General features: G+C 47.3%; 4 protein-coding genes, 2 long non-coding RNA genes and 1 pseudogene across 14 annotated transcripts in view; 4 read left to right on the top strand and 3 right to left on the bottom strand.

Annotated features, from left to right (window-relative positions):
- The window catches only part of RCAN3 (RCAN family member 3), a 30,497-nt gene extending 5,364 nt beyond the window's left edge, over positions 1-25,133 (bottom strand). Inside the window, exons 1-2 of one of the 2 annotated variants that reach the window (XM_082684697.1) lie at positions 24,861-25,133; positions 16,106-16,354 (exon numbers count right to left, since the gene is read on the bottom strand). In XM_082684697.1, the coding sequence (XP_082540823.1) occupies positions 16,106-16,300 (195 nt within the window). In that variant the 5' untranslated portion in view covers positions 16,301-16,354; positions 24,861-25,133. Of the gene's footprint in view, positions 1-16,105; positions 16,355-17,840; positions 17,862-24,860 lie in introns of those variants that run through there. The other variant, XM_082684698.1, reaches the window with a different exon arrangement.
- Positions 25,134-40,481: 15,348 nt separating this feature from the next.
- Positions 40,482-92,856, bottom strand: NIPAL3 (NIPA like domain containing 3). 3 transcript variants are annotated; one of them, XM_082684691.1, is made up of 13 exons: positions 92,646-92,799; positions 89,051-89,358; positions 69,353-69,421; positions 67,632-67,803; positions 64,703-64,762; positions 61,991-62,136; positions 57,890-57,986; positions 55,779-55,914; positions 53,857-53,945; positions 52,165-52,228; positions 49,427-49,521; positions 47,785-47,816; positions 40,482-44,915 (listed from the first exon to the last, which is right to left on the bottom strand). In XM_082684691.1, exons 2-12 carry the CDS (start codon positions 89,141-89,143, stop codon positions 47,800-47,802), a joined length of 1,038 nt encoding a protein of 345 aa, XP_082540817.1. In that variant the 5' UTR covers positions 89,144-89,358; positions 92,646-92,799; the 3' UTR covers positions 40,482-44,915; positions 47,785-47,799. The 3 variants fall into 3 exon arrangements, with proteins under 3 accessions (XP_082540817.1, XP_082540815.1, XP_082540816.1); XM_082684689.1 differs by lacking the exon at positions 47,785-47,816 and having other exon boundaries at positions 92,646-92,856; XM_082684690.1 differs by lacking the exons at positions 47,785-47,816; positions 64,703-64,762.
- Positions 92,857-92,938: 82 nt separating this feature from the next.
- STPG1 (sperm tail PG-rich repeat containing 1) lies at positions 92,939-144,006 on the top strand. 5 transcript variants are annotated; one of them, XM_082684693.1, is made up of 11 exons: positions 92,939-93,382; positions 96,735-96,845; positions 99,225-99,365; positions 109,144-109,262; positions 118,726-118,827; positions 123,060-123,230; positions 128,001-128,109; positions 130,628-130,693; positions 131,824-131,989; positions 140,416-140,606; positions 142,727-144,006. In XM_082684693.1, exons 3-11 carry the CDS (start codon positions 99,293-99,295, stop codon positions 142,801-142,803), a joined length of 1,074 nt encoding a protein of 357 aa, XP_082540819.1. In that variant the 5' UTR covers positions 92,939-93,382; positions 96,735-96,845; positions 99,225-99,292; the 3' UTR covers positions 142,804-144,006. The 5 variants fall into 5 exon arrangements, with proteins under 5 accessions (XP_082540819.1, XP_082540820.1, XP_082540818.1 ...); XM_082684694.1 differs by lacking the exon at positions 92,939-93,382 and adding an exon at positions 94,374-94,459 and having other exon boundaries at positions 130,631-130,693; XM_082684692.1 differs by lacking the exon at positions 92,939-93,382 and adding an exon at positions 94,374-94,459.
- A 4,537-nt stretch (positions 144,007-148,543) lies between these two features.
- On the bottom strand, positions 148,544-182,993 carry GRHL3 (grainyhead like transcription factor 3). The gene is made up of 16 exons (XM_082687678.1): positions 182,921-182,993; positions 170,800-170,986; positions 167,538-167,599; positions 165,939-166,284; positions 165,609-165,682; positions 164,987-165,140; positions 164,673-164,784; positions 163,127-163,221; positions 160,799-160,957; positions 160,150-160,228; positions 159,901-160,034; positions 158,436-158,470; positions 157,191-157,279; positions 155,967-156,052; positions 153,478-153,542; positions 148,544-149,453 (listed from the first exon to the last, which is right to left on the bottom strand). Exons 1-16 carry the CDS (start codon positions 182,935-182,937, stop codon positions 149,339-149,341), a joined length of 1,809 nt encoding a protein of 602 aa, XP_082543804.1. The 5' UTR covers positions 182,938-182,993; the 3' UTR covers positions 148,544-149,338.
- On the top strand, positions 149,636-153,659 carry LOC309842840. Its single transcript, XR_014299795.1, has 4 exons — positions 149,636-149,810; positions 150,572-150,658; positions 151,282-151,384; positions 153,499-153,659. It is a non-coding gene; the product is annotated as an uncharacterized lncRNA (long non-coding RNA).
- Positions 180,234-196,611, top strand: LOC309842839. The gene is made up of 3 exons (XR_014299794.1): positions 180,234-180,566; positions 182,952-183,109; positions 194,785-196,611. It is a non-coding gene; the product is annotated as an uncharacterized lncRNA (long non-coding RNA).
- A 51,253-nt stretch (positions 196,612-247,864) lies between these two features.
- LOC309842523 (cytochrome c pseudogene) lies at positions 247,865-248,630 on the top strand (annotated as a pseudogene). The gene is made up of 2 exons: positions 247,865-248,197; positions 248,625-248,630. The product of its transcript is annotated as a cytochrome c pseudogene (transcript).
- The last annotated feature ends 34,084 nt before the right edge of the window (positions 248,631-282,714 follow it).

Raw genomic sequence — 282,714 nt, 5'->3', positions numbered from 1 at the left:
GTGGACACAAAAGGGGTTCGGACAACTGCAGGGAGGTCATGATCTGCCCACATGCACTGAAACTAACTGGCGAGAAACGTAATTCATTCAGAAACAAAAGTATTACTTTTCTCCTTAGAATTGTTTTAGAAATAATGCACTTTTATATGTTTCTGATTTCTTGAGTATTAAAAATGAACACCGTCCTGTTAAAGGGTGAGGCTTGCACATTTGCTTCTGACAAAAGGAAGATCCCAGAAAATCCCAATGGCCACGGACCACTCTCTTTCTCCAGCGGTCTCTTAGTATCCCTTCAGGCAGTACATCTATAGGAATAAGACAGTTAATACTGCCTAAAAATCAATCCCTAGGGCTTTTCCTGTTATAGAAGTTTTCCACCAAATATAGATCAGAAGCTTCCTTCTATGCTGAAATCACCCATGCAATTAGCAGTAAAAAACACTACAAATACCTTACATCTAAAATATGTAAAGACAACATGTAGCCGATAGCTTTCTTGGGAATTCCAGAAAAGTACTTTGCAGCTGGGTAACAAGCCAACTAAAATCATTAGGTGAGAAAAGTAGAAAAGGTTTTATGGGAAGGTTGGTTTCGGGGAGATGAGGGTTGCAGCTAGGTGTGTATTTCTCGACCTTTCTGGAAACACCACTGCCCGATCTTCTCTTCCCCATCCCAAAGCAGCGAAGGCAAGGCTTTTCTTTTTTTTTTTTTAATCAATTTCACTGAGGAATTAATTATGAAAATAATTTTGTTGCACCCCTTTGCCTTGGACATAAGAGCCTGAGGGGCCCACCACGTCTGCACGTTAAGAACAATTTCACTGTTGAGAAGCAGCAATGTTTCAACCCATTCAGCTGTGAAATTATCTCTGGAGTCCTACGGCAAAAGATTTTTCATGTTCTATGTCTGTCTGTAAATCTGAAATAGAAAATTCCGTCCCTCCAGCAGGTTTGTGGATGTCAGAGACAAGGCCTCCATTTCCACCTGGGGAAGGCAAGTGCCTTTGGTTCTCCTCCATATCACTGCTGACTACCAGGAAAGAAAGCTCCCAAACTCCTGGGCGTGGGAGATTTAAAACTCTGATCATTTGAGCACTTGTAATAGTTCTGGGCCCTAAATTCAGAAGTGCCAGAGGGGAGCAGAACACAGAGTAAATGTGAAAACCTTCTTCAACTGTTTGGCCATAGTATTCATGTTGCTTTCAACACTGTTCCAGATCAGAAAGAGGCATGAAACTGAATTAAAATTCAAGGAAATATGGAAGACTAACTGATTGCTATTGACATCTAGGTTTTAGTGGTTCATATGTTTATAGATGCATACTCTGCCTTATTGGAACACAAGTTCTTAGAGGGCTCTTTTTTCCCCCAATCTATGATATCCCCTATTTACCATGTAGAAGAAAAGTAGTCAAACCAACGATCAATCGTTTTTGATGGTAACAAACTACAAACTGGGACTAGGGTGGGGTCAGAGATATTCTTAATGGGAGTGTCGACTATAGAGGCAGAGACTGTCAAAACTCACTAAGTTGCACACTTAAGACCTGTACATTTACTGCAGCCAAGTATCACCAAATGAAAAAAAAGAATACGAAGAAAAAGAGTGACACGAGGAGGGGCATGGGAGGAGGTGGCTGCTGGAGTGACCTGTGGCCAGCCGTGGAGGTGGCCCCTGGACCATCACCACTGTTGGACGCAGCCTGTCGGGGCCAGAGCCTTGCCCACCAGGGTCAGTCCCCCAACCTGGCTGGGAGCACAGCAAGCCTACTCTTTTCATCTTCACTTGGGACAACACATCCTTAGTCATCAGTAATCATCCTGGCTCTAGGAACTTCTTTTTTCTTCCATGGCCAGTTGAAAAAGATGCAGAAGTGTGACTGTGCCTTTCCAGAAGAGGTGTGCCCAACGTAGAGCCCATGTTCGGGCAGGCTGGTGGCCAATCACCAGCCTCAAAACACGTAGAAAATAGGGTGCCCCTTTAGGAGAATGAGATCCACAACCACTATCACACCTAACTGTGACTTTTTTTTTTTCCTAAAGATTTTATTTATTTATTTGACAGAGATCACAAGTCAGCAGAGAGGCAGGCAGAGAGAGGGGAGGAAGCAGGCTCCCTGGTAAGCAGAGAGCCCGATGTGGGGCTTGATCCCAGGACCCAGGGATCATGAGCTGAGCCGAAGGCAGAGGCTTTAACCTGCTGAGCCACCCAAGTGCCCCCTAATTGTGACTTTAACAGTGAAGCTGACTGGGTGGCAGGCAGGGCCCCTCTGTCCAATGAGATCCCAGATCTTGACAGTCCCCAGGCAGCAGCGATGGCTTTTTCTCTTTAGCCTGAAGGTCGGCTGTTTATTGAAGAGCAGAGAAGACAGAGGAGCAGACTGCAAGGCCTCCTGGAGGAAAGGGCAGATGGAACAAGCCTGTGGCGTGGGCAGACAAAAAGAGAAAAGCAGAGTATTCTGCCGCTGCTCAGCATGTCCTCTCCTGCCCCACTGAGCACTGTGCTGCTGGGGATCTAGAAGCGGCAGTCTGGTTATAGGCGGCCATTACCTAATCCAAGGACTCAAGATGGCCCATGCAACATTTCAGGTCTGTAAGCTCGTCCAGGTGCTGGAGCTCAAACATTGTTTGGATCCAAGACACCAGAGATGAGAAAAAAAATCACACAAGTGGGTTCTTTCCAGAAGACCGTGTGAATTTCCCTAGGCACAAGTGAAACAGGGTTGGTCATCCAAACTGCTGTACGAAGTACCTAGGCTTCAGGGGTCAAGGTCAGGATCATAGGATTCATGCACAAGGAAACCCATGACTGCTCACCAGGAAGTCCAGTCGAATCTTCACTTCCTTCTTCCTGGTCTCCTCGCTGAGGAAATTACAGAGATTAGGGAAGTCCAGCCTCAAGCTTCTTTGGGTGTCAGGAGGAAGGGGGGGGCAGCCTACAGGTGCTCTACTGGCTCGTCACCACGGTGGTCTCTTTCCTATGACTTTGGTGATGGAGAACTGGCTTTGGTGAGCATACCAAACCCTTCTCTACATCTGAGAGGAGGACATAAGTAGACACCACCCATTCCTGAGCAACAGAAGCTCTCTGCTCACTGGCCTTTATCATGGGTAAACTATTCCTTTCTCCATCCAGTTAATAGAAACCGGTCCCGGTCCCGTCTTCAAACACGAGACCACAAAAGCAAGACTGCAGGAGGAATCCACAACCTGGACAGAAAACTTCAGGAAGCTCTGATGGCTTCTACCAACGATTTATGTTCTCAAGGAGCAGAGCTCTCTAGCCAGACTGTCTGGATTTGACTCCACGCTGTTACGTAGCTGTGTGACCTTAGGCAGGTCACTTACCTTTGCTGTGCCTAGTTTCCTTACCTGTTCCTTGAGGACAGTAAAAGTACCCACTTCACTGGGTTATTGTGGAGGACAGAGTGAACACTCATGGCTCTTAGAACGACAACAGTGAGTACTGTTACTGCTGCTAACAGAAATAGGGCAGGGCTTTGCCAAAAGTCTTCTTGCTATTCTGTCGTCGCAAAAAATAGCTGCTCTTCTGTACGGTGTCGATTCCCCGAGAAGGAGGTGAATGCATGACAGCAACATGGCAGCAACACGGCATCAGCGGATGGTACTGGCACGTACTCTGGAGGTCACCACTGGGAAGCTGGAGTTTGCCCTTCCTGATAGTCCTTTAGTGATTCAGACACAGCAACTCTGCTGGAGCAGCCCCCTGGGGACACGCTCTCCCAGGAGAATTGGCTGTGCTGGAGGACAGAGTGCACCAGTGATTAGTGTCCATCCTTGGGGGATCTTCTGAACCTCACCTGTGACCATGACCCTTCGAAGCAGAGACGGCTGCTTCTCTGTTAGGACACTGAGGAACTTGGGTTCCTCTGCTATGATCTTCGGACTTGAGTTGAGAGTGAGAAAAGCAAGAATTTTTTCTTTTTTGGTAGTTGTAGCAGAATTCTTCATATTAAAAAATACATAGTTTTCACTTCCTTGGCTTTTAATCTTTATAAATTTTATCTTTGTTTTGTTTGCTATTTTCTTAAAATTAACTGTTTGGAGATGGTCTTGAAAATGCCTTGCTATGCACGTATTCACAGTGCTAAGCTAGCACAGGGGAATGAAAAACCATCTAAAACAAATGGAGGGGTGCCTGGGTGGCCCAGTGGGTTAAGCCTCTGCCTTCGGCTCAGGTCGTGATCTCAGAGTCCTGGGATCGAGCCCCACATTCAGGTTCTCTGCTCAGAAGGGAGCCTGCTTCCCCGCTCTCTCTCTCTCTGCCTGCCTTCCTGGCTACTTGTGATCTCTGTCAAATAAATAAACAAAATCTTAAAAAAAAAATTAAACAAATGGAAAAGGCTGCTATGAAGTTATTGAAGTACAGAAGGAAAATGTGAAGCAGAAAGACAAGATTCTCTTTAATTGAGGCCAGTTATGCACAAATATCAAGAATGTTCCATCCTTGGGCTTGCCCATGTGACCTCCATCTAGACTCTTCCTTGCTGTTCATCACACTCCCTCATTCAATAAGGCTATTCCGACCCTAGGTGCTGAGGCTACAGCAAGGACCACATACTGACTGTGATTTGTCCAGGGTACAAGTTTGTTTTCTGGTGGTGTTTTCTTCATGGACATTAGAGGGGGAAGGTCATTTTGAAAGCTAGAGACCCATCTTTCCAAAGACATGTAAACTTGAAAGAATGTCACAAATGGCCATGAGAAGGAACTTATGTGTGTTACTTGTTCTTTAAAATAGAAAAAGGTTGCGGGGGAGGGGGGGCGCCTGGGTGGCTCAATTGGTTAAGTGACTGCCTTAGGCTCAGGTCATGATCCTGGAGTTCTGGGATCAAGTCACACATCGGGGTCCCTGCTCAGGAGTCTGCTTCTCCCGCTGACCTCTCCCCTCTCATGCTCTCTCTCTCTTTCTCTCTCTCAAATAAATAAATAAATAAATAAAATCATTTAAAAAAAAAAAGGAAAAAAAGAAAAAGGTAGGGGTGCCTGGGTGGCTCAGATGGTTAAGCGTCTGTCTGCCTTCACTTGGGTCATGATCCTGGGATCCTGGGATCGAGTCCCGTGCCCTGCTCAGTGGGGAGCCTGCTTCTCCCTCTCTCTCATGAATAAATAAATAAAATCTTAAAAAAAAATAAATAAGAAAAAGGTAGCCTTCTTCTTGCTGAACATTTCGTCTAGAAGCTTTTAAGCAAAGCCAAGTAAAGTAGGTGCGCCCATGCTGATGGGGAGCAGGGAGCTACAGGGTCAGAGGGTGTCTGAGTCCCAGCAGGGTGAAGAAAGTGGCCAACTGGGAGGCAGGCCTGGCCTGGGGTGCCGGAACCCAACAGGGTCAGGTCAGTGTGTCCATGAGGGGCAGCCCGGCACGGGAGCTCAGGGGGCTGAGGAGGGTGCCCGGGCGGGAAGACGGCCCAGAGCAGGGAAAGAGGGAAGGCATCTCAGCAAAGGGGCAGGCTGACAGGGTGTCGAAGCCCAAGTGAAGGGAGAAGGGTGAGGAGGGAAGTCTGTGCTGGGAGGCCATCCAGCATGGGGTCCTGGCACCCCAGGGGGGTCAGCATGGTCTGGGTGGGAGGTGGCCCAGCACAGCATCCTTGATCCCACGCAGGGTGAGCTCGGTGCTCTGGGACTGTGAGAACCTGGGTGGGGTGCAGAGGACTCTCACGTGGGGGGGTCTGGGCGCAGGGCGTTGGAGCACAGGTCAGGTAAGGAGGGCATCCCCATGGGAAAGAGGGTGGACTGTGGCAGTAACATACAGACCAGTGACTACATAAGTAAATAATAAGACAACAGAAGCTAGTTTTCTCTCCGTCAAATAGGACTTACAAAGCTGAAATGGGAGAAAACTAGAAATGAATTCTTTAGTGCTGGCCTGGACTTGGCAAGTATAACCAGAAACACACAGATGCACGTATCTAGATATTTCCTGGCTCTGTCTGCCGAGATGCCCAGGGACAGTGGTAGCTGACTTGCACGCACATCCTGGTTTCTGGAACTCTGAAAGGAGGCAGGGCTCCTCGGAAAAGTGGCTGGATCTAGGGCTGGGCAGACAAGGTACAGAATCATTCTGGAATATCTTGTTGTGTTGCAGAGTTTAAAGGTGTACTCAGGAATGATGTGCACGTGTCAGAGACACAGAAGCCATCTTGAAGGAGCCACCACTGGCTGAGCCAAGGACAAATCAAAGTCATGACAGTTAACAGGTTACAACCAAGGAACAAGATCAGAGACCATGAGCTGTACGGATATAAATAAATGAATATGTTAAAACTCTGATGGGGGAAACAGGACATTTACAAACACCTCCCACAAAATAATTACTAATTACAAGGAGAATGAGAATAACTTGACAGTGGTCATGCCTGGTAGACACCACCTTAGTCAAGGGCTCCAAGTGAATTTTGTTGGGAGTGGGTCCAAGGTTACCACCTGACAGGACGCAGTGACAAGAGCATCACTTCTGTGACATTCCTGCCAAAGGCGCACAACATCAATCTAATCCTGAGGAAACATCCCACAAGCCCAAACTGAGAGATATGCAATAAAATAACCAGCCTATAACCTTTGCGTGTGAACCCCAAGACAGACTCGGGGAGACCAGACATCCTCCCAGACTGAAAGCGTCTGACAGCTAAATGCAATGCTTCCAAAGGAGCTGGATTTTTTGATATAAAGGCCATTATTGAGACAACTGGCAAATCTTGAATGGGGGCCTGGGGATGAGAAGGGCGTAATACACCAGTGTTAATTTCCTGAGTTTTGTGTTTTCTGCTAGGCGAAGGTCCTTGTTTGCAGGAAACACATATTGTAGTATTGGGGTAATGGCCATCATTGTTGGCAACTTAACCTCAAAATGGTTCAGGAAAAAAAAAAAGAGTTCTTTGTGCTCCCAAACCAGTAAAGATATCTTGGTATGTACCCCCAATATATTTTAGTTACCTAAACACACACACACACACACATACATACATACATAAATATGTTACAGACATGTTGTGGTACCCTTATATCATCTATAAAACTCATAAAAATAGAATGTATATCAGATTAGGAAATAAAAGAAATAAAAGGACATCGTCATTAAAATTAGTTTATGAAGCTTCCACATAAGCCTTGGGGAGTACTGGTATCGTGGCCCCGCAGATGATGCTCCCAGGCTCATTCAGCACATACTTAAATAAGCAGCAAGTCTTAAAAGCCAGGCTCTGGACCAGGCAGTGTGGCAGTGACACACGTGCCCATTTGGAGCTCGCTCACTCCCAAACTCTCCACCCCCCCCCCCATGGGAGCCCTGCTTTGGACAGATTAGGAACGTCCACACTGGGATAATCCAGCTGTTTCTTAGAACCCGAGAGCCTTGAGTCCTGCCTTGACTTGGGGAATGGCAGATCTTTCCCAACTGAAATAAGATTATTGGGGAAAAAAAAAATCTTTGATGTAGGACAGATGCCATCGTATGCACTGATAAAGGTAAACTAGAAGGCATTTTGACTATCTGTACACATTAGAGAAAAGTTATTTGAATGATGGTAGGATAAATTTCAATTAAGTTATAGGAAGCCAAGGATGACTCACTATTACACCGGTTCTTTCTCATCATTCAGGTTTCGGCTCAAATGCCACTTGTTCAGACAGGTCTGCCCTGACCACTCTTGTTAAAAATGACCACCCAGCAAGCCACTCCCTATCCCTCTATTTTATTTTCTTTGTGGTACATGTTATATTGGAACGTCTTACTCACTTGTTTGCGTGTCAATTTTTCTCTCCCTATGCTCCACGGGGGTTGGCACCTTTTCTCGATCACCGTGGTCTCCCTAGAACCTGTAAATGACCGTGGCTGGCACAGTGTTCAACAATACTGCTTATGTGCATCGAGCCAGACTGCAGAACCTACAAGCCCATGTCTAAGACCATGACAGCAAAGCTCCTTTTAAGTTGGTGATATCTTAATACCGCTGGTCATTAGGATACCGAATTACCTAATGAACTGATTCCAAGTCCTTTTTAACTCGGTTTTGAGACAATATATTCACAATGGAAACCATAAATATAACTGAAGGTAACTGGAGATACCTTTTTCATTTCAGAAGATCCTAAGGTATCTGAAAATCCCTAAATGTTAAAATACACTGTGGTGTGTGGTCTGAGGACCCAGCGCAAGTCCATGAATTTGCTACTAGTCCATGATAAGGCTCAGCAGAGAAATTGAGAAAAAGTGTCTAAAACCATTCTGGCAAGCTTACATTCCTGTGACATTAGTGCATTTTACAAAAACCAGTCTGCGATAGTTTGGAGGAAAAAACTGGTCCTCCACTGAGCAGTGAGTCTGAGAAGAAGTCATTTATAGTTTACCCAGAAATTCATTAAAAAGTAACAAAAATGTGAACGACCAGACTGGCAAAAATCTTAAATTCTGAGAACAGAATGTATGGGAGATGCTGTGGTACACTGGAAACTCTTCTAAGAGGGGCTGGTAGGAATGCAAACAGGTACAAGCAACTTTAGACACCGCTGGACAGTATTTGCTAGCACTGAAGAAACGCAACCTTACAAGCCAGAAGCATCTGTCCTGTTATAACCCCTAAGGACCCCCCTCTACACCCCCACCTACAGAGGACATACACAGAACATTTAGCATCACAGCACCTGTCAAAAATAACCTAAATGTCCAACGTAAGAAGCTGTAAACAAATTATGGTAATTTTATAGAATGGGACACTGTATAGTAAGCGAGACAATACGTATTTCAACATGGATTATTCTTACAGATAAAATGTTGAGGGGAAAAAAAAGAATTCATACCATATGCCACTTATATACAGTTTAAAATAATGTAAAATGTGATGTATTTCACTAGTGTTTTAGTTTTTAGCATTCAGTTCCTGAATGTATCTTCTTAGACTTATACTTCCATATTTCATGGTGCTACTGTAACTGGTAACGTTTTTTAAATTTCAGTTTCCAAATGTTTACTGCTAGCATATAGACGGTACACCTGATTCTGTGTATTGACCCCATATCCTACAATCTTTCTGAACTCACTAGTTCTGACAGTCGCTATGTCGATTCCTTTCCAAATGGACAATCATGACAATTGAAAATAGAAAATTTTAAAAGTAAAGTTGACCCTGGAACAACAGTTTGAAGTGTCGGTCCATTTATATATGGATTTTTTTTAATATAGTATAGTCCTGTACATGTGATTTTAGTAACAATTTTCTTGTGATTTCAATAACATACTTTCTTGTGATTTTAATAACATTTTTTCTAGCTCACTTTAAGAATCCAGTACATAGTATGTATAACATATAAAGTATATGTTAATCGATTATGTTATTGGGAAGGCTTCTAGTCAACAGCAGGCAATTAGTTGTGAAATTCTGGGGGAAATTCCAAGTTTTTAACTCCATGGAGGGTAAGTGCTCTTAACCCCAGTATTGTTCAAGGATCAATCATAGTATATGCACACATAGTTAAGCGGAAGCAGAAGAAAGACCAATATTTGATCACTGGACCTACAAATATGGCAATTTCATATGGTTAGACTTAATTAAAAAGTTGAAATTACACGGGAAATCATAAGCACTGCGTTCAGGGTAATGGTTATCTGTAGGAGGAGACACAAGGGGTTCAAATTACATTAGTAACATTTTATTAGTTAAATTGGGTGGCCACATGGGTTTTCTTTACGTTAGTCTTTATCCTTCTCACATGACCTAAAAATTGACCTTCGTTTAGGAGCTTGGGATGGTGCCTTCACACAAGATAAGTAACCAAACTTGGAAGTTATTTGCCTGTGTCTTACCTGGACTCCTTGGGTGAGCAGAGGCCAAGGCAAGGTCGCACACAAGGGAGCCTGTTTGGGGAACTGACTGCATGGGACAGAGAGGGAACAGTGAAACAGGGAAGGACGGAAAGCCGGTCCTCCTCCTGTCTGTCTGGGTTTTGTTATCAAGCGGTCACTTCTGTGGCCAGCCGGGGTGTGATCTGGCTGGAAGCCCTAAGAAGGCGGTAAGAAGACCCTCAGAGCTGGCTTCAGGCTCAGAAGAAGGGGGGCTTATTCACTGGCTCTAGTCTCCCACTGGTCAAGGGTCGCCCTGTGGGATGCTGACTCCCTCACATTTTCCCTTCTGCAGAGGCGTCAGGAACAGCCCAGCCACCCCACAACGGCAGCAGAGAAACACCGGGATGACATGCAAGGTTATGATATAGTGGAGGCTGGTGGCTGAGGTTATACCTGTGCACAGCTGGCTGCTTGAGCAACATTTGGAGTGAGGAGGTGGGCCAAGAGGACGTGCACTGGGGCAACAGAGGGGCCCAATACATACAAATCACAAGCACACACGCACATGTGTGTGTGTAATATGTATGTGTGTGTATATGCGCATGATATACGTATGTATATATAAAAGCATATTACGAAGAATGTTAAGCTCAAGAAAAAAGGGTTCTTTTTTTAAACATCTTTTTACATACTTTTATTGTGGTAAAATATACGCAACACAGCATATACCATTTTAACCATTTTTAAGTGTACAATTCAGTGGCATTAAACATCATCACACTGTTGTGAAACACCACACCCATCTTCAGAACTCTGTCGTCATCCCCAACTGAACCTCTGTGCCCACCAAACCATAACTCCCCATTCCCCACCCCCTCCGGCCCTGGCAACCACCTTTCTACTTTGCATCTCTCTGAGCCGGGCTACCCTCTCTTACAGATGAAGAGTCATACAATACTTGTCCCCTTGTGTCTCTTATTTCACTTTGTATGTCTTTCAAGGGTCATACATGTTATCACATGTATCAGAACATCATTCACTTTTAAAGCTGAATAACATTCCACTGGATCTCTACACCGCCTTTTATGCATTTATGCATCGATGGACCCATGGGTTCTTTCTGCCTCTTGGCGTTGCAAAGGAGGCTGCTATAAACACCGGCGCATGAATACCTCCTCGAGTCTCTGCTTTTTATTTTTAAAGATTTTATTTATTCATTTGACAGAGAGAGAGAGAGAGATCACAAGTAGGCAGAGAGGTAGACAGAGAGAGAGGAGGAAGCAGGCTCCCTGCTGAGCAGAGAGCCCAATGCGGGGCTCAATCCCAGGATCCTGAGATCATGACCTGAGCCCAAGGTAGAGGCTTAACCCACTGGGCCACCCAGGCGCCCGAGTCCCTGCTTTTTAAACATATCCAGAAGCAGCGTCCTGGACCTTATGGTAATTGTATGCTTAAAATTCTTTGAGGAACTGCCCCGGTTTTTGACAGCAGCTGCACCATTTTGCATTCTTACCAACAACGCACAACGGTTCCAATTTCTCCACATCCTTGTCAACACCTGCTCTGTTTTTAGGATAGCAGCCATCCTAATGGGTGTGAGGTGGCATCTCACTGTGATTTTGATTTGAACTGCCCTAATGGTTAGTGATGGTGAGCATCTTTTCATGTGCTTATTGGCCATTGGTGCATCTTCTCTGGGGAAATATCTAAGTTCTTTGCCCATTTTTCAACTGGGTTGTTTGGTTTTTGTTGTGGAGTTTTGGGATTTCTTTATACATTCTGGATATTAATCCTTTACCAGATAATATGACTTGAAAATACTGTTGGCCATTCTGTGGGACTGCCTTTCCTGCCTTTCACTGAAGGTGTCCTCTGATGTCCACATTTTAAATTCTGATAAAATCCAACTTTTTTTTTCTATTGTTGCCTGTGCTTTGGGTGTCATATCCAAAAAATCATTGCCAAATCCAATGTCAAGAAGCTTTTCCTCTGTTATCTTCTAAGAGTTCTATGGTTTTAACTTCTGAGAGGTTTATGGTTTTTAACTGTGACATTTAGGTTCTTGATCTATTCTGAATTAAATTTTGCATAAAATAAGATAAGGGTCCAACTTCATTCTTTTGCATGTGGATCTCCATTTCCCCCTGAACCTTTTGTTGAAAAGACTGTCCTTTCCACATTGAATGGTCTTGGCACCCTTGTTGAAAATTATTTGACTATAAGTGCCAGGGTTCATTCAGGGCTCTCTATTCTATTGCATTGGTCAATATGTTCATCTTTATGCCAGAAAAACAATGGCTTTTAAAAAAATTTATTGAAATATAATTGACATGTATGTACCCATATCGTTTTGATTACTGTCGCCCCGTAATAAGGGACATATCTTAACATAATAAAGGCCATATATGATAAGCCCACAGCTAACATCACATTTAATGATGAAAAGGTGAAAGCCTTTCCTCAAAGATGAGGAACAAGACAAAAATGCCCACACTCACTACTTCTATTCCACACAGTAGTGGAAGTCCTAGCCAGAGCATTAGGTGAGAAAAAGAAATAAAATGCATCCAAATTGGAAAAGAAGTAAAACTGTCACCATTTGCAGATGACATGATATACACAGAAAACCCCGAAGACTTAAAAAAAAAAACACAACCTGTTAAAACTAATAAATTCAGTGAAGTTGAAGGATATTGAAAACCCAAAGGTATGTCATATTTCTTATATTTATAACAAACTACCAGAAAGAGAAATTAAGAAAACAATCCCATTTATACTTGCATCAAAAAGTGTAAAATATGTAGGAATAAATTTAACCAAACAGGTAAAAAAAGATTTGTATATTGAAAACTACAAGACAGAAATGAAAGAAACTGAAGAATTTATAAATAAATGGAAAGATATTCATGCTCATGGACTGGAAGAATCATTATTCTTAAAATGTCCATACTACCCAAAGCAATCTATAAATGCAATGAAATCACTATTGAAATTCCAATGGCATTTTTCGGAGAAATAGAATATAGAATCCTAAAAATCATACAATCATAAAAATTCCTGAATAGCCAAAGCCATCTTGAGAAAGAACAAAGCTGGAGGATCACACTCCCTGCTTTCAAATGATATTACAAAGCTATAATAATTAAAGCATTATGGTACTGGTATAAAATCAGACACACAGATCAATGAAACAGAATTAGAGTGTGGGGAAAGAAACCCACCACATATACACAGTCAATTAATTTTCAACAAAGGAGCCAAAAGCATACGATGGGAAAAGAGCAGTCTTGTAAGTAAATGGTGCTGGGAAAATTGGACAGCTACACACAGAGAATGAACTCCAACCATTATCTTAGACCACATACAAAAATTCATCCAAGAATGGATTAAAGCCTTGGTGTAAGACTTTAAACTATAAGAAATCCTGGAAGAAAAAAAAACAGGTGATAAACTCTATGTCACAGGTCTTGGCAATGATTTTTTTTTTAATCTGACACCAAAACCAAAAGGAACAAAACAAAAATAAGCAGGACTACATCAAACTGAAACACTTCTGCACAGCAGAGAAAACTGACAAAATGAAAAGGTGACCTAGTTGCAAGTCATGTATCTGGTTAAGGAGCTAACACCCAAAATATATAAAGAAACTCATAAACTGAATAGAAAAAACCCACACAATCTGATTTGGAAAATGGGCAGGAGATCTGAATAGCCATTTTTTTCCAAAGAAGACAAACAAATGCCCAACAGGTATGCAAAAAGATGCTCAACATCACTAATCATCAGGGAAATGCAGATAAAACCAGAGGATATCACTCTCACACCTGATAGTGTCAGAAAGAGAGGAGATAAGTGTTGGCGAGGATGTGGAGAGAAGGGAACCCTTGTGCACTACTGGTGGGAATGTAAATTGGTGTAGACACTGTGCAAAATGGTATGGAGGCGCCTCAAAAAATTAAAATGATCCAGCAATTCCACTTCCGGGTATTTATCCCAAGAAACCAGAAACACGAACTTGAAAAGGTATCTGCACCCCCATGTTTACTGCAGTATTATATACAATAGCAAAGACATGGAAACAGCCTCAGTGTCCATTGACGATGAATGGATAAAGAAAATGTGGTGTGTGTGTGTGCTTGTACACACACACACACACACACGCACACAGAGGCACACAAGGGAGTGTTATTCAGCTGTTAAAAAAAAAGAAATCTTGCCCTTTAGGACAACATGTATGGACCCCGAGGGCATTTTGTTAAGTGAAATAAGTCAGACAGAAAAAGGCAACTACCATGTGATCTCTTTAAGGTGGGGGATTCAAAAAACAAAACAAACAAAATGAACTCATAGGTACAGAGAAGAGACTGGTGGTTGCCAGAGGAATGAGAAAATGGGGTGGCAAAAGTGGCCAAAAGGGAGAAACTTCCAGTTATAAACTAATATTCTGCAGCTGCAGATATTACCAGTAAGGCTTTTATACAAAATTTACCATGACTAAGAACCGTATCTAAAAGGAAGTCCACTGACTGAACTGCTCCTAGAATTTCTAATGATACGACTTCCCATTTAATTTAGGTTAGATATAATCCTAAATGGTTTTTCAAATGAAAATAAATCAACAAGAACTCACCACTTTGGCAAGTTAAAAAAAAAAAAAAAACTTCCTAGTTTACACTTAAAAAAAGAAAAAAAAAAAAGAAGTTGGAACGGATATGATTGTGAGGTTTTTTGAATGAATCCTTAGGATTATAATTTTAAGATAAAGCTAGTAATATGTGTGGGTCTTTGATGGATCACAAATAAACAACAAGGTTTATGTAAATATTATACAAAAATGCAGAGCTCTTAAAACTTTTGAGAAAACTAGGAAGGGTGATTTCAAACAGTCTGCATCATGGCTGAGCTTGAGAAAGAAACGAAAACAAAGCTGAAAGGTACAAAACTGGCGGTGGCTCCTCGCTCTACCCCGCCCTTCTTAACCGGGGCCCCTCCCTTCGGGCTCTCCTTCCACCTCTGCTGCCCTGGTCTTCACACGTTGTCCACAGACATTCCTAAAACGTACTTCTGATCACCCCTTTGCTCAGAAGACTATTTCCCGAAGAAGGGCAAGCCCCTTGAACGTTGCAGGACGTCCCACGCTCACCTTTCCAGCTGGATTTAACTTCACCTTGGCTGCGTCTCACCTGTGCACCTGCCACAAGAGCTCCTCCCTGAAGTGTTCATACTTCCTGGAGTCAGCTCGTGGGCTCGTTCTGTTCCCTCTGGCCAGAATTCCCCCTCCCTTCCCTGCTAACCTCCTCCCTGGCTCGCTCCGCTCTTCTCCAATGCCATCTCCTTGGAAGATCTTCCCTCCAGCTGGCTGTCCTCCTGTCCTCTGACACCTCAAGGTACTCAGTGCCTCGAAAGCCACTAGTGTTCCATCTATCTCCTGAGCAGGGCTGTACACGGTCCGAGGCAGAAGCTGTTTCTATTCCTACTCTATCTCTGGAAGCAAGTGGCACAGTGCCTTGCGCACTTGAGTGCGTAGTGAGTCAAACCATATGAAGTTCTCTCCAAGAAAGTCACTGGAAGGAAAATTCTCTGGGTGCACAGACAGTAAGTTAAAGGGCTCATATGTTGAGAAAAAAATGTCAGCATATGCAAAATTTCTCCCAATGACAAGAATATTTACTTTGGTACGACTGAGACCTATAGGCTTTTGTGAGGTCATGATGGAAAAAAAAAGCCACACACAAAACCTCTCTTTCCCGGTAAATAATGAATGAACTAAAGGAGAGTAGCCTTTAAAAAATAAACTCAGTCATTTTTCCCCAAACTGTACAAAGTAATATAAGAAATGCTAACAATTCTGTTACAATGAATTTATAAATAATCCTAATTATGTAATCAGCCTCAGAAAAAAGCTTAAAATACTTCTGGCTTGTATGAATTTACTCCCAAGTAATAGGAAGCCAGAATAAAAATCACTAGCTTTTCCTTAATCACAGGCTCAAAAAATGAATAAATGAATTGAGTGAATGAATCAGGACTTCATAAGACCTGGTTCAGAGTTCACTATAAACCAGTGCTTCTCAAAGTAGTTGTGGGAGAAGGACTAATTTTGAAATATTTCCTATGTCTTGCAGACCAGGGCGCTCATAAAATACAATTAAAAATGCTGCAGCCATGTCTAAGGGTTGATGCGTGCTTTTCGTACATGTCACGGGCCAGGAACGAACTCGGCAAATGCACAGCAGCGATCTGCTCTTTCCCTGAGGCCCCACTGAACCCACTACCATATGCAGGGGAAGGCAGGAAGCGTGCCTACCTTCTGCTGTTGCACCTCAAACACTGCTTCGTGGACGCTGCAAGCAAAAAGTGAGGTAGGCAGATCACTGAAATCCATCATCTCTTCCAAATCATCTTCATTTTCACCAAAAACCATCTCTTCTTCCTCTTCTTGGTCACTGCTACAGAGATCTGACTGGCTATCATTCCAAGATTTCATAGTGTCCCCCAGCATTATCCCCTAACAGCAGGTCTTCGTTTTTAAAGTCCTAAGGTGTCTATAAGGCATCTGGTGTTAAAAAAAAAAAAAAAAAAGCATAAAGATAAGATTGGGAAGGCCAAATACTGTTTCAGTCAATTCTTAAGACAGCAATTCATCAACAGAAGCAATCTTGTTCAGCAAAGATAAACCAGAGTTTTAAATCAATTCATTACAGTCCTCACAAATTCTACATGTTCTACTCTGTTTATGTTCTACTTTGCTTAGCATATTTTATCTTGCATATTTCACTGGCAATGACATATGACCAAAAAAAGGCAAAAAGTTTTCTAGTGGAATTGGGGGGAAAAAAAGAGGGGGCGGGGGCAATACAAAATGAGTGAATCTGTACACTGGTTTACAAGCAGTAGGAAGGAAAATGTGAACCAGAACTGTCTTCACATATTTGTTTTGGGTTTTTGGTCTACAACACTGAAACTGGCAGCGTTTAAAAACCCACACGATTCATTCACCATCTGCACCGTGAAATCTGTCTGCAATGACATGACTTCACCTTTCTTAACCAGTCTGTTCTTTTTGACTGTACTTCCGAAGAATTAAGTTCAACAGAACCAGAAGTTCTATATAAAGTAGGTCTTTGTTAATATTAGAAATGTTTAGGATGCCTGGGTGGCTCAGTCGGTTAAGGGTCTGACACTTAATTTCGGCTCAGGTCATGATCTCAGTGAGATCATGGTGAGATAGAGCTCTGCCTCAGGCTCCGTGCTGGGTGTGGAGCCTGCTGAAGATTCTCTCTCTTCCTCTCCCTCTGCCCCTCTGAAATAAATAAATTAAACAACAAAAAAGAAATATTTTAAAAAGGCAAAATCTGACACAGACAATAATCAAAGAGATGTCCTTTTTCTGAGTATTTAAAAATGAATAATTTTAACTCCAAGGCACTGAGCTGATAGTGTCCCTTTGTTAAATAATGGAACAGAGTCTGTCTTCTATGGACCTTCTGTGCACGTCTGTCTCTTCTGATGAACTCCAAGCACAGTGGCTTGAGCATAACATATTTCTTTTCTTTTTTTTTAAATTTAATTTTTTTTTAAGATTTTGTTTATTTGACACAGAGATCACAAGTAGGCAGAGCAACAGGCACAGAGAGAGGGGAGAAGCAGGCTCCCTGCTGAGCAGAGAGCCCGATGCGGGGCTCGATCCCAGCACCCTGAGATCATAACCTGAGCGAAGGCAGAGGCTTAATTAACCCACTAAGCCACCCAGGTGCCCCCATAACATATTTCAATATGCCAAAATGGAATTTAAGAAATACCAATCAGGCACAGAAAAATTAAGTAGTCATGATTACTAGTAGTTTACTAGTAGTTTAGTACTACTTCATTTGTGATCTCCCATGTTATTTCAAAGAAGAAAATGCTGTAAATATATTGCTTATACAGAGTACATGACAGATGTTAATGATAGGCTAAAAACAGCAGAGTTTTTTTTTAATCTTTTCATTATTCTGCTACGCCCATCAGGAAAGACTAATCCCCAAAAGTAAAATCCTTACTCATTTATTAAAATGAGGGGGGCTCAGTTGGCTAAGCATCAGCCTTCGGCTCAGGTCATGTTCCCAGGGTCCTGGGATCAAGCTCTGCATCAGGCTCCTTGCTCAGTGGGAAGCCTGCTTCTCCCTCTCCCACTCCCCCTGCTTGTGTTCCCTCTCTGGCTGTCACTCTGGGTCAAATAAATAAATAAAAATCTTTTTAAAAAAAAGAGAGAGAAAATAAAAAAATTAAATATTTTCTGAATGCCCATTGTATGACAGGTATTATTAGGGATATTAGATGAGTAAGAAATAGTTCTTATCCTCAAGGAGCTCCCACCAAAGCAGAATTTCTTCTCCTCCACAATGCTAACTGCTCCTAACTGGTCCACGAATTAGCTCTTATATTTTCAATTTCTCCTTCTCCATCTGTTCCTTTTCCTCAGCGAAAACACCTATTTAAGATTTCTCACCCTCACCCACCCAATCTTAAAAAGAAAATAAAAAGCAACACCTTTCCTTGTGGATTCTACCTGCCCCTCCATCTACCTCTCCACCTGCCTCTCCTTCACCTTTCCTACCAATTCCCCTTCTGCTGGTTGTTGCTCAACCATGGTCACCGGCAAATTGGGTGCCACCGGGCTTCTACCACTGTCGTCGGGCTGACCCTGCCCTCACAGGCCTGCGTCTGCAGCACCAGGCCCTGCTGCCCACCCACTCACCCTGCAACCTGGCGGGGCCTCTGCCTTCCTGGCGCTCCCTCCTCCCCCGCTCTTTGTCGATGGCTCCTGGGTCTCCACCTACCCTCTTGACTTGGGCTCTTTGAGGTTTCATCCCCTTCCTTCCTCCTCTGATTCTTCTTGGGCGGTTTCACCCACACTCCAGCATTTAACCACTTAACCACCTGGGCTGCTCAGCTGTGTCTCCTGCTTACCCTAAGGTACACACACACACACACCCCGCACGGGGCTGAGGCTGCCTTTCACTCTCCACAGTCAACTGTAAGCTGGGAAGGTTGTCACCAGGGCAAGAGCAGAATCTGGGGCAATGAAGGGGAGGGGAGAGCCTGGAAAAAGTACACAACCCCAAGAGATTCTGGTCTGCTCCTAGCTCTTTCCGGCCTACACATACCGAAAATCACTGGGTATGATTCATGTATTCAGACTCAACCTCCCTCTCCTGAGTTCCAGAACTGTCTTTCCGGCTTTCGATTATACATATCTGCCTGGGTAGCAAACAGGTACTGCCATTATTTTAAACATTATACCTCTAATTAGATGACTGTGCCAGAAATCTCCAATCTGGAAAGGGGCCTGGTGGGCGGGCGGGGGGGGGGGGGGGTAAGGGAGGATGGTATCTCACTGGAGTTTTCACTGTCATCTTTTCTTTGAAACCAAGCTGTCACTTAGCGTTCATAGCTCTCTGAGCACTTTGTTCACTACTCTATTAAATACTTATTCACAACTATTTGTTTACAAATCACTCCCAGCTACCAGACCGGCAGCGACTTTGAATCCTAAGTCCCTGGCACAGTTTCAGGCTCACAGTATATGCTTAGTAAGGACTGCTGAGTGAAAGCAGATAGCACTTTGTTTACCCCGGTGATATGGTAGCACAGATGAAGAAAAAAAAATTTTTTTTTTTTTTAGATTTAAGTTATTTATGTGAGACAGAGAACCCAAGTGAGGGGGAGGAAGGGACCGAGGGAGAAGCAGACTCCCCACTGAGCAGGGAGCCTGATGTAGGTCTCTACCCTAGGACCCTGGGATCATGACCCAAGCTGAAGACAGACACTTAGCCAATTGAGACACCCAGACGCCCCGGAAAATTTAGTTTCCCCATGAATGTTATGGACACACTTAAAAGATGAACAGAATTTCATCAGAAAAATGATGGGGTGCATTCCAGGCAAAGCTAACAGTTCATGGACAAAGACAGGACAGATTGGCATGCACAGAGATCTGATAGAGTTACTCTGTAACTCTACTTTCAAGGAGCTTGGTCCACGCCCCCTTTTTAACTCTGTGTCATGCCACCCCACAAATACGGTGGCCACAGGGTACCGTATTTGTGGGGTGGCATGACATAGAGTTAAAAAGGGGGCGTGGACCAAGCTCCTTGAAAGTAGAGTTACAGAGTCCTGATATAAAAACTGGTCAATGTCAGCATGCCAGTGAAGGCCTTCAGGCAGGAAAATGATATAACCAACCCAGTTTAACTTTTAATACCACTAAAAGTAGACTGTCTTTATATCTTATCTCTTATAGAGGCACTAATATTTTTAATCTCGCCCTACTCTCAATCCATTAAAGAGGTGAAGAAAATACTCTGCCTGGTAATTTGGAGGCTGGAAAGCTGGAGAGCAGTGCATGTCTAGATTTGGAAATATGAAAAAAATCAACCAAATTTTAATAAGATTTTTTTGTTTGTTTGTTTCAAGATCCTTCCTCCAACCCCTAAAAAGGGGTAAAAAAAAAGAAAAAGAAAAAGAAAAAGAAAATCAGAGCACAGGAAACAATCCCTCACATGACTTAAAAAAAAATTCTTAGAATATTACACCTTCATTTCCTGTTTTCTACCTACACTTTGGGGTAACTTTCTTTTGAAAAAATTTCAAAAAGAAAAGTAAGAATACTACAAGGAATTCCTGTACACTCTTTACCCAGAGTTACCGATTAATTAATCTATGCCCATTTTTAAAATCATTCTATTTCTAAACATATACTTTTCCCCCTGAACCACTGAATGTAAGACAAATGTGCTGTCTTTACTCTTAAGTATTTCACTGTGTAAGAACAAGACCATTTTCTTACACAATCCACAGCACTGGTAATACTGTTACCTAAATCAGCATCTATATATAAATTTTGTCAGTTATCCAAATAATGTCTTTATGGTTATTCTCTTCAAATTTTTTGGGTTATTGTTAAATAATCTGTCTTTTGTCCCAAAGATTTCTTTTTTTTTTTTTTTTAAGATTTTATTTGTTTATTTGACAGAGAAATCACAAGCAGGCTCCCCACTGAGCAGAGAGCCCAATGTGGGGCTCCATCCCAGGACCCTGAGCCGAAGGCAGAGGCTTAACCCACTGAGCCACCCAGGTGCCCTGTCCCAAGAGATTTAAATAACCTTTATAGTATTGCTACATTTTTTTCACTTATACATTTAAAAGACTGAATTTTGGGGTGCCTGGATGGCTCAGCTGGTTAAGCATCTGACTCTAGATTCTCTAGATTCGACTGGGAGCATGATCTCAGTGTCAGGAGATTAAGCCCTGCATCAGCTCTGTGTTAGGTATGGAGCCTGCTTAAGAGTCTCTCTCTCTTTCTTTCTCTCTCTCTGCCCCCCCCCCCGTGCTCTCTCCTTCGTTCCCTCTCTAAAAATAAATAAATAAATAAAAATAATAATTTTTAAAAAAGGATGGATTGATAATTTATCATAGTAACTGCAAACAAGTTTGAACAGTCGTTAAGTATATCTCAGGAAGAGTCAGGCTCCATTATTAATTTTCTAGATTCAAACTCTGGCTCCCCCAGTACTCTATATTAGGCAAATTATTTTGCTTCCCTTCCTGTTTCCTCAACTGTAAAACAGAATTATAAAATAATAATCCTTACCCAATCAGGATGTCAGAAAGATTAAATGCTAAGTGCTCAGAACAATGCTTTGCATACAGTTAGTGCTCAACCATTATTTTTACACAGGCACAATGTACGTCAGGGCATTGTTGGGTTGAAAGGATGCCAAGAACCATCAGTGGAACAGATATTAAAACTGTACGTCAGGGCATTGTTGGGTTGAAAGGATGCCAAGAACCATCAGTGGAACAGATATTAAAACAATAAAGTAAGAAAAATACATAACCAAATAATTTAATTCTAAGCAACAAAAAGGCTACAAAAGATAAAATAAATACTTTTCATTTCAAGAAAACTGTTCAGTGGCAAATGGACAATGAAACAGGCTCAGAACAACCCCTGGCAGTAGTAATAGGGCTCCAGGAAGAACACATTTAAAATTTAAAAACAGACAGCCAGCTGGAAAAAAAAAAAAAGGGCCACAGTGCCTTTTTTATGGGCTTCATGGAATTTTGTGTTGTAATTCAGTGCCCACAATATCAGAGATATTATCTTTCAGATGACAGTTCTCTTGCTGAACTTGCTGAAGGCAAACCAGGACACTTTTTTGGATACAGCCTAAGACAACACCATCAACCACTTCATAATTTTCTGATATCATAACTGCAGATAGATTTGAACAGAAAAAGAGAGCTGATCAAAATCAACCAATGGACATGACAATCTTAGCACATCTGTAAAGAAATCATCCTATAAGGTGACTTCCCTGGTAGTAGCTTGGTTTTATTAAGACAAAGGAGAAAGTTACAAAACTACATTGTTTTTATGTTGTTGGTCCTGGAGTTGTTGCAAACTCTATCCCACTCCAACTATTATAAGGTCAAACCTTGGTTTAACAGAAAAGGCTGAACCAATATCCTCCAGTTTCTGTAAGCAAAGGGCTGTGCTAATCAGGGTTTAGCATCATCTCAGGGCAACTGTAGCTGTGGCTGGCTTCTGGCAAATTGTTTCTTCATGGAAATATCAAATAAGTGGAAAACTGGTGACCATCTGCTCTACTACAAGCCTTGTGACACAAGTAATCCATCAAGACAAAACATCAGGCATGTGCATTTGACTTCGTATTTTAAGTTTTGATCAGGAAAAGGTAAGTTCCTCCTCTTCCAGGATTTTTTAAAAATAATTTTTCAAAATAGTACACTTATCAACTTGGTTAGCTTTTAAAATGCCTTAGCTAGATGCACTTTATTATCTTTTGAAGTTTTCAAAATGAGACTGACCAATACTGGAAACAGACAAGTATTCCCTTTCCATCTCTACACATGCCTGAAAAATAACCTTGCAGTAAGTCATTACTGGCTTCTTACTTGTTCTCTCATATATAAAATAAGGACAATACTTATAGATGTTGTTGAACTACTAAATTCTTTTTAAAAACCTCAAAATTAGAATTTGGACTAAATTTCTTTTATCAAAGAAACCCTCAGAATTGGGGGCCCTGAGCTATCATGTAAGTCTCCAACTTCTATTCCCTCCTCATTTACCACTTCTAGGTAGACTTTTACTGCTTTTTAGTAGTTGTGGGAAAAAAATAAAAGAAAAAGGAAAAGAAAACTGATGCAAAACTAAAGTAGGTGAAAATCAGATTTCTGTAATTTTTATGTTTTGATGACCTATGCCCTCTTTTCACAGATAATTTAGAATTGGTCCTGTTATAATCATTGAGCTTCAGTGCTCCACCAGGAATAGTGGTATTTCTTAGTGTGAGAGACAGAACAGAAACAAACAACAGCAAAAGAATCAACTGTGAGATCATATGAAAATAATAGGTTTTAAAGACCTATTAAGGTAGAGATATAAAAAGCTGATGCTATTTTGCTGTATATAATGCATTTTCCCTCACTATAACCTCTACATTCTAGAGGGAGAGGGGAGATCTACTGTCTGACACCCACCTTCTGGGGGCTTTGGGGGAGTCTAAATAACAAATGGTATTGAACTTTAGACCTTCTGTTATTTCACAGGCTTCAGCCTAATGCCTTTCCAAATCACACTGTTGATCACGATGTTTTGCTTAATAAGTCTTTCAACCAACAAATCCTCTGGCACCATACAAAATATGCTTTCATTTGTAACCCCTGACATCCCACATGTTTAAAAGCTGGGTGGCTCAGTGGATTAAGCCGCTGCCTTCGGCTCAGGTCATGATCTCAGGGTCCTGGGATCGAGTCCCGCATCGGGCTCTCTGCTCAGCAGGGAGCCTGCTTCCCTCTCTCTCTCTCTCTGGCTGCCTCTCTGTCTACTTGTGATTTCTGTTAAATAAATAAATCTTAAAAAAAAAAAAGCTTTACAAATGTTACAACTCAATAATGGGAAAAATCTCGTTTTCCCTAAAAGCAATGAAATCTCTTCCCACGCCAGGAAAGAAAAGGTTTGCGGAGGCAGTTAAACGTAAAGCTGATGGCACCGCTAAAGAAGGGGTGCAGTCCTCAAGCCTTTCTTCCTCCATTAGAAATTCCTCAAGACCAACAGAAAGTCCCTGCCAAAAAGTACAAATTTGTGTGAGGCACAAAAATCTATACCCCAAGTCTCCATGTTGTATTTTTTATAATTAAATAAATTGAACCAGAGCTAATGAAATAGTCTCAAATTATTCTGAATCCTAGGCAATTACAGCTACAAATAAGTCAGTTGCTTCTCTTACCAAGGAGCACATCAGAGACTTCCATGAAATGCAGAGAATTCTATGACAAGTGTAAATAATGTGGTGTGCTAGGTAATTTTCAGTTCGGGGGGGGTAGAATATTTCTGGCTTTGAACAACACACTAAAACATCACTTCAAAGAATCCTGGTTTGTCCCGGACACACGGGTCTGACCTGCTCCCTACACCAGATTCGTAATCCCTAAAGGAGATGATCAGATTTTGCACGGAAGCTGGAGTGAGCAGCCTGCAAACAGACCACTGTCCCTCTACCGGTCCAGGCAGCAGATGGAAGCAGACAGACAAGTTCCACGAAGTTAGCGAGTTAGTAAAGCGAAGGCTAGTCGTGCATTATCAAGGGGGCGGAGAGGGGCTTCGAACTCCCAGCCGTCCCTGTTTTACCAACCGCACCTTTCCTGCCTTAAGGGGCAAAATGGGCCTGTGAGCTATTCAGAGGCGAACTGTTGCGAGAAAACCGCCGGTGGACAGGAGAGAACAATTTTCTTGGTTCTGCTTTCCAAGGCACCACCCCAGAGCTGCCGGAGAAGACGCTGGGCACGAGAGGGGCAGGACCCTGGACGCGCAGCATCTCTGGGGTCTGGGGCACCGGAACGCCCACCTCTCTCGGGTATCTGCGGACTGTTTCCCTCTATTTTTCTTCCTTTAACTTTCCGCACCCCGCACCCCCCACGTTCCCCAGTGCTGCCTGCACACGGGGCTGGGAGAAGCCGCGCGCCGGCCCCACCCAGCGAAGGGGACTCACCTGCGCGCTCCAACGCTGCAGGAAGGAGGGAAGGCGGGCAGGGGCGAGGCCCGGGCGGCCCGACGGGCTACCGGGAGCCGGGCCGCCGCGAGGAGCGGGGACCAGGGAGACAGCGGCGGGCGGCAGCCGGGACACAGTCCGCGCGGCTCCGGCCGCCCGCAGCCTCGCCGCCACGCCCTCGACGCTCGCGGGAGCCGCAGCCTCGCCGGGGGCGCGAGCGGCGTCAGGACCCAGCCGGGCTGCCGGCGTCGCGCGCGCGTCCCCGCTCCGCCCCCTCCCCCGGCGGAGCGCGCGCGGCGCAGGCGCCCGAGGTCGGCGGCCGGCAGGGGCGCGCCGGGCCGGGACGCCGGCAGGAAGCGGCCCCGCCCCTCGCGCGCGGCCTTGGGGGCGGGGCGGGGGTCTGACCGCGCGCGCGCGCACTTGGAGGGCACAGCTGGGGTTGCTGATTCCCGGGCCGCGGGGCGCTGGGGCTGCTTTGCTACAGCGGGCCTCTAAGCACCCGACGACAGAGTCTTTGGCGCCCTTTTCGTCTCCCACCGTGGCCAGAAATAGTTTCTCTCCTTCTCCCGTTGGCTCCGTGTCGGACGCAAGAGGAGTTAGTGGGAGTATTAGACTATGTACAGTGTGCCGCGTGCTTGGCGAGCTTTACCTCGTTTAACCTCCCGGTCACCGGCGAACCGGATATTATTAGCCAGCTTTTACAGACGGGCTGGCTTGCCCGAGGAGAGGTGGCGGCGGCTAGATGGGAGCTGAGCTGCAGGTAGCACCGAGGGTGCAGCTCCGCAGCCTGGTCTCTTCCTCGCAGTGGGATTCTGCTCCCGAATCCCGCCGCTGCCGCAGCCTCCTTCCCCTCCGCCAGTTCTCCGGTGCCCGCTCCCTTCCCTCTTCTTCCTGTTTTACCAATAGAGCAAGCACCTAAGCTAGTCAGTGAGTTGTCCAAAGTTACAATGGTAGGCCTGGGGCTCTTTGGTCATCATCACCATCATCATCATCATCATTATTATATTTCCTTTTTCTTTTACCTTTTTACAAGCCATCTGAGCCAAGCTTGGAAGTGAACCTGTGCCTCTTCCCTTAGCTCCCAGAGTGGGAAACAGAGGCAGAGAACAAGAAAAGAATTTGTCTTAAGGATGTGCAACTGGAAGAAAATCAGTTCTGATCATCCACCCCTAGCCCCCTCAGAGGCAAGGTAAAGCAAACCGAAGGTTAAAAACCAGAAGCCAGCGTTGTTAGGCTCTCAGCACCGTAGACGGGGGGGGGGGGGGGGGGGGGGGGGGGGGGGGCAGGAAGAAGGGTTAAAGTGTCTAAAATACATCTAATGGCTGTCAGATTCACATTAAGGGGTTGGGGTTGGATTATGGTCCCAATCACCCTAACGACTGACCCTGTGCCATCAGAGAGATCTCCCGGCCTGGTTCCTGCTCATTGCTTCTGCTGTTGCTGCTGCTTCCAACCCTGCTGCCCCTGCTGGCGACCTTGACCTAACCAAGTTCTTCCCTTTTATTCATTTCACCAATTTTTATTGAGAGCCACTTCTTTCATCAAAGACACCCAAAGAAGTGCAAGAATTTTTCTTCTCTAGATGCCTCTAACCCAGCAACTTGGGCAAAAAATTGAATTTTTAGGTGAAATGAGTTTGGGAACTGTTGCATTTTGCAAAGCTGCTTGAAGATCCGTGATGCTTGTTAACAGAGAAACGGTTCTGAAGTTGGTCCGAAGGTTGTGGGTTATTGTTAAGCTGTTTAACAGAGAAACGGTTCTGGGAGGCCCTCACGTAAAAAGACCCTGCAGCCGTGTTTAACCCAGCGTTCCCCTTGAGGTATTAGCCTGGGCCCTGGGCTGTTAAACATAATGTCCACACAGAACCCCTTCAGGGGCTCACAGATAGAGGAGACAGATGAGCAAATGCACTAATAGAGCATTTGCAAAGTGCTGACAAAGCAGAGGAAGAAGTGAAAAATTCTATTGGGAAAATGGTGGGAAAGATTTGCAGATAAGACAGTATTTGAGGAGGAGTTTTCTAGGCTGAGAATATGGGAAAGGGCATTCCATAGTAACAGCATATTTAGAGACATGTAAATAAGTATGACCTCGCGTCGGTCCTTGGGGATCGGTATTAAGTATTATTGAAGAGGGTTTGTTTGGTTTTGTTTTGTTTTTGCATGTAGTAAACCCAGCTGGGCTAAGCAGCAAATGGAATTCATTGCTTCAGGTAACAGAAAAGGTATGGATGGGCTCCAGGCAGACTGGATCTGGGGGCTTAAAACTACGACATCAGAACTTAGTCCTTTTTTTTTTTTTTTTTTAAGATTTTATTTTTAAGTCATCTCTACACCCAGCATGAGGCTTGAACTCACAACCCCAAGATCAAGAGTCAAAAGAGTCGCCTGCTCTACAGTTACCCCCAGATTCAGTCTTTATTTACTGCTTCCTGACTGTTTTCCTTTGTGTTGATTTTTCATTCTCAGACTGCCTTGCTCCATGAGATGGCAGAATGACTGCTTACACTTCAAATCACGTTCTTCCCAACAGAAAGAGAGCTGATTTTCCTCGCAGCTGTCAACAAGAGTCCTGGGACCGCCTCCTGTTGTTCGGACTTGGGTTACTGGTGCATCAGTAAACCACTCTCTTGAGAGGGGGGCCTGGGATATTCTGAATGCCCAGGCCTGGAGCCCATCTCACCTCTGGAGCTGAGGTGCGGTGAGTCAGCAGCTCTCAGCTCTCAGGTCTCAGAGGCTGAGAACTGAGGCAAGGCAGCTTCCTGTGAGAGGGTGTTTTCTGTTGGTCCCTCTAAGTGATGTACTCTCCACCCTTTTCCTTCCTGATTTGTATCTCACTAGGCCGACCTGCGTAGATGGCTTCAGCAGGTCCCTTCTCCTCCGGCTTCCAGTTGAATTTTTCCAGTAGGAGATCAGAGGGGTTGGAGGAAGAGGAAATGCGGGTGTTAGTCTACAGACCTCTTCCCTCCCAGGTTCCTGCAGGTTGGCTGCGTACATGTGCTGAGGCTTCTGTCAAGTGTCCTACAGATCTCGCCTCTAGTTATGCTAAGGTCTTTCTTTCGGTCTTCTCTCTGCGGGCAGCTTCAGGGTGCCATTCCTTCTGGTTTCCCTCAAGCCTGCCTGCACGCTTGTAAACAACTTTTACCAAATGCCCCTCAGATTTATCTTTTCCTGGAACCCTGATGGTTACATTCACCAAAGGTAATTCAAGTGTCTATTACCTGCTCTATTACAGAGCAGGCACTGGCAATTAGAGAGTCATACTGGTTTGGTAAAGCTATGACAGTATTGCAGACCAAGGATGATAGTACCTTCGACCAGGGGCACAGGGAAGCATTTGTGAAAAATAGTATGATCCTGACTGTATTCAGTTTTTTTCTAGTTCTTATTTATTTATTTATTTATTTTTTTACTTGAGAGAGAGAGAGCATGCTCGAGCACACAGATGGAGAGAGGGGCAGAGGGAGAGGGAGAAGCAGACTTCCTGACAAGTAGGGAATCTGATGCGGGGCTCGATCCTAGGACCCGGGATCATTACCTGAGCCGAAGGCAGATACTTAACCCACTGAGCCATTCAGGCGGCGCCCCCTCCTCACTGCCACACCACTGTGTTCTAAAGGGAAAGTTAACAAAATTTGTTGATGAATCATGTGTAAGTAAGAGCATTTGAGAGGAGTTGAGGATGGAAGCATTTGTAGCCCAAGGTGAGGTTGGACTGGGCGTGGTGATTTGGAAGGGAGGTGTGATGCGTAGTTGAAATCATGCGCTCAGCTGAGATGAGAAGAGCGAGTGGAGTAGAGCACGGCAAGAGCAAAGAACAGAATCCAGAACAGCATCGGGTCTTCACGGGGTAGGCAGAGGGTTGCCACCTCGTATCCATCAGCTCGGTTGTAAGCAACTGGAGAACAAGAATGGAAACTTCCACATCTTTCCTCTTTTCCATTGTGTCCGGCAAGGTGCTGGGAACACCCCTAAAATAAGTGGTTCTTATGAATGAACTTTACACAGTTTCGCATTTCTAACACTCCCTCCTTCTCCTGTGGTCTGAGTCACAGGCGGAGGAAAAAAAAAGAGAACAAGAACCTGATCCCTCGTGGCTCAGTTCACGGAAGGCTGTAGCAAAGTGGATAAGCATTTTGCTGTCCTGGGAAACACAAGCAGAACCTGTTGATGCTTTTTAAAGTTTTTTTTTTTTTTTAAGATTTTATTTATTTATTTGACAGAGAGATCACAAGTAGGCAGAGAGGCAGGCAGAGAGAGAGAGGGAGAAGCAGGCTTCCCGATGAGCAGAGAGCCTGATGTGGGGCTCGACCCCAGGACCCTGAGATCATGACCTGAGCCGAAGGCAGAGGCTCAATCCACTGAGCCATCCAGGAGCCCCAGAACCTATTGATTCTTAGCAGCTTAATGCCTGCTTTTCAGGAGAATTTCCAGACAGGCGATTTCATTCAAAATTTTGTGAGTCTCCTTTGATTAGATTTAAAAGTCAATACTTTTAGGAAGTCATTATGGAGGTAATAGAAGTAGTCAAAGATCTCTTTCTCACATTCATGCATTGCTGATGGAAAAAATACAGCCATTCTTGGAAATCGTTTGCCAGTTTAGCAGTCTACATATACACCTCCCCTATGACCCAGAAATTCTGCTCTTACTTAGACACTCAAGAGTAATGAAAGTGTAGGTATACACACACACTGCTCTTAGTATCTTCATTTGTAATATCCTCAAACTGGAAATATTCCAAATATCTGTCAAAAGAAGAATGGAGAAACTATGGTATAATCAAACAAGGAAATAGTACACGGTCATAAAAAGGAATGAACTACTGATACCCACGGCAACATAGATACATCTCAAAAAAAAAAAAAAAGGTTGAGCAAAAGAAACCAGATACCAAAGAGTTGTGGATGTCATTCCATTCATAAGACATTCAAGAGAAGGCAAAACTCATCTCTGGTGATACAATCAGAATAGTTTCTACTTCTGAGGGGTTAGATTGAGTAGAAAGGGGCATGAGAGCACATTCAGGGTTTATGGGAAATTTCTGTCCACACTGTACATTCAACACATACTTATTGGATATCTGCCACTTGCCAGGCACTGGTCAGGGCATTGGGAATATAGCAGGGAATGAAACAGGCCACGGCCCTGCTTTTATACAGATCTACCTCGACTCTTCGTTGGCTGCATGATATCAATGGATTCTTTTTTTTTTTTTTTTAACTCCCTTAAAAAAAAAAAGATTTTATTTACTTATTTTTAGAGAGAGAGAGGACACAAGCAGGGGAAGCATCAGGCAGAGAGAGAAGCAGGTTCCCTGCTTAGCAAGGAGCCCAAGGTGGGACACGATCCTAGGACCCTGGGATCATGACCTGAGCCAAAGGCAGACGCTAAACTGACTGAACCACTCAGGGGCCCCCTCAATGTATTTTAAATAGAAAAAAAAAAAAAAAGTGGCCTGTCTTTAAATATGGATAAGGACAAGACTAAGGAACTTTCTTCTATCCTTTGAATTGCTTATGGAAATGTAGCAAAATATAGTGGAAAGAGCCTGGGATTTAGGGGGTCAGCTCCACTATTAAATAGTTCTGTGGTCACTGAGAAGGCTCATTAAACCTACTAAACCTTACTTTTCTCGTGCGTCATATGGCATCAATGATACCTGCTTTGCAGGGTTGTTTTATAAAGTGCCAGACACAGAACACATGCTCAGTAAATACTAGTTGGTTTATAATTAAATTTTATTCAAGGCAGCAATATTTTGCCTCTCTTGCAGCTATGTATGATTTAATTTTGCCCAATGAGATATGAGCAAAAAGAAGCTGACTTAGCTGGGAAGAGGTCCCTCTTTGCTCTTCTACCATTTCTCTTTCTTCTAGCCTATGATGTGAATGTGATGGCTGGAGCCCCAGCAGCCATTTTGGATCAAGAGGTAACCCTGAAGATTGAATGCTGAGATGGTGGATCAAAAAGATGAGGAGCCTGAATCCCTTGTGATACTGGAACTGCCATGCCAGCCCTGAGTTGCCTATATCTAGACTGCCTTCACTTGGAAGAGAAATATTGTTAGGTGTCTATCACAGCCAAACCAAATCCCCACTGATAGACCCTTTAAGTCGTCCCACCATCTAGTCTGTTCATTGATATATCCTTAGCTCCTTTAACAATGTCAGGTTCTGATACTAGTAAGTGCTCAATAAATGTGGAAGAGAGGAAGGGAGGGTGGAAATAGAGCTGCTTCTGATTATGGGAGAGCGCATAATGAAAAAGGAAGAGGACTGAAGATAGAAGCCTGCCTGCCCATTCAATTGGTCTCTCTCTCTCTATCTTCTCCCTTCCACCCATCAGACTCATTAATGTGCACCTGGGTTTACTAGATATTCAAATTCCCAGTCTGCCACACACTCTAGATCTCCTATGGGATTTGCCTCACAGATGGTACCTTTTACTGAAGAGCCTTAAATTAACCAGCTTCCCTCATAACATCCTCATTTGTCTCCTGCTCCTGGAAAATCAGTCATGCCCCCAACAAGAGAGTTGCAACAGGATCCAGTCGCTTATGGGAGGAGTGGACCTTCTTACTAGCACCACATTCAGCATTGGTTGGGCCATGCATCGTGTATATTTTTGATATTTTAAATTTTCCCATTATGAAAATTAGTCTTCCCTATATAGATAATTTGAAAACAAAGGATAAATATGAAAATCACTCACAACCTCATGGTCTAGGGAGAACCACTATTCAATATTTTGGTATGTTTCCTTCCAATCTCTTTAGTAAGATGAGGTATATCATTAGAATCGTTCAGTTTGGATCTCCCACTTATTTTGCTTCACATTACATTGCAAGGTTTCTTTGTGTTGTAAGATACTATTCTGAAGTATGTTTTTTGATGGCTATGTGATATTGCATTGTGTATATTCCATTATTCATCTAATCGTTTATTGTTGGAATCAAGTTTTTTTTAGGATTTTCTCTTCTATAATTAACTAAACAACAAGCGCCTTTTTAAAAAAGATTTATTTATGTGAGAGAGAGAGAGCACGAGTGTGCACCCATGTGGGGTGGAGGAGGGGCAGAGGGAAAGGGAAAGAGAACCATAAGCTGACTCCCTGCTGAGCACAGAGGCTGATGGAGAGCTTGATCCCAGGACCCTGAGATCATGACCTGAGCTGAAATCAAGAGTCAGCTGCTTGACCAACTGAGATCCCCAGATGCCCTCAACAAATATATATATAAGTATACTTTATATATAAATATATTGTTACATTTATGATTTTTTCCCTTAGCAAATTTCCCAGAAGAGGTTACTAGGCAAAGAGGCATGAACATTTGTAAAACTCTTCTTGGAAATTGACAAAATGCGTTTCAATAAGTTGTACAAATCATATACTCCCACATCCTCAGTGTACATCTTACCACATCATTAATAACATCGTATTTTGTATTAAATTTTAAAACCCTTTCCTGTTTGGTCAGCAGAAATAACTCCGTGACATCTTGACTACTGGAGAGGATGAACATTTTTTCATGTGTAATTATGAGCTATCAACATTGTATGATTGATTGTAAGAACATCTATACTGAAGGTAGTAATCCTGTGATGATCATACTTGTTGACATTTTCTTTTTTTTTTTTTTTTAAGATTTATTTATTTGAGATAGAGAGAGTGGTGGACAGGAGGGACAGAGGAAGAGGGAGTGTCTCAAGTAGAGTACTTGCTGATCCCAGAACCTGACACAGGGCTCAATCTGATGACCCTGAGACCATGACCTGAGCTGAAACCAAAAGTTGGACACTCAACTGCCTGTGCCCCCCGTGTGCACCTGTTGGCATTTTTCTTAGTTTGTGTCTTTCCTTTTGAATTTTTCTTTCTTCTCCTTCTCCTTCTTGTTCTTCTTCTTTGATATATAGATGTTTTTAAAGTTTCGTTTGAAGGTAAATGTATCTTTTACCCTCATAATTTCTTCCCTCGCTTTCTTTCTTACAGACATTTCATTAATAGGGACCTTCATTTTGGGGGATGATTTCTATTTTTTATATTTACCACTTTAGTTCAAGTGAAATTTATTTTAGTATAAAAATATGAGGTAAGACTTTGACTTAAATTTTTTTAATAGATATTTTACAAATCTTTAAGTAATTTCTGCACCTAATGTGGGGTTTGAACTCATAACCCTGAGATCAAGAGTCCTATGCTCTACCTATTAAACCACTCAGGCGCCCCTTAAGTTCTTTTTTCAATGATTGTAACATTAATGATTAAAGGATCCATTTAGCCCACTGCTTGTATGTATACAATTTAGTATATATAAAAACACAGGGCGCCTGGGTGGCTCAGTTGGTTAAGCAACTGCCTTCGGGTCAGGTCACGAACCTAAAGTCCTGGGATTGAGTTCCACGTCTGGCTCTCTGCTCAGCGGGGAGTTTGCTCCTCCCACTGACCTCTCTCCTCTCATGTTTTCTCTCTCTCTCTCAAATAAGTAAAGAAATAAATAAAATCTTAAAAAAAAAATAAAAATAAAACCACAGTACATATATATTTCTGGTTATTTCTTCTGTTTCATGGATCCAGCTGTTAATAAAAACTTTTGATCATTGTAGTTTTCTTTTCTGAAAGAGAATATCAGGGCATGGATATTTTCAAATACATTTCAGAAAAGTTTTACCATTTTATACCACCTCCTTCCTGTCTCTCTCTTCCCACACCCCTCAAACTGCAGCAGGATTCCAGAGAGCCAATCTCAGGACGGCAGGCATATTCCCTAAAAGTCTTTGGAAAACTGCACTCACATCCGGCTTGTGCTACTGACTAGTTAGTTGTTGAACCTTGAGCAAATATCACACACTTTTCTCTTCAGCTACATCGAAATAACAGTGGTACCTCCCTCCGAAGACAGTTTTGAGGCTCAAACAGTTTATTGAAAGGCTCAGTGGGTTGAGCCTCTGCCTTCAGCTCAGGTCATGATCTCAGGGTCCTGGAATTGAGTCCCGCATCAGGCTCTCTGCTCAGCGGGGAGCCTGCTTCCTCCTCTCTTTGCCTACCTCTGCCTACTTGTGATCTCTCTCTGTCAAATAAATAAAATCTAAAAAAACAAAGCGGGGGGATTAGCGGCTCCTCATACCAGTAGCATCACACAGTATTTGTCCTCTTGTGTCTGGCTTATTTACTCAGCACACTGTCTGCAAAGTCTGGCCATGTGTCAGTATGTCCTTCCTTTTCAGGCCGAGTAATCCACGCGGGCACCACATGTCATCTGTCCACTGGTCCGCTGATGGATGGCTTGAGCGCCTTCCATCTTTAAGCTGTCTTGAAGAAAGTTACTCTGAACCTAGGTGTGTTCATATCTGAGTCCCTGCTTTCAGTTCTTTCATATATATGCCCAGAAGGGGACTTTCTGGATCACTTGGCAATCTAGTTTTAGTTTTGGGAGAAATCACTGCAAGGTTTGCCATAGGGGCTGCACATTTTACATTCCTCCCACTGCAGGTGCATGAGGGTTCCCACGGCTCCACATCCTCGCCTACGTGTGTGCATTTCACTGTTTCTTTTGGAGGGGATGAAAATGTTCTCCAATGGACTGTGATGACAGTCACATATATGTGTGGATAGACTAAAAACCATTGAGATGTATACTTTAAAAAAATTTTTTTTTAAATATTTTATTTATTTATTTGACAGAGCGATCACAAGTAGGCAGAGAGGCAGGTGAGAGAGATGGAGGAGAAGCAGGCCCCCTGCTGAGCAGAGAGACCGTTGTTGGGACTCGATCCCAGGACCCTGAGATCATGACCTGAGCTGAAGGCAGAGGCTCAACCCACTGAGCCACCCAGGGGTGTATAATTTAAAGAGCGTGTTGCATGGTGTGTGAATTATGTCAATAAAGCCGTTGAAACAAAGCAAGAGGAGGTGCCCCATCCAGTTGGGCCCCCCACCTGGAAGAGGGCATGCTGATGTCTCTGGAGAGTGGGAGCCACGAAGCTGCTCGTGCAAGTGTTGGAAAGAACTGGAAAACTAGACTCCATTGCTGCTCTGCGAGGGGAGGGAGTGTCCCTGGAAGATGCGCACAGGGACAGGACATAGGAAGGAGCAGCCCCTTCTTCCTGCAGCCTCTTGGTTCCCCTCACAGGCGGGCAGGGGGCAGCTGGCCCAGCGGAAAGGTGGCGTGTGGGGTTCCAGCCCCAGCATCCCCGAGAAGGGCAGGTTTGGAGCCGAGAGAAAATAGCTTAATGACTTGCTGTCTTAATCGGTTCTGGTTGCTATAATAAAATACCATAAAGCAGGTGGCTTATCAAGAACAGACATCAATTTCTCAGTTCTGGAGGCTGGAAGCCCACAGTCAGGGCGCCAGCGTGGTCGGGTTCTGATGACCCGTCCTCTGTCTGGTGATGGCCGTCTTCTTCCGCGCCCTCACTTGGTAGGGAGAGGGCGAGCTGTCTCTCTGGCCTCTTCGTGTAGGGGCACTAATCCCACTCAGGAAGGGGTAGAATGTGTGCATATCAATAAGTGAAAACACCAACAGTTGAGTTCGCCTTGTGCAGGCTTTCCACTGTCCTGATAAGAACAAAATAATACGTCTTCATATATAGACGATGAAGTACGAGACGTCTAATATCAGCGATTCCCATACAAGAGAAGTGCTCTTCTGCTTACATTTAAAATGGGTATTGCGGGCGCCTGGGTGGCTCAGTGGGTTAAAGTCTCTGCCTTCGGCTCAGGTCAAGATCCCAGAGTCCTGGGATCGAGACCTGAGTTGGGCTCTCTGCTCCGTGGGGAGTCTGCTTCTCCCTCCCTCTCTCTCTGCCTTCCTCTCTGCTTACTTGTGATCTCTGTCAAATAAATAAATAAAATATTTTTTTTTAAATGGGTATTGCATGAAATAAAAAATGAATGGTAAAAAGTTGTAATTTTGATGGCAATTTTCCTGCTCTTTGAGCAAGGGATCCCTGCATTTTCACTTTGCACTGGGTTCTGGAAGTTGGGGAGCTGGCTCTGCAGCCATCCTAGTTTAGATTGGAAAAATCTTTGGTCTCTGCCTTCCTCTGAACTCTTTTCTTTCCTCATGGCCCACCTGGACACTGGGTCAGGCTAGGCCCACGCTCTGGGGCCACCCTCCCTGCTTCCACGGCCTTCCCTGGTTCTCTGGCCTCCTCCTTAGTCCTGACCCCGTGGCATTTCCTCATGGCTCCCTGCACTCTAACACTCTCATACTAACTCATACTAACTCTTCTCATACTATGCGCCTCGTGCTGACTCCTTCGCATGGGCTCTCCCTTTTGTTCATTGGTGCATGAAGGTACCTAGCACATAATCAGTGCTCAAAAACCCTCTTTCACTTAAAAAAATTTTTCCCACGTTTTATGATGAAAATTTCAAGCATACATAAAAATCGAGATAATAATTTAAAGAACCCTTGTGGACCATGGCCCTCTTTGTCTACAGTATCCTGTCTTCTGTTTATTCTCACTCATTTGTCTTTCCCTTTCGTGCTGATGGGTTTCCTCAAATGCCTTGTGATTCTTGATCACCAGCTCCCAGTTAGGAATAAAGAGCTGTCTTGCTTTTCTGTGGAGAGTTGGTGTGGATCTCCTTCGCAGTTGTCTGGATCTGTGGACCCAAACCAAGGCCTACTATCCCCTGAATGTGAGGGGTGATTTTTTTTTTTTTTTTTTTTTAATCTCTGAGGAAGTGAGCTGGGTCTGTCTATGGCCTCATGGGTTGGGTCCCAATTCCATCAGACGTCTCCTCCAACCCAGAGACATGGTACCAGCCTTGGTTTCAACATCTCTGAGGTTCGCCTTCGCAAGGGCCCCTCCTTTAGACAGAACATCTAAGTTTTAATAATTCCAACCTCTTCCTCATCTTCCCCCTGCCCTTAGTTGTTGCCTCTATGATACCTCGGCATTCTCTCCGTCCCCTTTCCGCTACCTAATTACCAACTCTTTCTGTTCAGTTCTCTTTTCCAGTAATGGGTGTGGTTCTGGTCTCCTGACTGGGCCCTGATTGATTTACTTAGGTACTAAGTGCTCCAAGGGAAAGAAAGATGGCATGTCCCAGGCCACCACCGTGAAGATGGACAAGCCGATGCTCTCACTCCACTGCACGCTCAGGGACAGTTACACTCAATGCTGAACAATGAATAAAGTATTGAGAAGTAAAAGCATTATTGCCTATTGAGATAGCAAGCACTGGATTTAAAATACATGGAGAGAGGGATGCCTGGGTGGTTCAGTCAGTTAAGCTGCTGCCTTTGTCTCAGGTCATGATCCCAGGGTCCTGGAATCGAGTCCCACATTGGGCTCCTTGCTCATAAAGGAGCCTGCTTTTCTCTCTGCCTCTGCCTGCCGCTCTGCCTGCTTGTGCCTTCTCTCTCTCTCTCTCTGACACATAAATAAATAAATAAAATCTTTAAAATACCTGGAGAGACTCTGGGGTCAGTTATATCTGGGTTTGAATCCAGGTTTTGCCACTTACACACCAAGTGGCCCTGAGCAAATGGCTGAACTTCTTTGAGCCTCTGTTTCTGTGTCTGTAAAACAAGGACCGAGCAGCTTCCTTGCAGAGCTGTTGCGAGACAATGCGGTTAGAGGATGAGCTCAAGAAATGGCTGTGGTTGTGGAGCATAGGCTGTGGTGGGACTTAACGCTGCGGCAGAAGAGGAAGAGGCCAGAGATCTGAAGACCTGGGTTCTAGTCCCACGCCTGGAGCTAACTGGCTGGCGAATCCCTCTGAGGGCCCCCCTTTCCCAACATGTGCAACCCCACATTTGAGTCACAATCAAACCAACTTTGGTTCCCTAATGCCAGTATCATCTAATGGGCCTGCAACCAAATGAGGCCAATCACGACGCTGTCCTGCAGTTTTTCAAAAAGCTAAATTATTCAGCTTAAAGGATTATCTGTTACTGTGAGATTTTGCTCTTCTTACCATTTGGGTGTCAATATCCTGTTTTAATGAACTGGTAATATGGTAGGGTATTTTTTTTTCTTTCGATGTCCTTATTTGGTAAAATATGAAGTATGAGTAAGAACAATGATAGGAGACTTGCCCTACCAGATACAGAAGCACAGCCTCAGTTAAAACCCTCAATAATTTAAACAGTGTATCAGTGGTGAACGGATAGGCAGATGGTTCAGTGGAATAGAGTGGAGAGTCCAGAAAAATAGAGAAATCTAAAATATCATAGAAATGGCATCTCACTTCAGTTATGTTTATAAAATACATAGAAAAGGACATATTTTTAAAAAAAATTTAAAAGATTTATTTATTTTGAGAGGATAAAGGGGGAGGGGGAGAAAGAATCCCAAGCAGACTCCCCACTGAGCACAGAGCCCTACATGGCGCTTGATCCCATAAAACTGAGATCACAACCTGAGCTGCAGACTCCCCACTGAGCACAGAGCCCTACATGGCGCTTGATCCCATAAAACGGAGATCACAACCTGAGCTGAAACCAAACGTCAGACGCTTAACAGACTGTGCCACCCGGGTGCTCCTAAAAGGGCATATTTTTTAGAAATAATTGGATTATATGTAAAATAAAATACATAAAACAAACAAAAAAGGTTTTTCTCATAGCAAAAAAATAAAAAAACTATAAGCAAATCAAAAAGCAAATAGCAAACTTTGGGGACTATTTTCAGTTCACATCACAAAGAAAGGGTTGATCAACTCAAAATACACATAGTATGTTCAAGGCCGTCAGAGGCCCACAGAGGCATAGACTGTGGGCCAAGACTGTGGACAGTTCACAGAAAAGGAAACACAAATGTGTATAAACACATGCAAAGACACTTTGTGTCATTCATGTGAAGGGAAATGTCTGCGACTTGAACATTTCGGTAGAAGATGACATTTTAGCAAAAGGATAAGACACCTATGTAGTTGCTTGAATCAGTCTGGGATGCTTACACAGATCAGAGAGCAAGGGACTCCTGCAAAGATAGATTTCTGGTCCTGTTGTTTTCATGACCAACAGGTTTCTGGGGAACTAAAGATGGGCTTTGCGGAGGTTTTGTTTTATTTTGTTTTAACTTATAAAGTAATCTTGAGAATTAAGCACATGACTGTTTCTAGGGTGCGCTCTTGAAGATCCACATTTCTGCGTCAACAGGAGAAGGCAGCCTGCAATGTTTGCCCCGCGATGAGAATCTTCTCTCGTTATACTGGCCTCTTGGTCCATTCAGGCTGCTGTTAACAAACACTTCCATAGACTGGGTGGCTTCAACAAATGAACATTTAGTTCTCACAGTACGGGAGGCTGGGAATTCCAAGATCAAGGTGCCAGCAGGTTCAGTCTAGTGAGAATCTGCTCCCTGGTTCAGGTCTTCTTGCTGTGTCCTCACTTGACGGAAGGGGCGAGGGAGCTCTCTTTTTATAAGGGTGCTGTGAGATAACGGAAAATGCACATATTGGTCTCTGCACCCTGTCGCTGGCACAGAGCTCCTAAAACCCTTGTGATTTCCTCAGTGGTAAGAACACTCAGAGCAACTCTCATTCTAAAATTGTCTTTGATCTTGTTCCTGACTTAGGGCCCCTGAACTTTGTAAGTTTGTGAGTGATACGAGCACTAGGAGTGTATTTTGTTCTTTTTTTTTTTTTTTTTGAAGATTTTATTTATTTATTTGAGGGAGAGCGAGAGATCAAGCATGAGCAGGGGGAGGGGCATGGGGAGAGGGAGAAGCAGACTCCCCAGTGAGCAGGGAGCCTGAAGTGGGGCTTGATCCAGGGACCCCGGAATCATAACCCGAGCCAAAGGCAGATGCCCAACTGACTGAGCCACCCAGGCACCCTGCATATTTTGTTCTACAGAGGCAATGCCGGGTGGGCTCTTGGATGGCTCCTGGGTGGGCTGCTCACTAGAAAAGCCAAATCCTGATTAGAAGATGGGATTTTCAGCCCGCCCTCCAACCCCGGGAGAGGGGAGGGGCTAAAAACTGACTTACTAATTGCGCAGCCTCCATAAAGTCCAGTCACACAAGGAGGTGGGCCAAGACATGGACAATGGGAAGTCGAATGACCTCAACTCCTGGGGACAGAAGCTACTGCGGTCAGGACGCCCCCATTGCTTCAGCATAATGTAATAACCTGATGGGATGCTAAACATAGTTGCAAGACTTCACACCTCTTAGCTCATCTGAGCCTCATAATAACCCTTAGGTTGATCCTGCTACTGTCCCTATCTCACAGATGTCACAGATGAGGCTTAGAGAGTGACCAGCAACTTGCCATTGCCACACAGCTAATAATGGAGTTGGAATCAAACTTAAGCAATTAGCTACAGAGTCTATGGCCATCTTTCCCCCTACTGCAGGAAAAACAAAAAAGTGTTTAATTCAGCCTTCACTGCAATCATGGGCATCTCTAGGACCGTATTACTACAGGAGCCACTAGCTATGTGTGGTATTCGAATTTAATTAAATTTAAATAAAATTAAAAATCTAGTGTCTAGGATGCGCTTGCCACATTTAAACCACTCGATAGCCACATGTGGTTAGTGGCTGCGGTCCTTAGTAGCAGACACAGAACAGAACTTTCCGTCACTGCTGAAAGTTCTGCTGGACAGCACTATTCCCGACAACTTTAGAAAGAATTAGCCAAACATAAGACTCGAACTAAATAGGTGTCACATGGTCTTTTTTTAATTAAATACCACTTTATAATGTTATTTGCACCTAACACACACATTTTTTGAAAAATAAGACATGCTATATCAGTCATGGAGTTAACAAAATATAAGCATCCACATGGAATATATTCTAAGGTGACTTCAGTTACACAGCGTCTCAGAGAAACACGCAGTTCTTTTTTTCTTTTTTTTGCCCATCAGCCACCGTTGGACCAGATATGGAATTCACAAGAAGGCGGGGTGGAGGGTCTCCAGCTCTACCCTGATGGATGTCCTGTGTATACCAGTACCACCAAGCTGGCTGGTTTCCCCCGGAAAAGCAGCGGAAAGGTCGGTCCTCTTTTCCCTACCCAGCAATCAGTTTCATGCTGCAAAGATCCCACGTGACCTGAAGTTTAATGCAATGGCCTCATCAGATGCGTCTTCAAGGGAGGGGTCCAGGGAGGGTCTGAGCTCTCATTAAAGCCCACTGGGACCAGTCTTAGAACTGGTTCTAATGTCTGATTAGAGAACCCAGAGTGCCAGTCTTTAGAAGAGGCGGACAGAGTGGAGTGCAGAGAGGAAGACCAGGGAGCAATGGGAAATTTGAACCCAAGTTTGGTGACCTTGCTTTAGGTACTGGTTGCTAGGAAAGAGAGAGAGGCATGCTTCTTAACATGGCTTGGAGCATTCCAGAGGACTTGGGAATCTCAGAGCCAGGAGAAAAAAAATAAAGACACTGGGCTGTGAGTAAAAAGTTGATACCCGCCCCCCCCAATGTCCCCTGTCCTAACAGCAAGTGCCACCAGTAAACAGTCCATTTCTACTTGGAGACAAAGGGTGGGAGAAGAAAGCCCCAGACAGACTCAGAACTCTGGAGTCCAAGGCCCCAGATTGGCTGCTGTCCCAGAGTCCCTAGGGGCCTACCCCGGCTTCCCATCAGGAAACTGTCCTGTGCTCTCTGCTCAGACTTGCTGTGCTCAGCTTCAGAGGACAACACCATCACCCACAACCAGCAGGCAGAGGCGGCCCAGGCCCCAGAGATGGGGGCTGGTGGTACCGAAAACATGACAGTCAGCTGACCTGAAACTGAAACACGCTTTTATCCATTCCTCTCATTCTTGCCTGGCTCGAGACCAAAAGGTGCATAACCAGAAAAAAGGGAATGGGCGGAGTGAGGTTGGAGCACATAAAACCCCAGAATGATCAGCTGGTCTGACATACTGAGATGGCTTCCCTGCTCACCTTCCTTCCTTTTTTTAAAAAAAGATTTTATTTATTTATTTAATTGAGAGAGAGAGAGCGAGCGAGCGCATAAGAAGGGGGAGCAGCAGTGGGAGAGGGAGAAGCAGGCTTCCTGCCGAGCAGGGAGCCCAATGAGGGGCTCGATCCCAGGACGCCAGGATCATGACCTGAGCCGAAGGCAGATGCTTCATGACGGAGCCCCCCAGGCGCCCCTGCTCATCTTTCATTTATCCACTCTGCCCTCATCCTGCCCACCTTAGAAAAGTCACTTGGAAAATCTGAAGAACAGCAAAATCAGGTTTTAACTCTCCTTTTTTGTTTTGTTCTGGTGGGCTTACAGCTTGACCTTGAAAAGTGACTTTTACTGTCCCTATATAGAGTATAATTCCCTATACTCTGCATAAAGCTTCTTTTCCAATCAGTGTTGATCCTGCTGTTCTCTCTTATGAATCATCAATGGCTCCCATGCTCTCTGAGATACACCTTGATCTCCTCTGGCTGGCATTCGAGGCCTCCATGAGCATCCACTGCTTATCTTTCCAGCTTATCTCCCACCATCCTCTCTATCTCTCTTTTCTTTGCCAACACCCACTCCCCATCTCAGCCCCTTTGCAAATGCTGGCCCCTCTGATGGGGGCAGAGGGAGGTGGTCACCCTACTCACATCTTTGCAAGATTTGCCCCATTGATGAGCAAAGCCCGAATCATCACCAGTTCTTTTTGCTTTTTAATTAATTAATTAAAAAATTTAAAACATTTTTAAGTATTTTAAATTTAGAAAATTAACTATTTAAATTTAGATTTAATATTTTAAATCTATACCACACATGGGGTTTGAACTCATGACCCAGAGATTAAGAGTCACATGCCCAACCGAATGAGCCAGCCAGGTGCCCCCAAAATCATCTTGGGTTCTGAATAACCTGCTCTGGGCTTGGGCCTGACCTTTAGCAGGGCTTCCTTAACCATCCTTTTTCTGTGTGCCATGGTTACTCTGTGCCCACCCCCCTACCCTCCCTGTTGTATCTTCCATTGCGGGTCTGCAGGGCAGAGACCACGGCTATTCTTTGTAGCCCTCACCATCCAAATGCTTATTTATTTAGTTTTTTAAAAGATTTTACCCATTCACTTGAAAGAGCGAGAGCGAGAGAGAGAGAGAGAGAGAGATCACACACAAGAGTGGAGAGGGAGTAGCAGACTCCCCACTGAGCAGGGAGCCTGACAGGGGACTGAGCCAAAGGCAGACACTTAACCAACTGAGCCACCCAGGCGCCCCCATCCAAATGCTCAGTAAAGCACAGCAAATGCGTCACAAATATTGTTGAACTGAGTGGATATGTATCCTGAAGAAAAAAGGTCATTGTCTGCTGCCTTCTTAGGCATGTCAGACACAATACCGAAATGGTGAAATGGTTATCACAAGCAACAGACGCCAGTTTTCAAAGTCAAGGTAGTAAATCGGTATGAAGCACAATCCATAAAGGTTAATGATCTATCAACACTGGTCTATTAACACTGTTATCTCGCCTATTAGTTAAAGAGTGCCTAGGGAAACAGTAAGGGTCGTTCGAAGTAGTAATCATGAGATGGATAAATGCCTCGGATCCTATGGGAATTATTTGACCTGCTAAAGGAGCCCTGGACAGGAAACAAGTTAGGGTAATAACAACTATCCAGGAGGGGTGTGGCGCCCCAGGTTTTCACAGCCCGTCTCTCTCAATTTCAAGGTGTGTGCTCCTTGGATCGCCTGCATCAGAATGACCCTGCTGTCCGTTAAGAATGTGGACTCTTTTTCCTCCCTGTCATTCCCATGGAGGAATGGGTGTAGGGGTGTAGGAATCTGCATTTTAAACACACTCCCTAGGGGATCGTTATGCTCAAGTCCGCAAACCCTTCTGGCATTCTCAGAAGTCTATAGTCAGTCCAGGAGAAGATAGTTATGGATGTAGCCAGAAAGAAAGCAGCAATCCCTTACCAAGAATGCCCGCTTTCCCAGACATACGCACATGGTGCGACCTAAAGGGTCTCGGTCAATTCCAAGGAAATGAACCAGTAATTCAAGTTTGGTTTGATGGAGAGAGGATGGAGGCTGTCTGCAGTAAGCACTCCCAAGCCTCCCAGCGGGTACTGGTGGGCAGGAACACACCCATGAAACAGCCAGATTTTCTGCCTATCTTTTTGTAAGTGGCACATTCACTTTTTGTAGGATGAAAAGGGATTTTTCTTCCTTCGTGGGCTAACGCATCGTTACCCCTGCTCCTGTCCTTATTTCGCGCCTTCTCTTAACTCTTAACCCGGGGCAGCGGGTGGGGGGGGGCGGGTTGGGAGGAGAAAAGCAATTACATAGTTCACAGAACCAAAACCAAATTAGTTTTCAGAGCAGATCTAATACAAACACACCAAGCATGTTTTCTCCGGAAGGGCACAGACCACTGGAAGGCCGAAGTGTATTTTCTACAGGTGGATGATAGGATGTTCCCAGCGCTGGCCTTACTATGCTTCGGGATGACAGCACAGATGTTAGTGGAAATGTGGAATGATGAGTGAGATGGGGAGGATCAGGCAAGGGAAGATTAGATTCTGAGGTCTCTAGCCTTTCACGGGATGTGGCAAGTGAGAACGGAATGTCTGCCTTGCTTTAGCCCCGAGGAACGCGGCAATCTTTGGTCACTGCCAGAGGAAGCTCAGTTACCATCCTTGGGGATCATGACTGCTTTCCCAAGTAGGCTGGACAGAACCAGGCAGAGTCTGAACTCTGCACTCCCTCCGACCCCGGGGAAGGGGGAATACAGGTTTCATCCCCACCCCCACCCCCTACCCGGTCATCTGAAACCTCTGAGACCAAGATAATATATTCTTTGCCAGAGATCCCCTTTTAGAGAGTTTTAAAAAAACAAGAACTTGAAAGGCAAACTTTAGAATTCAGGGTCGAACTGCTCACTGTCGGCCTGACTTGAGAGCAGTTATAAATGGAGGAAAGTGCAGTCTCCTTCAAGGCGGGCTCATTCCTTCTTGGTGTGTTCCAGGACTCGGTAGGGCACCCCAGAGGCACCCCCGGAGCTGTGTTCCTCTTGCATGACGGGCAGCGTGGCGGGAGCGTAGATCTCTGAAACGTTGTCGTTGTTTTCCAGGGCCCCATAGGAAAAAGAAGCTTTGAGGTCAGGCTGAACTGTCATTCCCTTGTCATGCATGTTTTGCATACCTGAAATGAAATCCATGTTCTCCAAATCATTATGCGGCAAGGGGGCCCAAGGTTGCTGCATCTCCCTCTACCCTACCACGGTCTGATTACAGGGCTCGGGTGCTAATCACGTGCCTTGCCAAGCTCCTGAATGCTTTAGATTAAAAAAAGAGCAACCATAAATGTATGCTAGAAATATTATGGTTGCCAAGCAACAGGGACGAATCTTCAGGAAACAGGCACACGGACCAGTCCCTGTCAAGAGAAGCCCGGGTTGGTCTAGAATGAGGCGGGAATGTGTGCTTGGGTCCCAGGAGAAGCACGACCAGCACTGTGCTTCGAACGTGGTAGATGCCAATACTTTACTACCGAATTAAACCAGGATCATTATCCCCTGGAGGGAAGAGGGTAACTTCCATGTCACGGACACCTGGTGGGGACACAATGCATCGTGACACTCAGAGAGAACGAGATCTGACCTTTCACACTGAACATCGCTGATCTGCAGAGAGGGGAGGTATGATACAGCCTGCTGCTTTTGAGCACGTGTGGACGCTGGATGTCTACTTACAGTCGAGAACAAAGACTTGAATCATTAATTCCGTTAGTCTTACTCGGCAAATCCTCCTGCATGTGGGCCCTGGGCTTGGAGGCCAGCTCTCTTCTTGGCAGGGAATGGAGATTTCAAATTCTCTTACCCCCAGGCTGTCTTATGAAACTGAACGCCAAGTGTCCTCCGTGAAACTATGACGATAACAGCAGGTGCTAGACTATTCCCTCTGCCCAGGCTCTGAGCTGAGGGTTTAGATCAGGACGGTACCAACAGCAAGCGTGAGAATAGCTAACAGGTACCGAGTGTTGAGTTGGGGGCAGACCCCGCTCTAACCAGCTGATAAGTTTTCTCTCTTCTGATCCTCATAACTACTGATAAGGAAAATGAGGCACTTGGAGGTCAGGTACCTTGCTTGAGGTCATCAAGATGGCAAGTGGCCGGGCTGGGATTCAAACTCAGGTGGTTTGAACGCTGAGGACCACGCTCAGCTGGAATGCTGTATGGCCTTCCTAGGAGCTTCCACCGAATCCCCCCGAGATCCCATCCTCATCGTCTGGGTAAGAAAACGGATTCTGAATGGTGAGGTTAATTGCCGAAAATCACAGAACTGAGATCGGACACCACAGACCATGGCCTTGTGACTCCATGAGTGGCCTGGGGAGACTCTATGCTTTCACACAGCACTAGCCTTAGCTCAAGAGCATCGGACGGGTATGGTCTACATCTGTGGTTTGGATTTTGGGATGGGGGCGCACTTGGGAGAAGTTGAGGGGTGCCTGTTGGCTTACCAGCCACAGTTTAGCTCCTGGATTTTTTTTCATAGTTCCTCAGCCAAAGAGCACCAGGATTACACCTAGAGTCTAACAGATGTGGCTTTATCATTCATTGCCATGAGAGAGTTGTCCACCGTGGGGAACTGTGGGATGCCTCAGTAGGAGGGTGTTAGAAAAGTCGGGATTTGTGTTAGGCAATTTGGGAGAGGGTTTAAGGAAGCTGGGCTAGGCTTTGGATTAGATGCTGTCGGGAAGTGGGACCAGTTTAGTAACTGGGAATCTTAATAATTCTTATCTAGATGGAGAGAAGGCCGTGTAGGCTCAAGCTGTACTTGGTAAAGAGGTGCCAGTCCCCCGTGGTTCGGTCAACGGTCACGTTTCATCTGCATTCATACATGACAATGGAGTGGCCCTGTTTGTATCTGGTCTATCATGGTTGGAGTGCCCCTGTCTGACGCTGAAGTTCTGGGAAGCTGCTTTTTGCCAGCCAGGGACACTGAGGCCCAGCTGGGACAGCTAGGCCAGCTCTCAGCTCACAGGGACAGCTTTATCTTTTCTCATTTTTTAGAAGTCTTTCACGTGCTAGAATTACTTAAATCCTCTCTAAATTGTGACCTGCAGCACATTTTTTGGAGAACTAAACGCCTCTTGAACTGTAGCTACTGTCTGCTGTGAAGCTGTTGATCTAGATGGACCAAAAGCAAGGTTCTAATGCTGGCCAGGGAAACCGAGTAGCTAGGAGACAATCTGTTGAATCGTTTTTTTTTTTTTTTAAATTTAATTAGTTAATTAATTTATTTCTAAAGTTTAAAATAAAATTTATTTAAGTAATCTCTGCACCTAATGTGGGGCCCGAACTCATGATCCCAAGTCAGAGCTGGGATCCGACACGGATGCTCTTAGGCTCTTTCTCTTTCGACTAAACCAGCCAGGTGCCCCCCCCCCTTTTTTAAACAGTTTTATTTTTCATGTTCTACCTGGCATCAGGTCAAACAAGTGTCTGAAATTTTCAAGGATTTTTTTTTTTTTTTAAGCAAAAGGGACGTGAAATCAAATTTAACCAGGCATCTACCAAGTCCCAAACACTGTGCAAGGGGCCTTTAACATATTATCCCACTACCCTGAAAGAGGGAATCCCAATTCACAAGTGAGGGTCGGAGGTCTTGGGAGGTCCAAGGACATGCCCAAGGTCACACCACGGGTGGGTGGTAGAGCTGGGATTTGAATCCAGGCCACCTGGACTCCAAGCCCACGCTTTTCACTGAAGAGAATACGTCTCTACCCCCAAGTGTCCTGACATGCTACAGCACCAGGGTGGGGTCTCCCTTGGTCAAGATCTAACCTCCCACCCATCACAAGGTACAAAGAGGAGCCCAGAGCCACATCCACAAACAGACCACAGAATGTTGGTATCTAAGGTTACCTTAGGTTACCTTCTATTTTCCACTAGCAGATACGTCTGTATAAATGCATACACAAATACTTAGATATATACACATACACAATTTGTAAACACACCAACACACAGATACACACACTTGCACACACAGAGTTGACACCTCACCTATCTGGAATTCAGCTATCCAGCGCCCTCATCTATCGGGGACACAGCCGAGAAACAAGGAAGTAAGCAAAAAAAAAGGCATCTGAGCAGCCCGATTAGATGTTTTAAAAGTCCATGCACTAAAGCTCATGCACTTAACTCCTAAGAGAAAGTGTAAGGCCCCGATTCAAAGCTTGTTTATACTAATTTTACGTACAGTTCAAACAGTGGGGTCAAATGAGACTTTTGACCCGCAAATGCTATACACAGGCGGGCTGGTAAGAGCATGAAGGACAGACGACAGCTTGAGAGCAAAGGATGAGGAAATTATATAAAAGTAGACACATACACCTTGGGGCCGTTTAAAGTCGGGGAACCTCAGTTGGCTCTGAGAACACACTGGTATCCCAGAGTACTTTAATCAGCAGTACTGTATGCCGTCCGTGGGCTTACAGTTTGCTCATTAGGGTGTCTTCATGAAGGGTGGGGCTTATGTTCTGGAGAGTTCCATCTTTTTTTTTTTTTTAAAGATTTTATTTATTTATTTGACAGACAGAGATCACAAGTAGGTAGAGAGACAGGCAGAGAGAGAGGGGTAGGCAGGCTCCTTGCCGAGCAGAGAGCCTGATGCAGGGCTTGATCCCAGGACCCTGGGATCATGACCTGAGCCAAAGGCAGAGGCTTTAACCCACTGAGCCACCCAGGCGCCCCTGGAAAGTTCCATCTTTACACCTAAAATAAAAATTCTGACTGAAAGTGAAAGCTAGTGGTCACTGGCAACCCACAGAACTGAGCTCAGCACACCTGGATGAACCTTCCTAATGTGGGTCCCTGTGGGCAGGGCAGGCACTCTCTGGTTCTCCACAGACTTCCCTACTCCCTTCTGTGCCATTCTCTGCAGAGTCACACCTTTAATTAATTAATTAATTTATTTATTTATTTGACAGAGAGAGAGATCACAAGTAGGCAGAGAGGCAGGCAGAGAGAGAGAGGAGGAAGCAGGCCCCCTGCTGAGCAGAGAGCCTGATGCGGGACTCGATCCCAGGACCCTGAGATCATGACCTGAGCCGAAGGCAGCGGCTTAACCCACTGAGCCACCCAGGCGCCCCGCAGAGTCACACCTTTGTTACTGTCATCGGCTAAAGGCATTTGAGCTTGGGCTTCTTGGTGTGAACCCCCAGCTCCTTGGGAAATTAGGCTTTCCAGAACAATCCGTGCTCTGGTGCCACCTAAGAAGTGAGGCGATAGTCTCCGAATTTCATTCATCCTATTTTCCTTCCCCTCTCTGGTTATTCCATTCCATTTTGATGAGTGGATTTTTTTTTTTTCCTGCAGGCACGAAGCCTGAGGTACAGATCACAAGTATACCCAGTGTGAATCGGACCTGTCTTTAAAGAGATCCCAAAATAAACACGGGAACTGGCAAGATGGGCTCAAAACCAACCGAGGTGCCTCCACCATTGCCTATTTGGCACAGAGAGATTTAAAAAAGGGAGAGGGAGAGAGAGAGAGAGAGAGAGAGAGAAAGAGACGGTCACACCGTAACGGCACAGCACACCTTCCCTGTACCGAACCCAGCGGCTGGTTGTCGCTTTAAACAGGAAGTCACAGTCATTCTATATGGGCGGGCTGGCCAGAGGGACACACGGGGTTTCAACATTACCTGGCATGGCATCCATGGAAATGTAGGGCTCAAATGGAATGGCCTTCTTCCGATTACGTGTGATTAAGAAGACGCCCAAGAATGCAATGAGGCACCTACGGAACAGGGATAAGGGAGGGAGAGAAAAAAGGCCAGGGTGAGGGCAGGAGGGCTCGCTTTCTAACCCCGGGTAGTGGGAAAAATGGAAAAAGAGGGCTGCAGGCCGCAGAGCGGGGCTCGCTGCCGAGGAGCCCTGGGAGGCCTTGGGGCTTGAGATGGGCAGGGAGCAGACACGGGATAAAGAAAAGCCTCCCATGCCTTGCAGGCCACACTGCATTCATCAGAATAAATTAGACAATCCAGGGCAAAACTCCCATAATAAATTAGACAATATATTATATATTATATATATTATATATAATAAATTAGACAACAAATTAGACAATAATAATAATTACATATATAATATATATAATAATAGACATAATAAATTAGACAATAAATTAAACAATCCGGAGCAAAGCTCCTTTACTTCCATTTCACCTGTATCTTAGAACCTCGCCTTAAAAAAACATATTTTTTTAATTAAAAAAATTCTTTTTTAAAAAAAGATTTTATTATTTATTTGACAGAGGGATAGAGAGCACAGGCAGCAGGGGGAGAGGGAGAAGCAGGCTCTCTGCTAAGCAGAGAGCCCGATATGGGACTCAATCTCAGGACCCTGAGATCATGACCCGAGCCGAAGGCAGCTACTTAACCAACTAAGCCACCCAGGCACCGTAAAGAAAGTTCTTTATGGCCTAAATGCAATCAATACAGGAGGAGAAAAAGAAGTAGTTAAAAGTCCCTGAATTCCCCCTGGTCCTATGTCCTCAGATAGGGGGAGAGTCTTCTAGAGTCCCTTTCCCCCCCTTTCCCTAGAGCTTAAATAAGTGCATTTTCTAAAAACCAAGGTGAAATTCACACGCAGTAAAATGCACAAACGCTAAATGTAGTGCTTGAAGAATTTTACCTGTGTGTACCTCTTGCAATTACCACACAGGTCAACAGAGAAGAGATTTCCATCCCCTCCACCCCAGAAAGTTTCCTTGTACCTCTCCCAATCCATGCTAAACCACAGGAAGCCACTGGCTACTATCATCTGATACTTGATTTGCCTGTTCTTGAACTTTTTAAAGAAATTTTTTAAAAGAGTTATCTATTTAGCTGGGGTGGGAGGGGCAAAGGAGAGGGGGAGAATCTGATGCAGAGTCCACACTGAGTGTGGAGCCTGATGTGGGGCTCAATTCCAGGGAGCTGAAACCATGAGTTGGATGCTTAACTGACTGAGCCACCCAGGTGCCCCATTCTGTCCTTGAACTTCTTACAAGTTAAATCATACAGTGTGTACTCTATCTTGTTTCTTTCCCTTATAAATATTTTTAAGGTTCATTCACTTAACTGTATGTATTAGTAGTTCATTATTTTTTTTAAGATTTTATTTATTTATTTGAGAGAGAGAGAGAAATCACAAGTAGGCAGAGAGGCAGGCAGAGAGAGAGAGGGAGAAGCAGGCTCCCTGATAGGCAGAGAGCCTGATGTGGGGCTTGATCCCAGGATCCTGAGATCATGACCCGAGTTGAAAGCAGAGGCTTTTCCAACCGAGCCACCCTAGTTCATAATTTTTAATTGTTATACTGAACTCATTGTTTGAATATACTGTATCATTTGTTTTTCACTCTCTCCATTGATAAACATTTGGGTTATAAACAATTTGAGGATATGACAAATACAGTTATTATAAATATTTAGGTACAAGTCATTTTGTCAATATATGTACTCATTTCTTTTGGGTATGTATCTAGATGTGGAACTGCTAGATTATAGGATAGACCATACATTCAAAAAAAGTGTAACTTTTTGGGGCGCCTGGGTGACTCAGTGGGTTAAAGCCTCTGCCTTCGGCTTAGGTCATGATCCCAGGGTCCTGGGATCGAGTCCTGCATTGGGCTCTCTGCTCGGCAGGGAGCCTGTTTCCCCCCTCTCTCTCTCTGCCTGCCTCTCTGCCTGCTTATGATCTCTGTCTGTCAAATAAATTAAAAAAAAATAAAATCTTAAAAAAAATTAATGCATCCTAGACATGGTTTTATGTAAATATCTATAGACTGGCCTCAATTTTTCAAAATGGCAGCATGGTACTTTATTTTATGGGAATACTGCAATTTATTTAACCTGTGTTCTACTGTTGGGCATTTAGTCTACTTTCAATTATTTACTTATACAATTAATTTTAAAATTAATAAACAGCCTCATACATGCACCTTTGTGTCCCATTTGGAATGTTGCATCAAACATTGCTCATTTATAATTTTTAGTGGTCCTGCCAGATTGTCCTCTGGCATCAGAGATGCCCTCGCTGTGGCACAGCGAGGTCTCTTCATTCTCTGGCCGACATGGACGCCCTCAGTCTTTCTGGGTTTTGCAACATCATGGTATCTCCTGTGGCTTCAAAATGCATTTCTGTGATCTGGGGTGAGGCTGGGAGTCTTTTCATGGGTCTAAGAGGGATAGTCTAGAAACTATGACAAGGAGATTAAAGCCCAAAATAAGAGAAGGGGGAAGGAGATAAAGCCCTTTGGGGAGTAAAATGCTCACTCATCTCTGGGGGACAAAGCTCTGAATTCTGGCTGCTCCCTCGGCTCTAGAGGATTGTGTGAGAGGCAGAGGCAATAGCGGGCCAGACAGGTGAGCTGCCCCAGGGCCACGGAGCAGGGACTCACCCCAGTGCAAACATGCAGATGTGCAGTACGTCCTCCCCGATGAAGTCCAGGTAAAACACTGCGCCTGCAGAGGCAGAAAGTCGCAAACATGGGTGAGCTGTTTTCAAATCACCTTCTTGCCTGCCTGTCTAGGATTCGGCTAAGCTCTCTTCCCTGCAGGAAACCGAAGTGGTCAGGAGCCTGATGACCAGCAGGGTACGTGTCAGAAGAGTAGAATAAAAGTCCTTTTTGGGGGGGACAGATTGTCTTCTCTTTATCCTCCAACGTCCCTCTTATCGCCATCTTTTTTTCTTAACTTTTTATTTTGAGATAACATTAGACTCACAAAAAGGGTATAGAGTTCGCACGGACCCTGCGCCCAGCCTCCCCCAATGAAACATATTAAGAATGAAACTGTAGATCTTTTTTGCAGTTTTTAACACCCTCTTCACCCATTTTTTTTTTTTTAAGATTTATTTATTTATCGGGGGGGGGGAGGGAGGGAGGGGTGGGGGCAGTGGGAGAGAGAGAGAATCCCAAGGAGACATGGCACTGAGTGGGGAGCCCGAGGCAGGGCTCGATCCCACAACCCTGAGATCATGATCCAAGTTGACACCAAGAGTCTGACACTTAACCAACAGGGCCACCTAAGTGCCACTCTCTGGTCTTTCTCAGGATGGAAAAACAAGGCTTCAAGTTAAGCTCAGAGCCTTCTGACCTCACATGGCCAGCAGACGGCAGGCCGGCAGCCCCCTCCCAGGAGGCGGCAGTAACATGGGCTTGCCACCCTCATCCGCCCCCCAGCAGCCTTTGTCTGGACTCATTTCACCTCCATGGGCTTCTGGCTGTATCTCTGGGCTCCTACTCCCCCCACTCCAGCTTCTGACTGCTTCATGCTATTGGCTATTCCTTTCAACCTTGCCCAGACCCATGTTCTTGACCAGGACTTATATCTTCACATTGGGTTCACTTTCTGGCTGCTCTGGGCTGACATCCCACTGGATCCCCAGGTCTGCTCATCGCACAGGCCCCAGCGGGTGTGTGCCTACCCTGCTCCCGCCTCTACGGGCAGGATTTGAGCAGCGCTGGTCTAAAGTGAGAAACACACAGCCTTATGGCCAAGCTTTGCTCAAAGGGAGGCACACTGGCCCTTACTGGTCTTTTCACTTTGAAGATTATCGCCTTTACTGCCCCTTAAAAACAAACACAATCTGATATGCTTGCAGCCTCGGAAGCCACCTAAGGATGAAAAGGGAACTATAAGAATGATGACAGGTTACCCACCGCCTGTTCTATCACAGATGTTCATACGGTCATAACCTCTCGAAATTATAGAAAGAAATCTGGGGTCATGTAGAGGAGCTAGAAGATGATGGCAAAAATTGTTAAAGAAACCTTATACGCGCTCTACTGAGTACATATTGTACATATTCCAATTCTGGGAGGTGAGTGCTATTATTCCCATTTTATGAATCTGGAACTGAGGCTCAGAGAGGCTAAGTGACTTTCCCAGAGCCACACAGCTCCGTGTCTGTTCTGGGACCCAGGTCTCTCTGGCTCGAAATCTTGCACTTTCTCCATGAAACTATACGCAACTCTAACAGGTAGAACATGTTAGTAGAATTGGCCCTGGCGGAGCCTCATCCCTCGGCACTGGGGTAACGTCGCTGCTGCTAAGGTAGGAGACGGAAATCCAGCAGTCACCGCCCTTACCTGCCGTGATGGCAATGGTAGTGGACAGAATGTAGCCCACGCTGGCAATCAAAGAGGAGTCGTACATCTGCGAGGCTTGACTTAAAAACCTTCAACACAAGAGCACTCTGGTCAGTGGGCACATTAGAAAGGCTGAGGTGGCAGCTGGTGACAGCAGGCTTAGCTTGAAATATGAAGACAACACATGAAAGAAAGATGCCATGCAGGTGCATCTCTGGGGCTGTGGTCCACGCTTCGCTCCCACTTGTCACACAGCTTGAGGTCCACCGCCATTCCCCAAGGGGGCCACGCCTTCCCAGGTATGCACTTCTGGCCACATGGTTCTCACCCACTGGAAATACCCCTCTCCTCACGTCAGTGTCCCCTACATCCCCACGCACCCCTACAATGGGCCATCCTGTTCCCATGAACAGGCCAAGAAACTCCCGTGGCACTTATTGCGATTCTGCCTGTTGTTTTCAATATTTTTTTAAAGCACATTTTCTGCTCAATAAAAAAATAACATGCTTACTGCAATAAAGGTGGGAAAAAGAGAGAGAGGAAATTAGACTCATTCCTCCTCTCTCCATCTAGGATCGACACTCCCTCATTCTGGAATCCATTCTTTGTCCGTTCTCTGGGTGGTAGCTGTTCATATTGTCCCACTCGACTGCACTCGTCCACCCCAGGGCTGGCAGTGCCTCCAAGGACAGTGGCTGTTGCTCTTGCCTCCGTGGCAGAAGGTCTGGCACACAGGAGGCCCTCGGTGGCTGTGTGGCTGTGCGACTGTGCAGCTGTGTGCTGGCTGGGTGAGTGAGAAGCTTCCCCTGCAGGGGTGGGGGGCACTAGGTTCTCCTCTGTAACTCTGGAGTGCTCAGCACGGAGCCTGGGGCGGGGTGGGCTCAGGGGTAATGACCAGAATCTCTGCAGTAGGACTCGGGACAGTAATAATCGATTATAATCATAAAAGGGGCTGAGATTTTCAGGAGGTCGTCCTGGGGACGGCACAGAGAGCTTCGTGCTCCTTCTGAGGAGGGTTTGCTGTTATTCTCAGTTGTGGACACAGAATCCGATCCCAGAGAAGCTGCGGCAGAGGCCTGGATTGGAGCTACGAGGGGTGTGGGATGCGGAGCCCGATGCCGGGGTTCACATCTCAGCCTTGCCCCTTTGGTTGCTCAAAAGCAAAATGAGGATGGGATCATCTGCTTCAAAGGGGTTCGGTGGGGGGATCCAATGAATTTAAGTTCACGTGAAATAGGGTGTGTGTGAGGGGCTTCCCTTGGAGCCCCAAGGCAGCGGTCACTCTAACAACTGCTCCAGGCCACCGCTGGGGGATGGCGAGCCCAGCCACCAGGGGCCCGGGCCTGCCCCACCCAGGATCCATCAGCCTCATATGCCATACTGAGCCCTGTGCCGTTCACCCTCCTGTCCCCAGCAGGGCCATCCCAAGCCTTCCTGGGCCCTCTGCAGATCACCTGGTTTCAGATGGGAACAAGGCTCAGGCCCACCCTCAGGACCACTGCTTCTGAGACAGAAATGATGCTCTGGAGAAGATTCCCAGAGGACAAGAAAGGACGACTTGCTATTCCACCTAGCAGACAGAGAAGTCTCTCATGTGGGCACACACAGCTTCTTCTTGAAACAGACACCCACACTGGGGCAGAGGCAAAGTGAGGCTGCCCCTTCTCCCAGTTTGAGGCAGAGAGAAAAACACCTCCACTCCCGGCTTTTTCTTTCAAGGGGCACAGAGTCCCTCCAGGGGACAGCTCAGCAAATCAGCGACCCCTCTCTCTGCAGTGGATGCTGACCCTTGCTCAGCTCATGGGCTGTGTCTGAATGTTCTGCCTTCCCTATAGCTTCAAGAACAAATGAAATCAGGCGCAAGAAATGGAAGTGACCCCAAAACGTGGAGAGGCCCCACAGGGAGAGACTTTGTAACTCACGCGGCCTGGTAGACAGCGGTGGCCACCATGCACACGAACATCACGTAGAAGATGGGGTAGTCGAGCTGCAGATTCCCCTGTATGGACAAGACGAGCATCCCGGCCACGGCCTTCACGGTCACCACCGTCATAGAGCCTGCAGGGGATGAATGAGGACCAGGCGAGGGCATCAGACCCTGCAAGTGAGCTGATGACTCCAAGGGACGTGTCGAGAAAAGATGGAGGGATCCCTGGCTGGGCCACCCCAGGGATGGCGAGGATGCCAGGGGCAGCAGATCTCCCCCGCCTTCCACGAGTTGCCGCTATCCATGTGCTCTGTCCAAGGTGGGGAGAGCAAAATGCCCACATGCTTCCGAGTGTCACTTCTGAACACCAGGAAGAAAGGGCATTGAGTTTAACTCTCTGTGTCTGGACCATGGTCAAAAATCATCCCTCAATGGATACATGAACTTCCTGGGAGTACCCCTCTTATGGCAGTTACAGGGGGAAAAAAACCACATGATGTGTCAAGCGCCCTCTATTTTTTATTCTAACGCTCATTCACTTGTATTTTTAAAAACGTTTCATTAGACAGAGATCTCCCAATATTTTGGAATCCTGCCTCTAGGCCCATGAATGTACTTTTCCAAAATATAGCTGTTTGTGCATTTTAAAGTGATCCTCATGTAACACTGTGCTTATAGGGTATGCACGTAATAGAACAGGTGTTGGAGGTACCACTGTTCACCTCACCGTGGAGACCACTGCTTTCCCCAGCGGTGCAGAAATGGCAGCTGAAAGGCCCCCCCCACCGGCCACCCCCACATCCAGGTACAAACGAAGCCCAGTGTTCTGGCTGAAGGGCTCTGCTCTCCTGTTTTTCTCGGCTTCTGCCCATTTTCTCTCCTGCTAACAGCCCATCACACAGCAGCTTATGGGCCCCCCACAAACTCGATGACCATTTCCAAACATCAGCAGTCCAGTTAAGAGAGGCACTTTCAAGAGGGTGTCCCTGTTAGTGAGAAGTGGGCAGGAGGAGGGTGGCCAATGCACCTTAGAACCTTCTGGCCTCCCTACTCTCCAGAGAGGACATTTGGCGACTATGACATTCCAGTCTACTTTGGAAACAAGAGCACTTAGGAATGGACCACCGATCTTAGCTACTCCCGGGACAAACATCTAAAGTGCTATGCTCGGTAAAAGACACGGGTCACAAAAAGCCACATGTTATGGGGTTCTGTTTATACTGTATACTTTAAATAGGTGAGTTTTATGGTATGTAAATTATATCTCAATAGAGCTGTTTTAAAAATACCAAAATAATGGAACCTTGTCCTACGGTGTCCCCTGTCTGTGGGGCTGAGGGCCTGTCACTGCACTGGGGGCTCGGTGTGGGAAGGACAGAAGACCGACAACATGTCTTGGGCACTTGTGCCCACCTCATTTAACCCTGCTCTCCCCCCTGAGATCTGGGCATTCTCCTATGTCTATTCTGAGACGGCGATGTGGCTTAAACTGGAAGGGTCACCAGCCCGAGGCCAGAGCCCCTGGGAAGCAGCCAGAGGGGGCCCCCCACCTCTTCCCTGGAAGCTCGGATCCTTTTCCCAGCCCTAGTGAGTGTGTCAGACTCCGTGTGGAGTCAGGCCTTGCCTCGGTCTGATGTAGGAGCTGTCTCTCACATGGCACCCATCCCTCCAAGAAGAGAGGGGAAAAAAAAAAGTCAGAGAGCAAACTCAGTTGTTTTTGAATCCAAAACTCGTTCCTAGCCTGACCGGTTTGCGGGGAAGCCCTCAGGACTCGGTTGCTGGAGCCCGTCTGCCTCGACCTTCTCGCCCCGCCTCACCCTCCCTCTGCTGTCCTCTTCTTCACTGTGACCCTCACGGCCCCAACGTGTCTCTCTTCTATGCATTCGCCTCCTTGCTTACTGGTCATTCCTGCCTTCGGAACGGAGAACCCCCGAGGGCAGGGGGCTGTCTGTCTTGTTCACCCCCGTGGCAAGTTTCCAGCACTGTTCCCGGCACGTAGGGGACTCTGGGTATTTGACAGGACTGACGGAAGCTGCTTCCTGACCGCAGGGACCTCGTGGTGCAACGGGACGGTGGCCACGGTCAACCACCCGGACCCCCACTTACCCAGTAACGCCACCAGGAGAAGAATCACGATGATGCTGTTGGCGTTCTTCTCCTTGTAGAAGTAGAGCAGCAAGCAGAACAGGATGATCTCCACAAGCTATGGGAAGCAGCAAGCAGGCGGTCAGCAGGGTGCACGCGGATGCAGGGAAGATTGGGAGATGCTGGTGGGCTGGACTGGGCTGATGTGGCTGGAGTCATGGACCCTCAGCACTGAAAGGGACCTGAACAGCCATCATTTCCCAAACCACTGACAGACTTCATGCAAAAGGAGGGGATTCAGAATGAACTCTGCGGCAATCTCTGCCCCTTGGGCAACACCGACAAGGGGCTCACCTCTGAGCTTTGAGGGCGCTGTGCTGGCCGCATGCACACACACCTGGTCATGGATGGCCAGGATCAGGCTGGGAAGGTTTCTTTCCACTTTGCTGCTCTGTGGGTGACCCCTGAAGGTCGGTCAAAGAGAGGTTCACTGGCTCACTGAGGAGATGAGCTCCCTGGGGCAAGTAGGTAAGTATTCACGTCCCCACCCCCTAACCACAGATCCAGTGGGTGCAGCTCCGTGGGGGAGAAAGACAAGGACATCTGCAGTCAGGGAGGCCAAGTTTGAAACCAGATCCACTGCTAAAATAGTTGTGTGACCTTGGACCAGGCACTTAGCTTCTCTAAACCTCAGTTACCCAATCTGTGAAACGGGAATGATTTTTCCTTTGCAGGGTCACGATCACTGCTTATATTTAACGAACTCATAAACATACCAGGCACAGTTCCAAACATCGTATCTATGCTAAACTCACTCAATCAGCACAATGATTCTATGAAGTAGGCACGATCACAATCTGAAGCTAATGAGAGGGCAGAGCCAGGATCTGAACCTGGACAGTCTGCCTCCAGGCCCCATGTATTTTCCACAAGGCTACACCACCTGAAGGAGGGAAGCCCAGGGCCTGGGGCTTAGGAGGCGCTCAGTCAACAGAATCTTCGCTAGACATGCACAAGTGTGAAGTGGGAGTTCCCGCCTTGCCTTCATGACTGTCCTTTCTACTCCTCAAGGGCCCAGACATTTGGCAACATTTTCCCAAGAAGTCAGTCCAGCACCAGTGCCCAGCAAAACAAAAGCAGTAAACTTTGACCTTAGCGCGGTCCCATTTGCCTACCCTAAACTCTTACTGAAGTTTATTTATCGTAACAACCAACGCATTTGAAAAATTTTTAAATTCCTAATTAGAGACCATTAAAAAAAAAAAAAAAAAAAACACCCGGCTGTTTTCATTTTCCTGTCTTTGTGGCCAGGAATACATATATATATATATTTTTTAAAGATTTTATTTATTTGACAGAGAAAAGACACAGCAAGAGAGGGAACATAAGCAGGAGGAGTGGGAGAAGGGAAAGCAGGCTTCCTGCCAGGCAGGGAGCCCCATGAGGGGCTAGAACCCAGGATCCTGGGATCATGACCCCAGTGGAAGGCAGACGTTTAACGACTGAGCCATCCAGGCACCCCCAGGAATACATATTTTATCTGTTTGTCGTCATAGTGAATGCATAATTTTGTGCTGGGCCATTTTTAGTCACCACAAACCAATTCCCATATTTTACGAAGTTGTCATAATTATCTTTAATCGCTGCAGAATACACCATCAAGCAGGTGAGTGACTCATCCACATCCCTAACCATCGGGCGTGCCCAGTTTGCCAATCATTCTTCATGATGCTTAAATGAGCCTGGGAAGAGCGCTCAGCCTTCTGCTGCGAGAGGGCGGTGTGGGTGACCTTGAGTCCTGGGAGCATGTCTCTCTCCTCCCTCCCACCCTCCCTCCCCTTCCTGTTTTTCTATCTTTCTTTCTTTCCTGAAGTACATTTGACACATGCGGTGACATAATTGTCTGGTGTAGGACAGGGAGCCTGGAGGCCATCCCCTCTCTCTGCTACGCTGTGCTCGCCAGCGCCCCTACCGTCCGCCCGGCGTCCCGCTGTTTGGCACCCAGCGGACAACAAAACAATGACTGAATTTGCAGGGGGCCAGATCTCTCTAGTTGCCAGTGTTAGGGCACAACAGAGAGTTACTCAGTTCAGAGGATTGAAAGCCATCAGGCGGACGGGGAAGGGACAAATGCAGGGGAAGAATGGGTCTGTTTGGCAGAACAAATAGCTCCCACCAAGCAGAGGTGTGGGCAGGGATTCTGCAGGCTACTCCACTGCGGGAGCCACACGGAGATCAATGCCTGCAGGGCAGCCCCCTCAGTTGCCTCAGTTGCCCTCTGGCTCCTTCTAATACCAAGATCTCCTTCTACGGGAGGGGTTTTCCGCCATTTTTTTGAACTTACAATGTATGCACCAGCATGTGGACATGCTAAGCATGCGCAGTTAAACCCAAGTGCGGAAGGAGCGAAGATGTGTAAGTTTCTTAAGGTGCCAAGCTCTCTGCCCCTGCCCCCCTAGCACGCTGCTTAAAAGCTTCCTGCACTAACCCCAAGGGGAGACAGTGCTCTGACAGTGATCTTCCTATCTCCTTACTTGTGACAAGGAAGGAAAGTTCTTTGCTTTCAACACTTCCTCAGATTGTGGTCCATTTAATGCACCCCCGGCAGCCAACCCGCCTTGAGTTCAGTTCCAGCAGCACCGCCTCGCAGACACGAGGAAGGAAGACAAACAGGGATAACTGGGCATCTGCTGAGGGATGCGTGATTTCCACACCACCCCGCGTCTCCCAGCCACCAGCTCTTCCCACCTGCTTCCAAGCTTCCAGGTAGGTGACTTGGGTGAGGTCACACAGCACAGATTCAAGCCCAGGGCTCCCTGAGAGAAGTCTGTGTTCTGGGGGTTAAGCTTTTTCTGAAGGGGTTGTTCTATGGCTCTGTCCGGCAGCCGTTTCTCCACCCCCCCCCCCCACAACCACCCTCCCACCTGGGACCACAGGTGTGCGCTGAGGCTGACTAGAGGCAGGGAGGTGACTCAAGCTCAATCCTGGAGAAATTTATTCCTTGCCTCATGAGCAAACTAAGGAGAAAGAACATTCCAGGCCTGTAGAGCACTGCTAGGCTGCTCGTGTCAGAGGAAAAACAGTGACCACCTTCATCAGCAGGCCAAGCCGGCCTCAAATCCAGCTCGGCTCTCATGGGACTCTGGGCAGTCAGCCAACTTCCCTGAGCTTAACTGTCTCATCCATAAAATGGGGAGAAAAACATTTACCTTACAGGGTGGTTGGGAGGATTTGAGATGGTATGTAAGAAAGTGTTTTGCACTGGAGTGCCTGTGTGGCTCAGTGGGTTAAAGCCTCTGCCTTCTGCTCGGGTCATGATCCCGGGGTCCTGGGATTGAGCCCCACATCTGGCTCTCTGCTCTGCAGGGAGCCTGCTTCCCTTCCTCTCTCTCTCTCTCTCTCTCTCTCTGCCTCTCTGCCCACTTGTGATCTCTGTCTAGCAAATAAATAAATAAAATCTTAAAAAAAAATTTTTTTTAAAGTGTTTTGCACAGTGCCTGGCTGGGAATAGGAATCTATAGCAGTAGCTTGCTCAAATACCTTACATGCTTCCTCCATCAGTTTATCTGTAGACCTAACACGGGACATAACTGGGCCTGGGAGTTTAGGAGACCATTTTAGAGTCTCCTGTGTTTCTATCAGCTTCTATCAGCTGTGGGATATCGGGCAAAAATAAATAAACAACACAAATTTTACTGTTTAAAATTTTAACTATTTTCTTACCATAAAAGTCTTAAATGCTCCCTGTAGAAATTTTGGATGGTGCATAAAGACAAAAGTGAAATGAAAACTCAATCATAATTCCAGCTCCCAGAGACAACCATGGATGGAAATGCTGATCTTCCATCCAGTCCTTCAGCGACACATTCTACCGACAGACCTACAGTCCAAAACTAAAAACTAAGATTATCATATTATCTATGCCGATGTAGACATTACTTAGAACGTAAGTGAAAAAAGCATTTTCCCATGAACTCCATACTCCCCACAAGCATGGTCTTCAGTGCTGGGAAATACATCATGCCTCACTCGAATCCCCTATTCCCGGAGGTTCAGGTTCCCGGGTTCTGGGACCTGATACTCCCTCTTGTCATCACGGGTAGGACCAAGGGCTTCTCTTACCATGTACAAGAGAAAAGGCCAGCTCACGAGGTGCCTGGTGATATTCTCGCCTGTCATCTTCTCGTGGCTGTTAGGGGCGAATGTCACCAGCAAATAGGTGCCCACGATAGCCAGACCACAGCCGACGAAGGACAAGACGTAGCGCCCTGCAGGGAAGGAGGGAGGCTGTCACAGGCTCACCGCAGGTGCAAGCTTCAGGCCTGTATGTGTTTCTAGAGCAACATGTGATGACCTGCTAATTTTGGTTTTTCTTCACCTCACAAATAGATCATCTCCCTTATTGTTATTTTAAAAAATAACATTCATAAAAAAATAATAATAACATTTAGGGACGCCTGGGCGGCTCAGTCAGTTAAGCAACTGCCTCTGACTCAGGTCATGATCCCAGGGTTCCAGGATTGAGCCCTGTGTGGGCTCCTTGCTCAGCAGGGACTCTGCCTCTCCCTCTCCCTTTACAGTTCCCCCTACTTGTGCTTTCTCTCTCTAATAAATAAATAAATAAAATCTTAAAAAGAAATTACATTTAATGTTAAAAAATTTTAGCGAGAGTGTAGCATGTATGCCAAAAAGTACTCCACGAATTCTCACAAGGTGAACACACCCGTGTAACCACAACCCAGGTCAAGAAAGGGAACATTAGCAGGACCCCGACGTCCTCACTTGTGTCCCCTTCCAATCACTAGACCACAGCCCTAGGGTAACATTGACTTCTGCCAGCACTGGGAGTTGGCCTGGTTTTGAACTTTCTATAAGTGGACTCGAGCTATATGATTTCTTGTGTCTGTGTTCACGTAAGATGTTTGTGAGTTTGTGAGATTCACATGTATCTTCGCGTGAAGTATAGGGGTGTTTCCTTCATTCTCACACCCGTATGGTGTGTGAACACAATTTATCCCTTCCCATATCCATACCTGTATTTATCCATATGCTGTTCATGGGCGTTTGAATGCTCCCCAAGGTTATAACAAATATTGTTGCTATGGGCATTCTTGTGCCTGTCATTTGGAAAACACACTGCCCCTGTTTCTGTTGGGTGTAAAATTAGGAGTGGGAATTCCCCAGTCAGGGGACAGGTGGACCTTCAGCTTCGTAGTTACTGTCAAATTGTTTTCCAAACTCCATTTCCATTCCTGCTGGGAGAGCATTAGAGTAGAACTGCCTCTTTTTCTCCTTCACAGCAGCCATTCTGCTACTGAATCATGGTTTCAGTGTGCATTTTACAGGGAAGGTTTTAAAGTCAGAATCACTTTATGGGCAATATTAAAAAAACCAAATACAACAAAACCTCACAAGCAAACCTTCGGAGCCTACCATGCACCTTTTAAAAATGACCTTATCATTTCCCATCTGCAAGTTAATCTCATCCCAAGGGACCGGTCCAAAGACTATCAATGTTCTATTCCACAGACCTGTTGGACACTGTTAGGGAGGCCTGGGAGTTTCCTGACTCTTCCCTGGGTCCTGTCACACTCCAGTTGAGCCTTGTGGATTTCGTGAAAAGCCTCTTGAAGTCCAGCCCAGACCTGGGCAAGCTGAGAAGGGCTGTGAGTTCTGAGCTACACACAGTGACCACAAGCCTCTGGATATTTCTGGATAGAACTATCTACATATTTCATTCCATGGTCTCCCAAAAATGTGATACATTTTTGTATCTTTAATTTTCATTCTAGGCCTCATAAGGTGCCCTTAAAACAGATGTTCAGTTTTTCAATGAATGAATGAACCACGGTGAAACTCAATAATGAGTCCTGTGCTAAGATACAAGAGTCTGTTTTCTTCAGGAAGGGAAAGATCTTACTCATCTCTATGCCTGTGGTGTACAGCACAGGTCTAGCATTGGGTGACTGCTGAATTTAATAAAACTTTAGGGAAGACAGCCATGTACAGTTGTACAAGTTGCTCACTGCACAAAAGCACCTTAACCCGTGGGCTAAAATCTAGCCCATGCTCTGCTCACCAAGGCATGTGCCAGTGGAACCACAGATGCCCAAAGGGGGTATCTTTTTAAAATTCGCATAGGGCACTGCCTGAACTAGCATGTTTCTTATACCAGGACTTTCTAGAGTGATCCTGGAAAGGACATAAAACTACACTGGCCTCAGAACCAGCCCAGCTACCCCTGCATCCCCTACCCTGTTCTGCCATCAGGACTACTGCAAATCACTCTGAGTCTTTTGGTCTTGGCATCATATATTAACTCTTCTTTTTTCAGTGAAAGATTCTTTGACTTGCTCCCATCCTGTACCCATGATTCAGAACAGTGGTTCCCAAACCTGGCTGCATGAGCAAGTTCATCTGGCTGCATGTTTAACCTGCAAGCTCTAATCCAGCTTATACAAGTAATAAAGAATGACTCCTGACCTCCAAGCTTCCCATTCGCTTTGGAACTCATTTAGGTAAAGAGGGTGCTTTTTATCAGGCCTCCTAAAATCCCAACAATGGATGCTCAATAAATATTGATTGAGTGGAATGAAATCAAGCTCCTTTTAAGAAGTCTCACAGATGATTCTGCTGTGTAGCCAGATTTGGGAACTACCGATTAAAAATCCCAGCTCTCAGGAGCCTCATAAGGGTGGACTACACAGCACAGAAGGGGGCAGGAGACAGATGATCTCTAAATTGGGGTGAGCTGGTTTTATAATGAAAAAACAAAACAAAACAAAATAGCACAAGCACAGAATTAAGAACATGGGCTCAAATCGGTGAACTTACTCAGAAAGTCTTTGGGTTTCCATTTTTCTTTGATGAATATGATTCCTATGATGGCGCTAGCTACAAAAAAATAAAAGCACAAGGAAAAGAAAATGGAGGCTGCTCTCAGTCCAGTGGAGTCCCTTTGCCTAGGCCCTAGGATAGACTCATTTGCCTTAGGGCTTGGTACTTCCTACCCTCTCCCTCCTGCTCCCCCAAACTCAGTCCTTCTGGTTCCTCTCTTATCCCATCTCAGAAAGGGAGGCTCCTCTCTGAGTCTTCCTGAGGATTTCTACGAGTCTGGGAGCACTGATGTGGAGTACCTGCAGGGTGACAGGTCATTTGCACAGGTTATTTCTGGCATGTCTACCCAAGGTGGGTGCCGTTATTATTCCCATCTGAAAAACGGGACACTGAGGCTGGGAGAAGTGAGTGTGCTCGTCAGGGCCATGCAACTGGTAAGGACTGCCGGACCCCAGGGCCCTCGATCCTTCCATTGCTGTGACTAGCTCTGACATTCTCCCCATGGTTCTTCTGTCTCCGTCTCAGACTTCCTGGTCACTGCCTAGAGGGATGCAGCTGGCATTACTGGGAACAGACCTGGATGGCTATTCTCAGCTCTGTGTGTTCTGGGGTGAGTCACCACCTGCGAGTCTCCGTTTGGATCCAGCTCAGGCCAGCTTGCTGCTTGTTAAATACCGAGGAACCCACTGTCGCATGGGCAACCGTGGTGGCGATCTCTACACCGTATAAATCAGAAACACTACACATGGGGTCTTCCCACTTTTCTGCCCCTTCCTTCCCTCCTTTCTGTCTCCCTCCTACCCTTCCCCGACTGCCTTATCCTCTTCTTTTTCCTCTCATTTTCTCCCTCTCCCTGAAGGTTGGTTCATCGGCACACCGCTGAAAGCACCCCCTTCTCTGAGCTTTAAGGGCAATTCAGTGAGATAATGCATGTAAATCATGTGTCCACAGTAAATACTTGATAACTGACTTATTATTATTATTGAAGTACCTGGGATAGTGACTGATAAGTAATAGGTACCCAACAAATGGTGGCGATTACTTTATTATTTGTTTTTAGTATTGTTTTTTACTGGGTGACTTAAGAAGCTCCGAGAGCCCCTCAATTTCTAGCTGCTGGAGCCTGAGAATCCATCGTTCGACTTCAGTCTCTTATTTTTAAGAATTTGGTTGTGAGAATTACTAAAGTATTAAGTCAGAGGCAACAATTTAAAGCACGTTGTCACTCGATCGCCTGTTTCTCATTGTGAGGAAAGGTTCTGAAGCCTTTTCAGAGGTCAGCTGCGGGCAGAGGATGAATCTCAATCCCATTCAGGGCGGGCCCAAAATACAGACGTAGGAAGTGGGCCAGAGAACACAAGGAAAGGTTGGGACTGGGGAAAACTACTCGCCTCAACTAAAGGCACTCGGATTATATTTTACTATTATTACTAGATTATTAAAACTATTATATTTTTTATTTTAAAAATTATTCTTTATTTAAATTCAACTTCTCTAATGTATACTGTATTGTTGGTTTCAGGGGGCAGGACTTAGTGACTCATCAGTGCTCGTTACATCAGCTCTTCTTCATGCCCATCGCCCAGTCAGCCTTTACCCCTGGACCCTCAAGTCTATGGTCAGATTATATTTTACAACAATATTGTGTGGATAAAAACACAGCATGTTGGAGGACCTCACTCGTCTTGTGGGCCGTGAGGGTACAAACCCAGGTCAAGAAGGAGGGGGACTCAGGGAAGCCTGGGTGGCTCAGTGGGTAAGACTCTGCCTTCGGCTCAGGTCATGATCTCAGGTTCCTGGGATCGAGTCCTGCGTCGGGCTCTCTGCTCAGCGGGGAGCCTGCTTCCTCCTCTCTCTCTGCCTGCCTCTCTGCCTACTTGTGATCTCTGTCTGTCAAATAAATAAATAAAAATCTTTAAATTAAAAAAAAAAAGAAAGAAAGAGGGGGACTCTTCATGGGATCGGGAAAAGCAACAGGTTTCCACTTCTTTGCCAACTTCTGGTCATTGGGGGGACTGCCTGGAACTCTGAGAATTCTCACCAAGGGACCCCCTGCCTGACTGATGACGTCTGCCACGGGCACAGGCCGGGCGCATGGTTGCTGCCCTTATCTGTGGGGTAGAAGACGCCCTCTTAACTCCAGAAGGAAAAAGACTACTCAAAATGCTACTTTTTCCTTTAAGAGCAGGGAAGTGCTTCTAGGCCATGTGGAGCCTGCCAGCAAGCAGAAGGGAACATTTCAGCGCAAGTTCATGGTCCCCGCTCCTGTGTTCACTAATCTACTAACATCTTTTATTTAAGATGAAAATATTATTTTTTTTCCCTAATGCTATTTAATTTGCAGAACACAAACATCAAAGCTCCTTTATCTTTTCCTTGGTTCAAATGCTCTGAGACCCACTGGTTTGGGGATTACAGAGATCACAGAGAAACGGCAAGTGAGAAAGTGACCGATGCTTCAGACATGATATCAGCTGATGCAAAAAGATCAGAGCCTCAGTGGAAGGCATGTCTATTAGAGGGTAAAAGCTGTCTGAATCCTACGGAAGCTCAGGTTGTCCTGACAGTGCTGGGATGAAAGCTTCGTGTTTGTATCTTCCTTCTGCAGTGGGAATAGAAAGCAATTCTGATAAACTTTCTGAGTCTTAAACAGATCACGGAGCCAGACCATCCTGTACCCCAGCCCTGCCACCCTGTACCCCTAGTTCCTCATCTGTAAAGTGGGGATCGTGACACTGTCACCCTCAAAAAGGAGGAGTGGAATTAATATCTGTAAAGCGCTTTGTACTAGGCCAGCGTGTATGAAGCCCTTTGTAAGTGTCAGTGACATTACCAAGCAGAAGTTGCTTTGTTTGCTGAGTATGGTGGCGGCCCAGGTGTGTGGGTCCCAGGGATTAGCAGCGGCAGGGAGGGACCCCGGTCTTACCTATCACGGAGACCGCGCCGAGGGGCACGATCAGCGACAGCGGAGCGAAGGCATAAGAGGCAAACACTCCCAGCTCGCCCAGCAGCATCAGGAACAGGCCCAGCCACCATGTTTTGGTCTTGAAGTAGGCTCGGGGGTCCTTGGAGCCTGCCAGGCGGATGTGGCAGTACTTCTAGAAATCCAAGAAAGAAGGCGATTTGCCCAGAGCTTTTGGGAAAAAGAGGCTATGACATCTGTATCCTAAATCTACCACCCACTTTTATTTGGGAAGATGTGTTTTTTTGGAGTTCCATCTCAGAGAAGAGGCAAGCCATCCTGACCTCAATACCAGGCTGGCACTCTTAAGACAGCAGTTCTCAAACTGGCCGGGAAGCCTCAGACACTCCCTGGGGAGACCTGGAAATGTGCATTTCTAATGCACAGCACAGGCAGTGTGCAGTCTGGAGCCAGAGCAGGGGTCGAGGACGCCATCCCAGGTTCCCCTGGTTTTAGGTCGAGCATCTTCCTCTAACAACAGTGCCCCAGAGTCCCCATGCTCAGGGTGTCTGTTTGGCTGCACTCCCTTCTATAGATGAGCCTGAACTCTGCTGAGCAGTCCCGGGGGCATCCGTGGACCCTGCCCTCCCTCAGGTGGATACTTGGCCCAGGTAAGGCCAATAGTCTTTGTTCTGGAATGTGTACTTGGGACATAGAAAGTAGGGAGGTGACCAAGGAGCAAGGCAGTCATGCTCACTTAGCGGACCACAGCTCCCACTTGCAGGGGGAAGGACCGTGATGGGAGCTGCATCCGAGCTGCATTCGCTGCATCCGAGCGGATGCAGAAGCAGAGAGACTGCTCTGTATAACACAAAGCATGAACCGACAAGAAGCCAGAAGACCATGCAGCCTCCGAAACACACAGGCACACTCTGGGCACACGGGTGTGCGTAGCGCTGAAAGGTACCGGGTTACTCGTGTGTGTTCTCATCTCTGATCCAGGGAGGGAGGGCGCCTCTCCACAACCCAAAGCTGGGCAGCGCAGGCAGAGAGGAGCGGGCCAGCGTGCTGTAGGAATTAACCCGTCCGCAGGTGTCAAACCTCGGTCAGGGTGTCCCAGAGCAGTCCCTGAGACTGGACTTAGGAGGACGTGATTCCCGGAGACATTGTAAGGGAGTGGGAAAGTGAGCCGGAGAAGGGAGCACACCAGTGGAGGGTGCAGAATGAGTGCCCTGGGCAGCAGGGGGGCTCATCCCACGGGGGACCCACTGGGAAACCCTGTGAACCAGCTCAGAGCCATGCGACCACAGGATGGCAGCCTGGGCATTTATACATGGACTCCTGTCCCCCACCGGCTAAAAACTGCTCCAGCGCAGCAACCACCACCATGGCTGCCACCCAATTCACACATGTCCATGGAACCAGTTTCCGGGGCGCCCTCAGGAGCTCCCCAATCTATCGGCGTGTGCCAAACCACAGCTGTGGACCAGCTCAGCAGCTCCAGAGCACCCCAGGAAGGTCTAAGTCACGGAGTACGCGGTCATTAGAGTTGAGGGTGGTACGGGATCACGTGGGGGCAAAGAATCAAGAGAGATTCTGGAACAACCACAGGGGATTGCCCAAGGCAGCCCAGGAATGGAGTGGGGGCAACGTCCCATGGCAAGGAGGCAGCTGGGCCCGCACCAGACCCCCCAGCTGACCAGCTGTATCTCTGTCCCCAGACAGTGCTCGTGACCGAGACTTACCTGTAGGTTAAGCGCAATGCTGACCACAAGGTGCCCGAATATGGCCAAAAGGGCGCCGATCAAGTTCTCCTGCAAGGAAAGTTCCCAGGAGCAGATGTGAGCTGGGTCTAAGCCAAAGGGCCCCAGGGACACAGAAGAAACCCCACCCTTCGCTGTCCCAAAACAAAAGCAGAAAGACATCTGCCACAAAGCCACAACCTAGACCTGCTATTGGAGTTTTACCGTTTACTACTCAAGGTTAATGCGGCTGCCTTGTTGGTTTACAAAACACCGCCCTGAGCTGGACACTTCCAGAAAGCAACTGTCCTGGGTCCAGGGTCACAATGACCCAATAAGGCCTAAACCTGCTCTGCTCTTTCCTTACTGTACTGACTCATGCAGTCTTGTGCACACAAGCAACATTCAGAAACCGGAATTTACAAGAGAAACACAGATGGGGGTACTATTTGCCATTTAATCAATGGACTCTTCATGTTCCCCGAGGGGTCTCAATGGGGAATTAAACTGGCTAATTCGCTCCTGGCATTTTTAATGATTTCATTTATAAACTTTTAACTTCTGTCACCTTAAAAATAAGGTTCAGATTCTTTAGCATGGCATCTTTTAACTTCAAAAGACAATTACTAGGCATATATTCATCGTATAATAACCAGGAAATACAAAGAAATGACAGGAAGAGTAAAAATCACAACAAAACAGAAAAGCCACCTGTATTTCTAAACCCAGAGCTAACTACTGCAGACATTTTGTTCTTATAAACTTTTTTCTTGTTCTTGTAAATTTTTTTTCTGTTCATGAATTCAGATATGAATGGCAATGTTAGTTTATTTTGCAAAAATAAGATTATAATCTGTTTTATAACCTGTTCCTTTACTTAAGAAATTATAAACACGGGGCGCCTGGGTGGCTCAGTGGGTTAAGCTGCTGCCTTCGGCTCAGGTCATGATCTCAGGGTCCTAGGATCGAGTCTCGAATTGGGCTCTCTGCTCAGCAGGGAGCCTGCTTCCCTCTCTGGCTCTGCCTGCCTCTCTATCTACTTGTGATTTCTCTCTGTCAAATAAATACATAAAATCTTAAAAAAAAAAAAAGCAAGAAAAGAAAAGAAATTATAAACACATTCCCATCGGGCATATTTAATTCATCACTTAAAAATATATATATTTTATTTATTGTAGGGGCACCTGCGTGGCTCAGTTGTTAAGTGTCTGCCTTCAGCTCAGGTCATGATCCCAGGTCCTGGGATGGAGCCTCACATTGGGCTCCCTGCTCAATGGGAAGCCTGCTTCTCCCTCTTCCACTCCCCCTGCTTCTGTTCCCTCTCCTTAAGTGTTCTAATTCAGCTCAGGTCATCATCCCAGGGTCCTGGGATCGAGCCGTGCATCGGGCTCCCTGCTCCACAGGAAGCCTGCTTCTCCCTCTCCCACTCCCCCTACGTGTGTTCCCTCTCTTGCTGAATTTCTCTTTGTCAAATAAATAAAATATTTTAAAAAGGATTTTATTTATTTATTTTAGAGAAATGAGAGAGCGAGAGAGCGTGAGTTGGGGGGAAGGGGCCAAGGAAGAGACACAGAAGACGTCCCACTGAGCAGGGAGCCTGACACAGGGCTCAGTCCCAGGACCCTGGGATCATGACCTGGCCCAAAGTCAGACTGTTAACCAACGGAGCCACACAGGTGCCCCTAAATCATCATTTTTAATAAATACCAAATAACTCGTCATTTGATACGCTATATTTTATATCATTGCTTCTCCACTGTTGGATACTTGGGCCGTTTCGTTTTTTTTTTTTTTTTTTAAACACCGCTGTGATCGAGTATCTACTACATGCATTTTTGTACATTTATGAGGATTACTCCCTTGGGATACATTCTTAGGACGACTGCCGAGTCAAAGGGCACTTGCCTCAGCATGGAAACCAGACTGCCGAGTCAAAGGGCACTTGCCTCAGCATGGAAACCACACTATGCTACTTCCCCCACAAGCCCTCCAGGGTTTTTTTTCACCACTAAACACCAAAGAATGTTCTCTTAGCCAAATATGAATCCTCCCGGCCCAGGATGGGCCTTTTTCAACTCTCCTTCTGCTCTAGAGGTTCCCCCACCTGGCCGCCCTCCCTGTGAAATTGGTCAGCTCTGCAAGGCCTGGGCTGGGTGCTAGCAAACCAAGAGTAAACAAGGCAAACACAGTCTTGCAGTTCATCTGAGAGACAGATAATTAGCAAGCATAAGGCAGGAAGTCAACCCTCTGTCCCCTTTGCTCCCCTCTTCCCTGGAATGCTGAGGGCCTAGACAACTAAGAAGGCAGTTGGCTATGAGTTAGGGTGGAAGGAGGGAGGGGGTGTCTATGGATGGAAACCACCATGGCTGTCCTTGACTTTGTCCCCAGCAAGGTGCAGCATTGCAGAATAAAGGAAAGACATTGAGCGGGGAGCCCGGAGACATGGGCTCTAGTTTCAGCTTTGCTGTCTCATCATTAGATGAGTCCCTTCCCCTCATCAGGCTTGTATGCCCCTGTCTGGAAAATGTAGATGGTGGCCCAGATAACCTCACTTAAGCCCTGGGTCAGGGACAGACTGCCAAGGAAAAGCAAGTGAAGGATCAGGGCACGCAGGAAACGGACTTATATTCATTTCACTTCATACAACAGCTCTTTAATAGAAGGTCACTGAGGGCATCTCATGGACCCAAGGGAGCTGGCTTCCACTTCTTCCCAAGATGGTTCTCATAGCCTGAGCTATATACTTCCTTGATCCTTCGCCATCTCTGTTCTATGTGTTTTTGTGGTCTCTTTTCAGACAGAATCAAGCAGAAGCCATGTCTGTCCTGTAGGATCACAGGACCTCATAGCTCAAAGGGTCACTGGAGATCAACCAGGCCAGGGTTTCCCTAACTGGGTTCCTAGAGAGGTGAATGGAGCTCTGAGGCAAAAAGCACAACATGGTTAAGTGAGTTTGGGAAACGTTGGATCCTCGGTCCACTGCTTGGAGGCCTACAGGTGGGTCCTCCTTGTCCACCCCAGGTGTCCCAAACCTACAAGGCTCTAGAACTTTTAGTCTGCAGACATCTCTGATGCTCACACCTGCTGTCTTAACCACATTCTTTTTCTTATGGTAATAACACCCTGATTTTGCAGTAAGCACTCCCCCATGCCCCCAACTTCCCCTTGTATGGTCTTGTGGGGACTGTCATTCCAAGTGCTTCATCCTCTCCTGGACCATGATGGGCCTATGACCCAGAAACCCTTTCTGGATCTATATGTATATAAACATACACATATGCACGTGTGCGTGCACACGTGTGTGCACACACACACGCACACTATTTTTTTTTTAAGACAGAGAGAGTCTGCCAGTGTGGGGGAGGGGCAAAGGAAGAGAGAGGATCTTAAGCAGGCACCACACTCAGCACTTGGTATGGAGCCCGATATAGGGCTCGATCTAAAAACCTGGAGATCATGACCTAAGCTGAAATCAAGCCTCAGATGCTTCCCTGACTGAGCCCTCCAGGTGTCCCAAATCTTGAATAGAGAAGCTTGAAGGCTGAAAGAAGTCTGGGCTCATTGCTGCCCAAGACCAGGCCTGGGCAAGTCAAGCCCCAGGAGCCATCCAGAAGCCTACTTCCCTAGCTCTTCCTTCCGTTCTGGGAGCAGTCCTGCAGTCTTTTTGCTTAAGAGCTGGTTTCTGTTACTTGCCTCACAGAGCCTGAGTCAATGCTTCACTGTACACAGTCTGGGAACATGTATATACTTAGTTCAATTCCTAGTAAACATGAATGTTTATTTCTTCTTCTTTCTTTCCTTAGAGAGGTGGCTTCTACAGACAAAAAAAGGCTACCTGTATCACTTTGATTTCTTAAAAAAAATTTATTTGCCATAAAAGTAATAGATTCATGAATCTAGTTTCTTTTAAACAAAATCTTACTAGGAACTAGGAAATTCTTAGAAGTTTAATAAATTGCACTTATGATTATATGATTATGCTCTTAAATAGTTCAGTGCTGTTTACCTACAATAAATTCTGTTATTCCTTTCAATTTAAAAACCAAATTATAGAACTTCTGCTTCCAGCAAGATGGAGTAGACTTACTTTTCCCTGTGCTTCCTGCATTGGACATTATATATAAGTTGGACATTATATATAAAGGAAACACAAGACAACTCTGAAAGGTGAGAAGAAGGCAGACAGGGTGGGGAGCTGGGGGCCTGAGGAACAGCACCATGGCGGGGTCCCTGGATCTTCTCTTCACCTCACATACTTCAAACTTGCAGCTGAAGAAGCGGGCAAACTGGGAGTATCAACGGGTATAGACAAAAAAGCTCTAAGAGAGCATGGGCTCTTTAGTCAAAAGACCAGGAGACGAGCCACCAAGCAAGACAGAAAACTTTAAGACAAGTGCTGTTCCAAACATCACAGGAAAAGAAAATGATACCCACCCATCCCACACCAGCGTAAGCCAAGTAGGGGGCCTACATTTCCAACCTTTCATGGTTATCACGGGGCTCCTCAACTCACATGCTGGGACTATGAGAGAAGGCCAAGGAGGGATCTGAGGTCCAGGGATGAGGCATGCCCTCCCCCCTACTGCCCCGGCCCCACAGAGTGAGAAGAGTCCACGCGGGGAGCCTGGTCTTCTATCCCCAGCTAGCAGCAATGAAACACCCTTCTACTGGGCCGTGTCAGTGGAGACCTGGTAGAGAGGCAAGACCTTCGCCATTATACCTTCACAATTACACTGTCCCCAAGTTGGGGTTACCATTTGTAGTAAATCGCAGTGATGGCCGCCAGCCATTTCTCTCACCACTCCCATCAAGAGGGGGGAACTTTCCCTCCCACCACTTGAATCTGGATGGGTTTGTGATCAACAGCATGACATGGAGTTGAGGGTGGGGGACTTCTGGGCTCAGGCCCCATAACTTCTACTTTTGCACAGAAGGGAACTCAACCACATATAAAGAAGTCCAGTCTATCCATAAGAAGAGAGAGGCCCCCTGTGGAAGACCAAACAGATACACAAGTGGGTCAGGTCGACACCCGGAGAAGAGACAGGCCCAGCCATCTCAGCCAACGGCCAGCTGAGTAAGTCAACCTGGCTGAGGCTCCAGGCATGAGTGATTCCACCTTGGATTCTCCAGCTCCAGCCCCGGCTTCAGCCCAACACCACAGATGATACTATATGAGCAAAGATGAGCCCTTGCTGCTGAGCCCTGCCCACATTCTTCGTTTCTTAAAATAACTTTATTGTAAGAACACGTCACATAAGATCTACCTTCTTAACAACTTGGGTGTATGGTGTAGTGCTGTTAACTACAGGCACAAGGATCTCTAGAACATGTTCATCTTCCGTAACTGAGACTTCATGCCTGTTGAGTAGCAACTCCCATTTCCCCACCCTCCTGCCCCAGCAACCACCATCCTCCTCTCTGATTCTGAGTCTGACTCTGGTAGACAGCTCACAGAGGGGGAATCATGCAGTGCTTGTCTGCTGGGTGACTTAACAAACATTTACTTCTCACAGTTCTAGAGGAGGGGGAAGTCCAAGATCAAGGTTTTGGCTGATTCTATTCCTGCTTAGAGTTCTCTTCCTGCTCTGCAGTTGGACACCATCTTCAAGTTCCCTCACATGGTAGAGAAAGATTATCTCCCTCTTTGTCCCTTCTTACAAGGGCATTAATCTCATTCATGAGGGCCCCACCTTCATGACCTAATTATCTCCAAAGGTCCTACTTCCAAAACATCACACTGGGGTTTAGGGCTTTAACATATAAATGGGGGGGGGGTGCTGATGAACAGAGTTCATCAGGTTGACCACAGAGAGGACACAGACTTTACAAAAAGAGTTTAGAAAAATCACAAAACAAGGAACAAAACAAACCACAACAAGCAACAACAAATGGGGTGTAGATCTGATTTCCACAGCTGCAATGTAATATTTGAAATGACCAGTTTGCATGGGTGTTGTAAAACCACGCCACTAAATCCCAAGCATTTCCACCACCCCCAAAAAAGAAATCCTAAACCTATTGGCAGTCCCTCTCCATTCCCCACCAGCCCAGCTCCAGGCCACCATTAATCTACTTCCTGTCTCTACAGACTTGCCTATTCTGGACAGTTCACATAAATGGAATCCTAAGGGATGTGGTTGTGTCTGGTTTCTTTCACCGAGCATAATGCTTTTAAGGCTCGTATGTTATAACATTACCCGTACTTCATTCCTTTTTATAGTCAAATAATATTCCATCAATGGATATAACATTTTGTTTACCCATTCACCAGTTACAGTTGTGTCATCTCCACTTTCTCTCTATTGCAAGTAATGTTATTAACATGCTTGTACAAGTTTCTGTAGAGACATATATTTTTTATTCTCTTGGGTATCTACAGTGACTATTTTAACTTTGGGGGGGGGTGTTAAATGGTTTTCCATAGTGGCTGCACCTGTTTACATTCTCACCAGTAGAGGACTCCCAATTTCTCCACATCTTTGTCAATACTCATTATTTTCCTTATTTTTTATTTTTTAAGATTTATTTTTTTAATTTAATTTTATTTTTCTTTAAAGATTTTGTTTATTTATTCATTTGACAGAGAGAGACACAGCAAGAAAGGGAACACAGCAGGGGTTGTGAAAGCAGGAGAAGCAGGCTTCCCGCCGAGCAGAGAACCTGATGCTCATCTCGATCCCAGGACCGTGGGATCATGACCTGAGCCAAAAGCAGACACTTAACGATAGAGCAACCCAGGTGCCCCTATTTATTTATTTTAAAGGGGGGAGGCGTACACAGTGGAAAGGGCAGACAAAGAGAGAGGGAGAGAATCTCAAGCAGACTCCCCACTGAGTGCAGAGCTCGACCTGGGGCTTGATCTCACAACCCTGAGATCATGACCTGAGCTGAAATCAGGAGTTGGATATTTAAACAATTTACCCATCCAAGTGCCCCATTACTTTCCTTGTTAAAAAATGTATGACAGTTACCCTAATGGGTATGCAGAAGAGTCTAATTGTGGTTTTGATAATGCAGTTCCCTAAGACTAATGACACTGAACACCTTTCCACATGTTTACTATCCATTTATCTTCTTTGGAGAAATATTCAAAATCTTTGCCTATTTTTAAAATTTGAGGTTAAGAGTCACATATACTAAAAATTGACCATTAACCATCTTAAAGAGTGCACGTCAGTGGCATTTAGTAGACTCATAATGTTGTGCAACCTTCTGCACATTAAAAAAAAAAACAAAAAACTTGGGTTGTAAGAGTTCTTTACATATTTGGATACTAAACTTTTCCCAGATACATGATTTACAAATATTCTCTTTGATTCTGTGGGTCATATTTTTATTCTTGATAAACTGCTTTGACATACAAAAGTTTTAATTTTGATGAAGTTTATTTTTTCTTTTGTTGCTATGCTTTTTTTTTCTAAAAAAAAAAAAAAACAGAGAAGAGAACAATGTAATCCAAGTTCACAAGGATTTATACAGGCATACCTTGTTTCATTGTGCTTTCCCATAGGGCACTTTGAAGATATTGTGTGTTTTATAAATTGAAGGTTTGGTTTAATTGTTCTTCAAGCAGGGATGCCTGGGTGGCTCAGTTGGTTAAGCCACTACCTTTGGCCCAGGTCATGATCTCAGGGTCCTAGGATCGAGCCCCTCATCGGGCTCTCTGCTCAGCCGGGAGCCTGCTTCTCTCTCTCTCTCTCTCTCTCTGCCTGCCTCTCTGTCTACTTGTGATCTCTCTCTGTCAAATAAATAAATAAATAAATCTTTAAAAAAAAAAAGTTAAAAAAAAAACTTCCTTCAACCAAATCCATCAACACCATTTTCCCAACAGCATTGGCTCACTTTGTGTCTCTATGTCATATTTTTAATTCTTGTAATATTTCAAGCATTTTCACTATCACTGTATTTGTTATGTTAATCTGTGATCACTGATCTTTGATGTTATGACTGTAATTGTTCTGGGGTGCCATGAACCATGCCCATATAAGACAATGACCTTAATCAATAAAGGTCTTTATTGACACAAAGGTTTTGTGTGTTCTGGCTGCTCCACCAATAAGCTGTTGTCTATCTCTCTCCCTGCCCTGGGGCCCCCCTATGTCCCAAGACACAATCGTGAAATTAGGCCAGTTAATAAGTCTACGGTGCCTCTAAGTGTTCAGGTGAAAGGAAGAACCAAATGTCTCTCACTTTAAATCAAAAGCTTAGAAATGATTGGGGCACCTGGCTGGCTTAGTTGGTAGAGCATGCAACTCTTGATCTCAGGGTTGTAGGTTCAAGCCCCATGTTGGGTGTAGAGATTACTTAAGAAATTTTTCTTTAATTAAAAAACAAAAGCTAGACATGATTAAGCTCAGTGAGGAAGGCTTGTGCAAAAGCTAGATGGACTGAAAGCTAGGCTTCCTGTTCCAAATAGTTAGCCAAGTTGTGAATGCAAAGCAAAAGTTCTTGAAGGAACTTAAAAGTGCTACTCCAATGGACACATGAATGATAAGAAAGTGAAACTTGCTGATATGGAGAAAGTATGAATGGTCTGGATAGAAGATCCAAGTAGCCACCCGCATTTCTTAAGCCAGAGCATAATCCACAGCAAGGCCCTCATACTCTTCAATTCTGTGAAGTCTGAGTGAGGGAAGAGGCTGCAGAAGGAAAGTCTGAAGCCAGCAGAAGTTGGTTCATGAAGTTTAAGGAGAGAATCCATCTCCATAAAGTAAAAGGGCAAGGGGAAGCAGCAGGTGCTGATGAAGAAGCTGCAGAAGTTCTCCAGAAAACCTAGCTCAGATAATTGATGAAGGTGGCTACCCCAAACAACAGATTTTCAGTGTAGACCAAACAGCCTTCTATTGGAAGATGCCATCGAGAATTTCATAGCTGGAGAGAAGTCAATGCCTCGTTTAGAAGCTTCAAAGGATGGGGCACCTGGGTGGCTCAGCTGATTAAGCATCTAAGTCTTGATCTCAGTCTTGATCTCAGGGTTGTGGGTTCAGGCCCCACCTTGAGAAAAACACAGGCTGACTGTCTTGTTAAGGGCTAATGCAGCTGATGACTTTAAGCTGAAGCCAATGTTCATTTGCCATTCCAAGAACCCTAGGGCCCTTAAGACTTCCGCTAAATCTATTCAGCTCATGCTCTATAAAGAGAGCAACAGAATCTGGATGAGAGCACATCTGTTGACAACTTGGTTTATCATATATTTTAGGCCCACTGTTGAGACTTACTGCTCAGAAAAAAAGGCTTCTTCTTCCAAGACTTTATTGCTCACCGACAATGCACTTGGTCTCCCAAGAGCTCTGATGAAGATGTACATCGAGATTAATGTTGTTTTCATGCCTGCTAATACCTCATCCATTCCACATCCCATGGATCAAGGAGTAATTTCAACTTACAAGTCCTACTATTTAAGAAATATATTTCTTGGGGTGCCTGGGAAGCTCAGTTGGTTGCGCGACCAACTCATTTCAGCACAGGTCATCATCTCAGAGTTGTAAAATGGAGCCCCACATGGGGCTCCCTGCACAGCATGGAGTCTGCTTGTCTCTCTTCCTCTGCTCCTCCCCCTACTCTCTCTAAAATAAATAAATGAAATCTTTAAAAAAATGTATTTCTTAAGGCTATTGCTGTCATAGACAGTGATTTCTCTGATGGCTCTGGGAAAAGTAAACTGAAAACCTTCAGGAAAGGATTCACCATCCTAGATGCCATTAAGAACATTCATGGTTCATGGGAAGAGGTCGAAATACCAATATTCACAGGAGTTTAGAAAAAGCTGATTCCCACCCTCATGGATGACTGTCAGTGTTCAAGACTTCAGTGGGGGAAGTAGGTGCAGATGTGGTGGGAATAGTAGGAGAGCTTCAATGTGAAGTGGAGCCTGAAGATGGGACTGAATGGCTGTAATCTCGTGAGAAAACTTGAACAGATGAGAAGGTCTTCTTTAGTTTTTAAAAGATTTTATTTATCTGAGAGAGACAGAGTGAGAGAGCATGAATGTGAGCAGGGGGAGAGGCAGAGGGAGAAGGAGTGAGAGAATCTCAAGCAGACCCCACGATGAGTGCAGAGCCAAAGTGGGACTTGATCCCACAACCCTGAGATCATGACCTGAGCTGAAATCAACAGTTGGCCACTCAACCCACTGAGCCACCCAGGCGCCCTGAAGAGGTGCTTCTTATGGATGAGCAAAGAAAGTGGTGGATGGAATCTACTCCAGGTGAAGATGTCTTGAAGATTGTTGAAATGAAGCAAATGACTTGGAATATTACATAAACCTGGTTAATAAAGCAACAGCAGGGTTTGAGAGGACTGACTACGATTTTGATAGAAGTTCTACTGTGGGTAAGAGGCTTTCAAACAGCATCACATGCTACAAAAAAATCTTTCATGCAAGGAAGAGTCCGTTAATGCAGCAAACTTCACTGCTGTCTTATTTCAAGAAACTGCCACGGCCCAACTTTCAGCACCCAACACCCTGATCAGTCGGCAGCCATTGACGTGGAGGCAAGACCCTCCACCAGCAAAAAGACTGTGACTTGCCAAAGCTCACATAGTGATTAGCATTTTTAAGCAATCAAGTATTTTGTATTTTTTTCTTTTGTGTTAAATAGACAAATTTTCTAGTGTACCATTTTTAAAAAAAGATTTTATTTATTTATTTGCGAGACAGAGCTAGAGCACTGTGAGCAGGGAGGGGGCAGAGGAGAGGATGTTCAAACAGACTCGCAGCTGAGCACAGACACCCACACAGGGCTTGATCTCTGGATGCAAGAGATCATGACCTACTGAAAACAAGAGTCAGACACTCAACCAACTGAGGCAGTCAGGTGCCCCTCTAGTATACCATTTTAATTCCCTTATCATTTCCTTTATTATTTATTTTTGAGTTATTTTCTTAGGGATTGTGCTGAGGATTGTAATTACCATACTGAAGCATGTGATAAAGCATTTATAATTACATTTGTATGTACAGATACTATAATATTTGTTTTTGACATAGTATATAATTAAAATATATGTGTTGAGACACTTGGCTGGCTCAGTCAGTGGAGCATGTGACTCTTGATCTCAGGGTCATGAGTTCAAGCTCCATGTTGGACATGGAGCTTACTTAAAAAATTTTTTTAAGTAAAATATATATATTGCAATGCAGTATAGGCAATGGTGTAGTAAAATTAACAAGATGTCAATTTCCCCAATCTTTTCTAGATAGGTTAAGCCAACATGGCTCTAAGTGAAAATTTATCAGCATAATTGATAGTGCCTTTCTGGTAAACTTCACAGAAATTGTTGAGAACATACCCCCCTCAAATATGTTATTTTGGCATAATCATTATTTTGAATTAAAGTTACTTAAGAAATAGCCAGTACAAAAAGGGTACTCTGAGACCCCTTTATCCATGAAAGCAGGAAGTAATTTTTCCATGTGAAAGGTACTTTCCCAATATGCACCAGGAGGAAGAGACACATCCTTATCACCAGAGATAGGGAATTTAGGGCCAAGAAGGCTACATAAACAAACCTAGTTACCACCTCATTAATTTACTACCCCAAGCCCAACCCCTTGTCTTGTCAATTCTTCACAAATTTATAGTTTCTTTGTCTAAAAGGTATAAAAGCTGCCTGCTTTGGTCACTTCTTTGAGCATCATATCTTTGGCACTCCCATATGTATGAAATTAAATTTTTCTCCTGTGAATCTGTTGTATGTCAGTTTAATTATTAGGCCAGCCAAAGAATCTAGAGGGGAAGGGAACCTAGATTGTGAAAGCAAAACAAATCCTGTTGTAAATTAACAGGGGCACCTGGGTGGCTCAGTCAGTTAAGTGTGTGCCTTTGGCTCAGGTCATGATCCCCCCAGGGTTCTGGGATCAAATTCCCCATCAGGTTTCCTGTTCAGCGCGAAGCCGGCTTCTCCTCCCTGCTACTCTTGTGCTCTCTGTCAAATAAATAAATAAAATCTTTAAAACAAGAAAATAAATTAACTGTATACAGTACTTTGTTTTGAAGAAAAATAAGAGGCTCTCCTTGTATTGTTAGCTGATAAGTCAATAAAAATAATTTATCACTATGTGGGTTTTTTTTTTAATTAGGTTCCACACCAAGTACGGAGCCCAATATGGGGCTTAAACTCATGACCCTGAGATCAAGACCTGAGCTGAGATCAAGAGTTAGAAGCTTAACTGACTACGCCACCCAGACACCCCTGCCACAATGTAATTTTTTAGCATATAATTCGGAAGAAGTTGAAAGAATTTAGGGATGAGCACTATAATAACATTCTTCCATCCCAGGTACTTATGTAAACGGGTTCTCAGGGCTTCTAGCTATAAAACCCAAAACCTACAACAGAACTGATGCTAAAATCTGTCTTATTCTAGCAATCAATAATATTCATCTTGACTATTGGGGAGAAAAAGTCCCTTTCAGATACTCATTCCTAATACAATATTATTTTATGCTTAACAATTATAATGAGACTTTATATTACATTCACCAATTGCTTCTAAAGCTTCTGGATTGAGTCAGTACTTCTGAAACTGTGAAATAGAAAGCCTGAGGCCCAAAATAGCATCATTTCAGCCAGATCACCAAACTGGGGCTTCATACTTAACCTAACTGAAGTTCTAACCTCCTTCAGAAAGCTAATCTTTTTTTTTTTTTTTAAGATTTATTTATTTATTTATTTGCCAGAGATCACAAGTAGGCAGAGAGCTAGGCAGAAAGAGAGAGAGGAATCAGGCTCCCCCACCAGAGAGCCTGATGTGGGGCTTGATCCCGGACCCTGGGATCATGACCTGAGCCAAAGGCAGAGGCATTAACCCACTGAGCCACTCAGGTGCCCCTCCATAAAGGTAATCTTAACTGATCAGTCAGGAATCTTCTGATCAGCACCAATAAGGTAATCTGTCACATGGGCCTTCCCTATCCCATTTGTCCCCAAAGGAAAGTCACTTCACTTGAAATAATTCTTTTCTCTGTTTATAACTTTGTCTTGCCTTTAAAAACTTGGGGCACCTGGGTGGCTCAGTTAGTTAAGTGTCCAACTCTTGATTTTGGCTCAGGTCATGATCTCAGGGTCATGAGATGGGGCCAGGCTCTGCACTCAGTGGGAAGTCTGCTTGAGTTCTTTCTCTGCCTCTGCCCCCTCCCCCACCCCCACCGGCACACACATGAGCTCTCTTTCTCAAATAAATAAACCTTTTTTTAAAAGGTTTTATTTATTATTTATTCAACAGAGATCACAAGTAAGCAGAGAGGCAGGCAGAGAGAGGGGGAAGCAGGCTCCCTGCTGAGCAGAGAGCCTGATGTGGGGCTTGATCCCAGGACCCTGGGATCATGACCTGAGCCGAAGGCAGAGGCTTAACCCACTGAGCCACCCAGGCGCCCCTCAAATAAATAAACCTTTAAAAAAAAAAAGGCCTCTTCTCTTTCTGCCACCGTTTGGAGCCCCCCCTGCCCCGCAACTTGCTAGATGGGTTCCTGCCTGATTCATGTATCAGTTAGTAAAGCCAGTTAGAGCATCAAAATTACTTCGTGGAATTTTTGTTATTTCACAAACCCTATGTCAAAGAAAATATTAAAGAGTGAAATTTGATTGCATATTTTCCACTTTCTTTTTTTCAAGATATTTTATTTATTTATCAGAGAGAGAGTGAGAGAGTGAGTGAGCACAAGTAGGGGGAGTGGCAGGCAAAGGGAGAGGGAGAAGCAGGTTCCCTGCTGCACAGGGAGCCTGATGCAGGACTCGAACCCTGGATCCTGGGATCATGACCTGAGCTGAAGGCAGATGCTTAACTGACTGAGCCTCCCGGGCATCCCTTTTCCATTCTTTCTTGTAGAGAAGTATGACAAGTATGGTAGGTATCCATAGAATGTTGAAGTGTTAAAAGATAGACACTGTTTGGGGACAAAATTCTGTGGGGTAAACGTAAAGGAAATACAAAATTAAGGAGAAAAAGGAATGATGTAAAATTTCCAACTGCTAAAGAACTTTTTCAGAAGGTACGTATCAAGCGGGCTTTATATTCCAGGGACTATAAAAAAAAAATTCTAGTAGGAAAATGTGCCAGAAATGACATACCTTGCAAATATAAACTTGTAACACACATTTTAAGTCTTAGATGTCAATCAAAGAAATGAGTGAGGCTATACAAGGGGGTTTCTTTAGAGGGTCAAGTCTGAAGAGCCCAGAGGAAGCCCTTCACTAGGATGGCTCATTAAGGATACAGAGCAAGGAACTCAGGCTCATGGAGGCCAAGATCTGGGGACCAGGCGGAAGCTTGGCCCAGAGACTCAGTTTACCTACGCTGATGATAGAGAGTTGAAAGAGTTAACTGGCAGTGATGTTACAGGAACTGCCTCGGGCAGGTAGGAGACAAAAGGACTCTGGTTCTGGCTCCAACGATACCTCACAGCTGCCTTATTTCCTTTATAGGGGACAAAGGGGAAAAGGAAACAGGCTCCAGACCTTGGGCAGAAAGCTAAGCCCAGAACCCGTGCTGTTCAGAGGACACTGGGGGTCCCATAGCTACAATCAGCTTCAAAGGTGGGCGGGCTGGGATATGGGCTTCACCTCCTCCGCCAGCTGGCATGACAGTGCCCCCTGCTCAGAGCTGGCGCGTGGCCTTCCTGAGGTCATCCGGGGAAAGCGCGGAGCTCGGGAACTGAACAATTACAGCAAACCGTATGAAACTGCCACTGTTCAGCCATTGTGACCTATGAAAACGGTAGTTTCATTTGGTTCGTTCGACCCATAAACTGGCAGCCCATTTTACTTTTACCCTAAGAGACCAAGCTGTCCTCTGCCCAGATGTGGATGAAATCCACAAGGCTGAGAGTGTGTTGTTAACGACTTGGTGTGGGGAGGTAGAGAGATAGAGAAGGGAAACCAGCAGCTGCGGACAAGCACCCAAGTCAATACTGTTTCGGGGAGGGGGGTGGGGAGGGCTGAAACCTAGAAATAAAAATTGTAAAGTTCACAAGGATAACCCACCTGAGCAGCAGAAAAACAAGGCTAAAAGGTTACTATGTTAACAAAGCCTGGTGTTGCTGGAGTATTTTTATCTATACATTTGGTGTGGAAAGCCCTTTCCACGCCTTGCCTTTGGGTCACATCCAACCACTGAGGTGGGGACTATTATGAATCCTAATTTCTGCACGCAGGTCAGAGGGACTTCACACACGAACAAAGGAAGGCCCGGAGACGTGCAAGAACTTGTGGGGGGGTTTCTGTGGCTCGAGGCCAGATTTCTAGTCTCCAGATGGTAATTACCCCTCTAGATCATCTCCCACTGTCTTATCTCAGGTGTCCTTCAAAGGTGGTAAAGTGAATTAGGGAAAAAATAAATAAATAACCCTGCCTCCTAAGTGCTACATTCCCACTAGTGACATGGGCAGCTGAGGTTTCCTTTAAAGGTCATTTCCACCAGCATGTTCATTTCCGTGCCTAATAAGGGGCCACGGACAGACATGGTTAGTAACAGCGCGATATAATTAAGTGTCCTTTCATCCAGGCATTTCAAAGGGCTTTTGCAACGTTAATTATGCCCCAAGCCCTTGTGAAGTGGTGCTTGGTTCCATTCTATGAGCATTTAAAGTCAAGCAAAGGCAATGCCACAGGCCCAGGGGTTACACACTTTGAACATATACCTATTAGCGGCCCTCAAGTGTCTGGCGAAAGAGTTGGGGTGTGCGGGTCTCCTGACGTGAAACTCTTCCTCTGGAGCTCAGAGCTTGAAAACTGTAAAATGGGGGTGTCTGGGTCTGCTGGCAGGGAGGGAAGTGTGGGGAGATACTTGGGTGGCTTCTGCCTCTGGACAAGTCACCGTGTTCCTCTTCTGCAGAGAGATAACAGAAATTATCTGAAGTGGTTTAAGTGCCAACAAGTGCACGTACATGGACAGCTAACCCGGAGCAGGGATCTGATCCCAGATTCAGGGACTCTGTCCCAGACCGAAACAAGGGTTCCCCACAGCAGGGCAGCTTGTGAGAATCGTCTGGTGCTGGCCGTATCAAGAGCGGGCTGTATCAAGTCACTTCTCTCTCTGCTTCAACTTCCCTGTGTAGACAGGGAAGACCAGCAGTTCTGGGCTGGGGTCCAGCCGCTGACACTTACTGCTGTGTGACTTCAGTGGAATCACTATATCTCTCTGAGCCTTAGCTGCCCCTCTGAGAAGTGGAGTAGCTGTAAACTCTCATGGGATTATCACATGAAATAAGGCACAGGTTGAAAGACCACCCAGCGCATGAAAAATACTGACACAATTCTAGTTTGTTACTATTACTTTTACAATTTTCCTTCGTATTATCATTATTATTAGCAACAGCTCTAAAGACCCTTCTGGCTCCAAGAATTGCTTTTTTATCAGCTATAACTCTGGGAAAGAACAGTTTCCAGAAAAGGAACAGAGGTCACAGAGGCAGGAACCCTTGCTTGATCAGTGGCATCTGAGTGAAACCAGCTCAGATCTCCCATTCTAACACCTGCTTTCCATCTGCCAACAAGAACCTCTATTTAAATATCACGGTGATAAGACCAGTCATCACTTGCTATTTAAACTGACCTCCCACAATCCCTTGGGCTTGAAACTAACAAGAGTTAAGTATAAAGTGCGGGTTTTTGGCTTGTTCTGAAGGTTACTCACGTTCAAATACAAGAGATGCATTAGTCTGGCTAAACTAGGTCCTGCTACCCTACCCTTTCGCCTGGCTTCAGGCCAGCTTCCTGACGCTGACGTTCTCCAGCAGGGGAGGCATTAGCTTCCCCAAGATTGTCATTTCAACACTTAATAATTGACATCAGAAAGAAAAGGGACCTTGCAGAGTAGCTGGCACAATGCGGGCAGCGGGGAGTGGTGGATAAAAGCAAGGGCCTTGGCAATACACAGATTCATTTCGAATCCTAGCTTTACTACCTACTGACTGTGTGGCCTTGGGTAAGTTAATTAACCTCTCTGTGCCAGTTTCCCTATATGTGAAATGGGGTTTTAATAGTACCTACCTTATGGGGCTCTGTGGGAATCAGCACAGTCCCTGCCATATAGTAAACACTAAAACCAATGTTCACTGCCATTATGATCGTGACGATTACTATAGTAATTGGAATTGGCTAAGGAAGCATGATAAAGAGAGGACCTATATTTTCCTCCCAGGAAAACTGCCAAATCTGGAGTTAGAGCTGGAAGGATAGGTAGGATTTCTATGGGGGATGGAGCGGGCAGCTTTGGGTTCCTTCATCTGTACATTCAGGTCATCCTCCAAGCACCCCTGTAGGATGGATTTAAAACCAACCTGCAGAAGAGCTGCACGACTTTCCCCCAAGCGATACTGATAGAAAGCGAGAAAGCCGGGATTTGAAGCAAGCAAGCTCTGATTCTAAAGGCCATGTTCTACCTTTGTATCAAATTCTGTCCTGAAGGGTAAGGTACTGACAGAATTAGCTCCCCCCACCTCCCTCCTAGACCGTAAACCCCTTCCAGGAAGAGATATCTCAATTATTTATACAGGCCCCCTCCCCCCCCAGGCCTCGCAGGCATGGACAGCAGATGCTCAGCTGAAATGCCTATTTGCTGAATGGAAGAAACTGAGGCCTGACTGTTCCAGACTGAGACCAAGCCTCCAGGGCCAGGAACCTCAGATGATGCTGCCTCCTGGCCTCTCTTTTACAAATTCCCCCCTCCACACCCCCTACCCCCACCCCAACAACCAGGACAGACAGCAGGGCTGCCATGCAAGGCCAAGGGCTTGCTCCTGACTCAAGCCCAGTGATGGAGTCGGACTTGGGCCTGCTAATGTTTTCCTTGCCCCAAAGACAGACGATCTGGGGTCAGCCTGCTCAGCTGACCCCAGATTGGTATGACCACCTCCCACTGAGAGCCAGCCAGCCAGAGAGAGAGACAGACAGACAGAGAGAGAGACAGACAGACAGAGAGAGAGAGAGAGAGACAGACACACACACACACACACACACACACACACACACACACACGCGGAGCCCCCATAAAATCTGTTAGCTGTGTGACTCCACCCCCCTGCCCATCACAGATTGGAACAGGGTGGCCACCTGACTCGAGCTGGCCAATCAGGTCTTCCCTCTTTCCAGGGTTGGGTGATCACCCCAGTCGTTCCAAACCTCCACGGCCCTTCCTACCTCTGGTTCCAGAAGCTACCTTGTAGTCTTACAATAGTTTTCTCTTTTGCCTCACTGCCTCTGAAATAGGTTTTTATTCCTTGCAACCAAAATAGCCACAACAAAATTGAGGAGGAGGAGGAAGACAACTTCCCCAGGCAGGATTAACTACACCTTTCTCTGCTTCAGGTACCTTCATCTCCTCCTTGTAACAGCAGGCACTCCTGCCTCCTGCATGGGCTAGGTGCTGTTTCGCTGATCCACATGACTGGAGGGATGAGGGATGGAGGCAGGTATTCCCACCATCAGTCTACCCGTAACAGAAGCTCTGAGGGGTTAAGCCATATGTACAATGACTCTTAGCCAGGAAGGAGCAGAGTAGGGATGCAACCCAGGCCTTCTTCCCTTTATCCCTCCCTGGAACTTCAGTTTGCTCCTAACTTTGCCTATGTGCCTGCCTCCCACCTCAATTTTTTTTTTTTTTCTTTTTAAAGATTTATTTGTTTGAGAGAGAGAGTGCAGCGGGGAAGGGCAGAGGCAGCGGGAGAGGGAGAGAGTTTGAAGGGGACTCCGCTGAGTGCAGAGCCCAAGGCAGGGGCTGATCTCACAACCCTGAGATCAGAACCTGAGCAGAAACCGAGAGTCAGAAGCTTCACGGACTTACACAACCCAGGTGCCCCCTCCCACCTCAGTTTTTCAGCTTGTTGGTAAAGTCACCATGATTGATTTATCTCTGCTCTGGCAGGGAGGTATTTCTGTAATGAGTAATAATTGAATCAATGTGTAATTTTTATGGAAACTTAATAGAAGTCTCATCTGGTAGAGTGTTCAGTGATTTCTGAGATATTTTATTTGTCTGTCTGGCATCCATTCTTCACAGAACCAGCGGTCTCAACTGTATATTCTTGGGTTCTGCATGCGTGATGCTCTGGTATTTGTAGCCTCCCTCACCAGCACGAGACCACCTCTCCCAGGGCTGGCCAGTTCTTAGATAGAGCAAAGGAGCGGCCCTGCTGCACTGTTCCCAGCCACCCCAGATTAGAAACAGTCTTAACAGCCAGCAACAGGGAATCTGTCCAGAAAATTTTGATATGGCAACTCAATAGATTATTGGGCAACCATTCAAAAAGTATGTGTTAAATCACTATGACTCAATGACATGGGGTAATAGCCCACACACAGGCTTAAGTGAAACAACTGAAACACAAAACTTTCTGTACAGTCTGATCCTAAATGTTTAACACTAAAAAAAGACAGGAAGGAAATATCCTGAAATATGAACAAAGCTTGTCTCCAAGTAATAGAGTAAGTGAATCTTCTAGGCGGGAATGAATTCCTTTAACAATGCTTCTCTACCTTTCCATTTTGATGTCTTTCTCTAACCCCCTATTTTTATATATTTCCACAAGCATTTCTTTTCCCTGGATTACATGTTCTCCTACCCGTGGGGTGGGGGGCAGCTGCCTGTTTCTGCCAGTGACAGACACACAGACCTTGGACATGTCTGTTAGCCAGGGCTGTACTGTGTTACTTTCTGGTTAGAAAAACACAACATTGCAAAACCACAAAAACGCTTGCCTTGTAGGAGAAGGAAAGCTCGGTGAGCGGGTGCGCGCTGCTTGTGGGTGGCAGCTGGCGCAGCTGCAGGGCTGCGCCGTGGGCTCGGTCCATGGTGTCCTACAGCCACATTCCCTGGGCCCAGCCTGGGAGCCGGAGCTGCTGCTGCTGCTATGCGGGACCAACCCTGGAGACCATCTTCCCCGGCGGGTTCACCTCCTCTCACCAGCCATGGGAGGATGGACAGCTTCTCTCTCACCTCCACGCAGAGAAGTGCCAAGTTCGGTCGCTCCCAAGCAGACAGTGTGATTCCTTGTCCAGGTGGTGCTCTAGGGAGGTGGGGAGGAGCATTAAAAATGCATGTACAGTGAGACATAGAGCCCGGCTTTGCTACCCGAGGAGGAAACACTATGGGCACAAAACACAACCTATCATGAGAAGTGAAACCATTAAAAAAAACGGTATCAGGCCTTTGGCTCCCTTAATAAAGATGTGGTTCACCTGCCTCAGAACCTTTTCTCCTGGCCCATAAAAGTCAACTTTTCTTTTCCTCTGCTTCTTTCCTCCCATCACATCCTAATTTAAATCCTCCCTTTTCCATTGGCTCCCCTACACATAAGCGGTGGAATACTGAACTTGTCTACCTCTCTAGGACTCCAAAAAAATATCCCAATGCCACAAAAAAGGAAACATCTGTGTTCTAACTTAGGGAAAGAAAAAATGAGAAGAAAAGCTATCTCCGTGGATGACAGAAGAACTAAGCTACTACCAATGGTCAGCTGAGCGCAGGTGAGGTAACACTGGGCCCCCCGGGAGAAGATCTGTGTGACCAGATCACATCAGCTCTGGGAAACTCAGGTGCCTCACTGTGAAGTGGGGGTAATAATGTGGCCTCAAGTAAAATCGGGGATGATAGTAATTTGGACCATTGTTGTAAATTTCATCAGGGGGATATTTTCAGCACAGGTCAAGTCCTTCTAAAATAAGGAAGAAAGATAAAGCATATATTCCTAGGGTTCTGGGAGGCACGGCCAGAGCACCTTACCATGGTGCTAAATGTTTCTTTGAGGTCCTCGTATGGTAAAAAGAAAAAAAAAAAAATCCATACGAATTTGGATTCTACTACAAAGTCTATGGTTTTTTTTTTTTTTTCCCCTCTGTGGGGGCTTGAACTTACCACTCTGAGATTAAGACCTGAGCTGAGATTAAGTGTCAGATGGTTAACTGACTGAGCCACCCAGATACCCTTCGATGTTTATTTTAATATAAAAATGTTATAGCTTTTGATCTGTCATATGCTACCTGTTTGCCTTGGCCAAGTTTAACTTTCCAGGCAGTTTTCTCTGCTGAAAATACAGATAATAACACTTCTACCACCCCCCCAACCACAGGGTTGTTGTGAGAATTTGATGAAATAATGCAAGTATAATGCATGCACAGCAATGGCCAAATGAATGGCAGCTATTATTAGTATTAATCTTATTCCTACCAGATTAATTATTGAACTGACCCACAGATCTTCCTTTCTTTCATGTAACCATGCAACAAATATTTATGTAGGACTTACTATGTGCCAAACAGATACAGCCTCTGCTATGCCCCCACGGCTTCAGAAAGTTGCCTTCTGTGTCTTGCAACTTCCAGTTCCTTCTGTTATCTAGCTCTACCCACAGGAATGCTGGTTCCTGGTGTGAACAGCACAGTCATATGTCACAGGGCTAACACTGTGTCCAGCATCTAGGAGACACTGGATGTAGGGCTTAGCACTGGGGCAGCCACAAAGACTATTTGGCTCAGGTCTCACTTTGTTGAAGAGCCTCAAAATTCAATGATTGCTGCTGCCTCCAGACGTGATTATACATTTAGTATATATTCCATACCTTAATTACATATATACACATATACATATGGTGTGTGTGTATATGTGTGTGTATGCATATATATGTGTATATATACATATCTATTTATACACACACAGTATATACAAGGTATACTCATCAGATAATTTCATAACTGATATTCCAGAACCAGACCTCCCTGTGAAGACCAATGAATATTTGCAACCTTGTGAAAAGCATAATTATTCTTCACTATACTTCCTTGTGTGGGTGAAAAGCATGACTGTGTTAAATTTAGGTATTTTAATGTTTTGAATATAGCAGCCTTAGGAAGGAAGAATGGCCCAGGGAGAGACCTCAGAGAGACCCCTGCAGGTCTTCAAGCTGGCCTAGATCTGAAGGGGGCACTGCAGCCTGAACTGGAAAGATGTCTCCTGAATCCCCTATTCAATGGTAGCTTGCCAAGGCCCAGCCCAGAGCCCAGCATGGTGACCTCCATACACACCTACTGACTGGCTAAAGGCAGGCCTGTGGAGCACCTGGGGTAGCTCCCAGTCAAGAATGGAATGGCTTACTCAGGCCTAATCAACCACAACTTTGGAGATCCCACAGCTGTAACCAGTTCCACCCACAGGATGTCAGAGAAAGCAAACAGGCCTTGAGGACATGCCAATCGGGTGATGGAAACCTGGGCCTCCTAACCTTCTTTGGACCAGCTGCTCTGTTCAGGTGGGTTTCTGTTTTTGCTTTTGTTTGTGAAGTTGTTGCTGTCATTCAAGTCCCTTCTAAAAAGTAGATTCCCTCTTTGCCTGAGGGCCAAGGCCTCTGAGGCATCCCCTGCAAAGTCAGGAGGCTTTCCCTCAGCTAGGTAGGAGTTAGGACAAAAAGCTCTGGAGGAACCCTTTGCAAGTTGCTCTCCCTTTAAGGTGCACATTGTTTACCTAGTGAATCTCCTTTTCTGCCTTCAGAGCACTTTTCCAGCACTAACATATGCCCAAGAGGCAAGTGGCCAACTCTGTGTTCCCTGCGACCCCTTAACGCTGAGGCCCTCACAGCCAGCAGTAAGCACAGGGTCATTGACTCAAAAATGTAAAGATAATTCTAGGTGCTTGCTACCATTCCATTCCCCCCGACCTTATCTCAATGAATTATTTCACCAACCCACAGAGCAGGCTGGACAGATTGAGAGGACCACAGCTCATAGCTGCTGAGAGTAGTATATTAGAATTTGGCTCTATCTGGGGAAAAAAAAAAAAATCAATAAAACACGCCCTTTTCCACCACCTGACGATTCAGCATCTGGCTGGTACTGAGTGCCATTTACAAAGCCCTTTCCCTTTCCTGGGCTTTGGCTCACTAAAGGGTTACACTCCTCCCCTACCATTGAGCTGGAAACTATAACTTCCAGCAGCCAGTGTAGATCAAGAATTCCTCCCCGTATCCCACCTGCTAACTCCACCATCTGCTATTGCCAGGAAGCCCGAGCCGGCGTGTAGAGGAATAATTTTGGCAAAGTTACTGCATTTCACTTCCTGATTGGGTAAAGCCTGCCATCAGCTATATTAAGGCAAACCTATGTCCCCCTCCCTTCGCTAAAATGGGGGGGGAGGGAACCATTCCAAGGCAGCAAGACCCAGACCCGCAAGGCAGGTGACAGCAAGAAGGAAGGGTATTAGTACTAGGGGGCGTTAGATGATTCCAAATGTATTACCTTTCCTGAAAACAAAAACAAAGGCTGATTTCAAGTCCCCCCTGCCTCAGGCTTAATCACTACTCACCGGGGCGGTGTCTCCTCTGAGGCCCACCTATCCCAGGTTTCTGAGAAACGACTTAGACTCTCCACACCACCCGGAGGCACAGTCTCCTTAATTCCTTCCCCAACTCAGGAGCTGCCTGGGTGCTGCAGTGTTTTGCTTTCAAAGGCCACGATCTGATTTGCCAGGCCGCCTGCCGGTCAGAAGCTCGCGGGGACTTCTTGCAGGCGAGTGGCTACGAGGAGGGAGGTGGGCGGGACATCCCCCGGTAATTGGCTGCGCCGCAAAGCTTGCTTGAGGCGTAGGGGGAGCGACTTGGGGAGGCGGCCCCAGTCTTGAGCTTTGCTCTCACCTGGAGGGGGCCCCTCTAGAGGCCGCGCCAAGGACGTTGGAACAAATCCCTCTCTCCCTCTCCACCTGTACGGGGTGCTGGGGTGACTGCTCACCTCCCCTGCCCGACAGGTGGGCAGCTTGCCAGGAGACCGACCTTCCAGTTCTCAGAGCCACCTCCCGGGCTTTGCTCCTGCTGTTCCTCCACCTTACACTCTCCGCGTGCCTTCAGATCCTTCGCGACCCTCAAGACCCGGCTCCCACAAAGCCGTCTCAGTACTCGGGGCATATACAGTGTCCTTGCGGGCGCTCCCCTAACACCTGTTGACTGCGCTGTGTACCAACCCTCCCAGCGCGTCCGCCGCTCCGCAATGCCCAAGGTCCTAGCACTGCGTGAATGCTTCCCTAACGTACAACGTATACAGTAAGCAGTAAGTGTAATCAACACGTGCATGGAGCTTACACCTTTTCACTTACACGCATCTCCTTTCAGATCCTCGCAGGAACCCCCTGAGTGAGACTTTGAGCTCATGCCCATTTTACAGATGAGGAAATGGCATTCGGGCCCAGACCCCAAGGAGGAGAAAGAGCCAGTTTGGGTTCAGATCTGGAGGCAGAGAGAGCTCAGAGGGAACACCAGAGAGCAGAACGAGGTTGGCATTTCGTAGGAACCTCCCAAAGAACAGCGTGGCCGGTGCAAGATTTTTCTGGGGCGTGGGTAGTAGGAGCTGCCATCAGCAGACCTGGCTAGGGACAGAGGTTTGGATTCATCCTAAATTTAAAGGGGAGCCATTGCGGGTTCTGCTCTGGGGAGTGACAAGAGCACTGTGACTGCTCTGAAGCTTGCAAAGATGGGCTCAAGGAACACTGTATGTCTGTTCTTGTATCGTTGCCCGTATCAGTTTTTTTTTTTTTCTTTTACTATTGTACACAGGGCTTGGATGAATGTTAGTTGTTGTCTTCTTCTTTTTAAAAAATATTTTTTGTATTTATTTGAAACGAGAGAGCAGGAGAGCACAAACAGTGAGAGTGGCAGAAGGAAAGGGAGAAGCAGGCTCCCCACTGAGCAGGGAGCCCGATGTGAGTCTGGATCCCAGGACTCCGGGATCACAACCTGAGCCAAAGGCAGTTCTTAATCAACTGAGCCACCCAGGCGCCCTAATCGTAGTCTTCTAACTAGGATTTCCGGGTAGGCAAAATTCCAAGGCTCTTTGTCTATAGCAAGATATTTGAGGGGTCATTTAGATGACCCCCTATTAGGTTTCCCCACTAGTTGTGATGTAATTAACCCAAACCCTAACATTCTAGCGGTTTCCCTAAGGTTTTTTTTTTTTTTGAAACACCTCTAATGATTGGCCAACAACTTTTCACGCTAAAGAAACAGAAGAAACCATTGGCTGATTACTCAGGAGGCAGCCTAAAGGAGGACTCCAGAATGTTAGGCCTGTGGTTGCCATAGCAACGGGGAGGCTGGGTAGCCCAGATTCAGCCCAGGGAGACCCAAGGAGGTAGGAGGCAGTTCCTGTCTGGGAACCGGTGGGGTGGGAGGGTTGGGGAGGGGGAGGATCTGCTAGGTGCGTGTTTGTTGGTGCCCCAGGGTGGGAAGAAGCCACAGTCCGGAGGTGCTCCTCCTTGATGGTGTGCCCTCCAAGGCCCCGCCCCCCCAAAAGGGGTGCTGATAATCACGGGGTGCCCTCCCCCCACGGGGCTCCTGCAAGGGACGTGGGCTTCTGACTCCCCTCTGCCTCTGTGAGCGTGCAAACGAATGGGGTACAGGGGCAGTGGGTGGATGGAAAAAGAGCTGAGTTCTAATCCCAGGTCCGCTCCGGCTCCCTGGGCGTCCCTCAGCAAAATGCTCCCCGCTCTGGGCCGCAGTGTATCCATCCCTAAGATGAAAGGGTAAGATTGGCATTTAGTGGTCATTAGCCAACTGTAAAGCTCCTTCCTGCTCTTTGAATGCTTTCCTGGTTTCTCATATGAAAAATATGAAGTGGATTATTTCCCTGGGTACGCTTTGAAAAATGGAAAATACTTTCAAGATGTACTATAGTATCATGTATAACTGAATTGATAAAAATCTCATGTCCTCCAAACTGCTCACGCAAATACCAGAAAATTCCACATAAAGTAAAAAGTATACATGGTTTAGTATGTATTGACATACACTGAACATCAATATGCAGGTATAAGTGTATCAAATGTGTGATAATGCTATAACCCAAATGATTTTTTTGAAAACATAGAGTGGAAACACATTTGTATTTATAGTCCGATGAGTTAAATCCTCACAGAATGTAGCTCTGAAAGGAAAGAGTTGTATAAGACTACATCAGCAGGCACTATGGCTAGAACATATGTACCCCTAGTGTTCATTCATTACTCAGATATTATTGAGCAACTACTATGTGCCAGGAAACAGACTGGGGATTTAGTGAGGAACATTCTATCCAGAGACCATAAACAAAGAAGTACGTGTAAAATACGGTGTTGGGTAGTGAAAAGTACATTGAGAAACATAAGGCAAAGTCAGGGGTAGAGAGTGGCCGTGGTGCTCCTTGAGAGAGACTGGCTAAGGAAGACAGTCTGAGGAGACAGTTTGAGGAGAGACACAGATAAATTTGTGACAGGGCAAAAGATGATCCCCAGCATAGGGAAGGGAGGAATCCACATGCTGCAAGGAGGTATTGGAGAAGCTGAAAAGGTCCCATGGCTTTAGGTGGGGGGATATGACAGCTGCCTTCGAAGACTTGAAGAATAGTCGTATAGAACAGTGGCTTTCAAACTTTCGACTGTGACCTATGGTAAGAAATGCATTTTATACTGTGGTCCAGCGCATACATACATGACAAACAAAAACTTCACTAAAGACTGCAGGCTGTGACTTACATTTTGAAAATCACTAATGCGGAAGAGGAGTGAGGTTTACTCCAGGCTGGTTTCCAGGGGTGGTCTTAGGGTGAATGAAGGGGGGAATAAATGAATAAGCTTTGATATAGGCAGGAAATTTCTAGTAACTGGAACTACCCAACGGTGAACTGCCTCGGTGAACTGCTCTGGGGAAGCCCAGCATTCTGTGAAAATTCGATAGCCTCAAATATTTGCTTTATATTTTGAAAATTGTATGCAATATCCTGGTTTTTTAAAACCAACCTTATTTACTCAGGCTTCCAAATGTCAAAATTCACCTGTTAATATTCAGCAGATGCTGCCTTAGTGGGTATGATAGTGGTTAAGAGTGAGCGGAAGTCAGACTTCTAGGTTCAAAACCTGATTCCATCTCTTAATTCTGGTGTGACCTTGAGCAAGTCACCTAACTCCTCTCTCTAAACTTCAGTTTTCTTATGTATCAAATGAGGCTAATACCTCACTGGATTATTATAAGGAGAGCATGCAGAATTCTATACAAGGTGTTAAAGACTGTAAGCAGTCAATAAATGATAACTATTATTTTAAGCTGTTACTACATTATTCCTGTGGATGTGTTAAAATCTAATATTCATAAAAGCCTACTGTGGACCAGACAACATCATCTACTTCGTCATATGGACCATGATATTTAATCCATAAGCACCTTGAGAAGAAAGTCCTGTCATCATTCTCAGTTGGTGGAGGGGGCAGTGGGGCCAAAACATGAAGGGACTCAGAACTAGGAAGTGGCAGAGCATAACCTTGAACCCAGGGATACTCCTGATTACTGTACAGGTACTCACCTGGAAGTTGCCTGGGCATATGCCATTGATAAGGAAGGCGGTATATCTTCATTACTCTTTTCTGATATTCTAGGTCCATGACATCCTGTCATGAACAGTGACACAAGGAACTGCACGCTAAGGCACATCTGGGCGGGGCTCCGTTCACACCTGGTCTGCACCTGGTCTCATCCTGGCTTCACAGGTATGCATACCAACGCCAGAAAGCATTATCAGTAGTTGCCTTTAAGGGTTAGGATCATGGATTATTTTAGAAAGTCTTTTTAATTCCGTGTATTTTCCAAAAATTTGATAAGGTACCCATATCACCATTGTAATAAGAAGCTTAATTTTTTTCTAATCACTTGTAATTCTAGCATGTGGCTACATTTTAATTTTTTATCATTTGTTTATTTTTAAATTAACCTTTGTTTGAGTGTAGTGGATAAGCAATGTTACATTTGTTTCAGGCATACAACACAGCGATTTGCCAAGTTTGAACATTATGCTGTGCTCACCTCATTAGTGCATTTATAAAATAAGAGCTTTAAACAGACACATGAAAAAATGTTCATCATCGTTAGCCAACAGGGAGATTCAAATCAAAACCACATTTAGATACCACCTTACACCAGTTAGAATGGCCCAAATTAACAAGACAGTAAACAACGTGTTTTGGAGAGGATGTGGAGAAAGGAGAACCCTTTTACACTGTTGGTGGGAATGCAAGTTGGTGCAGCCACGTTGGAAAACAGTGTGGGATTCCTTAAGAAATTAAAAATAGAGCTACCCTAGGACCCTGCAATTGTACTACTCGGTATTCACCCCAAAGGTTAAAAAAAAGTGAAAAGAAGGGCCTTCTGTACCCCAATGTTCATAGCAGCAATGGCCACAGTTGCCAAACTGTGGAAAGAGACAAGATGCCCTTCAACAGACGATTGGATGAAGAAGATATGGTCCATATATACAATGGAATATTATGCCTCCATCAGAAAGGATGAATACCCTACTTTTGTATCAACATGGATGGGACTGGAGGAGATTATGCTGAGTGAAATAAGTCAAGCAGAGAAAGTCAATTATCATATGGTTTTACTTACTTATGGAGCATAAGGAATAACAGGAGGACATTAGAAGGAAAGGAAAAGTGAATTGGGGGAAATCGGAGGGGGAGATGAACCATGAGAGACTGTGGACTCTTAGAAACAAACTGAGGGTTTGGAGGGGAAAGGAGTGGAGGGTTGGGAGAACTGATGGTGGCTATTAAGGAGGGCACGTATTGCATGGAGCACTAGGTGTGGTGCTGAAACAATGAATCTTGGATCACTGAAAAAAATAAAATAAAAATGAAAAAAAACCAATAAGATAGCTTTATTGTAGCTAGGAAAGTAGATAGTAGAAGTACTGAGTACCTAGCAGAAATACTAAGACAAAGACATAGCACTGTAGCGTGGTAAGTGAATGGTAGCTGCTTTTATAGATCCTAAAAGACATTTTTATACTGGAGTGGTCGTGTTGCTTGTGAGTGTTATTGATTTCTGGTGCTCTGAATCTCTTAGATTCTTGGAGTGTGTTGCCAATAACTCTCATGAATATTAAAATTTCAGTATAGAGTGTTAAGCAGAGAATATGGGGAGCATTGCCACGGTGATAAAGTCAAGTGAGGAACAAACACTGACGGTGGAAAGGATTGGTAGAGCACGCCATCTTTCTTTCTGTCCTTTCCTTCGTTAGTAAATGGTGCGGATTCTTGAAGAGAAAAAGATGGGCGAAATAGAACTCGTCTGTCCATGAAAGATGAACAGCTATGGAAACTGAATCCTGCTCCTGCTGTTAACAACTAAAACCCAGACTCCCCTGAAGCAACTGGTTTTAGGCATAAGACAGCTTGATTTGGCAATTCCTGAGAGGAAAACCAAGGCGAGCCTTGCAGTTACCCGAGCTTCCTGCTGGGGGCGGTGTCCAGGCCACGGTTCAGGGAGGGGGGTACCCAAACAAAGCCCCGCCCAGCTTTCCGGGCTGGAGAGATAGAAATCTGAGTTCAGGGAGCCCAGAGTTTGGAATCAATAGAGGAGAACGCCCAGAGGAGGCCCCTGCACAGAACAGTATATACTGTTTGATTACACGTATATGACATTCTAGAAAAGGCAGTTGTGGGGACAGAAAGCAAAGCAATGGTTGCTAGATCCCAGGGTTGGGAGGGTACTGAGGGCCAAGAATCCCAGGAAACTCTTTGGGATGATGGGGTTATTTCTGTCTTAATTGTGATGGCATTTGACACAATTGTACACATTTGCCAAAAACTAGAACTAAGGAAATATATTGGATGTCAGTCAATTATCTTGATAAGGATACATTTATAAAATCCAAGCCTTCAGTAGCTCTGTAAGCAACACCAACAATGAACACTTACATAATCCTCGTTACAGGCAGTGCAATGTGCTTGTGAGTTAGGGTCGTAGAACTAGGTAAGTCTCAGCCCCTACGCTCAAGATTGCTCAGTCTGTTCTGCAGATAGAACAGAACCCAATCAACGTAGTTAATGTGAAATGATCCCTACAAATGCTGTGTTTTGCTGTTGCAGGTACTTAGAAGAACATGTAGTAGAGTTTTTCATCAAACAAATGGAACATATCACAGAACTTTGCTAAGATGGACAACTCCGCACGCAAAGACCAACACCTTGACAAAAAATATCCCAGCCATGCCAGCAAATTACAGAAAGGTCTTGTGAATTTATTAACAGATATCTTTGAGGGGAAGAGAGAACTTTTTAAAAAAAAATTTTATTTATTTGTTTGAGAGGGAGAGAGAGGGAGAGTATGGGGGGGAGGGGCAAAGGAAGAGGGAGAAACAGACTCCCCACTGAGCGGGAAAAAGGACTTGGGGCTCTGTCCCAGGACCCTGAGATGGTGACCCAAGCCAAAGGCAGCCGCTTTAACTGACTGAGCCACCCATGCACCCTGAGAATTCTTGACCTATGTTCTTTTTGGCACATAAGAACACATATGTTGAATTCTGGGTCATACCAACAAGGCCACCCTTAAGACATATCAGATAAATTGCTTTTGGTGGCTCCTCACTGCTTCTAGAGTGAGGACTGGGAAGAAAGTGTGAAAAGAGGATGAGGAGAGAAGAGGGGGGGAGTCTATTCACTACACCTGTTCTTTCTACATTTCTGGTAAGAATCTCCATCTTCACACTTAGAGGTGTAAAGAGATCTACTTTCTCGATTCCTAATGCAAGCCCCCCACACTGTGGGTTGGTGGCAAGTTTAACTCCAGCCCTTAGGGGCACAAATCCTATGTTCTGCTTGTTTCAAGTTTTGGATCTTTCTCAGTAGAAAGAGGTGATGTGATGACTGGGTGGGGGATGGGAGGAAGCCCTCGGGTCATTGTTTATCCATCCACACAGGTGAGATTTCCACTGGCCCAGCTCACAGGCTCCCTCTGGTTTTGTTGGTATGTTTCTGGACCACATCTGGGGTTTAGGAATCATTTCTGGGGCTGGAAACCTCATTCCAAGATCCTTACTCCTCTGGTTTTTCTTTCTTTTGGGACCTTTCCTCCTCCCTGGTATGCTTCTAGAGTTCCTACTGCTCTCCAACTCAAAGCCAGACCTTACTTTTTCCCTCCTTTGACTTTGTGCTATCTCTTCTTCTTTAATACTTTAAAAATTGAAGCATAATATATATTCAGAAAAAGTACACAAGTCACAATTATACAGCTTAATAAATATTCATAATGAAAATACAACCAATAGAATCATTCTTTCAGACCAGGAAAATAGAATCCTAGCAGTATCCCAAAGACTGTGTCTTGTTATTTCCCCTTCTCTGTGAAAGTAAACACTAGAGCTATCCTGACTTCTAATATAGTAATTACTTTAGCCTCTTATTGAACTTTAAGATTTATTTATTTATTTATTTGAGATAAATTTATTTATTTGAGATAAAACAAATCATAAGGAAGCAGAGAGGCAGGCAGAGGAAGGGAAGCAGGCTCTCTGCTGAGCAGAGCTGAGCAGAGAGCCCGATGTGGGGCTCAATCCCAGGACCCTGGGATCATGACCTAAACTGAAGGCAGAGGCTTTAACCCACTGAGACACCTGGGCACACCTGTTATTGAACTTTAAAAAAAAGAGATTGATTTATTTATTTTAGGGAGATAGAGGCAGAACATGCTTATCTGCGCCCTGGGGACAGGGGAGAAGAGAATCCCAGGTAGACTCCCCTCTGAACACAGAGCCCATGGTGGGGGTGTGCTTGATCTCATGACCCTGAGATCCCAATCTGAGTGCAAAGCAAGAGTCAGATGCTTAACCCACTGAGCTAAGGTGCCCCGCCACTGTTTTTAAATTTCAGGTAAATTGCAATCATACAGTATGAACTTTTTTCTCTAGCCTTTTCCCACTCATGTTTGAGAGGTTGAACTTCATGTTTCATGTATCAGTTAATGGTTCGTTTTCATGGCTATAAAGTTTTATTCTGCTTGAATACACCGCCAATTATTTATCCATTCTATGTTGTTTCCAGTTTGGGGCTGCTATGAATAGATGCTTTTCTAACTAGGCTCGTACATGTTTTGGGGACATACATGGAATGTATGTACGTCATCTATGCCTCAGAGTAGAATCACTGGATCCTACGATGTGTTTATGATCAGCTTGATGGATACTGCCATTTTTCCAAAGTGGTTTTGCCAATTTTACTTCTTTACAAGCAATGTATGAGAATTCCAATTGCTCCACATCACCACCGACATCTTTTGCACGTAATGGTTTTAATTTGCATTGCTCTTTGATCAATGAGATCGAGCAATTTTTCATATGCTGGTTGACCTTTAGAATATTCTCTTTGGAGGAATGATTGTTCAAGCTTTTTGCCCCTTTTTTATTGGATTTCTCTTATTTTTACGAGTTCTTTAAACCATTCTAGAAATGAGTCCATTTGACGGCTAAGGGGAGAGTAAATCTCTTCTTGCAATCTATGATTTTCCTTTCCACTCTTAATGGTATGCTAATCGACAGAAAGTCTGAAGTTTAATACAGCCCAATTTATCAATCCTTTTTAGTTACTGTGTATGTCTGTCCTATTTGAGAAATCTTCACCTAGCCCCAAATAATTTCTTCTAGAAACTGCATTATTTTACCTTTCATGTCTAGGCCTGTAATTCGGTTGGAATCGTTTCTGTATGTGGGACAAGGTGGATGCACAATTTTGGTGTTTTCTGTATCTATATCCAGGTGACCCAGCACCATTTATTGAAAGGCCATTCTTTTTCTACTATTCTGCAGAACTGTCTTTGTCATAAATCAAGTGTCTATGTATATGTGGGGTTACTTCTGGATTCTTTATTCAGCTCAAGTACTATACTTTTTCTTTTCCAAATACTAAACTGTCTTAATGACTGTAACTTTATAAAAAGTCTTGAATCTGGTAGTATAAATATTTCAGGTTTGTACCTTTTCTGGGTGATTCTTGGCCCCATTGCATTTCTACATAAATTTTAGAATCAACTCGTTCATGTCCTAAAAATAAAAATCCTTTCTGTTATTTTGGCTTGGATTGCATTGATTCTAGCAATCAATTTAGGGATCATTCACATCTCTACAATATTGGGTTCTCTCATCCATGTGCATTTATTTTATTCAAGTCTTCTTAAATTTTTCTCAAAAATGTTTCACAGATCTCTATTTAGAGGTCACATGTGTCTTCTTTATGTCTGTCTAGGCATTTAGTTTTTATCCTGTTATAAATGGTAATATTTTAATTTCCTTCTCTAATTGTATCCTTATAGAGAAATAAAACAAATGGACTTCTGTATATTGACCTTGATTCTAGTGACTTTACTAAATTCAGTGATTACCCCTCATAGGTTGTCTATAAATTCTCTTCAAAATTTTCCATGTATAATCTTGTCATCTGTGGATAATGGCAGCTTTATTTATTCCTTTCTGATCCATACATTTTTATTTATTGCTCTTGATTTTTGTGCTTGCTAGAGCTGGGACAGTATTGAAAAGAAGAGTAACAATAGTCTCTTGGTTTGTCTCTCAGGAAAAAGCTTTTAATATTTTACTATTCAGTATCATGTTTACTATAGGCTTTTGTCATTGATAGCTTTTATCAGATTAAGGAAATTTGCTTCTATTCCTAGTTCGTTAGGTTTTTTTTTTTTAATTGCAAAAGGACATTAGATTTTATAAAATGCTTTCTGTATCTACTCAACAGATACTTCATCAAAAAAGATATGCAGATTGGAAATAGCAAATGAAGAGATGTTCAGCATCCTTAGCCATTAGGAAAATACACGTGGGAACCACAGTGAGATAGTATGGCACAGCCCATGGGATGGCTGAGATGAAAAACACTGCCCATGTTGACAAGGACGTGGAAGAACAGTAACTCTCATATACTAGTAGTGGAGATGTACAAAGGCACAACTTTGGGAAAGAGTTTTGCAATTTCTTTAAAAGTTAAATGTTTGAGGGCACCTGGGTGGCTCAATTGGTTAAGTGTCTGCCTTTGGCTCAGGTCATGATCCTGAGGTCCCCCATGGTCCTACTCAGGGAAGAGCCTGCTTCTCCCTCTGCTGCTCCCCCTACTTGTGCTCTCTCTCCCTGTCTCTCTCTCAAATAAATAAATAAAATCTTTTTTAAAAAATTAAACATTTGATCCAACCATCCCACTCCTGAGTATTTACCCAAGAGAAATGAAAACATGTGTCTACTCGGAAGAGTTGTATTGGAATGTAGGTAAACAGCTTTTATTTGTCACACCCCCACACTGGCAACAACTCAAATGTCCATCAGCAATGGATTAATATTTCTATATGAGGAAATACCACTCAGCAATAAAATCAATGAAGCGTTAGTACTTCAACAACATGAATGAATGTCAGAATAATTATGCTGAATGAAAGAAGCCAGACAAAAACCATGTACATTTTTAGTACATGATTCCATTCTGCATCTGCTGAGATGACCATATGGTTTTTCTTTTTTAGTTGGTTAAATGGTGAATGACATTGACTTTCAGTCATTAACTTATAACCTATCTTTGCATTGCAGAGATAAACTCCACTTGGTCATGATATATGATGGTTTTTTATATATTGTTGGGCCTAGTTTACCAAAATTTTCCTAAGAATTTCTGCATGTGTGTATCTGAGGGAAATTGATCATAGTTGTTCCTCCCACACCCACCACGAATGACTCTGTCTCATTTTGGTGTCAGGGTGATGCTGACCTCCTGAAATGGATTGGGAGATGTCTTATCCTCTTCAGGCTTTTTTTTTTTTTTTTTAAGATTTTATTTATTTATTTGACAGAGAGATCACAAGCAGGCAGAGAGGCAGGCCGAGAGAGAGGGGGAAGCAGGCTCCCTGCTGAGCAGAGAGCCCAATGTGGGGCTTGATCCCAGGACCCTGGGATCATGACCTGAGCCAAAGGCAGAGGCTTTAACCCACTGAGCCACCCAGGCACCTATTATCCTTTTCAGTCTTATGGGGTAGATTATAAAAGATTGATAGGTAGACTGTGCTATAAATGACAATTAGGTCAAGTTGGGTAATAGTATTGTTCAAGTCATAGATCTTTTTTTAAAAAAATTTATTTTTAAGTAATCTCTACACTCAACTTGGGGCTCAAACTCTAGCCTTAAGGTCAAGAGTCACATACTCTACCAAGTGAACTAGCCAGGTGCCCCCAAGTCTTTGCATCTTTACTAATCTTCTACCTACTTATTTAAATTATTGAGGGAGGAACTTTTTTTTTTTTAAATATTTTATTTATTTATTTGACAGAGAGAGAGCACAAGCAGACAGAGAGACAGGCAGAGAGAGAGAGAGAGAGGAAAGCAGGCTCTCCACTCAGCAGAGAGCCCAATGCGGGACTCGATCCCAGGACCCTGAGATCATGACCCGAGCCGAAGGCAGCGGCCCAACCCACTGAGCCACCCAGGCGCCCGAGGGAGGAACTTTTAAATCTGACCATAATTGTCATAATTGTGGAATATTCTATTTTTTCTTATAGTACCATCGGTTTTTGCTTCATGTATTTTATATTTCTTGTTATTGGGTGTGTCAGCATTTAGGCTTGTTATATTCTCTTAAAGAATTGGCCCCTGTATGATTATGAAATGATCCTCTTTATTGCAAGTAATATTTTTTACTCTGAAATCTCCTTTGTCTGACATTATCTCTAGCTTTCTTCTGGTTCATGTTAACATAATGTGTCTTTTCCCATTCTTTTATTTTTGACCTATTTCTGGGATTATATTTAAAGTATATATTTATATATAATATATATACACAATTAAAAATTTTTTTTTTATTTATTTTAGAGAGACAGCACGAGAAAGGGGAGGAGCAGAGGGAGAGGGACAAGCAGACTCTGCCCTGAGGGCAGAGCCTGGTGCAGGGCTCGATCCCAGGACCCGGAGTTCATGACCTGAGCTGAAATCAAGAGTCAGACCCTTAACCAACTGACTCACCCAGGTGTCCCTAAAGTATATTTCTTGTAGACAGCATATAGTTAGGTCTTTCTTTCTTATCCCTTTTGACCATCTTTGTTTTTTGATTGGGATGTTTACATTACAAAAATTTGAAATTTAATATTAATATTGGTATGTAGGTTTAAGTTTACCATCTTGCAATTTGCTTGCGATTTGTCCCATCTGTTTGATTTTTACTTTTTTGTCATCTTTTGCATTGAGTAGGGTTTTTTTTGTTTCTATTTTCTATTTTTTGTTTTTATTTCTATTTTATCCCTTTTGTTGGTTCCTGGCTGGCTTTATTGGTGGAGCGCACAACTCTTAATCTTGGGATTGTGAGTTTGAGCCCCATGTTGGGTGTAGAGATTCCTCTAAAAGAGTAAAATCCTTAAAAAAAAAAAAAAGGAATATCCTTTTGTAGTATTTTCTTAGTGGCCGCTTTAGGCCTGGCAAACTTTGGCCTTTGGCCGATTCTCACCTACTGCCTGTTTTTATAAATTAAAATTTTTTTAAGATTTTATTTATTTATTTGACACAGGGAGAAAGATCACAAGTAGGTAAAGAGGCAGGCGGGGGCGGGGGAGAAGCAGGCTCCCTGCCAAGCAGAGAGCCCGATGTGGGTCTCAATCCCAGGACCCTGAGATTATGACCTGAGCCGAAGGCAGAGGCTTTAACCCACTGAGCCACCCAGGTGCCCCTAAATTTTGGTTTTGATTGACTATTTATCTTCTGGTTACGAATTGCATTTTTTCTTCTTTGTATACCTATTAATTCTTAACTGAACACCATATATTTTCCATTTTATTTCTTGGGTGCTTTTATAGTCCTGCAAATTCTTGTGGTTTGTTCTGCAGTTAAGTTCCTCAGAACCCAGTTGGATTCTTTCACGTCTTGCTGTTAAGTGTTATCAGCTGAAGACTGGCCAGCATTTGGTCTGGGGTGATTTTGCTTTATGTGTGAGGTAAAACTCTCTGCATACTCTCTCTTCTAGGAATTAAAAAGCTTTCCACTCCGATGCGTGGGAATAGGAGCTATTCCTGTGCCTGTGTTCAGGTGTTACTGTTCACTTAATTCTTCCGGTTGATTTTTTCCTGCAGCCTTGGGTGGTGGTGTCATATGTGTATCTTGATCAATACTCAGGAAACCACCTGCGGGGAACCCGGAGCAGGTCCCCCTCTTTCTCTGTGTGGCTCTCTTTTCTGGTTCTCTGCTTCGTGAACTCTAGAAGCCTGGTCTTTCTGGGCTTCCTGATTCATTTCCTCAACTCAAAGAGGATGGCCTGGATTCCTCCTTCCTGGGCTGTGGCCTGGAAACTTCTCCAGGCTGTAAGCTGGGGGTCATTTTACTGCTCATCCATTTGCTTCCCATTTCTCGGGGATCCCCGTCCTATGTTGCTGCATGTCCAGTGCCCAGAAAACCATCATTTCATATATTTTGTCCGTGTTTAACTTCTGCTTCTGCAGCCAGGAGGGCAAATCCAGTCCCATTTTGGTTGGAAACGGGAATTCAATTATCCAGAGTGATTTTTTTAAAAAATCTTATTTTTCTGGTTGTCTTCCTCCAGAAGCTTGGATACGTGCAGGTGGTTCTACCAAAGCCAGAAGCCCAAGTGTTTGATCTTCTTTTGAGTCAGGAAACTTTTTTTCCTTCCCCCAGGGAAATGGCCTTCCATTTACCTTTAAAAAAACAAGAAGCCTCCTTTCTTTGCTGTTTCCTCTGCAGTCACTTTCAGTTGCTCCATAAACTTTTAAAGAAACAAAAGCTAGGAAGCCTTGCCTGGGCTGCTTTCTGATTTGTTCTCTCTAGTTCCCTTAAAGGAAAAATACCTAGCCATCCATCTCCTAAATGGGGTTGGGGTGGGGGATAGGGAGAGAAGGGAGGAAAGGAATATATATAGTGTATATTTTTTTCTCAGATGTTTTCTAGCCAAACATTTATTCTGCTTCTTTTACTTCATCCCCAACCTGAGCAAATTAGGTCAGATTGCCGCCTCCCCATTATTTCATGCCTTGGTCTGTTGGGTCCTTACCCTGGGCCAGACTTAGGAAGAGGAAGCCCAGCTTGGAGCTTTAGGGTCCGGGCTTATGAGACCAACTGTGTCCAAATACTGGCTGTTTCCCTGAAGGGCTTTGTGATTTGCCTGAGTGAATAGGCCTCAGTTTCCTCGTCTCTAAAGCTGATTCGTAAAAGCACCTCCTGAGGGGTCCCTGTTGGCATCAGGGTTCCATGTCTGAAAAGCAGTTTCGTGTTTCCCAAAATTCAGAGACTAAGAAATGGGCCTTAAAGAGTTTCTGTGCAACCTCACCCCCACATCCCACCTTCCTTCTTTCTCTTGGCTCTCTTTTTTCGACTTCGGCACACATTTTCTCTGTGAGGGTTTGGACTTGGGTGTTGAGATAATGTGGCTCAGTGTTGTGCACATCCTACAGAGTCGGGATGGACCCCCATCCAAAACCTGGCTTGAATGTCAAGACTGGTGATGTCACACACTCATCAGGATGATATGAGAAGGTTTATTACTCACATAATGAGGTTTTCTGGGGAGAGCAGGATAGGCTTTCTCATCTGGCCCCAAAATGCCTCGAGAGAGGGGAAAGAGACACACTTGGGGTTTTACTGTGGTCAGGAAGTGGGGCTGGGGTGAGGGTCAGGGTTTGTATGGTTTAAACTTCTGGCCTGTGCCTCCAGGCCTTCTCATCAGTTTACCCAATGTGGGGCAGAAGGAGAAGAGGGCGGGCTAAGGCTTAAAAGCTGTCTGCAGACCAACGTCAAAAAACAAGAGTCCATTCTGTTACACTCACAGGTTGGAGTTGATAGTTAATCTGCTGTACAGAGAGCTCTCTGTGGAGCCTTAGCAATTGTCCCACGTGTGAGAGCTTCTCTCAGGTGGGGGGAGGGGGCGGAGGAGAGCGGAGAATTTATATATTATTTATACACCACAACCCTGACGTGTACAATTTCAAGTTCATCTTCTTTTTTAAAAGATTTTATTTATTTGATAGAGACACAGCAAGAAAAGGAACACAATCAGAAGGAGTGGGAGAGGGAGAAGCAGGCTTCCCACTGAGCAGGGAGCCGGATGCGGGGCTTGATCCCAGGACCGAAGGCAGACACTTAAGGACTGAGCCACCCAGGAGCCCCTTAGGTTAATTTTCCATAAATGATCCCCTTGTGTTTTTTAACCCCATATCTGCACAAAGCAGAAACCTTACTTACACTTGTCTTGCACTGTGCCCGGACAGCAAGTCCCAGTCTGGAATTTCGCTCCCTCTCAGGCTATTATGGCACTTAACTGAGGTGTGAGTCTGGGTTGAGGACAAGTGCCCATCTCCTCTTCCTAGTGGCTCTAGGATGGTTTTGTGTCCCCTTCCTACATGGCAAGACTGTCTTCCCTGCCAGATCCTTCCTCTTCCCTGAGACAATATGCTTCAGGGATGTGACCAAGTCCCGCTAGTTTAAGAGTTGGGGCAAGGGTTGGGGGTGGGGTGGGGAATGCCTGATGAATTACCAAGAGGGAAAGAAAGTAAAGGGAATATTTTTTTTAAAGATTTATTTATTTATTTGACAGAGAAATCACAAGTAGGCAGAAGTAGGCAGAGAGAGAAGAAGAAGCAGGATCCCCGCTGAGCAGAGAGCCTGATGTGGGGCTCGATCCCAGGACCCTGAGATCATGACCTGAGCTGAAGGCAGAGGCTTAACCCACTGAGCCACCCAGATGCCCCATAAAGGGAATATATTTTTTAAATTAGTTTCATGTTTATCTCCTGTCAAAAGGCAAGTTTCTCTTCTATTCCACTTAAAATAAAACATTAGGGGGCACCTGGCTGGCTCAGTGGGTGGGGCGTGAGACTCTCGATCTTGGGGTTGTGAATTCAAGCCCCAGGATGTGTGTGGTGATTACTTAAAAACATAATCTTGGAAAAACAACAAAATAAAACTTTAAAGTGCTCTTTGTTTTCTACATTCGTCAATTCTCCATGCTAAATTTTATTTTGTTTTTGTTGTTTAGGTTTTACTGCTGCATATCCAACACAATCCTCCATTCCTTTTAAAAGCCGGAATTTAACAATTCCAGAATCAGAAAAAAAGGGATTCAATAGTCAAGCCAAGAGATTTTATTATAAAAAGGTAATGACACACTTTTAAGTCTGGGTTTGAGCCTCCGGGAACAGGCTCGCAAGTCGGGCTAGCGCAGTTGCCCCTAGGACCAGTAGAGGGCGGTGTCACCCAAGGAGCCACAGCCTCTTCTCCCATTGTAGGCTCAGACTGAATTAAAAGAATGGGGATGGTATTAGATTGGGAATTGGGAAGAAGGGAATTAAAAGAATTGGGAAGGTATTAGATTCAGGGAGAACAACAGCGTCTGGTTTTATGGTGCCACATAGAACCCCCCCAAATTTCTTTTAAGAAGAACTGTATTTTAAAATTTATTATAAAAATACAAAATTCAGGGACGCCTGGGTGGCTCAGTTGGTTAAGCAGCTGCCTTCGGCTCAGGTCATGATCCCAGCGTCCTGGGATCGAGTCCCGCATCGGGCTCCTTGCTCAGCGGGGAGCCGGCTTCTGCCTCTGCCTGTGCCTGCCATTCTGTCGGCCTATGCTCGCTCTCTCTCTCTCCCTCTCTCTCTCTGATAAATAAAATCTTTAAAAAAAAAAATACAAAATTCAAAAATGGTGGTATGCGAAGTAAAAAGGAAAATCCTTTTTTCTCTCCTCTCACCCAGCTTCACTCCCTCTGACAGGAGAGGAAATAACAAAGTTTTCCTCAAATAACATGCTAGTAAAATTTAAGTTACCTTTGTGATGAAGGCCCCCCTCGTTAACGGAGTATTATTACGGTTCCTGTTTTTCCTCCGTCCTCACCCTCTTTCCCACATATTTCTATGTCCCTTTTCCTCTTTGATCTGAAAAACTCTGCTGGGATGCTGGTCCTCAAGCAGCTTGGGATTTCACTGGCTAAAGGCCCAAGGGTCTAACCTTCTCCTCCTTCACCAGTGGGGGAGCTGAAGTCCCTCAAAGACATCCTTAGAGTTTTTAAATTCCTTCGGTCATTTAACCAAGATGTTTAAAATACCCTTCTTTTGAAGAAGTCATCCTCTTCAGCTACCGTTTCCTGCATTCTAAAAGTGTTTTTGATCTTATAACCTTGCCAAGATGGTAGAGAGGGAAGGGGGAGATGTAGCTTCTGAAGACAAGTGAGTCAGGAAGGACTGGGGGGGGGGGCGGGAGGGTGAGGGCACGGGTTGCTCAGCAAGCCCCTTCGCCCATAGGCCTGTTCCTGCTTTGTTTTTTGTTTTTTGTTTTTAAGATTTTATTTATTTATTTGACAGAGATCACAAGTAGCAGAGAGGCAGGCAGAGAGAGAGGAGGAAGCAGGCTCCCCGCTGAGCAGAGAACCCGATGTGGGGCTCGATCCCCGATCCCAGGACCCTGAGATCATGACCCGAGTCTTTAACCCACTGAGCCACCCAGGCGCCCCCCTGTTCCTGCTTTGTAAACAAGAATGCTAAAGGACGGAATGTTTAAGTTCCTTAAGTTTTAACATTTTAGGATTCTAAGAAAGCAAATAGTAAAGAATATAGTTTGTGTGTATGCACATGTGCACACACACACACACACACACATATGCACACACACACACACACATTTTTAATTACTTGAAAGTCTTCCCCAAAGATGATAAATAAGGTATTTGCTCAGGAGTTTTCTCTCTTCTCCCTCTAGTTTCATATGTTTTGTGTGTCCCTCTGTCCCTCTGTCTGTCTCTTCTGTGTGGTATCTCATTTGTCAGGCCAGTGATAACCTAATGTCCATCTCTAGAACACTTGCAATTCCAATAAAAATAATAGCAGCCATCATTGATTGAAGCCTACTATGTGTGCAGTCATTTTTAGACCATATCTCTAATCCTCAGAACAATGTTGAAAGGAAGGGTTTATTATCTTAATTTAACAGGAGAGGAAATTGAGGCTTAGGAAAGTTAAATGACCCACCCAAGGTCATATAGCTCAGGGCTTGGCCCATAAGAGGCCCTACATAAATATTTGCTGAATCAACGTGGAAAGAATTAGACGTCAGACCCAGGTCTAGCTCACTCCAAAGCCTCATGTTCTTTCCACACACCACCACACCCCCTTTTGTGGCCTGCAAAGCCACACATTTGATTTATGAAAGTCAGCAGTATGTTTCTGAATAGACCTTAGCAAAACACCCCAAACTCAGGAGAGGGAAAGATGTCAAGCAAGGAGCATCAGGGCCATTCTACATGATCTAGTTCTGAAGACTCAAATCCAGAAACCGAATGGGCTGGCGTTTCGAGTGAGCATTTCAGCTACTATTGGCCTCCAGAAAAGTTTCTGTTGAAGGAACCAAGATGGCGGCCAGCCAAAGCTACAGGCAGCGTTAAATAGAGAAAAGAAATTGCTCAGAAGTTCGATTTGTACTTTCCAAATGGGGCCATGTTGGTTTGTCAATGTGGAAACTCTAAGTACTTGAAAGCCTTCTGTAAATAAGTATGTAAATAATTTTGTGGCAAGAGCACGGGGATCCATAATTCAGGGTCCCTGCCTTCTGCCCCATTAAAGAGCTGTGTGCCTTTAGACTGGTCACTTGGAATTTCTGAGTTTCAGTTTCCTCATCTGAAACGTAGGGAAGATTTGGGCTATATAATTTTTTTAGGCTTTTGAAGCTGTAAAAGGGGGAAAAATGTTCTTGTCCCACGGTCATTATTCTCATTTTTCTTGAGGGACACGGACATTGAGAAGTTAAAGATGTTGTTTAACATCACCCAATAATTTAGTGAGGCAATACAAATTAAAAACAGATTTTAAAACTCTGGTGTTTCACCACCCTTCTTAGAACATTAATTGTCCACACCCTGTGCCTGATCTCATAACTTGGTTGTATCCTCACATTAGTTCCGTGACCCATTTAACACATCTTTAACACAGAGAATCGGAGCCTTGTGAAATATCAGTCCAACCTTGTGGGGAAGCATGGCCCCGCTCACATGCCCCATATAACTCCGAGCCCTGGCCACAAGGAATCCTTCCCAGAGCCCGGCATTGTGACTGGCAATTTGCGCTGCTAGAAATGAAGTCTGCTTTCCTGCACATTTTGCAATGATTTATGGAGGTGCTGGTGACTCCGCATGCACGAAGAAACATGCCTCATGTGGGACAGAATGGAGCCCAGGGGCCCGAAGGACATTTTCTTCCTCCACTTCCCTGTTTCCCATTTGCCTCTGGACGGTGGTCATCTTTCCAGGCTATGTAACACTGATAATGTCTTCGCAGCCCATTGAGAACAAGGATGCTATTATAATAGTTAGGCTCTCTGGGGCTTACTGTTCCATGATTCTAAACCTGACATCCCTTCCAGGCTCCGGTGAATGAATGCTGGTAAGATAGGGGCCCTGTAGTCTCTAGATGGCCACCATTTACAAATATATGTTGGTTTTATGTGCAGCCTGACAGTAAATCCACCTTCCCAGATGGTAAGCAGGCTTGTGTTTAATTTGTGATGAAACAGTATAAAGTGAATACTCTTTCACTCACTAACTTGACAAGGCATCGGACCTGGGATGTTTTACACGTCAAGAAGATTTAAGTGAAAGGAAGTTCAGTTTGCTGGGACCACCATGTTCAAGGGGATAATAAGCCCAAGTGTGCACGCAGCTACGTGTTTGAACCACAACGGGCTCTGCCTGACCCTTCTGCTCCGGAAGCCTGACTGCTCCCCACAGGGTCACCAGCACGCTGTCCTAAGGAGTCTGCACTCCCTGTTCCTGGAAATAACAAATACTTGCCAGGCACCGATGGCACACCAGGCAACACCTGATGACCTTTTCATTTATTAACCCAGACTCCCCATAATCACCCTGTGAGCGGAGGCTCATCATCATCTCTGCTTTTGACATAATGACCCAGAGACTTGGGTGTCTTGCACGGCCAGGCTCAGGCAGAGCAAGGACAGGCCCAGGAGACAGCTCCTCGTTCCCAGACACTGTTCCTTGTGTCTCCTGGGGACGGAAGGAGGGGCACCCTCCTCTGTGCTCTGACAGCTGCTCCCGTGCCCCTGTCTGCCTTCTGCTTGGTCTGATGGCAGTGCGTGTGCACGTCGAGTCCCTCCATCCCATTCCAGAACATGTGAGCTGCTAACAGGCCGTGCTAGTCCCTTGCCGCTTTGCCTGAGCTCTGGTCCGCAGTAGTCTTTCATAGGCGTCTGCTGAGTTGAGTTCTTGCTGATGTGCTGCTCAAGGGATTTCAAGGGGCTGCTAACAAGCGGACACCAGATTGGAGCCAGAGGAGGCTCTGAAAGAGAAGCAGGTGGCTCTCGGAGACCATACCACAGTAACCAAGGCTTCAAAAATGCAGGTTTGACTGCTTTTGCCTGACTGTGTTTCCAGCTGTGGCCAAACAGCTGGGGCCTGTTTTCATCTGTCTGGTGGCCTCGTCCTGCCACCCTGGCTTCCCCACACTTACCTGAGTGGCTCAGAAACAGTCTCAAGAGACCTCATCCCGTTTTCCGGCTTTCTCCCTTAGGGCTCCCAGGACCCTTCACTGCTGAAGTCCTCCCCCATTCTGAACAAAACAGGGAGGCTTTCTTGCGTGGAGGGTGCTCTCTCTCTGCCTCTCTCTCCCTTTTCAGCCGTGATCAGAGGGGCGGAAACTTTGAGGCCAGACAGAAATAGATGTGGGGTGAGGCCGGAAGGGAGAGAAGGCAGGAAGGGCGAAGGGCATCTTACAAGGGGCCCATCTCAGAGAGAGACAGTTTGGACCAGAAAGGCTTCAGTGACCTGGAATCCTGGAACTCAGCAGAAGGGCCCTTTCTGTGACAGTGTCTCATAGTGAAAGCCACTGGTGGGCCAGGTAAAGATGCACTGCCGCTCGAAGCTGCTGCCAACTCCGGACCTCTTTCCCGGGTGGTGGGCACCAGGGATGTGGTCTGAACACCACAGATCTTGACACCCACATGCACGGCCCTGCAGGTTCACAGAGGAGGGACCTCAGGTCCGGGGAGGACACGTGTCCTGGGGCCAGGTGCCTGTTATCCCACCATGAAGTCTGTGCTGGCCTTATCCCTTTGGTTGTGTCAACCTGAGTAAAAGCTTTCTGGCTTCCGTGAAGTCGACAGGATTGATGGACACATTGTCCTGAGACCCTAAGACTAGAGGCCTCTGTAAAAGGAAATTATTCCCTCAAGAGCCCAAAAATCTCTGTGTGGTTTCACCCGTGGATTAACCGCAGCCCCAGGCTCTGCTTCCAACTCAGACACGTCCTCCTCCTGTCAGATACTTCAAAGCCCTTCCACAGACCCCTAGATTTCATTCATCTTGTGCCCCCCTGAGAAACGCCAGCTCACCAGCCCCCAAAAGAGACCAAAGCAAGGTGGAGTATCTCTGAAGGGTCAAAGGCAGCTCTAGTAGGATCTTTAGCCAAGGATCCAACAGAGACTACATTTCCCAACCGAAGGAACAGTTTTACAAACCATTCATTTGAAAAATACTGATTGGATAGAATTTGGGAACTCAGCCCTAGAAAATTCAGGCTATGTAACAGGCTCCAAACTGGGGGACTTCAAGCTTTATATCTGGGTGGGGGAGGGGGAGGTACATGACCACCTCCCTGTTGTTTCCTTCTCATTACCTGTCCAGCCTATCCCAGGATCAAGTCAAGGGAGAGACCTTTGTCCCACCCTTGGCACCTGCAGGGGCTGCCGTTTAGCATTCTAAGCCTTCAGAAGGGCTCTCAAAGTACATTTCAATCAAATGTCACCCAGATGTGTGTTGGGTCAAGGGGTGGGAGCACATCCGACAGTCCTCCCCGGTCAGTCCCACTCTCAAGGTCTTTAACCCCCATGGGAAGGTTTGGCTCCACTAGTGGCCACACACTGGCTCTCACCCCTCTGTGTATCAACTCATTTAATCCTCACGCTGTGGGGCAGGCCTGGGAGACAGCAGTACCTCCTCGGCCACTCCGCACAGGGCGGGCAGGTGCTCGAGCTCATTCTCCCCACACCCATTTATGCTTTGTTCGTTTATCTGTTTTTTGCCTACTGGGGTGGTCTTCGCTGAGAAACGGAAGGTGGCTTAGATTACCCCGATGGCAACCTGGATTCTTGTTTCAGAAATGCACTCTGAGAAGTCTAAACTCACCCAAGAACTGTTATCCCGGAAGTGAAACATCCTGGATATTTATGACCCTCCCAGCTGGCCACTCACCGGCCCTCCTAGTATTCAGGGGAGAAAGGCCAGAAGGCCCTGCTGTTGGAGGTTTCCCTCTGAGGAGCTTAGAAACCTACCTGCCTGTCCTGCGAAGATAACGGTATGCTGGTAAACCAGCTCTCCCCTCTGTGAAGGAAAGTTCTAATTTATAGCATTTGCCAGTTTCTGGGGAGTAAATATTTCCACCCTGCTTTCAAGCTACCACGAGAAAGATCTCTGACATTCTAACCATCACTCTCTTGAGCTGCCAGCTCTAGCCTACCGCTGCCTAGATGACTCTTCTCAGAGATTCCTTAAGGGCCAAAAGGCAGCCCTCTCTCCCTCCAGGCTGTAATGTGACAGCCCTCTTCGTATTTGGCCTGGACTCAAAGCAGTTTGCAACACAGCAGAATAAAATGTAATCAAGGATTTCGGATAAATGACAACCAACTATTTTAGTATAAGTATGTCCCAAATACTGCATGGGATATACTTACACTAAGATAGCTTTTGGTTATTTAGCTGAAATTCAGATTTAACTGGGCAAGGTGGGAGGGAGCAGCTTCGTGTGTCTTGAATTTTAGGAGGCAACTCCATCTCCTTAGACATGTCATGTGGGTGCCCAGAAAACATGTGTGAACTGATGGAGGTGTTGAGGGTGGCAGGGGGACTGAAAGCCAGAGGTGCACATCTTTCTTGTTTGCTGCTTAAACCTGGAAGAGTCACAGTGACATGCCCTGCTTCAGCTCCTCGTTGATTTAGGGGCTCTGGAAACTAAGAAGCACCCAAAGGCATTGAGTCTGATGTCTCTGATTTACAAATGAGGAAACTGAGGCCCCGTGATGTGACTTGCTTCAGGTCACTTAGCTAGTTGTAGCCTTGAGACTAAAATTTCCTGATTCAAAAGTCTGGGGGTGGGGGCACCTGGGTGGCTCAGTGGGTTAAGCTGCTGCCTTCGGCTCAGGTCATAATCCCAGGGTTCTGGGATTGAGTCCTGCATAGGGCTTCTTGCTCAGCAGGGAGCCTGCTTCTCTCTCTGCCTCTGTCTGCAGCTCTGCCTGCTTGTGCTCTCTCTCTGACAAATAAATAAATAAAATCTTAAAAAAATAAAAGCCTGTGGGATTTTATTTTTCTTTTTATCCTACACATTCTCATTTGAAAGTCAGTTTGGTTTAGTGAGTAAGAGTGGATTCTATGTTTGATGGGGGTAGACAAAATAGGTGAAGGGAGTCAGAAGGTAGAAAGTTCTAATCATCAAATAGATAAGTCAGGGGGATGTAATATATAGCATGGCGACCCCAGTTAGTGAAACTGTATTGCATTTTGGGAGTTGCTAAGAGAGTAGATCTAAAGTTCTCATCAGAAGACAAAAATTCTGCAACTGTATATGGCAACAGATGTTAATGTGACTTACTGTAGCGATCACTTCCCAGCGTGTACAAATATTGAATCATGCCATATACACAAAACTAATATAATGTTATGTGTCAGTTAAATAAAAAAATTTTATGTCAAATAAAAAAATTTTAAAAATATATAAAAGTATAATGTTATGTGTCAGTTATATGTCAATTTATAAAAAAAGAGTAGACTTTGTACTAAGACCACCTAGGTTCAAATTCTGGCCCTAACAGTAACTAGCCATGTGACCTTGGGCCCTAACTCTTTTGGCTCTTTCTTCCCATCTTTAAAATGGGGGTTAAGGGGTACCTGGGTGGCTCAGAGGGTTAGGTGTCTGCCTTCGGCTCAGGTCATGATCTCAGGGTCCTGGGATGGAGTCCCACATCTGGTCCCACCCTTAGCAGAGAGCCTGCTTCTCCCTCTCCCGCTCACTTCCCCTGCTCGTGCTCTCTCTCTCTTGCTGTCAAATAAATAAAAGCTTCAAAATAATTAATTAATGAATTAAAATGGGGAATAAAATGAGTTGCTGCGTGTAAAGCACTCAGAACAGTGGCTGGCACACAGTGAGCGGCCACTCAATAAAATAAATGCTAGCTCCACGAACAGCCCCCTAGAAAAATCTCTTCCTTGTTTCCCTGGAGCTCCTTGAATCTGCTCCCACGTGTCAATATCTTCTGAACTTGGCCTAGGGCGCTGGTGCACCAGGTTCTGTCTCCCGTCTCATGGTCTGCCCCATTCGCCCTGGTGATCAGCCCCCGCTCTGCGCACCTGAGATCATCATCACCTACAAAGTGGGAATCAGTGCCCTGCACCCACCGGCTTTGACCGATGCTCCAAGGGTTCACTGCAGTTAAAATTCAGCACAGAGGAATCTGTTAATCTCATGGTTTCTGTCTCATATATTAAAGCATAATCAGATACTGCTCATGCCAGACTGGAAAGTCCTGGAAGGCCCTGGTGGCACTTCAGTCTTTCTTTCTGCCCTGAGAAAGGTGGTAGGGACGGTGGAGGCAGGATGAGCCTTGGGGGCGGAGGTTGGAGAAACTGCAGAGACTTTGTGTTCTTCATGTCCTTAACACTTGTAGCAGGGGGATATTGGGCAAATTCATCTCCACTTGCCTCAGTGTCTCCATCTGTAAAATGGAGACAGTAGCCCCTTCCTCTCAGAGGACTAAACGAAGCAACTTTTGAAAAGCTCGTACCATCAAGTTGGCACCCAGTAAACTCTCAGGACAGTAGAACATTCGTATCCTTTCGTGCTACTTGCTTGGCCAACTTCTGTCAACATAATACTTCCCCCTGGTAACTAGCATGGGAAATGAGATGCAAGTTCAATTAACTGCAAAAGCAGAAATGAGCTTAGAAATCAAGCTTCTGCTTACTCGTCTCTATCATACCTGCATCATTTAGAATCTGAGCTTCCGAACCTGTCTCTCTTTTTGTTTGCGAATTAGACACGGTCTTGTTTGGGATGAAGGTTGTTTTTGTTTCATTTTGCTTTATAAACAGAAACACTCCCTGATTTCTCTTCTGAAAGGCTGAGGAGGAAGCTGAGTCAGGTGGGTGCGGTTAATGTGAAATCAGTCATCATTCCCTCACCTTGGGCTTGCCTTCCCCAATCGGCACACACTGACTTTCGTATCAGCCACACCGAGCAGCCCATCTTATGCTCGTTTCTCTAACGGCATGAAAAAACAAACAAACAAACAAAACCAGCATTCTTCTGGAACGCAGGAAGGCATGGTACAGCGAACCAGACCCAGGCTGGGGGTCCCAAACCCAGGCTGGAATTCCAACCTCCAGCACTTGGTAACTGAGACAGTGAGCGGGCAGGCTAGGAAATGGTGGAGCCAGCTTTCCACCAAATGGTAGTGATGCCTGTCCCGGAGGATGACAGTGAGGCCGAGCATTAATGGATATGAAGCTTGCAGAAAAGCACAGTGGAAATGAATGTTCCCTTATGACACCCCATTCTCTTCCTTTCAGGATAGCATCCCAGGTCCGGGGTTCTACGACGTCATTCACCAATCTCCAGTGTTCAACAGTGCCTCGTTGTCTAAGAAAGGGACGTGCACTTTTCCCTCTATGGTGAGAACCTCTTTCCCGAGTAAGGCCATTAGCAGATCAGCACTTTCCTTCATCCATTGCGTAAACATGTGTTGGACCGCTGGTCCCTTCTCTCCAAAGACTGTGGTTTTAATTAGGAGAGTAACTGTTGCCTCAGGTGTCATGCAGGTAAATTAGAGCCTGTGTCTTTAAGTAATTTCCCCCCTCACTGCTCCACATGGCCAGAGTGAGAAGAGAGGCTAGAGGGATATTCAGAACCTGATCGTCCACATCAACTTTGTCATTGTGGGATGGACTAAGTAGATGTTTTCCTGAGATTTCTAGGCACCAGGGAAAAGATTTTACCCTAACAGGGTGTTTTACACCACTTGGTCTAATTGGGTTATTCAAATTATTGAGAAGTCTGCCGGGAGCGAAAAGAAAGCAGGCAGCAGGCTGAAATGGAGTGATCTTCCTCCCCTTCTTTGTAAGATGTGGGTCTTTATCTTTGTGGATGGCTCTAAGAATCAAGGATCTATATGAAGTGCTGATGTCCCTGACCAGACCTGGGCAAGGATTTTTTTTCTTTTGTTCTTAATTTGAGTATCTATAAATTGGCAAGAAGAAGAGATATAGTGAGGGAAAAGGGTCAAACTGGGGTAAAATTAGCTGAGGTAGAAAAGTGAAAAAAGGAAGCAAACCCAAACTAGCATCAACAAAACACATATGCCTTCTGTCCCTTTAAAAATTACAACAATCTCTTGCAAAGATGTATTATAATGCCTGACACTGGAACCGATTTCAAAACAAAACAAAGCACCACACAAAGGGTCCATTTAAGACACGCTGAAGGCAGCCACTTACTGGAATTTGACTTTGGCAGAGCTGACTTTAAAGTTAGCTCCCTATCAGCGGAGATGTGGAAGTCACCATGGCCCCAGTGAACCATGCCTCTGCCTCCTTTCCTGCCTCAAACCCTGCAGATGAAGGGACCTGAAAGCAATCGACAACAGAAGTGCCATCTCACGAAGTCTTGTCTCAGGAGACAAGACTTCAGACCTGAGCCTGACTCAGCTGAGGATTCTCGATGTGGCCTCGAGCACGTCACCTTCCTGTGTCCTGGTTACCTCATAAAAGTGGAGACTCCCTGGAGGCGCTGGGCAAATTGCAATGAGCGAAATGCTCTTTGAAACTGCGGAGTATTGTAAACATGTTAAATATTATGAGTGTTACCACCTGAGTCACCAACAAGACATCCCGCACCTCCTAGGTTTTGTCTCCGAGAAATTCTTGGCCGTAGAGTGGCACAGTCCACTCCTGCTTGGTGCCAAAGAAGGGATCGAATGAGAGCACACGACCAATTCCCTGCTAGGCTTTGTGCACAATAACTTTCCAAACGACGAGGCTGAAGAGGAGAAGAGGCCCAGGGGAGGGTCCGAGTTTTACAGAACTTAGTCAGGCCCGTCAGGTCTTTAAAAAATTCAGACCAGACCCAAAAGAAAGCAGACATGGAGTTGTGCAGGCTTCCTGTCCCTGCTTTGATGGATGAGAATTTATATTTATAGATATTTAGATTCCTGTAACCAGTTTGCAGTGGCCCATGGAGATCTGTTAGGAGACCCCACATCTTAGCTATTTCCTTTCTGCTCTGATGTGAATTTCATGCCCCCCGCCCATCCCCTTAGTGACTTTCACCTTTGACACCTCCTCCATTTCTGGATCCGAGGACTCTGAGGGTAGGAAAAGGAGACCTCCTCGGAGGAAGATCTGCCTGACTGACACTGGTATAGTCAGGAGGAGTGTGATTGTAGGTGAGGCTGACCAAGAAACTCTGTGGATCCATAAATTCTAGAAACTTCCTGATGACTGTTGGAACCACTACACCCAACCTTCAGAGAGGACCTGTCATCTTGCTAAGTCCGAATAATTTAAAGAGCTTCATTACTGTATTTTAAATCTTTGTTCCAGTTTATTCATGAGGCTGACAGGATGTTAAATGAGGCTGATGGGAGGAGACTTTCATGGCCTTTCTGTTGGCATGATGGCGGGAGTGGTTCCGGGAAAATTAGTAGGTGCTGGAGAGAGGTTCACAAATGCCAGCATGTGGCCAGATTGGAGCCCACAGGCCCGGCAATGAAAAGAAAGTCAAGGTCGTGTGAATGAGTATTACTCTGAGACAAATTCTATTATAATGCTTTATGAAAATTGGCTTCAAATGAACAATCAGAACAATTTTTTCCTACAAGTATGTTCACAGGTATTCTAAGCCAAAAAGATTTAATGATCTAGTAAGTTTCAGAAAGGCTGGGTAAGTGAAGTTAGGTTTGTTTAAGGTAGGACTTCTCACGGTACTTAACACGGTGGGCTTTATGGTGAGCCTTCAACGTGGGAACACAGTATGAGGCTTCTTAAGTTTATTTGGTTCTGGGGCTCTCTCCCTGCTGCTGCCATCACTAACACTAACCTATCTTATAAAACTGGTATGTCAAGGAACCCATCGGGAAATGGTGTTTTTGAAAAGCGTGCTAGCCTCATCTGTTGGGTGAGTCAGGATAGACACGCTACAAACGGGACCCCTGAGGGGTGGTTTCACCTTACCAGCCTTGAAAGAATTTACCATCCTTTACCAGCTTTCCTCTATAGAAGTGAAAGGGGAAAATGTGCCTATCTTACTGGGCAGAGGAGAGAGCGGGTGATGATTCCCCTTGAACTAGAACATCTCACAGTCATTCATCAGCTGCCCATCCTGTAAATGAAACATGTATTGCTTTATTCTTTTTGACTTCTTCCCTTTAGAATGAGATATCTAACCTATATCATGTAGTGGAGACAGACCGGTGACAATGTTGGTTCCACCCATCGAATGGCAGACAAAGCCCAGTGTCCTATCCATCAAGTGGGGATAAGCATAATATCCACTCCCCAGGGTTTTCAAGAAAATGAAACGCAACAGCTCATGGAAAGCATTCCATTAACTATTCCATTAACTATTGCCCAAAATGCAAAGAGCTTAGAGGGCTGGGGTAACCTTCCTTCTGGGAGCACGAGTGAATCCTGACCATTAGAGAAGGCTGACTGGGACTTGAATCCAGGTTAGGCTCTGAACAGCTGAGACTCTGGACAAGAACGTGTTTGCCCCCGGGAGCTCGTCCACCCATATACCATCGGTGCTCCATAGACTAGACGTTGAGAACCACTGCCACGAAACTCAGGGTGAGGAGCTGGTGGGAGGGAGGGTCCATGCCTCTTCACAGCCTCACCCACTTTCTGTGTTTGTGTAGTTACTGACCCCTAGCCAGCCGAGGTGTTCTCAAGCTTTTAACCATAAAATAATGAGAATTTTTTGTTTGTCTGTTTTATCAGGCTCCGATACTTGCCATACTATCCTAGGGTAAAGCGATGTTATCACCTAGTTTCTATGGCTTTTGCCCCTTTTCATTTGGTAAACATTGATTCTGCTTGCTTTATTATTGTTTTTTTTAATCTGAAAATAGTTTATGATGACTTCCTGGAAGGAGTAGGATTGGTTCTACTGAAAGAGAAAAAAAAAATTGTATGGTTCTATGCAATCAGCAATTAGGGGGTGCCTGGGTGGCTCAGTCGATAGGTGTCTGCCTTCAGCTCAGGTCATGATCCCCGGGTCCTGGGATAGAGACCCCACATCCGGCTCCCTGCTCAGTCACCCTCTGCCCCTCCCCCTGCTCATGCTCTCTCTCTCTCTCTCAAATAAATAAATAAACCTAAAAAGAAAAAGAAATCAGCAATTAGGTGGAGGGTAGGAGGCGTGGTTGGACAGCAACCCCTCTCGACCCTTGTACCTTTAAGACATTCGAAGCAAACTTGTTATTTAAGCAATTCAGATTACTTAATCTTAGAAACAAGACATGAGGTTTTACTCAGAGGGAAAGCCTTGGCTGGAGGAAGAAAGTTTAAAGCTTCCCATCATATAAATTACCCAATAGTTTATGAGTCAAGGGTAAGTGGCTTGAAACGGGATTGGGTGGCAATGCATTTATGGCAAAATCATTTTTGCCAAGTCCCAGATATTAGATGAATAATTTGAGTTAGTTTACAGAAGTCAGAACAGGTCAGAACTTGCCTTCTCCAAGAGCAAATCCTTAAAGCCCGAGGTCAGTTTATCATTGCTACCTGTAGGAGTTTCAGCCCTCACACAATGCTTTTAGACCTAGTGCTGGCCACCATTCTTTGACATCTGTCCTGCAGAGCCCAGAGATTATATGAGAGTGCTGATTCCTTTGGTTTTGTCCTTGCAGCGTGCCCGGTTGGACACCATTATTTCTAAATACCCTGCAGCGAACACATACACTATCCCATCACATCTTGTCTCGAAGAAAGACTTCAGTAATTCCTGTTCCAGCATGTTCCAGTTGCCAAGCTTTGCAAAAGTCCTCAAATTTGAAACTCCTGCACCAAACCAGTACAATGTAAGAACATTGCATGCGCTTGTTAAATCTATACTGGATGAACTCTTTACTAAAATAAACGAAGGCGGCGGATGCTTTGGGAAATAGCGTTCCAATGCAATTGACAAACCAGTTAGTGTTTGTTGACTGCCCAGCGGGTACAGAAGGCTGCACATGGTTTTATGGGGAATTTGCAGAACCCTGAGAAAAATGTGAGCAACACGGAGGTCAGTGGGAAGCAGTGGGAAGACCTCGCCCCGGAAAATACTATAATTACTCCTGCTACAGAGACTTTCTGGGACATAGTCTCATCTGTAACAATTATTATTTCCCACATTATCTGCAGTCACTATCCATTTACTTCTTAGGATTTTATAGGGAAAATAAGCTTCCATATTTCCATATCAGAAATTGGGTTTTTAGCAGTAATGTTTTGCTACTTGCAATCACTTTGTAGTCATGGAAGCAGAACGGTGGGATTAATGGTTAAGAGACGGAGTCAGGTTCAAGTGGACGCTGCCCCTTTCTGACTGTGTGGATCTGGGCATGTCCCTTCAGCTTTCAGGAATCAAGTTGTTCATCTGCAAAATAGGGAAATGTGTCTACTTCATAAAGTTCATGCAAACGTTAAATTGGGTCATCTGAGCCGAGTGCTTAGCCCAGGCCTTGGCGCATAAGGACCCCACCATCCATGGAGATTGGCAGAACTGGCTTTAGGGAAGTCATATTACCTCTTGAGTCTCAATTGTAAAATGGAATCAATTATACTCACCCTACAGGGTTATTATAAGAACCAATGAGACAGTAAATGAGGGAACACTCCAAAATACAAGAAAAAGGGGGGGATAGCTCAGTGGTAGAGCATTTGACTGCAAAATACATAAGAAGTGAATTGCGTATAAAGTATTAACATGATTATGACATATTGTCATATATGGTCTCATATTTTGGTTTCAGAGTACTTCATTTTTTATTTCCTTTTTCTTGTATTTTTTTAAATTAACTAATTAATTAATTTGTCAGAAAGAGAGAGAGCATGCGTGCACACACAAGCAGACAGAGTGGCAGGCAGAGGCAGAGACAGAAGCAGGCTCCCTGTCAAGTAAGGAGCCCGATGTGGGACTCGATCCCAGGACCCTGGGATCATGACCTGAGCCGAAGGCAGTGGCTTAACTGACTGAGCCACCCAGGCGCCTCCCTTTTTCTTTTATAATACCTTTAAGTAATATTATTTTTCTGCCTACAAAGACCCTGACAACTTTCTGTGATTGATCCAATCACTTATAATGTGCTCAGAACAATGTATGTGCCTGCTAGGCTGGCACTGTCAAATAGAAATATAGTGGTAGCCACACACATCATTTAAATCTTGGGCGCCTGGGTGTCTCAGTCCATTAAAGATCTGGCTTCAGCTGGGGTTATGATCCCGGGGTTCTAGATCAAGTCCCGCATCAGGCTCCCTGCTCCGTGGGGAGTCTGTTTCTCCCTCACCCCCTCCCCCTGCTCATGCTCATTCTCTCTCTCTCTCTTTCTCTCTCTCTCTCTCTCACTCTCTCGCAGAAATAATAAATAAAATCTTTAAATCTTCCCAGTAGTCATATTTGAAAGTAAAAAGGAACAGGTGATATCAATTTTAAGAATATATTTATTTATTTAATCCAGGATGTTCAAAATATTATTTCGATGTCTCATCAATATAAAGATTAATTATACTATTAATTATAGTTATACATGTAATTATAAATAAAATAATGCTTTACATTCTTTCCGCCTATCTTTACAATCCAGTATGTGGTTTTTAAAAAATTTTATTTATTTATTTGACAGAGAAATCACAAGTAGGCAGAGAGGCAGGCAGAGAGAGAGGGGAAGCAGATACCCACTGAGCAGAGCCTGATGTGGGGCTTGATCCCAGGACCCTGGGATCATGACCGGAGCTGCAGGCAGAGGCTTAACCCATTGAGCCACCCAGATGCACCAGTATGTGTTTTATGCTTTCAGCACATCTTAATGTGGACCAGTCGTGTTTCTAGGGCTCGATAGCTAGTGGCTACCCTATTAGACAGCACAGCTCTAGTCTTCCCCTGAGATAATCAGAGCCTGAAAATAATAATGAGGAGGACGGTGAAGTACTTTTCAAGGCCTATATACTGTTCTAAGCATGATGTATTCATCTTGTTTGATGATCACAAGAATCCCTGAAGTGAGTGATGTCTTCTTTCGATTTACAGAAGAGGAAACTGATGCTCAGGGAAGGGAAGGGATTTGCCCAAAGTTATCCTGCTAAATAAAAGGACTGTTTGCATATCGTCGAGCACAAGTAGACGGCTGAGGGATACAGCTGGAGAGCGAACCGTCATTGTGTTCCAGCCCTGCTGGGTCTCCCTTCGTGGAATCTGTGGCTGCCCTGTGCTAGACCAGGGATACAGCTTAGATTCCAGCGGGGATCTCAAGACAAAACTAATAAATGGGCTAACCAGAGAATTACAAGCTGTGGCCAGCTTTGAAGCAAACGAACAGTTGGGGTCTGAGAGATAGAATATGTGGAGAATATGGGGGGGGTTGACAGCATTATGTACTTTAGACTGGGTGGTCAGAGAGGGCTCTGGGGCTGAGACCTAAGAGCTGAAGGAAGAGCTAGAGTTGGAGGATCAGCATGTATAAAGGTCCTGGGACAGCCAAGAAGGTAGCTAGGGTAGTATTAGCTAGGAGGAGAGGGGAAAAGGAGAAGCCAAATAGGCAGGAGCTAATTCATTCAGGACCCTAAAGACCCTGGTAGGGGTCTTTCATTTGGTTCTCTGTGGGATGACATCATCTGATGTACTTTAAAAAAACAAAAACTCCCTCCAGCAAGCCCTATGGAGAATGGACCATAGTCTGGGTAAAGAATGGATTTTGAAAAACCAGTTAGGAGGCTGTTATGCTAACAGGAGAGAGGCCAAGGCCTGGTCCAAGAAATGGATAATGTTCTTGGCCCTTGCACCTTTGCCATTCCTGAGAGAGGGAGTTAGCATTCTATGCGTCTGCCTCCACAACCCCACTGTGGGCTCCATCACCCAGCTTGAAACCTCCAGCGCCCCACACAGGTCCTGATAGACGGTACACTTGCAATAAATGCTTACAACGTTGAAGGAATTACCCCAGGGGTATATAGTTAATCTAGAAAAGACCCTTTCCCAAGTCAGAGCTCAGATTTTCTGCCAACAGATCAATTTTAAGTGTATGGTTTTTGTTGATTATTGTTTTAATGTGACTGTGAAAATATTTTAGGCTCTTCATTAAATATAGTCAAGTATTTTAGAGATCCATGAACTAGAAAAGCAGAATTCTCTTAGAATTCTGTCCTCTAAAGCAAACCACCAGCAAAAACAGGTGCAATTTCTTTCATAGTCTCTTTCTCCCCCGTCCTGACCTCTGGTATTAGGATTATGCTGTTCACAGTACTCGTGCATTTTCTTCTCAGCTCTATCTTGGATTTTTCCCCTCCATGGTGATATAGCAAACTGCTTCATTTTTTTTTTTTTTTTCCCCAACCGGCCAGTCAAGCTAGCTGACTGTTTTCCTCGTCTAATGGTGAAATCTCCCAGTGACACACGTTCAGAGTATACAAAAATGCTCCCTCTTTCAGTTGTTTTTCTGTCTGGATGAGGAATAAGGCTGAAATCATGTTTTGTCTACAGGAGGCTTTTTTTCTGACCTGGAGAACAATGGTTAAGTCAACCGGCAAAAAGCAGCAGTGTGATAATCGTGTTAGCCACACTGCAGGCGAGGTCTCTTAGGGCTTTTCTTCTCCTTTGCTTACCTGGATCCTCCACCTCTCCAGGCGAATCCCTTTTCTCCAATACCATGTGATTACTTCCTCCCGGCACCCTGGCTCCTGTCCCTCTGTCCAGTAATTAGCCTGATGCTTTTGTTTGCCTTCCCTGCATGCATTCTAGCCATCGGGACCCTGGGAAAAGCTAAGTTCCTCCCCTTTTGTAAACACAAAATCAAAATGCCATCTGCATTTCTTGAGAATTTTTTTTTTTTTTTGACAAAAGAGTATCTCAGAGAAATCAAACCATCCCGGCCCCAGCAAATAGTTTCGCTCGTTCAGTAAATATTCCCAGTCACTGCCTTTATGATTTTTATTGCATCTTTATCTAATGAATACAGGGCACTGACTACAAATTGGTATTTAAAATATTTATGATTCAATATAGCAGAGGAATGAGCTCAGGGTTCTTTTTCTTTTCTTTTTTTTTTTTCCTCTCCAGTTATTTTCAGAGCGCCAAACACGCTGTATATTGTGTGGATCAGTCAAAATTTTTAATTTCTGGTCGGTCCAGAAAAGTCGAGACAAGGGAGTGTTACAGATCTGATCATCATCTTCAATTACCTGATGCCCTTGTGTGTCTCCCCAGTCCTGCGTTCATAGGAGGGCAGGAGATGTAGGTGGGGAGATGTAGGACTCAGTGTCCTGAAAGGGACAAAAGTCATAGAGAAAATAAGGAAAACAGTGTGCATTTACAGTGGTATAGGCTTGAAAAAGACACTGTCCTGTAGGTGATGTCTGCTGACCGCTGTCACCCAACTGCCTCAAGTAGAGTAGGCAGCCAGCCTGGCAGCCAGATTTCGGGCTCTCTTCCTGGCTCTGTCCTCTGGGCCATGGAGGGTGACCAGACACCTGCTGGGGACCACAGACTCCTTGGCCTCTCCAGCTGGAGTGATGGCGAAGGCAGAGTCGGGGGGACCGTCTCCCCCCTCGTCCGTTCATTCTCTGAGGGACTCGTGCTTGTGTTCTCCCCCCAGACCTCTGTCTCTTACTGCAAGCAGAGAAACAACGTCTGTGCCCAAGCCGGGTTTCTGTCCAAAACCCAGAGAGGATTTTTCAGTGTCGCTGAAACAGGACCTGCCCCAGGTAAGCAGCCAGCCACCTGGCAAGGGCCTTGACCTCAGGGTTAACGTACCAGATCGGCTCTGTGGGGCACCATGGCTTCATAGGGAGTCTCTTTGGAAAGAGTTCGGCTTTGGAGGAAGCGGGGATGTTGAACAGGTGTTGAACAAAAAGGAGAAAGCTAAGGAAACAAAGACTGTTCTGGAAATGGCCCTAAAGCAGCCTCACTGGCCTCCCTTTTCATGACCAGGCACCTCTGCTCTGGATGGCCAGATGGGGAAGTGGCTTCTCACCACAGAAGGGTGCACATCCCCATGCCCCAGGTGTCCCTACAGTCTCTGAGGGTGCAGGGGAGGGGTGTACTCAATACACTGAGTGTCCAGACCCTTCCTTTCCTCCTGAGCCTAGAGGGCACTTTGTCAGTTAGTCACCAAGCACTGGAAAATAGCTCCGTTTACTCAGAGCCTACTCCGTGCTAAGAATTTTCCACACAGTCCTTGCACATCTGTTTTCCTTGGCTTGTACTCTCAGTGGGGCTTTTCTGGTGAGGAAAGGGGGCTCAGAGAGTGGTAGTGAGCTGCCCCGCATCACACAGCGGACAGACGGCAGGCCTAGGCCCAGAGGTGTGTCTCTGAGGAGACTATTACCTCAGTTAGCCCACAGTGACTTTTGAAACGGCCCCAAGAGCTGGCCTGCAAGTGTTTTCCTCTCTGGACTGGGAAAGCTGTTGCTCTGTCCTGTTCTCTCAGTCTGCTTCCTGCTTCCAGCCTCAGTGAAAGGTTTCCAGAGAGGTCAGGCCAGGCCGCCATTGGCACTCTGGGAGCCCTCGTCAGAGCAGACCTTCCCCAGTGGGTCCTGCAGATCTCCCGTCCCCACAGCAGGGAGCTTGAGCCCCAGAGCTGAGGGGAGGAGCAGGGAGGGTTTGCCTGCTCAGTCACACCTCTTGGAGGCGGGGTGTGGATAAAATTGCAGGCCTGTCGGATTTCACCAAATCCAGATTAAAGTTGAGAAGATCAGTCTGAAGCTGAATAACAAAACCAGCCCTAATTAGGAGGCTAAACCCAGGCTAAAACTCCCCTGGCTTGCATCATCAGAGGCAAAGCCCCACCTTGTTTGTTTATACAGAGCAAAGCCAGCATCCCCGGGAGTCTGGCCAGAGGCCCTGCCTGTGAGCCCTGGGATGTGGGCACCTTCCCAGCCTGCCCATGCATCCACTCCTTCCAGGAGGGTCTTCAGGGGTCCCCAGCCCCTGGTCCTGGAGCAGGGCAGGGAGAGGTGGGTACCAGTGCGTGCTAAACTCCTACTGTGTGCCAGAGGCTTTACGTTTCTCATCGAATGATCTCCAGACCCTGTGGAGATGGTGGCTGGCACACAATCGTGTGCTCAGAAAGCGTGAGCTACTGCTATTATGCGTCCCCATTGTACAGGCAAAAATGATACCCAGGGTCCCACTGGTGGATTGGAGTCTGGGCCCTTCCCACTGGATACCTGGTGCCTTAGTCACTCCCCACCCAAAACTTGCCTGGGGAATCTGTGACGAACAATCCGTTTTGACCTGTTGGAAATAACTCTGGCTGCTCCTTCTCCTCCTTGGCGGAGGGGGGGGGGGTAGTGTGCAGATGTGGAACTGTAATTGACACCCCCTGCTGGGTCTCTGGCCCTGGCCCAGCTGCTCTGGGGACCCCTTCCTCAGGGGCAGAGGGTCAGGACTGGCCTACCTTAAACTCTGAGCAAAATGCTCACTGTCACACATCTGCTGGTTGGGTTTTCTAGTTTCCACCTGCCAAGCATGTCACAAATGTCCTCTTTTCTATTTTTCCTTAAAATTAAAAAAAAGCTATCAGGCTAAGGGGAAAGGCCAAGGTTAAAATGTCACTTGAAAAATGTGGGTTTCAGAATGGGAATTGCACTGTGAGATCCACATCGCGTTGTCTTCCAAACACACTCAGGAAAGGACGAGAAGGAAATACACCAGAGGTTATTCTTGGTTCTCTCTGAGACTCGGGAGCACAAGTGTCTTTTTCTCCTTGCTTCTGCTTTTCAGCATTTGATAATCAAGTGATTGCTTTAAGCTCTCTGTGGAAGGGAAAAAAAAATACATTTGTATATGTATAAACATATACATATTTACACGTTCATGAGAGAAAAAGAAACAAACTATGAGAGATGTATACCAATATTATAAAGGCTGCTAATTGGACATTTGCCTTTTGTTAACTTAACCATATATTGGGAACATCTTTTCATGTTATTAAAAAACCTCCTAAGAATATCATTTTGAAACAGACGTATGGCATTCCATTGGATGGTGGTACCATTAAGTTAAGGACCAAATGGCCTTTTATTGAAAATGTAGGTTGTTTTAAACTGCTCACTATATAGAGAGCAAACATCCCTGTAGCTCACAGCTTGTGTACAATCAAGATTATTTCCTTGTATTAATTGCTTAAATTGAAATTGCCAAGTCAAAAGTATGTAAAATATTTCAGTGGTTTTTGTTTTGTTTTGTTTCTTTTCTATCTGGGACCAAATTGCCCTTCAGCAGAGAGGTCATTTATTCTCCTGCTTCTACAAGGCACCTGTATCTCCTCACCTTTGCCACCACTGGGTATGATCATTCAAAGAGCATCTTGCTAATACCCCATGTTGTTTTCAGTACATTTGTAATGGAAAACTACATTTATTTGAAACAAAATCAATCTTACCATGTTTAGAGAACTTGAAATATTTTCCCCACCCATAATGTTACCACTTTTCTGGGTTCCCACGTATTTTTATCCAGATGGATCCATTTATACCTGGTACATATAGTGACTTTTAGGTATTATTTTCACTCTTTTTTTTCCCCCCCTAAAAACATGGCCATGTGGCTTTATGGTCTCCATGTTTATCATGGCCAGGGCTGATCTTGCACTAGACTGGGCTGCTGGGCCCAGCACGGTGCCTCTGCTCTTGGACCTTCAGGCCACGTACACTTCTCACACTGTGGCCACTGCTGTTATGTATGTGTCTATGCTTAGAGCTTTTCCCCTATGCTGAATAATTTCTTTAATTTCTGAGTAATGGGAAAGCTGGGTCAGAGGATCCAGGCATCCTCAAATTTCTGGTCAGTACTCCCTCTTTGTACTCCAAAACACCTATACCCCCGACAGGGCTCCCAACAATTCAGGGGTGAGACTGCCTTCTGTTCCCCCAGTCCAGGACCTTCTCTTCCTCTACAGCCAAATTTATTTTACTCTCTCAGTTTCTTGAAACAGGGCATGGTGGGAAAGCGTGGACTTTGGAGATGGGTGGCCCCGGGTCACATAATAGGTACTCAATAAATATTTGTCGATCGTATAATAGTTACTAAATGACTACCATGTGCCAGAAACTTCAATATTATCCAACTGTCCTAACCACCCTGTTGCTGGAAAAATTATTCTTACCTTATGGAGGAGGAAGCTGGGCTTAGTTCCTGGTTAGATGAAATCTTTTTTGGCAAATCATTCAATATCTCCAAGTCTCCATTTCTACCTCTCTAGAATGGAGGTGACAGTGACCCATAACTGGGCTACTGTGAGCATGTTTCCTCGAGGATGAGTGTGATTTTCAGTGATTTCAGGGAGCCCTTCCATCAGACCACCGTAGAGAGATAGCCCCTTCTAGTGTTAAATGTATTCTTACGTGTGAAGTAGTGCTTTTCATTTACTTGAGAAGAGTTCCTTATTCTGTTATTTAAAATGTCTTTCTTCTTAGGACATTATAATATCAACGAATCCCTTGTGAAGCAGTCGCCAAAGGTATTAATGTCTTGTTTTAAATCAAAAACTGAACGTGGATTAAAACTGACATCAACGGGCCCAGGACCTGGTTATTACAACCCCAATGATCACACCAAGATTCTGAAAAAGACTCTTATCCCGTGAGTCCTGATTATTCTAGTCTTTCTTTGGAAAGGTGGCTCTGGGGAAGGACCCAACAGAAGCAGAAAATAAAGGGGTGTCACTGGTTGGCAGGACACAGCTTCAGGTCCCTCTCCCTTGTTGACGTAGTGGGTGCTCAATAAATACTTACTGAATGCTTGATGTTTATTGAGCAACTGCTATGTGCCGGGAACATAGCCTCTTCCTCAACCATCATCATGACTCTATTGTAAGAATTATTATTCTCACTCCATAGACTGGGAAGCTGCACTACAGTGAGCCTGAGGCTTTGCCTGTGGGCACACAGCTAACGTGAAATGCCCCTGGGAATCAGGCTCAGGACTGTCTATCTTGGTGCTAACATTATTCTATTTTTATAACATAACATCTTTGCTGGGGTGGCAAGATATATAGCAGCAAGGGCCTGTCATAGTTTTGTACGTATAGATTGAAAGTCTAGACCACAGAGTTGGTCAGACCTGCCGGATTTGAACTTCAGCTCTGCTGTTTTCATGCTGTGCGACCTAGGGCACTGTACTAAACCTTCTGAGCCTCCATGTTCTCATCTGTGGAGTAAAGTGGGGATAATTCATGCCTTGTAGGTTGCTTTGAGATCTGATGTTTGCCGTAGGATAGGTGCAAATGGTGACAGCATTAGCACACACACATTTAAAAAGTGAAGATGGGGATTCTTGTTAACATGTTTAATATCCTATGTGTTTAATAGTACCTTCACCAAACAGGTTCAAGAACTCGCAAGGCTTATTTATTCCTCAGGTGGTTCTAGAGCTAGAACTAACTGTAAGTTCAGGCTGCCTGTCACCATCTAAGACCTCACCCCAGTACAGTCCTCTCCAGGTAGGACTGGTCCCTGTTGGGGAGATCTGACCTGCAGGGTGCCCCCCGCCCCACAGGGGTTAGGCAGGTAGCTAGGTTCATACCCACAGCAGGTCAGAAGTCCAGGCAACCAGGAGAGGCTGGCAACGTTGTGCCTAGTCTGACCATCAGCGCAGGACAAGAAGATGGGGTTGAGGAGACGAGCAAGGCATGAACAGGCCAAATTAGACTTGGATCTGGAGAAAGGATTCAGACCTCAGATGGAATCCATGAGTAAGTCCCTTCTGTCCTTCAGTTCTTGGGTTCTGTAGATTGGGCCCTCAGAGGTTCCAGGGCTCAAAACAGGACGGTCTCCAGCAACAGGCTCTTTCTGAATTATCAGGGACTCCCGCCTATGGGCGGGCTTAGGGCACCACTGCGCACCACCTTTCCCCTGCTGAGCCAGCGAACAGAAGGGGTGGGGGATGGGCTTTGGAGCTAGCAGAACTGGGTGTGAGTCATGGCTCTGTCCCTTGCAGACGCTATCCCTCTCCAAGCCTCAGTTTCCATGTTATTAAGTGGAGATAAGGGTCTTATTGCATAGGGGTTCTGGGAGGGTTAGATGAGACTGTTCTCCTTAGAGCAGCTGCTATTCCGTATCCAATGGCGTATGAGCATATAGGGTACAACTCCTTGGTATAGCCACTCAGGCCCCCTAGTTTGAATCTGGAAGCTTCTTCGAGGAAGAAGTAAAAAGGAGAGTGGAGAGCACTCAGTGTTGAGGTGCTTTCCGCAGACAAGTGCCATTTGGGCTTTGCTAAAGTTTGGACAAGTGGTTTGAAATAATTCTCATTTTATGGCATTTGCGTCTGTCAGTCAATAAGCTCTGTAGGTTTCTGGGTCTGTGCTGGAGGCTGTGGGGGTGCTCGGGTAAACAGGGCACCAGATGACCTTCCGCTGGGCTTACCTGGGAACAACTCCAGAGCAAAGCAGAGGCATGCGCCACAAAATGCTGGATCATGTGGCCCCAGGGCTCTTGGCTACCCAGATCCCCAAGGGCAGTCTTCCTAGCTGGGTGCCATGCCGTGGTGCTTGCATGTCTGAGGTTATCTGGGGATCGCTGACTGTCGATGATGCTTTGTGAATGACGGACCTTTGGTAAACAAGTCTAGGAAGCACTGAGTACGAAGCTTCTGCCCTGGGAGCGTCACGGAGTACATGGCCTAATTAAAGGTTCTGAGAAGTTCTGAAGTAAAGAAACCTATTACACCCAGTGACTCTTAAACTTGGGTTTCCCCTCATGAGTACATAACCCCCATTCGGATTCCTCCTGGTGAGTGCAGGGTGCCCAGGACATTTGCATTAACTTCCCCCAGGGTCTGGGGCTGCTCTCAGCACCCCCCTGGGCCTTATCTCTTTAGGTGTGAAAAGAAGGAAAGGTCTTTGCATTTCTGACACTCCAGGACCCTGGGTTTGCTCACCATGTCATTCAGGAGCACATACTAGGGGCAGTGAACATGGAGCCAGCCCAGACCCACAAAGGAGGCCCAAAATGTATACATTTGTAATTGACATGGGAAGGATACAGCTGAGAAACCTCTAATTGTACTTAAAAAACAAGAAGATATAATTCAAGTGTGATCCAGGATAGTCTAAACAAGCATCCATCTGTTTATGTTCAATGATGAGGAAATGAATTAATATAAAGCAAAAATACAGCTGAATACCTTGTATTGAGGGATTGATTGTTTAGACTCCAGTCTCTCGAGTTGGAATTGTTTGCTCTCCTGTGTCCCTGAAGGGTAGAGGGACAGGAGCAGTGGTAGTGGGTGGGGAGCACCTGCTGGAATCATCAGGTCTGCATTGTTTCCTCCCCATCTCTATGTAACTTCGTCAAGACTTCATGCATACCAAGTCTAAGCACAGTTCGCTCTCCTGGGCTGCATGGGGTGGCACAGAGAACCTGAGAGTCATCACCGGGTGTCCTCGTGGCTGGGGCAAGCAGCCCAGATGTCATGCCCATGTGACCTGATGTGAGGCCTATTGGTCTTCAGTTGCAAGCGCTTGGCTTGTATTTTGGGGGAGGGTCCCATCTTGCAAAAGTAACCTTTCGGCTCTGCTTTCTTGAGGATGCAGGAAGAATCAGAAGATACCAGTGGTCCCTAAAATCGTTAGTCCAATGTAACCCTCCCAAAAAAGTAAAGCCCAGGAGTTGAGGATGGGGTGAGATCCCAGGCGGGCTAGGGAGGCCGACAGGGTGCCAGGCATGGGCTTTAGCTCGTCTCTGCTCTGCTCCCAGAGCTGACAATGGGCTGTGGAGACAATGTGGCTAGTGGAGGTATATTCACACAGGATCCAAATCAGAGTTGGGCTAGTGCTGAACCTCCCACCTTCCCCATTTACCAGTTCTGGGAGCCTGGGGGTGCAAGGGCGGGGGGGGACCCTTAACTCCCAGGAATTCAAATTCAATCCTGGAAATTGTGAAATGAACACTGCGTAACGTGCTTGGGAGGCTAACATACGATAACCCAGAGAGCTCACCAGGTCTGGTTCACGGTAAGCTTTCGATACACGGAACTTGTATTTCGTATGTGAGCATACTGTACCCACCGGCTGCTTCTTGAGTGGCCCCTGGAGGGCAGGTGCTGTGCTAAGGGCTGGCAGGTGTTCAGATGACCGTGTCTGGGCTCCCTAGCTGAGGAACAGGGCACAGGTGCCTCTTGGCTGTGGCTACCTTCTGACGCAAAGCTAAGAGCATTTACCGGCTTACAGCGAGGGCTTTGGAAGAGACGTGGAGTGTTTGCTTCAGGTCTTCAATACCATCACAGTGATGACTCAGTGAATCGGAGTGAGTCAGGATAAGGGCTTTTTAGAGATCAAACTTGTCCCTCCCAGGCGCTGCCTTCCACGCACAGCAGCGAGGGGAAACGCCCACTGACATCTTTCTAACCCTTGATCTACTTCCTGGAGTTTCTAAGGCCCTCGTTTTGCACAGACACGCTGTCCTGCCACAGCCAGAGCTGAAGAATCAAACCCTGTTGGCCCCACTCCAATTTGGGTAATTATCATGACCCACCTAAAGTTCCCCTGGGATTTTCAATTAGATACGGGATGCTTCTTCCCAAGCGGCTGTAATCTGTCACCCTCTCCCCTGTTAAACAGATGCTGCATTCCACCCCAGAGGCAACCAGCTGCCCTTTAATGATGAGAAAAAATTGCCCCTTTATCCCTCCCGACCCTGGGAATCCCTGAGGCAGAGTGAATCAATGCCTGGGAGTGTCCTGAGGGTCTCGGATGCCTTCCCCGAGTGACCTGCTGGGTCCTCCTGAGACATTCATTATTCTCGGGTGATTTGCAAACAGCTCACATTGGGAGCTGCAAACGTACTTAATCCAAGTTGTGGCCAACTCAGAGCCTTTGATAGATATTTTCCTTCTACGAGGCAGGACCAGGTTGGCGTTTATAACTAAGCAATGAGGCTCATAAAAGCCCCGGTCACCATGCACTGAGGGTTGCCCTAGTCTGATGCAGCCAGACATTTGTGATCTGCCCAGCCCCACTTCACCATGGAGGGAGCAGCCCTGAACGATGATAAAGCTGTCAGGTGGAGTTCAGGTGTCTGGACTCCCCAACTTGCGGCAACCCCTCCGCTTTTCTCTGCAGTTCAGTAAATGTTCTGGGGAATAGGGACGGGTCCTCAAAGATGAGTAAGACGCAGTCCCCTGTCTTAAAGAGCTAGGCATGTACAGAGCATTAGAAAACCTAGCATGTTATGCGCAGCGAAAAGAAGGGCTAGAACATATCGAGGGCCCAGCCGTGCTGAGCTAAGAACTTTTATGGATGCCACCTAGCATCATGCTCCCAGCTCCCCTGCAGGGCAGTACAGCTACATAAAGTACAGATGAGGGTGGTGGAGCAAGGCATGGTATGCAGGTCCAGCTGGCTCCAGGACCCATGCTGATCTGTGGAGCCCCAGGAAGGGCGGTGGGGAATGGGGAGGGCAGTAGCCACAGAAGTTTCCCTGAAGGATGTGAGATGTGAAGAATGATCAGAGTTTGCAGGGAAAGGAGGAGATCCTGGCAGAAGGAACAGCACAGGCAAAGTCAAGGAATGGTCGAACAGTGTTGTGTTGGGGGTTTCTGGAAGGTCAAATGGGAGCAAGGGGCGTCGGGGGTTAGGCTGAATTGAGAGGCCATAAATAGGAGCTATTCCTCTAGCTTCTCATCGGGGTCTGTGAGGATGGATGGTCAGAAACAGGTGAACATTCTAGAAATCATGGGTGCATGAGAGCTGAAGGCCATCTAGGAGACTCAGTGGCCTCTGCCCCCTTATTCCAATTCCTGCCACATACAGCTACAGCTCATGCCTCAAGCATGATCTTGTCCCTGCTGTTTCCTCTGTGGTAAATGCCCCCTTTTCTACCTGAAGAATTCCTGCTTACCTTTCAGGGCAAATGTTAGCTCATCTAGGGTAGAATTCGGGATTCACTTAATTGGAATTTCTGCCCCTCCAACCCAGTGCAATGTTTTTATCTCTATTCTAATATTTCATGCTTTAAAAAAATAATACAAGTGAAGTACTAGTTAATATTCATAAGAATCCTGGACAGAAGGTATTCTTATGCCCCATGTCACAGAAGAAGGAACTGAGCCTCAGGGAGGCTGAGACTTCTCTAAGGTCACAGAGCTAGTGATGGGGAAGTGTGGATTCAAACCCAAGTTTGTCTGGGAGCAAAACCTATACCTTCTTAAGTTGTCACCAGCCAGGACTGTCACTAGCAGGGGATTGCCAAACCCTTGGGAACATACAGGGTCTGTGTCTCAGCACAGAACAGTCTGGACTCCTCAGAGTGCCTGGCACACGGCTGCACACGTGGCTGGCACTCTTTAAAGATCCAGAGAGCTGAGCTGCCGGCGCTGGGACTGTTGTTGGGGTGGAGGGCAAGGGACCTCTCTAGACCCTCCTGCCAAGAATTCTGGTGAGAGGGGCGCCTGGGTGGCTCAGAGGGTTAAGCCTCTGCCTTCAGCTCAGGTCATGATCTCAGGATCCTGGGATCGAGACCCACATTGGGCTCTCTGCTCAGCAGGGAGCCTGCTTCCTCCTCTCTCTCTGCCTGCCTCCCTGCCTACTTGTGATCTCTGTCTGCCAAATAAATAAAATCTTAAAAAAAAAAAATTCTGATGAGACACCAGCCCCGCCTCCTGCAGGCTATTCCCGGTTAGGACAGTAGACACCTCATGGCCGTCTCGATGAATGGGGCCTACGGATGACCTAGACCGCTGGGGTGACCTCATGCGGTGGTTGGCTCACTCCGGCTCCAGCTTTTAGGACTCAAGCCTGTCTCTCAGTGATGCCGGTCCCACACTCATCAAATTTCTGGGGGTGCTTTGAAGGGGTGACACAAGCCAGAACAAGGCGAAGCCCGCTTTCATTTCTGAGGGGAGAGGTGGTTGATCACACACTATAACCTGTTCTTCCATGTCGGCTGGAGGGGAAGAAAGAGGCATGGTTTTATTCTCCTTTTCCTGTGGGCACCTTTGTTCTAAGCACAAGCATCCCAGCCAGCTGTTCTGCGTGAGACGCGAGCCCCAAGTCAATTCACGATGACTTCCAACAGCCTGGCAGTGGGAGCGGCCAGCCTGCTTCAGGGTGACTCTATGCAAGGGGGCCCCCAGCCTCTCTTCCTGAGGCTCCGTTGCTCCCCTGAGACCAAGCAGCTGGCAAAGGCTTGCTCTGATCATCCCACTAACAACATCTGCTTTTTTATTTTAATTTTTTTTTTTTTTTTTAGTTTTTGAAGGTTTTATTTATTTATTTGAGAGAGGGAAAGAAAGAGAGCATGACTGGTATGGGGAGAGGCAGAGGAACAGGGAGAAGCAGACTCCCCGCCAAGCAGGGAGCCCGATGGGGAACTCGATCCTAGGACTCTGGGATCACGACCCAAGCCCAAGGCAGACACCCAAATGACTGAGCCACACAGGCGCCCCCACAACATCTGCTTTTATTGAGCATTTACTGTGGGCTCCACTCACCAAGTGCCTTATAGAGAGAGGGTGCCATTCCTCCTTGCTGCGGGCACAGAGAGGTCAAGGGACTGGTCTGAGGTCTCACAGCCAGTAAATGGAATTCCTGGAATTCAGATGCAGGTCTGTGGCTCTAAATCTCCAAGATTCCCCTCTGCCATTTCCCCTCTGCCGTGATGCTTTCCCCAAACTGCTAGCCCCTTGAGAGTTGAGTTCAGTGCTGGCGTTACTACCGATGGGCTCCGTGACTTGGGGTGGGGTGGGGGGGTTGCGGCTCGCTTTCTCTCTCTCTGGGCACCAATTTCTTTAGCACAATGAGGAGGCTGGATAAGACATCACTGGGTCCCCTTGAGGTCTCTGAGTTTAAAAACGCCCTCACTTCCAAAGGTGTTGGCCAAAGGGCAGCAGGGTAGCAGTGACCGGGAATCCCGGTCCCCTCCTCTGTTTGGGTGGGCGGCCTTCCAGCTGGGGTGAGTCTCTGGTGGCTGTTCAGTGCTGTGAGGACTTTCCCTTCTCTTTTGGTGAAAGACCTTAGACGAAGCCTCAGGTGAAAGGTGGGAGTGGGCAGCCCTTCCATCGCATGGCAGGGAGAGGGTTGTGATTCCCCGAACAATCCCAGAATTCCCTGGGCAACTGGCAGACCTCTGGTGGATGATTGTAGCTGGAAGGTTAGAGGTTATCGTGTCCAATCTCCTCATTTCGTAGATGGGGAGACTGAGGCCCAGAGCGAATTCATGACAGAATTAGGGCTCAGGCGCCGTTCCTTTCACCTTTCTTTTTTTTTTTTTTTTTTTTTTAATTTTATTTATTTATTTGACAGAGATCACAAGTAGGCAGAGAGGCAGGTGGGGGGGAGTGGGGGGGTGGAAACCAGGCTCCCTGCTGAGCAGAGATCCCGATGTGGGGCTCTATCCCAGGACCCTGAGATCATGACCTGAGCTGAAGGCAGAGGCTTAATGCACTGAGCCACCCACGCGCCCCCCATTCACCTTTCATGTACTCTCTCAATGATGGACCTAAAAGACTCCTTTTCCTGAAGGGCAAGGGTCATAAACTCAGAAAGGAACAATTCCAGTGTGACTGGTAAGCACGAGGCAGAAGGCTCTTGATTTCCAACCAAGTATTTGTTCACTCCCATATCCTGCTTTGCTGGGAAGATATAGTAAGATCCTGAAACGTCCATGCTGACCCAGGTCTCTTGAGATCTGCTCGTCATGGAAGGGCAGATCCCTGGAATTCAGGAGGCTTCGTCCCACTTCCTGATCCATTCAGCAGCAGCACCTCCAATGCGCCTTCTGTGTTCTCGCTCTGTGCTGGGCCCTGCCCTGCCCACTGTTTGAGGGACGTCCTTGCTCCCTAGGGCTGGTGCCATGAAACCACCATTGTGCAGAAGAGAAAAGTGAGGTCCGGGGGCCCCCAGCTCATGAGCCCCAGAAACTTGCTCCGCCTGGGCCTTCTGGTGCCTGTGCTCTCCCCATGCGGATATGTTGGTGTGGGCCAGGTCTTGGCTTGGCCTAAAAACAAGCATTTCCCCAATAGACTATTTGAGTGCTAGCTTTACATTTTGTCTTTTTTTTTTTCTGAAGGAGAAACCCCATCCTGAACTTCTCTGCACAGCCTTTGCCCCTGCCCCCGAAGCCGCCCCTCCCGGGCCCTGGGCAGTATGAGATCGTGGACTACGCAGGGCCCCCCAGACACTTCATCTCCAGTGCTGCGTTTGTGTCCAACACCAGCCGGTGGACAGCGGCCCCGTCCCAGTCAGGCCTGCCAGGCCCAGGTCAGAGGAGTGTTTCAAATGCTATAAAAACCAAATCTGGAATTGTCATTCCTGGGCCATCAAATGTCACTGATTTATGGGCTGTTTGCCAAACAGGTTACAGAGGCTTGAGTCCATCTGGAAGACCTTGTAGCTTGTGCTTTTGGAGTATGAAAGAAGTTTTTTTGTTTCTTTTTTTTTTTTTTTCAAAAATTTTATTCATTTGACAGAGATCTCAGAGACAGGCAGAGAGAGAGAGAGAGGAGAAAGCAGGCTCTCCACTGAGCAGAGAGCCCAATGCATGGCTCGATCCCAGGACCCTGAGACCATGACCCGAGCTGAAGGCAGAGGCTTTAACCCACTGAGCCACCCAGGCACTCCTGTTTTTGTTCTTTTTAAGGTGGAAGGTGTGTTAGAGTTAATCCAGGCCAGAGATTCATAACCAATGACCATGGATGTCCCAGAGGCTCAGAGATGGGCTCTAGAGGGGTCTGTGACCCTGAAATTACCTGCAGACTGGGAGCATGAAGACACTAATTTCTGGAGAAAGGGGCCATAGCTTTTATGAGATTGTCCAACATTTGCGTGCTCTTAGAAATGCTTAGCCCCCTGGCCTGGTCTGGCCGAATCGCTTGACAACTGGGGAAGGCCTGGAGAGCAAGGTGTGCACTGAGCCACAGTGAGGGAGGGGCAGACAGAGCCATGGGCTATTTCCCCTCCGTGCCCTCTGTGCCGTGTTGTGACAAGGCACGCCAGGGACTATTCCCTGGGACCGTTCCCAGGAGGTATCTAGGTCTGTGCCCTTTCCAGATGGCTGACTTGGGGGGACCCTGTCACCTCTTGAAAGTTAACAGTGTGAGGGACCTTCTCCAGCGGCTGGTCTCTGTACTCCCTGACCTCTTCATAGTTCTCCTAGAGCCCTTCAGCCACTTGCCACCCCCTGATGTCAGCCAGAGCTGGAGGACCTGGGGACAGACAGGTGTGCTAGCTGGCTGGCAGCCTGAGAGAAGGAAGGCAGAGCTGAAGGGACTGCAGGTCTGTGTAAGTCAGTCTTTCAGTGAGGACTGGTGAGGCTCCCACCATGAGGAGACAGAGGTCACCTAGCTCGGTGCTTACGACCAGGGATGTCAGTCTGGTAGGGGAGATATACCCTCCCCTTCAGGCATACGAGTGCGTAGAACATCGGGTGGACAGGACAGGGAAAGCAGATCTTAGAGCTTCGGAAATGTAGAAACAAAGGATAATCGAGTCAAGAAGACTGCAGAGGTTGGACCTGGGGGTCACTGGTCAGCTCAGGCAGAGCTTAGCTCCATATGCACAGTGGGCTCCAGGAGGCCCGGGGCCCAGCGAGGATCCTTGACTGCACGTGTGTGGCCCAGGCCTCTAGAAGCTTTTCCTGGGGGTCTCCTCCCTGCAGCACACGGTGTGGGACACCTGGCACCTGGGCGCAGGCCACTTCCTGCTGCCAGGATCACCGGCAGCGTGGGCTTCCCTGGGAGGGGGTGCTGGGAGTAAGCCCCACACAAACATCTGCCTTCTTGCTTCCGGTGGGCTGCCTGGTGCTCCCGGGGGCTTGGACCCCCAATAACCAAATCAGCATCCTTTTGGGAGTTTCCATTCACCCCGGTGTGGTCCTGGCCGCTGATCTAGAGAAAACGTGGCTGCAGTCATCATGGCTTTTACTTTTCTGGAAATTTCTTTCTTTTTTTAAGTAGGCTCCACACCCAGTGTGGAGCTTGAACTCACCACCCAGAGATCCAGACTCAAAGGCTCTGTCAACTAAGCCAGCCAGGCACCCTCTTCTGGAAATTTCTGAACGAAATGAAAACAAAACCCCACCACGTTGACACCTGGCTTCTTTAAAAGTATTGCTTTACTCCATTGTTTTTTCAAATCTGATAGAAAACTCTTTGGTGAATTTTTCTTCTGTTAAAGAAGTTGCAGGGAGTTAAAGAAGGCCAAAAGCCAGAGTTCAAGTCCAGCATCAGCCAGGCCAGGCCCTTCCCCTCTCCGCCTCCCCATGTGTGAGACACAGGGGCAGGACAGGGCTACCCCAGCATTGCCAGGGGCTGGAGCAGCTGGGCTTTGCATTTTTAATTCTAATTTTAATTTTAATTCTCTCTCCCTCTCTTGCCTCACAGCCACGTACAGGCCGGAATTCCCTGGAAAGCAGTCCTTTCTCTACAACGAGGACAACAAATGGATCCCGGTGTTGTAGGGCCCTCACACAAGCTCAGGGAGGACCCTGGCCACCAGCTGCCCCACCCAGGATTTTTGGGACGTTCATTCAGAGAATGTCCGTTTCGTGTACGACAGATGACTCCCTGTGGGCAGCTCTGCGCCCCTCCGCTCCGCCCCAGCTGCTACTGAGCTGGGCTCCTGCATTTGTCCTTGTCTTGAGCTGTCCCCTGGAGACTGGGCGTCCATATCTACTGACTCCAGTGGTTTCCTGAGCAGAAATGAGGAGTGGACAGAGCCTCTCTTGTTTACCTCGCCATGCACCTGTCCATGCTGGCTTCCGCGGGCCTCCCCGCGGATGTAAGGGGCTGCTGAGCTCAGACTCCAGCGAGAAGGCGGCCAACAGCAGATTCCCCGTCTAGAGGCCTGATGCTGAGCCATGGCTCTGGGCTCCAGAGCACACCTGCAGGATGGACCGCACAGGACCGCAGCCCAGGCACACTCGCATCCTTCAGCCTTGACCCCCAGACTTCCCCTGGAGTCTCCGGAGCTGGGAAGGCCCAGAGGCGCTTGTGATAGACACGGAAGGATTGCCTGGGCCCTGGCCTCCAGCTAGATCTTTGTGTCTCCCATTCAGGAAGAGCACAGCAGCCAGTCACTGTGGTCACTTCTGCTCATTACCCACCTTCCGGAGGGGCCACCGCATCCCGTGGGTGGCTCAGTATTTGGCAGCCCACGTGGGCAGGAGGCTGCCAGAACCAGGGCCCTGGAAACTGTGATTCTGAGGGGCAGGGAGGCCACACACCACTTGGTGCCTGTGGGTCCTTGCTTTCCCCGGGACTTCCCTGTCCCCAGGCCTGGCCTCTGTCTCCTTCCAGACCTGCTGCTCCAGCTTGACACAGTCTTCGGTGGATCTTCTCTGGCCTGCCAAATTGGCTTCCTCCTGGCAAAAGGAAGAGGTTCCCAAAGAACCAAGGGGAGCTGGAACTGAGCACTTGCCCCAAATACCGATGTTGTTCACGTCTGCCAGAGCAAGGCTCTGCTGCAGCCCCCTCCCTGCTCCACACACAGTCAAGGCCTCTGACTACCTGGGCCCCGCCTCTGACTTTTCTCTGTGACCAGAGAACGGGTTTCCTGTCCGAATGGCCGCTGACTGGCCCTCCCTTTGGGGACAGGTGGGTGAGGAAGAGGCGGGGAGACGGATAGAATACCACATCCAATTAAACTGAATTCTTGCATCTCACGAAAGCTGGCCTTTTTGTAAACCCCAGATTCCCACCAGTGCCCGCTGCTCTGAGATGAGCGGGAGGTGGCCTGGAGCTCCTGGCAAAGCGCCACAAAAGGCAGGACCTGGAGGCAGGATGGCTTGGGCTCCCCTCTTGTCAGGTCCGTAGCTTTTCCTTGAGGGAAAAGAGTTGGATTCGAATTCCGGGGCTCAAGGTCAACACTTTCAGGGGCTGGGCAGGTAGTGCGTGGAGGAAAGTAGGTAAGACCGGTATGGGGAGGGGGGTCCAAGGCCGCCTGTCTAAAGGGACATCTAGTAAGTATCCAGCTAACTGTGGCCAGATCTACAGAGTTTCAACAGAAATCTGGAAGTCCTCAAAATGTGAAATCTCCTGACTGAAGATGTTGACAACCATCTTTCAACTTGAAGTTTTCTGTTGAGGCTAAAGGAAACTTCTGCAGGCCATCCATTGTCCACTTGGGTTGTAGAAGTTCTGGAAGACCCTTTTGAAGCTGGCATTTGATGTTGTACCTTTCTTTGACCACAGACTCTGGACAATGGGGCCAGACCCCAAAGTCTTGGTTTTTAGGTCCCTCTGACCCTGGGGGACCTTTAGCAGATGCTTGGGCTGGGTGCCGCCAGCCCTGGGGTCTCTGTGCGCAGAGGCTGGGAAATGCATGGGAAAACGAGTCAGGTCTCTCTAGCCCTTGGGCAGCTGGGCTGAGCACCGGCAGGTAAGGGCTGTCTCTCCAGAGGAGCGCCCTCCACATGGGATCAGGAAAGAGGGAACTCTGTGGGGAAAATGGCAGGGCTGTGCTTGGCCAGTCTGAATCTGGCTTCTGTTGAATACATGACAAGCTGAGGCCCTGAGCTCAGAGGGTCTGTTTTGACCATATCTAGCCTCTCGTAATGTGTCACGAGCTGCCTATAGCTCTGTCCAGACTCTGGCCATATGTTAGGATCACCTTGGGAGCTGTTATAGAAACAGGCTGCTCAGGCCCAAACCCTCAGAGTTCTGATGTAATTGATCTGAGGTAGGGTCTGGGCCTTGGTATCTGTATTGATGTTCTTAGCATGATGATGATAATGTATTTAGTTAGGGTTAGGACACACTGATCCTTTTTTTTTTTTTTTAAGATTTTATTTATTTGGCAGACAGCGATCACAATTAGGCAGAGAGACAGGCAGAGAGAGAGAGGAGGAAGCAGGCTCCCTGCTGAGCAGAGAGCCCAACTCAGGGCTCCATCCCAGGACCCTGGGATCATGACCAGAGCCAAAGGCAGAGGCTTTAACCCACTGAGCCGCCCAGGAGCTCCCACACTGATTGTTCAATAAAGTATTTTCCAAATGTTAATGTGCATGCCAGTCACTTGGATAGTTTGTTATTAAAAGCCAAATTCTGTAGGTCTATGGTGGGGCCTGGGAGCCTGCATGTGATTTTCAAAATTTTTTTAAAGATTTTATTTATTTATTTGACACATAGAGATAGATCAGAAGTAGGCAGAGAAGGAGGCAGAGAGAGGGGGAAGCAGGCTCCCCGCTAAGCAGAGAGCCTGACGTGGGGCTCGATCCCAGGACCCTGAGATCATGACCTAAGCTGAAGGCAGAGGCTTTAACCCACTGAGCCACCCAGGTGCCCCAAGATTTTATCTATTTTTTTGAGAGAGAGTGAATGAGAGAGAGAGGGAGAGAGCATGAGAAGGGGGAGGGTCAGAGGGAGAAGCAGACTCCCTGCCGAGCAGGGAGCCCGATGCAGGACTCGATCCTAAGACTCCAGGATCATGACCTGAGCTGAAGGCAGTCACTTAACCAACTGAGCCACCCAGGCACCCCATCATTCTCAATGTTTTTTAAAAAATTGAAATATAATTGACATGCAACTTTGTATTAATTTGAGGCATAAGCATTTCTAGGGAGCTCTCAGGCGATGCTGATCCTGCTGGTCCCTGGACCGCACTCAGAGTAGCGAGGGTCCGATAAATATACTTAATTACTGAACTCTGGCCTGCCTTTTATTCCCTCATCCGCTGTTTTTCTATTTGCCTTCCTTCCACCCCCTCTTTCTTTTCCTCCCCCCCTCCCTCCTCCTGCTTCCTCCTCCTCCATCACACCGGCTTTCCTCCTCCATCCCTTTCCCCCTCACTGGGTGCTTGTCTCCCAGGGGAACACCACCAGGCAGGGGACGCCCTCTCCACCAGCAGACGGCCACCTTCCCAAAGTGACTCCCGTTTGGAAAGGACTTACCTTTACTCCTTCCCCCTTTGACTCTTTGGAGCAAAACTCAGTCCTAGAACAGAGCTGTTGGGCTCAGGAGGCATCCTTGGCCCCTGACTTCTCGGAAGGCAGGCCTCTTTCTGAGGTCCAAATGGCCCTTGTAGGCACGGACAGCCCTGGTCTCATCATCTGGTGGCTGTGATAAGGAGTACTGAGCCCTGGTGGTTTTCCTGCGGCAGCTGGATGGCGGGCGTGGGGCTGCCCGGCTCCCTTCCTGAGCTCTGTGGCAGGCTCTGCACGGATACGAATTCCTTGTCTGTTGGCAGATGATAAAGGCTTCAAGGCCTATATAATTACGGCGTCTCTGGAGCGGTGGTTCTTGACCTTGACTGCACACTGTAATCACCAGGGGTGGGGTGGGGTGGGCGGGGGCTTTAAAAAGTTCTGAGGTCTGGGTCCACCCCCAGAAATTCTGATTTGAATGCTCCAGCGTGGGGGCGCCTGACTGGCTCAGTTGGTAGAGCATGTGACGCTTGATCTCGGGGTTGTGAGTTCGAGTCCCACATTGGGTATAGAGTTACTTAAAAACAAAATTTTACTTTATTTTGCTCTAAGATTTTTTTATTTATTTGACAGAATGAGGGAGAGAGAGAGAGACAGCAAGAGAGGGAACACAAGCAGGGAGATTGGGAGGAGAGAAGGCAGGCTTCCTGCTGAGCTGGGAGCTCTATGTGGGGCTCGATCCCAAGTCCCCAGGATCATGACCTGAGCCGAAGGCAGGTGCTCAATGACTGAGCCACCCAGGAACCCCCAAACAAATAAAATAAAATAAAATAATAGATAAAGAAATGCTCCGGGTTGTGGGATCTGGGCACTGGGGAGAGGGGTAAAATCCGCCCAGGTGATTCTAAGGGGCAAACCAAGGTGGAGAAGTGCCACCTGCCTGCTTCCCAGCTGCTGCTGGGAGGGGAGCTGGCAGGAAGCTCAAGAAGGAAGGAAATGAACAGGTGCTGAGCATCCCCAGTGCTCCTGGCAGGGTGCTGACCCTCCGCACACACCCAGCCTTCCCTTCCTCCTGCGTCGTCCTGTGCTGACAGCTTGGGTGACGTCATAGCCGTAGTGAGGCCCGAATGGACGCGGGCACTTGGATGCCTACAGCGTCCCTTGAGCTGTGCCATGTGAGCCGTATGGGGGTCTGAGGCCCCAGGAGACACCAGGAATACTGATCCAGGCATCAAATTTTTGTTCATCGTGGATTTTTTTTTTTTTTTTGCCTTTATAAAAAACCAAACCAAACAAAACTTTGCATTGGTTTATCTTAATTGCTGGGCTCTTGACTCCTCCTAAATTGTGTGCCTGAGATCTGCTGGCCTGACCCTAGTCCTAGCCTCAGCCCTGACTCCAGGCAGTGTGGCGGGAATTAGGACCACTGGCTCTGACTGTCAGAGCTGAGGAACTCTTGGAGGCATCTGTAGTTTACAAATGTTTTAAAAGTTTTGTTCAAACAAAAGCTTACGGGAAACACTGATTTGTAAATGGCGAAAAGCTGATCTGCTATAAGTGAAGTCAGGAGGGTCCTCAGGGGTTGCAGCTGTCCCCTCCCCCACATCGAAGGGGCCTCAGAGACCCCCCCAGTCAGCTCTGGGACTCTCACGATGATAGTTATAAAGTCCCATGGAGATCCATGTCCCTCATTCATAAGCCAAAGAAACAGGCCTATAGGCGGTGGTGTGCTAGGAAGCTGGAATGAAGGAAGGAAGAAAAAAGGGAGGGGAGGAGGGGTGGAGGAAGGAAAGATGGAGAGGAGGGACGGACGGACGGAGAGAAGGAAGAAGGAAGGAAGGAAGGATGCTCTCATGTGTCACTGTTTCCAAAGGAAATAAAAACCTTGCTTTGTAGGTTTTTACAAACCCACAATTGACAACTTGTCGGTTTCTGGGGTGTAAATACTCCCCCCACAGACCAACATGATGTCACGGCCGCAGAGCTGGGAAGAGAGGGGAGCACCCATTTCTGTAAGCCACCAAGTCAGCTGCAGAGACAATGGCCCCAGCTGTGCAGTCCTTGGCAAGGCCATCCTGGACCTTCCTGGGACTTCTCCATTTCTAGTCAATGGTCTTAAGGTCAGAACATTCAGCCTGTGGGACTGTGCGAGACAGAGATCCCGCCGACATCAGGATCCCGCTGGCTTCCAGGGGGCACCTCTGCTTCTCCAGTGCCCAGCATGCACCACCGGCCTTGGAGTCCAGGGTAAACTACCCACAGGACAGGAGGAAGTGGGTCTAATCAGCTTCCACCCTCTCCTCCTGGGAAGACTTTCACAGAAGGAACAAGTGTAGTATTTGAAGTAATACATACGTAGAATTTTATTACTAAATACCATGTGAGTATACAAAATGCATAATTGAATAACAGCTAAAAAAAAAAAAGTCCAAGAATGTGTAATACACATTTTTTGAAATGATAAAAATGTATCCATGAAAAATATAAAATGTTGCATGTATATACAATATATACTTCTATATATATAACATAAATGAAAATCGTAAATAAGAAATGTGTACATGAGGGAACAGGTATGGAAGCTGTTTTTCTTAGAGCAGCTCTTTGTTCCAATCAATCAGCTCGATTATTTACATCTTCTATACGGAGGAATTCCATGAGAAAGAGAGTGTTTCCTCTCTGGTAACATTTAAAAATTGTTTGTACTGAAAACTGAGAGTTTTCCAGTTAATTGACCAAAGGTCTGAAGTTGATAGAGGAGTCAAGAATGAAAGCTGGATAAGAGTCAAGGAAGCTCTGGGAAAGAGGGTCTGCTTCCACCATCTGAACAGCCAACCAGGAGATGGACTGAAAGGACAAGCTCTTCTGAGGAGGAGGCAGGCTGTGGGGATGTTAGCCAAGATGGGCGGGCGCCGGCAGGAAATCTGGTGTAGATTCAAGCATGAGTTGGGTTCCGGTCAGGACTCTTCCCAGGTCCCTTCCTGACTTGGCATCCGTGGGTTTGCAATGTGAGGGCATTCAAGTAATAGCACTGAGGCACGAAGACAGGTTGTGTGCGGTGTGGGGCCACTTCCCAGATGGCTCCTTGCCTGGGGCCCACCCCAGGGGTTCTGAGGGGGTGGAGGCTTGGGCCTCACAGCTCCTTAAGGATGATCTGAATCTTGCCATCAAGCTCCCCCATGTCCAGCAGAAAGGCGACGTGGTTGCTATAGTGCTGAATGATGTTGTTGTCCATGTTGACCAAGATTCTGGAAGAGAAGAGGAGATGCGTCTAGAATGTAGCAGGCCCCTTGTTTTCAGGGCCTCTGGATGGTAAGGATGACAGTACCGGTTCCTACAAATGTGCCCCCAACATTTCAGGCACATCATGAATGGTCTCCTGACCATCGTGACAACAAAGGTGGAGGGCATGATCCCCAAGCGGCTGGGCCACACCTCCGGTCATGGCCCCTATGGCACCAGACTGACTGGGGAAGACGCAGTAGTACTCCTTTGTCCCCGGGACAGAGAGGACTCAGACATGGAGTGAGAGTTCAAGCGCAAGAGGCTTGGTGGGGCGACCAGCGTGGTTTGGCTGCGCTAAGAGGCTGCGATGTGTCGCTCAGGTAGGCCTGCCTGAATCAGCGGCAGGTGCCACACGAGGCGCCCTCTTGGTTCCACCCCCACAAAGCTGAAACCTCACTGGCAGAGCAAGAGTCTCAAAGGGCTCAGCCCTCTCTCCCCACATTCTCTAGGCAGGGACTTGGGCCAACCCAAGAGGGAAAGGGCCTCCACACTGGGCCCTACACAGGGCGTCAAAGCCACTGTATATGCTGAAGGGCACCCCGCTGGCAGCCGCCTCCCTGATGAAGGGTCTCTCAGGCCCGACCCCATCAGCCGTTCCCTTTGTCTTCACCCATCCACCCCATCCCCCACACTAGCATTGACTGAGGCCTCTCCACCAGCAGGGCCCTGCTCCAAACAAAAACAAGGGCCACTCAGAGATCCCAGACCCTGCCCTCCAGGAGTTTAGAATCTAGTAGGGCCCGAGAAAAGGAATCCTTAGAACCTTATTACTCTGAGTGATAGATGGGGAAGCTGAGATTCAGAGAAGAAATCATTTGCCTGAGGTCACACCATTAACAGACGGCAGAGCTGGGACTTGCGTCCGGACTTCTGTCTCTTTCCACTGTACCACTTTTTTAGAAAGAAAAACACAAAAACCCTATACATAGAAGTTAGGAAGCGGCGTATATGAGAAAGGCAAAATCCAGGCCTGGGGGAAGAGTTCAGATGAGAGTTCAGAGTTCAGTTTCAAGTGGGGCAGGAGTCAGGGGGCTAAGGGTCTCAGACTACTGCTCCTGACGGGTCGCTGTCTGTTTTCCAGGGGAACCCCCCACCCCACCCCCACAGGAGGCGGTAGCCCTGTCCCTGTCATCCCCCAGGTCCGGAGGAAGGAGACCTTGCTGAAGCAGTGAGCCTAAACCTCTGGCCTACATCCCAGCCTCTGAGCCGCTGCAGCCAGACACAGCTACTTTCTGGAAGCAGGGCTGGTCTCAGGCTCCCAGGCCAGGGTGCTGACTGCCGGGTCTAATTACGGGTTCCCACTTTCTCAGATCCCATCAGCCATTCCTTCATCTCACAGAGGGATCTCTGTCTGGGGGCTGCAGGCTGGGCCAGAGGGGTGTGTGCTGGGTCAGCGGGCCAGGTTTGTGTGGGTTTCTGATAGTGTTATTTCCGGGGTGCTTCTGGGTGCTGGGCACCGAGTGCCTTGCCTGCATGAACTTGAAGGCGCCTCCACCCACGCCCCAGCAGAGCTCCCAGCAGGCCCAGAGGGCACACCTCCATACAAGGCACCCCAGACAAGACCCCAGACCCTTCCCCCTCGAGGGCAGTGACAAGTGGGCCCTAGCAGCTGGGCTTGCTGGGAACCACTGCCCCAGAACAGGGGCCTCTTGTCCCTTGCCAACTTCTAGCTGTCTTCTGTCCTGGTTTGCCGGAAACCCTTGGCCAGCTACCAGACAAACAATGTATTTGTTCATCTTTCAAGCATTCAGTGGTGCTTGTAAAGCTGATTGTATCTACCTTTGTCCACAGGACTTTCAGGAGGGTTCTGTGAAAATAAACGAGGCCACCGATTGGAATAGAGTCTGATGCCGAGGGAGGCGGCAGATGACCTTGGCCTCTCCTTTCCCAAAAGGTTTTTTTTTTTTGCGGACTCTTCTCATTTAAGCATCTCAGATGACCCTAGGCCTGAGGGCTTCATGGTTGGGGGTGTGTATGGGGTGTAGGGTGCCTCTGAAGGGTGGCTGAGCGACGCCCTGGGCAATGGAGCCAAGCAAATGAAAGGCCTGGCTACGGCCTTTACTTGCACATTGCTTAGTGGTTAGAGGAAAAAGCAGGAGGCAAGATAAAATAGTGGGTGCTTGCAAAGGCCTTAGGTTGCTAGTTACTCGCTGGACCCTGGGACTCCCTAAACGTCAGTTTCCTCATCTCTAAAAATCCAGAACTCCATACCAAACTCAAAAGGTCCATGAGATGACGCTGGGGAGTTATTCAGCCCAGAGCCTAGCACACAGAAGGTGCTCCACACATGGGAGTTATTAAAATTTGGATTTAAATAGCTGGCTGAGGCTTAAGAGAAAGATTCTGCCAGTGGGGCCCAGGCATCCTTGTAGGATTTCCCTGCCCCCAAATCACACACACACACACACACACACACACACACACACACACACACACCCCTACTTCCTAGCCCCTCGGCCCAGACTGCGGTAGGACCCGAGGGAGGCCGGCGACAGGTGGGGCTGCAGCCAGGGGCACGAGCACGGGCATCGAAGGGGAAGTGGGGCTGGGCTTGTCCGGGCAAAGCAGAGCCTGCCCTCTGCGAGGAGGATTCCGCTCCAGAGAGCGTGTGAGCCCCTGTCTGAAACCGAAACTTGGAAGAAAAAAAACACACAAAACCCTAGATACTCATACAACCAAAACCAAACGGGTCCTTTCCCAGGGGCTGCAGGACAGCCCCCCTCCCCCCCTGCCCTGTGGGAGGCTGGGTGGGAACCAAGGAGGAGGGAGGGTGGGAGGCCAGCCCCTGGGCCTGCCTGGATGGGGCAGCGCCTGGGTACAAAGCCGGCCTGTCTTTGCAAAGCCTTCTGAGAAGGAGAGCCCGCAGACAGTAGCCACGGGGCGGTGCCCAAGCACCTTCCTGGGGACACAGCAAGTGTAGCCGCAGTTACACGGTCATGAGCAGGAGGACGGGGTCTGAGCTGCAGGCAGGGCCCTGAGAGTGCATCCTCTGGGCACAAAATTGATGCAACAATTCCTCACTGGCCTGGAGGCCCCATGCTGGGCTGGTGCAGGGACTCAGTTAGCAAGGGCTGTGAGGGTCCAGTTCACTGGCTCTGACCAGGGGACAAAAATCTGGGGGAGGGGAAGCAGTCACCACGTGACCCTCCATCTCCCCCTCCCCCACCAAGGGCTCTCCAGGACAGGTAGCCAAGGGTGCTGTAGTGGTGTTGAGCACTAATCCCCAGAGACCCACAGTAGGTGCCACATTGCCCCGCCCTCTGGAAGGTAAAGCTTTGTTCACTCCTGCCTCATCCAGACCTGAAGGTGGAGGCCTGTGGAGCACCCCCGGGGGTGGGGTGGGGGTGGGGGGCTCTCTCAAAACCACACCCGGTCACCTCAGGTCACCTCACCGGTCACCGCTCCCTTTCCAGACTCCTCCCCAGCCACTCTCTCCTTGGGCCCCTGACTCAACCAGCGGCAGCGCTACTGGGCCCTTCGGCCTCCTGGCCTTTCCTCCGCTGTTCCTGCTCCCGAATATTGCTTAGCACCTCTGAGCCTCAGTTTCCCTATCTGTGAAGTGTGAGTCACGGTGTCTACCTCATAGTGCGGCTGTGAGAGTTAAGTGGGATATGTGTAGTCCCACATCTGCCACACGGTAGGCGGACGAGGGAATGGTAGTCACTCTCGCCAGCATTATGATCAAATGACTTGGCTATCCCATGGCCTTGGACTTGGGTCTGGCTCTTCTGATCTCTGGGCCTGCCCTGGCCTCCATCTGTGGTCTCTACAAAGACCCTTCCCTCCGTCTGCCTCTTCTTTCCTTCCCGGTGCTGGTCAGTGTCTGGTCTCTACAAGTGGCCTTGCCTGACTGGGGGCTTTCGGCCCAACTGCACAGCCCTTGAACTCTCCACAAAGCCAACGCATTGGGAGCTCCCTGAGCCAACATTTCAGAGGGAAAGGGTCCGCGAGGGGGTCACGAGAGGGAGAGCTGTTCTGAGCACTTACCCCCGCTTACATTTCTTGTAGACTTTGTAAATGTTCTCTTCAGGGAAGCCATACTTCTCGGAGATCTGGAAGAGAGCAGGAGGGGGTTGTTATCTGCTGCCCAAACTGGATCCCTTCCAGCCTTTCATACTCTGACTTCTACTTCCTGGTTATAAAAGTAATATACATCCCTACTGTGGAAAAATGCGAAGAAGAAGTTTACAATTGTCCATAATCCTGTTTCACAGAGACGAACATGTGGGTGCACTCTCTCCCATCTTTGGGCCACAGTGTAGATTTTTTACCTTTCACATGGATAGCTTTATAGAACCTTCTTACTTCCCGTCGTATGTTATAAGCCTTCCCGCATCACAGCAAACCCCTGACAGACTACACGTTTCGTGACTGTACTATATCCCAAAGAGCATCCCTCGGGTCCCCCAACCCCTGCCCAAAGCCAGTGCCCAAAGCCCCCCACTCAGCAGCTGCCGACTCTGGGTGAGCTAGTGGTGGAGACAGTCGTGCTAGAGGAAGGGACCAAACTGGCCTGTTTGAAACCCTCGGGGCAGTTCCCGGAGTGAGGAAGACCTCCATAAATGGTCACTGTTGTTTTCGAAGGGGAGCCCTGGGGAGGCTCCTGTCCCGTCATGAGGGGGATCGCCCAGGTAGTGTCCCCCTTGCGGCAGGCATGACGAACCCCATCGGATGGGTGAGAATGCCAAGCTCCACGAGGATAAACCACGCACCCTAGGCCCAGCCAGGTCCCAGGTTTCCTGCCCCATCACATCCCAGGACATTAGTGCTCATCCTGCGGATGGGGAGCCCGAGGCTCAGAGGCCTGTGAATGGCCTGCCTGAGCTCACTTCTCCCCAGACAGCCGGAAGTCACCTCTGGGGCTGACAGGCTTGGTCTGCTCCCAGCTCTACCACCTGGAGCGCATACTCTGAGTGCGTCCCCTTACGTTGCTGAGCCCCAGCTTCCTCGTTTATAAAACGGGAGCAAGCACGGGAGGTCCACACAGTGTGGTTCTGCTCAGGAACTGAGAAGAGGATGCGAAGAGTCCAGCCCAGGGTCTCACCCTGGTGAGAGGCTCAGTCAGAGGTTGCTATCTGCTGTTACCTGCCTTGAAGCGGCAGCGAGCCCCTGATCAAGGGCTTCAGGCTTAGGTCCTCTCTGGGCCTTTTAGGAAGAGGATCAGATTCAGCTTCTCAGTTATTCTCTGTCCTGACAGAGATCCCTCTGAGCCAGAAAAATTCTTAGACTATTTACGTGGATGGCAATATGGCTGGAAGCTACCAGGAGAAAGATCTCAATTCAGTCTAAAGAAGAACTCAGGAACTTCCTAACCATAAGCTGCACAAAGACAGCACAGGCTGCCCTGTATGGTGGTGAGCTCTCCATCCCTGGGAGTATACAAGTCAAGAGTGGGTATCCACTTGGAAGAGCTACTGGGAACAGAGCTCAAATATGAGATGGGGACCCTTTTAGGTACGGTCCAACCCAAAGACTCTGAGTTAATGTTCAGATAACATTACTGGACTTTCATGAGGCCAGCTTCTGGGGCTGGTGCCAACCAAGCAGGGAGGACAATCTGTAAAGGGACCAGGAGAGTAACGCAGAGTGGGGAGAGCCTGGGCTGGACTTCAGCTCTGTCACTTACCCACTTGGGTAAGTCGCCTGATGGCTGGGAGGCTGTTTCCTCATGAAAATGAACAGATAATAACAGTACCCACTTTTGGGGGGTGTTAGGAAATTTTGGTAAGCTAGCAAATGCTGCATGCCTGACAAAATGCTTGGCACATAGTGGGTCTTCAGTAAAAGGTAGCTGGTGTTACTATTGGTTCACTCTCCCTTCCCCGGCCCACCATGTTGGAACCCTCTGGCTGTCCTGTGTGGTTCAGCCTTCAAGCCCAGCTGGCCCTGGTGGAGGCTCATGTTTGCTCAGTTCTTTGCTGAGCCACAAAGCTGCTGTGGGTCTCATTCAAAGCTGTTTCACCTGCTCTCTGGTAGTTTGGGGAGGGCTGGGGAAGGTCTCCTTGCCGAGACACCACCTTTCGCTGCCACTCCCCACCCCCCAGAGCCCCCCAGCCAACCACAAGCTGCAGGAATGAGGCCCCCCTGGAAGAGAAAGAAGAGTATCTCTGGGGCCTGCCTTTTGGGGTTTCATTCCCATTAAAACAGAAACAGGTTTGCAAAGCCAACAAAAAGCTCTGGCCTGTCAGACAGCAGCCATCAGATTAAGGAGGATTTATGGTGTGTGTGACTCCCAGGGTGGAGCCAGGGTTCTGGCTGGGAGATAACATCACAGAGGCACGCCCCCACCAGCCAGGCCTGGAGGCCCCCCCTAAATGGGGTGGGACAGGTGGACCATCAGAAAGCCACGGTTCCAGCGTATTCCTCCTCAGAGCCTTCCTGTGTGAAATCAGAACTGTGGAGTGACGGGTGGGGGACAGGAACACAGAGTGGGGGTCCGGCCAGAGCTGGGGGCAGGGGGTCCCAGAGCCTCTTACCGCATTCCTCAGCCCTTTCAGATCTGGGGTCTTCAACATGAGAGCATCAAACACTTCCTCAGTCTCCCTCCGCACGTACAACAGAACTGAGAGGCAAAGAGGTGGGTTTTAGTGGTAAGGGGAGGACAAATGAGCCTGGGAATATACCTCAGGGGATGGGAGAATCTTCAAAAATATTATTTTTTTAAGTTTTTTTTTTTTTTAATTAGAGAGAGAGAAGCACAGAGGGAGAGAGAGAAGGAGACTCCCCACTGAGCAGCCAGCCCGATGTGGGACTCGATCCCAGGACCCCGAGATCGTGACCTGAGCAGATGCTTAACAGACTGAGCCAACCAGGTGTTCCCTCTGCCCAAATATTATTTGTACCATAAGGCTGATGTCTGCAGAAAGGGCAAATTCCTGCTGAGGGTCTGTACCCTGATAGGAAACACCACCCAGCTCTGCAGGTCCTGCACTCAGACTGGGCTGACTTGGGCAGGCTCGAATCCCTCCCTGCTCTACTGCCTGCCAGCTAGGTGACCTTGAAGACATTTTCCCATCACTGAACCTCATGTTATCCAAATGGAAAATGGAGGTGGCTCTGCCCTCTATGTCACAGAGTTGTTGGGGAATTAATGACATGACATTTTAAATACTGAGGGCAAAAAAAAACAACCCAAAAAACAAAAAACAAAAAAACAAGTGTAGTACAAGGCTCAATTCAAGGTTGCCAAAAGCTTTTGATCTTAGCTGCTGGTTGGTTTCTTCTTGATAATCAGCTTCAGCCTCCCAGAGGTTTGGGCATACCCCCCTCTCCCAGGAAGTCACAGATTTAGGCTGTGGAAGCCAGAAAGCCAGGTACGGAAACCCAACTCTTTTCCATCCCCCCCACCCTCGGCCCCAGCAGAGAAGGCGGGCACTTGCGCAACACAATGAGCCTGTTGCCCTTTGCCAGCTGCCACAGGATGCCCATGTCTACCAAAGCCAGAGGAGGCAGAAGCCCTCCAGCTGCATGGACCTCTCTCCAAGCACCGGGGGCTTCCCCCGGCCCCCACCCCACCCTCAAGCCTTGGCCCAACTCCAGCTCTGAGGAGTGAGGCAGCCCCTCGCGCCTTCTCTGCTGGGTTGGATGCTGCCCTGGCTGCCTGGGCCCCGGTAGGTGTTTGAGGCTTTGGGGCCTGTTTCATGGGGAGCTGGGGACTCTGTGGTGGGTTCTGACAATGGATGGGCCGGGAGTGAAGGTACCTCTCTGAAGATCGTCTTCCTTGGCCTTTTTGGAGGGCAGAGGCTCAAAGTCCTCAGTGAAGGGTGAGCAGGTGCGTTTCAGAGGCAACCTGGGGGGGGAAGGGGGGACAGAGGGGAAAGGGAGGGGCTTGTGAGAAACCCAAGGGGATCCCAGAGTCCGAAGGGACCCCAGAGGTACAGAAGATCCCATGAAGGCAGACCCAAAGCAGTGGCAAGGCGGTGCAAGCAGCAGATTCTAGAATTGTCCCTAGAATTGGGACAGCCTGGGTTCAAATCTCACTCACTAGCTGGGTGACTCGGGGGAGTCCCTTAGTCCCTCAGGGTCCCCATCTATCCAATGGGGTGACAAAACAATGACAACAAGACTTCATAAAGTCGTGAGGCTGCAGGAGATCACACAGACAGCTTCCAGAGCTGCGAGTGGGGTGCAGCAGGGCCTTGGGGAATGACGACTGTTTCGCCATCAGTAGGATGGTTTTTTGAAAGAATCTACTTGGATGGGCAGTGGGGAGAGGGGGCAGGGCTACGGGATTTGGAGTAAGGCACACGGAGGTGCCAGCCTGCCGGCGCTGTGTGAGCTTGGCCAAGTCACTTGGCTTCTCTGAGCCTTGGCTTCCTCATCCGTCAAGGAGAGCAAATGCCCCTGCTTGCGTGCCCCATGGGGGCTGTGGTGGGGGGTCAGGTGACCTAATTTGGTATGGAGGCCCCTCCTGAAAGGTACCCCTTGTTTATGGGGGCAGGACACCGAGACCAACAACAAACGAGCTTTCCCTTTTACCCACCACCTTCTCATCCCTGGGCCTGCGAGGCCATGCTCCCCCTCGGACAGACCTCTAGGCTAGAGAGAAGGACATCAGGAGGGGACAAGTCACCAGGCCCCTCCCTCGCCTCCTGGAGTCTTGGTGGGGTGTGGATCCCCCGGTCCGTCCTGCAGCACAGTGTCCCCTCCTTGCTCCCCACATCTGCTCTACCATCTTGGAGGCTTCTTCTTTCGCTTTTTACAAGCATGTGTCTCGCCAGAGATTCGCCAACTTTTCACATAAAACAAACCCATAAAAACGTGGGCAGTTTCAGTGAGAAAGGAGCGTGAATCTAGCTTGGGGGCTGGGGGAAGAGTCTCCCGGCTGCTTCCTCGGTGCCCCTGCCCTGGCTTGTGGCGGGGGTGGGCAGCGCAAGCAGTGGAAGGCTGGGTGGGGGCGGGGAGGGGGTGAGGAGGCCCCTCGCTGTTTCTGTTTCTCTCCGTACCTGTTGGAGCTGCTCTGACCCGCCGAGGGCACTGCCTGCAATGAAGACGAAAGACATTTTCCATCACATGCAGGAAGATGAGAGGGGCCTTCTGCTGCTGGAGGCTTTCTGGGAGGAGGGGGCCCAATCTTTGATGGGAGGGAGGTGGGGGGAGGGGAGATGCAGTTGGAATGCCTTTCCAGCTCATTCTGCTCAAACTAAGTCCTCTTAAGTGAGCTGCGATCGTGGGACGAAAGGCAGCATCCACCCCAGGGAGAACCAGTCGGGGACTCGGTGGACACAGGAGGCGTTGAAGAAATATGGCAGACCCTGTGTGCCCCACCTGAGCCCCAGCTCGCCCAGAAGGGCCAGGACTGCACACCACCCTGCAGCTGGGAACAGGGCCCCTCTCTTCCCCATGGAGCAGCCATCAACCTGGCCACAGGGCCCTTAATCCCAAGAGAGTGGCCATCTCCTGACTTGGGGCCTTTGGCTAGGGAGAAGAACTAGAGTCATGCAGCCATCAGACTATGGGGTCACAGAACCGCTTCCGGGGCGGCGGGGCGGGGGGCAGTGATGGGAGGATGGCGGACACAGGAAGGGTTTTAAGTATGTGCCACCGGCCACATCAGTACTGGCTGCCCATTGGGTTCCATAAACTCTTAGTGCACTGAACGCATCTTGGACAGCAAGAGCTATTTCTGCAAACGTTCTCAGCTACATGGCGGTAGGGGAGGGATCCTCGATGGAAGGAAAATCAAATTGTTTAATATGGAAGCAAACTACTAGCCAGGCTCACCCATCCTGATTCCCCCACTGACATGCTGTGCGGCCTTCTCTGGAAAATGGAGGGGACAAGAGTATCTACCTCAAAGGATGGCTCCCCGGCCCAAGAGGTGCTGTAGCTAGAGTTTCCGGGCTCGGCTTCTGAAGCCCAGGCGCCTGGGTCCAAACCCTGGCTCTGCCCGTGCTGTGGGGTTTGGTCTCTGGGCCTCAATGTCCACCCCACGAATCCAGGGAGAACGACAGTGTCCGGCTGATAGGGAGGCAGGGAGGGGGCGAGAGGTGGTGCGTGGGGGGCCTCGAGAGCAGTGCCTGGCATATAGTGAGCGCTCACAGGCCTTGCCATGACCACCGTGGTCCACTCCATGGGGAGCCAGCCACCATCTAATTTGGGGCTCAGAAACTAGAAACCTCCATGAATGCTCCAAGCATGAACACTTCGACAGTTAGGAAGTCCATTTCTTCAATTGACTTTCTCTCCAGTAGAAAAGGTCACTAACATTGTCCGAACAAGTGTCCATTCTTTAATCCCATGGGATTCGGTAAAAGTATCTTCATTTTGATGTAAAAAAATATCCAGACCTACGCTGTCTAAACTGGCCTGTTGTGGCCGCGTGGCAGGGGCCTCTGCACCAATCAGCGACGATTGCCCCCTCCCCGCCCCCGCCAGAGGCTGAGACCCTCTCTGGCCAGAGACCCTCACCCCTCCAGGACGCTGCAGGCCGGAGAAGTGCACGTTGGGGATGAACAGCACGGGCGGGGTCTCCAGGTCAGCCTCAGGCCGCAGGTATGTGGTCTCATTGCCCCTGAAGCCGGACAGCAGGCAGCCCTTGATGCCTGATGAGAAAAGGAAAGCCCTGTGTCTGGGACCCCTCCGTTCACACCCCCAGTCTCCAGTCTCCATCTCCCCTTTGCCCCAGGCCAGCCCAGCCCCTGGCCCGTCCCCACTGACCACTGCTGCTGGAGTCGGGGCACTTGACCTTCCTCCGGAACTGCTTCCGCTCATCATCCCTCATTTTCCTCTCTGCTCCCTGCAGGGAAGCGGGGAAGGGGGGTCACCAAGGGTCTTGGGAGGGCCTGGCTGTCTTGCATCTTCACTACGGGCCAGCCTTCTGGGGCTGCCAGACTTCTAGAGCTGCTGTCTTCCCAGAGTGAGACCAGGAAATGGGAAAGTAGCAGTGCCCAACCCGTCGGGCCCAGCCCAGCCCAGCCCAGCCTTGTCTGAAGTCATTCCAGGCCATGAGAGACAGACAGACATGGAGAGAGAGGAACAGGCAGAGAAGCATGAGGAAAGTGGAATGAAAGAAGGACAAGGAGAAGAAAGAGAAACATGAGAGAGACAGACACAGAAAGACACCTGGAGAGATCTTCGGAGAGATCTAGAAAGAGATCTTCAGAAGGAGACTGAGAGGGGAGACAGCAGCACAGAGAAAGGGAGGAAAATATACTTCGAGGCCAGGACAGACAATGACAAGCCCACAGAGGAGGGAGACAGGCCGAGAGCAAGAAGCAGAGAGAAACAGACACACCCCACATGGCTGGGGAGGGCACACCAGTGGGAGCTGGCCCTTCCCCCTCCCAGAGCCCCCAACCCCGGCCACCTTGTCACAAAAGATCTTGATCTGGCAGACGGCTCGGTGCACCAGGCGCTCGGCGCCTGAGCCGCAGTCATAGGTGTCGATCTGCAGGTTCAGGGGGACACCCTTTACCCCCTTCTGCGAGGAGAAGTCTGTGCTGAGGCAGTTGACACCGATGAACACCTGGGGACAGACAGGGGAGCTGGAGAAACAGTGGGCCCTGCACCAGCCCTGCTGTCCCTCGAGCACTGCTCGCTGAGCCTACTGTGCACCTGGGGAGTCACGCCTGTGGAAGGCGCCCATCACCATCACCGACGGCCAGACTGGGGCTCAGGGTGGCACGCCAGCCTTCTCCAGGGGACATGGGGGTGGGTGTGGGTGCGGCCCAGTTGGCGAGGCAGCTCCCACTAGACTGCCCAGGGCAGCCCAAAGGATCAAGGCCCTGAGAAGGAGATGAGGAGGTCCCTCAGGGGCTTTCATGAAAGTCCAGAGCCTCATTGTTCTGCCACCAAGAGTGAGGAGGTATGGAAGGGCCATAGCCCGTTCCCCCTGGGTCCAGAAGACCACCTTCCCACTGGCCTCGAGCCACAGGAGTGAGACCCTGCCCCTCTGCGCCCTTGCCTACAGCTCCAGCTATCACTGGACCTGTCCCCCGCCTTTTACAGCCAAGGAAACAGGGGCTCTGTGCAGAGAGGGGAGCTGCGGATGTTTCCACATGCCAGCAGAATGAGCCTGGACATGGGGCCACCCGGCCTGGGGTTGGGAAGCTGGGCTCAGTCACTCACTGGCCATGTGGCTTTAGACGAGTGCACTAACCTCACAGAGCCTCAGTTTTCTTACCTGCAAAATGGAGATAATTAAACCTACTTCATGTAGCTGTGAGGGCATGTGGCGCCCCTAGTGGGCCGGGCATGTAGTGACCTGTTGTGGTGAGTGGGACCACTGGAGTCTCAACTCAAAGCCTAGGAGGCCCAGCTGACGGTGGGGTGAGTCCCAGCCCAGAGACTCCCTGGCAGGCTCGCCTGGTGACTGCCTACCTGACTGACTCCTCCCTGGGGTGCCAGGGCCAGACCCCACTCCAGACTGGACACTGTTCCTTGGGACATTTCCCTTGGAAGTGATCCTGACCTGCCCAGGTAGGGGTGGGGTATGGGGCCTTTGTGGACCCCCTTCCCTCCTTGGCTGTGGGGGCCAGGCCCCCAGATGCATACCAGACATACCTCCCCCTCAGCCAACTCAGCCCTAATGCAGCTCCCACCCAGCTCACACCTGAGAAAGACCCACGCCTGGGGGCTTCAGGGCCTGTGAGAAAATCCCAACCGAAACCCAGCGCTCCCTTCCGACGAAACTCTTTCCCCGCCTCCCGGCACCGGAGGCCCCAGCTCCTCCTTCAGCCCCTGGTATCTGTTTGAAAACGAATAATCCCTCACTTTTGTGCCTCCCTTTGTGTTTTCAGAGCCCCCTTCAGCTCTGTTTTCTCCAGGCAGCCACGGCGGCCCAGGCCCGTGAGGCCAGCCCTCCAGCTTGTCCAGGCCAGAAAAGTCCTTGCCATGAGCTGGACCCAACCCTGGTCTGAGAGGGTGGGCCTGGCCCAAGGAGACAAAGGACAGGCCCAAGGTCACCCAGCCCCGGCTCTCAGACCAGTGCCCTTTCCACAATGCTGGCTCTCCAAACAGGAAACCAAGCATGGCCCAGAGAGGCCCAGAGGCACACAGCAAGTTGGCCTTGGGCACTAAGCGGCTGGGATGAAAAAAATCACCAGAGGCTCCACTTTCAGGCCTCTCAGATGGGTCTGGCACTGGGCCCGTCTCTGAGACATGCATGATCCTAGGGAATTTTCACCACAACCCCCGGAGGCAGACTATTGTTCCCTTTCTATGGACATAAGAAATGAAGTCACTGGGACTTCGGCCTCCTCTAGCAGAACCCAAAGCATTCTTCCTGCACCCCTGACTGGCCTGCAAGTCGGGAAACCTGGCGTCATGGATGGCTGGCTGTGTGACCTCGCACGTGGCTCGGTTTTCCCATCTGGTGAATGGGTGGGTACGATTCGCCACAACAGCCCCTGTTGCTGAGCCAGGGCGGCCTCTACCCTTTACTTATCGCACGTGATCCTCATGTGAACCCCCTCAGTTGGAGCTATCGTTGGATCCCAAATTTACAGGCAAGGCACTGATCCAAGGTCACAGGGCTGGGACATAGGCCTAGCCTTTCTAGAAGCCTGCGCTTCTCTTCCTTCCACTCTGTATCCTGCCCCCTCCACAGGTGCTCTCATCAGAGCAGCTACCACAATTCTAGTTCCCTACTTGGGGACTTCTGAGGTACCCAGCCCTGCCATGGCCATGCACTGACCTTGGCCTCCTCGTTGACATTCCACACGAAGGACAGGGCGTTGTAGGCTACCTCCTCAATGTGCTGCACCGTGTTGAAGTTTTCTTTGCAGTCCGCTGGAACCACAGGGGACCAGAAGGAGAGTCAGGAGGAAAGGGGTCTGGGGACATGCTGGGAAGGAGGCTTTTAGGAGTGGAGTCTAATTCCTGGCAGGGATTTTTACCCTCTCCCCACAGAACCATGCTTCAGTCTGGCAGGGGAGACTGATGGTCGTGCCCTGGGTTACAGATGGGAAAACTGAGGTCCAGCCTGGGAAGCAGATATGCCCAACCCCCACAGAGAATCCCTAAGTTAGCCAGCTAGGCCTGGGCCCTCATCACTTTTGGGCGGAGGTTTGCATTTTCAGCGGGATTGGGACTTAGAGGGTCTCCCAGACACAGCAGCAGCAGAAGGAGTAAGAGCGGTGCCAGCGATGGTAAGGGGCCTAGTAAGTCCAGGACTCCTCACGCCGAGCTACTGGACGGACAGTGAGCAAACTGTGGGATGGCCACCACTCACTGAAAAGGATGGCAAGCCCTCACTTAATCCTCACAAGGACACAATGAATCCTCAGTTTAAATGTGGAAAGAAAATGAAGCTCAGAGAAGTCTGGTCACTTGGCCAGGGTCCCACATCTTTCAAGAAAAAGGCACAGCAAGGACTGGAGCTCAGCTTTGGCCCCGGACACAGGCTCCTGCCCACTGGCTGTGTGGTCTCTCAGACAAGTCATGGGAGTGTCCCTAGTGATCCGTTCTCCAGCGCATGAGACTTCAAGGCAGAAGAGACAGCACTGGATGCAGGAAGGGCAGCTGGCCCTATCCCACTTGACAGCTGGAGAAACTGAGGCCCAGAAAGGGGAGGTGACACAGGTCACACAGTCAAGAAAAGAGTGATGGAGTCAGAACCTGGAGGCCGGAGGATGGGCGGTGCCTCCCACACATCCCAGGGCCCAGGACAGAGATAAGGTAGCACCCTAGTCCCTTCCCTGTGTCTCTTCCCCGGGCCCCCTCCCAGCTGACAGAACCCCAGGGGCCCAGCTCCCAAAGCAGAACTGCCTTGCACGGTCCTTCCAACTTTCCCAATGGGGCTCCTGTTGTCTTACACATTTGCATCTCAATGGGCTAAGGCCGACCCCCAGGGAGACACAAAGGCCAGCCTCCCAGGGGTCTATTTATCAGACACTCCTGGGGTCTCTAGGGCACTGTTTACCCCAAAGCAAACAGAAAAGAGGCCCCTGCTTCCAGCCCACAGATGCAAATCCCTGCAAACCCCCCTCAGTGCAGGACCTGCAGACCGGGGCCAGGCAGGCAGCTGGGGTGAGAACTCAATCCTGCAGAGATCACAGGTGGCTGGGGAAGGGGGCAGGGCCAGAAAGGCCTGATTGGGCTGTGTGTGTGTGTGTGTGTGTGTGTGTGTGTGTGTGTGTGTGTGAGAGAGAGAGAGAGAGAGAGAGAGAGAATGAAGAGAGAGAGAGAAACAGGGAGAGTACAAGAGAATGGGAAGGGGGCCTGGGGGGGTGGGCTCTCACCTACGTCGATGACACGCTGCTTGGCAGTGGGTTGCCGGGAATGCCAATGCTTCCAGAAACGCAGCTGCTCCACAGGCACCTTCTCATTGTCGAAGACCACCATCACCACACTCTGCAAGCACGGGGGGCCACCATGACCCTCAGCCTCAGGAGAGGCCCAGGCAGTCCCAGTCCCCTCCAGGGCCCTGGTGCAGCACTCCTGCCCTTTCGCCTCTGTGTCCCCCACTCCATGGCAGGGGCACCTTCTCCCTAGGGTCCTTGTCAGTCCAGGCCGGCCCAACCATCCTAGCCAAGCTGCTCCGGGGACAAGATACCTTGACTTTGTTGGAGGACAAGGCAAGGCCCTTGCCACCTGCCGGGGTCCGCAGTGTGATGGGGTAGAACTGGCCCTTGTTGAGGTAGGCCATTGGCGACTCCCCTGATTTGATGTGGATGGCTTTGGGGGAGCCCAGGGTATATTCAAAGTCACTGCAGGGAGGAGAGGGGGAGGACAGTGAGGCTTGAGCAATCAGGCAGGAGGATCCCGGAAGGCAGTGCGGTAGGAGGCAGAGGGTGTGCTGTGGATTTGCTGTGGGACTTCGGGAAACCATTCTACCTCCCTGGGCCTCAGTCTCCTCATTTTTGGAGTTTCTATTTAATGGTTTCATTGAGCCACAATCTTGCTGAATAACAAATAATGGAAACTGGAGAGAGCCCTGAGGGGAGACAGAGCCTCAGGGGAGATGAAGGGCAACAGAACCTCAATTTTTTAACAGGGCTCTGAGCTCCCTGTCACAGCCCAAGAAAGAAGCGTGGAAATCTGCCTCTTTCCTTTCACGTGCTTTCACTCCCCTCTTCTCATTCACTGACGATGCCTGCTCTGGGGATGGTGTGAGGCTCTGTCTGTAGCCTCTGCCTACAGTCCAAGTGGCCAAGGTTCCAGAGGGGCTGAGTTACCTCTTGGGGCTGGGATAGTCCTCTGGACACGGGGGTTCTGGGGACGTTTTCAGGATATCTGGGAAGAGCAGCGACTGCAGAGAAACACAATTCAGAGAGAATAAATGGCCACGTTCGGGCTGCTGGAGCCTCATCCCAGAGCTGTCCCATATAGCTGTGCAGGTTATGCAGTGTACAACTGGGACAACAGTACATGGCAGACCTGCCTCGGCTCTAGGACTTTTTATTCCCAGGATTCCAAACCTCTGATCTCCTCACTGTCTTCTCTCCTTCTGCACAGGCATGCACATATCCAGGGATGCTGTGAGGGGTACGGGGGTGGGCCCTCACCTCCTGTGGGTCATCTTTGAAGGTGCTGTCAGGCTGCCAGCGCTGTGTGGGTGGCACCCCAGGAATGCTCTCAAACAAGGAGTTGAGGGAGCTGTTATCGTACATATCACTGGTGGGCAGCAGGTAGCTGTCCACAGAGCCAGCTTCCAGCTTGCTGGGGCCAGCAGGGAGGGGAGCTGCCTTGCCCGGAGTGGGCACGGCCCCCTCCAAGCTCATCAGGTTATTCTTCTTGAGCACATCTGGGTACTCTGGGGTTCCAGACACATTCTCTGTCAGGAATTTCATGAGATGCGTGGGGCTTTCAAGGGGAGCGAGGTCCATCTCATATTCCATGCCATGGTAGTACCTGGGGAGAGAGGAGGGCTGGGTGAGTGCACCTCTTCTCTCTGAGGGGCGAGGGGACCCTCATCTGGATGGGAGGGTGACCATCATGCAGACCCACTGACCTTTAATCCCACGTAACGTTAGATCTTCCCAACATGCATGAAGCAAGACGCGGTAATAAGCCAATTTGTCGCAGGGATGAGCAGGGAGGAGGGGTCAGGGTAGAAGGGAACAAACATCTGCTTTATCTTTTATGGTACTTGGTCATTTTAAAAACTGAAAGGTCATTTATTTCTTATCCAGAATCAAATGTCCCCACCTTAAAACAACTGGGAAGTTATCTACACAGTGTGTGTGTATGTGTGGGAGGAGGGGACATGGATATTACAGTTAACGCGGTACAGTTAATATATGTTGAGAAAAAGGTCTAGAAGGATACACTCCAAACTGTTAAGGTGGGCAGGGAGTAGGCTTACAGGAAACTCTTACTTTCTACATTTCTATAGAGTTTGAATACTTTGTAGCCAACGGGTATTACTTTTGTAATCAAAAAAGCTAACAACATTTTTAAAAATTGGCTTTCAGAAAAGGCCCATGCATAACTCTACGGTTCCTATCCTGGAGGGGCCCTGAGCCGGCTGTGTGAGCGGTAATGCCTGCCTTAGCAGCTTGGATTTTCCGGAAGGCACTAGCAGTAAGCCTGGCCTGGGCTGCCTTCTAAGAGGAGGGAAACATCAGTGCCCCGAGGTGCTCAGGATACCAGGGAAGAGGCCCAAGAGAGCCACAGGAAAGAAGTATCAGAATCCAGGTGCCCCTCCCCCACGCCAGGTCTCCCTCCACAGGGAGGTGGGTTTTGGAGTTAGGATAGAAAAGCTGTCTTCAGGGCTTATTCCTGGACCTTGGCTTTGAAGTTTGTTTTCTGTAAACTCTAGCCCACAGGGGCTGCAGGCTTCCTGTGAGTGTGTGTGAGCCTCACATGGACCAGGGTTTCATCATCACTTGGTGGGCCCTAGGCTCTCGCCTTCACAGACTCCTTCCTCCATAAAAAGTATTTTAAAATACCTTTTACAACTGCACTGGCATAAAGATAGGTGTAATCCAGGTTGGATTATATTCATTGTTTTCTTCTGATTTTAAAATAAATTCTAACACTTCCACGGGCCCTAAGAGTCCGGTGGGCCCTAGGCACTGAGCCTTCTGTGCCTGATGGTTAAGAGCCCATAGGTGGAGGGGAGCATGAGAAAAGGGCTGAGAGGGGGGTTGGGCAAACCTCACCTCTTTCCTTGGTCGTTCCGGCCCCCAGTGCTAGAGGACAGGATCCGCTTCTCCTTGGGGCCCTGAGTGGAGAGAAAAGAGGGATTTATACATTCATGGCAAGATAACCCCCGTCCGGTGGACTAGGCCAGACAGAGGAGCTGCCTTGGTCACCGGGGGAAAATCTGCCGGTCTTTGGAGTGGGCAAGCCATCATTCAACCTGAGTCCCAAGTTAGAGAGTGAGAAGTAACCTAAGATCGGCAGCTGGGCATCAAGGAACTTGAAGTCAGGCAGATCTGGCTTAAGTTCTAACTTTACCAATTAAAAGTACTATGAATTCATTCTGAATGAATGACTCTACCTTTCTGAGACTCAGTTTCTTCATATTTCAAGTGGGGGATGATAATACTTACTTCAAGGGTATTTAGAGATTTAGTAGTAAAAATAATGCTCGCTGTTTGTTTGTTTGTTTGTTTTTAAAGATTTATATATTTATTTGAGAGAGAGAGAGAGAGAAAGGGAGGGGGGTATGGAGAGACAGAAGGAGAGGGAGAGACAGAATTTCTAGCAGACTTCCCACTGAGTGAGGAACCCGACATGTGGCTTGATTCCACAACTTTGAGATCATGAACTGAACTGAAATCAAGAGTTGGCTGCTTAATGACTGAGCTACCCAGGTGCCCCTTGCTGGTTTTTATTTTTGAGATTTTATTTGTAAGTACTTTCTACACCCAATGTGGGGCTCAAACACATAACCCCAAGATTAAGAGTTGCATTTTCTACAGACTGAGCTAGCAAGGTGACCCTTGCTTGCTGTTTTTCAGTCTAGTACTTCTAGTGTACTTGACCCTGCATTAAGTGCCTTCTGTGTAGTCTCTAATTTAACCTCTAATTTAACCACTCTGTGATAGCTACTAATGTCATTTCCATTATATAGATGAGGAAACTGAGGCCTGGAAAGGCTCTGTTGTCTCAGTGGTTAGGAGCATGGACTCTAGATCCAGATTTCCTGGTTCAATTCCCAGATATGCCACATAGTGGCTATGTAACCCGGGGGGCAAGTCCCTTAACCTCTCTCTGCTTCATTGTTCTCATCTGTATAAGGATAATAACAGTAAAACCCACTCCAGAGATCACTGTGTATGCTTAGCCGCACCTAGCACATGGAGAACTCTATCTAAATGTGAATTTCATAATTATAATGTTGTCATATCTTAGAGCACTCAGGTCATTTCAACCTCTGGCTAATAAAGCCAGAACCAGGTCTCTAACCCAGCCTAGGGACTCCAATGCCTAGGCTCTTACTCACTCCCCGTGGGAGAGCATGCAGAAAGGCACCTGGCAAAGAGCCTGGCTTTCAGGAAGAAACTAAACACTGTTACGTTTAGAAGAATATTACCCAAAACCACATCGCCTGTTTGTGGCCAGGTCAGGTCTTAAACTCCCAACTCAGCGCTCTCTGTATATCATGAGACCCTGTCCTTATTACCCACTGTTCTGAACCCAGAGTCCTCTTGAAACGGAGAGGTGGGACAGGTGTTTTCACTACAACCATGACCTCCAGAACCTGTCCCCACCATTCTGGCTCTAGAATGGCCCAGGAAGATGGTACTGGATTTTACATTATGGTCCAACCTGTAAATCCCAGGCTGGGGGTTAAATCCAGGCCAAGGATTCTGGCTCCCACCACATCTCCAGTCTGAGATAGTCAATTCAAATTTCTTTTCCATCGGCCTGGGCCAAATGCTATCAGCACGCTGCTGGTCTACTGCAGAGGAAGTAAGGTAGCAGGGTGAGAACCAAAGCCAGAAAGAAAATTTGGGGCCTTCTCGTATCCAAGACCACACTTCCTATCCTTGGCCTGTGAGTTTACACGAACAGGGTGCGTTCCCCCTTGGGGTAAGGTAGATAAAATATTTCTTGGGTCAGTAAATTTGAGGGCTTATTTACAAGGTGGCTTTAAATCTTCAAGTTCAAAGCCAGCTATCTCAATAATTGGCTGTTTATGTTTCCCATTCTCAAATCTGGGAAAGTCTCTTGGAGCAATCACCGGGCCCAGGGAGAATGAGAAAGTTTGCTATCATGGGACATTTCAGACGGATGGGTAGGGGCTGCCTGGAGTACTAGCTTGAGAAAGATTCTTCAGTCTCCTATGCCCCAGCGAGAAGGCAGGCTGGAATCCATGGGCAGTGTCTGGCACAGGAACAGGAAAAGGGGCTCTGGGACTGTGTTATGCACCTGTGATTGCCCACTGCTCAGATAGAGGAGGGCCTCAATCCTGTTCTCAGGTGCTGACAGTCTCCCAGAGTCAAGGCCAAGGCCCTGGAAACAATGAGAGAACCATAATGATGGTCTGTCAGGAGGGGTTACGTTACGTAGAATGGCAGCAAGGATAGGGAGGAAAATCAGACACTGCAGAGAGGGACAGGTGATGTGGCAGCCCAGCTTCCAAAGGGAAGTGACCTTGGGAAGAAAAGGAAAGAAGTCGGGAGCAGAAGGCATGTTCTAGGTGGTGGGGTGGAGATGACAGGGCAACTGGGATAATCTAAGGGACAGGGACAGAAAGAAGGCAGGCTGGGCGTGCCGCTGTGAGGGGCTGTGCGTGGCCGAGGCATTGAGCCCTTCCATCAATACACACTGGGTGCTGCGCGTGTGGCAAGCCAGATGGGGTGCTGAGGACTGAGTAACGATCACCACGTGCTTCCTGTCCTCCAAGAGCTCAGTCTTGGGGGACATGAAGGAAAAAATGCATGGTCAGCAACTTTCTAAAGACAGAGTCAAGGGGCGCCTGGGTGGCTGGGTGGGTTAAAGCCGCTGCCTTCGGCTCAGGTCATGATCTCAGGGTCCTGGGATCGAGTCCCGCATCGGGCTCTCTGCTGGGCAGGGTGTCTGCTTCCCTCTCTCTCTCTGTCTGTCTCTCTGCCTACTTGTGATCTCCGTCTGTCAAATAAATAAATAAAATCTTAAAAAAAAAAAAAAAAAAGACAGAGTCAAGGACAATGATGGGAGTTGCTGAGGGTCCCCAGAGAAACAGAATGGGAAACTTAAGTCTTCCCTCTTCTCAGTGAAGGAATGGGGTGACCTTGAAACTGAGATCCAGAGCGGAGAGGAAGGTCAAGTCAGGGGAAAGGGGAGGGGGTCAGGCCGAGGGAACAGCCTGTGGGAAGACCCAGAGGAGAGAAAAAGCATGGTGTGGGGCCAGGGGTGGGCTGTCGGGCCAGGAGGCCTGAGAGCAAGGGTGTGTGTTCAGTCAGGGGGAAAACACAGTGGGCGAGAATGTACCATGTAGTAGTCATAGAGGAAGCTCAGGGCCGCAACGCTGTCATCATCGCCGTTGACTCTCATCATGGCCTTCGTGGCGGCTGTCAGTGGGTTTTCCAGGTAGGTCTTCCAGGCCTCATCCTCACTCGTGTAAGGGAACTTCTGGAAGTTGACTGGGTCGTTCTTCAGCAGTCGCACAGACCTGAAGCTGGAAGGCAAGCAGGGAAGGTCAGATTTCGGCTGTCCCAGAGGAAGGTCCATGGAAGGTCAGCCTCCAGCCAATGCCCAGGAATTCAAAGAGTTACCAGTCTTGCCAACTTGACCCTTCTTCTGCCCCATTTGGACAGCTTGGGGCGGTAGAACATACCCGAAGTTGGGAGCTAGATGTTTTCGGTCTATAACAAATGTGGCCATGACCTGTGGCTGTCGACCTGAGGCCTGAGTCCCCTCATCTAGGACACCAAGACCCTAATCCCAACCTTGCAAAGCTTCGCAGAGGATTCAATAAAATGCTTCTGTGTAGATACTTCTTCAAGGTGATTTAGCATAAGGAGGATAGGAAATCATGACAAGCTGCAAAGAACAAAGTTTCTAGATAATCCAGTGTGAGAAGTTCCTCTCCAGACCGTGAAAGACACAGAAGGCTGGCCATCGTTGCAAGTTAGGGAGTGTGGTGAGGAAGCTGGTGGGCAGAACCTGGTCTTGGGAAGTGGCATTTCAGACCAACATGGACTGTGGAGGGCCCGGGCAGCTGCCCAGATGCCAGGAATTTGTGGGGGAAGGGAAGGGGATGCTGTAGGGCACCGGATGAGGCAGAACCCAGCTCTGTGCTGAAAACTCAGATACATACCAGGGAGGTGGCCTAAGAGTCAAGCCACATGGGCTCAAAGGAAAGAGATCAAGGAGAGGGTCTTCAGAGGAAAAAGACATTTTACTTGAGGGCCCTCGGCACTGGGAATTATATCATGCAGACACGTGAAGTGGGGGCATCAGGATAGCGACATGATGCAGAATAATGATGACGTTATTATTAAAAGTCATACCTAACCTTTATAAGCATCAGCCATGTTTTAGGTGCTGAGCTAAACACTTTCCATGAATTCTCACAACAACCAAGTAAGGCGGGTGTGCTCTTCTTGTCCCTATTTTATAGACAAGGAAGCCGAAGCTCACAGAAGTTAGGGGGCTCGCTCAAGGTCCTAGTTCGTGAGTAGCCCCCAGGGCACTCAAGCTCCAGCAGAATGGGGCTGTGACTGGGGATAAGGTTCTTAAACCCTAAAGGGCATCACAATGACGTGGAAGGCTGGTTTTTAAAAACAGATTTCTGGGCTCCACCCCTGGCATTTCTGATTTGATAAGTCTGGGGTAGCTGGAATTTGCATTTCTAACAAGCTCCCCGGTATGGTGCCACTGATGCTGGTAGTCTGGGGACCACCCTTTGAGAACCACTGCTGTAAAATGTGCTCTTCATGGTGAGCAAAGGCCAGAGGTGGGAAAGTTCCAGTGTGTTCACTTTAGAGTGAAGAGTGTATGATGGGGGGTGGCATCCGAGAAGATGGGAGTGGCTAGACGGGGACAAGAGAACCCCAGTGATGAAATGGGCGCTTCATGGCCTGATGCCCCCTGTCTGAAATGAGCCTCTTAGACTCTCTCATGTTAGGGACACAGGAACAATGTCACCTGACATTTACCAGAATATGTTAGAATGCTCTCCATCCCTAAACTCTGCTCCTTCTAGAACACTAGGACATAAGGATCATTGGCTTTGTTTTACAAATGAGAGAGCCTGAGACTTGGAGAGGGTAAGAAAATGCCCAAGATCACCCAGTTGGTCCACAGCACAACAAGGATTTAAGCCCAGGCTTGTCTAGTACCAAAGCTGTGAGCTTTCCACTGAGCCGCACTATTTTACCATAATGCAAGAAAGGGTGACATTTCAGGCACCGTGGCAGAGTTGTGGGTGAGCAAGGAAGTGTCCCCATGCTGGCCTGCAGCTTGGGCCTACATTCCCAGACAGAGAGTGGGAACAGCAACCAGACCACAGCCAGGCAGGATGCGGGTGGGCGATGGCTCTGCCAGGGGCTTCACCCAGGGCCCAGAGCACTGCCCCACCCCTGTCCCCATCTCCCTGGGTCCCAGGGTGCGGAGCACTGTATCTGGGAGGGAGGGAGAGAGAGCTGTCACACAGGAAAGAGAAATGATAGAAACCTTCCTGCTTCAGAGGTGCAGAAAGGGAGGCACACCCCGAGTTTCTGCTGCAATAAATCAGGGGCATTAAGACGGAGAAGTAAGAAGGAGGCCCTTCCTCCCTGCCTCCTGGGCCCAGGAATAGAAGAACTTACAGAGCAGACCCAGGGTAGCTGGCCCCAGCCCCAGGCTAAAGGAAACTCCCCAACCAAGGTGTCATGGGAGAAGCAAGGAAAGGTGGTGGACTCCTCCCCCAACCCCACCGTGTCAGCTGGGATCCCCAGTGCGAAGCACTATTCCTCATTTGTAAAATGAGTCTCATAAAAGTATCCAACATGTAGGATTATGAGATTATGAGGACTGGGGGCATCACCACATGAGAAATTAGAACCGACCCTGCCAAGTAATAAGTACTTCATACACAAAAGCCATTTTGGTCTCTGGACCCAGCTTGGAGCCAGACATCAAGGGACTGTGCAGTGGTTTCAGACATGGTCACCCCACAAGTCAGTGGTAGATCAGGGCCTAGTGCTGAAGTCTGCTGACTTCTGCTGGAATGTCTGTTATCAGCTTTGATGAGCTATTAGTTATCTCTTACCCTATTTAAAAATTAAAGTTGGAAGACAATGATGAGGTTCCATCAGGAAGAAAAGGTCAGAGTTTACTGTTCATCTGGGAGGTTTTTCTGGCTGATGAGGGTCTCCAATCCATCCTGCTGGGATCCCTGAGTTGAGTCCCAGCTACATAGTGGCTATTGGACCTGCTGTGTTTACCATAGGCAGACATAGAGCCAACTGTTTTTCTGTACTATCTTATCTCTGGGCCATAGCCCTGAGAGATAGGTCTTGGGGAAATTGAGACTAGAACAGGTAATATCACCTGCTCAAGATCACTCAGCTGGTAGGTAGTGGAAACTCAGCCTAAACCTGGACCGGTTGGACTCAAAGACATCCCCCCCACCCCCACCCCGATGCTAGTCTCCTTTCAGGATGCCTTTCTTATTCTGGAAATTCCCCTCCTTTAGACTACATTGAACCAATGGTTCAATGACAGAGAGAGATTTTCCATCCACACAAGGCAGGAGGGACTGAGTAAGAAAGTAAGAGGATGGAGGTTTCTGGCCAGGAGCTGGGAGCCCCAGCATCCTGGTCCCCATGCCTGCTCATGCTACTGATCAACTTCATGTTCCAAGGCTAAGCATTTGGCTTCCAGAAAGTCTTGACTACGGATAAGATTAGCATGCTCTTGTGTGCTAAAGAAATCCAAGAACTTCTGCTACCCTGTTCTCTTAATGCTGGAATTGAGGATTGAGGGCCTGGTGGGTGAGAGATGTGAAGAGTTCTAAGGACTGAGCCCTTCTTAGGGGTGACAAAGCCAGAACAAAGAGGGGAGGCCAAGAGACTTCTTCCCAAGGGCCTCCACAAACTGTCTGTTGATGCCCCTGTCCAAGGCAGAACTCCTCAGTTGCTACTAGAAGGAGGAAGAGAAATGGGGGAGGAAGGGATAGCAAGAGGACTTAGCTATTTCCTCATCTGTTAAATGGGTCTATTGAATGTCTTCTCTGTGCCCAGTCAAGAACTCTTCTAGGCCCTGGGGAATCAGCCAAGAACAAGACAGATAAGGCTCTGCTCCCATGGAACTTACAGTTTAATTGGGGAAGACAGACCATAAACAAGGAGGTAAATGAGTTAATTTTAGTCAGTGATAAGTGCTGTGAAGAAAATTAAAATGCAGTCAGGTGATGGAGTCACCAGGGCTGGCTACTTTAGAGTGGGGCTAATCTCATGGGCTGTTAGAAGAATTAAGTACATTAACGTAGGAAATGTGCTTAGCCTTGAGCCTGCCAGAGAATAATCACTCAGTAAATAATAGCCATCATCATCACCATCATCATGACCACCATCATCTCAGAAGCCCCAAATGACAGTCAAGGGGAGACTCTGCCCGAGGTTCTTAAATTAACATCCTCCCTAAGCCTCCGGGCTGTGAACAAAGTTCTATGTCAAAAACAAAAAAGAGACAGTGTAATAACCCCTTGCCTTGACTTTCACATTCATTATCTCGCAGGGCCTCCCCACGTACATCATGTGTTATTATCTCTACTTTACAGACCAGGAAATAGACAGCAGAGATGTACAGGGACCTGTTCTAGGTGACTGGCCAAGTGAGTTACAAAGTCAGGCTTCCTGGTATCTAACTCCACAACTAATCACTTTTCCACTAACCACTAGGTTTCAAAAAGGGAAGTAGAAGACAAGAAAAACCCAATAAATAGGGGTGGCATCCCTCCCTCATTTTAACAACTATTTATCAAGTAACTACTACATGCCAGGCCTTGTGCTGGGCCAACAAGACAAGAAGGTCAGCCCCAATGTCATGCTGTTTGCATTTTTAATAATAGCAAGACGGACGTGACCACAAAAACAAACAAACAGCTAAGGTCAGATAGGTGAAGAAAGCTATGAAGAAAAGGAAGCAGAAGCCTGACCTGCCTGAACTTTGGGGAGTAACGGGGCGTGGTCAAGAAGAGGACTGCAGGGGGAAAGAGAGCGGGGAGGCAGGTGGGGAGGACTTTGGATCTTCCAGAGGTGAGGAGCAGCAGGATCCAAAGCATAAGCCTGGGACAGCTCCCAGAGCTTGCCTACCTACTGTGTGCCAGGGTTTTTGCTACATTGCCTTGTTTCGAGGAAGGCCAGCCCCCTAAGGAGGAAACTCAAGTCAGAGATTTGATAATCCCTCACATTTGCATGGCGTGTTGTATTTTTCAGCATGCTTCTCATACGTTTGTCATCACCTCTGATCCTGCAACGCCCCTGTAAAGTAGGGAGGGGACGTATGACTCTCCCCCATGTGATAGCAGGAAAAATTGAGCCACAGAGAGGGCCACTGGCTTGCCTAAGGCCAACCAGCGACTATCTCATGCATGACATCAAGCTTAGAACAAAGGTCTCTGGTTTCTAGCATCAAGAACCTTCTCGAGACTGTGCCCTCAGAACCTCCCTGGCCCAGTTTCTCCTCTATTTGGGAGAGAGTTAAATCCAAGATCATGAGAGAGGAGCTGGAACATGGAGCTGATAAGCCTCCCTTCCTGAGACTTCTGTCTCAAGACTGTGGGGATGTGCAAACCGCCTATGCAGGGGCTCTCATGTGGGTGGGGCCTTGCTCCAGCAGCTCACTCTGGGCCCACAGCACGGGAGGGGTGTGGTACCAGCTGTTCCACACCCAGCCAGACTCTAGGCCTCCTGACTCTACCATGTATCATTCTGGGCACCAGCATGGAGGAAGCCCAGGGTGGTGAAGTGGATTTCATCCCAAGTCCTGTTGGACTCTCGATGCCCACAGCTTTCTGGCTGAGCGCCACTTGAAACTCCCAGTGAGACTAAGTAAATGTGTCTCATCCATCATTTGAGGACTTTTGGGTTCCATGTAGGGTGCAAAGGGACTTTCAAACTCTTGTTTCTCAGAGAAGGTGTGACTTTGCCTAAGGACACAACATAGAGCAGGACTGAGATTTGAGTCTTTTAGCTTCCTATCTGGTACCAAGTTGAATCACTGCTCTATCCCAAAGGCATGTCAAAAATTCAGAGATGTAAAAGGAAGGACTCTTCCTCAATGTTGCTGAAGGGGGAAGGAAACTCACCAATGAGGGGTTGGGTGGGGGGGCGGCTCAAGTCCCGCCAAACAAAGTGCCTGGCACAGGGCAGATCTAGTGAGCTGGGTCTCATTTCCCTCCAGCCTGAGGAGGAAGAGTTCCAGGGGCCACCCGAACTGGGTGTTGACACCCAGATACACCCAATAACTTGCCGTACCCTGTCATGAGCCACCCAGCCTCCTCAGCAGTGATCAATCACACTCACTAATTACCCACAGGGAGGCCCTGCCACAGCCGCTCCCGGAAGAATCATTTTTCAGTCAGCCCCATGCAAGGTGTTCCCTAGGCATGACGGGAGCGCTCCGGGGTTCTCGTGCTTGCCAGTGACCCATCTGGTTTCTGGATGCCCAGGTTGTGAAATGTGCTTAATCGCAGGCTGGGGGCCCTTTGGGGGCCTCAGCGGAAACATGGTGGAGTCCATTCTAGGTCCTGGCTCTGTAGCACCTCCACTTTGAATGAGGTAGTGGGAGCTCCTGGCTACCTGGTAGGCCCCAGAGCTTCACAGACCTGGTTCCAGTTTCAGCTCTGCTTGTTACGAGCTGTGTGACTTTATGCAACTTGACCTCTCTGTGCCCTGACTTTCTTCCCTGTAAAAGAGGGAAAGACGGGAGTACTAAACTCACAGAATTCTTACAAGAGATGCTATTCACTTGAGGGCTTACCAAGTACCGGGTGCTGGCCCAACAATATCTAGTCATTGTTTCACTCCATCTTTACAGCTTTGTGAGGTATTACTGTTGGAAAATGCAATGAGATAATGCAAGTAATCAGCCCGTGATAATGTGAATTATTATTATTATTATTATTATTACTAAAACTCAAGTTGGAGGGTAGCCCCCAGCAAATTGCATGACAACTCACAGCCTCACCTTCTCCCACCTGTAAATGGGTGGGAGAAGCTTTTCCTAGCAGCAGCAGGAGACCTGAAGCTAGGAGATTCCCAGATAAGAGGGGCAAACATTCATCATCTGGCTTTGGGTGGGCAGGGTGAGTGCAGTCAGGCCCTAGCCAACACTTCTAGTTGCATGTAAATTAATTATGTGCCATTTTCTAATTATACCAGAAACTCACTTTCTCCTCTTTGAAAAACTCTGTTCTCTATGGGAATTCTTCTTTCATGCTCTGCTCTTCTTTTGGTTTCCTGTCCAAGTTTCCTGTATGTTTTTTTTCCCCCCTCTTTCAAGTGAGATGTGAAAGAAATTGAAATCCATCTGTAAACCCGGGGTGCCACATCCCTTCATTCATTCACTCACTGATTCATTCAACAAACATTCACTGAGGATTACTCTATAATAGGCCCTGTGCTGGGTACTAGGACAGAAATGTAAATACCATGCTGTCCCTGCCCTCGAGAGTTTCCAATTCTTGCCACCCAGGTGCTCCACCCACCAGGGAAATAACACCAAACATTGCTGAGATAATTTCCCTTCAGGACATTCACTAGGTCAGTTGCTCTGACATTTTAGAAGATGAAAGGAATGGAGGGAGACAGCTAGCCAGGATTATGATGCTCCAGTTCGCAAATGCTGAGCTCTTGAGAGGGTAAGGAAGACAGGGGAAGAAGGGAAGGGAACTGTTATTTAAAAACAGCAGCCTAAGGCAGCCTGGGGCTCAGTCGGTTAGGTGTCTACCTTAGGCTCAAGTCAAGATCTCAGGGTCCTGGGATTAGCCCCACATTGTGGGGGAGGGGCGCCCAAGCAGTAAGGCTCCTTGCTCAGCAGAGAGTCTGCTTCTTCCTCTCCCTCTGCCCCTCCCAACTCCTCATGCTCTCTCTCTTGCTATCTCTCCCCCTCAAATAAATATTTAAAAATAAATAAATAAAAGCATCATGCCTCTTCATTCTCATATTTGCCCGGGGCAGGGGGGGGGGTAGGTATTAGCTGCAATTTACACACAGCATTGACACCTTGAGAGGTTAAGGAGCTTATCCAAAAGTCACCTGGTTCACATGTGGCAGAGCTAGGCTCAAACACAAGGGTGACCCCCCAAGCAAAACTCTCAGCCTGCTGACCCAGCAACTACGTGGCAGGTCAGAAGAGGATCTGGGAACCTCCTGCTTCCCAATCCTCTGCCAGGTCTTCTAGGCCAATGGTTCTTAAACTTGAACATGCATCAGAATCGCCTGGAGGGCCTGTTAAAACACATATTGCTGAGCCCCACCCCCAAAATTTCTGATTCAGTAGGTCTAGGGTGAGGCTGAGAATTTGCATTTCTAACAAGTTCCCAGGTGCTGAAGATGATGCTGTTGGTCCAGGAACCACATTTTGAGAACACCATTTTTAGATGAACCAATAATTCTCTCTTTGAAAAATAGTAACTCCTTCTCCTCACCCTCCCCATTTCAAAAGTAACATAGGTATGGAAACACAATAAATAAATAAAATGTAAAACAGAGAGAAAAACTGGAAGCAGAGCTAGATTCACCTGCTTTCCTCTACTCAGATAACTGTTAACAGTTGGCATATCTCATCTTTTTTCAATATCTGTACAGATAGGAGGTAGGATGACATATTGGTGTAGAGCATCCTTTTAGCTCCTCGGTTAAGACCCAGTTAAGATCTCAGTTCTTTCCTGAGATCGTGAGCAAGCCTGGGGCAAGTCTCAGAGCCCTCCTTGACAAAACTGAATTTATACTCCCATCCTCACTGGATCTTCGGGAAGGTTAAAGGAGATAACGTATTTATGAAGCATTGCACACTGAGTCAGCTGTCAATCAATGCTTGGTTATTTTTTTCAACCAAAGGAAAAGCTTCCAGTATATGGTATTTGTGTTTCAGACCGTTGCCTTTCCTCCGGCTTGCCTTCCCCTGTGTTGATCACAACGCGCTCCCCCACCCAAACTCTGTGTGGCTCCAGGTACCTGACCAGGACTTCACTGGCCAGAGCAGCCAGTGCAGTGGCAGGAACCTCAGCAGTGTCCTGCACCCCAAGTCTTCGCCGTTAGGGTTGTCTCAGCCCCAGTCCGCCTGTTTTACAGGCGGAGCTTAATGAGGGCTTTTAACTTTTCATTCACCAGCAGCGTAACTCCGACTTTTAATAACACACCTTGTGCACGACAAAAATTTGCTCCTGGCAATCATGGTTTCGACCACAAAACCACAGCGGGGAGGCGTTCCTGGTTAACTCTTTCAGCGCTCCAGGCAGTCTGGAGCCTGGCACTCCTGAAGATCAGATGGAGCAGCGAAGGAGGCCTGTGGTCACCCACTGGGACGTTCCTTGTACCCCCTCCCAGCCTCAGTCCTGTCTCTCCAAGGCTTTGGGGAAGGAGAGTCTAGGCGGTGGGTAGGCTCCCAGTCTGCAGACTGAGCCACACTGTAGAGGGGAATCCTGGCGTGCCTCACTCACTTCTCTCTCTTCCACACAATAGACCTACTGTGTGCGGATCACTTACTCTCCCAGCCCCTCATTTCCTCCCAGGAGGAGCTAGCCAGCGCTGCTGCGCCTAGCACACAGTTGGTCCTGTAGCACCACTCTACTTGTAACTTCAGAGGTGCCGGGAAGACCCACAGAAACTGTCCTAAGACCCCGGCGTGCCAGCACGTCGCCCCCAAGAGGCCCTTGAAGCCAGCGCGCAGGCGCGGGCTGTTTTCCCGCGAGAAGACAGCCACACGGGACTAGAGCGACTTCCGGCGCCCGCCCAGGATCCCTTGCTGGCGTCTCCAGCCCCGGGGCAGCCGACGGTGCTGGCTGGCGGCAGCCAAGGCGTGCTGCGTTGGCCCGGAGGCTGGCAGACGCACCCGGCAGGCGCTGGGCCCAGCCACATGAAAGGCAGAGCGCTCCACCCGCCAGCTGCCTTTAGCTGGGTTCTGACGCCGCCGTCATGCACCCCAAGACCGGGCCATCGAAGGGCCGCCTTCCTCCCCAGGCATAGGGATCAGGCTGTCCTTAAGGAGCTCCAGCCCCGGGGCCGGGTGGCCCACGAGTGGGAGCACACGGTTTCCCCTGCCAGGTAGGTGTGCATATCCCCTATTGGACAGAGGAAGAAAGTGAGGACCAGGGAGGAGAAATAAATTCACCAGACCCTGGGGTTGCTAAATGGCAGAATTTAGCCCTATGCAAGCCTGGCATTTCCCACCACACCAAGGCCTAGCAAGATTTCATCATTCTGTCGGAGCTCAAGATGGACGCAGGGACCAACCCACTTCACTCGGCACTGTGGGGGGAATTCGACAACCAAGACAGTGGCCACAGCAACACCAACAGGAGCAGCTCAAAACTTGCAAGCCAAGCACTTGTTCCCCCCACCCCCCACTTATCCGTAAGGGTAGCTGAGCCCCCAGGCCCTGAGGCTCTGTCATTGTAATCTCAAATGGTGGCTTCAGAGTCTGCCTGCAATTACGCTGCGGGGACAGGTTCCCCTCACCCCACCCCAAACGGAGAAGCCTCAGCTGTCAGCGGATCTGACTTCAAAACCCAAATCATTAAGGAGGAGAAACTCAGGAAGCTTTCTGTTGGAGTAACCCAGCTTCAGGACGCTTACCCCTTGAGGGCCACCAAAGAAAACATTCTGTCTGTAGCCTCTGCAGTTTTAACCAACGAATCGAAGTGGGATGAAGATACATCCTAAGATTTTTGTGTTTTCAGAGTGTGGAAAAATAGAAAGCAAGAGGTTCAGAAATGCTCACTGGTTATTTCTGTATGAAGTAACAAGGGTATTATTAGCTCCCTACCAGGCTTTAAACCAATCACTTTTTTAAAGTGGTCGGATCCCCCAACAACTCCATGAAGTGGGTAGCACTATGGCCCACAACCTACAAGTGAGGAAACTGGACTCAGGTGAAGTGACTTCCCCAAGATCACACAGCTCATTAGTGGCAGAGTCGGGGCTTCAACCTACTTGTTGCCTCCAGTGCCCCTGCTCTTATTCTAGTTGTCAACACATTGTCAACCCCAGGGAATTTGTTCAAGAGAAATCTAATGCCCAGTGACCGTACTATGAACATAGTCGGCTAACCCAGAACTCAAGAACTAGCTGGTATCATGGAACACTGTCTGCAGTTAGGATCCACCAACAGCCCCCTCCAGTCTCACGTTTTTTGTTGTTGTTTGTTTGTTTTTAAAGATTTTATTCATTTTATTTGTCAGAGCAGAAACGGGGAGCAGCAGGCAGAAGGAGAAGCAGGCTCCCCGCCGAGCAAGAAGCCTGATGTGGGACTCCATCCCAGGACCCTGGGATCATGACCTGAGCAGAAGGCAGATGCTTAACCCACTGAGCCACCCAGGCGTCCTAGGTCTCATGTTCTTAAAACAACCTATTGAAGAATAGCTAGAAAAAAAGATCGTTGAACCCTTGTCTCTACCCACACACCTCTGAGCATGGCAAGAGGAGAAGAGTCCATGTTTTAGAAGTTTGGCTTCTCCCAACTCCCTGAGCCCAAGCTAAAGCAGCCCAGAATCCCAACCTTATCCACCTTCTCTGAGGTCTGGACCCAAATCAGGGGGTCTGTGGTGAAAGTCAGCATCAGCCAGTGGAGAGTCTAAATCCCAGATACAGGAATGAAGGCACCTGCATCCTGCCAGGCAATAAAGATGACCTCACTGAAAACCACATCTCAGCTTCTCCAGCCTTAGAACTGCCTCTGAATAAAATCAACCTCTTTATTAATGCATCTTCAGACCTTGGCTCTGTGCCTAGCATTTTACAGCTTTTATCACACTTAACTCTCTCAGGATTCCTACAAAGCATTCTTGTACCCATTTTCTGGATGAGGAAGGTGAAGCTCCAGTAAGTTGAGTGACTTGTCCAAGATCACATGCCCCAAAATGAGCAGAGTCTTGGTTTGAACTTAGGTCAGGCTGACTACAGAGGGCATATGTTTAAACACCACTCTAACCTTCCCACTTGGGACTGTTCCAACCCAACAAACAAGTCCCTTTAGAGAAACCCAACTCTCTGCCTAAGACAGCTCTTAGAACGACCTCAAAGAAGTTCCTTTTGGCAAGAAGATAGAAAGCCTAGATGGGATTGGGGCGGTCTCTGATTTCCAAGTCCCTTCACAGTATCAGAAAGTGGTGCCGAAAGCCTTCACAGTTTCAGTCCTGTGTTTCCCTACCTGGCTCGAAACTGCTCAGCAGACAGAGGGGGAAAAAAAAATACCAACCTATTTTCCCAGGGAAACATTCACCTCTAGCTTGAGATAGGGCTTGCCTCAGCACGCCAAAGTGAAATCGTCAGCCCATTCATTTACCCTTACAAATTGCTCTGTGAATCCTGGCGCCGGCCTCCCTGTGCTTCCCCCTTTTGGGAACCCCATCGAGCCTCCACGCTCAGAAAGCACCAGGCATCCACCAATGTTTACTCACTCAAGTTCATTCGACATCTTCTGGCTCCCAGGCTCCCAGGTTCCCAGGCTCCAAGACGAAGACGCGCACCAGCACCGAGGCTTTGCTGACTGACCGCTTGTCTCTTAATTCTTGCCTGACATAGACATTCCCTGCCCAGGGAAGTGTTTGATTTATGTTGAGGTTTGAGTGTCCAGATTTTGCTGACAGGTAGGTTCCCGGCAGCGCTGGTGCTGATTGGCTATGGGTACAGGTGCCGGCGACAGCAGGTATGCCTCAACAGGTGCAGCTGTTAACTCTTGGCCTGCCGAGTTGGGGGTGGAGCCAAGGGGGCCGGCTGGGTGGAGCTGGCCAATTCCTTCCTAGGTGAGGGGGTGGGAGGAGGAGATCAGGGAGCGGGGAGGGTGGAAAAAAATGTTGGAGAGATGATAGCTAGAGGAAAAGTACAGAGACAGATACTTGGCTAAAGGAAATCTCGATTTCTGTTTCTAGTTAGTATCCCGGATACTCAGGAATACCACCCCCACCCCGCCAAATTTTGTTGGCCCTTTTTCTATCCACCATCAACTACTTCACAGCCACTGGGGAATCGTCAAAGGAGAGAAGAGATCCCCCAACCCTCCCGCCCCCCCCCACCCCTGGCCAGGGGGGAGAGTTGTCTCTGTGTAAGCGTTCATCCTCTTTTTCAGAGCTTTCCCCTTAGATACTAATAGCTTCTTTCTGAATAATGTTTTACAGTTATTCAAGTGAGTTCTTGGATTCTCACAGTAACCCACTGTGGTGGGTATTACTGCACCCCTTCCTTCCCAACACACCTTACAGGTGAGGAAATGGGGGCTGCAGAGGTCAATTTATTTGCCCAAGGGCAAAGCTAGTGAGCATCCGAGCCCAGATCTGAATCTTCAGTCATCTCTGAGTCTGGCTGTCCGTTTAGTCATCTCCACTGACTGGCTGTGAGCGGCCTCAATTCAGCAGACATTTATGGGGCACCTGTTGGGTGCCAGGCCTTTTTCTGGGTTTGGAGGAGACAGAGGCCAAGAAGACAAGGATCACTGGTTTTTGTTTGATTGTTTGTTTGTTTAATTTATTTATTTGACAGACAGAGATCACAAATAGGCAGAGAGGCAGGCAGAGAGAGAGGGGGAAGCACACTTCCCGCTGAGCAGAGAGCCCAATGCGGGGCTCGATCTGAAGACCCTGGGATCATGACCTGAGCCACCCAGAAGCCCCAAGGATCACTGTTCTGGAAGAGTCTATAATCTGGAGAATGTGTGTGTGTGTGTGTGTGTGTGTGTGTGTGTGTGTGTGGTGGTGGTGGTGGTGGCAGGGGGGCAGCTGGGGGTAGGGTGGGAGGCAGCCCTTTATTTGGTGTGATACAGATCTGAATGAGATATGAGCAAACCAAATGCCTGTGGTCAGCACAGAAGGGATGGAGGGGTTGAAACCGGCCACCTCCAAAGCTTTAGCTAGCTGGCCATTTCACCCTCTAATAAGTGCTTTCTTCTTCATTGGAAACGCAGGAGAATCAGATACCTGTCAGACTAAGAAATTATAGAATAATTGCTGTGAGCTGCCTCTGTAAAGAACAAGGTTGGTAAACCTAAAAGATCCACAAACACAAGTAGGAGAATGCTAGAGCTGTTTTTAGAGCTTCCATCAGGATTAATTTGAAATTAAATCTAAGCCAGAGATCTTGGTATCTGTTTTTTTCCCTCTCTCTTTCTGTTCTCTGCCCACCCCTTCTTCCCTTTTAGCAAATTATCTCTTTGCTCTGTCTTCCTGGGAGCCTCACCTTGGCCCACTCCTTTCTCTCTCAGGGAAGGGTGAGGTTTCAGCCACTCCTGCCAATACGATGGAGGTTTTCAGGGTAAAGTCAGAATCCATAGGAGAGCCCTCTTGGCGGGCGAGGTGGGGGTGGGTAAGCCTATGGAGAAGAGTTTGAGAACTGTCAGAGGTTGGCTTCTCACTGGAGGCTCTGTGTGTGTGGCAGCCAAGGGGGCCCTGACAAGTAACAGTAAATAGTAGTAGTAATTGCTAATAAAGCCACCAGCTCAGAGCAGGGCTTCCCAGCGGCCCTTGTTAAAGTAAACACTCAGTCACTGTGTCACACCACTTCACTGGGTTCTCTGCAAAGCTCTTAAAACTTTCTGATATTTTCCTAATTGTTCATTGTCTGTCTCCCCTTCTCTTGGAATGTAAACTCCATAAGAGTAAAGACCTTGTCTGTCCTGCCCTCCGGTGAATCTCCAGTGCCGACTACAGTGTCTGGCAGACAGCCGGTGCTCAGCGCACCGGGTAGCAGGCATCGTGCCGCGCCTCGACTCGCAGTGTCTCATGTACTCCTCCCAGCGACCCTATGAGATAGGCACTGTGGTGATCCTTGTTTTAGAGCCAAGGAAACTGGGGTACAAAGTGAGTAAGTGAGTCATTCAAGCCGCAGAGCTTAGAAGTGGTAGAGCTAGGGCTGGGATTTGATCCAAGAGCAGAGCCTGGTGTCCAACCACTTCACAGATGTTATTGGTGGCAGGAGAGCCACTGGGTGCCAGCTGTAACTGCAGAGCTCACTGCGGCCCCACGGATGGCACACGTGTCTGCCCACCTCCTGGGAGGCTGGGAGTTTCTGTCAGCTGTGTTGCAACTCACAGGTAAAGGGCTGTGGAGGTGACTCATGTTGGCTGGGCTCAGATGGAGGCTGGGATTCCAGGCGGCGTGTCTGTGCTCGCTGGGCTTTTTAAACTGGGTCTTCTCTCTCTCTCTGCTTCTGAGTTTTGCCTCTTTAATCACCTGCACCCATCTGCAGAGATTAGCAGAGGCCCAAATCATGGGGCAGAAGGGTCCCATGTCTCCAAACACAGGAAGGCACCCTGGACGGGACGGAGGGATTAGTGCTCTCGGATAAATAGGGAAACCAGGGGACTATTGACAAGGTTGCCGGACCCCTAAGCAGGAGCATGGCTGGGAGCATGGCTCCCAGTTGTGAAGCGTGGACTGTCCCAGCCCTTCCTTAAATGAATGAGAGATGCCAGGGTTTGAGAGAGACACTAGGCCAGCATTGCACCCACCCCCTTTATCTTCCTGTGTAGTATGGGCATGGCCCAGGGCGAGCCTGGGCTGCCATCTCTTCCGCTCTTTGGATCGGCCCAATTCTTGGAAATTTTGGCTGAGGAGGGTGAAAACAGAGACCAACTGATCACATGTGACATAATAATTGTATATGCATGATAGCAATTGTAAACAATGGTGGCTGTTATTTTGCTCTTTGTATGTGGGAAACACTGCTTAGAGTTATCTGTGTTAGCTGGTAGTGTTGGTCTGAGTCTGGCAGATCCGGGTTCACATTCTGGCCCAAAATAGCATGTTGGGCAAATGACTTAGACTTTCTGCGCCTCCGTTTCCTCAACTGTAGAGCGAGGGTCACGCGAGGATTAAATGAGATGGTGTGTGTGAGGTGCACTGGGCCGTGCCTGGCACGTAGCATTCCATCGTTGTTTGGAAAGACCTTTTTTTCTCATTTAATTTTCACATAAACCTCATGAGGAAGCTCTTCCCTCATTTTACAGGTGAAGAAACTGACTCAGAGATGACATCTCAAAAGTGAAAAGCTAGTAAGTAAAAGAGTTGAGATCTGAACCTACATCTTTCTGCCTCCATTCTTGGAGAACTAGATGGAAGTCAGGGATTGTCCTAGGTTCAAGTTCTGCCTGACACCAACCACTTTCTAGCTCTATGACTGGGGTAAATTTCTCTCAGGAACTCAGTTTCCCTCCATCTGGGACAAGATTAATGGATCACTGTAAGGGGGGAGCTGCATATCAGATCATCTAGGTTCCTTTTTCTAGATTACTTCTGGAATAGAAATGCCCTTCTTCCCAACACATGATCTGCTCCCTCTGGAAGATGGCATGGTCCTTCATCTCTCCTTTTCTTTTCCAGGATTATCTCCAAAAAGAGTGTTACACTCTTGGCATGTTAAGGAGGAGTAAAGGTTAGGACTACTGAATTAACCATGTGCTAAGAGCAAGGGCTGTTTTGTTTGTCTGCAGAGGTTGTGCACTGCACTATCACACTGCCATTGTACAGTACAGGACTTGTGCTATTGGACATGATGGCACTGCTTAAGTCTTTTTTTTTTCCTAACACATTAAGACTTCATGGATACCCAAAACTTAATGAAAAATCTGTTGACCTATGTAAACATATTCAAAGGGCAAATTCCCAGATGTTAACAGTACTTCTCTGTAGGTGCTGAAATGACAGAATTTTAATTTTTTACCTCTCCCCTGCCAAGTTTCTACACTGATCTTGCACTGCTAATTAGAAATGCTATACAAAAAACCCCAGTTTTGTTTTGTTTTTAATATTTTTATTTTTTAAAGTAATCGCTACACCCAATGTGGAGCTTGAACTCACGACCCTGAGATGTAGGGTCACAGACCCTACTGACTGAGCCCACTAGGCATTCTAAAAAACCCCAGTTTTGTTATTTTTTAAAGATTTTATTTATTTATTTGACAGAGATCAAATGACAGAGAGATCAAATTTGACAGAGAGGCACGCAGAGAGAGAGAGAGGAGGAACCAAACTCCCCGCTGAGCAGAGAGCCCGATGTGGGGCTCAATCCCAGGACCCTGAGATCATGACCTGAGCTGAAGGCAAAGGCTTAACCCACTGAGCCGGCCAGGTGCCCCTACAAAACCCCAGTTTTAATGCCCACTAGGTGGTCCTTGTGTCCCCACTCTTTCAGGAGCGAAGGTAGAAATAGAGCTAGTAGAGATTCAGAGTCCTTGCTCGAAGCTTCCCTGTGAAGTGTGTGAATGGAGAATGGGGGCTGCCCAAGTCACAGCTCCTAGCAGGGAGCTCAGGAATCAGCCCTAATCTTGCTTTCATTCAATTTATTATCATTTATCAAATTATCATCATTTCTCGAGCACCCATCCCATGATACTTGCCTAAGATGCTTTATCCCATTCCTGCCTGTCAAATTCGGTGACCTAATCTACCCCAGCCAGACTTGGCTCCTGGAGTACTGCCAAGTTGCTAAAGGATATTAGCTCGGCAGTCAACACCCCAGACCTTGGATGAGCAGATCTCTTCCTTGTTACCCGAGTTGCCTCCTCACTGAAGTGATCACTGTGAGGACTGAAGGAGATAAGGTCCTTAGTGCACGCTGTTGTCGCTGCCTGGGTCAGGAGCACCTCAAGGTGCTTTCTGTGCATGTCCTGTCATTCTCCTGAGCTCCCCATTTTCCAGAAGAAGAACGGGCCCCGAAAGGTGAGGTAACTCAGCTAAGGTCACGTGGCTGTCTCCTTGGTGACAGAATCAGACCAAAGTCTGCCTGACCGTAAAGCCTCGGAAATGGATCTTTCAGCCTCCTAAGGGCCTTTTTGGGAAAAAAGCGTTGGATGGAGGGGCAGGGGGAAGGGGAAAGGGAAGGAGGGAAGAAAGGAAGGAAAGCAGATAGATCGGCTGATAGGATTTGTAAGGTAGGAAGGATCTCTAATCTTCTGGACTGCGGAAACCACACGGAACAAACTAAACTTCACAGGGCATCTGTCCCAGATCTCAACATGAGTGTTCAATAAATATTTGTTGAATAAATGAAAAGTGGATGAACATGAATAATTCACACAAGATCATTGATATTGTGGCCATATCAGCTGTTGCCTTCTGTCCCCACTTCCCAGAGAAGACTTCCAAAGTCTGAATTGCTATTCTCCTTCCTAGTAGCATATACCTTTGGACCAGTGACTCCTTTCTGGAAGTTTCAGTTTTCCCATCATCCCTCGACGGGGTTGACTTGAGGATTAAGTTCAATAAGATTTCAGGGAAAAGCCAATGGCAAGTAAACCATAGGTACCCAATAAAGCCATGTTTATAGGTGAGCACCCAGCTTAGAAAGGGGTCCTCCTCAGTTGCTTCCTATTTCCAGCCTCAACACACATCCCAGCTTAGTTCCCAGCACTCGGCACTCCACCTCTGTTAACAGCCTGTTTGATGAGTGAAGCTCTTTTCAGTTGAGAACATGTTTTCCTATGCTTTACCTCCTCTGGTGAGCCACAGTGGATGGGGGTAGTCAGAGGGTGATGTGTTTTTGGCCCTCTTTGTACTCAATGTTTGAGAAAGCGTCCCTACTTAAGCAAAGGAGTTCGGATTGGAACCTCAGATTTTGGATAAAGCATCAACCTAGATACCAATCCTAATGGGTCCCAAATGCATGATTCTGGGCCTGCACCTAAAGCTCCATGAACATTCCATCGCAATATTCCTCGCTGTCCCATCACTGGGCTTAAGTAGAGGGATAGGCCCCACACCCTATGCAGAGAATATAACCCAAATTTAAAAGCCTGGAAGGACCTGGAAGTTGTGCTTGTGGAGGATCGGGATGGGCAGCATCCATTGTGTTCTGTGCTTGAGATTTTTATCACAATTCTGCCACTAACATGACCTATATGCCTTCCTAGAAGTGCTTTGGACAGGAAAAGTCATTGTAGGGTCTGGAGTGGTCCTCAAAGCATCTCTTAAAAAAACTAAGAGAAAGTCTCTGATTACCTGGATACAAACAAGCAAGGGTTTTTTGTTTTGTTTTGTTTTGTTTTTCCCCATTTACCAAGTTGATAAAGATGAAAGAAAATGCCAAACCCCAGTGTTGGCAAGGGTGAGGGAAGACGGGCTCCCTTCTTGCTGGAGGGAGGGTGAATCAGTCCAAACGTGGGCTTTAGATTTTAGCTCATCTTTGATCTAGCAATTTCACTCATAGGAATTTAGCCTAAGCAAGCAATCTCTGTGTAAATAGTTATCTGTGAGGATATGCATCAGCGCATTTTTTATAATCCTGAAAAATGAGAATTAATATAAATGCTCTTCGACAGAAGCTCAGTGAAATAAGTAAGATACTCCATTAGAGTGGCACGCTGAGCCGCAGTTTTTGCGGTGTTGCAGAAAGCCCCTTAGTGCGTTGCAAGTTATTTACTGAGTTTACAGCACAGTTGTTAGTGTTTATGAGTCCTTACAATATGGCCTGGGCTTACTGTTTAATCTCATTTAATCATCGCACCAGCCCTATGAGGTAGCTGCTGTTAACCTTTTACAAATGAGAGGAGGGAAGCCCATTCATGATGCAGCTTACCCAGGGTCATTCCAGGGAGCTTCTGGGTCTTGAAGCTGGGTCTGAGTTCCTCATTTTGAGTTTTGAGTCTCAAACTCTACTTTTACTAAATTAATCCACCCCCCCCCTTTTTTTTTTAATACAGGGTCCACAACCAACATGGAGCCTTGAACTCACGACCCCAACACTGAGACCTGAGCTGAGATCAAGTGTCGGATGCTAAGCTGACAGAGCCACCCAGGCACCCCTAATCCATTCTTGTTTTTAAAATCCATTTATATTGGGGCACCTGGGTGGCTCAGTGGGTTAAGCCTCTGCCTTTGGCTCAGGTCATGATCTCAGGGTCCTGGGATTGAGCCATGCATCGGGCTCTGCTCAGCAGGGAGCCTGCTTCCCCCTGCCCGCCTACCCCGCCGCCTGTCTCTCTGCTTACTTGTGATCTGTCTGTAAATTAAAATCTTTATTAAAAAATCCACTTATATGAATAGAAAGAATAGGAAAGCTACACAACAGAGAGAATGGGATCAGGGGTCATTTATATTTTATTCTTTTGGTTTATCTGTGGGCATTATGTTTTCCGTTAATAAAAGAAAGAAAGAAACTACAGTTATTAAAAAGTAACACATCAGAGAGGGCTTGCCCCTAAGCTGGGAAGGAGGAAGTAGCCAAAGCACTGTCTGGAGACTCTGTGTTGCCAGGAACTGGTCAGAGCAGAAGGCAGTCAGGGAAAGCAGCCTCCACCCTAAAAGGAGAGGGCCCCCTGGAAAGAACAGAACCCAGCTGGCCCAGCCTTGGGGGCCCACTCTTTCCATGGACCTGGATCCACCCCCATTGCAGGCCATCCCGAGCCTGCACCCTAAAAGGGCCATTAAACAAGATACTGCACCCTTCCAAATTTAAAGAGCTTTTCTGAGAAACACCTGTTAATCCCCACTAACCGCATGGCTAAAACATATTCCCCCTGCCTCTCATCTATCTGCAGGGGTCAGAGTAGGGGCTTGGAGGGTTCAGGGGAGAGTTTCCTTATGGAATGACAAGGAAAATGTCCAAGGCCTGGCTGGGACACAGAGAGCCCCATGATGAACAGGAGTATCTGGGGTCAGTGATGCATTCCTAGGTCAGAGCGGGGGTGCGATGGGGCCTGCTCCAGCTCCCAGAGGGTCAAGTAGGCAGGATAGACCAACCCATAATGTTCGTTGTTGCTATGTCTTTACAGGTTCTCTTCAAGGTCTGCCCCTGGTGTTTGCTGAGATCTGATCTCACTGGAGAAGGGGTTGGGGAGAGATATGTTGGGGTCTCCTCGGCCGTGTAGTGCCAGGTTAAGTGCTCGACCTTGAACCTCAGACATTGAGGTTTGGATTTTTCTGAATCCATGACTGGTCTGCCCTGAAGATTTTTAAGGCCCTCAGTTTGGTGGCAGGTGGTCAACATTGGGGAGTGGGAAGGGGAAGAGCTTCTGTGGCCTACTTGTGCCCTCAAGAAGGCCGCTACTCAGAGGCCGTCATGGTTCGCCACTCCCTCATGCCTCTGCTCACCATTCCTGCCTGTGCTCAGGACAGTCTGCCCGCCCTGCCGGGGCCCCTGCCGCATGGCGGCTGGCTTTCCCTCCAGACTCCGTCCATCGATTTGGTTCTGTCATCCTCTCCTTCCATTTTCCAATTGTTCTGGGAGCTCCTCCACCTCAGGACCCGCCGTCTAGATGTGTGCATTATTCATTTAAGGAATATGAAGGTGTATTTAATAATTAAAAATTATGGAAGCTCTTCGTTTTTGAGCACTTAAGTATATGCCGGACTGTGATAAACACTTTTCCTGCCCTATTTCACTCAGTCCTTACAACTGCCCAAAGATTTAGATCCAATCACCACCTCTAGCTTATAGATGTGGAATCGAGGCATGAAGAGGTCAGGGAACTTGACGGGGTCCTACAACCCTAGGATGAGGGGGGCTGGGATTCTCAACTGAAAGGAGCTTCACTCATCAAAGCACCTGCACCTCCAGTCTTCCCCTACCCCCCCTTCCCCTTCCCTCCTCCTCAGCGTGATGTAGAATCCGCATCCAGAGCACCAGCCCCAAACACAAACGCGTGCATGCCCACACACAGTAGGGCTCCTCTAGCTAAGATCTTGGATTCTGGAACCAAACTACTTGAGTTCAAATCTTGACTCCACCATTTCCTACTTATGTGACCTTGGGCAATTTCTTTGATCCCTCTAAGCCTCAATTTCTTCATCTTGAAAGTAGGCACAGCTCCTGCCTTGGAGGGAGTTAAATGATTTCACGCATGTGAAGCATTTCGCATCGCTCTCGTGCACCAAGTCCTGGTAATGTCAGCTGTTGTTGCTGTCATTATGGATGGCTCATCTTGCCTCCCAGGGAAACAGTGAGTTCCTTGTCTTGTCTCTTCTTCTGCTCTGGCCCCCACAGCTCTCAGCCCAGGGCAGATTCACCCAGGGATGGACGTTAGTCACCAGGCTCCTCCTCCTCAGAGGGGATGTGAGTGTGAGTGTTCTCTCTGCCCAGACTGCCGAAATCTGAGTCATGACTTGATTGCTGTCCCTGAAGAGATGCCACAACCTCAACCCCCTCCCCTTTCACAATGAGCTCTGTCATTGACGCCCTCCTCGGGCAGGAGCAGACACCCCCGGGATTACCCATTAATGGACCCTGAGGACACCTCCAGGAGGAAGAGGCTCAGTAGGCAGATGACAGGGACCTGACTCTCCAGCCAGTGACTTTGGCTGTTTGACTATATTCAGAACCATCAGGGGCCTCCGAATTGATTGATGACCCAGTATAGGGCCGCAGTATTTCATTGGGCTGCCCTTGGATAACCGACAACTTTCGCTCGGCCCCATCTGGACAGGACACGTTTGGGACCCTTTTGTTTCCCTCTTGTCCAATCTCCAGGCCTCCGGAAGCCTGTGAGGAGGTTTGGGGGAAGTTAAGGTCCTCAACTTAAAGACTTACTGTGCCTTAGATAGTTCAGTGTTAATGATTCCAAGCTCCCGGTCTCTAGCCAGGCCTAGCTTCAAAACCTGACCCTGCTTTTGCTGGCTGTGGCTCTGAGCTTCCTAACTTGTTTCTCTGCATCTGTTTTTCCATCTGTAAAATGGCAACAGTAGTAGTATTGACTCCATAGGATGATTGTGGGGATTAAATGCATGTGAAGCACTTAATACAGTGTCTGATATGTGGCTGTCACCAATACTGTTGTTAAGCAGTGGAGAGAGAGCACTGGACGAGGAGTCAAGAGGTCAAGTCAGAGGTCTGCAGCTCATTGGCTATGTTGACCTTAGGCAAGTTAAATCCCTTCTCTGAACCAGTTTCTTCAACTGTGAGATGAAAAGTTTGGGTTTGAAGGTCATTCAAGTTCTTTTTATTTATTTATTTTTTAAGGTTTTATTTATTTATTTGACAGAGAGAGACCCAGTGAGAGAGGAAACACAGCAGAGGGAGTGGGAGAGGGAGAAGCAGGCTTCCCGCCAAGCAGGGAGCCCGATGTGAGGCTCCACCCCAAGACGCTGGGATCATGACCTGAAAGCAGACGTGTAATGACTGAGCCATCCAGGCACCCCAATAAATACGATAAATAAAATCTTTTTTTAAAAATGATGAATTAAATATGCCTGACAGGAATGTGTTTATAATTTCTTAAATAAAGGAACAGGTTATAAAACAGACTATAATCTTATTTTTACAAAATAAACTTAAGGCCTGAGCCACCCAGGCACCCTTATTCATTCAAGTTTTTTTTTTTTAGCTAAGATTTGTGATCTGTGATTTTGAAGGTGCCTCCCCCAAAAGAAAACAGAGTGGTAGAAAGAATTAGTCCCAGATGTCCTTATCTGCTAGAATCACATTTCACAAGCCCCAACAACTTGGCACCATCTTCAGATGTCCCCCATCCCCACCTCCCCATCCAGCAGCCAGTAGGCTGAAATGTCTCAACCCAGGAGCTGTTTGCAAGACTCCAAGAGGCTTTCTGAAGCCACCTTGAGACCCCAGGGAAGGCAAGGGGCTAGGAAGTGAAGCCTGCATTACAATGAAGGGCCAACCTCAAACATCACACCCCAGAATGTTACCCTCCCTGCCTCTGGCTACAGGGCTACAGTCACTCTTCACTTCCTCAGAATGGATTAGTTTATGACAAGGGAGGGATGCTTCCCCTGGAGCCTGGGGGTATAGTGATCTGTTATAAAATAGGCCCCTCCAGGGAAATGGAAGGTTTGGGTTTTTTTTTTTTTTTTTCTTTTTTCTTTCTCTCTCTCTCTTTTCTTTTTTTTTTTTTTTTGGTGTAGTGACCTCTGACATCGCCCCATACCCCACCCCCTGGCCTCTCAAGCAGTCTGAGTCACCCCCAGCAGGGGGACAAATCTGGGGTTAGAGGAGGCGTCTGGCATCCCCAGGAATGAGAGCCCTTCCCCACAGGAGTGTCCGTTAGTGCAGAGTCCCACTGAGTTATTCTTATGTCCTGTTTGACCCCAGGGGGATGAGATTGGTGGGATTTACAGAAAATAAAAAGCATTTGGTTTCAACTAGTTCTACCAGTTTTCCCCCCTACAGTAAAACATCCCTTAACCATTTTAACGTAACAAATTTCCTTTTACAGAGACAATGGGCTTTGGAGGAATTTATTGGTGGTGACAAACAGAGGTGCTTTTTACGAAGCCCTTGGTGCTCAACGCATGCCAAATCTTTTATACCCATTATCTTATTATTTTTTAAAAAATTACTGATTTCACCGTGAGGGAAAAATATGACGATTTTTATTTTTCAGGTGGGGAAACTGAGGCACAGAGAAGCAAAGTGATTTGCTCAAGGTGAATGGTGGAGCTGGGACTTGAACCTGGGCCGGAATTACTCCAGAACATCTGGCAGCCACAATCTGGTGTACAAACGTGCTGGAAGCCTTGTTGGTGAAGCCGTGCCTCGACGGTGATGAGACCCAGGTCTGACCATCTGTCATAGCATCTCAGAGTCTTCTGGAAGGACCACCTGATCATCTTCTAGTCCGACAGCTAGGACCACTGCCTCGCAGGGAGTATAGGTAACTTGTCTGAGCCGGTCCTGGGAAGGGCAGAGCTCAGCCTTTCGGTCCTTGTCTGTGGGAAAGAGGCCAGTTCTAGCAGTAGAGCTTGTTATGGGGGACTCGGTTTCCCAATCATTGTCATGACCAATGGCCGGTAACCATGAACTCTTCCCTCCTTTTCCTTCTGTCCAGCAAGTGCAGCATCCCAATGCAGCCAGTTGTGAAGAGAACATTTCCATAGGAATTCTGCAATATGGATTCCTCTCCAGGCCCCAGTCCAGTCCAAGCCAGTTCCTCTTCTGGCTGGGAAGTTTCTTTCCTCTTCCCACTTCTATGAAACTATTAGGCTCAGCTCAAGCCCACTCCTTTCTCCCTTCTCCTCCTACCTTCCTCAGGCAGTAGCTCTCTCTTCTTCACAGCTCCTGGCTCTACCGCCCCATCCCCACCTCCACACCTCTGCTGGACCCCAGTCCCTCAGGAATTCTCTAGAGTCACATCAGGGAATCCCACAGATGCATCCTGGACAACACAGGAATGCCAAAGACATCCCAGGCAAAAAAGGTTCTGGGATCAAACCATTTGGGCAAAGCTGCACACCAGACCTTCTTCTTCAAAATTAATGTGCAGTCAAGTCCTTGGAAAGGCTAGCAGTCAGGAAACTGTTTTGTTTGCTTTTTCAACCCAGGGTTTCTGGAACTGTGATAACCACATAATCATCTTCCCTGTCCCTACCGCATACCTGTGACAACAGGAAAAAACCAGTGATCTACTGGAGAACACACTTCCGAAAATTCTACCCCAGCCTTCCGCCTGAGTTTGCAGTTAGTCTCGCTTTCACTGATTTCAGCCTTTCCTTTTTCTTGGGGCTAATCTCACAAAATAATCTAAGGCAATGTCAGCCGAGTAGAGTCTTCAAGAAACATATACTTGATGAGGATGAAGATTTTCTTAAGACTTGATTATGATGCCCAGAATACATCAAGGATTTTCTAGAATGTGGGAGGAAGGGGAGTAGAATTTGAAATAACAGCAGATCGTCTTTACCCAATTTTTATTAGTTTCCTAGTCAGAGGACCAAAGCCAGGGATGGAAAGTAATGGAGAATAATCAAACCAGACCTTGGTCACAGACAGATTGTTTTTGAGTGAATGAGTGAACAGACTTTCTGACTGGTCAGAAGGTTGGAAGGCTGTAAATGAATGCCTGCACGTACGTGTGAATGAATGAAGGAAGATTGGAAAACTGGTCCCCAGATTAGAAACTGCCACCCATGTTCAATGGAAGAAGCCAGACATAAACAGAGGACACTGTGAATGTTTCTACTTATATGAAGGTCAAGAACAGATCAAGCTACTCTACTATGGAAAACACAAAGCTGTGGTTGCCTTTGTAGAGTAGGCATTGACTGGAAAGGGGAAAAAGGGCTTTGGGGTGGATAGAAATAGTTTCTCTCTTGATTCCGGGGATGGTTACACTAGTGTATACTTTTGTCAAAATTCACCAAATTGTACATTTAAGATCTGTGCACTTACCTGTATTGTCAATTTCATCTAAAAATAAAAATCTTACCACTTAGGTCTCCCTGGCTATAATTTACTCCCTTGTCCATTATTTTCTCAAAGTGCTTTGTCTACACAGGCAGCACATCCCTTTATTTTTTCTTTGAAGGTGATATTTATTTATTAGAGTGAGCGAGAGAGCACACAAGCAGGCGGAGGGGCAGCAGAGGGAGAGGGAGAAGCAAGCTGCCCACTGACCAGGGAGCCCGATGCAGGACTTGATCCCAGGACCCTGGGACCATGGCGCCCCAGCACATCACTTTAACATAGACTGCCCTCTAGAAGAATTCTTCATGAGCATGTCTTTTTGCTTCCCCCACAGCATGTGAGCTTCCCCCTAGAGCAATGAACAGAGCACACAGTGAGCAATGAACTAACATTGGTGAGATTGAGTTGAGGCCAGATTCATAAAAATCAAGGAAAACAACAAGAGCTATCATATATTAAGCAACTTCTGTGTGTCAGGCTGTATGCTAAGTTCCTCACATATTTCATTATATATACATTATTTATACATCTATATTTATATGTATACATACATAGAATACAAATATATATATATATATATATATATCTCCCCCACAAGATAAATACAGAGTAGCCATTAAGTCTGAAAACGGGCAAAGAATAACAAATGCGAATGGTTTAGCTATATTATATTATATTTATTATATTATATTATATTATATTATATTATATTATATTACAGGCAAAAGCGTAGTATATTTCCAACTTTCTGGTCAGTGTGTGATTGTGTGCAGATGTGTCTGTGTCCGTTTTACACGGAAACAGACCCAAGGTCACAGAAATATGTAGGACAATAGCAGACAAACCCAGGATGCCTGAGCTCCGAGGAGTCGAGCTTGACTATTTCCAAAGTGGCATCACGTAAATCCAGAAGAGATGTTGTGAGATCTTCCTGGCCAAGGGACGTGAAAACAGTTTCCTCGAAATGGAAAATGTGTGTGTGCGTGTGTGTTCTGAGAGGCATAAAGGCTCTAGGGGCTCCCATGGCTCCCGGAAGGGGCTGCTTAGCAAGAGGAGTACTTGGGTTTAGAATCCTAACCACCTGCACCATTTATTGGCTGCATGACATGACCTTGGGCAAATTATTCACTACCACTCAGCCTGGGTTCTCCCGCCATCAAGAGAGGTGTGGTAACAGTGCCCATCTCCTGGTGTTTTGAGGGAGGATTCAATGAGATAAAACACATAAACCTCTCAGCGTGGGTGAGTTCTCAGTAAATGTTTGTTGAGTTTATTATTATCATTTTGCTGTTTTCAGTCGGATTACAACTCTCTGCCCTCCCCCCTGCCTCAAACAACTCTTTGGCCTGCTCCCAGCTTCCCCTTTTCCTCAGAAGGTGGACGCTCAGGATGGGACCCTCCAGCAGCAGTTGTGACAGACAGTTTGAATCAGGAACAGTTATCACAGCGGCCGGTCAGCTCAGGGAGTAGAAAGAACTAAGTTCCTGGTGGGGGCGGGGAGGGTCACTAGGGGATCCCTAGCTGATTTGGGAAAAACATAAATCCTTGTGTTTTTGTTTTTTTTTTTTTTGTTTTTTTAAGAATCCTTGCCACCTGCTTTGGGCTTCTTCTTTCCTAGTTCATTCTGAAATGAGGAATGAGGCTACAATGACCCGAGGGCCCTCCTTTGAATTGCACGTGAGTCCCACGCCTTGCAGGTCCAGGGCTGGTGGGAAGACTGGACCCCTTTGGCTGGAACCTTGCCCTTTGGCATCTTGTGTGAGAGGGGCTGGCTGGGCATAAGGCTCCCCTTATTGTAGTTCTGAAGACCAGACCTTAAGGTTTCCTGCTTTTTAGTCTGAAACAGCCCCTGGCAGGTAGAACATGGCAGGGAAAAAAAACCCTCTGAACATTTCAAGCGTTTGGTTTTTTTGATTTGTAGATTCAATAAGCCAGTGTTATTTGAAATAAAGTAGCAACCCATGCTTGCTGAGAAAGGGGGGAAAAAGGCAATGAAAATGCAGATAAATATAATGAAGAATATGGGGTGCCTGGGTGGCTTAGAGGGTTAAGCCTCTGCCTTCAGCTCAGGTCATGATTCCAGCGTCCTGGGATCGAGCCCCACATCAGGCTCTCTGCTCAGCAGGGAACCTGCTTCCTCCTCTCTCTGCCTGCCTCTCTGCCTACTTGTGATCTCTCTCTCGCTCTGTTAAATAAATAAATAAAATATTTTTTAAAAATTTTAAAAATATAATGAAGAATAAAATAATAATACATTTAATAAATAACTGATTAATTTTCCATCTGAAGAGAAGCACTGTGTTCTTCCCTACCTCTTTCTCTGCTTACAGGAAGACCTCGGCCCCGGGACTAAATGCACAGGCTGTCTGAGGTGCACTTTAATCCTAGCTGTACAGATGTGGGCTAGTCTCCTAAAGGGTCCAAACCTCATTTCCCCAACTGTAAAATAAAATTAAAAACAGCATCTATGATATTAAAACGTTTATTTAAAAAAATTTTAAAGAAATTATCTATGTTGGAGCACCTGGGTAGCTCAGTGGGTTAAGCCTCTGCCTTCGGCTCAGGTCATGATCCCAGGGTTCTCGGATCAAGCCCCGCATCGGGCTCTCTGCTCAGCGGGGAGCTTGCTCCTCCCACCCCATGCCTGCCTCTCTGCCTACTTGTGATCTCTTTCTGTATGTCAAATAAATAAATAAAATCTTTTAAAAAAAGAAAGAAAGAAATTATCTATGATATAGGGTTGAAATAATGCTGTGTTCTTTTTTTTTTAAAGCTTTTTTTTTTTTTAAGATTTTTTTTTTTTTTTAATTTATTTAGTCAGAGAGAGAAAGCGAGAGCGAGCACAGGCAGACAGAGTGGCAGGCAGAGTCAGAGGGAGAAGCAGGCTCCCCATGGAGCAAGGAGCCCGATGTGGGACTCGATCCCAGGACGCCGGGATCATGACCTGAGCCGAAGGCAGCTGCTTAACCAACTGAGCCACCCAGGCGTCCCAATGCTGTGTTCTTATCACAGCAAATACAGTCTGTCCAGAAAAACAACATCCCTCCATGGACACTGTTCCCTGTCTTTTTTCTCCCATTAGGCAACACTGTGAATCTCTCTCCAGTATTAACTACTCTGTGAAGACCTTTGTGTGGAAGACCTGGTCTCATTTACCAGTCTCCCAAGGACGGAGAGTCCTGTTACATCCAGTATTTCATTATTATAACCAATGCTGCATTAACGTAACTATAGCTAAATCTTTGCAGCCAGCCACAGTTATTTCCTTGGGGCCAATCTCAAGAAACTGAATTGCAGGATTTTAAGGGTAGGCACAATTTTAGGACTTTTGATACCTGTTACCAAAACCGTCCTCCAGAAAGACTGTACCAAGTTCCTTTCCCACCAGCAGGGAATCAGAGTGACTGTTTCTCTGCACCATCACCAACACTGGCTTTTATCATTTTTGTCCATCTTTAAGCAATTATTCTTGAGCAAGGGTTTTCTTTTATCTGTCTGATTCAACTGGGAACTCCCGGAGGGCAGGGCAGGGAGGTAGCTCCTTCATCTCTGTGTAGCTCCTGTGCCTGGTACATGATCTACCCACAGCAAACACTCCAGATATACTCGAACTGAGTCTCAGAAGCCAAGACTGATTTTTGAAGTGCCCCGGGCAGACAATTCTTATTAAATGCAAGACCTAACCACCAAGGATTCTACCTAGATGCAATTCAGGGACTATACACGGAGGAAGACAAATGCATTTCCAGAAGCACTGGCCTGATATTCAGATGTTAATCAGCCAAGTGATAAATTCTGAGATCAGCCTGGGTTGGGGCCACTGATCTGCCAGCAGATTTGCATGTGTAACTTGAGATCCACTCCAGTTTCAAATACTTAGAGGAGCTCTGAGCCAGGATACTTGGGTTTCGCACTGTCACCATTCTGGCGGTGGCCCAGGACACGTCACTTCATCCTTTTGGGCTTGGTGTCCCTATCTGTTCAGTGGGGAACACAATTGTGTTTCCACTAAAGTATATCAACAGTCATGGAATGCTGTCTCCCTCTCCCTTCTAGCACCTACTGAGGATTTATTATGCCTCCTGTCTGTGCTGGGGGCGGGTTAGTGTGATGCAGAAGGCACTTCGGACAGCCTGGGTTCGAAACCCTTGCTCCGACGCTATTGCTGCATACACTTGGCAATGGAACTAATAAAACCTGCCTTGGAGGGTTTCGTGGAGAGATTAAATACCCTCATCTGTGCAAAGCATTTAGATAGAACAGTCCTTGGTACCTAGTAAGCACTAAGTGTCCGCACCATTATCTGATTTAAACCTCACAGTAACTTTGTGAGAGAACTATTTCCTATTGACTCCGTTTTTTAAAGATGGAAAACCCGGAGGAGAGAAGTTACACAAAGGGTAAGGAGAAAGCCAGGACTGATCTCACATCTGTTTGACTCAGGACTTTTCCATTTACAAGATGAAAGATTCATATTTAATACAACATTAAATTTATATTAAGTATCTTAAATTATGTTAAATATTAAATAATATTAAAGTTATATTAAATATCAAAGCTGGAAAACAGTCCAGATCATCTAATCCAATCCCCTCACCTGACAAGGCCCAGAGTGGAAGGGACTTGCCCAAGGACACCCAGTAGGATAGTGACAGTATAGGGCCATCAGCCTCCCAATGGTGTCTCATGAGCCTGGTGACGGGTGCCAGCAGCAAGGAGGCCTCTCCTGTCGCTGCCCTTGTTTCTGGGCTAGTGAGCGGAGCCCCAGAGCTTGTGGGGACATGAGCAGCTCTGCAGCCCAGCCCAGGCAAGGTGCCAGGAGAAGCCATTGTTGCCATCGGCCACTGCAATTACTCCTTTTGTCCATAATTCTAGGTCCGGGGCCCCTCCCAGGGGGGAATTAATCTACCATCTCCTGCCTGGACTTGCCCTCTCTGCAGCTGCCCCCAGGGCCAAGGCAGGGCGACCCAAAGTGGCTGCTGGGAAGTCCAGCCAACCCCTCTCCTCACTTCCTGTCCGCCACCGCACCTGGCGAGCAGGGGATGGGAAGCTGCCCCCCTCCTCTGCAGCTCCCACCTCCCCTGCCTTGTTTGCAGCCCAGTTTCTTTTTAAGAGTATAATTTATTTAACCCCACAGATTAAAAAAATAATGACTTCAACATACAGTCAGTTTAATAAAGTGTTAACGAGGTATTTTATATTCTTTTTTTGCCCAAGTCTTCGAAATCTGGAATATATTTTACACTTACCACACATCGCAACTTAGATGCTACCTTTTTTTTAAGATTGATTGATTGGTTGATTGATTTGACAGGCAGGGGTGGGGGGCAGGAAGCACAAGCAGGGGAAGTGGCTGGCAGAAGGGGAAGCAGACTCCCTGCTGAGCAGAGAGCAGACCTGGGGCTCCATCCTAGGACCCCAAGATCATGGCCTGAGCCAAAGGCAGACGCTTAACCGACTGAGACACCCAGGTGCCCCTGGATGCTACTTTTTTTTTTTTAAATATTTTATTTATTTATCTAACAGACAAAGATTACAAGTAGGCAGAGAGGCAGGCAGAGAGAGAGACAGGGAAGCAGGCTCCCTGATGAGCAGAGAGCCCAATGCGGGGCTCGATCCCAGGACCCTGAGACCATGATCCGAGCTGAAGATAGAGGCTTTAACCCACTGAGCCACCCAGGCATCCCTGGATGCTACGTTTTTAAGGGTTAGTAGCCCCAAGGTGGAAACAACCCAAATATCCATGAACTGAGGGATAAACAAAAGGTGGTATATCCATTCAAAGGAATATTACATATTCAGCCATAAAAATGGAAAAATGCAATAATGGAGGAAACCTTAAAAAAAATATGCTCAGTGAAAGAAGCCAGACACAGAAGAGTGTATACTAAAGGATTCCATTTACATGAACTGATCAGAAGAGGCAAATTCATAGAGACAGAAAGTAGATTATGGTCACCAGGGGCTGGAGGCAGGGGGAATGTGGAATGATTGCTAATAGGTAGGAGTTTTCTTTTTGGGGTGACATAATATTCTGGAATTAGAGGTGACTGTTGTATAACCTTGTGAAGATACTGACAGCCACTGCATTGTATACTTTACAATGGTGAATTGAGTGGTATTGAATTACATCTCAATAGGAAAGTTCATGATAAAAATATATTAAAACTATGGAAAGAACCTAGATGTCCATCAACAGATGAGTGGATAAAGAAGATGTGGTATATATATACATATATATATGTATATATATACACACACACATACATACACAATGGAATACTATGCAGCCATCAAAAGAAATGAAATCTTGCCGTTTGCAATGACGTGGATGGAACTAGAGGGTATTATGCTTAGTGAAATAAGTCAATCAGAGAAACACAATTACCATATGATCTCCCTGATATGAGGAAGTTGAGAGGTAACATGGGGGTTTGGGGGTAGGAAAAGAATAAATCGGGGGGCCTGGGTGGCTCAGTGGGTTAAAGTCTCTGCCTTCAGCTCAGGTCATGATCCCAGGGTTCTGGGATCAAGCCCCATATTGGGCTTTCTGCTCAGCAGGGAGCTTGCTTCCTTCTCTCTCTCTGCCTGCCTCTCTGATTACTTGTGATATCTGTCTATCAAATAAATAAATAAAATCTTTTTAAAAAAAGAATACATGAAACAAGATGGGATTGAGAGGGAGACAAACCATAAGAGACTCTTAATCTCACAAAACAAACTGAGGGTTGCGGGGGGGGGGCAGGGGGAGGGGAGTAGGGAGAGGGTGGTTGGGTTATGGACACTGGGGAAGGTATGTGCTATGGTGCGTGCTGTGAAGTGTGTAAGCCTGATGATTCACAGATCTGTACCCCTGGGGCTAATAATACATTATATGTTAATAAAAAAATAAAATAAAGTATATACTAAAAATACAAGGTAGTCCTACCAAAACAATAAAGTCATCCTTAACAGGAAAATATTTTGCATTGATTCACTTTCCAAGTCTAAATAGAAATTAGTTAAAATTAAATAAAATTGAAAATTTGGGTCCTCCGTGGCACCAGCCTCCAGTAGAGTCTCAGTAGCCACACATGACCAGTGGCTATCATATTGGATAGTGTAGCTCTGTGGTATTGATGCTTCCTGTAATGGAAAGAGGTTCTTACTGACCATCCTCAGCCACCCCTAGGTGAATCCCGAAGGGATGGGAGGCAGCCTGGTATGGCTGGTGGTGGACGAATGAAGCATTAAGAGAATAGAGACCCCTTTCTTCCCACCATGAGCAAAATCATATCAATTTTATTCTTCCTTTCCAACAACTCTGTCTTACAGTTGAGGAAATCCAGAACATGACAGAACCAAGAGAAATCCTCAAGACGGCCAATTTTTTTAAATTTACACAGGGGCGCCTGGGTGGCTCAGCTGGTTAAGTGTCTGCCTTCAGCTCAGGTCATGATCTCAGGGTCATGAGATCGAGCCCCATGTCAGGGTCCTCGCTCAGTGGAGGGCCTGCTTGCTGCTCTGCCTACTTGTGCTCTTTCTACCAAATAAATAAAATCTTAAAAAAAAAAAAAAAGAGGCAAAGTTGTTTGAAAAAAAAAATCTTACACAGAGTACAATTCATTCTGTGGTGTATAATTCTGTGGGTTTCAACAAAAACGTAATATCTTGTGTCCTCTACTACATTCAAGATACAAAACTTCTCTTTCACTCCCCAAGTCCTGGTGTACAGGGCCCGTCTCTATACTGCACGTAAACTGTCTTAACTAATTCCCCTCAAAAATCCTGCGAGTGGTCATTCAGTGGAACGTGAACCAAGATCCAGCAGCTCCAAAAGTCCACATTCTTAACCACTACTTTATGGGATTCGTTCACTGAGTGCCCATTGTGGATCTGGTCTTCATTCGAGTCCCCCATTTCACCTAGCACTCCGCCTCACGTGAGCCTTGCTGAGGAGCGGGGTACATAATGTCCTGGGAGGTGGTCCCCCTCTGAAGCTAGAAGCCTCCTATCCCCAATAGCAGCTTCGGAGCGGGGCAGGCCCAGGGAAGCCCAGGGTTGCCCGGAGAGCCCTCCTCACCCACCATGCCTGGAGGAAGGGAGGCTCAGGTGGACATCCCAGGAGACTTGCCCAGCCGACACCTGGGGTTGGGGGGCGCGCGGAGGCTAGGGTGTTTCTCACCATCCCTGGGAAACCACCACCAGGGTGTTCACACTCAGTTCTCAGATTTCGTCAGCCAAAAATGTTGTTTTACTCTCAAATGGCCTCTTGTCACCTTCCTGATCTTCCAGATCATTTAAAAAAAATTTTTTAAGGTTTATTTATTTATTTGTCAGAGAGAGAGAGCACACAAGCAGGCAGAGCGGCAGGCAGAGGCAGAGAGAGAAAAGCAGGCTCCCTGCCAAGCAAGATGTTGCAGGACTCGATCCCAGGACCCTGGGATCATGAACTGAGCCGAAGGCAGCGGCTTAACCGACTGAGCCACCCAGGCATTCCTTCCAGATCATTTTTGTACCCCCCTCTCTTTCCTCCAAGTAGGGGGATGTTAAGACTTTCTGGGCTTAAGTGCAGGTCTGGAAGGAATCAGGCTGCTTTTGAGGAAGCTGAAGAAAGTACCAGAAGCCTCTCTCTGAGGCCTTGCTCATCCTAGCCCCTACTGACAACACTGGCCCCCACACACACCCCCAAAAAAGGCTGAGAAAGAAGCTATTCCACACTTGAGGCTCCCGTCGCTGCAACCCAGGTTGAACTAGCAAATCTCTATAAACACCCCCATCCCCCACCTTGGAGAACCATACAGTCGTTCTAAGCCCCGGCCTTGAAGATAGAGCAGAGGCCAGGAGAAACCACACATTTGAGGTCGGTGGAAAGGTCTGCATCTTCTAGGCACCTCTCCTTACAGGAAGAAGCCAGGACTAGGGGAAGATGTCCCATGGAGGCAAACACAGCCTGTGAATGATAATTTCTCATTAGCTTCAGCTCCTGGGCTGAACTGAGGAACAGGGTATAAAAGCAGAAATTAGCTACGACATCTAGATTTTGTGTCTGAGTCAGAGACCGTTTGAGCCAAGCTTGAGTTGGATTTACCAAGGTTTCTGGAATCTCAAGTGTAATGGATGTTTGTTGAAGGAATTTATCAAACTCTCCAAAGACAATTAAATAAAAATTTTAAAATCTCATTGCCCCGCCATTCAATGTTAATATTTTCAACCCTCCTCACAATTTTCCTGTTTGTAAGTGGACTCTTTCCCACAAAACCAGGGTCCCACGCAAGGTGCTATGTTTTATAAACTTGCTTTTTTCATAGAACCAGGTCAACGGTTCTTCTTTGTTGTTGTTTTTCTAAAGGACCTTCTCAATAGGGAAATTATTAGTATAACCAGAAAGGATACCCCCCAGCCTCCCGGGAGATGAACATGATGAAGCACAGCGACTGGAGGGTGCCTTATTAAGTAGATAAATTCCATTTCTTCTTGTTAAGCATGGCTGTTAAACACTCCTGGGCCCAAGATGAAAGGAAAGGGACGTGGCTGAATCAGCACCTTGGGTTCACTGTGCCGGCCACCTGTTTTATTAAGCGTGCCCGTGTGTCAAACCCCGCAGAAGGAAGAGAAAGGTGTTTTTGTTGACTGGGACTGTATCTCCTCACTCTGGCCCCTCCCCTGCCCACTTCAGCCTGAGAGAGCTTGAGGCTACTGGTGAAAGCCTCTCACAGATCTACCTCAGAAGCCCGCAGCTCAAGAAAGCAGTGACTACAACTTTGCTATCTTGGAGACCAGTTTCTAGCCCTCTGAATTTAATTTAATTTAATTTAATTTATTTTATTTTATTGATTTTATTTATTTGAGAGAGACCACAAACGGGGGTGGAGAGGGAGAGGGAGAAGCAGGCCCAGTGAGGACTCGATCCCAGGACCCTGAGATCATGACCTGAGCCCAGGGTAGACACTTAACCAACTGCACCACTAGCCCTCTGAATTTTAAAAGAATGTATGTACAGTGTATCTCCCCAGTTCCACGCTAGCTGTAGGTGTTGGCTTTGCCCCCCAGTGACGGGAAATGATGGGCCTTTGGCCCTTGGGGACTAAGAGCCACCCCAACGGGAGCTGAAGTAGCTCCCACCCGCCCACGGAATGAGCCCGCCATTTTTGTTCCTCAACCTGTCCCCGGTCCTTCCCAGTGAAGAAACTGAGTTGCCTGGGACAATGTCAAACTTTGCAAGGCCATAAACGACCTATAAAAATCCTAAGACAGAATGCTCAGGAAGGAGGAAACACTAATGGAGGAAATTCTGAACGCCCTAAGCCTGCTCATTAATACGAGGGACATAATAACAGGCAAAACGGAGAAGCTTATAAATTAAGATGAAGCCTCAGCCTTGTCACAGGTGGGACCTGGCAGATGGGAACCGGGGGTTCGTTTCTGGGGTTAATGGAATCGTGCCTGGTCCTTGGGATTGCCTCATGCCAGGCACCGTGTTTCCTTCCTGCCTCCCCGGGAGAGGTGAGTAAGTGTGAGAGAAGGGATCAGAGCACAGTCACCGCAACTCGGAGTGATACTTGCTCTGGGCCACAGAGGGAAGTGGGTCACCGGGGACGATTAGAATTGCAAACTTTGTCTTAGAGAGGTGCTCCCGGATCAGTTCCCCACCCTCTCCCCCTCCCTATTGCACATCTCCCCTCCCAGTCATTTATCACCGGAAACCGGGGACAGGAAACAGGAAACAGGAAACAAGGACAGGGCTACCTAGAGCTTCTAAAACCCCTTTCCCTCCCAGAGCTCCAGGCTCTGCACTGTGGTCCCTATGAGCCTCCTGGCAAAAGATCAGCACATTCAGCTGGAGACAAACGCCTGGAACAGAGAAGTTCATCGATCGGGATCCACTCACACAGCAAACTGGGGGATCTGTTTCATTGGCTTTCCACTGAAGATTCTGTGGCTTCCTAGAGATCCCACAACCTGATGGCTTAATATAAGCAAAATGGAAACTCCATGACTCAGGCCACACTTTCATGAGTCAGAATCTGGAGAAAATTGGAAATGTCGCATTTGGCACGTCCAAGACCAAGAGCTTTCCTCACGCCCTGATGACTGTATCTAGGTAGAAAGTGATCTGGGGACACTTGTATGGTATCTGACCCTGCCTGGACCCTTCTCTATCCCAGGCATTTACAGATACTTCCGTGTCTGTGTGTTTTCTCTCATCGTCCTCACAACAAACCCGGGGACAGGGGGAATCCATACTCAAGGGGAAGTGGTGTGACGGCCCAGGATCACACGATGTCAGAGCCTAGCATCAAACCCAGGGTTTGGGTTCTAGAGCCCAGTGTCCCAGTTGTTCAGTGACAACTAGATCTTGGTGCTGTTTGGGATATAAGCTGGAGTAGAGGTTAATTAAAATCATGGGTCGTGAGCCAGAAAGACCTGGCAGCAGGTCTTGCCCACTGACTTTGGGGTATGTCACTTTGCCTCCTTGAGACTCGGGTTCCTCATCTGTAAAATGGGGGAAGTAACAGCCTTTGTGAGGATTAAATGAGATACTTCAAACCAAGTGTTTAGCTCACCAGGCTGGGAGTGCTGGCTTCTGGCAGCACCCCGGTGGGAGGGGCTGGGAGGGCCCCGGCAGGGCTCTTAGAGGAGCCATGGAAAGCGGTGTTCATCATATCCACAATTTCGATGAAACCCGTAATTATAACCCCTCCTGCCAGCCCTGGCCCTGGGGCAGTGATAGGATCTTTGCCGCTCTCCAGGGTCAGGTCTGATCACCACATGGATGGGCAGACACAGGGTGCCGCGGGAGACGGGTGGGGAACAGGTGGGAGGGGGCTCTTTTCTCTGAGTCAGGCAGTGGGCCACACCCAGAACCGCACCGTGGGGCACCCACCCAGACAGTGAAGCTGCCGCTGCCCCTTTCACAAGAGACTGCAGGGTGAGATTCAAAGCCCTGGAGTTTCTGCCCGTCTTCTGTTCTTTGTTTTATTTCCCCCCGCCAAAGCTTGTATGCAATGTGCTGAGTTTGAGCTGAATTCATATTAAATATTAGCTTCTGTCCAATGAACTTTGAACATATCCCAGGCTCTGGGCCAGGCACATTTTTTTTTTTTTAAAGATATTATTTATTTATTTGACACAGAGAGACAGAGATGACAAGTGGACGCGGGGAGGGGGTGGTAGACGGTAGGAAGTAGGCTCCCTGCTGAACAGAGAGCCCACTGCGGGGCTTGATCCCAGGACCCTGAGATCACGACTTGAGCTGAAGGCAGAGGCTTAACCCACTGAACCACCCAGGCGCCCCTGGGCTAAGCACATTTTAAGTATGAATTAATTTAATCCCCTCAACAGCCCCATGGCCGGAGGAGGGTATCCATTACTCACATGTATAGAGTAGTTACTATGTGCCACCACTGTTCTAAGCATTTCATGTTAATTAATTTATCCAATCCTATGAAGTGAGTACTCTTATTACCCTCTTTGAACAGATGGGGAAACTGAGGCTTGCACAGGTTAAGTAACCTAACTTGCTCAAGGTCACAGAGCTAGCAAGTGAGGGAGCCAGACCTCAAAGTAGAGCATTCTGGACCTGGACACATACTTACTGCTACCCTAGGAGCTACTATTATTATGCCCATTTGGCAGATGAGCAAACTGAGGCTCAGCATGCTAGTCAGTGTCAGAACCAGGATCTGGTGCCAAAGCCTATGCTCGACATTTTCTACCAGACTGGCCTACATCCTGAGTCCAGCTGGTCTTGTTTCAGTGGACATAATGATGTGGGGGTGGAGTTGAGTGGGGGGACTGGGGTGTAGACAGCCCTGCCCCTAGGAATAATCACAAACGTGGAGACCCACTGAGATGCTATCATTCTCATTTTATGGGTGAGAAAAACAAGGTCCAGAGAGGTGAGGTCCCTGCCCAGCCAGACAACTATGAAGTTCAGACTTGAACTGACCTCTGCCTCCTGACCCAGAGCCTGAGTGCACCCTGCCTTGCCGTCAAGGTGTCTGAAATTCTCCTCTAAGGAATTCATTCTTTGGGTCATGAAGGTTTGGTCTTCAAATCATTTAAAAGACATTTGTTGAGCAGTGACCTTGTTCCCCAAGTTGTGCTGAGTCAAGAGCTTTCGGATATTTGTAGAGACTCAGGAGCTCCAAGGGAGGGTCCCAGGCAGGTTCTGAGGTGGCCACACAGGCAGGGGTAACTGCCCACCCCCAACTTCAAGAACTGTTTTCCTCATATCTGTTTTATCTCAAGATGCTCATAGATTTTCTTTCGGAGCAAGAGGTCCAACCCTCAAATTGCTTGAAAATTACCATGCTTAATCCTGAGGACACAGAGATGGTATGACATGTCCCTGGCCTCCAAAAGCTGTCAGGGGATGGACACAGAGACAAATCCACTGCAGGCTTAGAAACCCCCCAGGTAGGTGTGAAGTGTGTAGGCAACTCAGACGAAGTGGTTAGCTCTGGGGCAAAAGTGGTTGCTGAGTGGTCAGGGAAGGCTTCTCCGAGGAAGGGACATTAAATCAAGTTTGCAGGGGTTGGATTCTTTTAACAAATATGATGGGGAAAAGCATTCCAGATAGAGGGAACAGCATGGCGAAGGCACAGAGTTGCCGTGAGAAATGGTGTATATTTAGGGAGCCCTACGGAGCCCTGGAACTGAAGATTTGGGGACACCATTATGTTATTATCTGCCTAATGGAGCAGAGAATTCCTGAAACAGATAACTTTTAAACTGTCACTACCTTTTAATGTCAAGATATTATTATCTACAGGGTCAGAAGTGCTTTTGTTTACTATGATAAGTAACTGGGTTAAGCTGTGGGGACAAAGACATGAACTTCATAAAGCCCCTCGCTGCATCCTGCCCTCCAGCACCCTTACATCTGCAGTGGGAAGGGGTGCGAACATGCAGCCCAGGTTGCTGGTCAGCGAGAAATTCCCTGGGTAGGTGGCAGGGGTGGTGGACAGGGGTTGGGGCTCATCAAGGGTTAGCTGTTGAAGCCCAGAGGCCAGCAAGGTGTGATGTATTCCAACAGGGGCAGCCCAGGAGGGTTTCCTGAGCAAGGTGGCATCAACGTTTGACTCGGGACGTGGGGGGGATTGCAGTAGCCAGGGATGGGAGAACACATTCTGGGCCAAGGAGGGAACAGCAGCAGGGAAGGCCTGCAGATAGGAATGCACAGGGTGTGACTAGGGAACAGGGAACATCTGGGCTGGGCTGGGGCACAGAGCTGGTGCAGGAAAGGAAGGGGAAGGAGATAAGACCAGAAAGGTGTGTTGAAACAGGGTACAGAGAAATGGGAAAGAGGCTAGCAAGGGAGTCTGGACCTAGTGATCTGGGCAGTGGAATCTGGGCACAACCCCACCCTAGTGTTATCATCACCCCATGGGATGTGGGATGTCTACCACCTGGAAGTGCCTCTGAGGGACAAGAGCCATCACAGCCCAGAGGGACAGTGTGTCATGGTGACTAGGGGGGCAGCTTCTAGAACCAGCTGTGTGGGTTGAAGTTCAGCTGCCTAACTGGCCCTGTGACCTTGGGCAATTTACTTTGCTTCTTTGGAGCCTCAGTATGCTTATCTGTAAGATGGGACCAATAATATTTAATCTCCTAGGATTGGCATGAGGCTTAAATTAGTTCAAACACTCAAAAGCCACAGTACAGAACCAACTGCATGGCAATTGCACCCATTATGCTAATGTCTGCTCATATCCCCGGCTCATTTCATTACTTGCCCTTTCTAGCCATGATCAGAGGAGGAAGCATCTCCATCTCATTCATGTGTTGGTTCACTTGACTGTTTCTTTGCTTGGTTGTCAGGCATTTTGCTTCTTCCTTCCCTATTCCTTTTCAGAAATATATAACGAGTTCTACCACCATTCCTGCCTCCTTCTCCCCCGCCCATTACTGTGTTTATTCTCTTCAATATGATAAGTTTCTTATAATTAAAATTTTAAGTTCCCATTATTCTCCCAGGCTATATATTCATAGTTTGTTATAATGAAAAAGGTATTTGGGGCCACTTTGGATTTTAGATACATTCAATTAAGCTGAAACCTATCAGTAGCTCTGGATACCACTTGTGAAGATAATTGCTACATTGTATCTACTCTCCACACCTTCATGGCTTTCTACTTCTGTTGGGGGAGGTTTGTGGTAGGAAGCTCCATTCACCCCGGTCCCTATTTTTTCAATTCAGCATTTACGGGGCACCAATCTGTGCTGAGCCTGGGAGGATTAGTGGGTATGCAGCCCTGCCCAGGGTGAGTTGCTGTTCTGGCTCTGAGCCTGAGTATACTGACCATTAACCATCACCCAGTGGGATCTGGCTGAACTGTCTCATGGGAATCCCAAAGAGAGAACAGAGCCCCAGGGCAACCCCAGAGATGAGAGGGGAGGAGAGGAGAGGAGATGGCACCCCTTCAAAGGGGAAACTTCCTGATTTGTCCTGGTGTCGTGAAGTTCTTTCATTGATTATCTTTTTCAAAATTCAGAGTGTTCTCTGGTTTTGTAGGTACAGCCAGAGAGGGGGAAGGATGGGCCAAAGAGTGTGTGAGAAGGATGCTAGGCTGGTGCCTGGTGCAGATGGACTTCTCCCACCCCATGGTGAACCCTCCAGTGCACAGATGCAGGGTCCTAGGATGGTGGTGATTATAGCAATAGTGGCTGGTTTTTGAATACCTACTATTAACGGTCAGGCACTGTGCCAGGCAGGGAGAGAAAACTGATTTCAGACATTGACAGAACCAAGATCACACAGCACCCCCCCCCCCGGGGGGGGCCTGGCACGGGCACCAGGGAGCTTACAAAATGCCACACTGAGCCTTAAAAGTGAAAGATGAGAATTATCCTGGGAAGAGGAGAAGGTGGAAGTACATTCATTCAATCCTCATTATTCACAGATTCTGTATTTGTGAACTTGCCGACTTGCTAACACATACTTGCAATCCCCAGATCAATACTCTGAGGCACCTTTGTGGTCATTTTTGGATATGCATAATGTGGGGGGGGGCGGATAGGAGCTACTCAACATGCACTTTCCCAGTTAAGGATAACAAGGTGACACTCTGCTTTCTTCTTTCAGTTTTTATGCTATAAATAAGAGTCGTTCTTGAGGTCCTTTGAGTGCCTCTCTTTTCACATTTCTGTGTTTTTTCTTGGTCATTTCACTGTTCAAGATGGCTGTCAAGAGGCGTGCCAAAGAGCTGTCCAGGGTTCCTAAAAGCAACAAGGCTCCGATGCGCTTTACAGACAAAATACGTGTGTCAGAGAAACTTCATCTCCTCTTGGGTTCTGAGGTCAGCATGAGAAAATCAACAACTTATATTAAATAAGGTACATTTACACATAAATGCATATAGCAAGGTTACAGTTTGATCAGAAGCAGGAATGTGTGCCCGTGTGTCCCCTAGGAGCGGCGGCTCAGTGTTCGCTGATGCCATGTCTGTGGTGACTTACAGAAGAGAAGAATGAAGATCCACGGTGTATTAAAAATCAGAGTGCCCCCCCAACAGAGACATGGACCTACATAAATGCATAGGTCTATGTATGGTCTCCTTCTTTAAAGATGTTTTAACAATTCAGAAGAAAATTCAGTGAAACATTGAAAGTCCTCCTTTATTTCCCCATCCAGACCCCCAGCCAATAGCTCTTTCCCCATTAATCGTTTTCTGATTTTCGTTTGTTTGCAGACTCTTTAAAAAAATTTTTTTAAAGATATATCTATGATTTTACTGACCAAAGTTCAGTGATTTCTAAATCTTTTACATCAGACTCTTACATATGTTTACAGTCACCTTCAAGGACATATGCAGTGTTTGGGTTGTTTTTCAGTGAATCCAAATGAGGTGCTACTGTTTACATAACTGGTCAGTTCCCTTCTCACATGACAGCAGACAGTGCGGCACTTCCTTTTCTTTCTTCCTTCCTTTCTTCCTTCTTTCCTTTCTTCCTTTCTTTCTCTTTCTCTCTCTCTTTCTTCCTTCCTTCCTTCTTTTATATTTAATTTTTATTTATTTATTTGAGAGAGAGAGAGAGTCCTGCAGGGAGGGGCAGAGGGTGAGGAAGAGAGAGAATCTCCAGCAGACTCCCCATTGATCAAGGAGCTCGATCCCAGGACCCCAAGATCATGACCTCAGCTGAGATCAAGAGTCAGACACTTAACGGATTGAGCCACCCAGGTGCCTCCATCCAGCACTTTCTGTGTTCGGTACCTACAGACCTGCCTCACTCTTCTTAAGTATCTGTGTGGCGCCTTCTCTCATTCCCCCAACTTAGAAGGTCGTTTCAGTTGTTCCCATTTCTTGTTATTACCAACATTTTTCTTCATGACATGGGTCCTTTTGCAGATGGGGCTTTCTCCACTCCTTGCCGGAGGTCCTCCAAGGTGGGGAGACCGGGCGAAGGCTGGTGCAGAGATGGGGCTGGGCCGGAAACAGCACTCTGGTTACTTGCTGTGATTGGAACAGGTGCCTGGGAGGGCAGGGTGCTGGAGGCTGGAACCTCGCTGGGCTCTGTGGCAGTGCGTGTGGTCCCATTCCTCAGGCCCTTGTGCAAACACCTGGCTTTGTCACTGGCTGAATAGGAAAGTCAGCCCCAAATTAGCACTAATGTGAGGGCGTTTAACCCTCTGTGAGGGCCCTTTGACAAAGCACAAAAGGACTTTTTCAGGGGCTGGGCTGTCCAACCCAAACAGGTCTGACTTGGAGACACATACCCAGCAGGAATGCCAGGCCCTGGGGAGACCCAGCAGCTGCCCTCTTCAGGGAACCCAGTGGAGGGATTTTGAGCACAGCCCCCAGCCCCCAACACCGGTCCTTGCTCCCAGGAGCATGGCAGACTGGGACCACCATGCAAGAGGACAAGGTCTCATGGCCGGTTAGCCCTTGGATATCAGATACGCCTTCAGATCCTCAGTTCCCTCATCCATAAAATGGGGAGGACAATAGTAGGAACTTCATGAGTCTGTTAGGAAGGTTGGGGAGAGGATGTCCGGTCACCTGCTCGGGGAGGCCCTTCCTGATCTCGCTGCATAGAACCCCAACATCCAGCCTCACGTTTCCTTCCTAGTTGATTTTCCTCCCTAACACCTCTCGCCTCACCTGCTGCAGGTCAGCGCCTGACTGCCCCAGCCTAAGCCCTACCAGGGCGGAGCTTCCTCCCTCTTGTTCACAGCTCGCCGGCTTCCCTTCGGGGTGGGAGGCCAACAGGGCCACACTGTACATCGGAGGCTTCCCTTCCTCTCATCACGGAGACAGGCTGTCACTGCCACGAGGGAAGTGGCCTGCTGTGTCTCCCCGGGCATGTAGCGGCCTGCGTGCTCTCGGGGTCTGGGGCAGCGTGGGTGAGGCCGTGGGTTGGCCCATCCCCGCGGCCTGTGCTTCAGAACAGGCCTGCCTGGGCCTGCCCACCCCTAATCTAACCACGGAATCGGGGAACTGACTGAACCCCAAGTTCAAGGGGAGCCCCGCCGTGGGCCCCACGCGGCAGGGCACCCCAGCCTGACCTTCCAGGCTCCGGCCACAGTCTCCTTGGCCTCAGCCCAGCTTTTATCCCACAAGATGCCAAGTCCAAGGGCCTCCCATGTAGGCTCGGGAGGCTTTAGACCCGCTGGCCATCTCCAGATTCTGAAAGAGGCATTGACCTTCCCTGAGGGCCGGCTCCAGGTCAGGTGTGTGTGGGGAGCTGGGGATGGAGGGTTAGGCCATGCAGACCCAGCCTTCCTCGGTGGAGCTTCAGGTCTGGGGCTGAAGAGGCAGGCATCACATAGCCAGGGTTCCTTCAGTCACAGCTGGGATGCAGCTGGGGCGGGAATGACAAAGGCTGTGGGCACTCCTGCTGGGCGTGGACTAGGCTGGCAAGGAAGGGATAACATTGAAGCTGCAGCCGGAAGGATTGTTGCTGTCAGTCAGGTGGAGGCGCCTGGGCTGGGGTGGATTGAGGTGAATGGTGTCTCCAGAAGAGGGAACAGCATGTGCAAAGGCCCAGAAGCAAGCCTGCCCACAGAGTGCTTTCACGCACACTGGATAAACGCCCCCCCCCACCCCAAGAGGAAACATCTTGTCTTGCAGATGAGGAAACTGAGTCTTGAGGAGGTTCTGCAACTTGCTGGGGCTCCCTAGCCACACCCGTAGCCTGTGGTGGTTTCCTGGGGACTTGACCCGAGTCACGCACCCCTCCAAAAGACCGGTTCCATTGACCTATGGAAAATGTTCCAAAAGGCTCTGGATTTCTGGGGAAAGAACCTCATCAGGGAGGAGAGTGTGAGTGGGAAAAGCCAAGCCCACTTCCAAGGTTATCGGGAAGACAGTTCCGTGATCTGAGCATCCGTTCCCAGCCTGGTTCCTCCTTGGGTGCTGTCCCATCTGATCCACCTTCCTGGGATGAGTCACAATGCAAAGTAGGCCAGATGTGTGCAGGTAAGTAAATAAACCAAACATGTGGCCCAATTCCCTGCTCCTGCAGGAAGCAGCTCCATCGGGTTTCCAGGTAAAGCCGAGTGTGTCTTGTGATCACAGTGAATCACACAGTTGATTTTCCCTGTGTTCCCGAATGAGGTCAGCTCAGAGAGGCGGCACACAACAGGGGGAATAAACAGGAGGTGTTCTCTGCGACTCCTGGCACAGGTCTCAGTGAGGCAAGGGTCATTCACTGTGGCTTCTTGCTCTTCGTTTGTTTCAAAGTTCTGTGAGATGGGGCGCCTGGGTGGCTCAGTGGGTTAAGCCTCTGCCTTTGGCTCGGGTCATGATCTCAGGGTCCTGGGATCAAGCCCTGAGTTGGGCTCTCTGCTCAGCAGGAAGCATGCTTCTCCCCTCTCCCTCTGCCTGCCTCTCTGCCTACTTGTGATCTCTCTCTCTCTCTCTGTCTGTCAAATAAATAAATAAATAAATAAAATCTTTAAAGAAAAAAAAGTTCGGTGAGATATTCCTTCGTCCCATGGTCAACAGCCATGGCTTGATGTCTGGGCTGGAGAAGGTAAGGTCTTTTCTGAGAGAGCTTTAAATGGAATTCTCCGAGCTCCCTGACAGGTACAGGAGGACCAAGACTGGGGCCTCCAAGTGGTAAGTGAGGCTGCGGCCCCACCTGTCCCCATGTAGCCACACCTGCCTGGGTGAGCAGGTGGGTGAGTAAGCAGGCATGAGACACCCATCTGTGTAGGGAACTTGTGCAATCCCCCATTTGCCCAGGAGAACCTGCTACCTGCTGCAAATCTCGACTGGGGTTGGGGGTGTCCCAGGCTTGCCAGGGGTCCAAGGGCTTTTGGGAAGCAGCCCAGCAGGAATGTCTGGTCCAAAGGGTAAAGGTGACCCCCCCACCCAGCTTCAAGAATGGGCTCTCATCCCTTCACCTGTATCCATTCAGGAATTGAGGAGGGCAGTGGGGGTGGGGGAGGATTCTGGAGACATTTGAAAAAAATAGTTCCAGAAACAGTTGTTTGAGACCTTCTAAAACGGGGCCCATGGTGAGGCAAGGTAATTTGCCTAAGGTCACATGCTGTCACACAGGGCAGGGGTAGGACTGGACCTGGGTTTGGGCAGGCTTCTGAACCCCCTCCTACTGTTGGATCAGTGTTTCTATATCTGCAGTTGTATATGTATGGAAAAAAGGTCTGGAAGCATGCAAATCAAAATGACTATTTTTTACCAGTGATATTAAAAGGGGGGCGTGGGGGCATGCTTTTACTTTCTATGTTTTCTCATTCATGTATTGACTCATTTTTTTCCCCACAGCTTTTATTACATCTATATTTTACACCCATATTTTCATGTTTTAGGGTAAGTGAAAAGATGTTTTTAATGTCATGCTCCAATCTGGCGGTGTTTACCAATGGCTCAAGCCATCCTGAGAAAATGTTGCATGTAGTCAGGGCGGTACAAGGCTCTGTCTAGGATTGCTGCTCTTGAACCCACTGTTTTATCACCTTATGCACAGATGACACATTCCAGATGTGGTACAACTGTCTCTGGGGCATTACACAGCCTTTCAGAGTAGAACTTTCAAAGAATACTCAAGGACACAGGAAGACATTAATGATGTTGGGTTGATTATAGGAAAAGGATATGGAATTGCAGGTAGAGTATGATGTTGACTGTGTTTTTAAAAAATTCTATATAGGAAGAACTAGAAAAAATACACTAAGTATTTTTTTTTAAGATTTTATTGATTTATTTGACAGAGAGAGATAGTGAGAGAAGGAACACAAGCAGGAGGAGTGGGAGAGGGAGAAGCAGACTCCCCGCAGAGCAAGGAGCCCGGTGTGGGCTCAGTCCTAGAACCCTGGGATCATGACCTGAGCTGAAGGCAGATGCTCAACAGCTGAGCCACCAAGGCACCCCTGCACTAAGTATTAATACCAATTATCTTTGAGTGGTGGGGTTATGGTGATTTCAAACTTCTTTCTACTTTTATTTACTTTTTATTTTATTTTATTTTATTTTAAAGATTTTATTTATTTATTTGACAGAGAGAAATCACAAGTAGGCAGAGAGGCAGTTAGAGAGAAAGGAGGAAGCAGGCTCCCTGCTGAGCAGAGAGCCCGATGCAGGACTCAATCCCAGGACCCTGAGATCATGACCTGAGCCGAAGGCAGCGGCTTAACCACTGAGCCACCCAGGCACCCTTTATTTACTTTTTAAAAAAAGATTTTATTTTTTATTTGTGAGAGAGAGAGAGAGAGCACAAGCCGGGAAAGCAGCCAACAGACTCCCCAGTGAGCAGTGAGCTTGATATAGGACTTGATCCCAGGACCCCGAGATCATGACCTGAGCAGTAGGCAGACACTTAACAGACTGAGCCACGCAGGTGCCTTTTTTTAACCTTCTTTCTGCAACCAGCACACAGAGAACTTTTCTGATCAGACATAGCAATAATAAAACAACTAACGTTTACTAGTGTTTACTGTGTGCCAGGCACCGTGCTGAGAATATCATGTGTATTATCTCATTCATCTTCACAACAAGCTTATGAGTAGGTCAGAGTGAATGAGTTACAAATGTTAAGTCATTTGCCCATCAACACCCAGCTGGTGTGTGGTGAGGTCGAGTCTGAGAGCAGAGGCCAGTCCCAAATACAATTTCTATTAATTTCTATAATAACTATAATTTCTATTTTTCTTTGAAATAAGAATGGTGCTCCCAGGGTTGGCTCCCATTGTGCTCATTAGAGAGGAAGACCTGAAGCAGGGCTGCATTGTACAGTTGCACAGGTTGTGGTCTGCACAAGAGAGCATGTACTCTGTTTGCTACGTTATGAGGCTGGGCAAGGAGCCATATCCACCTGAAGGAAATGGTGCCTTTTTGTGGAAATGCAAACTAAAACTGCAATGGGATACGACTACATACCTGCTAGGAACAGCAGAGAGACTGGCAACAAGCAAATGTTGATAAGGCTGGGAAGTAGCTGGATCTCTCATTCATTGCTGGTGGTAATATAAATTGATAAGACCTTCTCTGGCAAAGAATCGGTCAGTTTTCTATAAAACAAAACATATACCTACCCTGAGATCTAATACTTAAAAGACTTACATGTCTTAGTATTTACTTAAGGGTAATAAAAGCATATTTTCACAAGAGGCATATATATATATAAGAGTGTTCATAGCATCTTTTCCAGGAGAAGCAGCCCGGTGTCCATCACTAGGAGGATGGATAAGTAAACTGTGGTATAGTCTTACAATAGAGAACACTATCCTATAAAAAAGAACAAATTACCGATATGAATAACAACACGGATAAACCTCAAAAATATATACTGAGTGAAAGAAACTTTACATCAAAGATATATACTGTATGATTTCATTTATATGAAGTTCTAGAACAGGCAAAACTAATGTATCATAGAAAAATATCAGAATAAGGGTGGCTGGGGGGTTCAGTAGGTTAATTTCCTGCCTTTGGCTCGGGTCATGATCCTGGGGACTTGGAATAAATCCTGCATCTGGCTTCCTGCTCAGCAGGGAGTCTGCTTCTCCCTCTGTCCCTCTCCCTGCTTGTGTTCTCTCTCTCTCTCTCTCTCTCAAATAAATAAATAAATAAAATATTTAAATTTTTAAAAAGGAAAGAAAAAGAAGAAAATCGGAGAACAGTAGTTGCTTAGGGATATGCAGAGAGAGAGAGTACCAACTGGGAAGGGGCACGAGGGAAATTTTGGGGGTGATGGGAATGTTCTATATCTTGACAGGGCTTAGGATGACATGTGGATGCATCTGTCAAAACTTAATAACCGGGCACTAAAGATTTGTACATTTTATCATATCTATATTTTACACCCAAAGGACAAAAGTCATGAAAAATCCTAAAGTCTTTAATAATACGTATGTTGAAATATTTAGGAGAAGTATACAGATGTCTGCAATTCACTTTGAGATGCTCAATAAAAGAGACCTAGTCATGAATGGATAGAGAGATGGCTTCAGATGAAAGAAAAGCAAGTGTAGTGAAAGTTCATAGTAGGATCTGGGGGGTAGATTTGTGGGAGTTTACTGTAAAATTCTTTCAGCGCTGCTGTATGTTTGAAAATGTGCCAAGTAAAATGTTGAAAAACACACTTGCTACACACAAGCACGATATTGCATGGAAGAAGGCAGAGATGAGAAAACACGTGATGTGTGATTTCATTCAAAAGGAAACAGTAGGGACCCACTGATGAGATTAGAAGTCAGGATAGTGGTGGGGGCGGAGGGCTGGAGGGGCGTCCCCAGAAGGGTTGGTTCTGCTTTCCTCATTTAGGTGCTGATTGGAGTGTTCTGTTTGTGAAAATTCATGATTGGTTCACTTTTCTGTAATGTCTATTATTCTTTTCTGAATATATGTGTATTATATTATACTTGAACAAAATTAATTTTAAAAGGACTTTCAATGTGGGGCCTCTGTGTGGCTCAGTCAGTTAAGCGTCAAACTCTTGATTTTGGCCAGGACCATGAGATTGAGCCCCACATCGGGCTCCCTGCTCAGCGAGGGGGCTGCTTTTCCCTCCTCTACTCTTCCCCCAGCCCACACTCTCTCTCTCTCAAATAAATAAATAAAATCTTAAAAAAAAAAATGACTTGCAATGTTACCAACCTGCTTTAATCAATATATGGTAATACTTCCCCCGTTTATTCTGCCTCTGACCTTAATTCTTCCCCTCTTCCCCAGGACCCCTCTCTCCCCATCCTCAATCAGGACAGCCACTATACATGACTCTGAAACTCATTCTCCTAGGGTCTATGCCACATAATGAAGCATATAAAATTGAAAGGAAAACTCCTAGTTTGTGGAATGGAGAAATTTACGTCCAAATTCTGATTTTGCCACTTACTAGCTGTATGCTCCGGATTTGGAGTGACACAAGTGTATGCATTTGTCAAAACTTAGTAACTGTGCGCTTAAGATAAAAACCTCCACGGGTCTCAGTTTTCTCATCTGTTAAGAGGCATAATAATATATGGAGTGAGGTTGGGATCGAGCGAGACAACACATATATCTTGCCTGGACTAGAGCCCATCATAAAGGCTCACTAAACGTTCAGTGAAATGAAACGGTGGCTTCAGCGCTGTTACCCTTCCCCTTCTGTCCATACTGAAAGTGGGAGTGGGGGGCTCCAGCAGGAAGGGCCTGGGGCTTGGCTGGGTCCCTTTGAATCCCTCAATTTCAACTACTTTGAGTCAGTTTCCTGACCTACACAGTGGACCTCCTGATCCCTGCCTGGCAGAGCAGCCACAAGGGACGGACAACCGTGAGACTCATTAGCTTGAAGACCTCAGGGGATTTGGGGTTTCCGGACCTCACTGTGGCTCTGGCTCATCGCTCCTCAGGCTTTTGGGCCAGTGTGCTGCCATGGTGAGGATGGGACATCACAGGGTGGAGTTAGCACAGGGGTCCCCCTGGGCAGCAGCTGGCTCTGCACGGCAGTCACGGACACTGTTAAGTTGGTAGCTGCTCCTTGGTGAGTCACATGCCGCCCAGAAGCAGTTATCTGCCCATCACCTCACAAAGGCGGCTCTGTTCGGGCCCAGAGAGGTGCGTGCTCAGGGCGCCGGCAAAACCAAGGGCTTCCTGTGGGCTGCAGGCCAGGCCCTGCCCCGAAGGTGGGCCCCAGCTCTCTGAAGCCATCTGCCAAGCCCAGGATCGACAGGATGTGCTCATTCCTGAGCTTCAAGCCAGATGCTTTTCCACCTGCCCACCCAGTGCTTAGCCAGGGCCTGGCGGTCTTTCCTAGGGGCTGTCAGTCATTCTGTTATGCAGTATTGGCAGCAAGGGACCCCCAAACAGAGAGTTAGCCTGGTCTCTGCCCCAGAGGAAGGGGTGCGTGGGACCAAGCAGACACCCAGGAAACTTACGTTAGAGAGGATCGCTGTAAGGGCTTCATGGCAAGGCAGTGTGCCAAGGCATTACGTACTTCTTGCATTTGGTACTATTATTATCCCATTTCTCAGATGAGGAGATTAAGGTTTGGAAAGGTGAAGTAACTTGCTCTGGAATCCAGATGGGGTGACCCTGGAGAGCCCCTGCTCTTACCTGCACTTATGATAACACCATAGTGATGATGACAATGACCCCTAACATTTACTAAGTACAAAGGATTTATCAGGTACCATGCTATTCACTGTGCATACATTGTTGTTTGCAGTCGCTGGAACGACCCGATGGAGTAGGTATTATGATTATGCCCTGTTTTATGGCAGAGGAAACCAAATAAAGAAATGATGGCTGGACTGAGCCTTGGAGAAGAACCAGACTATATTGCATGCCTTCTCGATAGAGCTGGGCACTGGGACCAGTGTGTTCATGCTGATGATCTCATTTGCTCCACAGCACCAGTAAAAGGTAAGCATGAATTCTCCCATTTTCTAGATGAGGAAACTGAGGCTCAAACACTTAAGTAATCCATTACACAACTAAAAGTACTCAAGTCAGGGTTTAAACCCTAGGCAGTCTGCCCCCCCAACTCCTATTCTTATGTCCCACCAGCATTTCTTTCTTGTTTAAAAAAAGTTTCTAACATTTTTTTTTTCAGAATAGAAATTTCTTTATAGATTATTTCTGTTTTTAAAATAAATGCATCTTGACTGTAAACAAAAAACTCAACATTTTGATGCAGCCCATGGGATGCTTTGTTGGATCGGTCAGAAGCATGTGCGATTCTTGATCTTGGGGCCGTGAGTTTGAGCCCCATGTGGGCTGTAGCGAACACTTGAAAGTGAATAAACTTGAAAAAAAACACATTTTGATGTATCCCTTATAAACATGCATGTATACATTTGAGAGTGTATAATGAGTGCGTGCATGCATGTGTGTGTGTATACACGTTTGGAAACAGGAGTTTAGAAAGGGAGAATCATGACCTACTAGCTTGAAACCCACCCTTTCGCCTTAGCCTGCCACCAACATTTTAATGCGCTAACAGAACAGTAATAAGAACTTCATTCTTTCAGCAAAATATTTATGATATCCACAAATATTTTCTAGGCACTTTCTCTAGGCACTGAAAATATAGAAATGAGCAAAAGAGACAAAGTCTCCTCCTCGCTGGAGTTATCAGGCCATAAATCATAAAAATAAAAATAAAACGTTCCTTTCTGACAGGGCTATGAAAAAACCAACATAATATGTTGGGGGCAGCCTTTGAAAGGAGGGTCATAAAAGCCTTTTTTGAGGAGGTAACACTTGAACTGAGGCCTGAGTGATGAGAATGCACCAGGCTTGGACTGGATCCAGGTAGAGGAAACAGCAAGTGCAAGGGTTCTGGGGGGAGAATAAGTTTGGTCTGTTTCAGGAACAGCAGGGAGGCTAGTGTGCAGAGGGCTGGTGCAGAGTGAGAGATCAAAGATGTATTTGGAGAGATAGGCAGGAGCCAGATCTCAAGGAGCAGTTTGCATTTTGCTTTACGTTTCATGATCTGATTGAGATGTTTGAGAAACAAGATGGGTGTGCTTACTTGGGGTGGGGGGAGCGGGGACTAGATGATCAGGGTCCACGTGCAGAAGAGAGGAGACCAGTTGGAGGACTCCAGGGGGCAGGCACCAGCCTTGTAGCAGGAGACATGGACAAGCACTGGAGGGATTCAGACTTAATTTTGAAATAAGTCAACAGATGTAAGAGGTAGAGACCAGGGAGCTCGGGGACAGCTCAGAGGCTGCTGGTCATAGCGAGTTCTTTACTGAGCACTGACTGCTGCCAAGAACTGTGCTAAGCGTGTGTACAGACAGACCTTCCCTCTGTGGTTCCCCAAAGCAGGTCTGCAGTCCCTTGCATCAGCCAGCCCGAGTGGTTTGCTGGAAATACACGGATTTGTGTCCTTGTTCCCGGGACTCTCGTTCGACGCCACCCTTGGGGACCCCAGCACTCATGTACTCATCCAGCAAGTCCACATGTTTTACATTTGGGAAACTGAGGCCCTGGGAGATAAACGAGTTGAAGAAGCTCTCAGGTTTTCCTGACTTCACACTGGGACACAAGAATGCTGTCGTCACGATGCCAGCAAGAAACACAGCGTCTTGTGGTTTTTTGGGGGGAGTTTGTTTGTTTTGTTTTCATGCATGATTTTTTTAAAGATTTAAAATTTTTTTTTAATTTTATTTTGAAGATTTTATTTATTTATTTGACAGACAGAGATCACAAGTAGGTGGGGGGGGGGAGGGGAGGAGGAGACTGCCTGCTGAGCAGAGAGCCCGGTGTGGGGCTCTATTCCAGGACCCTGGGATCATGACCTAAGTCAAAGGCAGAGGCTTAACCTACTGAGCCACCCAGGCGCCCCGAGATTTTTTTTTTTTTTTTTTTTTAATTTGAGAGAGAGAACACGTGAGAGAGCATGAGTGGGAGGAGGGGCAGGAGGAGAGGAAGAGGAAGAAGCAGACTCCCTGCTGAGCCCAGAGCCAGATACAGGGCTCAGGGGCTCCATTCCAGTACCCCAGGATCCTGACCTGAGCCAAAGGCAGATGTTTAAACTGACTGAGCCACCCAGGCACCCCTCACAGGTGCTTTTAATAGCTACCAGGAGCTCGACTCAAGGCGTTGCTGGCACCAAACCCAGTTTTTCCTTTTCATCTTCATTTTCACCGCTTCGGGGTGTGCCATGGATGTGGGTTTAAAACCAGGGCCTTTCAAATCCTTTCTAGATGCAGCCAGAGAGCAGGCTACCTCATCAGCAGTTCGTTATCTTCAGCGATAATTGGTCACACGAATCACTGAGCGCTTACTATGGGCCCGGTCCTTATGAAGGGCACTGAGTGCATCATCTCCTTTGTCCCTCCCCGGTGAGCGTGGGCTGGAGATACTCACACCGCCCTCGTTCCCTCCCTTCCTCCCGGGATACCCACCGTGGGGAGGCAGAGATGCTATCGGTGATCATGCATCTCGGGCCTTTGCTCCTATTTTGATAATGAGGCAGTGGCTTTTGCCCCATGCCCTGGGCCAAAGCCAGCCTCGGGGCCTCTCCCTCTCTGGGGGGTTTGGCGCCTCTGGTAGCAGCATCTGATCCATGGCCTCTCTCCCTATGGTCAAGAATTGGGGTGGGGCAGTGGGTGTCTGTGGAGGGAGAGAGGGAGGAAAGCCTGAAGCATGAATCAGACTGTCGTTCCGTGCTTCATGGGTACCTGGGAAGTCCGCCTCACCATGGAGGCATCCGAGAGGCTGGCATGACTGTTGAGGCTGGAATCTGTTGTATCCACCGTGATGACACTTTGAGAGAGGCTTGGTGGTCACGTAGGGCATGTTTTCTTCCCCACTGGTCTCCCACAGTCTTCTACTATGAGCCTGGCTGTCACTGGGGAAGGGGGCAGGGAGCTATTAAAGAGGAATGTTTGGGGTGCAAGCCCTTCATTTGGGAACTCTTCTGTTTAACCACTCATTGGCTCATCCGCCCGTCCATCTGTCTACCTGCCGGTCTATCCATCCTCTCGTCCATCCATTGTTCTGCCCATCCATCCAGCGAATGTCCATTTCCAAGGCACCCTTGAGAGTATCAGAGATACACAGAGGAGTAAGACACAGACACTGTTATCAGGAACTTACAGTCTCATAAAGGAACCAGAAGTACACTGACAACAAACATACACTTGGAGAGTAGTTTCTGGGGGACCTACTAAACTGTGCTGAACAACTGTGGTTGAATTACTCAGAGTCATCGTGGCCTCTGAAGGAACACTGGTCTCAGATTCAGCCCTACCCATTATTACTGCATGACCTTGGCTAAGTCACTTCACTTTTCTGAGCCTTAATCCCCTCATCTGTAAAATGGGGATAATTGTAATACCTATTTCATCCGGTTGTTGTGAGGATTTTTTAGAAAAGGATTATTTATTTTTATTTTAGGGAGAGAGAATGTGCATGAGTGTGGGGAGGGGCACAGAGAGAGACTCTCAAGCAGACTCTGCATTGAGCATGGAGCCCACGTGGGGCTCGATTCCAGGACCCTGAGATCATGACCCAAGTTGAGTTGGACACTCAACCAGCTGAGCCGCCCAGGCGCCCCCAGTTGTGAGGATTAAGGAACCCTGCGTGTGGAACGTAATGCTGGTGTGTAGTAGGTGTGCAATCATTGGTTATTTCCTTTCCCTACAGATAGAGTTCTGTCATAAAGGGATGTAGCATGTAGCGGGGAGAATGACCAGGTGTTCAGCCCTTACTAATTTGCCAGATGTTGTGAAATGCTTGTTTATTTTCACATGTAGTCTGTGCAAGCCTGGAAGAAAGCTTTGATCATCCCGTATTTCAGAGATGAGAAAACTCAGGACCAGAGAGCCAAATGCTTGCTGGCATTTTCACCGCTAGAAAGTGGTTAAGCCAGGATTTGAACCCTGATTTCCCATACTTCAGAGCCCACATGCAGACACCAGACTTCAGTGCCTATACACAGCTGCCCATGGTAGAAGGAAATGAGTACTCTTATTAAGGTCCAAGCATCTTATTCCAGACACATAGAATTTCTCTGAATTTCTTGATGAGAGTAGGGTTTGACCCCAATCCAACCATCACATAGGAATGGCAGGTGGTAATTGTAGGCATCCCAGCCAGAGAGCACAGTTTGGGACAAAGTGCGAGCAGGAAAAGGAACAGTGTATTTGGAGAGTAATCTCAGAATGATAACATTTATGAAACTTGAAGGTCATTTAAGTCCAAATCCATCACCTCACAGATGCCTGTGAGGAGGCCCTGAGAGGAGCAGGGTCCGGCCCCAGGCCACATGTAATGAGTGGCAGAGCAGGGGTCAGCCCAGCAGTGTTGGGACATAGAGTCCAAGACAGATGAGGCTGGGGTCAGATCACAAAAGACCTTAATTCTGAGGAGTTGGGAGTCTATGCTATAAGAAGCGGAGAGATATGGGGGCGCCTGGATGGCTCAGTTGGTTGAGCATCAACCAACTTGATTGACTGAATTCTTGATTTCAGCTCAGGTCATGATCTCAGAGTAGTGAGAGCCAGCCCTGAGTCAGGCTCCAGGCTGGACATGGAGCTGGCTTAAGATTCTCTCTCTCCCTCTCCCTCTGCCCCCTCTACCCCCTGACCTGTGCATGTCCTCTCTCTCTCTCTCTCTCTCTCACGTTCTAAAAATAAATAAAGAACTAAAATAAAATAAAATAAAAAGTGGAGTGCTGTTGAAGGTACTTAAATAGGAACAAATCTTGGCCTAACAATGGCAGAGCTGGAGGGGCTGCACACCCAAGGGAACAGAATCCTGAATGGGATTCAAGGGGGACCATTGGCCTCTGGGGATCTGAGCTGTTCCATCTGATCTGGAGCTCTTGACCATGGGCACTATCAGCCTGACCATCAAACAAATAGGTATATCTGAGGATCAACATTCTAACAAGGTGGTTGGATTTTCTAAATTTAGCCCCCCCCCTTATTAAACGCCTTCATAGAATTCTATATTTTTTCCTTTAGGACACTTACCACAGCTGTGCCTTTAAAACTAACTGTGAATGTCTGCCTCCATGGTTAGATGCCGGGAACTGTCTCCTATTTGTTCAACACCAAAGTCCCTGGCACTTAGCAAGAGACTGGCATAGAAGGGCTGAATCAATGAATCAAAAATCAATGAAAATTCATTCACTTTGGAATGAATGAATCAATCAATCAACCAACCAATCACTAAGTTCCACTCTATAGCTTTCCAGGTAAGAAAGCCATGGAGAGCAGCAGTTCATTCACTCAATCTGGCACAAATTTCGTGAACACTTACAAGGTACCAAGAGATCTAGTGAATATAGTGATCAAGACAGATGAGGTTCCCGTCCTCGTGGAGATTGAAGGAGGAAACAGACAAGAAGGCAGTTCTGTTAGACAAGCAGTTCCCTGTCTTCAGAGCAAGGTTTCTCTTGGAAACAGGCAAGACTGTCCAGAAATGGCTCTATCTCCTTACTCAGACTTTATCCTTCTGCCCTCACTCTACATTTTGAAGGTATTGATTTAAATTGATATGCAATACCAACTCTCAGGCATTTTCTGAGATCATCAGGGCATGACTGATTTGAAGCCATCAATAGGGTTCGTGGAATGCCTATCTGGCTCACGGAGGACCAACCAAGAAAGGAAAGCCTGGGGAGCCCATACCATCTCAAAGGTCAAACTCTTCTTGGAGAGACAAACAGAACTGCAGACATTGTCATTGTTTTAATTTGCATTTCCTTGCTTATTAAAGAAGTGAAGCCTCTTTACATACATTTCTTGACCTCTTGGGTTTCCTCCTTTATAAAATACTTGCTTATAGCTCTCGTTTTTTCTGTGCCCTCTCTCCTCCTTTTGCATAGAAGGAAACTAACAGTGAAAAAAAAAATCAAATGACTTGCCTAAGGTCAGATAATTTCCATAAAATTATAGAAACCATGTTATATATTATATGGTGTCTAACTCAAGACAGGCACCCGAGACTTGCTTGTTGAACTGAATTTACTTATTTTTAAAAGATTTTATTTATTTGAGAGAGAGAGAGCATGAGCAGGGGGAGAGGCAGAGGGAGAGGGAGAAGCAGTCCCCCACTGAGCTAGGATCCCAACATGGGGCTCCATCCCAAGACCCTGTGATCATGACCTGAGCCAAAGGCAGATGCTTAACCAACTAAGCCACCCAGGGGCCCCTTGACCTGAATTTAAATTAATATAGAATGACGTCAAGTAAAAAGCAACATCGGGTAGTGAAAGGAGCCCGGGCTCTGGAGTCAGGTGGCCGTGATGGGCTCTAACTCTGGCTCTGCCTGGTACCCCCGCTGTGTGACTTCAGGCAAGCACTGAGCCTCTCTGAGCCTTGATTTCCTTATGGATGGAGATCTATATTGATATCCAGATCTATATATAGATATAGATATAGACATAGATCCCTGGTAAATCGGGGCACCGACTATAGGGCTCACTCAGTAATCATTCATTTTTCCTTCTAATTCTTTCTTGGAAAACTGCAAAACACCCAAGTGCATAGTGGTGGAGAAAGCCGAATCAAGTGGGCTTGGACAGTATGGTAGGCTGAATAACTGCCCTCCAAAATGTCCAGTTCTAACCTCCGGCCCTTGTGACTATATTGCCTGACATGGTAAAAGGGCCTTGCAGATGGTGAAGAAGCTGAGGGTGTCCAGATGGGAAGAGGATTTGAGTGGGCACCGTGTGTCCTCAAGGGTTCATACAAGACAGGCAGGAAGGTTGGAGATGCACGGAGAGAGATGTCAGGATGGACCAGAGCTTGTGGGGAGGACAAGGTCACGTGTCAAGAAAGTAGCGGCCTCTAGAAGCAGAAAAACAGAAGGAAACATTCTCTCCCAGAGCATAGAAGGGAGCTCAGCCGCACTGATGTCTTGATTTAGACCCAGTGAAACCCATCTTGGACTTCTGACCGTCAGACTGCATTTGTGTCACTCTAAGATGTTAAGTTTGTGGTAATTTGTCACAGTGGCAATAGGAAACGAATTCAGATGGCATCTTAGAAAAATCAAGTTTCCGAAGGAGGGGAGAGACACGAATTGACGGTGAAGAAGTAATACCTCCTTTTTTGCCAGTGTTTATTTTGTACCAAGCAGTGTTTACATCCCTTGTTTCAAATGATCTCATTTAATCCTCATACCACAGATAAGAACCAGTGTCCCGTTTGCCAGCAAGGAAAACAGAGACCCAGCCAGCGCAAATAGCTCCCAAGCCAGTGGAGGAGCTGGGATCAGAGCTCAAGCCCGCCTGTCGCCAAACCACCATACGTTTCCCCCAAGTGAACGCCCAGGTCGGCTGTGGCAGAGGCTACAGGGAATCTGGAAGTTTCCGAGCTGGTGGGTCTCCACCAAGCCCATTCAATATGCATTTATTCACACATCTTCAGTGTGCGTCCCATGCTGGTGCAGAGGAGACCCAGGCTCCCCAGGGAGGCAGGATGCGGTGAGGCAGGAGAGACCCACCCGAACGATGCTGAAAGCATAAATATACCCACCTTGCGAAATACCCTCTTGTGCCAAATGCAGTGGAAGGGGAGACAGATTGGAGCTAACACGGTGAGCTTTTGAAAGTGGAATCTTAGCTGGACCTTGAAGAAATGTGCAGGGGTGGGGAGAATCCATGCCAGGGCAGCACAGGGAGGGCTGGGGAAGGAGATGAGGCCTCTAGAATCTTAGCCTGGGACATGAGTTACGGGACATGTCAAAAGCACAAACCTGGGAAATCTTAACGCAACTTCCTAAGACAAACTCAGGGCTCCTGGGTGGCTCAGTGGGTTAAGCCTCTGCCTTCAGCTCAGGTCATGATCTCAGGGTCCTGGGATCGAGCCCCGGATCACGCTCTCTGCTCAGCAGGGAGCCTGCTTCCTCCTCTCTCTCCCTCTCTGCCTGCCTCTCTGCCTACTTGTGATTTCTCTCTCTGTCAAATAAATAAATAAAATCTTAAAAAAAAGAAAAGAAAAGAAAAGACAAACCCGGAAGACTCCCCAAACCAGAGGGACGAAGGAGAGAAATGACTAGGCATAGGAATGGACAATTCACAAACACATGGAAGGTTGTTCCTTCTCATAAGTCATCAAAGGAATGAAAATTAAAACAAGATGCAAATGTTTGCCTCCCCAATCAGCCCAGATTTGAGAAGACGATAACGCTCAGTATTGCCGAGGGTGTGGTGAAACAGGCACGCTCATTCATTGCTAGTAGGAGTGGAAATTAATACAACCCTTCTGGAAAACAATTTAGCAATGTCTATCAAAAGCCCTGGTATGTTTACATCCTTTGATCCTGCGTCTTCTCTTCAGGGAGTCTAGCCCACGGAATCTAAATAAAGAAAATCTTTCTATGTGAGAAACTCAACTGCATCCTTGTCTACTCAATAAGTAACAGCCTACATGTCCAAAAGGGGAATATTAAATTATGGTATCTCTACCTAGTAAATAGTATGTAGCCACTAAAACGAATGGTAATAAAAGATTTCAATTGAGTTTAATAGTTTACATTGTTAAGTGAATAACGCAAGGTACCAAACTACATGCCCAGCAGAAGAGCCGTATAAAAACACAGTATTTTTTTTATTGTGGCAAAAACAAAACAAAACAAAGCCATGTAACATAAACTTACCCTCATAACAATTTTTAAGTGTACAGCGCAGTTTTATTAACTGTCCGCCCTTGTTGTACAAAGAGATCTCTAGACTTTTCCATCTTGCACAACTGAAACTTCATACCCATTGAACAACTCCCCGTTTCCCCTCCCTCCAGCCCCTGGCATCTGCCGTTCTATTTTCTGCTTCTATGAGTGATTACATTAGATCCTTCATATAAGTGGACTCACGTGGCATTTGCTTTTTGTGATTGACTTATTTCACTTAGCATAATGTCGAAATATTTTTAAGATGATATACTCTATTGGGAATGTAAAAGGTTACAATCACTGTGGAAAACAGTATGGAGGTTCCTCAAAAAAGTAAAAATAGAAATATCACAGGATCCAGTAATTCCATTACTGGGTATTTACCCAGAGAAAACAAGACACTGACTCAAAAAGATCAATGCACACTCTGTTGATTGCAGCATTATTTACAAGAGGCAAGATAGAGAAGCAACCCAAGTGTCCACTGATAGGTGAATGGGTAAAGAAGATGTGTATATATACACAGGGAATATTACTGGGCTGGAAAAAAGAGAATGAGATCTTCCCCTTTGTAGCAACATGGATACACCCAGAGGGTACTAAGCTAAGTGGAATTCGTCCAACAGAAAGAAAAATGCCATATGATTGTACTTATAGGTGGCATCTAAAAAAACAAGTGAATACATGAACAAACAAAAAGCAGAATGAGACCTATAAATATAGAGGATGAACGGATGGTTGCTGAGGGGACAGAGGTGGAGGGATGGGCAAAATGAGTGAAGGCGAGTGGGAGGTACAGGCTTCCAGTTCCAGAATGAATGAGTCACTGGGAGGACAGGTGCAGCAGAGAGAATATAATCAATGGGGCTGTAACAGCATTGTATGGTGACCGATGGTGGCTAGACTTGTGACTTATACTTACAAGTTATACTGTTATAATGTATAGACTTGTAAGCCACTATGTTGTACCCCTGAAACTAATGTAACATGGTGTATCAAATATACTTCAATAAAAAAGATACAACTTTAAAAAGGTATTTTATCTTATTTTATTATAAAGATTCTTATTTGACAGACAGAGATCACAAGTAAGTAGAGAGGCAGGCGTGGGGGGTGGGGGGGGTAGCAGGCTCCCCACCAAGCAGAAAGCCCAACGTGGGGCTCAATCCCAGGACCCTGGGATCATGACCCAAGCTGAAGGCAGAGGCCTTAACCTACTGAGCCACCCAGGCACCCCTAAAAAGATATTTTAAAAAGGACTTAAATATACCAAAATTTGTGCTTGTCTTTGGATGGGTGATCAAAACATGGTTTTAAAAAATTCTTCCTACATTTCCCTTTCTCCGAATTTTTTCCATGTATTAATTACCTTCCTAGTAACAAAGCAAGATTCATTTTTAAAAAGATGTTATTTATCATTTGACAGAGAGAGACATGGAGAGAGGGAACACATGTAGGGGGGAGTGCCAGAGAGAGAGAAGCAGGCTCACCGCTGAGCAGGGAGCCCAATGCAGGGCTCCATCCCAGGACCCTGGGATCATGACCTGAGCTGAAGGCAGACACTTAACTGACTGAGGCACCCAGGGCCCCAGATTCATTTCTTTTCAAGGGGAATAGAAAAAAAAGTGGGCCCAGGAAGCCTGGGAGGTAGCACATTCTCAAATTCGTCACATTAGGTAGAGCTGATAACCCGGGGCATAGGGGACCCTAGGCTCAAGAAGGGACTTTTGCCAAACATCCTGGCCTCCCAGAAAGCCAGCTGCCTTCAGGGTAGGGCCTGAGGGCAGGGACAAGGAGGCTGCTGGGTCCTCCAAGCTTTCCCAGACCGGGTACTGATTAGAGATAGGGCCAGCTGGCGCTCACCGCCCAAGACAACCGTGATTCATTCATCCCTCTTGCAGAGAATGTGAACTAGCTGTCTGCTCTTGGCTCTCTAAACCCACCCAGCCCGACAGCCCCTGGGGACTGAAAGAAGCAGAACCCCGCCCACTGTGGGCAGAGTTAGACAGAGGGACCGACAGGGATTTAAAAGAACCTTGGTGTGTGTGAACCAGGAAGTAGGTGGAAGGAAGAGAAATACAGCCACCCAGCCCTGCTCCCTGGGTCCACTGCTCTATCGGAAGCTCCTTCGGGCCCAGAACTTTTTGTCCGGCATCTCCGCCCTGCAGCCCTGATTATAGGGTTGTCTGCCTTGTAGAGACTTCATAAATATTCGTTCATTGGATGAACCAATAGCATCCTATCATTTAGGCAAACAGCTTATTTGAGGTGTGGTGCATTCGTCTTGGGAAATCACCAAGAGGCTGGAAAGTTACAGCACTAGGCAGAGGCCTGGCGGTAGGAGATCTTAGATGGGGGAGCTGGAAAGGACTTAAGGCTCATCACAGAATCCCCTATATCCTTCCATCCAGCTGCACTCCCACACTGCTGCCCCCCAGCGCAACTACTCCCCAGCTGGGCGCCCCCTCCCACACCCCAGAAGCGGGAGGAAAACACAGGGCAGTGAAGGACAGCCGGAATCCTTCCACAGTCCAATTCGGGTTGGCTGGAATATCCCTGATGTGTGAGTCCTAGCTCTGCCACATAAGAGCCAAGTGACCTTGGGGAAGTCAGTTATCCGACAGTCAATGTAGCCAACAGACTACAGAATAATTATATAAGATATACGTCGTTTTTAAGAATTCAGCTTTTGGGGGCGCCCCGGTGGCTCAGTGGGTTAAGCCTCTGCTTTCAACTCAGGTCATGGTCTCAGGGTCCTGGGATCAAGCCCATATCAGGCTCTCTGCTCAGTAGGGATCCTGCTTCCTCCTATCTCTCTGCCTGCCTCTCTGCCTACTTGTGATCTCTGTCTGTCAAATAAAATAAATAAAATCTTTTTTAAAAAAATTCAGCTTTTGAGTTTTTCCAAATGTGACATAAGTCATCTCATTCCCACAACAACCTATGATGAAGGAACTACTCTTCTCCCCATTTATAGACAAAAGAAGCCCAGATTCAGAGAGGTTTGGTTCATTTCCTGCAGTCACAGGTTAGTAAGTGGCGGAGCCGGGATCCGAACCAGGTCTGAGGACTCTATTACCTAGGTTCTGTCAGCAGGCCAAGCTGCCTTCCGTTCACACCTACGTGCAAGGCCTGGCTGAGAGGCTCAGGAATGGACTCCTGTATAGGAACTCCAACGCACAGTGCGTGGTGGACTGGTGGTGAAGATGGTCACAGGGCCAGGAGAGGGGAAGGGACTGGAAAATTTCATGACCACCTACCACGCCTGCCTCTGTCCCATAACCTCCTCAGCTCCTGTGAGGGTGGTTGGCCCTCGGGCGGCCCATCCCTCTGGAGGTGGGCAGGAAGGAATTTTTTTGGCTCTGGAACCAAGAGTGGTTTCACAACGAGGGCTGTGTCTCATGGGCTCTCTGTGTCACCCATTCCATCTATCCATCCGCTGACAAGGTCAAGTGCTCAGCACAGTGCCAAGCCCCTGCCGCCACTGGGGACCCGGTTGGGTCTTGGCCCCTGTGGAGGCCGCCTATCTGCAGGGCCCTAAGGAAAGAGAGTCTAACTAGAGAAAAGCCTCTTTCAGCTACTACTGGATGTAAATAAGCACAGGTGAGAGGTCACATGCCACATTGGCTGCTGACTGACCCCACCGCACAACTCACTACACATTTGACATGGTTACTGAACAATTTCTGAGCGGGGCTGGGTGGCACACCGGGCAGCCTACATGGGCTCCAGAATCAGACAGGTCTGGGTTGGAAGCTAGTACTGCTCTTCCTCATTGGGTAACATTCCCTGAATCACTTCAACCTTCTGAGTTGCAGCTGTCACATCTGTCAGCTGTAAAATGGGGCTAATGGGAGCTGCTCACAAGGATTTCTGTGAAAAGCAGAGAGGTGATCACTCATGGGCTTTGGCACAGTGCCTGGCACAGAGTAGGTACTTCGTAAATGTGCCTGTGTGTGGCCGGTGCCGGTGCTCCTGGGGTGGGGGGAAGGAAATAGGATGAGTAACAAAACGCTTTGTCTCCAAGGATCACACATTCAGTAGGAGAGGCAGGAAAGTCCAGAGTGATACTACAATGATGACTGCGTATAACATACCGTACATGGTTTAATCCTTGTCCAAGATCAGGCAACAAAAAAAGCTGCAGACACAGGATTTGAACCCAGGTCTGGCTTATTAAATAAAAGAATGTGTGTGTGTGTGTGTGTGTGTGAGAGAGAGAGAGAGAGAGAGAGAGAGAGAGAGAAGAGGGGTTGGGGGAGATTGACAGAGAGAATAAGAATAGGAAAGATTGATTTATTTGGAGAAAAAGGATTAGATCCAAAGTCAGGAGACTTATGAATGAATGACTCTTTTGGATCAATTTCCCTAGTGGCTGTGTATTAGGAAACAAACAAACAAAAACTTTTGATAAACCAGTATGTCAATGATGTGTTGTGCACGCCAGGTTGATAATTCTTACATATAATGGAAGAAACTGAAGCCAAATGTGGTCTTATAGATAGAAAGTTACAGACCCAAGATCTGAAACTTGGTCCAATTGTTTTAGGTCCAATTTTATTGTTTAAATAAGAATTGTGTATATATAAGTAATACAACACGACGTTTTTATATACACAGTGAAATGATTACCACAGTCAAGCTAATTAACATATGCATCTCCTCATATAGTATTTTTGGTGTGTGTGGTAAGAGTGCCTGAGATCTATTCTTAGCAAATTTCTGGTATACAATATAGTATTATTAATCAAAATCACTTTGCTGTACATTAGTTCTCTAGAACTTACTTGTTTTATCTAATTGCAACTCTCCAATTTCCCTCATCTCCCCGCCCCCGCCCTGGCAACTACTGTTCTACCCTCTGCGTCTATGAATTCAACTTTTTTAGATTCCACATATAAGTGAAATCATACAGTAGTTTTCTTTATGTGTTTGGCTTATTTCACTTAGCATAAAGTCTTCCACATTCATCCATGTTGTCATAAATGACAGATCTTCTTTTTTAAGGTTGATCAATATTTATATATGGATATATAAAAATCACTTTATCCATTTGTCTGTCAACCCACACTTAGGTTATTTCTACATCTTGGCTATTGTAAATCATGTTGCAATGCACATGGGTGTGCAGATAACTCTTCACGGTACTGATTTCATCTCCTTTGCATATATAACCAGAAGAGGAATGACTGTATCATATGGTAGTCCTATTTTTAATTTTTTACAAGATTTTATTTTGAGAGAGAGAGAGAGCACAAGGGGAGGGGCAAATGGGAAGGGAGATGGACAAGCAGATTTCCCACTGAGCACAGAGCCCAAAGCAGGGCTTGATCCCATAACCCTGAGAACATGACCTGAGCCAAAACCAAGAGTCCAGTGCTCAACTGACTGAGCCACCCAACTGAACTTACACTTTTAATTTTTTTTAAAGATTTATTTATTTAATTAATTTTTAGAATGAGAGAGAGAGAGAGAGAGAGAGCATGAGCAGGAAGAAGGGCAGAGGGAGAGAATCTTTCAAGTGTACTCCCAACTGAACAAGGAGCCCAACATGGGGCTTGGTCCCCCAACCCTTGAGATCATGACCTGAGCTGAAACCAAGAGTCAGACCCTGAACCCACTGAGCCACACAGGTGCTCCATCCACTTTTAATTTCTTGAGGAACCTCCATACTGTTTTTTATAACAGCTATGGCTACTTACATTCCCACCAATACAGTGTACAAAGTTTCCTTTTTCTCTACATCCTCACAAAACTCATTTTTATCTTTTTGAAAACAGCCATCCTGACCAAACCTTTCACCAATGATTAGTGATGCTGAACACCTTTTTTATTTGCCTTTTGGTTATCTGTAGGTCTTCTTTGTATAATGTGTACTTAGGTCTTTTGCTCACTTGAAATCCAGGTTTGTTTTGTATGTATGAGTTTTTAATATATTTTTTTATTAATCCCTTATCAGAGATATGGTTTGCAAATATTTGCCCCCAATCTGTAGGTTGCCTTTTCATTTTGTTGTTTCCTTTGGTGTGCAGAAGCACCTTAGTTTGTTGCAGTCCCGCTGGTTTATTGCTGTTTATCTGCCTCTGACACTCTGACCTCAGTCTGTGCTCTCCCCTATGTGTGATGCCACGCTACCAGCCTTGAAGGATGGGAAATTCACCACATGTCTGCCAATGTCACAAAAGGTTGACCAATCATTCATTGCTCATCACTCCTTTTGGGGGAATTGATGGAGTTGTACAACAGTAGTGGTGTCTCCGGGGTGATCTAATCATGACACTAGGCAGCAAAGCCATCAAGAGAAAATGCTTTCAGCAAGCCAGCCCGTATTTATGACCTACATACAGTGTATTGAGCACTAAGCTAACCCCTCAGCACATAGCATCATGCTCTTCCTACACTTCCACGTTTGTGAGGAGCCAAGGCAAGCGCCCACCAAATATCCAACAGCACAAGACTCTAATCAGAAGCCAGCTTTTATTTTGAACGCTAGTTATTAAGGTCTTGGAAATCAGGGGAGACTAGCTGGCTCAATCCGAGAAGTATGCAACTCTTGGTCTCAGGGTCTGAGTTCCAGCCCCATACTTGGTGTAGAGATTACTAAAACATAAATAAATCAACAACAACATCAACAAAGATCTTGGCATCATACAGAGCTGGGTTCGAAACTGGGTTCTGATACTCCAGGTCTGCTGGGATTTAGAGCCAGCCACTTGACGGCTCGCAGCCTGCGGTATGGAGGTAGGGGGAACCTACTCCGTGATGAGGGCTGATGCCGCCTGCTCCCACGTTGCGCCAGGGCAGCGGGTGGGTTTCAGGACCACTCAGGGGAAGCACGACAGCCTCATAGTTAAGAACAGGCTATGCAGCATATCAAAGACTGAATGTGAACTCTTCCGTCCCAGCGGCATGACCCGGGGCAAGTCACTCTACTTCTCAGAGCACTGTTCCGTGTAATAAGAGAAAGCGCCTGGTAGGAGACTCCCATGGCAGCACCTTCTCTTCCAGAGACAGGGACAGAGGCCCAGAGGCACGACGCTTCCGGACCCCTGATGGTGGATTTCCGGTCCCAGGGTGCACCGCGTAGCGTTCGCCCCATGGAAGGCTCTGATTGGCTTATCGTCCAACCCTATTGGGCAGAGCCTCACGCCTACAGCCTCCTCGTTCCACCTTGACCCAGTTCGCTGAGGTGGGGTGGTGGGGCGGCTCGGCCGGTGGGTCTGTCCCCAGACACAGCCAGCCGGGAGCCACTGCCAACAACTTTCTGCGCTGCCAGAGTGAGAGTTCACAGGTTGAGCTGGCGCATATGCCTGACTTAACGTGCCACCTCCTCGGGGTCATTTGATCCACGGATAGATTCGAGGCCATCCTTCATGTACATATTTATGAGATGTTGGCCAGGGTGTATGGTCCATGGCCCTGGAGCAACATTTGTGTACCCACTCCAGGACCAAGGTGGTTGGCACCAAGGAAATTACTTCCTTTGCTCATCAATTAGAAACCTAGCTAGGACTTTGATGGATGCCATCGCTTAAGGACCAGGAAGAATATCAATAGGATGCTGGTGAAATCCGTGTCTACAAAGAGCGGCTGCTTCCTTGGAGAGAGAAAGAGACATATGCAGAAGCATAATACAAAGTGGAAAGGATCTGTGCCTCAAAAGAGATGAAGACAGGGTGCTCTGCGGCTCAAGGAAGGCTTCATGAAGTAGCACTGGAACTCTAGATCAAGGAGGAAGGAACAGATGTCTCCTTAGGATAATGCCACTCTGGCCATCATTGAGTGTTGGGGGCGAGCTCTCTCTCTCTCTCTCAGCAGAAGGCAGGGGAGTACAAATGGTTAGAAGCACAGGTCTTGGAGTCAGTCCACTGGTCTCAAATTCCCATTCTTTAGTTTCCTAACTCTGTGACCTTCCCCCACCTATCTCCTGGGGTTATAAGGTTCGAATGAGAGTGGTTATTACTAATTCTGAAATGGATAATACCATGCCCACAAACCCACACAGCGCAAACTAAAGAAGCCACAATGTCAGGGCTAGAATTGCAGACCCTTCACTTTCCCAGACACCATCCCATTCCCCAATGGCCTACGATGCTTGCGTGATAAGGAGAGATGATGAAGCAGGCAGACTGTGTTTACTCAGCCTCATACCCAAGTGCTCACTGGTGGCCCTGGGTGATGTAGAGAAGGCTCAGGGGACGTCCTGAAGCTGTTTCCTCTCTTGCTCTGACATGTGTCAGGTTTATGATGTTGTTGCTGAGTGTGCCCTGACCTCCTTGCAGGCCTTGATCTGGTGCTGACCTTTCGCTGGATGCAGTGGACCCCTTCAGTGGTTGAGGAAGAGAGAGGCAGACCCTGCCCTCTATGGCCTATCATTAAGAAGGGGTCATCCCTGAGAGACATGCAAATGTTTTCAATCCTTTAATTCTCCATGTTTCTTAATTCCTTCCCCAGGCATCTGAGGAGCAGGGGAGTCCTCTGGTGTGACTCTAGCCCTTCCCCAATTTAGGCTCTAGTTTCGTGATTGGTTGGCACTCCCCTTCTAGTTGTTGTATGTCACCATATTGTCATCAGTAAGAGATTTAATTAATTAATTAATTAATTAATTAATTTTTAAGTAAGCTCCACACTCAGAATAAGTCCAGAGCTGAGATCGAGAGTTGGACACTTAATGGACTGAGCCAATGGGTTCCCCAGTAAGAGATGTATTTTACAGCCCCAGCAAGGAAAGCGTTATTGGGCCTCACTCTGCATTTTGTGGCTGCCTTTATCTTAATACTAACCCCAAAGCAATCATCTCTGCCTTTGTCCTCTGTGCTCCTCAAGGGCCAGCTCTGTTTCTGATTTGTTGCTGTGTTCCCAGAATTGAGCACAAGGCTGCGTACAGAGTACCATGTGAATATTTGAGCAGGGTATGGACAGATGACACAGTTCATTCATTTGGGCCTAGATACTGGGGAATCTACTTCCCAACAGGAAACTGTCCCAATAAGATTTCAGCCTCTGACTGGCTCTAGGCTGTTGGCTGAAATTCCCCCATTAGATAATTCATCTTTTGGGGTTTATCATTGCTTTCCATGGCCTCTTAGAGTTTGAATTCTCTTTTAAAATCAGTTGGTCAGTGGTTTTTCACCGGGGATCTGGAAAGGTTTCAAGAGGTTCACAAAGCCCCCGAAACTTCATGCAGAATTTTCACAGGTGAGAGGGTACTGTTTTCCGGTGGCGAGGGTTACCACTAGCTTTCATCAGATTTCAAGAGGGGTCTAGGACGGGAAGAGGTGAAGAGGTACAGCCAGGACCTGGAGACTCTATGAAGTCCCAGAACATCAATGGCCCCCCAACTTTTATTTCATCCATCTTGTCATTGATAGAGTGGGGAGAGCAAAACTTGCCTGATAGGGTCCTTGTCACGATCCAGTGCGTTTTTGAGGTCAGATAAATTAGATTGGCTCTACTATGTCTCACTTAAATTTTAAAAAATTTCCATTGCTCTTAAATACTGGCCATGGTCCCCTTTCTCCTCACAAGTCTGACTTCTTCCCAGTGTGGGATCTTTGCACTTCCCTTTCCCTCTTCCTGGAGTGCTTTCTCAGACAAGCCTCTTCGCCTAGATAATTCCTACTTATCCTTCAGATCTCTGCTCAACTATCTGTTCTTCAAGGATGGCTATCCTGACCTCCTTGATCTAGAACTAGATCAGAACCTTCCTTCATGTGCTCTTAGAGTGCCATGAATTGCATCTCGCTGCTGCGGTAATTTTGGGATTTTATATCGATTCCTGTGATTCCTGAACAGACGTCTGGCACCACCCCTGGACTGTGGGCTCCAGGAAGGCAGGAAGGACACCTATTTCCCCTTCCATTTTATTCCAGCACCTGGTGCAAGGAGTGCACATACTAGGCGCTAAATAACGTGTGTCAGGAACAACAAAACCGTCTTGTTTTTGCATACTGGAGCAACCCCAGCTGCAACAGTTTCTCAAATGCTTTTTTATTTTTTATTTTATTTTTTTTTAATATTTTATTTATTTATTTGACAGACAGAGATCACAAGTAGGCAGGAAAGCAGGCAGAGAGAGAGGAAGAAGCAGGCTCCCTGCTGAGCAGAGAGCCCGATGTGGGGCTCGATCCAAGAACCTGAGATCATGACCTAAGCGAAGGCAGAAGCTTTAACCCACTGAGCCACCCAGGCATCCCTCAAATGCTTTTTTATTGTTTCTGTAGAGTTCCCCAGGAGGCTTGTTCACCTGGATGGAGTGCGATGATCATTCTGGGCGTGGACTCTGGAAACACACTGCCTGAGTTCAAATTTGGCTCTATAACTGAGCCTGAACCATATGGCCCTGAGAAGTTTTATTTATTCTCTCTGTGCCTTGGTTTTCAGCATCAATAAAATGGGGGTGGAATATAGCACCTACTTCAGAGGGTGGTTGTGAAGATTTGCCGAATTCACATACAGAAACCCTGACAGGTAAAGGGTTCTGGAAGTGGGACCTGACGGTGGCCAGCATACAACAGGCTTCCTGGTCTCTTTTTAGCTTCCTCAGGTTGGGCGTCAGGAGACATGCGAGGGGCTGAGGAAAAGGCAGCCCTGCCCAGTGCCCACCGAGACCTGTCATGGCCAGCCTCGCAGTGAGCATGCTTGACCATTTTGCTCACCAGTCATCAGTAAGACACCAAGTAGACTGATCCAGCAGTGCGTTCCTTCCAGCCCGTTCCAGCTCTCAAGAGCCCATGTGCACTTCTCTTCCTAACTGTGTTTTGTGATGTCAGATTGGTAGCTTAAAACCAAGCACAGAGGGAGTCTTTACAACACAGACGTCAGCAAATGCTACAAATCAGAGCCTTTTTTGACCCTCCTGGACAAAAATGTTGTTAAACACTTAGCTTCCCACCCGTGCCCCATCTATATCCTGTGCCCACTCCAGAAAGATCATCGTGGTGTTTCCAAAGGGCCATGGGGTGCATATTACTCCAGTTGTCTTTAGCAAACCAGACAGCTGAACCGTGGGCATTGGCCAGCCACAGAGACAAGGCCTTGGGACCATCTCAGCCACCTGGAGCCCGAAGCACTAGTTAGCCGCTGCTTTGAGATCCTCAGGTGACCAGTCAGGTGACGAAATCACAGCAGTCTCCTAGACCAGCCAGAGGGTCTGCAATGGGCACTGTGGCATGATGGGCCCAGCCAGCACTAGCACTCTGGGCTCGGTTGCCTGGCACCGTGGGCAAGTCAGTTCTGTCTGGGCATACGTTCCCTAAGGAAGGAAAGGAAGAGGCATTGAGCAAGGTCCATTTTTTTTTTAAAGATTTTATTTATTTATTTGACAGAGAGAGATCACAAGTAGGCAGAGAGGCAGGCAGAGAGAGAGAGGAGGAAGGAGGCTCCATGCTGAGCAGAAAGCCCGATGCGGGACTCGATCCCAGGACCCTGAGACCATAACCTGAGTCGAAGGCAGTGGCTTAACCCACTGAGCCACCCAGGCGCCCCCTAAAGTTTCATTTTAAGAATCACTCTCTTTCAAAGTGCTGACTCGGCTCTGGATCTCTCCTTGTGGCCTTAGCCAAGTCCCTTCCTCTTTCTGAGGCCTCAGTTTATGCATCTGTAGGTGGGGAGAATTGTTCTGAGGTGTAAGTGAATTGTTGAAGTCATGCCCCTTGCCCTCAAGGTGACCCAGTCTTTTTTTTTTTTTAATTAACATATAATGCATTATTAGCCCCAGGGATATAGGTCTGTGAATCGCCAGTTTACATACTTCATAGCACATACCTTCCCCAAAGTCCATAACCCCACCACCCTCTCCCTAGCCTCTTCTTCGCGGAAACCCTCGATTTATTTTGTGAGATTCAGAGTCTCTTATGGTTTGTCTCCCTCTAGATCCCATCTTGTTTCATTTATTCTTTTCCTACCCCCCAACCCCCACCACGTTGTCTCTCAACTTCCTCATATCAGGGAGATCATATGATAATTGTCTTTCTCTGATTGACTTATTTCGCTAAGCATAATACCCTCCAGTTCCATCCACATCATCACAAATGGCAAGATTTCATTTCTTTTGATGGCTGTGTAGTATTCCATCATATATATATGGGGGTCCCAATCTTATTGGAGACATAAAATATACCCACTCAGATCTATGAAAGGTGAGTTTCCCGAAGTGGGATTTAGGAAATGGTTTTGGTTGGCATGCAGACTCTTATTTTCTATGTTAATAATTGCATACATATGCATTTATTTTATGGTGTTTCGGGGATAAAAGCCATAAATATCAATCCACATCCAAGAGTTCGTGGATGTTATTGCTAAGAATAACAAGACATTTTTAAAGTGAATTGTGTAACATCCAACTTAAAGAAAAATGTTCAGTACGTTAAAGTACAGGTCGTGGGGGAAATCTCAGGAGAAAAGATTCATGAATACGGAAATCAGAAGTTCTTCCCAAAGTGAAGGCTCTGCCTCCTTTGATTCTGATGCTCTATGACAATAGGTAGAAGTTGCAAGGTAAACTCAAGCTTCACATATGGAAGACCTCAGCAGCAATCTACAGGGGGCGGACTTCAGTGAGGAGGGTCTCCTGGAAAGTCTGGTAGGCAGTTTGGCAGGATTGTTCTAGAAGCCATCAGATCATGTAAGTGCTTTGGGCTGGAAGCAACAGAAACCATGCCTCCAAGTGGCTTAAATTAGGAGGGATTTTTATGGGCCTCATAATTGAATGTAGGGCTAGTTCTGTAGTAGTCCCACGATGTCTTCAGGGTCCTGTTTGTCTCTCCGATCTGTGGTGTACAAAGCTGACCCCACCTAAGTCTCCTCTTATAGCCATTGAAGGATGGCTGCCTTCTGGATGCAAGCTTCCTCAGACCACAACTAGAGAAAGAGAGAGGTCCTCTTACCAACCATCAAACCAAAGTCCTTCCTTTAAGTCTGACTGGGACAATTTGGGTTACTCCCCCATCCCTGAACCAATAACCTTTGCCAGAGAAATTGTGTTCTTTGCTTTGCTTAAGCCCGAGTTTCTGAACCAGCCACTGGAGATGGGATCACCAGGAATGTCCTGAACTAAACTGTACAGAGGTAAACTTCCCTGACTGTATTTTTGCTGCTCTGGAGGAAGAAAGGAACAGTTGGGCAGGTATCCTCAGTGCTCTTCATCACCATCATCACTATCATCATCATTGTAACAGGGATTATGAGATGACCACCAAGTTCATTTCCTTTTCTTTCTGAGCACACAGCTGGACTACATTTCCCAGACTCCCTTGCAGTCAGGTATGGCCATGTGACAATTCCAGCCAATAGAATATGGGCAAAAGTGATGTGTACCATTTATCTGTCTGGAAGAGGAAATGTTTCTAAGGCTAAGGTTGGCAAACTTCTTTGGTAAAAGGCCAGATTACAAGTATTTTAAGCTTTATAGGACATCTACAATCTCTATTGCATACTCTTTTTTCTCCTTCCCCCTTCTCCCCTCTCCCCTCTTCCTCTTCTTCATGACACTTTGGAAATGAAAACCCATTCTTAAGTTTAAGGCTATAGAGAAACAGATGGCTAGCTGAGTTTGGTTCACAGGGTATATAGTTTGCAACCTCTATTCTCAGGTGATGCTTGGACCCACATGTTGAAGATGACAGAGGCACAAGGTGGAAGGAGTCTAGATCCCCAAACCACTGCATGGAGGTCAATCCCCAAATAGGAGTGCCCTCATTGACTATAACTGGAATAAAGAGAAAACATTTTTTTAAATTATTTTTTATTATTAAGGTAAAAGAAGCATAACACGTAATTTACATTTTAATGATTGTTTAAAGATTTATTTATTTATTTGAGAGAGCGAGTGTGTAAGTGGGGAGAAGGGGAGAGATAGAATCTCAAACAGGCTCCCCGCAGAGGCTGACATACGGCTTGATTTCATGATCCTGAGATCATAACCTAAGTCAAAACCATGAGTCGGATGATCAACCAACAGCCACCTAGGTGCCCCTTAACTATTTTAAAGTATGCAGTGTCGTGGCATTAAGTAGACTCACATTGGTGTTCAACCATTATCCATCCCCAGAACCCTTTTCATCTTGCAAAACTGAAACTCTGTCCTCCTTAAATAATAACTGGCTGCTCCCACTCCCCCAGTCCTGGCCACCACCATTCTACTTTCTGTCTCTATGAATTTGACTACTCTAAATAATTCATACAAATGGAATCGTATAGTATTTGTGTTTTTGTACCTGGATAATTTCACTTTGCACAATGTTTTCAAGTTCATTCAAGGTGTAACAGGTATCAGAATTTCCTTCCTTTTTAAGACTGAGTAATACCCCATTGTATGTGTAAGCCACAATGTTGTTTATCCATTCATCTGTCAGTGGCCATTTGGGTCGTTTCTACTTTTTGGCTATTGTGTATAACACTGCTTTAAAAACTGGTGTACAAATGTCTGTTAAGAATTCCTGCTTTTGATTCTTTAAGGTATATTCCCAGAAGGAAAATAGCATTGTTTTAAACTTATGAAATTTCTAGAGTTTATTGATTGGAGGAAGTTTTGATAAACAAGAGTTGTCATCATTGTCATCATCATCTAAAACATCTCTGAGCACCTACTGTGTGACAAGTACTAAATGAAAGACTTAATATAAATTTTGTTTGGTTATGTGATTTAATTTATACAACATCCCAGTAAAGAACCTGAAACTTGGAGAAGTTAAATCAATTGTCTAAAACTACATAACAAAGAAGCCATCATCTCTGCACTCAAGAAGCTCCCAGGTAGGAGGGGAGACAGAAAACAAATCAGATCATTTGAACACAGCATGATATATGCTGGACAAAACTGAAAATGTTTTGGAAGTCTTTAGCTGAGGGCAAAATGCTGTAGGCAGTGGTCAGAAAAGGCTCCCCAGAGGATGTAATGTCTAAGCTAAGTCCAAAGAAAGGAGGCAGCATTGGTCTAACTAAAGGTTGAGAGAGAGGGCTTAGACAGGCAGATCTGCATGTGCAAAGGCCTGGAGGTGAGTGAGAGAGAACATAATTTATCTGCAATGCTGCCAGATGAGGCCAGATCCCAACCCACGGCTGTTGGAACTAAAGCTTGTGTTTAGCTGTAGTGTTGTCATGCCTCCCTGGAATGGGGAAGAGGGTTGGGAATGAGAAAGAGTGAACAACAGCCTCTGAGATCCCTCCCAAGCCTGAAGCTGTAGTTTCATGATGGCCTGAACCAACTCCTTCAAATGCCTTCACCATCATTCTCAGAAAACGGGCAACAAGAGATCCCCACACCACACTCTCTGGTCTTGACATCGTAAGTGTTCTGTGAATTCATGTGCACACATAAGCTCACTCCATCTGTGAGATGCCATCTGTGAGTGCGAGTGTGTCTGAGTGTGTAATTTTTCCTCACATTTTGAAGGTCATGAGGAAGGTCCAAGGGGCCACGCTAGGGCTTTATCCTCCTTTGTGGAGTTTGGGGCAGGCGGGCAGCCTCCTGGCCTCTTGTCTTGGTTGCTTTTCCTCTTTGGTCCCTTCTCAATTCTGCTCAACCTCGCCTCGGGCCAGTGCATGGGCTCCTCTTCCCTTCTACTGGCAGGTTTTGGGAGCTGCCACCAGACTGTCCCAGCCTTCCCAGTCCCTGGGGGATGACCACTGAGACTCTTTGAGGGCTTGGTAGTCTCAGCTACTGTTCTGAGGGCTGGTCCACATGTCAGCTCTTTTAATCTCACAGCTCTGTATGCCAGACATTGTTAATAGCCTGATTCCTTCCTGCTTTAGAAATAATGAAACTGTCAAATAAATAAATAAAATCTTAAAAAAAAAAAGAAAGAAAGAAAGAAAGAATGAAACTGAAGTTCATATAGGACAGCTGACTTGTCCAAGGTAAAGTTCACATCAGGCTGTTCGACTCCAGTTTGGGTTCTGAACCAACCTGCCGTCCTTCCTCAGCAGGATCCCTTGGATGAGAGTGGGGTCAGAGGAGGAATATGTGAGGGAAAAGGAAGCTTTAGAGTTTGACAGTCAGGAATCAGAGCCTCCCCCACCCCCCTTCCTCCATGAACCTATATTGCTTAAGCTCTCTGGGCCGCAGTTTCCTGATCTGTAGAGCAGTGACTGTAAAGAACTTCTCATGGGCTGTTGTGACCATTACACGAGAAGCACAAGTAAATACCCTCACACAACAGGCACTCACACACGGTGGCCTTTCCTAAGGATAATGCCTTCGCCCAGTCAGGACTTGCACAAGATGGCATCCCAGATCTAGGCCATTTGCTGGCAAATAGTCTTGGGGACAGAAACCAGCATGATGTTATGGAAAATGCTCTAGACAAAGAATTAGGGGCCCAAATTTAAGCTTCATTTCTGTCACCTATTTGCTGTGGGCAGATACTCCTTGTCCCTAAGAGGGTCCTTCCCCAAAAAGTGGGGATAAGGGGACTTGTCTGGACTGGATAATCCAAGATTAGTCCCAGCTCTGACATTCTGGGATTCCTTGAGGTGGAACAGACTCATTTAGTCATTCAACAACCACTACAAGTCTTCACAGTGGAGATAGCACTGCAGGAAATAAAACATCTAGGGGATAACTTGTCTTCAGGAAAGGGGAAGAAATTTGCTGGGAAATGGTTATTTCTTGCCATTAAAATCTATGTGCAAGTGGATAGCCATAAGCAAAAAACAAAGAAAACCAAAAATCTTCCATTCATACCATGTGTATAAAAGTGAACTCTTACTGAAGAGAGCAGGTATCTGGCCTGTGAACAGGCATCTTCGTTTCACATCCAATGAAAGAGCAATTTAAAAATGAGTGATGTTGAGAAGGACAAGAAAGTTTTTGTTCAGAATTGTGCCCGGTTCCATACACTGGCGAAGGGAGGTGAGCACAAGATTGGGCCAAATCGCCATGGCCTATTTGGGTGAAAGACAGGTCAGGCATCCATATTTTCTTACATGGATGCCAACAAGAACAAAGGCATCACCTGGGGAGAGGAGACACCAATGGAGCATTTGGAGAATCCCAAGAAGTACATCCCTGGAACAAAAATGATCTTCACTGGCATTAAGAAGACAGGGGACAGTGCAGACTTGATAGCTTATCTCAAAAAGTCTACTAAGGAGGGGGGTCTGGGTGGCTCAGTCGGTTGGGCGACTGCCTTCAGCTCAAGTCATGATCCCGGGGTCTTGGGACTGAGTGCTACATCCATTTCCCTGCTCTTCAGGGAGCCTGCTTCTTCCTCTCTTTCTCCCTGCCACTCCCCCTGCTTGTGTTCTTTCTCTCTCTGTGTCAAATAAATAAATAAAATCTTAAACAAAGAAAAGCTACTAAGGAGTAATAGCTTATTTATTACAAAACAAAAATGTTTCATGTCTTTTTAAATGTGTGCCATATTTAAATTGATCTCATCCATCAGAATTCAGATCATGACTAGCTGATAGAATATTTCTTTTGGACAGGACTGATTTAAATAAGATTGGCTTGTGGTTAAATGCACATGATCAGCTTTCTGAACTTTGCTAGGAATTCTGGTTCAGCAAATGCTGTCACTCTTTTCCCCTTCTGAAGGTATGATTGGAATTGATTAGTAATGTTCAGCTGTTCCCAGAGCTTGTAAATGCCAGCTCTAAACCTATAGGAGATTGGTTTCAAATTAGATTTATATAACTGGTTATATTAATATATGTCTTAATATAGTATATATTTTGTAATAATATAGATTATATTTCACATTCAATATATTATATATTATATTTCAAAATATATTATATATGTGTGTGTATATATATATATATATATATATTTCATATATCAGTGTCTCAGAGAACAGCAAGACTCTGCTCTGTTTCAAGGTGTGTTCATTAGCTTGTAAATCACGAGGGCTGGAGATTAGCTGGCAATGTCCACTTTCTCTTTGTGGTCTTAACACTGCCACTTTAACTCACATTTCCTGCATCGAAAATGTTGCTTTTTACCTCATGAAAGGCATTTTAGTGTGGTTCACATATCATATTAAATAAAGAATATTTAGGTTAGCTCAGTGGGTTAAAGCCTCTGCCTTCGGCTCAGGTCATGATCCCAGGGTCTGTCTGCTCAGTGGGGAGCCTGCTTCCTCATCTTTCTCTGCCTGCCTCTCTGCCTACTTGTGATCTCTGTCTGTCAAATAAATAAATAAAATCTTTAAAAAAGAAAGAAAGAAAGAATATTTAGCACTTAGTACATTTTGTAGATTGTCTATAAGTTCAGATGCTTTTAAAATACAGTGTGAGGAGATATGGCAGCAAACTTGGATTGTGAATATTTTACTAAGTCAGACTAAGTTATAATTCAGGACTATCTTCTAAGCAGCTATTCAAAGACAAAACTGTAGAGTAACCATGTACATATGATTGGTAATGGTGCTTCTGCCAACTCGTTAGAAGGATTGGAGGAAATATATCAGCACAAATTTGTAAATTACATGATAAGGCTTAAGATAACTAAAAACAAAATCACATATCAAAATAAAAATTAACTTATACTGGATAAGAGACCTAAATGTAAAACTTAAAACTGTAAGACTTTTTTTTTTTTAAGATTTATTTTTTTATTTGAGGTGGGGGAGAGGCAGAGGGAGAGAGAGAGAGAGAATCCCAAACAGACTATGGATATGGTCCATATCCATATGGACCCAATATGGAATTGGGATATGGAGCCCAATGCAGGGCTTGATCTCATTATCCTGAGATAATAACCTAGCCAAAATCAAGAGTCGGATGCTTAAACAATCCACCCTGGTGTCCCAAAACTATAAGACTTCTTATACTTGATCTTAGCCAAAAGGCCAAGAAGTGATCCAAAACTATAAGACTTCTTAAAGAAAACATTAGGGGGGGAACCTGGATGGCTCAGTCGGTTAAGTGCTTGCCTTCAGTTCATTTCATAATCCTGGGGTCCTAGGATCATAGTCCTGTGTCAAGCTCCCTGCTCAGTGGGGAGGGGAATTTGCTTCTCCCTCTGCCCCTCCCCTTGCTTGTACATTCTCTCTCTCTCTCTCTAGCTTGCTCTCTTCCAAATAAATAAATAAAATCTTAGAAAGAAAAGAAGAAAGGAAGGAAGGAAGGAAGGAAGGAAGGAAGGAAGGAAGGAAGGAAAGAAAGAAAGAAAGAAAGAAAGAAACATTAGGAAAAATCCTCTATTATCTTGGATCCGTGAAAGATTTCTTAGATACAAAACCCCCAAACCATAAAGTGAAAATTGATCAATTAGATTCCATATATATTAAAGATTTTTGCTCTTCAAAAACCACCAAAAGAATGAAAAGACAAGCCACAAAATTAAATAAAATGTTTGTAAACAACAACCGAAAATTAACTTGTTAAAAATAATAAAATAGGGGTGCCTGGGTGGCTCAGTCAGTTAAGCATCTGCCTTCGGCTCAGGTCATAATCTCAGGGTCCTGATGTCGAGTCCCGCATTGGGCTCCCCACTCAGTGGGGAGTCATCTCCCTCTGAGTCACTCCCCTCTCATGCTCTCTCTCACTCTCTCTCTCAAATAAATAAATAAAATTTAAAAAGTAAAATAAAATAAATGACATAGAATCAAAATAAATAAAAACAAAAAGTTGTAAAATATAAAAAATAAAATGCAAGCAATAAAATGTTTGCAAATCAGGCATCTGATAAGAAACTTTTTGTCAAGAATTTATCAATGCTTAAAACTCAATAATAGGAAAATAGCCAACCAAATCTAGAAATGGGCAAAAGATTTGAACAGACACTTCACCAAATAAGGTGCACAGATAGAAAGTGAGCATGAAAAAATTGTTCCCCATAAAATTGTAAAAATTAAAAAGACCAGCTATATCATGTTGATGAGCACATGGAGTAACTGGAATTCTTTTTTTTTTTAATTTTTAATTTTTTATAAACATATATTTTTATCCCCAGGGGTACAGGTCTGTGAATCGCCAGGTTTACACACTTCACAACACTCACCAAAGCACATACCCTCCCCAATGTTCATAACCCCACCCCCCTTCTCCCAACCCCCCTCCCCCCAGCAAACCTCAGTTTGTTTTGTGAGATTAAGAGTCACTTATGGTTTGTCTCCCTCCCAATCCCATCTTGTTTCATTGATTCTTCCCCTACCCACTTTTAAGCCCCCATGTTGCATCACCACTTCCTCATATCAGGGAGATCATATGATAGTTGTCTTTCTCTGCTTGACTTATTTCACTAAGCATGATACGCTCTAGTTCCATCCATGTTGTCGCAAATGGCAAGATTTCATTTCTTTTGATGGCCGCATAGTATTCCATTGTGTATATATACCACATCTTCTTTATCCATTCATCTGTTGATGGACATCTAGGTTCTTTCCATAGTTTGGCTATTGTGGACATTGCTGCTATAAACATTCGGGTGCACGTGCCCCTTCGGATCACTACATTTGTATCTTTAGAGTAAATACCCAGTAGTGCAATTGCTGGGTCATAGGGCAGTTCTATTTTCAACACTTTGAGGAACCTCCATGCTGTTTTCCAGAGTGGTTGCACCAGCTTGCATTCCCACCAACAGTGAAGGAGGGTTCCCCTTTCTCCGCATCCTCGCCAGCATCTGTCATTTCCTGACTTGTTGATTTTAGCCATTCTGACTGGTGTGAGGTGATATCTCATTGTGGTTTTGATTTGTATTTCCCTGATGCCAAGTAATATGGAGCACTTTTTCATGTGTCTGTTGGTCATCTGGATGTCTTCTTTGCAGAAATGTCTGTTCATGTCCTCTGCCCATTTCTTGATTGGATTATTTGTTCTTTGGGTGTTGAGTTTGCTAAGTTCTTTATAGATTTTTGGACACTAGTCCTTTATCTGATATGTTGTCTGCAAATATCTTCTCCCATTCTGTCAGTTGTCTTTTGATTTTGTTAACTGTTTCCTTTGCTGTGCAAAAGCTTTTGATCTTGATGAAATCCCAATAGTTCCTTTTTGCCCTTGTTTCCCTTGCCTTTGGCGATGTTCCTAGGAAGATGTTGCTGCGGCTGAGGTCGAAGAGGTTGCTGCCTGTGTTCTCCTCAAGGATTTTGATGGATTCCTTTCTCACATTGAGGTCCTTCAGCCATTAGTAACTGGAATTCTTACTGGTAGGAAGGTAAAATAGTATAACCAATCTGGAAAACAGTTGGGAATTTCCTTAAAAAGCTGAACCCACACCAGCCATATGATCTAGCCATTCTACTCTTAGGTTTTTCCCCAAGAAAAACAAAAGTCTACATCCATACTAAGATTTGGGCATAAATTGTCACACCAGTATTATTTGTCAGAGGCCCATATGTGAAACAACCCAAAAGTCCATTAACGGGTGAGTGGGTAAACTATTCAGGGAGGTCCAGCCATGCAATGGAACACTCCTTTGCCCTATGAATGAATGAGATATGGATACATGCAACAACATGGTGAATTGCAAAATAATTTGGCTGAGTGAAAGAAGTTAGACAAAAGAGAATACATACTGTGTAATTTCATTTTTTTTACAATGGTAGGAAGGATAATCTAATCTATGATGAGGAATGCAAAGCAGTAGCTGCCTGGGGGATTAGGGATTGTGCAGGAAGGGGTGGGGGTGGATTTCAAAGGGGCTTTTCGGGGTAATGGATAGGTTCATTGTCTTGATTTTGGTTATGGTTTGAAGAGTGCATCCATATACAAAACTTACAAAGCTTTACATTTTTTATTGACCTATTTATTTTTAAGATTTATTTATTTATTTTAGAGTGAGGGAGAGAGAGAGAGACAATGTGTACATAGACAGAGGGAGAGGAGAAGGAATCCCCAAATCTCCAAGCAGACTCTCCATTGAGTGTGGAGCCCAGCATGGGGCTGAATCCCATGACCATGATCATGACCTGGCCACCCAGGTGCCCCAGGGTGAGAATTTTCTAATAAAGACTTTTCTGCTGCCCCCCCAAAATATAATTTATACTACATCAGTTACACCTCAAAAAGTGTTTGAAAAAATCAAGGTGCAAACATAGAATTGGTAGTGACAGAAAAGGCAATCAAAATATGTTAGGACTGAAATATGCTACAGTTCATATAAATATGTTATAACAAATATAATATGATACTAACTTTGTAAGCACACATGCAGGTGCACACACACATGAATCTAGCAGACTCTTTTACAGTTAAAACTGCACAGGGGCACCTGGGTGGCTCAGTGGGTTAAAGCCTCCACCTTCAGCTCAGGTCATGATCCCAGGGTCCTGGGATCAAGCCCCACATCAGGCTCTCTGCTCAGCAGGGATCCTGCTTCCTCCTATCTCTCTGCCTGCCTCTCCGCCTACTTGTGATCTCTGTCTGTCAAAAAAAGAAATAAAATCTTAAAAAACAAAAACAAAAACCCCACATACACCCTTTGTCCAACCAGTCTTACTTTCAGAGATCCCTCCTACACGAATAAAAATGAGTGTGCAAGATGATCCTACTACGTACAGAGGTGCAGGTTGTTCACTGCACAAGGACAGCAGGTTGAGGGGCATGTGGGGCTGGAATCCAGTGTACACTCTACTTGCCAAGCCAAGTGAGTGCCTTGTTACAGGCCCAGGTCTGCCTGGAGAGGCACCTTTTGCTGATTCGCACAAAAGTTTTCTACGGTCTAGGTATAGCCGGGTTAAAGACATAAAAGGAGGACTATTACATCGGGATGGTTATCCACTGCCGCAAATCAGAAACAACCTAGATGTGTACTTACAGGGGATGGGTTGAAGAAAGTACCGCTCAACGACAAAATGAAAAAGTATGGAGTACTAACAGGATCCTCAACCTAGAGGATGTCAGAAAGAATATTAAGTGAAAGACACAAGCTGTGGAAAGTTGTGTTCCCGACCACCCCCAGACCCCTACGCATGCGCCTTGGAAGCTGCTCAACCATCCCCTTGATTTTCTGCTTATCTTTTCATTTTCCCTCATGTTCTCTCTCTCTCTCTCTGTCTCACTATATATATATATATTTTTTTTTTTTTAACATATTCTCCATATGCAAGTGGGGCTCAAACCCACAAACCCAAGATAAAGAGTTGCTCGCTTACTGCCAGCCAGCCAGGAGCCCCTGCATTTAGTTTCAATGAACAGAAAACATAAATCTCAGACATAGAAGCTATTCTGTATCTATAAAATAAGGGAATTTTTTTAAAACAAAAGGATCATATTCATGTACATACATACACACATATGTATGTACGTATGTTCCCAGGGGCTTAGAGCAGGTTTACATTCTGCGTGTTGGGAGGGGAAAAGGAAGCCTATTAACTTTTTTCCCCACACACTTCAACGTGTTACCACTGGCATGTGTTTTTTTGGTAACAAAACAATACAGAGTGTATGGTAGTTCCTTGTATTACCCACACTACTTTTCTGTATGTTGGAAATCACATCACAATTTTTTAAAAACTTAAGTATTTAGAAGCAAAACAAAATGAGGACAATGACATTTTTTTCAAAGAGTGAAATATTAAACCAGTAGAAGCCCCCTTCTACACCACCAACTGCACTGCACCACCCCCCATAAAAATATTCAGGTGAAAAAGGGGAGCCTGGACAGGAGTGGGGGGTGGGGGTGCTGGGTGTGACTTTCCTCTGGGCTCTGGGATCAGAAGCCCTTCTTCACTTAATAATTCAGGGGTGGGGTGGGGGGAGTTGGGGCCTGGGGCCCATGGCTCCTATGTAAGGGTTTCAGGGAGTCTGGGGACCCCCTGATATTTTAGGAAAACGTTTCCCATGTGCATTTTTGTGTGTCTGCTTTCGTGTGTCTGCAGCTCTTACGGGACTCTCAAGAGGGTCAGCCGCATAAAAGAGGTTAAAATCCATGCCTTTGCTTTAGCTTTAAGTTCTGTTCGTCTGGAGAAATAATTTCAGGGAGCCCACCTCCACACTGAAGACTCCACTAGGCGGGAGTGCTGTGATGATTTGTATTAATGTATTAATGTATTCATTATAAAATAATTCACAAGAAAACAGGAAAAACCTAGAAAGTCATCCTTTTTGAGAACATTGTTTTTTACCTTCTTGTCTTGATTTCTACTAAGTGTTCTACAGTGAAGACACGTTGTTTTGGCAATAATAAAATGTTATTATGAATACATTTATTATTATAAATATAAATATGTATAGAGATAGGTGTACACACCAAGCCCCGGAGGGAACCACGCCCAAAATAGGAACAGTGTTGATGCCCTAAGGATGGGATTGGGGGCTTTACGCTTTCTTCTTTGGGTTTATCAGGAGTTCCTATTTTGAAGTTATTTTGAAGCAAGAAATCACTTCCCTCCCAGTGATCAGTTTTAAGACCTTTTCATTCAATTTCCACAACTGGCACCAACCCCCCACCCCCAGGCCCCCTTACAGCCCCGCTCGGCCCCAAGGGGCCCCACACTCATCAGCTTGTTTGGGTAAAGAGGGGAACCAGGACGGGGGCTTGTCCAGGCATGCCGGGCTGACTCCCTTTTGAGGCCCAGCCCCTGAGTCACTTGGGAAAACCTTAAACACACAATCTGGACACTTTACTCCCTCTCCCTCGCTGTGCTCCCCGCAGGGTTGAGAAAGAGTTGAAAGACCCAGCCATCCAGAGTTCGGCTAAGCCAGGCTCAGACCGACTGAAGGGTTAGAGGGGGCCTTCCCAGATTCATGGATTTTTCTGGCATCAGAGAAACTGGGTGAGGACCTGGGATTTGGGACACCAGAGGGTCTGAGCTCCAATTCCAGCCTCACTATTTCCCCCAAGCTCCTCTGCAAAGTGGCATCATGATGGTACCAATAAGGAGGTTGTGTGATAGAAAGACATGTTAATAAGAAAGAATATGCCTTACCCAAGTCCCTTGAAAAAGTCATCCAGGGGCTCAGTCACTGAGCATCTGCCTTCAGCTCAGGTCATGATCCAGAAGTCCTGGGATCGAGTCCCGCATCAGGCTTCCTGTTTGGTAGGAAGCCTGCTTCTCCCTCTCCCACTCCCACTGCTTGTGTTCTCTCTCTCACTGTTGTCTCTCACTGTCAAATAAATAAATAAAATCTTTTTTTTTTTTTTAAAGGCAAGAAAAAGAAAAAGTCATCCAACACATATCATTTCACAGTAGGCCAAGCAAGCAAATTGTAACCTCTACACGTCACAGCCACAGGGTTTGGGCTTTGGTGGGTAAAGCAAAACACGAGACCCCTTTCTTAGGATTTCTCTTGTACCACGTGGGTGTGGAATTGCATAAGGTCTTCAGTGAAAGGATTCATCCCGGGGTTCCCAACTGTAAAATTTCAGCGAGGTACTTTATGTCTGGCGTCTAGGTTTGTGTCCAGCATGAAAAGCATACTCATCACACAAATATCAATTTCTAAGAGCAGCTTGACCTCCTGCATCTCCACTTCCAAACCCTTCTCCCTCCCCTCCCCGCACCCCTGGGCCTGGAGCCACCTTGAGTCCCCATCCGCCACCACTGTCCCTGGCTTCCATGCAGGGGCGGGAACTACTGTTACTCCCACGTAAGTGCACCGGCTGATTCTCTCCCAGAAATAGAATGTAAACAGGGTAGAGGGCTTGTGGTAGAAATCTGAGAGCTCTGGAACTCCCAGCTGGAAGCAATGTCCCAGTAACGAGTCCAAAGGGGGAGTAGGGTCACTGGGTGTGTGCCCCTAACGTGCCAGTCCTCCAGCTGGGATGCTCTTCCTCCCCCTTGTTTGGCAACCCCCCCAACTTCTCTCTAGCTTCTGCACCGATCGTCTCCTCCAGGAATCTGGCCTTGCCTACCCTTTCCCCTGTCTGAGTCAGGGGCTTCCGGGGCTCCCTTGCACCCGGCTAACCTCATCACAGCGCTTGGTACAATCCGGTATAATCGCCTGTGTCCTTGCCCTGCTCTCCCTTTCCCGATGCGCCTTCCCACCACATGGAGAGCAGGGAGGAAGGCAGGGAGTGGGTTTTACTGTCTGTATCTTGGGCATCTAGCGTGGGGCTCAGAGTGGGCCCTCGTAATCTGGTACATTAGTAAACGCCTGACTCTTAGCACAACAATTTATAGGAGAAAAGTTATGAGTCTGGGCTGTGGATCCCGACCAACCAAGACCCAATTCCAATTCTAGTCCCCGTGGACCATAGATAAGTCATTTCCTCCTTGGGCCTTGCTGTGCACACAGATAAAGGGGGATAGTAACAATCCCCTTGACGCAGGTTGTGGCCAGGGTTAAATGGAAAATGCACCGCAAGGAATTAGCTCAGAGCCTGTTGCACACAGTAGGTGCTCCATAATTGCCCTGTTTCCTCAGCCGCCATGGAGTGGCAGCTGGAACTCTCCACCCCTCCGGGCTGTGGGGACAATGAAGGGCTCACCCAGAGGGGGACACAGGGAGCCAGGCCTCATGAGTGGCTGGTTTCCTGACCTGGATTCAAGGCTCTTTCTGAGAGAAGAGGCAACACCCTGGCTCGCCCCTCCTGGGCCTCAGAGGCTGGGGCTTCCTTGCTCCTTGGAGAAAATTAGCCTATCTCGCCCTGTGAAACTCAGGTGGGTGACTCAGAGACAAGGCAGGCCACCTTGCTTGCTGCTGCCAGGGCTGGGCTCATGGGCAAGGCCAAGGTGTAGGCCATCCACGCATACCCAGGGCCACGGGACCCCAAAGCAGCCGGGGGCACCCCCTCCTCCCTCTCAGAACAGCCAGTGAAGCCCACCTCCCCCACCCTTTTCTCCTCTTTCCTTTTATTCCCACTTGTCTGGCCTGTTGTTTTCTCACGGAGGTGAAATGTGAGATCTGTCCTTAGAAATTGTCACGTTTGTCTAGGGGCTGACAGAGTGAGCCTGGGAGTGAGGAGAAGGGGGGAGCTCAGGTACCACATTTGGCTTTTCACCAATTCCTCCCCCTCCCCCCAACCCCCAGCTGCCCTCCCACGGGGGACAGTGGGGCCAGATGTGTTCACACCCAAAACACAATGGTTTTTTCTGGAAATAGTCTCGGAGGGTCTTCTGACAGCAGCCATTCTCCACAGGTGTATTCCCTGGGGTCCCAGAGATACCTTGGGGGGGGTTCACAGGTCAAAACAATTTTCCTAATAATATTGAGACATTCTTTGTATTTTTCATTCTCATTCTCTAACAAAACTCGTGCTCTGGATTTTTCCAGCTGGTCCATGACACGTGGTATTGCAACAGGCTGAATGCAGTTGTGGTCACAAGAAGACAGACACTGAAGAGTCTGCACAAATCTGAAAACAACATCACTCTTCTGGCTATGTTTTTTTTTTTTTTCTTATTTGGAAAACATTATTTCTATTTTTTATTTATTTTTTTCATTTTTGTTTATTTTTTAAAAAGATTTTATTTATTTATTTGAGAGAGAGAGAGAGCACAAGCATGGGGAGAGGCAGAGGGCGAGGGAGAAGCAGACTCTCCGCTGAGCAGGGAGCCGATGTGGGGCTCGATCCCAGAACCTGGAGATCATGACCTGAGCTGAAGGCAGAGGCTTAACCCACTGAGGCACCCAGGTGCACCCGACACAGAGTATTTTATCGACATTGACTTTGCCAAAACTTCCTTACATGCTCCCATGCAACCTTTTCTCCATTTCCCCCACACTTGGAGTCAGACTTGCTTTGCAGTCTCCCAGTCTTGCCCGGCTCCCTACCTATTTTCTCTCACTCAGGCAGCATCCCTAGTAGGATCCTTGCATGTTTAATTCTGCCCCTGCTTCTGCTCCCCAAGGACACAGACTATCTTGGTGAGAATGTTAGAAAGTAAAAAACTACATTTCCCAGACTCCCTTGCACCTAGGGTTCTGGCTTGGAGTTATTCTGCCAATTAGATGCCCTAGTGAGATGTTTGTAGGTGGAGGAGAGGCAGAACCCCCCCACCCCCAACCTTTTCCTTTTCAGTTGTTCTGCTGCCCAGCAGGGAAACAGGACATTTTTCTGCAGCAGATTCTGGTGCCCTTTAAACACAGGTGCCAAGAGGAAGTTGCAACAGTGGCTTCTGGATGTGCCTTCCTGAGGGGTGATTAGCAGTTAGGGGTGTGTCTTGAGCCTGACCTCAGAGTTGAAGTACCTCTTCAGTGGCGCCTGGACCTGGTTCCCAGAGACCCAGCCTAGGGCTGGTTCTCTTCCAGTGATTCTGTAAGCTTCTAATTCCCCATGTTAAATCTCTCTTGTTTAACGTGCCTTGAACAGCTCATTTCCTGCGCTAACATGGGCATAATTACTATTCCCTTTTTTTTTTTTTAAAGATTTTATTTATTTATTTGACAGACAGAGATCACAAGTAGGCAGAGAGGCAGGCAGAGAGAGAGGAAGAGAAGCAGGCTCCCTGCCAAGCAGAGAGCCCGACGCGGGGCTCGATCCCAGGACCCTGGGATCATGACCTGAGCTGAAGGCAGAGGCCTTAACCCACTGAGCCACCCCAGAGCCCCTACTATTCCCTTTTATAGAGGACAACACTGAGCCAGATGGTTACGAGACCTAGCACAGGGAAAAAGGCGGCAGGGGACGTCAGCTTCTAGCCGTGCCCTTCATGCTGCCTGCCCCCCACCCCGCCCCCGCTGTCACCAGCACCCCACACCCTGCTCAGTGCTCCTTCCACTGGCGATGTCCGCAATCGCTGGAGTGAAAGAAAACATTATTTCCCACTCTATAAATGTATTCTACTTCGTGTTTTCAATACAATGATTTTTTTTTTTCATTCCATAAAAGTTTTCAGGTGCTTTTTACTTCTAGGAAAAATATCTTCCAAAAGACAAACCCAATCCAATGTTGTGATGTGCTTAAGAATTGCCTTAAAATATAGGGGGGCAGGGAGGAATGCAAACTCAGCAAAAACATATGTTTTTAATGTCTTAAAAACATATGTTTTATTTATTTATTTATTTTTAAAGATTTTATTTATTTGTCAGAGACAGAGGGAGAGAGAGCGAGCGAGCACAGGCAGACAGAGAGGCAGGCAGAGGCAGAGGGAGAAGCAGGCTCCCTGCCGAGCAAGGAGCCCGATGTGGGACTCGATCCCAGGACCCTGGGATGACCTGAGCTGAAGGCAGCTGCTTAACCAACTGAGCGACCCAGGCGTCCCTAAAAACATATGTTTTAAAGCTAGAAAGATATGTGGCCTTTTTCTTATTTTAAAAGCAATATATCTTCATTGATTTAACAAGCAAACACACACACATACAACAAAAAAAGTAAAGACAAATTATTTAAAATTCTACTCTCCAGAGAAAACCACCATTAACATCATGTGGCATGGCCTCTGTACTGAGAGGAAAATTCAGATTCGTTACCATGCCCTGTACATCCTACGTGGCCTGGGCCTGTCACTTCTTGGTACCACTCTCCTCTCTGTCTCCCCTTATCATGATGCTTCTGCTCCTAGAGATTCCTCATAATAAGCACACAAGCCTCCACCTCAGGGCCTTTGCACTTGCTGTTCACTCAGCCTGGAATGCTCTTCCTTGATCACCTGTGCCTGGCAGCCTCATTTCCTTCAACACTGGACTCAGTATTCACCTTCCCATCTCCACTGGCCATCCTATTTAAAATTTTACTTCCCCCTTCCCCTATTCTTTCCCACTTTATTTTTCCTCCTTAGCACTTATCACTGTCTAACATGTCCTCTCCTTTTCTTTCTTGCTCCTTATTGTCTCCCTCACCAGTGTCACCTACATGAAGGCCAGGATTTCTGTCTGTTCTGATACAGTACCAGTCATACAGATGTGCTCAATAAATATTTATTGAATGAATCAATTCACATCCAGAAAAGTTCATGCTTTCCACTGTTTTGAAAATTTATCATTTCACAGTTTGAAATAAAAGATCTGACTCTAGGGGCGCCTGGGTGGCTCAGCTGGTTCGTTCTTCCCAGATCCCTCCAGCTCAAGACCTGGTCCAGGCCCTAGCCTTGGGGAGCAGTGTTTTATAAGGAATCTGTCATCTGTTTATAAGCAATCTGTCATTATAGGGAAAAATACAAGCGTTTTATAAGGAATCTGTCATCCAAAGCCACAGCCTCCAAAGTGAGCAGCTGAGCGGGGCAGTTCCAAACCTTGTCCTTCGAGATCTGCCTTCTCTTTGGGGGCCTCCCACGGATCCCTGCTGTCCTGGGGAGAGGAGCACAGTGCTCTCTTCGGTAGTCGGCTTCAAGTTTGACCTTGAAGTTTTGACCTTCATTCCCCAGAGCACAGCTGAGACTCTTTAAACAAGACACTACTAAGGCCAGGGAAGATACGAGGGAAAGAAGCACAGATGTTCACACAGTGAAGTTTTTGGTGTCACACGCTACACACCCTCAGCACTCAATCCAGTGAACTCAGCAAAGGCCCAGCTCCCTGTCTACCTCCGTGTGTAAGAGGTGCCCTCTCTACCTGCTTCCCCCAAGAAGGCCCCCCACCTAGAATGCCCAGACTCCTTCACATCCTCATCAAAGGGAACGAGGCCCAGAGGGACACAGTTGCTCCATCCTTTTGTCAGAGGTCTGCCTTCTAGAGCCTGTCTTCCTGATCCAGGACATGCCTGGGAGAATCAGCTCCCTCTAGGCCCAAGACAGGGACAGAAATGGTTCAGTACACCCCTACCCCTTGTGCCCAGTATCCAGCACAATGCTCTTCCCTACTAAGCCCAGATATGACCTCAGAATTCTTCTCAACACAGTGCCCCACCAAATGCACTGGGGTTGTTGGGCTCCATCCAACCTAACTGCCATCCTTGACTTGTGCCCTCGACAAGGCAACCAGCTCAGGTAATAACCCTATCAACCCAGACTGGGGGAAAGTAGGGGCAGTGTTACTTCTTCCTAGGAAATGACTCTTTGAAGAAACCAGGAGCCTATCAAAAATGGAGTCCAAGGTCCCAGATAGGGACCCTTCCTTGCTACCTCCACCTTATAGAGAGGACACTGGGAAGAAACCCTCAAGGAAAGGCAGAAGGGGAAAGAGTCAGGAAGGTCAAGGGTGAAGTTCAGGGGAATTTATCCCCGAGAACAAAGGTCATCCTCAAGGAGCCCTTCCTAGAGGCTTCAGAACAGCAAGTTGTGACCTTTATTCCAGAACATAATCCCATTTGAGCCTCACAACAGTCCCTGTGGGGCATCATCTTAGGAGCTCAGAGCTCATGAACTCGGGCACAAATCCCGGCTCAGCACTCCCCAGTTGTGTGACTTTGGACAACCTTCACTGTCTGCCACCCTCAGTTTTTCTAGGCTTCTAACAGAGGTTCTCAGCTGAGGGTGGCTCAGGTCTGGGCACCGGGCATTGTCTGGAGACATCTGTGTTCATCACAACTCAGATGTGGGGGTGTTCCCAGCATCCAACCATTAGGGACCAGGGAGACAATTCACCTCCTACAACGCACAAGAGTGATCTGTCCCCAAATGTCAACAGTGGCAAGGCTGAGAAATGTCCAGAAGGGGATAATAACACCCATCTCATGGGCTGGTTGTGGGGATCAAGAGAGGAAGTGCACAGAAACTCCTGGCCTACATGAAGTCCTCCGAAAGTAACATTGTCAGCTCATAAAACCCGCCATACAGCAGAAGTGGAGCCTGAAGATTCTAATCACACAAAACGCAAGAGTGTGTGTTGCAAAGTTAGAGCAGCCCGCGGGGCTAGCAGGTCTTAACTTCTGCGGCACCAGGACCCCATTGCCCAATGCTGGTTCACTAGAATTCACATTACCATGGGGTTGTACTGAATTTTATTATCATTCTACTGTATGGATGTGAAGCCCAATTTCCCATTGGAATCATTCCTGCCCGAGCACTTCTCCATCTTTGGGAGCTTCTCCATCTCCAGTCTGGGGTGGGCTTGAAACCACCATGGGGTACCTGATGGATTTGTTTGTAAACCAAGAGTAACTAGGTTAAAAATGAGGATCAGAGGGTACTTCCGGGAGAAAAGTCATAGGTATTGATGTATGAACTTTATATTGCCTATTCCGTGTGTCCAGAGGCCTTTTTATTTTTACTTACTTCCTGGTTCACAGATAAGACTGCCTGATATGGGGTCTGGAGAGCAGAAGGATTACCGTCACCCAAATAAATTCTGTCTGCTTTGGAATGTATTATATCATTTTTTTTATTGTCCCTAGAAATGACTACCTGAAGTTAGACTTGGAAGAATTTTTTCAGCAAATACATATTAGGCGCCTACTGTATGCCAAGCACAGGAAGGATCCCAGCATGAAATCCAGACCTGAGTACACCCCTCCGGGTCACGAAGAGTTATCCAACATTTCATTAATTCATCAAGAAATATTTAATAAGCCCCAGTGCATGCCAAGCATTGTTCTAGAAATTTACTAACATTAAATCCTTTTATCTTCAGAATTACCATGCAAGGGAGGTTTAATACTCCTCACGGGACAAATGAAAAACTAAGTCCCTTGATCAAGATCACACGTCCAGGAAGGGGTGGAGCAGGACCTGAGCTCGCAGCCTCCACGCCGCCCCCGTCTCCCCACCCAAGGCTTCCGACTCCCCCAAGAAAGTGTGGCCAGCTCTAAGAACCTTGCAGGGAGCGCTTGGCTTTGCTGGGCTCGCGAGCGGTATTTGGTTAAGCCCTTTACAAACGCGCCTTGTTCCACCCTTGAGAGATACCTAAGTGCCAGCCTCCCATGACAGAGGGGAAACCCAGCAGATCTGGGGCCCTGGGGATGCTGGCCTCGTGCCAGCTGTCTCCAGCCCCAGAGCCAAGGGCTGAGGGTTGGCAAAAAAACAGAAGGCAGGGCGAGGAGTCAGCCATCGATCAGGACGGAGGGGAGGTTTAAACACCTCTGCCAGGGGAGGGTTTTGTGTTCTTGCCTTGTTGAGTGAGAAAAGGGTGGACTTTGGAGCCACAGAAGCTACTCTGCCCACCGTGAGCTGAGTAACTTTGGGCAAGCTTTGTAATCACTCTGTTCCTCAGTCTCTTCATCTATAGAATGGGGAGGCTAAGCCCTACCTGTGAGGGCAAAATCAGATCACGTCTTACTGTATTTGACACAATTCGCTGCGACTGTGGCAAGGGCAGCCCCAGGTAAGGCCCCGTCTCCCCTCCAATACTGACAGCAGACCTCGCTCACAGATCCCAGAACCTTTCCACCCGTTATAGCTTCAGACTCTTGCCTGGGCAGTTGCCTTCCATAGAGCTGACATGTGTCCTGATAACCGATTACAAAGCTGGTGATTTAAAACAAACATTTCATTGCATCTCATGCTCCTGTGGGCTGGGCATCCGGGCAGGGGTCAGCAGGCCAACGATGTCGCTCTAGATGCCTGTCTCACATTGCTCAGCTTGGCTGGGCTCCTTTGAAGCTTCACCCGCATTCCAGGCAGTTCTGTGGGGGTGGCAGTGAGGCTGGGCTCAGCTGGGCGGCGCTCCTCCTCCTCAGGGTCTCAGGGTCTTGGGGCCTCCATGCTGGATTTCTCCAGCCAATGTCGTTAGGGCTGCCCCCCACCCCCTGTGACAGCTCCAGGCTCCCGGTGACAGCACATAGAAGCAATAGGCTCTCAAGGCCCGATCCAGGACCTGGAAGGGCATCGCTTCTGCTCTACTCTGTTGGTCAGAGCTGTCATGGGTCCAGGTTCAAGGGGACTTAAGCCCTGCCTCTCTGTAGTGTCGCAGAATTTGCTGCCATCTCTAATCGGCTGTAGCAGGGCATGTGACATTTTTCTGCCAAGCTTCTGAAACGATCAGCAAACCACATAGCCCTTCTGAGCCCTCCTTAGGCAACCAAGGTCCCTTTCTGTATTTATGCAGAACCTTCCTCGTGCCAAGCTCTATGCAGAACGGAAATAAGTGGGCTCGGGTCACTGCTCTCTTGAAGCTCACTGCGCAGCTGGGAAAATCAGGGCCAAGGGACTCAGCCAGGGAGAGAGATACAGATGCTTCGGACACCCAGAGGAGGGAAAGAGGGCTTCCATCTGGGGAAAGGAGGGGGGCTGGACAACATTTGAACTGTGTTTTAAAGACGGACGACCCCTTACGGCTGGATTTCCGTATTCACTGAGCATTTACCAGATGCCAGTCTGTGGCCGTGAGGACACGTGGCAGGCAGGACCAGGCCCCTCTCCCAAGAAGCTGACCATTCTGGTTGGGGAAGGCTATGAATAAGGCAAGACTGTAAACAAATAAAGAGCAGAGTTTCGATCATGATAAAGGCCACGGAAGAATAAAGTGGGATAAAGGGGCTGAGGGTAACAACAGGGGTTGGGGAGGATGTTGTAGGGGGGAGTCGGGCAGGGCCCACCCACCCACGAGGACCCCACGGGAGCAGGAATGTGACTAGAGTGGAGACACCCGCCAGGTGAGCGCTGAGGCTGGAGGCCAGTGGCAAGGTGGTCACAACTTTGAGGAAGAGGCCAGTGCGGATGGGGCCTGCTGGGTAAGGCTGAGGAAGGGCAGGGGCAGGGCAGCGACTGTGACCGACTCAAGTTTGACTGAGTCTGTTGTAAGGAGGCCCCTCGAGCTGCTGTGTGGACCGCGGATTCTAGCCCAGGAGGGGCAGAATGGGGAGACCAGGGAAGGAGGAGGCTGCTGTAGTGTCCACAGGGGAATTTGCGGCACAGAGTGGAAGTGGGGTGAAGGGCTTCTTTGGGGTGGTTTGGGAGGTACTGAAAGCATTTGCTAATGGGTAGTGTGGGCTGTTGAAATCAAAGACGACTCCAGAGTTTGGGGCCTGCTTGAAGTGGGGGTAAAGACAGGGGTGCTGTTCCCTGAAAAGAGGAGCCTGGGAAGAGGAATGTAGCCCAAGTCAAATGGCATTGTTGTCTCCGGAATTTTAGCTTCAATGTTTTAGACACCTATTACTGGGGTAGTTTTATTTTATTTTATTTTTAAGATTTTATTTATTTATTTGACAGACAGAGATCACAAGTAGGCAGAGAGGCAGGCAGAGGGGAGGGGGGAGCAGGCTCCCCACTGAGCAGAGAGCCTGATGCGGGGCTCGATCCCAGGACCCTGAGGTCATGACCTGAGCCAAAGGCAGAGGCTTTAACCCACTGTGTCACCCAGGCGCCCCAACTGGGGTGGTTTTAAAATGTCATCTTCAAGACAGGCTTTCTTGTGCCCATCGTGCAGTTGAGCACATCGAGGCCCATGCAGCTGTGGCCCGGCCCCACAGTGAGCAGGAGCAGAGCCAGGGTGGAAAGCCAAGGCCCCAGCCAACCCCAGACTCTTTGCTTATAATATACAACACTGGTTCCCAACTCTGCAACACCCTGGGGGACATTTAGCGACATCTGGAGGTGTTTTTGGCTGTCACAGCTGGGGAGACGCCACTGACTTCTAGTGAGTAGAAGCCAGGGATGCTGATAAACAGCCTGCAATGTGCAGGACTATCTCTACCACAAATCTCGACGCCCCCCCCCCCGTTGGGTGTGCTGAGGCTCAGAAACTCAGTCAGAGATCATCCGAGAGAGGCGAGGAGCAGTGTGAACGGGGACAGAGGAGAGGGATGTGACTCTGGTACGGGACTAGCGTGAGCAAAGGCCCTGGGGCCAGAAAGCCCAAGAAGGTGGGGAAAGGCCTTGGGGTTGTGCAGGACCTGTGTGGTGAGAGGTGGGTGGTGCCAGGCAGGCAGGCCAGGTACAGAAGCCAGAAGCCCTTCCCGCAGGCACCAGCACGGCCTGTGGGTCTGAGCCTGGAAGAGAGGCATGATGGGAAAGCACGCTTTCCCTTCCCATATCCCCTCAGGAAAACAGCTCATAAACATCTTCGCGCCAAGGTCCTCACATGACCGAAGACCACATGGTAAAGCCTTCCTGCACTAGCTGTGTTCCAATGACGGCAGCGTGCTAAGCCACAGAAGTGAGGCTTTCATTCCGTGGGGCCATCCTGGTGGCATTCCCAGAGGCAGCAGGAACCCTGCTAGGCAGTGAATCACAGCCTGGCCCGTGGAGGTGAGGGGCCTGCACTGAATGTGGGGAGCTGGGGGACGGAAGCACCCTGCTTTCCCCCCTGTCCGCAGCCACAGAGCACGCAGACCCCAGTGCCAGGTGCCGGTAAGGGCCGCACCACAGCTCCTCCATGAGCCTGACCAGGTTTCGAGGATGGTTCTGCTACAGAGAAAGACGAGGTACCCAGGGGTGAAGTGACAAGTCCTGGCGCTGGCACCTGAAGGCCGGCGGTGCCCCTCCGGGACCTGTGTTCTTTATCTTGACCAAGCCCAGGAAGATCAACCTACTCAGAATTACTTATTGAGCCCTGACTATGTCCAAACACCCTTCTAACCCTTACACGTATGAGTAACTCATTACTCTTACCATCCTAGGAGACTGAGGCACAGAAAGGGAAGTAACTTGCCTGAGGTCACACAGCTGCCAAGCTAGGACTTCGATCCTGGCGGTTCCACTCCAGAGCCCACACTCCTTCCCACCATTCCACGGGAAGCCCAGGGCTCGGTGGGAGGGAGGAGGATGGCCCAGGCCAGCTGTGCCTGACTGTGCAGCCCTGGGGCCATTTCTGAGGTCTCCCACTCCTGCAATGGGAGATTAACACTCTGGGAACTGCAGACACCAGGGATGGGGTGGGCGGGTGGGGAGGGACCAAGGAAGAAAACCCAGGACACATTCTTGGCTTGCGGCCAGGTGAGAAAGTTAAAGGCAAGGCCAAGAAAATCTCCTTTGGGGGCCTGGTGCTGTTTTGCAAGGTGTTGCCTTTCTCCTCGGCTATATTTGCTTTGCCAAACTGGAACGCTTTTCTGAAATACAGCGGCCTGGGAGGCCTGGGGCTGTTTGCTGAGGGAAAGAGGGAACGGGGCCAGGGTGGGCGGAGAAAGTGGAGGGCGGGGCTCGGTATCACCCCAGAGGCCCGCCTCTGCAGCCTGCTCCTAGAGGGGAGCCACCGAGGCAGCAAGAAAGAGCGGGACAGAGAGACAGATGGCGGGAAGAGCATGGGAGGCAGGAGGCAGGTGACCTCCTTGGTTGCATTTCTACACGGATGACCCCCATCCCAGGCTTCCTAAATCCCCTTGTCCACTCCATTGGGCCATTGGGATGTCTCGTTGACATCTCAAACTTAACATGTCCCCATACTTAACTCGGATCATCACCCCTCCCCCATCCCTGCTCACCCCCAGGCTTCCCAGCACATTAAAAGTTGCTCAAATCCAGGGGCCCCTGAGTGGCTCAGTGGATTAAGTGTCAGACTCTTGATTTTGGCTCAGGTCATGATCTCAGGGTTGTGAGATGGAGCCTGCTTGAGATTCTCTCTCTCCCTCTCCCTCTGCTCCTCCCCCTACCTCGTGTGCACTGGCACTCCCCCTCTCCCCCCAACCAATAAATAAATAAATGTTGCCCAGATCCCAAACCCAGGAGTCATCCTGGCTTCCTCTCTATCCCTCACACCCCATCGGCACCTCCTGTGGGTCTGCTATGGAGATTTACCCGACCCAATAACTTCTCACCACCCTGCAGCCTGGTCGGCATGACCAGCCGCTTCCCACCAGCCGCCCTGCCCACCTGCCACAGTCCATCTGCACGTGGTGGACAGAGCGGTATTTTACAAACGTGCATCAGCTTGTAGGACTCTCCCACTCAGAACTTGCAGCTGGCTTCCCATCACATTAGGACTAAAAGTCATTTTTCTCACCGTGACCTCAAGATCCCCTGTGACTGGTCGCTGCTCCCCTCTCCTTCTGCACTAGTCCCCCCCATCCCCCTTGCTCACTGCGCACCAGGCACCTAGGCCTGCTGTCTGGGCCTTCTGTGTTAACTGTCTCCTCTTCCTGGAATGTTCTACCCCTGAGAACGTCCTGTGAGTCCCTCCTTCCCATCATCCAGGTCTCCGTTCAAATATCATCTCCTCAGAGAGGCCCTCTATGACCACCATAGACAATTACTCTCTCTTCCTTTTCCCTTATTTTTTCTTTGTAATACATACCATATTTGGAAATTGTCAGATTTATTTATTATCTTTCCCCAGTAGAATGCTGGCAACTGGAGATCGGGGACTGAGTCTTTTTCCCCCCACTGTGTGCTCAGCACTGAGAACAGTGGCCAACACACGGCCAGTGCTCAGGATCCTTTTGTTCCTCAGAGATGAGTCAGCTTTGCAGGGGACTACTCTGGACTCCTGTTCTCTCCTGGGTACCCAAGGACCTAACCCTCCCCTGCAAGGCCCGGTCTACCTTTAAACTTGCCCGTGACACTTATTTCCAGAACCCTAGAAGGTCAGATGGAAGATTTAGCAGTAGATACAAAACAACAAATGATAGAAAAGTAGTTTTCAGGAGATGGTAAAGGAAGGGTTGGGGTCCCAGGAGAAAGAGGTCGGGTGCAAAAAGTGTCAGTGGGAGAGCTGGGTTTGAATCGTACACCCTGGTTGTTCCCCTTACTCAACGATCTTAGACAAAGCAACTTGCTCCTCAAAGTCTCAGTTTCCTCTACTCTAAAAAGATTATGATACTCCATGCCCTGCTTACTTTGCAAACAAGGGTCAAATAATGACAAATTATATGGGTCAATATTTTATGAACAAGTATGTGTTAAATTAAAAAAAACTCAACAAAACTCTACGGAGTGACCAGACGTTGTGCTGGGGTTTGGGGTGGGAGCATGGGCGTGGCCCTTGCCCCCAAGGAGAAGGATAATCACATAAATGTGCACTCACCAGTATCGAGGAGTGTATTGGGGGGGGGGCATCCTCTGAGAGCCTAGTCTGGTGGTGGGTCAGGGTGGGTTTCCCTGAGGAAGTGCCACTTGGGTTGAGAAAGAATAAGCAGGAGTTAAATAGGTGGAGGTGTGGAATGAGGGCTGGAAAGGGCATTCCAGGTAGAGGAAACAGCTCATGCAAAGGTCCTGAGGTAGGAAAGAACGCAGAGAATGCAGGGGACCCAAAGAGAACTGATGTGGCTGCAGAGACTGAGGGGAGCACATGCGCAGAAGGAGCAGGCAAGGTAGGCAGAGGCCAGATCCTGTGGGGCTCTATAGGGCATGGGAAGGATCCTATCTCTATCCTAAGGGCAGTGTGACCTTAAAGGGATTTTTCAGGGGAGAGATGGGGATAATGACAGAAGGAGATTTGTATTTTAAAAAGGCACTCTGACTATTATAAGAAGAAAAATTGCGGTGTAGCAGGGTGAAAGTGGGAAGACAACTGAGAGTCTAGTGCACACATCCTAGCAAAAGCAGATGGAGCTGAGACAGGAGTAGGAACTTGCACATACTGTGTTCCGAAGTCAGGGCAGACATGGGTCTGGTTGAGGGAGAGACTATTGGTGGAGGGACAGAGAAAGGAACTGGGCAGTGCCAGACAGGGAGGGCAGGGCTGAGAAGCAGGCTGAGGGACCCTGGCAATCACATCCTCCAGCATCTACATCTAACTGAGGTCAAAGAGGGAAAGTGACTTATCCAGGGAGCCTTGCAAGCACAGAGAGGGCTCGGCCACCCATGTTGCCCCTCGTTCACTGCCCAAGCACTCGACCCTCTGCCCCAGCAGCTGGATCACACCTCAAGGCCACGGAGATGGGCAGGTGCAGCTTCTCATCCTAGCCCCACAGAAGAAACCCTGGGGCTCCCCAGGGCTTCCATCCCAGGGTCTGAACGAACCCTCCAGAGAACTGAACCAACTCCCTCTTACCATAGTGGTGAATGCACCTCTTTGTATGGTGGGCCCAGAAACCAGCCTCCAGGCTGCAAGGGCCCTGGACTGTTGAAAGGCCGGTGTTTACACCCAGGATTCCGTCACCTTCTTTCTCTGGTCAGTAATTAACCAGGCCCCACCTGGGCAAGGACAAGCATGCTGGGTCCATTAGCCAGGGGCATGCTCTGCGTACCCCTCCTCTGGGAATCACCCCAACCGACCACTCTGGCCAGTGGGTGGCAACGCTGGGCAGCCCGGCCCCCATTTCCGGGAGACCAGCTCACAGGCCCTGCTGTTCTGGACAGGAGACACAGGCCTCCCTGGACTGACTGGTGGGCAGTGGGCAGCCAGCCCATTCACTAGCAGCCAAGGCCATTTTTACTGAGAAGGTACTGGTCAAAGCCACCCGTGTGACAGAGGCAGCTCCTGGCTGGTGAGGGCCTCGGCGAAAGTCACCCATGAAGAGCAGTGCCTATTTTTGTCATCTGGCATTATGTTTCCAATTTACTATTCGGGTCACATCTTTTCCAGAGAACTTCCCACAGAAAGCCCAGCCGTTTACCAACAGTTTTTCTTAATAAAATAATAAAAACAAATAATATTTCTTATAAACAACATAAATAATGTTAGTCTTAATTTAAATTTACTTTAAATTTGATTGTGATTTACTATTTTACACGGCCTCTAAGTCTTTTAAAGAGCTCTCTTAATTCACCATAATAACTCAGCTCTGGTGGACATCAAACCAACAGACCAGCAGCTCTTTGAGCGCGCCTGGCCAGCCTGAGACAGATCCAGGTTCTTACGGAGCAATCCGCACGGGATCAGGAAATTGCTGGGTTCTCACTGGGTAACAACTAAAGAGCTGGATACTAGGTAATTACTGAGTTCTGACTGGTTGGTAAGTAGAGCTCTGGGCTTGGCTGACTTTAATTGGATGTCCTGTCCAGGAAGAGGGCGTTGCTAAATTCTGATTGGCTGAATGTACTTCCGCTGGGATTTCCCAATAGGAGTCCTGCGCAGGAAGGCAGGTGGCAGAAACACATCCATCGGCAACGGGAAGCTGCTCGGGGTTATATTTCTCATGATGGGTTCCCAGTTTCACTGTTCTAATTAATGTCTGACAATGTCCAGAAAAAATGCTGGATTTTGTGCACAGAAAGTCCCAAACCTGTATTGTCTTCCTCAAAAGAAGGCTGAATAACCCATGGTCTTTTTGATAATAATCAACAGCACTGCCCTTATTGTTGAGGACTCCCCTTTGTGGGGGGCTTACCAGAGGCCAGGGCTGTGCCTGACACGTGTTTTCTCGTTTGAGCCTCATAACAACCCAGTGAGACCAACTGTATGGTTATCCCCATTTCACAGATAAAGAAACTGAGATTTAGAGAGAGCAAATGGCTTGCCCAAAGACATGCTGCAAGTTAGTTTTTGAGTTGGGATTCACACTCAGAACTTCCTGATTTCAAAGTCAATATTTGGACCTTTACCAGAGGCTGTTCCTCAAGTTTGCAAATAAAACCAAAACGTGATCCTGGGCAGTGGCCAGCACTCTGGTTCCTTCCGGGAGACAGGAAGGGTGTTTATTGTGGTCCATTCAGGGTCTACACTCGGTGTAGGAGAATCCACAAAGCCGTCAAAAATAGCAAGAGGCTCCCAATCTGACAGGTAAGCAGCTGTCGTCCCCAATCCTCCTCCCTGCCCCCCACCCCACAAAGCCTCTAACCACCCCCGCTCAACACTGGAGAGATCCTGTCTCCTACCTTCCAGTCTTCCAGGTCGGACTTCCCACAGTTCAGCGAGCAAAGGACTCAAGCCCAGCTCACCAGGGGATCTTACTACATCTAGACGGACACACGTCCAAGATACTGCAGGTCCTGTTCCAAACACCACAATAAAGCCAGTCCAATGAATGTGGGGGGTTCCCAAGTGCACGTAGAAGTTCTGTTTATACTATCCTATGGTCCATTAAGGGTTGCAACAGCCTTCTATCTATAACAACAACGTACATATCTTTAAAAAATATCTTACTGCTAAACACTGTTACCCATCATCTGATCTTCAGCGAGTTATAATGACTAATTGCAGTTCCCCCTAACACACATAATAATAAAGAAAAAGCTTGAAATATTTTTAGAATTACCAAAATGTGACACAGGGGCACGCAGTGAGCAAAAGCTGTCAGGAAAATAGCAATGAAAATCGACTTGCTCAATGAGGGTTGCCACAAACCTTCAATTTGAAAATAAATAACTAAATGAATAAATAAATAAAATTTTAAAAATGAAAAATCTACAAATTATAATAAAGCAAGGCATGCCTGCATATTGGCCGATGCCTGTGTCATGTGGGTTGATATTTTGAACATCACTCCAGGTAATGTAAGACCCACGGTTTGGGAGATTCTCATGCATTAACACGCCCAATAACCTAGATATCCTTCCTTTCAGAATCATCTCACCGTTTTGAGAATTTGCTGAGATCTAGCATGGAAAGGCTTAGCACATAAAGTTAGCCCTCAGCCTATGGAAGTACGTTGTATTATAAGTTATTGCTAAGGGGGGTCTGGCCTTTCTAGAATATTCTGGGTCCCAGCATTCCCAAAGGGTACTCAGTAGCAATCTAGGCCCATGAGATGCTCCACCGTAAAAGAAAGCTGTGAGGTCACATAAATTTGGGAAACCGTGGGAAACTGGCACCACATAATCCCACAGACCCCAATGTATTTGACCGCAAGACTCCCTTGTTCTGGTGGGAGGGTCAGGTGGGTGGGCTAACATTAATAGGCATCCACTGGAATTCCCTTTGGGAACATCTACTGTTCCTGGCAAAAAAACAAAATAGGAATATCAAGTAATGTGTGTGTGTGTGTGTGTGTGCGCGCACGCACGCACACACACACACACACACACACACAAACGCGCGCGTATTTCATCTGCAAACTCGTGCTGACACTCATTTCCAAAGAGGCACCCGACATCTGAGCATGAGATGGAAGACAGGCGGGGCCTCCTGCAATGTGGGTACTCGTTTGTTACGTGGAGGCTCACGACTGGACTGTGAGTTTACACCAAGGTGGGTCTCAGTCTCACTGCCTTCCCTCCCAGCAATGCAGGATAGAATCAATCCAGGAAGGCTTCCTGGAGAAAGGGGTTGGTGAGCCAGCTCTTTGGGAGGGGTGGGGCCCAGATGGGCAGGGAGGAGGGTGGAGGTGAAAATGCCACACCCCTGGAACACTTGGCACCCTCTGAACCATGTGGTGCCTTGTCAAAGCCAGCTGTTGGCTCTCTGCCCTGGCTTCTAGCCCTTCATCCTTCCCTTCCTCCCCTCCCAGGTCCAGAACCTTCTCCTGAGTCAGCTTTGGGCTTCCTGCTGGGGATCAGATCCTTTCCTGCTCAGGGAAGAGAGGGTTGACATTAAGACTCCAGGGTCCCTACCTCCTTTCTCTGGGGCAAGGACAATGCCCCTTCCAAAATGAACAGAGTGTAAGGCTCTGTGTCTGTCCTTTTACCCGGGGAACCATGACCTCTCTTACCCCCAATCACTTCCCCAGCAGAGACGCAGGAATCAGCTGCCTATTGCTAAGGGAGGGAGCCCCCAGGAATGAGAAGCCAACTCAGGCTGGAGGTAGGAGCAGAGATCTGGGGTTCCAATAGGGGCCTGAGCCAGGAGTGGCAAGCGGTGGGAGAGGCCCCGGGAGCACAGGCGCTGGCCAGGCTCCACCCTGGCCCAGGGGAGCGGTCTAGATCCCTCCCTCCCTCTCAGCTGACAGGGCAGGGCCCAGCTGGCGTGCAGGGACCTGGAACCGAAACTCAGCAAAGAGTACCCACCCCAGGGACCCTTGCCCAGGCAGAACCCGAGCAGGCCCCAAACTACCCTGGAGCCTGTCCAGTCCCAGGACCATGCTTCCCAGGGAGGGGGCTAATGAGGAAATCACAGCGCAATGGCAGAGGGATGGATGGACGCTGGATGGACAGACATGTTTACTCAGCAACTGTTACGTTTCAGGCCCCGAGCTTGGTTCTGGGAACACAATGTGGACCGAGACTGGACCTGCCTTCTTACAGGCTGGGTGGGCCTGGCCAAGTCACTCGACCTCTCTGAGCCTTAGCTGCTTTATCTATAGCAAGAGAGCTCTTAACACCCCCACGCCCGTGAACTTTTGTGCCGTGATGTATGTGACAGCCTGAAGAGTGGCGGTTAGTCAAAGCACGGTGTAGACTGGAGAGTCTTCTGCAGAAGGATGACTGCGCAGGGTTTGTCCTCAGCCCGGTTCTAGAACAGAAATCCCAGTTCTCCCTCAGTGACCCCCAACAGAACCTGCCCCAGCCCCAGCGCTGGTCCTCAGTTTCCTCCTCTCTGAAATGGGATCACAGTGCCTGGGTTGGCTACTTCCTAGAATCAAAAGGAGAGGCTCTGCAAAAATAATGAAGACAGTTATGCTGAAAATAAAAAATAAATTTAAAAAAAAAAAGGAGAGGCTTCGCACACGTTACAAAGGATTTCCCTGGGGCAGAGCAGGAAGGGCAGGAGCGATGATTTCCAACCTGCAGGTCATAAGCTAGTATGAGCCTTGAAAGCAATATAGTTGCTACGGCCGGAAATTTTCCAAAATAGACTCGAAGAAATCATATTTGAGAATATGTCATGCTATGTCTTCAGCTCGTGCAACTTTTCTCCCAGGTAAATATTGACATACATGCGTTTCCTGAGTCAGAATGTGAGACAGCACTGGAGAGCTAGAGGACACGGGCTCGGCACTGAGTGAGTCTGGGTTTGCCTGGCGACTCTGCCCCTCACTCATGGAGTGACATCCAGCAAAAGACTTGAGCACTCAGTGCCTCAGTTTCCTCACCTGGAAAGAGGGATGCAAACAACCCCTGCTTTGTCCAATGAACCGCTTAGAACAGTCTGGCTTGCAGTTCAATGGGCATTAGCGATTCCTGTCCTCCTCAGAAGGCGGACCGAGCGAGGTCCTGGAGGAGGTGGCTCTGTCAGTGGGAAAAGGAGTCTGCCGCCCCCGCCCCAGTGGAGAAGGTTGTTCTGGCCCAGCCCCCTGACTCCTCAGATGACAAAGCTGATGCCCTGAACCAGGGAGAGGCTGGACCGGAGCCTGGGTCCCATCTGTAAAATGGGGACAGCAACCATCTACCTCAGGGGGTTGACTGAATGAGATCCTGCACGCGAAGGGCTGAGCGCTGTGCCTGACATACAGCCTCTATAAACGTTAGCTATTTTTACTCAGAATATATTATTCAATACGAAACGGGGTTTAGGGATGCCTGGGTGGCTCAGTCATTCAAGCGTCTGCCTTCGGCTCAGGTCATGATCCCAGGGTCCTGGGATCTGGTCCCACATCAGGCTCCTTATGCAACAGGGTGCCTGCTTCTCCCTCTGCCGGCTCTCCCTGCCACTCCCCCTGCTTGTGCTCTCTCTTGATCTCTCTCTCTCTCTCTGACAAAGAAATAAAATCTTTAAAAAAAAATGTTCTAAATACATTTATACACACACATATATTTATATACATTTCTATGTGATGTATACACAGAGTATGAACACAGAGTATGTACACGCAGAGTATGAACTCATCCTATTAAAGAAAAAGGAAAGGTGTGTGTCTGTGGGCACGTTCCCAAGGCATTTCCGGTGGCTGACCATTTCTGAGGGAGGCGGTGTAACAGGGACACATTTGCTTTTTTGTTATATCTACAATGTCTAATTCCTAATTTCTGTACAGCTCATGTGTTATTTGTGTGTGTGTGTGTGTGTGTGTGTGCAGAAAAAAGAGAGGTTATTTTTATCAACCTGTACAATAACTACCGCCCACTCCAGAGGGCCCATGTGCTGTTCCTGGGCCTGCTGCTGGCTGACCCCATGCTGTCTTCCACCGAAAATCACCTCACGTGTCACTGTGGCTTGGAGCACCCAAGAAGCAGCCTGATTTTTGTTTTCTTGTTTGTTTACGGCGACAGCTGAAGACCTACTGGTAGTTCTTTCTGGAGCGAATACATGCCAGAGATCGCAGATTTCTCCTGCAGGACGGAGGGAGGGTGGCCAAGGCACGCCACGGTTTACCAAGTGGGACGTCCCAGCATCTCCCGTGTACAAAACCCGCCCGGGAGTGGAAAGTGGTGAAGGCTGGGGACAGATGTTCTCTCGGCCTCTGATGCAGGACCAAGAAGGGGAGCAAAGTCGCGGGGTGGGGAGGGGAGGGTGTCAGTGGAAGGGGGTGCAGCAGGGGTGGGGAAGGAAAGGCGGTCGTTCAGAGGCTGTTTTCCAGCAGGCTGGCCCATGTCCAGCCTTCACATGGCACCGTCTTGTTCTGAGCAGTGTGTTTTGTGTGTGTGTGTGTGTGTGCGCGCGCGTGCGTGCCCACGCTCCTGTGTAGAGCTGTGTGTCCATCTGCGTGTGTGCTCATGCAGAGAGACGTGCCTGGGTGTCCAGGGGGTGCAAGGGAGGCAGGGAAGAGGTGATATTTCACCAAGAAAGGAGTGGAGGCTGCGGAGGAGTCCATGTTGGACATCGTGTGTATGGAAAGATGCATCCTTTGTAAAAGACACCTGCTTCAGGCAGGCTGTGGTTTCAAGGGTTACCACAGGCGTCCAGAAAGCCCCTGACCGCACCCCTCCTTCCATTACGGCACCTTAGCTCGGCACTGTTATCACCCATCGGAGCGCTGCCTCGCCCTCTGGGGGCCCGGCACAGGGCCTTACTCCATTTTGGGCTGGCCCAGCCCTGGCACGGGGCCTGGCAAGTCACAGGTGCTCAGCCCATGCCAAATGAGTGCCTGAGTCTAACAATGAATGCGGTCTGGGTGGCGAGTGACTCACCCACGCCTGAGGCTGGGGACACCCAGGTTCTGGTTTCCCTTTAGCTTGCCCGTGACCTGAGCTGGGGTGTGTTGTGAAGCATGTGCCTTCCTTTGGTTCCATCTGCACAGCGGGGTTAGCAGACCCCACCTCCATCTCTTTCCTGTTCTGCAGACGAGGAATCGGGACAAGGGCTTTACTTCACAGAGCTGAGGGGGAAGAGCGGCTGTGGGACCCAAATTCCAAACGGACACAACATGCCAAGTGTCCAAAAGACACATGCCTGATCACTTAAGGGAAATCCGTAGCAGCTGGTAAGCTGGACAGTGGGAGGCTCGGGGCCTGAAATGCCGGGTTCAGTGTTTTCCTTTGAGTTTGTAGGAAGAGGCTAGCTAGCAACAGTGTCTGAGATGGGACCAGGCCCTGTGAAAGAAGCTGAGTTTGGGGTGTCGGCAGCTACCAGAACAATCACTGGAGGTCATTACTCCAGGCAGAATTGCTCCCCACTTCCTGAAACACTGTGGGCAACAGAGATGTAAATGTCAACAGTGCCTCCTGCTGGACAGTCTCAGCATCACACTGTCTTAGTCCCAGACCTGAGGAACAGCAAGTTAAGGGAGATACATTCTGGAATGTTCAAGCTGAAATAACACAGTTCAGCAGCTATTCGTGCTGCTGCTGCTTTTACTAAGAGCTCACTGTGTCCCAGGAACTGTGCTAAGTCATTTTGCTGGATTATCTCATTTAATGTCCCCGGTGACCCTAAAAGATAGGAACTCTTACTAACCCCAGATGAGGAGATTGAAGCAGGACGAACACATTATTTTTTTCTGAGGTCTCAGATTCATTTGTAACAAGATTAGCATTCCCGCCCAGGTCCCTCTGACTCAAAAGCCCATGGTTTTAACTGTCTTCTTGGGCTTCCTCTCAAGTCCAAGGATAACAGGGATCTTTCATCTGCTGTCACCTCCACTCAGTTGGTGGTGGCTGCTTCGACCTCTGTTGAGGATTCTGAGTGCCCCAATGAATTAATGATGTCTGTCGGGGCGCCACCATGGATGTGGCCACGTGTACATGAGGACTGTTTTTGTCTCTGAACTAGTCCAACCTACTGGCCAGTGTGAGCTTTAGGTTCTCTGAGAAAGAGACCAAAGCCCAATCCTCTGACCTTTGTCTTTACTCGTTCACTCAGTGACTAAAAAACATCTCAGTCTTATCAAGTCCAAATTCAAACCCTTGCTTGACACCTTCAGAGCCATCTTGCCACCACCTGCCCCATCCAGGCACATGGCATCCCTGGTCTCTGTTTGCTCAGCCAGAAGCCTTGGTATCATCCTTGAGCCTCTTACCCCCCATGCCCCACATCCAATCTTCCAACAAATCTCATTGGTTCTACCCGCAAAATATATCCAGAATCCAACAACTGTTCACCCTCTCCCCAGCGGCCAACATTATCTCCCGTGGACTGACATGGCCGCCATCTACCCCATCATGCTACAGGCATCCCTAACCTGTGAGCTTGATCTCCACACTCCAGGCAGAGTCCTTAGGCCTTCTTGGTTTTCAAAGTACTTTGCATAAGTTACACACACCTAGGGGCACCTGGGTGGCTCAGTGGGTTAAAGCCTCTGCCTTCGGCTCAGGTCGTGATCCCGGGGTCTTGGGATCGAGCCCCGCATTGGGCTCTCTGCTCAGTGCGGAGCCTGCTTCCCCCCCTCTCTCTGCCTGCTTTTCTGCCTACTTGTGATCTCTGTCTGTCAAATAAATAAAATCTTAAAAAAGTTACACACACCTACACGCATAGTAAAAAGGGGCAAGGAATTGTCACTCCCATTTGACAGATGAGAAACACTGAGGCCCAGAACAGTGATGTATTTGGCCCAAAAATGCACACCAGGGAAGCTGCAATTCAGGGCCCTTATCATGATGTCGGGTGCTCCTTGACCCATCTAACTCCCAGAATCTCCTATGGGCACATATGAAAATTATACACACACACACACACACACACACACACACACACACACACACGATGAAGAAGGGAAGATGGTCAGGTAAGGAAGAGGTTGAGAAGCCCAGGAGAGATGGTGTTCTCTGCTTTGAAGTAGCTGAGGAAATGTCCAACCAATGCAATGGCTCAGTTTTGATCACTTTTCTTTGGTGTGTGGTGCCCCCTGGGGTTCACTCCTAGGAAATGTAGTTGATTATCTAAGAAAGCTTGTGGGTGGGGGACAGGCTTTGAAGATGATGGAGGTTCCTGGGACTCTCTGACCTCCCTCCCTCCCTTTGCCTCTTAAAGACAAGAGTGTGCATCCAGATGGGTGAGGGTCATGTTGCTTCTTCCGAAGCTTACCCATCCACACCCCATGGGAACCCCAGATGGTACAGCTTATCTGAAAGCAGTCATTAACAAAAAAATAAAAAAAGAAAGTCAAGATTTTAAAACACATGCTCCTTATATACTGCTAAATGAAAAATTAGTACAAAACTGCATATAAAATACTATCCAGGTACTACACATCTATCAGAAAGAGACACACGAATTGTACCAATGAGTCTCTGGAAAGCAGAATTAAATTTTATTTTTATTTTCTTTATAATCTTTTAAATTTCTGCACAGCGGGTTTCATTTTTCTAAAGTGAAGTTTTATAAAGAAAAAAAAAAATACATAAACAAAGCCCTTCCCACCTGGTGCCCGGCCCTTGTTAACTGCTGAGAGCTGGTCAGAACGTCCCCTCCTAAACGCTACTAATGGGCCCATGTGTGCATTCCGGCAGGAGGCTTCTAGACCCAGTGCCTTACCCAAGCACGTCTGGGTCCCAGCAGGGGAGAGGGTGGTGGCAGCAGGGACAGAAGAGGTTTCCTGGGGACGAAGAAAACTCAGATCTCAGAGAGAGGGACGCAGAGAAGCCAAGATAACAACCAAGATTCTCAGGCAGAGAGGAAAATGGGCTGCAGAGAGTTCACATAGATGAGTGTGCCCAGGGCCAGAGAAGTGACTAAACATGCCCAAGATCACACAGCAGATGGTGACAGGGTGTGTCTGGGATTCAGACCACTTTCTCCCAATTCCTGAGTTCTTTCCACAAACCAGCAACCTGGAACTTTCAGGAAACGCCCACAGAAATGCAAATTAGCGCAATAGTAAGAAAACATTGGCAACAAGTTCTGAGGAGATGAAAGGTTGATGAGGATGTTGGGAAAAGGATATCCTCATGTAGGCTACTGGTAGGGGTTAGATTGGTTTAGCCGCTGTGCGGAGCAATTCACAGTATCTGTGACTTTTTTTTTTTTTAAGATTTTATTTATTTGACAGACAGAGATCACAAGTAGGCAGAGAGGCAGGCGGTGGGGGGTGGGGGGGGCAGGGTTCTGGTGGAAACAGGCTCCCTGACAAGCAGAGAGCCTGATGTGGGGCTCAATCCCGGGATCCTGGGTTAAGCCAGGATCCCAGGCTTAACCCACTGAGCCACTCAGGTGCCCCTACCTGTGACATTTTTAAAATGTATCCTTTGACCCAGCAGACCCACACCTCAGTATTGTCTACCCCAGAAAAACACCCACCTAAGTGTACACAGGGGTGATCATTGAGGTTTTTTTGTCTTCTTGAAAAATTAAAACCATTCTACATATCGATCAACTGGAGGAGGGGCAAAGAAAATATGTGGAATAGTTTGAACGGCGGAAAAAAAAAAAAAGTCTCCATGTACTATGTATCCAATGTAGGAAGTTCTCCATGGAGTTTTGTGGAGTGAAAAATGCCAGAAGCAAGTTACAGAATGTTAGAGTATAAAACTACTTACATAAAACCACACAGACAGATACACACTATTGTCTGTTTTCCATGGGTCGGTAGAAAAACACTTGGAAAATCCACCCCCCCACCACCCCCCCCAAACTGATAATGGCAGTGACCTGTGGTTTGAGTGTGACCGTAGATGGGAGACCGTGAATCTGTGCTCTTTAAACGTGTGAAGAGGAAAGCCTATTAATTTATTGCTTGTGTCATCAAAAATTCATTATTAAAAAGAAACAGGTAAGAGAAAGACATAGAGGAGGAAGGCAGGAGCCCCCCAGGAGGCTGTGGCCCCTGAAGGCCCTCAAGAACAGGCGAGAAGAACCCCACCGAGATGGATGAATCGGGCAGGGGCTGAGGCTGGGGCGCTGAGGTGCACAGGCCTGTAGCCGCCCCCGCTTTCCCAGAAGGTGTGGGCGGACCTGGGGCGCTGGGCCCGGTCCCGGCAGGTGCCCCGCGGTCCCTGCACGCCCGGCGGTCAGCACACCTGGGAACCGCTGTCAAGCGCCCGGGGGGCCTTCCCAGGCCTGGAAGGAGCAGACAGAGGCAGGTTTGGAAAGAGCGGGGCTGTTCTTACTGGAAAGGGAGAAGGGTTCCAGGCGAGCACCGCCCTGCCCTCCCCAACGCCCCCAGGCGCCCCCGCCCCCGCTCTGGTGGCAGCGCCTCCCCCATGTCCTCCTCCCATCAGGGCCTGAGGGAACTTCAGGGATGGCTGAGGCCGGTGGGGAAGAAGGAGGTGGCTTGCCCCAGGTGAAGGGCTGTGCCAAGGCGGTAATCATAGGCTCTTTCCAGGTTGCCATATGCCCCTGGGTTCAAATCCCAGCTCCACCCTTCTGTCTGTGCCCTTAGCAACCCCCTCTCTTTAATCGAGCTGTCATTCACCTACCACAGAATTCGCCTTTTTGAAGTGCGCAATGTTTAATAGAGTCAGAGTCATGCCACTATCACCTCCATCTAATCCCAGAACATTTTCTTCACCGGGGAAAAGAAAGGCCATGGGAGCAGTCACTTCCCTAAGTTTCTCCACCGACCCCCCCCCCCGCCCCGCCCCTGGCAACCACGATTTGGCTTTCCTGTCGCTGTAGATTTGCCCATTTGGGGCATTTCATATCAATGGAATGATACAATATGTGGCCCCTTGTGTCTGACTTCGGCCACTCAACACAGTGGTTTCAAAGTTTACTCATGAGACAGCCCATGTCAGTCCTTCCTGCCTGTTACTGCTAAATAGTTGTCCGGTGCGGGGACCTACCACACTTCGTTTATCCTCTCATTCGCTGAGGGACAGTGGGCTTACTTCCTCTTTGGGGCTATTATGAATAACGTTGTTATGATCACTCCTGTAGGTTTTCTTTTAAGATTTTATTTATTTATTTGGCAGACAGAGACACAGCGAGAGAGGGAACACAAGCAGGGGGAGTGGGAGAGGGAGAAGCAGGCTTCCTGCTGAGCAGGGAGCCCGAGAAGGGGTCTCAATCCCAGGACCCTGGGACGTTGGCCTGAGCCCAAG

This window comes from Mustela nivalis, assembly GCF_964662115.1.
Source record: "Mustela nivalis genome assembly, chromosome: 10".
NCBI lineage: Eukaryota > Metazoa > Chordata > Mammalia > Carnivora > Mustelidae > Mustela > Mustela nivalis.
This window is presented reverse-complemented; position numbering and strand designations above follow the sequence as displayed.

Coding starts and splice junctions, on each gene's coding strand:
- GRHL3 (XM_082687678.1), bottom strand. Junction 163,222..164,672: donor GCAGCGTGTCATCGACGTAG/GTGAGAGCCCAC, acceptor CTGTGGTTCCAG/CGGACTGCAAAGAAAACTTC. Junction 156,053..157,190: donor GGAAGACGATCTTCAGAGAG/GTACCTTCACTC, acceptor TTTGCCTCTCAG/TTCTGTTGTACGTGCGGAGG.
- NIPAL3 (XM_082684689.1), bottom strand. CDS start 89,143: ATGGACCGAGCCCACGGCGCAGCCCTGCAGCTGCGCCAGCTGCCACCC. Junction 69,422..89,050: donor AGCTTTCCTTCTCCTACAAG/GCAAGCGTTTTT, acceptor CTTTCCTTGCAG/GAGAACTTGATCGGCGCCCT. Junction 67,804..69,352: donor GCATTGCGCTTAACCTACAG/GTAAGTCTCGGT, acceptor TTGGATTTCTAG/AAGTACTGCCACATCCGCCT.
- STPG1 (XM_082684693.1), top strand. CDS start 99,293: ATGGACAACTCCGCACGCAAAGACCAACACCTTGACAAAAAATATCCC. Junction 118,828..123,059: donor CGTGCACTTTTCCCTCTATG/GTGAGAACCTCT, acceptor TTGTCCTTGCAG/CGTGCCCGGTTGGACACCAT. Junction 140,607..142,726: donor GTCAGGCCTGCCAGGCCCAG/GTCAGAGGAGTG, acceptor CTTGCCTCACAG/CCACGTACAGGCCGGAATTC.